Source organism: Phoxinus phoxinus, assembly GCF_949152265.1.
Source record: "Phoxinus phoxinus genome assembly, chromosome: 25".
Classification (NCBI taxonomy): Eukaryota; Metazoa; Chordata; class Actinopteri; order Cypriniformes; family Leuciscidae; genus Phoxinus; species Phoxinus phoxinus.
The window spans coordinates 14,007,579-14,251,371 of record NC_136900.1 but is presented as its reverse complement, the minus strand read 5'-3'; the positions used below and the strand labels follow the sequence as shown (position 1 = coordinate 14,251,371).

At 39.0% G+C, this 243,793-nt stretch overlaps 10 protein-coding genes across 30 annotated transcripts; 6 read left to right on the top strand and 4 right to left on the bottom strand.

Annotated features, from left to right (window-relative positions):
• Positions 1 to 1,849: 1,849 nt before the first annotated feature.
• Positions 1,850 to 8,470, bottom strand: LOC306993680 (uncharacterized protein). 2 transcript variants are annotated; one of them, XM_079603677.1, is made up of 3 exons: positions 7,840 to 8,470; positions 6,913 to 7,130; positions 1,850 to 2,838 (listed from the first exon to the last, which is right to left on the bottom strand). In XM_079603677.1, exons 1-3 carry the CDS (start codon positions 7,855 to 7,857, stop codon positions 2,733 to 2,735), a joined length of 342 nt encoding a protein of 113 aa, XP_079459803.1. In that variant the 5' UTR covers positions 7,858 to 8,470; the 3' UTR covers positions 1,850 to 2,732. The 2 variants fall into 2 exon arrangements, with proteins under 2 accessions (XP_079459803.1, XP_079459802.1); XM_079603676.1 differs by having other exon boundaries at positions 7,948 to 8,470.
• Positions 8,471 to 11,687: 3,217 nt separating this feature from the next.
• On the top strand, positions 11,688 to 45,659 carry fa2h (fatty acid 2-hydroxylase). The gene is made up of 7 exons (XM_079603674.1): positions 11,688 to 12,084; positions 29,922 to 30,014; positions 41,557 to 41,699; positions 41,839 to 41,939; positions 42,529 to 42,701; positions 43,288 to 43,540; positions 44,150 to 45,659. The coding sequence occupies exons 1-7, from the start codon at positions 11,791 to 11,793 to the stop codon at positions 44,215 to 44,217; spliced, it is 1,125 nt and encodes a 374-aa protein (XP_079459800.1). The 5' UTR covers positions 11,688 to 11,790; the 3' UTR covers positions 44,218 to 45,659.
• A 2,451-nt stretch (positions 45,660 to 48,110) lies between these two features.
• On the top strand, positions 48,111 to 57,165 carry ano10b (anoctamin 10b). 5 transcript variants are annotated; one of them, XM_079603668.1, is made up of 14 exons: positions 48,111 to 48,233; positions 48,321 to 48,392; positions 49,559 to 49,775; positions 51,251 to 51,424; positions 51,614 to 51,754; positions 52,752 to 52,871; positions 53,488 to 54,123; positions 54,207 to 54,262; positions 54,499 to 54,573; positions 54,654 to 54,818; positions 54,901 to 55,092; positions 55,173 to 55,310; positions 55,992 to 56,108; positions 56,459 to 57,165. In XM_079603668.1, the coding sequence occupies exons 3-14, from the start codon at positions 49,574 to 49,576 to the stop codon at positions 56,516 to 56,518; spliced, it is 2,076 nt and encodes a 691-aa protein (XP_079459794.1). In that variant the 5' UTR covers positions 48,111 to 48,233; positions 48,321 to 48,392; positions 49,559 to 49,573; the 3' UTR covers positions 56,519 to 57,165. The 5 variants fall into 5 exon arrangements, with proteins under 5 accessions (XP_079459794.1, XP_079459797.1, XP_079459795.1 ...); XM_079603671.1 differs by having other exon boundaries at positions 56,462 to 57,083; XM_079603669.1 differs by lacking the exon at positions 48,321 to 48,392.
• snrkb (SNF related kinase b) lies at positions 57,160 to 83,391 on the bottom strand. Of its 2 annotated transcripts, none has more exons than XM_079603667.1 (6): positions 83,225 to 83,391; positions 71,528 to 72,199; positions 63,571 to 63,712; positions 60,922 to 61,134; positions 60,713 to 60,829; positions 57,160 to 60,585 (listed from the first exon to the last, which is right to left on the bottom strand). In XM_079603667.1, the coding sequence occupies exons 2-6, from the start codon at positions 72,114 to 72,116 to the stop codon at positions 59,400 to 59,402; spliced, it is 2,247 nt and encodes a 748-aa protein (XP_079459793.1). In that variant the 5' UTR covers positions 72,117 to 72,199; positions 83,225 to 83,391; the 3' UTR covers positions 57,160 to 59,399. The 2 variants fall into 2 exon arrangements, with proteins under 2 accessions (XP_079459793.1, XP_079459792.1); XM_079603666.1 differs by lacking the exon at positions 83,225 to 83,391 and adding an exon at positions 78,547 to 78,802.
• ldhd (lactate dehydrogenase D) lies at positions 82,833 to 98,326 on the top strand. 2 transcript variants are annotated; one of them, XR_013796506.1, is made up of 11 exons: positions 82,833 to 83,025; positions 83,287 to 83,399; positions 84,445 to 84,586; positions 84,776 to 84,917; positions 92,279 to 92,438; positions 92,520 to 92,719; positions 93,231 to 93,359; positions 94,139 to 94,261; positions 95,625 to 95,715; positions 95,806 to 95,917; positions 97,659 to 98,325. XR_013796506.1 is itself a non-coding variant. In XM_079603673.1 (11 exons), the coding sequence occupies exons 1-11, from the start codon at positions 82,942 to 82,944 to the stop codon at positions 97,822 to 97,824; spliced, it is 1,467 nt and encodes a 488-aa protein (XP_079459799.1). In that variant the 5' UTR covers positions 82,833 to 82,941; the 3' UTR covers positions 97,825 to 98,326. The 2 variants fall into 2 exon arrangements, 1 of the variants encoding a protein (XP_079459799.1); XM_079603673.1 differs by having other exon boundaries at positions 94,139 to 94,266; positions 97,659 to 98,326.
• Positions 98,327 to 98,438: 112 nt separating this feature from the next.
• znrf1 (zinc and ring finger 1) lies at positions 98,439 to 132,071 on the bottom strand. The gene is made up of 5 exons (XM_079603675.1): positions 130,928 to 132,071; positions 108,966 to 109,061; positions 103,049 to 103,154; positions 100,835 to 100,926; positions 98,439 to 100,141 (listed from the first exon to the last, which is right to left on the bottom strand). Exons 1-4 carry the CDS (start codon positions 131,313 to 131,315, stop codon positions 100,869 to 100,871), a joined length of 648 nt encoding a protein of 215 aa, XP_079459801.1. The 5' UTR covers positions 131,316 to 132,071; the 3' UTR covers positions 98,439 to 100,141; positions 100,835 to 100,868.
• Positions 132,072 to 133,758: 1,687 nt separating this feature from the next.
• Positions 133,759 to 138,288, top strand: gins3 (GINS complex subunit 3). Its single transcript, XM_079604261.1, has 3 exons — positions 133,759 to 134,095; positions 134,937 to 135,170; positions 137,877 to 138,288. The coding sequence occupies exons 1-3, from the start codon at positions 133,925 to 133,927 to the stop codon at positions 138,105 to 138,107; spliced, it is 636 nt and encodes a 211-aa protein (XP_079460387.1). The 5' UTR covers positions 133,759 to 133,924; the 3' UTR covers positions 138,108 to 138,288.
• A 5,501-nt stretch (positions 138,289 to 143,789) lies between these two features.
• Positions 143,790 to 170,765, top strand: ndrg4 (NDRG family member 4). 14 transcript variants are annotated; one of them, XR_013796539.1, is made up of 19 exons: positions 143,828 to 143,952; positions 145,429 to 145,502; positions 151,751 to 151,841; positions 152,821 to 152,958; positions 155,022 to 155,060; positions 159,405 to 159,510; positions 161,661 to 161,781; positions 162,434 to 162,496; positions 162,968 to 163,028; positions 163,115 to 163,258; positions 163,453 to 163,556; positions 163,675 to 163,731; positions 163,822 to 163,873; positions 165,092 to 165,139; positions 165,250 to 165,285; positions 165,578 to 165,629; positions 165,906 to 165,944; positions 166,946 to 167,173; positions 167,697 to 167,832. XR_013796539.1 is itself a non-coding variant. In XM_079603887.1 (18 exons), exons 2-18 carry the CDS (start codon positions 145,429 to 145,431, stop codon positions 167,098 to 167,100), a joined length of 1,380 nt encoding a protein of 459 aa, XP_079460013.1. In that variant the 5' UTR covers positions 143,828 to 143,952; the 3' UTR covers positions 167,101 to 170,765. The 14 variants fall into 14 exon arrangements, 9 of the variants coding, with proteins under 9 accessions (XP_079460019.1, XP_079460021.1, XP_079460014.1 ...); XR_013796538.1 differs by lacking the exon at positions 165,906 to 165,944 and having other exon boundaries at positions 167,697 to 168,286; XM_079603887.1 differs by having other exon boundaries at positions 166,946 to 170,765.
• A 261-nt stretch (positions 170,766 to 171,026) lies between these two features.
• LOC306994015 (olfactomedin-4) lies at positions 171,027 to 173,717 on the bottom strand. The gene is made up of 5 exons (XM_079604289.1): positions 173,583 to 173,717; positions 173,355 to 173,477; positions 173,029 to 173,247; positions 172,679 to 172,832; positions 171,027 to 172,580 (listed from the first exon to the last, which is right to left on the bottom strand). The coding sequence occupies exons 1-5, from the start codon at positions 173,637 to 173,639 to the stop codon at positions 171,751 to 171,753; spliced, it is 1,383 nt and encodes a 460-aa protein (XP_079460415.1). The 5' UTR covers positions 173,640 to 173,717; the 3' UTR covers positions 171,027 to 171,750.
• Positions 173,718 to 173,991: 274 nt separating this feature from the next.
• On the top strand, positions 173,992 to 177,173 carry LOC306994004 (olfactomedin-4). Its single transcript, XM_079604272.1, has 5 exons — positions 173,992 to 174,064; positions 174,530 to 174,688; positions 174,761 to 174,973; positions 175,463 to 175,595; positions 176,138 to 177,173. The coding sequence occupies exons 1-5, from the start codon at positions 174,032 to 174,034 to the stop codon at positions 176,947 to 176,949; spliced, it is 1,350 nt and encodes a 449-aa protein (XP_079460398.1). The 5' UTR covers positions 173,992 to 174,031; the 3' UTR covers positions 176,950 to 177,173.
• Positions 177,174 to 243,793: the final 66,620 nt, after the last annotated feature.

Sequence of the window (243,793 nt, the reverse complement as noted above, 5' to 3'; positions counted from 1 at the left end):
TAGACATCCTCGATGTATGCGCCAAGAAATATAACCTACAAAATGAGACCGCTTCTGAATATCTTTTGACCATTTGATGCTGGCACAAAGCTTGCAGACTTTGGCAAACCTAGTGATTTTTCTCAAAAGAGGACATTTTCCCTAAAATGACATTTTTTTGCTCAGTAATAAACACAACTTTGTCTCCAGGCAGACTAGTAAAAAATGTACACTGACTCTTAAAAGTTGCATGAGGTCAGCCAATCAGATCAGAGCTTGTGATTTAGTTAAGTGGTCGCCATTGTGTGCATCTTTTTGAAACGCAAACTTGACTGTTTTTAAGATGTGTTTATATATAGCATCAGTTCGTTCGCCTTAGACTACAGGCCAACATCTAATGTAAGAGTGAGACCGCAAGATAAACTTCCTGCTCAAAAAGGACACTTGATCCCCGGCTTCCTGTCCTATAACCTGACTCCCCAGCAGCTCACGTTCAGAAAACATCTTCCCCATGCAATTTTCAGCACGGTCTGCTGTTTGTACCACAGTCTGTGATGTCCAGTCAGCGGTGAATGATGATGATGACCTCACCTGCCCTTTGTCATTGGAAAGCCATTGTAATTCATAAGCACCATGAGGTGAGCTCAAACTCTTGAAAGGAACATTTTACCCCAAAATAAAATTTCTGTCATTATTGATTCACTTCATGTCGTTTCAAACCTGTATAGCTTATTTTCTTCTGTGGAATACAAAAGAAAATGTTTTAAAGAAAGTTCATGTTATGTTCTTTAATACCAGGTGATTTCAAGCTCCAAAAGAACCATACATTCTTAATGGTTCATGCAACTTTTGCAAAGTCTTCTGAAGCCATATGATAGCTTTCTGTGGGGAACAGGCTGGTCACCATTCATTTTTATTGTGTAGAATTTTGTACATAGCTGTATATTTCATCAGCGTAACATTAAAAACGAATGCTATGCTTCCTAATGATATATCCCAATGGTAGCAGGGTGAAAAGCAACAGTCCTAATACTGAGCCCTGTGGTACTCCATCCATACTGAACCTTTTAATTTACTGCTACAAATTAAGACCTGTCTTAAAGTATAATTAGAACCTTGCAAATGCAATTCCACTAATGACAACATCATTTTCAAGTCTATTCAAATTAATTCTGTGTTCAATGGTATCAAATGCAGCACTAAGATCCAGTAACACTAACAGAGAGATACAACCACGATCAGATGATTAGAGCAAATTATTTGTAACTAGAGCAGTGTCAGTTCTATGATACGGTCTAAATCCTGACTAGAAATCCTGAATGGATGCCATTTCTTTCTAAAAAGAAACAAGACATTAGCTGTTGGCCAGTAGTAAATAAATAAAGGTGACTGAAATAAAGCAGCTTGGGGCTTTCTGCAATAAATGTATCCTTTTCTTTTCCACAGAAGAACGAGAGTCATATGACTTTACTTTTTAAAACATGCCAATACTTTATTTTGTTTATTTGTCCGTTCAGGTATATTGTAATTTAGATTTAGATTGTAATTTATATTAATCTATAACAAGATTTCTATTTTATGCAATATTTACACAATACATTTTTGTCAACATTTTTAAGTATTTAATGTATGTTATCTAAACTATTCTTAGCAGCTCAAAAGTTATTTTATGTGGTGAAGTGGTAGCATTCTTATTGTGTTGTTCATAAAAGACTATGCAGAAATGTTCAAACATTTGAGCATTCCCAGAAGTGTTAATAGTATAAAACTCTTTGCCTTTTCTTCTTAGTATGCAGTAATGATGAACGACGACTTGAATTCAAATAAAATGTTTACTGAAGTTTCTGAGCAGTATTACATGAGGGGTTCAATCATTTCTTCAGTGTAGGCCTACATCAAATCATGCATTCAGTTATTAATTCACAAACATTTCTGAGGCTCTAAAATCAGCCATGATATGCTAATTATTAGCGGTAAAAATAGGCCAGAAAACATTTCTAAATAATTTATTTTATTTAATTTTATAATGCATACACGGCTAATCTCGCAAATTTTGTGCATGTAAACTGAATTTGAGTTAATGATTATTTGTGCTCAACCATGTGAACGTCACTCATCTTTTGAAATCATGTGGTGTTTTATTATTGAAAGGTTAATCTAAGGCAGATAAATAGGAAATCAGTAAATTCACAATGTTGTCACACACAAGTTGTGTACAGTGTGTCAGTTTTAGTTTCAACACAGTAATGCACACCGGTCTAAGTTTCCATCACACCTCTTTGAGAGAGAAGGAACTTTAAGTCCCCTGTCCCACACAGAAACAAACAAACAGATGAATAAATAAACAAACAAATAGCTGTGTCGTATTTCCACCCTGATGAGGACTTGCCCCTGGTTTAATTACAGATAGAAGCACACAGAACTGTTTGACCCTACTGGAATTTCATAGATTTCACAATTCGAGTTCAATAAGTGCAAACTAGTTAACAAACCATATAAAAAACTCATGTCATTATGTAAGACCGAGTTCTAGCACTCAGGGCACCTAAAGATCTGCTCGACTTCTTCCCTTTAAAACCAGATTTGCTGCATGTCAAATCCTCCCAACAAAAGAATCCAACAAGATTGTAGAACGTGATGTCTTGGTCCCTCACTTTCAGTCTTCTGTGTAGAGTGAGGTCTGGCTCCATTTCCCCAATTTGTAAACTCCCACAGGGCTGAAGTTGTTGGGAGGTTTTGGAGATGCTGGACGCTTAACTCACTCTTTTGATATTGTTACTACGTCTACGTCGAAAACAGGCAGGTAAGCATCGCTTCTCCGATTTTATTGTAGGTGAGCTGGGAGGAGAGGCCTGTTTTCTGTAAAACAGAAACACAGAAGGTAAATATCAAATATATTATGATCAATTGATTCATACATTTGATTTCATACAACAGTTTATGATGAGAACAAACAACACAGGGACTTTTTAGTGTTTTCATCACTCTGCTTGTCTGTGCAAGTTCCTGACAGACTGGAAGTTACGCCAGTAGGTGGCGTCAGGTCGTTATTAGGGTTCTCGACTACTCTGTACCGAAACCGCACTGTTTGCCCATCCATGGTTTAGCACAGAACCCTGTTCAAAATCCTGTGACACCACAGAGCGCCATTTACATAGTTTTATATTAAATTGGCATTATATTTGTCTCAAATTGTTGTTAATGTACATACTGACTTCACCCTGTACCGCAAGATACATTTAGTTTTGCATTCATTTACAGAAATCAGCATATTTGAGAAAAGAAGCATGTCCGAATTCATAGTCCTCAAATAAGAGTAAGCCAAATTACCAGATGACTTACTACCGGTGAGATTCTGAAGTGTGCATACAATGGTCAGTTTACTATCCCATGAGGCCACGGGAGAGGATTTTTAAATGGCAGTGAAGCGACACAACTGACGCTGGTAGGTCAACAAAATGACGGATTATGTGCGGATCTATATTATACTATATAACATACTTTTTAGCAGTCGTGAATAATTACTTATTTTAAAATAAGTACCTACTCAATTGAGTATGCGATTTCAGATGCAGCCTTTAATTCGTACAAAACACAGATTCTCAGACTGTTATGTGACTGTTTCAGTAAGGACAGGGTGTTGAATCCAGATGCAGTTTAATATTTATTTTAAAAAAAATTCCAGGCAGAGAATAACAAGAAACCGGGCAAAGAACAAAATAATACAAACAAATGGAAATCCAGAATCTGAAACAAATATGCACAACACATCCATAGAGGACAACACCAGACAAGGAATATGAGAAACACTAGGGTATATATACAAAAAAAAAACACTCCTTGGAACAATCAAAGACCTCACAAGACAGGAATCATGTCAGAACCCCCCATTTAAAGAGTGGATTCCAGACGCTCCTCAACAAACAGACAACAAAAAGTCCAGGAGGGAGGTGGAGCGGAGGTGGAACAGGGAGAGTCAGGGCGGAGCAAGAAGGGTATGTGACCGGTGCAGAACCGGCAGGTCAGGTGGCCAGGGTGGAGCTGACGGGACTGAAGACCATCTCAGCGGAGCTGGAGAGCACCATGGCTGAGCAGATGACCACCACAGCCGAGCAGATGGGACTAATAACCACCACAGCAGATCAGGCGGAACTGGAAACCACCACAGCAGATCCAGCAGGGATCGAATCCACCACAGCAGGGCAGAAGCCCACCAAGGTGGAGCAGGCAGGACTGTAACAGAGAGCACAGAGAGGTCAGAAACGTCTCTTTGGCCATGACAGGGAACACACAGGATACAGAAAAGGCTTCCTTTGCCAATACAGAGCAGGCAGAGAGTTCACAGACGGCCTTTGTGGCTGTGTCAGGGTAGGCAGCGAGTTCAGGGGTGACCTCCGTCATTGTGTCAGGGTAGACAGGAAGTTTGGGAACGACCTCCGTGGTCATGTCAGGGCAAAAAGAGAGTTCACAAGCGGACACTGCTGCCTCTGGAGGTTCTGCCGTCTCGGGAGGAGCTGGAGTGGACACCGCCGCCAAGTGTGGGTTAGGTTAGGCACAAATCTGGCAGTTGCGACAGTGACGGCAGTAGAATCTGGCGTGGCGGCCGTGAGGGCTGGAGAATCTGGCGTTGCTACAGTGACGGCTGGAGAATCTGCCGTTGCTACAGTGACGGCTGGAGAATCTGCCGTTGCTACAGTGACGGCTGGAGAATCTGGTGTTGCTACAGTGATGGCTGAAGAATCTGGCGTTGCTCCTGTGACGGCTGGAGAATCTGGCGTTGTGACAGTGAGGGCTGGAGAATCTGGCGTGGTGGCCGTGACGGCTGGTGAAACTGACATGGCGGCTGTGAGCGGCTGGAGAATCTGCCGTTGCGGCAGTGACGGCTGGAGAATCTGGCGTTGCGACAGTGAGGGCTGGAGAATGTGGCGTGGCGGCGGTGACGGCTGGAGAATCTGGCGTGGCGGCAGTGAGGGCTGGAGAATCTGGCGTGGCGGCAGTGAGGGCTGGAGAATCTGGCGTGAGGGCTGGAGAATCTGGCGTGGCGGCGGTGACGCCTGGTGAAACTGACATGGCGGCCATGAGCGGCTGGAGAATCTGGCGTTGCGACAGTGACGACTGGAGAATCTGGCGTTGCGACAGTGAGGGCTGGAGAATCTGGCGTGGCGGCCGTTACGGCTGAAGAATTTCGCATGGCGGCTGTGAGGGCTAGAGAATCTGGCGTGGTGGCCGTGAGGGCTGGAGAATCAGGCGTGAGGGCTGGAGAATCAGGCGTGAGGGCTGGAGAATCAGGCGTGAGGGCTGGAGAATCAGGCGTGAGGGCTGGAGAATCAGGCGTGAGGGCTGGAGAATCTGGCGTGAGGGCTGGAGAATCAGGCGTGAGGACTGGAGAATCTGGCGTGAGGGCTGGAGAATCAGGCGTGAGGGCTGGAGAATCTGGCGTGAGGGCTGGAGAATCAGGCGTGAGGGCTGGAGAATCTGGCGTGAGGACTGGAGAATCTGGCGTGAGGGCTGGAGAATCAGGCGTGAGGGCTGGAGAATCTGGCGTGAGGGCTGGAGAATCAGGCGTGAGGGCTGGAGAATCAGGCGTGAGGGCTGGAGAATCAGGCGTGAGGGCTGGAGAATCAGGCGTGAGGGCTGGAGAATCAGGCGTGAGGGCTGGAGAATCAGGCGTGAGGGCTGGAGAATCTGGCGTGAGGGCTGGAGAATCAGGCATGAGGGCTGGAGAATCTGGCGTGAGGGCTGGAGAATCTGGCGTGAGGGCTGGAGAATCAGGCATGAGGGCTGGAGAATCTGGCGTGAGGGCTGGAGAATCTGGCGTGAGGGCTGGAGAATCAGGCGTGAGGGCTGGAGAATCAGGCGTGAGGACTGGAGAATCTGGCGTGAGGACTGGAGAATCTGGCGTGGTGGCCGTGAGGGCTGGAGAATCTGGCATTGCGACAGTGACGGCTGGAGAATCTGGCGTGAGGGCTGGAGAATCCGGCGTGGCGGCTGTGAGGGCTGGAGAATCTGGTTATGCGACAGTGACGGCTGGAGAATCTGGTTATGCGACAGTGACGGCTGGAGAATCTGGCGTGGCGGCGGTGACGCCTGGTGAAACTGACATGGCGGCCATGAGCGGCTGGAGAATCTGGCCTGGCTCTGGAGACGATGGACCTGGGACCACAAAACTTGCAGGCACTCCAAGCACCGGACTTGAGATCACCCTCAAGGAAGTGACCCTCACACAGTGACCCTCAAGAAACATCACGGATGAGTTTACATTGTAACGGACTGTAACGGGAGTCCATGGCGTGTCTGAATCACACAATTAGTCGATTCTTTCACAGACAAAGAACAATTTGTTCCCTTGCATTGTGTTGCTCAGAAACGCACAACTGTTAACTGCAGTGGCTTCGTTTGGAACTGATTTCACAGGTGAATTAAAAATTAACAAAGTAACTGGCAAATTATGAAGCAAATTAATTAAGTTAAAATGTATTATTAATTATTGTATAAAACAAATTGAATGTATACATTTAATAATTACTAATTCATTTTTAACAGTGCAGTTCAGTGATATATATATATATATATATATATATATATATGCAATTATATACTACATTACATTATATTTGTATTGTTCACCCACAAATAAAAAGTCTTTAATCATCAATTGCAAATGCAAAAAAATTACACTATTGTATTTATAAATATCTCTACTTTGTCTATTTTTTTTTTCTATTAACATTTATGTTTAATAATTGTTGGACTATAGCCACCATTCACTTTAAATTTTCTGCAAAACAACTCTTTTTTGGGGTGTTTTCCACAGATAAAAGGTCATATGGGTTTGGAACTACATGAAGATAACAGATGATGATGATTGAATTGAGATATTTGGGTGAACTATTCTTTTGAGAGATTATGAGTGTTTGGGAATGTAAGCCTCACCTGGCTGCTGCAGCAGCGGCCGCTGCTTCTTTATTGCGCAGCTGGCGCATTATACGCAACATGCGACAAATCTGACGCAGTGTCATCTTCGGAGCGTGGTAGGCCAGACTTGGGCGAGGGGCCCCTCTTGGCCCTCTGTAACTGAAAAGGGACATGTAATCGCCACCATTCCCCCTTCCAAAGAGCTGAACGCTGCTGCTGCCATAGCAGGATGCACACTGAAAGAACAACAAGAACAAAGATATAGAATTATGTTCCATGAAATCGGGACTTGGAGACCTTTTCTATGAATTAACCAATTGATAAGAAAATAATTAGACAAGATACTGGCTTAACACCAAGGACACGATTAATTAACTACATCCTAAGAAACCAAAGCCCTCACACACACACACAGGCACATGCACACGCACACACAGACTCTATACAATAAAGTTGAAGACACACAGATTCTTTTACTTGACACTTGATCGGCACAGAGCACAGACATGATACATCCACACCAATAGTGCTGACAGAACATGACCCAGTCAAGAACAAAGAAAACTCAAACTAACCGAACTGAGAATATTTAAGTGATCCAATGCATGGCTTTTATTTCACTGTATCACCACCACAGACACTATTTTATTAAATAGCAATCCATTTTTAAATTCTCAACCTCTTCTAACCCTGTTCACAACAAAAAAGCTGAACATGTAAGTCATAAATGTGTCTAAAATGAAAATCTACCGTTTAAATATCACCATAACAATATAAAACTTAATAAATAAATAAAATAAACATAATTAAAAATGAAGTAAAACGAGCCCTAAATTTCTCTAAGAGATTGTTTCTTCTATCTGGACATCTGGACCATCTGTTATTGAAGTGAACAATCAACTCATCTAAACTCGAAAAAAGCATACTTGTTCTCCAAGTACTCACCGGTACAACAGTTGCCATGGTAACCAACTCAGATCAGATCGTCCTAGGGATGCTGCAGAATTATGCTTAAAATTTAGCTTGCTTTGACTGTGCGTAGAACTTTTATACCTGTTGTCTTCCCAGGTGCCACAAGATGTGACCAATCACAGGGGCCCTGGCGGTCCAGTTCCGCCCCTCGGAACCTGACATCACCAAGTGACGTCACTCCGCCACTGCCCTGAACTGGACACAACAATGGGCAGAGGGTGTCTCGCGTTTCAGGTCCTCAGCAGTGGTGACATGCAGTTAATTATCATGCTACCTTTTGTCTCTGGTGGGTAAATTTAGATTCTCGTAGGAGGGAACAAAGAGCCATTCTAAGAACAAAGGCTGTTGTGAATTGGGCGACGTGCTCCTGGGAGAGAAGCTTTGTGTAGCCCACAAAAATAAATTAAAGCAGCTCATGCTTTACTGACAATGAGACTGCTATAGAATGACAGTGGGTCATGGATTAAACATGAAAAGTATTACAGGGTTAATGAATAAATTGCATTCATCTTGGCAGTTTATGTACCATCTTTCATAAAATGCAGTGCTTCATATGTCAGAGTATGAACATTAAAAAAAAAGAATGCATAACAAAAACAACAATAATAAATTAATAAATTAATAAAAATAATAAATTAAAATTAACTAGAAATATTGGAAAGCCCCACAAAAATGGGACAAACAAAACAATAAATAAATACATTAAAAACTGATTTTAATCACATTTTGACAGAGTAAATAAATGGAAAAGCAAATGGAATTGATTAATTAAAAATACTTTAACTTTTTTTTTTTTTTACATATTAGAAATTAAAAAGGCAAATACAATGCTGGGTTGTTTCAACCCAAATCTGGGTCAAATATGGACAAACCCAGCCTGCTTTTTAATTTTTTAATTAAAAATGTTAACCCGACGTCCATATTTTACCCAAATTTGGGTTAAAACAACCCAGCATTTTTTAGAGTGAAACAAACAAACAAACAAACAAACAATGAATGAACGAATAAAAATAAATATGATAAACATATACATATATTTTATAAATTATAAATATTATAAAAAATATAAAAAATATTTGATTACATTTGAACAGACAAAAAGCAATTAAATGGAAAAGCAAATAAAAGTGAATACAATGGTAAAAGCAGGCTTAAATTAATTAAAACCTAAAAGAAAGATCTTAAGAAACTGAAAAAAATTATTTTTGATATTTGTGATATTTTACAGATTTTTGGGGAAATTTTTTATGCCTTTTTGAAAAGTACACTGTAAAAAAAATATTTTCATGATTTGTTGTCACAACTTTTTATCTTTTGTCAAATCAACTTCGATAACTAATGTGTGAAGATAACATACTATTTTTAATTTCTGTTTATTAAACCATTCTTCTTCCTTGTATTAACTCAAATTTTTAATTACAACGAACTCAAAATTTTAAGGCAAGAAGGAAACTTGCTTTTTTTTAAAGTTAAACCAACATTTTTTTACAGTGTAGGTTCATGTGCTTATAGTCTGATTCTTTACATGGTATGGTGTTAAAACGAATGAGTGAATGAATGAATTCGATTACATAAAAAAAGCAAATACATGGAAAAGCTAATAAAAAATGACATAAAAATACAATGGCATAAAGCAGGACTATATTAATAAATAAAAAAACATCAGAATCTTTTTAAAAATGTGAATATTTTGAGCTTGTCTAATATTTAATTTGTACGAAATGTTTAGGCTACAGAATTTTGGGTCAAGTCTTTTTGAAAAGCAGGTTCACTTGCTTACAGTGATTCTTTAAATTGTATTGTTTAATAAATAAATAAATAACTTGATCACATTTTGAATGACAGTCAGTCATTAGTGCATTTGGCACTTTTAAAACCATTAACATGACCTTAAAATCAATTCTTATATGGCAACAAACTTAAATGTGTAATGTGGATTCATGAATACGTTTCTTAACATCCAACATTGAAATAAAGAACGAAAGATCCGCACTTGCTTGTGTTTTCTTAATGAATTATTCGTACATTACAGTACGCATCCACCACTGAAAATGTCTTAGAAACTGTTTTTTATAAAACTTAAAACTCAGTTAATTATCTAAAATGACATCATCACAAACTCACACCACGTGTGCTGGCTTGACAACCACAGCTTTGCTGCCTTGTTTAGCTGTCAGTTGTCTCATTAAAACCAAAAACCTCAAGACAGGCCTTTGCACGATGTAACAGGTCACACAAAAACCAGAAGCAACTTTCACAAACCCTAGAAATGTTTAGGTCTGCAAACATCAAATACGAGTGAAAGTATTGTTGAATTATTCGGAACTGATAATATTTCCAACCCTAATCTTAAATAAATTCACTAGAAAAACTAATAGCTGTTTGGAAAAGCAATATAGGCATTATTTTTTGTACATTTGATCAAACAAAATGGAACAAAGTTCTCTGAACTCTCCTCTTCTCTTTATCTCCTCACATGCTATAAAATTGTATGGTTCAGTGCCATAAAATATTGAGCTGCAATAAATCTCTTAGTAACCACCAGTGCAAATTTCAAAAGCCTCTAAATGTCCTTCCTGTTTTCTTGCGCCTCCCATTATGCTGTCACCCTACATTACATAGACTATCACCACCACTCACAGCTCCCTATATACCTTCCTACGCATGTCAAATTCAGGTGTAATTCATGAAGAACTTTTCATTCCAAATATAAGAATATTCTAATTTTATTTATAATTAGGGCAATTTTTAGAAATGATTTAAGTCTTTAGACAATGCTTTACATGCAATAGCTAGATTAAATGTTGTGCTTGTAATTTACTATATCCTTTCTGGGGGAAAAAACATTGAGCATGTTTGTGAAACCTATTTATTTACTTTGCAATACTGCCACCCTGAGACGAAACTGTAATTCCCTATTTGAAAATTAAACTGGACCAAAAAACTGAAGAGGTGAAATAGACAGTATAATGGGAATATTAATAATCATTTATTATTATTTTAATTTTAGGTCTTGTATGGCACTGATGGCAAAAACTAGATTTTAGATTATTCAAAATCTGAGTAGAACATTGTGACCAGATTGGGTTTCGTTAATAAATCACTGTTTGTATGTATGCATGTTCGTTTTTAATTTCATATTTAGTTAGTCTGTGATAATTTATTTCTGTTTGTTCAACTGATGTGTGCGTGCGCGTAGCATCACAACGCTATTGAAAGTGGCTCGTGGATGCCAGTACAAATAAACAATCATATTTAAAAGACCAAATCTCATTGTATATTGTTATAGGTAAAATAACATAAAATTAGAAAAACAAATAGCTGGTCTTTAGCTGGTTTATCGATCTGACAGCCAGATGACCAGGATGGGAAAACAGTAGCGCCTTTTTTCTTTTTTTGTTTATTTAAGTTAAATAAAAACCTAAAAAATCTCACTGTTTAGGTCACGTCACACAGTGCCGTAAAACACTATTGACAGCCTATCTAAAGTCGCGCCCTGTGTGCAAACAGAACGACAGGGTTATGACACCAATAACGCCCACAAGGAGGAAGTACAATGTGCAAGTATTGGAGAGTATCGATTGTTTACATTAGACAACTTTTGACATAAATGTAATTTAGAATAAAAAAACAACAACAACAAAAGAAAAACTTTCTTGTAAAAAATGCACCACAAAAACGACTCAAACACAATAATTTAGCGTACAACGCTTGCCACACTTTGCAGGACGCGCGACAGGTGCTTAGATCAGCAGTGACTGCGTCATGAATTATTCATGAGATGCTTAATGAGCAGGCCGGCTATGAACTCTGGTCAGGCTCGAAGTCGAAAGTCAGTAGTTGTAGAACATAATCGCTGGAGTAAGTCAGTGGGGGTCCCACCTCTGTGCCTACCTTTCTCTATCCTCTTGTGGACACCCCTAAATGAATAAAAAAATGTCGCCTTCGGTGTCCCCTCGCTTTTTTTCTGAAAAGGAGGTAGCCAAACATTGCACTAAGGATTCGTGCTGGGTGTTGTTAGGGACGCGCGTGTACGATGTGACAGGGTTCCTCCGAATGCACCCGGGCGGAGAGGCGCTCATTCTCCACCGGTCCGGCAAGGACATCAGCCAGGAGATCGACGGACCCCCACACCGGCACTCGGAGAACGCCCGAAGGTGGATGGAGCAGTACTACATCGGTGAACTCGACAGAGACAGCACAGATGAAGATACGGAGGTAAGTCCCGAAATAGCAACAGAAAGTCACTCAAACAGCCTCAAACTATTTTGAGGAAGTTTAACTCAACCAGAAGTCACATTTTAAGATGTCACGCTTTAAGTTCAGGAACTCAACAGAAACAAGCCAGAAAAGTGACTTAAGAAGAAAATTTGGTCCGTTAAGATTTATTTTATAGCGATGTCAGATTCGAGAAACTTTATTTTGGGTCGGATCTTTTCAATGAATCTGTGGAAAAAGTTCGTTCAAGTTTCGAACTGAATTGGAGTTCTCGGGTCATCAACTCATGAACCGATAAATAAAACATATAAGCTACTGGAAACATATCTACGACTTAATTGTATGACCGTTTATCATACGTAACAGGATATAATATTTTATGAAAACAGGCAAAAAGTTTTTTTTTTTTTGCCGTGGCCGTGTGTGAGAATTTAATTTTACAGTTGTGTGGTGTAAATGCAAATTATATTTAGCCTATATTTAAGACTAAACAAATTAATCTGGGTCTCATAATATTACAAAACACTATTAGCCTATTAATAAGGTTTAGCCAAAAAAACCCCGAATAAAAGTAGCCTATAACAAGTAAGCTATTGTAAGCTGTAAGCTATTAACATATCCATTTTTTTAAAACCTGTGCAGCAAATTTAAGGTAACGGTTTAAACAAAAAAATTGCGCGAAAATAAATGTTTGAAAACCATTGGATAAGAAGCCATCTCGATTATAGTCGTGATATTTGTGCGTCGTGTCAGCAAGTTGGATATTCCATTGAGGGCTCTTATTAGATAAACAAGCCTTCTGTCTCTGCTTGCCTTTCTTATGTCAATCCCTAAGGAACAAGTGGGTGGTGGTGGTGGTGGTGGTGGGACCAGGTAGTATCACAGCTTCCAGTTCCAGGTTGAAGTATTATTATTCTCATTTTCATATCTTGTCATATGAAAAAAAAAAACTGTTAGGTATTGCCAATCTTTTATTGGCACTATAGCCTGTAATAAAAATATTGATACGAGGTATGTACTGACTAAAAGTTCAAAGTGCAGAAGAAGGGTGGATATTTCAGAATGCAGGAGGTGTAAACGACTGTGTGTGTGTGTGTGTGTGTGTGTGTGTGTGACAATCAGAACCGGTCTGTCTTGTCTACTCAGACATGACCCACAACACAATAGCTGAGGAGGAAAATTTCCACGCCACTTCAGGTTTCAGAGAGTAGCCTACTGTCAGCATTTGAGAGGGTTCACATAAAGTATCATTGTAATTAATGGTCACTTTACTACATGCGTTTCTAAATCAAATCGAGCTTCACTTATTTTCTGGCGTCTTGGACCATTTCAACTATACACATAAGGGAGTGTTAAAACTTTGCATTGTACATTGTTGTGATTGGTAAGAAAATGCATACAGTGGAAAAAAAGCATGCATTGAAATTTTTATCTGACTGCTAATGTTATCAAACATTTCATATTAATTGCTTCACTTTATATCCGGTTATTCATAATTGACCCTTCGCAAAGCCACGCCCGAAAACCGCCACTGGCCAATCGTGGCTTAGCAACCGTAACTAGGCGCGGGAGGTCTGTCATGCTTTCGAGGGAGGGAAACATGCCGAAGCGTTGTGCGTATGGATTGTGCAAATCTGATACCCGGTTTCCTAAAAGTTTGGACGGTGGGGAAGGGAAGGGAATTCTTTCCCTTCCCGAAACCTAAAAGCCAAGGGGAGAAATGCTGGGCGTGGATCAAGCAGTGTGGGATGCCCCATTCACAACTAAATGTCGACAGGATGAACTAAAACACCTATTGCTTGGAAATAGTATGGGTTCTTTGTTCATAATGCATATATTTGAACGTAAAATAAGACGATTAAAGGCAAGATGGAGGCTTACTGACATACTTCAAAATATATTTCAGCATTTTGTTAATCGACGGCCTACCCCTGAGTACCTGATCGCGGCTCTCCCGGTGTTAGTGTTATTCCACAATATTTATGGATAAGCTGTTTGATTTATAATTATTCGATTATTTTCACATTTCACTTACCCTGCTGTGCATGAACATAGCTGCTCCTCAATTTGTGTGTTTCCCATTTGAATGGTCAGCGTATGAGGCGGCTGCTGCTTGCGCTGGGACTAACATTAAGCCTATAGGCTTTAGCTTCTATTTTGATGAAATTATTCTCTAATCGGTTGCATATTATACCGTGGATATATCCCTCGAATGCATACTGCAGCCCCTTTTGTCTTGCTCTCTCAGATATTTCACCCGTTCACCAAAAATTACTAATTATTTCCTTGGGAATGTCTGACACTGGTGCATACATACTGTAATAGACGTGCCAGGCGCGAAAGCTTGTCAGGCGTAGCAACAGTAACTAAGGAGGGTGGGGCTTAGCAAAGGGTCAATTAATCCTTGGCAAATTCACTTTATACATTATTGTTTCATTTTTATTGCTGATTGTTAAGTAGTGGTATATTTATTGTTCCCATTATAGTACACATTTTCAGGGTTCTTGCATTCAAAACCTGTAAATATCCTTGCTGAAAACATATTAAGGAATAAATATAAAGGAATTTTTAAATGAGTGATTCCCAGGTCTGGAAAAGTCACGGAAATGTTTTCTTCTTCTAAAAGTCATGGCATGTTTTGTAGTGAATATTTAGGCCTGGTTTCACAGACAGAGTTTAGATTAAGACAGGATTATGCCTTAGTTCAATTTGGAAATGAAGTAGCTTTTATAAATATGTCTTAGGAAAAAGCATTACTGGTGGTGTGCATCTTGAGAGACAAAATAATGATTTGTTGCTTTCAGTTATAACAGCTCAAACATGCATTTTAGACTAGGACTAGGCTTAAGACTTGTCTGTTAAACTGGGGGATAAAGTTCTAGTTCTGCAAAGATAAAAACAGCTTAGTTTGCAATCGATCTCTAAGATATTTTTAAAATCCTTATCTAGTAATCTCCAACAACCAGAAATGTCATGCAAATAAAAAAATTTCATAGTCTAGGAACTCTGGTTTGTAATTCCAACATATTTCTGAACCAAAGTTTTTGAAGAACAGATGACGTCATTGATTATTGCTAAACCCTCATTGCTGTAATCATTTAGCATGTTTGCTGTAAAGCAGGAGTGTGTTTGTATGTTATATATTGAACTAGTACGGATTTGAACGGATTTACACATTGTCCACATTTGATACGGGATTTAACTTCGAGGCTTTGTTAAAGTCCTTTCTTAGCAGCTATGATTGCAGTGTAAACAGTCTGATCCTTTAAATGGTGTGAGGACTTGCCTCCCCACCCAACACAAGGACTTTGCCTGAGATATTGCTAATCTTTTTCCACATAGTTTCACAAACATGTTTTAACACCCTCAGAAGATTCTTACATTTTTCATGAGCCATAGTGATTTCAGACGGAAGTTAAGGATATTTATCTAAAAAATCAGCTATTGAGGTTATTGAGTGACCAATGGTTGTAAAGTATTTGTTTGTGTGATTGTGTCTCAGGGTTTTTTTTCAATGCAAAATATCAAAATCAATTTTCTCCCAAGAGCAAGAGCCAGTCTGATGGGATTATCTCAGGTGATTTGCATTTTTTATTAGATCTCTGATATCGGAGTATGGCAAACAAATTTAAATGTGAAATCCCCATTATGGAGAGCTACCAGTGGCTATTGATTATTTTTCTTTCAGTCCCAGTTGTTTTTATTTCTGATTATTTCATTGCAAAATATAAAAAAATCAATGCAAATTTGTTTTCTTAAGGCATTTCAAGGTATTCAGACATTTGGTATCTGATATATGTACACTATTGCTCAAAAGTTTGGGGTTATTTTAGGGGGTAGTTTTTGTTGTTTTTTTGTTGAGAAATTAATACTTTTACTCAGCAAGTATACATTTAATAGATCAAACGTGACAGTAAAGACATTTGGTCACTTATTGGGAGCAGTATGCTAGCTGGAGCCATTTACCTCCAGTCTTTGTGCTAAGCTAGGCTAGCGGTGAGTGCGTCAGAGTTACGGCACGCACAGAGATGAAAAGTGTATGTATGGACTTATCTAACTCTGGGGGATACGGTGAATAAGCTAAAGTCCAAACAAAAAGTCGCCGTGTTCCTTTAAGCTAGTCCCAGACTAAAATGCATGTTTGAGCTGTGTTTTACCTGAAAGCAACTTGCACTGACATATCTTAAAATATGTCAGGGCCATTATGCACTCAAGATGCTCACCAGTAATGTATTTTCTAAGGCACGTTTATAAAAGCTACTTAAATGTCCTAATTGAACTAAGGCCTAATCCTGGCTTAATCTAAGACCTTTCTGTGAAACCGGACCTTTATGACTTTAAATTTCATAAAACTGAATATTTGTAGACTTTAAAGATGGGCGGGGACTTTTTTAATTCACATACGTGCTTCTAAATATATTTTACATGTTTTTTTTTAGTCACAAATACGACTGAAATGCTTGCACTGTTGAGTCCTGGATTTTATAATGGAATTTATAAGATTCCTATACATTTCCGCCGCCTCACATTTGAGTCACATTATCAAACAGAAGACAGCACTAAACCAGTGCGATCTACAAAAGTTCAGTAAAGTTTTATCATTCTTATCATATTTATTACTCACTGCTTTTCAAACAAGCCCCTCCTTGAGATCTTGAGCCCATTAATTGCTGTTTGTTTCCCACTAAAAGACTCATGATATTAGTCACATATTCCTATTTAATTCTGGAAAAACTGGCTAGACCTGCTATAAATTTTGAAAACTTGGAAGTATTCGTAGTATTTATGGTTATGACATTGCAAGAGAAAACTCAAAGCCCTTAGTCCAGTACCAAAAACAAACATCCAGGAAAACTTAGGGATCGTCTGTCTCTCTTGCTTATTGATTTCTCATGAAACCAGCTGGCCTGTTGACTAGGTGCGGGGGCTGTTGTCCATTTGCTCATATCTAGTTAGGGTATGACAAGGCGATGACCTGTTATGGGCGTGTTGCCAGTGATGTAATGACAAAATGGTACCAGGCGGTTCCACTTCTTGAGCAAGTATGAATTTGAACGAGGAGTATGAGTTAAAAGGATGAATAAAGTAATGCATGAATGTCTAGGTAAATAGTTGTTAGGTTTATATATATGATTGTCCTTTATGAAACAACTGGTCTTGTGGCTGCGAGTTACCTTGTAACTAGAATGGTAAGATCATAATGGTCATTGTAAAGCATGGTATCGCTTTAATTCAGCTCAACTCTGTACACAGGTGAAAGGACAAAGGCTTATTTAGCACATTTATTTCGCACCGTTTTTTTTGTGTCACGTAGTGTTGGTGTCACACTCTCACTCCAAAATGCTCTGACACATGCACATTTATATTTATGACGGAAGATGGGATTAATGGCTGTTTTAGGCTTAAGGTTTATTTTGTTTTCCATTACAGAGATATTCCGCTTTACAGGACTAAATAATTTGGATTATAATTATAATTGGATTAAATTGGATTATATTATATTTTAAGTCTTAGATGATGACAGGTTGTAAAATGCAAATGCCCATGCTCTTTCCCCCTAAATTCTCAATTAAATATAAAATATCGACTGATACAATAAATTACATTTGACTCAGTTTTACAGCTGTTCTAGTCCAATTGAAACATTTTGGTCAGAGTAAACTGGGTTAGTTGCCTGCTGATTTTTTTGAGAGGAACGTACAAGGCAGAGGCATGAATCTCTGGAATGTTTCCTTTCTGAGGATATGAATCTCATTTCTCCTTCAATAGCCTTTTTGTTTTCCATGGCTTCAGCCACAAAGCAGCATGCCAACCTTTAACAAGGGCCATCTTGGTTGTGAATGCTCAATACAGTGAAATTCCCTGAAATTCCTTTCACAAAGTCTCGTGGTTGTGATGGAACCTCATATTGGAGCAGTTTAGTTTGTGCTATATTGTAAGTGCGCCAATAACCACAGGACTTTAGGATGAATAGGTATCCTCTGGTGTGAGAACTGTTTACTGCGGGCTGCTATGCCGACAGGGACGGTCTCAGTACTTAGTTAGTTCCTCCAGTGTCATCAAACCACTTCACTTTGTAACCCTCCATTCTATTTCCCCAAGGAGACAGACTGGTGAATTGCACCTTGGGAGCCAATGGTCCAAACATAGGACATGCTCAGAAGTTCTCACTGATAAATTTATAACGTAGGTCACTGATAGATTATACAGATGGGTCGGCCACCATCGGTCCCTAAAGCAATAAAGGTTAGCTTGCTCATTAATTGCATCAAGCTACCGGACGGGCCCCAGGAGAGGAGCATGCTGGGTACAAGAGTCATAAGCCTGGCGTCACCAGGAGACATCTGTTGCCTTGGTTCTGAATGGATCCATGGGACCTGGAATCTCTCAATGGCTAATGTAGCAAAACATACTATATGACTATTGATTGGTTTTAAATGCTTCCCGAAAACCAACTAACTCTTTTCTGTAACTTTGTCAGTTGATGTAAAAGAGGGAAATCAGTGCTTAAACTTAAAATGTTTTCAGAAAGGAAGCTATCGTACGTTTGCTCGACCTTGTCAAAGTTCACTCCGACTCTCCAATGGTTTAGTCTCATGCAGACTAATTTAACTGCTTAATACAATGCATAGAGAATCATTGTGTGAACTGAATCCGTGTGATTCATATAAACCCTGTCCGAATTGTGGCTTCGCAAAGAAAAAGGGTGTATTGTTCCAAAGCTGACACCATGGAAGTTCAGCAGAATTAACTTACACATTTTAATGTTGATTTGCTGAAAAATGTACATGTAATATTGACAATATATTGATATTGTAAATTGAACATAATATTTTGAATAAGCATCTGAATAACTAGTTTCTCCATCTATATGTTGATTCTCTATTTGAGCTCTATTGAAACTGACAGATCTCACAGCTGGAAAGTTGAAATCTGAACAATGCATTAAAACATGCTAGCTAAAACAAGTTTGACCAGTGAAGGTTATACATTTTAGAGCAATCAGGTGGTATCATTCTTTTGTAGGTTCTACTTCTATAACTTCAGTGTTTTCAATTTGCTGATGAAGTTTCTAACAGGTTCAGCCAGTAGAGATTAACCTCATGAGTTCAACCTGTTGAACTCTTCAGAAGAGGTACGGAAGGAGAAATGACACATCAATGTTGGAAAACTGTGTTTTAGGTCATTGGTTCTTCTGTATGATGTGCATTTCCCCACACCAGTTCTCTTAACGTTTCAAAGGCTTTTTCCACAATATAATTATTGATTTTAGGTCACCTTATCTCATGAGATACATAACTGGATTATTTGTCGTAGAGAACAGGAAGCTGAGATATTCCTCTTTTAATGTAAAGCCAGACCCTTTTTTGTCTGCTTGGGGAATATTTGGTTAGGTTAAGTATTAAACTTGAAACTACAGGCATGTATTAATTTTTTATACCAATTTCATAGAAAAAGCAAATATGCGATTAAACTCATTTGTGTATAAAAAGTTAAATATTGATAAAAAAAACTGGTGGTGTTACAGTTTTAAAAACAAACAAACAAACAAACAAACAAACAAACAAACACCGGACTTTGTACCAAAGTCCCACAATTTTGACTTCTTTACAGGCATGACTTCATCCATTAACACAAATAATCTCAAAATTGGAAAAGAAGTGCCCAGGGTGCACACGTAGCAAAATGATAGTGAGTTTTGAATCTGTGAACTTCAGACATGCTAATCCTGTTGCACATATTTCTAATCTCCTCGCTGATGCTCTTCCTGGATTGAAGGTCTTTACATGTGATGCTGCTCTTGATTGCTGAACTCTGTACGATAGGACAAGCTCATGTGTGCAGACCTGCAAATGATTTGTTGTTTGAAGGGAGGGACCTGAAAAAAATTCTGTTATTCCATGTAGATTTATGGCCGCCTTTTACAAGCGGACAGCCTTCACGTTTTTTTTTTTTTAACCTTTGCACTATGCAAATACACACACCTGGTTTAAGTAATATATATATTTTAAGTATATAGTCATCATCAGATGAGAATTGACTGGTATTGCCGAATAGTCACAGATAATGTGGACAGATAATGGCGAATAGTCACAGCGACCTTTGCTTGACTATACCCACCCTTGCCCAGACATCTAATCTTTCTTATACTGTATCTGCCAAATCCAGGATAATGAAGCTGACCGTTGATGTTAAATTTGGCTTGGTAAACGAGGAAAGGAATTAAGGAAAAGAGAAAAGAGAGCGAGAAAATGGTCCCAGTATCTGCCCCAGCAGGTTCCACCAGTTCTCTGGGTGATGCAGCTTACCAACCAACAACATCCCTGTTTATGGTGAGAGTAGACGGGTCTCCCCGCCTACCACTTAAAATTCCATATCCACAGGTCTGGGATCGGTTTCGACTTTGGACTAGTGTCTTTTTTGAGCAAAGATAAGCGTTTAAAAAGCAGATCCTGGACCATTTGTAGAGTGATGCTTTAGAGAGGAAAGCACGAGGAAAGAGGCATTGATTTGAATGGCTTCAAATAACTCAGAATTCAAAATCTTAAAGGGATATTCTGGGTTCAGCTCAATCAACGGCATTTATGATGATTGCCAAAAACAAAAATGTTTCTGCTTGTACCTCCTTTTCTTTTTACTTTTGGTTTATATTGACACTTAAAATGGAAATAAATTGGCCGATTTGTAAAATTTACAATAGTATAGTTATAAGATGGCTTACAGTTTCACAATTTCACAAACTTCACATTTCTGCTTTGCAATCCTTAATAATTCCCCCTTCACTTCCATTGTAAGTACCTCATTGTAAACTAATTTTTTTCTATTTTTAAGAGCAAGAGGCGAGTTGTAATTATTGGGTTTTATTGTATGCCCAAAAGTGAAATACTGCAACCAAGCTTGTTCATGGCATTTGCATTAACATGTACTTTTGTTTAGTCATTTACATATGTGTAAGCTTGTTGAGCAAGAAACCTGGCTCTTCTGCTTGAAGACTTTCCCATGCTTCACCTTTGACAACCTCACATCATTGCTTCATTCAACTGTACTTGAATTAATTAAAACCTGAGCATCAGATTTAGCTGGAGAATCAGCAAATATTAATTTATACAACCAGTGTGTTGAGAGAGATGCTTTGGGAATTGGACAGGTTGTCGAGGGACTTCTGTCTGCAAATTTACATAAGTGTTGCTCTGAATAACACAAGCCAAATGTTTTACATCTGCCCCAAATCAGTGACACTTCACATGGCTGATGTTTTCGACAGCTTGGGATAGTCCATCAGTTACTGGCTCTTATCAAGATCAGTCCGTCCAACTGTGTATCCTGGCACCGATTGGATAATGGTTAATTATTAACTTAAAATAATCCTCATGGGTCAAGTGACCCTCTTACCCTGAACACTGTTGAAACAGGTGAGGTAATGCGGCGTAGCTTATTTTAAGCTAGCATCATTTTTGTTTCTGAAGAACCATTAACTTTATCACTCATTTTGTAAGAAATTCCAGAATGATGCCTGTTAAGGTTGCATTAAGATTATGCAGAGATTAAGTTGCATTCATTTTTTTTTTTGCAGTTCAGGGGTGTCCAATCCTCCTGGAGGGCCAATGTCTCAGAGTATAGTTCCAATCTGCCCCAACATACCTGTCTGGAAGTTTAGTTATTCTGAAAAGCTTAAAGTGCTGTGTTTAATTAGGTTTGGAGCTAAACTCAGCATGGCATTGGCCCTCCAGGAGCAGGATTGTACAAACCTGATCTAAATAGACCCCAAAAATGTCAGTCGATGTCAATGTGAATTTTGACCGTAGCACTTTATTCTACTTGAAACCATTCTCGGAAAAACCACAGACTTAGCCAGTCAATGATACATAAACAAACATCTCGTTTGTACAAGCATTAGAGGAACAATCACTCAGGTGGAAGCATCCAAACTAGCATCTATGCTTTTACAAAGATAATTCATACCAAACATTCTCAATTTCTCTCTTCCCACACATTTGTTAATGCTAAACTGATTTTTAACCATTCCAAATGTATGCAATTTGCTCCTGTTCACTTACCGAGAACAAAATGGGTGTGTTTTTTCATTAGTTGGTATGTGGTCACATTTGTTCCTGTACAGTACATCTCTATCTGGGGAATGTGGTGGGTTTGCAAATTGATAAGAATTACTATTGACTGGGAGTGACTCAGTACAGGGTTAAGCTAATTAAGGTTTGGTTAGGTTATTCTGATGGCCTTGGTGCCCTTTTGAATGTATGTATCTGAGGCTCTCAACCCCCAGCCGTACTCTTGCAGCCGCCCCAACACCATTCCACACACTGCCACTGTTCGGATTGTGCCAGCCTGAGCCCTCTTCCTCTGTCCTTCAAGCTTTTGTTCTCGTAACTCTTTCTGTATGTATGTGCGTCTCTCTCATTCAGTGTCCCGGATTCTTACTGCTCCATAAAGAAGCCTTATTGTTCTCCCAGAGGAATTCTTTTAGCCCCCATGCCAGTCCACGCCAGCCTCCTTCTTCTTGCCCTTAACATGCATTTTCTGCATTTCACCACTGTCTCAAATCTCATTGATGACTTTATTTGCCACGCATCTAGTTTCGAATCTCACCAAAAAACGTAGAAGGATATGCCTGCATCCATGGAATCCTGTTGATCCGTTATATCTGGATCCGTCTGGATAGATAGGATTTGAAAGAACTTCATGCTCCACAGTCGGCCAAGCCCAAATATAGGGTAACCCTGAAAACTATGCTGTCACTTGATTTTATATCTGCCAGTGCAGCTGTTGTTACTTGGATAGTAGTCAATTGGATATTTGCATACCACACCGGAAAATAATGCCATCTAGGTGTAATGACTTATGTCTGTATTTTCATACATTCCACTCTGCTGGTCATCAGGCAGAGCTTCAGACATAGTCACACAGTGCTTTCACTGAATGTTGAAAATGACAACATCCGGGTTTTTATACTTCCTCTTTTTATTTCTTCTTTCATAACAACAAGGACTCTGCAATACATTTGTGCTGTCTAGACATCCACATCGACCATTAAAAACCCTCTGTAACCACTACAAAGGAATACTAACCTCATCCAAATTTCTCTCAATGAGATATTCCCCAAAGGACAATTGGAAAGTCTCTCTTCTGTAACTAAGCACCCTTTTACAGTAATAAGATATAATGTAGAATGGTACTCACGATAGGTGGTGGGTTGCGTTGTGTGCTTTTACCAAGAGGGGATCATGAATGCATGATTTGATTGCAGAAGTTTGTTTAGGGTTAATTAACTGTGAAGAAATATAACAAAGGAATAGACCATACAAATGTAAATAGGAAGTGGTGAAGTTTTGTGGTGATCTTTTTTTTCTTTCTCAGAATTTCAATGGTGAGGGGAGTCTCTGTGTTGTGGTTTTGTTGTATGGATAAAGTGGTCTGACTAAATATAAAGACAATACAACGCTCTGGATACATGGCCAAGTTTAGGTTTATCCATTCCAGTCCTCTGACCATGGAAGTCGCCTTTAACAACTTTTACAGGCATTGCTTACTAATACTTATCCACATGCTAAGCCATATTCACCCACTTGGACACAATGTAATGTAACCTTCCATCCAGTAAAAATCAGATGTATGTATAAAAATTATATTATACATTTTTTTCCTTAATTTTAATTCATGTCACTGGACCTTTTAGAATGAATTATTAATGGAATGTTTAAGAATAGCTATAAAAATATGCCCAATTTTCTTAAATTTCACATACACCTAAAAAATCTTAATGTTGATTGAAATCGTCCATGGACTGTCAACTACTGTGTTTATTTGGAGTCCAATAGCAACCTTATCCTTGGCAGCATTTTCGCAGAATGAGCTGTAGACAATCCCTTTGAAGCCTCTTTACCCTGCAGTCCTGTTGAGCTCAAACCATCTTCTGCACCACAGATCAGAGAACTTTGATAGACCCCCCAACCAGCCGTCTGAGTTATGGGACCATTAACCTTAACCAACCCTACAGCTGCCATCTCCTCTGAACATTTGCAACTTGCTCTAACCATATATTCCAAGTCTCATACTTTGTAACTAGGACCTAATCGGCCTTACCCCACCCAAGCTTTTACGGTTTCATTTTAATTTCCTTCCTTATAACCCTTAGATAAGTCCTTCTTAAGGACTTTTCCAAGCTACATCTTGCCCTGCTTTTCCTAAAGGCTTCTTCAGCCGGTTCTCGCTTCAGCACCTCGACAAAAGGGCAGTACACATCTCGTATCACACCCACTAATACAAAACTATTTTGAGCTATAAAGGCAAATGATTTGCTGTCATTCACAGTCAATTTGCGGTGCCTCTTTGACCATGAACTCAAAAACGCCACGTAAAGTGTTATTGAGAGTCGTGTTCAGGAAACCTGCTAGTCATAAAGTTGATAAAGATCAGATAATGCTGTCTTTTTGACAGTTTCTAAGTTTGGTACTTGGATGTTTACGTATTGTTCACTTGAAAGCATGTAATCAAGATGTCAACATGCATGTGCTGCATGCCAGATTGAATCGTTTCATGTGACCTGTGCTTTCTGATCTGGTTTGTATTGTGTGAAAGGCCTGTCTTGCAAGTTTTTTCAGTGACTTCAGTGCTACGATAGTGACCGTATCTATAACGACAATTGTTTGTTTCTGGATACAATCTCTTGTGTATTGTCCTATTGGCACTGGTTAAGTGTTAATTTCTGTGTGTGTGAATGTTTCTTCATGGTGTAAAACAAAATCAGATTAATGTCATTTTACATATTTGCTTTCTACATGTCCCTCGATTTAATGTCACTATGACAACTGATGGAGTTTAATCCCTCAAGTGGTAAAATTCCCCAATCCTCTTTTTGCATTTGGTTTGTGTGTATTTCTAGACTAATGATTGGCGTGGCTCTTTGTAAACAGTAAAACACCCCAGCAGGCACGTATGCATACTGTGTGCTAAGTGTATCTAGGGTGCAATAAAACTAAATTTCCACTTGATATGGTGCTGTATTTTTATAAAATTGTTGTATAAGAGTTTTGCTAGGCTGTAAGTTAAGCATTACAGTGAATTACGTGTGACAATAACAAAATGGACTGATTCTAAGCTTTAGCGCGTGTCAGTGTCAACAAAAATGTATTGTAAGATGAGTTTGCATGTTTGTGATGTTTGGATCCACAGTCATCTGGAATATCTGGTCAGGCACGTCTGTTTTGCTCTTTCTGCTTTGCTCACCATGAGAAGAATGTGATTTAGTTTGTATCTGCAAGGAGCCCACTTTCAATATTCAATATGTGTGGACACTACTGTTCAAAACTACAATTTATTTCAATAATTTTTTAAAAATTAAAAATAAGTACTTTTACTTTTAAATTAAACCTTTTTTTTCAGCAAGGACACATTCATTAATTAATCAACAGTGACAGTAAATACATTTATAATGTTTTGAATTTTCTATTCATCAAAGAATCCTGAAAAACATGTATCATGGTTTCCTCAAAAATATTCCTCAATTTTTTTTTTCAATGTTGATAATAATAATAAAAAAAAATGTTTGAGCAGCAAATCAGCATATTAGAATGATTTCTGAAGGATCATGTGACACTCAAGACTGGAGTAATGATGCTGAAAATTCAGCTTTGCATCACAGGAATAAATTACATTTTAAAATATATTAAAGTAGAAAACAGTTATTTTTTAATTGTAATAATATTTCGTAATATTAACGTTTTCACTGCATGTTTGGTCATATAAATTTCACCTTGGTGAGCATAAAAAAACAGCAACAAATTTTACCAACCCTAAACTTTTACTGTTATTCTTCTAATACAAATATCATTACTTGTGCTAGTGATTCAAAACTTTAAAAAATATCACTTGCTGTTAGGACAAGGTGTTTTGCAAAATAGAAATTCCCAAATGACTTTGTATTTACAACATTGCCAGATAAGACTGCATCAATAAAATAAGTACTGCACTGGGGAAAAACATCTCTCAAGCACATTAAACTGCACAATTACTCCATCAAAGCACCTGACCCTGTAAAGTGAACTCACTGATGGAGAATTCCCATGCCACAGCGCTCAAATCTAATGAATCCCTCATTTTCATTCTCATTTTAGTGACAGAATACATTTTAAATTTCACACCAATTTTCACATTTATTGTGGATAGTTTCCAATGAGAATCAGAGTAAATTTGAATGTTCTTACTGGTAGCTCAAAACATTTGCATATGCATATTTTATAAACGAATTGTATGAAACTTATTGAAATTTCATATAGGTCTGAGTACAATTGAATAAATATCATCCAATACCATGTCACCTCTGAGTAAGTTTGTGCCGCTTAAATTGTACACACCCAGGAGGCCTTAGTCACGCACAATTTCACAAACAGCAACACTTCAACCATCAACTTCTATGGCATGTTAAACACCTTCTGGTACAGTAGTATGATCATATGGCTAGGGTTAGGTTGCCATGGAGATGTGTGTGTGGTCCTGGGAATCCCAATGTTCTGGGGACAAAATGTCCTCGTGGGGGAAATTTTTTTTGGTCCCCATGAGGAAAACCACTTAGAAATCATTCTAAATTATGTTTTTTGAAAAAGTGAAAAAGCAGGAAGCTTTCTGTGATGGGTAGGGGATGGAATATAGTTTGTACTGTATAAAATGGAGAATCCCCATAAAACACACGTGTGTGTGTGTGTGTGTGTGTGTGTGTGTATGGTCCAGGTCTTTTTGACGTTCTGGGGACAAACTTTTGGTTTCCATGAGTTAAAATCATTCTAAATAATTTTTTGAAAATGGAAAAAAAAAAAAGCTGCATGTTTTCTGTAAGGGTTAGGGGATAGAATGCAAAGTTTGTACATAAAATCATTGTTTGGAGAGTCCTCATAAAACGTGTGTGTGTGAGAGAGAGAGGGAGAGCAGGTGTGAAGGAGGGCAGGGTTAATCACCTTTTTAACATTTAGAATGGTATGGTTCGATGCAAGATCTGTTTAATATTTCACCTGTCCCACCATCCAAGCCATACAGTATGTGAAGGGTGTGTTTGTGACCCTATGGAGATACGAGTGGCCCTTGCGTCCTGTGGGTTGAGGCATGACGTAATGTGTACTGTGATGTGTGAACCACGTGAATAAGGCGTGGTGTACTTTGTGTGGTTGTATGATGACAGTGAGGGTTGGTGTGTTTTATATGTGGAAAAAAGTCTAATCACGTCTGCGTCAAATTGTTGGAATTTATATTGTCACATTTGAATGTCTTATTGTAGTACAACGTCTCTTAATCTTTAGGTTTTAAATGTATTTATTGATTTGGTTCTCTGAAAAACAGCAGCTTTGACTTGTAAGGGACTTTTATTTTGTGTTTTGTTGGCATTTTATTGAGTTAGATTTCTGAAAAACAGCATATCCAACTTACAAGGGATTTTGTATTTGTATAATAATATTTTTTTTATATAGCGCCTTTCCAAAGATGGGTTTAAGGAACAGAACCAAATAAACATCAACGATAAAGTATACACTTTGGGCTGAAAGGTAATATACAGAGGGCGCTTACAAAGTTAGGTTAGAGGTACATCCAAAGAGGGTTTCAAACAAATAACATTTCCATAACAAGGTACAATTTACAGACTAAGAGCTGAAGAGTAATATTCAGAGAATATTTGTTTTTGAAGGAGAGAAGTTAGGATGCTTGACGAATGTCTTGAGGAAGAGCACTCCACAACACTGAAAGACCTGGCTCCCATAGTTCAATTCAATTAAATTCACATTTATTTGTAAAGCGTTTTTATATAATTTGAAAAAAGCATATGGAGGTAATTTGCCTCCAGCCAAAGCTCGAGTTCCTTGAAGCAAGTTGTTAATGTAGGCGGAGTAAACACTGAGGTGGGAGGTGTGATAAAATAAATTTAAATGTCATCAGCATAACAATGGAAGTTAAACCCATAGCGTTTGATTATTTGTTCAATTGGTAACATATAAATAGTGAAAAGAAGAGGGCCCAAGACAGAACCTTGAGGTACACCAGAATCGATGGATTTGGTGGATGATTTGTGCTTCTGGTATATAACAAATTGTTGCCTCCCGGTCAAATAAGAGGAAAACCAGTCAAAGGATGTGCCAGTAATTCCAATTGCTGAAAGCCGTGACAAGAGTATTTCAGTGTCAAAAGCTGAGCTGAGGTCTAACAGAAGGAGAGTGCTAAGAGCGCCAGAATCAGAAGCTTGGAGGAGATAGTTAAGAACCTTAACCAGGGCTGTTTCAGTACTGTGTAACGGAAGAAAGCCAGACTGGAAAGGCTCATAGAGGTTATGTGCTGTTAAATAGGCCTGTAACTGGGAGGAAACAACTTTTTCTAATATCTTAGAGAGAAAAGAGAGTTTTGAAATAGGCCTGTAGCAACTTGGGGATGAAGGATCAAGGGGATGATTATAGTGTACTATTATAGTACACTGTCTCTGATTGTTACATTTTATTTTATTGGCAGTATTTAATGTTTTGTTTTTGCTGGTTATTCATTTTATTGATTTAATATATTTCAATAACATCAGGTCTGACTTTACTATATAATTTGTCAACTTGTACAATAAATATTTTGCAATTTTGATACCACATAAAAAACTATTCGTTTTTAAAAACTATTATTGCTTTTGAACTGAACACACTTAATTTAAACCGTTAATTATGTATGTTTATTGACAGTCAATTAAAACAATAGAATGAAGTCTTCAAGTATTTCTCAGTGACTTAAATATTGCTTCAAGCTTTTCAAATAGTTATTCAAGTAAGTCCGTAATAAAGAACAAAGAAGTAAACTAAGAGCAGTGAGAGTTTTGATAACTTATTATTAACATTAAATGTTTACTTGGTAATTAAAGTCATATCATCATTATTAGCCTAATAAAAGTTATTTTCTTTTACATGAAGCAGGCAGGGGGGCAGTTTTCCGGAAGACACTGAAGCTTCCCCGGGCGCCGCCATTGGCTAGCGGACCCCCACCTGCTGTTAGCATTCCATTGACTCCCATTCATTTTGGCGTCACTTTGACAGCGAATAACTTTACATCTGAGGCGTTTAAAGACACCGTTTGTCCATTGTTTATTTCTTAAGAAACACGAAAATGTATAAAAGGCTCCATTACCTTGTATCTTACGTTATGGCCCCGTAGAAGCAGTTTTTGTAAAAATAGGCTAACGATCGCGCCATAACCGCGCGACTCTGTCGCACAAGTCGAGAAATTACCGTATGGACAGGCAGAGAAGCTCGCAAGCAATCGGGGGACGTGGAGGCATAAAGTCAAGGGAGAAGCCCATAGAGAGTGATAAAGTTGCTCCCTCTGCTAGCTCATGGACAGCTAATACTCACGCTCTCCGTCTCTGCGAGATTCGGAAGGGAATGATTCAGATTTCTCTCGGCACAGCAACTAGAAGACCTACAGGTTGCTCACGTCACATCTACGTCGTCAAGCTCAGTTTGAGCCTGCGCAGTTCGCCTGGCGATCAGGAAGTGAGTGCTTCTAATTGACTTCACTTCTCTCCGTTGAAACCTATTTAAACGCTGTGTCCAGTTTATATACTGTCTATGGAAGCAGGTCACTTTGTGGTGCCCACCATGTTGATATCACATGACCACTCAAATGGCACCTGCTTCAACTCGTCATTTGCCTCTGTTGTCAGACAGGTTGTTTTATCTCAGAGTCAGGCCATGAATCAAATATATAGGAATACAAACAAATTCCTAACACAAATTGAACACGAATGAATCTCATCTCATTTAACATGATCATTAGAGTTTATCTGAAATGTTTCTGTTCTTCTGTTCTAGACTCTAAGACTGAGGAAGAAGATCCCAGAAAGCACCACAGAAGAAGAAGAAGAATCAGCCATCAATAAATGCAGCAAAGTCAACGAAGAAACGGTATTCAAAAGTGAAATGCAACATGACATATTACTGATTAAAATACAAGCTTTAAGTTAAGTCACAGCTAAGGTTATCTAGATTTTTTTTTCTAACTTTAGTTTTATCCTTGTTAATATTTTGCACTGCAGTGCAACACGTCCTGTTTGAACGGGCCATGGGAAACGCATCTGATCGATGTGTGTAAACAGTCGTTTAATCGCTGTACCACGCACTTGTCTGCTTGACATCTGGAAGTGAAGCTTTAGTTCATATGACAGGAAACCGCAAACAACCATTCCTCTTTTCACTTGCAACGACAGTGTGAAACCCTAACAGAGCAGGTGACTTTCTTTTGCTCTTTCTTGTACAGCGATTATAAGGGTTAGTAGTTCACCCAAAAATATTTAAATTATACCATGATTTACAGTACACACCCTCAAGCCATCCAAGGTGTAAATGACCATATTCTTTCAGACGAACACAGAGTTATATTTAAAAATATCCTGGCTCTTCCAAGCTTTATAATGTTAGTGAGATTTTGAAGCCCCAAAAAGAGCTGTATGGATTACTGTTATGATGGATGGGTGCATTTTTTTGGGGCTTCAAAATCTCACCCCCCATTCACTCCCATTATAAATCAAGGAAGAGCCAGGATATTTTTTAAATCTATCTCTGATTGTGTTCGTCTCAAAGAAGATGGTCATATACACCTAGAATGGCTTGAGGGTGAGTAAATCATGGGATCATTTACATTTTTGGGTGAACTATCCCTCGAAGGCTTCCTCCTCCTGTGTTTGAACGATGGCGCAAGGCGGATGAAAGCAAAAACACTTTTGTACTTTGCTGACAATGAAATGATATATGAAAATGCTAGTGTGTATGTACTTCCCTCACTCTCTCTGTTTGTGTGTGAATGTCCTGTGTCCTCTATCAGAGGCATGCAGGACTTTCACAAGCATCGATTGTTTGGTCCAACCCCCCTGAATGTGACAGATGGGGTCAGCGATCTAGAGAACACTGACCCCCTTTTGCAGAACCACGCTGTACCATTCATTATAACTTGTAGTTATAAATACCTGCATACGTGTGAACAGTGACCAGTGCTAATGGAGAACCATTTCCTTATTCAGTAGTATTCAGAAAATCTGAAGAAAAAAGTGTTTAGCTTAAAGAAATGAAGGAAAATGATATATTATAAATGATACAAATGTATTAAAATATACTTATATTTATATAAAATTTGTCATGACTTATACATGAGCTATATTTCACAAATGTTCTTTTTTCCTCAATTACAGCAATGTGAATGAGATTTTATTCTGTTTTAAGATACATTTTACACCACACACACACACGCACACAGTAAAATGTGCCCCACCTGAACATTTCTTAATGAGATTCACCTATTAATTACCGTATATTGTATTGTAAGTGTATATATTCTTGCTTACTCATTCTTCAGCCTCAGCTGTTACACTACAGACCAAACATAACCTGTGCATCAGGCTAAGGCATAACAACCAAAACCATAATTAATGGCGTAATGAAACTTGTAAATCAGACCGGATAGGCAACCAGTCCGGACCAGATTTCTGGGTTCATTATATCAGGAATCATGTGGTCTCGGCTCTGGTTTATTGCTGCACTCTCATTCATTCCAGTGTTGCTATGAAGAAAAGGGTGTTATTTTGTCCTAACATGTGCACCTATTTATGGTGTGACAGACATTTCCTAGAATTAAACCTGAATACTTTGTCTGTCCTCATTTCTCAAATGCAAGCAGTAGCCTAAATAGTCGGTAAATAAAGTGGGTGGTTATGTGAAGTCTTACTTGGTATTCTGTCACGCAATAATAACTAGAAATGACACCGACTGAACCAGAGCTATGATAAAGCTATTTTTTTTAAGCGGCCCCTAGATAACATAATTGAAATGCGATGACCTTTTGTACTTTATGACTAGTTGTACCTAGCGGGATCCTGTATTACACTGGAGAGTTGTTAATATGCGCATGACTAATGTTAGCCTATACTGTTTTATAACTTACATTTTATTGAAAGATACATAAATATGTTTCTATCACCTCAGGTTCAGTCCTTGAGTTAAAGGCCTAGTGTCCTGTCTTTGTTTGAATCTTGGTGACTGGTGATTTGCCGCTCTTTGGCGAATATGGCGTCTTACACACTTGCTTTATACTCTTATAGGGACCCCTAGTGGAGAAAGTAGGAAAAGCATTTGGTCAAAGTTCGCAACATAAACAAGTCAAATGATTCAGCAAACTAATAGACAACATTCCTGCTTCGCAAATACCTTCTGAACTCTGTTAACTTTCCAGAAAATCTTGTTTTATTTTGAAATATGATCAATCAGCAAACATTAGATTAGAAATGTTGCTTGGCAACTTGTAATAAATAACTAAAAGTAATACGGATAAGAATGTAAAAAAAAAACTAATTAAATCTAAATAGAAATATATAAATGGATAGAAATGACAAAAGCACATATGCTATATGATTACAATTTTGATTTAAAACGAAAACTGAATATATAAAAATAAAAGCTAAAACTATAACAGTCATCGTGATTTTGCCAAGTGAGACATGTTCACAAAACGACAAAATCAGAGGGAAATCCGACATGGAAGCATCTAACCCTGAGGGTTGTTCCATAAAAGACGCTAAGAAAAGCGGGGATTAAACTCCAAAACCCGATTTGAATGAACCTAACAAATAAATTGGGGCTAAAGTGGTTTCATAAAAGGTAATTCAAGTGCACGCAATCCCACTAATTTGCAGGTTTATAGTCTAAGATAACTGCGTGTGACCCTAGAGGTCGATCATCAAATCGATCCACCATCAAACGGCATATATTTTGTGCTGTTCTCTTACGAGAGGTTCTCTCGTACTGCGTACTGAAAGTACGCACCGGGTAAAGTCTCTTTGCTCGAGATATTGAAGCCAAAATTTATCCTTAAATTTCCATATCTTGTAAACGCAGTGCAGCAGCAGTCAGACCTAGAGCGGGCAATCTAGCGCGCTCATTGGCTGCTCCGCGGCAACTGCTGCAGCCTACCACTGAGCCCCTGGCGTGACGTCACGCCCAATGAGGGCGCTCCGCGCCCTCACGCGGCCAAGCCCGCCAAAATGGGAGTGGCTTAGCGTATATAAGGGGCAGTTCAGGCTGCTAACACTCGATTTTAATCTCTTCAGCGACGCTCTACGCTACGCTGACCTCCGAGAGAAGCCGCCGCCGTCGAATCCAGCGACCAGCCAGCTTAGGACAGCGCCTGAGGAAGCCGGCCGTCTTCGCCACCTTCAGCCGTCCGTGCCAGCTACGCTATCCGGCGTCATATCCTTTTTATGTCTATGATATAATGTATTTTCCTCTCCGTGCGTTCGCCGCTGCAACGCACGTGTCTAAAAGAGCACGAGGTGTTTGTTTCAAAATGCCTCGTTTTTCCCGCTCAGCGACGGAGACCGCCATCTTCTGCGCTCTCCGCCTGAGACAGGACCACGCAGCCCTCGCTCTGTCTTCGAGAGGCTGCGTTCACTGCGAGGAACTGCCAATGTCGACCCTGCGGGCTCGACTTGCCGCGTTCGACGCTGAAGATGTCACTCCGGCTGTCTTCGGCGGGCCGCGCAACAGAAGTGCCGCCCCCAGAGACCCCCCCCCCCCCGACACGCAGCTGCCGGCCTCGGCCCTCACTGCTGTCGCCTCAGGGGATGAGGTGGACGGAGAACCATCGATGATGGCTGCTTTTGGGATACAAATTCCCCCAGTGAAGAAGCGGTCGCAGCGCACTTCTGCCCGCCATCCGCAAGATGGCGCTCAAGGTCTGCCCTCCCGCTAAGGCCTGCAACGGACCTTCTTCGCAGCGACGACAGATCGCGCTCTGACAGCCGCCACAAGCCGCCTCCCCCCCGGGGACCCCGGCCCAAGATCGCGTTGAAACCTGAGCCGCGAAGTCCTCCTAGCAGCCGCACGGAGGAGAAGATGCGCGAGTCCCGCCGCGGCCGGACCGCCATCAAACCTAACGTTACCCGCTCTGCCAGTCCCCTTAGCTAAGGCTACTGCAGTAGTGTATACCGCAGCCAACGAGCCAGTTGCTTAACCCGCTCGCCTGCACACAGACGCCGTTTCCACGGCGACCCAGATAAATCTCATAAAGAGTGTAATGTCTGTTTTTCCGGCTCACGCCGACGGTGTTTTCAAGTGTAGAAAATGTGCCCACGCCACTGTGTTCACCCTACACATAAGCACGATCCCCCCCGGTGTCCCTCACTGTCACAGAGCCCACTCACATAAGCGGGCACGCGCCGCTCGAGTGTTAGACGTAGGATATGTGCCCACGTTACAGTGCCCACACCTACTCACTGCCCGCTCTGTTACACAGTTATTCCAGGGGGCGAAAGCTTTAACAGTCGTGTTGTGAACGTAAGCCCTGTGACCGTTCACGAGCACTCACACTCACTGATAATGCTGCAGCCCGGCGCCGCTCACGCGCCCCGCCGTTCTCGCCACAGAATGATTCCGTACAAAGCGATCGAATCATTGGGTGTGTAATGCAGCCGGCCGCCCTATAGAGCTGGTAAGTCCCGCCCCTTCCGAAAACCCCGCTGGACCTCAAAGTTGAAAAAACGTCAATGCAAGTGAATGGGAGAAAATAATTATTTTCTGGTCCCGTTTGAATTGTGCCATGAATGTGAACATATGTTGTCTGTGAATTTTTTATATAATCTTTCGTGTGAAGAATGCGACAATTTAGCGGGTAGAAGTTTGATACGGGTAGACTTTGTGTGAGAGCACTTTGTGGACTACAACTCTTCGCTGCTTTCGACGCGTTTGAAACGTCAACACCACTAGCACACGGCTCTAGCTCACGGATCCCGCTAGACATGGCTGTGTCTTTGGTGCACTTCACCACCTTCTTTCAGGGAGAGGACAAAATCGTTGAGGTTGGCGAAAACCACGGGTAAGTCAACTTTATGGGGTGACGTCACATAGGCGACATGTAGTCTTTCTCGTTATGTCTTTTCCACAACTGCTAGCCGACGAATCATACCATATACTGTCAAACTTGTAACATGAAAGATTATATAAAAAATTCACAGACAACATATGTTCACATTCATGGCACAATTCAAACGGGACCAGAAAATAATTATTTTCTCCCATTCACTTGCATTGACGCTTTTTCAACTTTGAGGTCCAGCGGGGTTTTACGGAGGGGGCGGGACTTACCAGCTCTATACAGACATCGAGAGCGCGCGCGCCTCGCTGATACCTCCGCTACAGTTTCTCGACCCCACGCAGTGCGGCGATCGGAACGCGGAGACCTTTGTTTACCGGCCGTGTTGTGAACGTAAGCCCTGTGACTGCTTACGAGCACTCACACTTACTGATACACACTGTAAGCTAACGCCGCTCACGCGCTTTGCTGTTCGCGCCACAAAATGTTCTCCGTCCAAAGCGGCCGAGTCATTGAATGTGAAACAGCCGGCCGCCCTATACAGACATCGAGAGCGCGCGCCTCGCTGATACCTCCGCTACAGTTTCTCGACCCCCGCGCAGTGCGGCGATCGGAACGCGGATACCATTGTATAACCGGCTGTGTTGTCAGCGTAAGCCATGTGAGCGCTCACGAGCACTCACACTTACTGATAAACACTGTAACCCCGGCGCCGCTCACGCGCCCCGCTGTTCTCGCCACATAATGTTCTCCGTCCAAAGCGATCGAGTCATTAGGTGTAATGCAGCCGGCTGCCGCTGTCAGCGAGCCACCTTATTCAGACATCGAGAGCGCGCGCGCGCGCCTCGCTGATACCTCCGCTACAGTCTCTCGACCCCGCGCAGTGCGGCGATCGGAACGCGGATACCATTGTATAACCGGCTGTGTTGTGAATGTGAGCCCTGTGAGCGCTCACGCTTACTAACAAACACTGTACCCCCAACACCGCTCACGCGCACCGCTGTTCGCGCCACAAATTGTTCTCCGTCCCTAGCGACCGAGCTACTGAATGTGAAACAGCAGGATGCTGCCGTCAGCGAGCAGCATTACTCAGCCAACGAGGGCGCGCGCGCCGCGCTGATACCTCCGTTTCAGTTTCTTGAGCCCGCGCAGTGCGGCGCTCAGAACACGGAGACCATTCTGCCCCTAGCTATGCGTGCGAAAGCATGGGAAGCGATCCCGGGCGTGTCAGAATGGGTGCTGAATGTTGTAAGACAGGGCTATACACTGCAGTTCGCTCGCCGTCCCCCGCGCTTCCGAGCCCGTACAGTGACGAGCGTGAACCCAGAAGTAGCACACCTACTTCGCGCAGAAATAGCAAAACTGTTATGCAAGGGGGCGATAGAGCCAGTACGTCCTTCTATGAGCGAGTCAGGCTTTTACAGCCGTTATTTTCTCGTGCCCAAGAAGGACGGAGCGCTCAGACCTATATTAGATCTGAGACATTTGAACAAAGCTCTTATGAAAAGACCGTTCAAAATGATCACGACCAGACAAATCCTCGCGCAAATTCGCCCGAGGGACTGGTTCATTTCTCTCGATCTGAAAGACGCGTACTTTCAGATTCAGATCATACCCCGTCACAGGCCATTCTTGAGATTCGCCTTCGACGGTCAGGTATATCAGTACACCGTCCTGCCGTTCGGCCTGTCTTTAGCACCCCGTACATTTACGAAGTGCATGGACGCGGCGCTCGCTCCCCTGAGGTGTCAGGGGATGCGAATATTGAACTATCTGGACGATTGGCTGATTTTAGCACAATCAGAGGCGGAACTTGTGTCTCACAGAGCTGTGCTACTCAGTCATCTGGAAAACCTGGGTCTCACGGTCAATTGGACCAAGAGCTCACTGCTGCCCCGTCAGTCAGCTTCCTTTCTGGGAATACAGCTCGACTCAGTGGCAATGACGGCTCGCTTGTCAACACAGCGCGCGCGCCGTGTTCAGCGTTTGGCCGCATCTTTCCAGAAAGACAAAGTGTTTCCCCTGAAAACGTTTCAGAGATTGCTGGGCTTTATGGCCTCAGCCGCAGCAGTGCTCCGGCTAGGTCTATTGCGTATGCGCCCCCTGCAACGATGGCTCAACGCTCGTGTACACCACCGAGCGTGGGCTTCCGGCGGTTACCGAATCAGAGTGACTCAGAGCTGTGTTTCAGCTCTGCAGCCCTGGCTTGTGACCGACTGGTATCAGCGGGGAGTTATGATGGGAACTGTCTCGTACCGAAAAGTTATCTCGACGGACGCTTCCAACCTCGGTTGGGGCGGGATATTCGAGGGCAGACCGGTCTTTGGCCTATGGTCAGACACGGAGAAGCTCCTCCATATAAACTGTCTGGAGATGATAGCGGTCGAGTACACTGTGAAACACTTCCTCCCTTTTCTGCGGGGCCACCACGTACTGGTTCGAACGGACAACATGTCTGTGGTATCGTACGTGAACCGCCAGGGCGGTGTCAGATCCAGGGCACTCTGCGATCTGGCGAACGCCTCCTCGTCTGGGCTCAGCACCACGTGCGCTCGCTCAGAGCCACGCATGTGCCAGGACGCCTGAACGACGGACCGGACAGACTGTCCAGGAACAACGTTCCCCTCGGGGAATGGTCCCTGTACCCTCAGTCAGTCCAGTTATTGTGGCACCGCTTCGGCAAGGCGGAAGTCGACCTATTCGCGTCGACAGACAACGCCCATTGCCTAAGGTTCTTTTCAAAGAACGAGGACGCTCTGGCCCAGACATGGCCCAGATGCCCGTTATACGCGTTCCCTCCGGTCTCATTGTTACCACAAGTAATCAAGAGAATCAGGGAAATGCGTCACTCGGTGCTCCTCATAGCCCCCCGATGGGAGAACCAGACATGGTTCTCGGAGTTGGTGCGGCTGTCAGACTCCCCCATGGCCGATCCCGGTGAGGAAAGACCTCCTTTCCCAAGCCGGCGGATCGATTTGGCATCCTCATCCAGAGCTATGGTCTCTGCATGCATGGATAATCAATGGGTACCCGTTGTTTTGCCAGAAGGGGTCGTGAACACGATCACGCAATCTAGAGCCCCCTCTACCAGGCGGCTTTATGCGTCTAAATGGTCGGTGTTTACTAAATGGTGCACGGACAAGGGCTTACAGCCTCAAACGTGCGGAGTCTCGTGGGTGCTTTGCTTCCTTCAAGAGATGTTGGAAAGGGGCAGGTCCCCCTCCACGCTCAAAGTATATGTCGCGGCCATCGCAGCGTTCGCCGAGTCGACGCTCGGCCAGGCGATAGGAAGGAATGAGCTCATCATCCGCTTCCTTAGAGGAGCCAGGAGGATGAATCCCCCACGGCCCCCCTCGGTTCCTTTCTGGGATCTTTCCCTGGTCCTAGAGGCCCTGAAAGCACATCCCTTCGAACCGCTTCACTCTGTGGATTTGAAGTACCTCGCGCTCAAAACCGTGTTTCTGATCGCTCTTGCATCAGTTAAACGTGTGGGTGACTTGCACGCGCTCTCTGCGAGTGCTACGTGCCTCGAGTTTGGACCTAATGACTCTAAAGTCATCCTTAAACCGAGACATGGTTATGTCCCCAAAGCGATCGGTACCCCGTTCAGAGCACAGATCATTTCGCTCTCAGCTTTGCCGGCATCAGACAACGAGGTCGATACGAACCTCCTTTGTCCTGTCAGAGCACTGAGAATTTACGTCACGCGCTCCGCCGCCTTCAGGCGCTCGGAGCAGCTTTTTGTTTCGTTCGGTGGGCGCACCAAAGGTCTCGCCGCCTCGAAACACAGCCTATCCAGATGGATAGTGGACGCTATTGCTGCGGCTTACGCGTCAAAAGACCTGCAATGCCCCTTGGGCGTTAGGGCTCATTCCACCAGAGGCATGGCCTCGTCGTGGGCTTGGTCCAGCGGGATTTCTATTCATGACATTTGTACGGCGGCAGGCTGGGCCTCCCCGTCTACATTTGTTAGGTTCTACAACCTAGAAGTCCCCGCCTTGCAGGCTAGACTCCTTTCAGTCTGAAAAAAAAAAAAAAAAAAAAAAAAGTCCTAGCGACTCACTTGTGACCTGCGCTACAAGGGTAGATTGTTCAAATATAAGACCGGCAGTGCCGCTCTGTATGTATATCCCCTCATATAGTGCTTATGTACAGGTGCGAGCCCACTCTGTTGGCCACCTAAATTTCACTTATCCATGTCCCCCGGGGCGTTCCCCCCTGGGATTCATATAGTGACTGCTTAAGCGCACACGGCGTTTACAAGGGGTTCCCGGTGCGTACTTTCAGTACGCAGTACGAGAGAACCTCTCGTAAGAGAACGTACTCGGTTACTTACGTAACCTCGGTTCTCTCTAGAAGAGGGAACGAGTACTGCGTTCCCTGCCGTGTCGCGCTTCGAGCTCATTTCGCTTCAGTGATCAAAATCGAGTGTTAGCAGCCTGAACTGCCCCTTATATACGCTAAGCCACTCCCATTTTGGCGGGCTTGGCCGCGTGAGGGCGCGGAGCGCCCTCATTGGGCGTGACGTCACGCCAGGGGCTCAGTGGTAGGCTGCAGCAGTTGCCGCGGAGCAGCCAATGAGCGCGCTAGATTGCCCGCTCTAGGTCTGACTGCTGCTGCACTGCGTTTACAAGATATGGAAATTTAAGGATAAATTTTGGCTTCAGTATCTCGAGCAAAGAGACTTTACCCGGTGCGTACTTTCAGTACGCAGTACTCGTTCCCTCTTCTAGAGAGAACCGAGGTTACGTAAGTAACCGAGTACGTTTTATGCGTTTGAGACATGGTGTTTGCAAAACTTACATTTCACAGGAACATTCTCCATCTGTAAATCTTAGAAAGTCGTGCAAATATTTCCATTTTGCGGCTAAACTTCACATTGAACGAGCGCAGCTGCACGCATGCGCGCCAAATTAGGAACGCAATAATTCTGACTAATATACATTTTGCTTCTTTGGTTAGATTTAGTTTATACAGTACATTATGGAGAGGATAACATGAAATTAAGAGCAAATGTATTTATTTGAAAAGATATGTGCAAACTCTAAAATCAAAGAATATTCCATAAAATAAAGGAATAGGTAGCCTATATTAGCCTACATTGACTAAATAACCTTCCCTCTCTTTTATTCTAGTTATTTTATCTATTTACTTATTTAATATTTAAATAATATTACTTGAATAACTTATTAGGAATTGTGTGTCATTATAAGAGTTTGATATAAATATGTGAATGTTTAATTTCCCCCCTTTTTTCATGTAAAAGTGTCTAACTTGGTTATTGTTCTAATTATGTGTGTTTTTAGGCCATGTGTTGGTGGGTATTATCACAAAAGAAAAAAAGTACAAGGAAAAATAAGATGTATTGGGGGAAATTATTATGTCTTTAAAGGTCCATTTGTATAATTGTGTTAAATGTGTTTGAATTGAAAGACATAATAAAGTACATAATATATATAGCCTATATATATATAATATATATATTATATATTAGTTGTTGGACGTTAGATGTGCCTTATTTAGAAACTACAATTTAGTGTATTTTTATGATAGAAATAACTGTAAAGGGACTATAATGGGGTAAATCAAGTGTAGGCTAATATAGCCAACTAGCCTACTAAGCTCAGATTCATCTTACCAGTTAAAATGTAGTCTGTGCTTTTGTAATTATTTAATTATTTATTGAATATTTTGTGATTTTTAACTTCTGCTTTATTAAGCTTTTTTATTTTATTTAATATTGTAATGTTCTTCTACTAACCATACAAATGTACTACAGCTGCCAAATAAAACCAGAGAGAAATAAATAAATAAATAAAATAAATCTTTAAAACTATTTAATTAAATCTTGGGCATAAAACATTCAGCCAGTAAGAAAAGAAAACCTGTAGGATATATATATATATATATATATATATATATATATATATATATATATATATATATATATATATTGTGTATGTGTGTGTGTGTGTGTATATATATATATATATATATATAAACAATGTTAACATAAATATTTAATATACAATTTAACACGTGTGTAGGTCTATATTGTCTCATTTATCATTGTAGCCTTATTTAAGTCGATTTTCTTTACTGTATATATATTTTTGGACTGATACTGGTTAATAAAGTCCAATAATGGTATGAGAGAGTGTCAGTGGTAACATCATCGTGTTCCTATTGGTCAGTGTTAGAGGATCTGTGTAACAACTGAGGCTTAGCATGACAGTTAGCCTGCCCTGGACCAGGCTAGTTTCATAAGTTGCCAGAGTAACTGAGTTTGAAATTTTTAAAGTTTGCTTTATGAAACAGAATCAACCTACAATAAGTCTGACTAACCAAAATAAGCCTGGCTTGTATTCTAATCTTGTTTTATGGAACAACCCTCTGGTCGTAAGCCTAAACTTGTCATAAACTGTAAACTTGTCCTTCAAATCTGATTGGTTGATTTGGAATGTTGTTCCAGCAGAATCAACAAAGATGTTGATCCAGGAACATGTTGTACTTATATAACATATAAATAATACTAATATAGCACTGTTATCAATTGAAATAATAATTGGATTTATTTCATTGTCCATACAGGATCTGGTGGACTGGCGGAAGCCACTGGCCTGGCAGGTCGGATACCTCAGAGAGAAATATGACACATGGGTCCATCAGCCCGTGGACCGACCAATCAGACTGTTCGGAAATGACTTTTTCGAGGCCAACACAAAGACTTCATGGTAAGAGAGATCAAATAACAGGATTTATTACATCTGTCTTCTTGTTTTTGCTTACTCATTGTAGATTAGTAATCGTATTGTGCTACGTGAGCTGCTACGCCATGTGTGTGCTGGTTAATTAACAGATGTGTGTTTGCAGGTACATGGTGCCAATTGTATGGATGCCTCTGGTTATCTATCTGAGCTGGTACTGCTACACACTATTGGCACAAGAGAGGACAAGACTGTGCATTACAACAGGTGTGTGGAAAGTGTGTTTTAAGGCACACTTACTTAATTTACTCACAGCAGTATTATTTATATACTATTATAGAATCGTTTTTTATTATTAGTTTTAGCCATTTTTTTTCTTTAATTAATTTAGATTTCAGTTTGAGATTTAGTGACTTTGGACTACTTTTAAACTCTAAATGAAAAAACTGAATAAATGTGATTAAGTTTAGGTTTTTAATCCATTTTATTTAAGCTTTATTTCACTAAACAAAAACACTTTATTTTGATAGTCTACTTTAGACATTCTGCTAACTATAACTTTGCAACTACATGTCAACTAACTCTCATTAGAATATTAGTAGACTGTCTTAAATCTGCTAACTTTTTATTTTCATGGTTCTCTAACAGACAACCGTCATTCTACTAACTTTGCAACTACGGGTCAACTATTGTACTAACCCTAACCTAACAGTCTACTAACACTCTTTGCAAAGTTATGTATAGCTAGTAGAATGTCTAAAAAAAAAAAAGTGTAATCACAATTTTGAAGGATTGTTATTTTGCCCAACATGTCCTAATGTATATATGTTTTATACTTTTATTTATTATTTTTTAGACTACTCCATTCTGGTCCACAAGTACAGCTTTCCGTTCATCTTCATGCTTGGTATGTTTCTGTGGTCGTTTGTCGAGTACTGCATCCATCGCTTCGTCTTCCACATGCGCCCACCCGCCCACAATTATTACCTCATCACGCTGCACTTCCTGTTGCACGGTCAGCACCACAAGGTGTGTTCATTTTTTCAATACCTGAGATTCATTTCAAATTCATTGAGCAGTAATCCCAGTAAATTACCGTTAAAATTACGGTAGAATAAAATTACCGTTAGAATGAATTAACCGGTAAATACACAAATATCCTGTTCACACATGGCTTTTTACTGACCATTCACATACCAGCACCAAAATTCTGAGTGACAGTTGTAAGAAGATGATCACACAGAATGCTTATTTTCTGAAAGATGTCCATCTAGCGCATATTAACATACTGTAGAAAAACTAGCGGCGAAAAAGAAAAGCAGCGGAGCTTACTGTAAACAGCACCCAGTAAATGTGTCATCTCCATAATAACTTTATGATTGGCCAAAGCAGACTGCCAGCGGGTTCTGACTTCGTACATGCTCAAAGAATCTTCATTCTTTTTTCACTCACAGCATCATAACGGTAATTTACTGGTAATATTACAACTTTACTAGTATCTTCTGAAAAGGTCCTGTTCACACATGATCTCTTACCGGTAATTTACCAGTAAAGGCTGTATGTGTGAAAGGGGTTATTGATGAAACCAACCAAACTCTCTTTTCTTACCCATCAGTCTCCTTTCGACGGCTCTCGACTGGTGTTTCCTCCGAGTCTGGCCGCCATCGCCGCTGGCGCATTTTACCTGATACTCATGCAGCTGATGTCTGAGGGATTGGGAACCTCCCTGTTTGTTGGGGGTCTCTGTGGATACGTGGTCTACGACATGATCCACTACTACCTGCACTACGGCTCGCCACGCAAAGACTCCTACTTGTATGGGCTGAAAGCATACCATGTCAAACACCACTTTGAACACCAAAGGGCAGGTGAGGACGTAATATTTTGAGGCATCAGGCATTAGAGCATCTTTCTAAAAAATAGTGGATAAAGTGGCTGTATTTTATGCAAGTTACGACCTGTTATATTAAATCAATTTTAAATAATACTTTTACATTTTAAATATTAAAGGCCTATTCACACCAAGGACGATAACTATAAACATAACGACAAAGATTTAGTTCTAAAAAATCAAACATATATTCTTTTTTATTAAAGTAATATTTCCTTTATAAGATATATAAGATTTCAAGTGAGCCATCCAGGTTGTTTGTAAAAAAGGTTCAGAAGTCCTCAGGGCTATGACGTCTAATATTAATAAATAGATTAACTCTTTCCCCGCCAGTGACTGCTGTCCATATTTTCACTGTTATACGGTAGGGGGCGCTATTATGCATCTTCTGAAAGAGTATAGAATCTTCTTTTTTTTTAAACGCTGGTGGGGAAAGACTCAATATTTATTCTATAATATTTCATATTAATGTAACATTTTATATTTTAAAATATGTAATTTTATTTATTTATTAAATTTTAACCTGCTTTTTTAAACTGTTTTATCTCCTTTTTAAAAGCTTCCGTTTATTCTGAATTTCTTCCAGGTTTTGGAATCACCACCAGATTCTGGGACCACCCCTTCAACACAGTCATCCCAGAGCAGACGTTTTAGAAGATCTCTTTTTTGCCACAATGACCAAATCAAAATGCCCCAACAAACTCCCATAAGCCTCTCCCTTCTGCATTCTCCTTCTGCCACCATGTTAGATACAGTGTCTTACCCTGCTGCTGCTACCAGCCATAGTCATAGGTTCTTCATCATCATCATCATCATCAATTTTCTGAGAAGGGGGAGTGCCTGAAACATAGAGAATCACAGAATGTCAAACTATATAAATATTTATATAATGTGTATGAATGTACTGATGAATCAAGCGTTGGATGAAATCTGTAAATGTCTTTATTAGGGGCACCACAATATCAAACTCCGTTTTTTCCCATCCATGTAATGTTAGGAGAGGTATAGACAGGGGCCGGTAAGTGTGAGACGGTGTGTGAAGGTGCGAGTGGAAATGAGTTCTTAGTCGTAGTGTTAAGATGCTGAAGGCAAGCAGAAGGAAGTCCTTTAGGTGGCCACATGAGCCATTGCCATTAAGGAAAACTCAGGAAAGTCTCAGATGCTTTAATTCTTCTCAGTGTTGATGTTTCCCCCAGCTGTCTGTCAAAACTTAGCTCCGCCCTCATTATGATGTTTCATGCTGCTCTGGTCATCTTGTTTTTCTGTCACGTCTCACCCACTTTGAGGTGTTTCTTTTGCCAATTGACGTACTAATATCGTGATCCGGAGGATGTCACAAGTAGCTGCTCCTCGAGTAATATGTTACATATCCAGTGAGATATTAAGTTATTGAGGATTGAAGTTGGCTTTCGGTTCTCCTGACTAACACATGGGGACGATTAGGCACTTTGAACTGGTGGTGAGGGCATGAAGCGGGGTGCACGGGCCTCTCCTGTCGGTGAGGGTTGCCAGCCGTACGTAGCTGTCGTAGGGTGGAGGATCTATAGAAATCCTCTGTCGTCATTGTAGATCTAGCCGGCGCAACCATTCCATCTGGTGTGACGATCTGTTGCATCTGACCAGGCGTCAGGAGAGCGAGAACATCCTCGGCTGATCTCTCATCCGTTCACGCGGCAGATTTCGGACACTTTTGTATTGTTTCCCTGCTCGTTTTAACCCCTGCCTTTGTCTCGACACTGTTTAATGATGTTGGAATAATGGGACATTTCCCAGAAAAAGCTGTTGCCACATTTAACTCATCTTCATACAGTCATTTTGAGTGTAATTAATGCTTCAGTGACGGTACGTTCATCGATTCCCTAATTTCTTGGTAAGAGGCCACCTTATCCTGGTTTGTTCTTGAATTTATATATGAAGATGAAGATTAAATATATATGATATATGTAAGGAAAAATGATCCCGATGTGCCTTCCCTACCTTCCTTCTCCTTCCTAACCAATCGGATCGCATAATTTATTTGACGTTTCAGCCAAGAGTCATGGAAGGACATTTTAATAGGGCTTTTCTTCATACCGTGATTGAATGGCGCAGCGAAACTAATAAAATACAACTGGCCATTGTAATGAATTTTGATTATTTTGTAACTGTGACGCCCTCCTGAGCTTACATGGACAGATCCCATGTCATAGGAGCATGCTTTCAGTTGAAGCAAGTTAGCAGAGAGATATATACTCATCTGTTGACTTGTAATCACAATGGGAGCTTTTAATTCAGACAAATTGTTTTAGCTACAAATGCCTCTAATAAATCTGTTTACTACTATGTATTTTTATTTTGGATTTTAAAATTTCGATGCAAATGCAATTGTATTTGTAAATAAACGTATGTATATTTCTGAGGAAATCTGGTGGTGTTTTTACTTGAATTGTTTATTAGCCATTAGATTTTTCTTGTATTTTTTTTTAACATAATGTCAAAGTTATTTTCAACGTAATATCCTGAAAGTAAAAATGCGTTATATTAAGTTTGGATTTGATTTGTAATGTTTTTGAAAGAAGTCTCTTCTGCTCACCAATGCTGCATTTATTTGATCAAAAATACAGTAAAACCAGTAATATAATGAAAACTTTTTACAATTTAAAATTGTTTTTTAAAGTATTGTAATTTATAATTTTCAGCATCATTACTCCAGTCTTCACGTGTCACATGATCCTTCTGAAATCATTCTAAATGCTGATTTGATGCTCAAGAAACATTTCCACATAATGTTGAGCTGCTTAATATGTTTGCAGGAGCTGTGATCTATTTTGAGGATTCTTTAATGAATATTAAGTTCAAAAGAACAGCATTTATTTGAAATGGAATTTTTGTAACATGTTTTTACTGTCACTTTTGATCTATTTAACATGTCCTTGTTGAACTAAATGGCTTCTCTTTAAAAACTTACTGAATCCCATACTTTTGTGTGTGTGTGTGTGTGTGTGTGTGTATTGGTGATTCTATGGGCCATCCCACGCCATACGCTGTCTATGTCCATTTTGTTGCTGATCATTATCCGGGGTAGGTTGCCAGGTCTTTCCCCAACCCTCCCCATTATGGCTTGGGACTGAGTAGCACCTGCAGTACATGAGATCCAGGGGGCGGAGTTGGATCCAGATCTAAGGGGTGGAGATTGGTAGGTTTAGAGGTGGGTTTAGGGATCAGGGGGTGGAGAGGGGTGGGTTTAGGTATATGTAAGGTGGATAACCCTGGATATGTAACCCTGGATTTCGTGTTCTGCAGTGAGGACCATCTCTTGGGACTCACACACGTATTCACACCTACAGACAATTTAGCGACTCCAAAGCACCTACTGCATGTTTTTTGGATTGTGGGGGAACCGGAGGAAACTCAATCAGACAGCGAAGGGAGAACATGCAAACTCCCACTGAGCTACGCCATATACAGCTTTGTTCATGAACAGAAAGAGTTGCCGACTGTTAGCTGTTCTGATCATTTGCATGAATCTATTTACAAAGCCAACAATCCTGTTCCTCCAGTCTTATGTCTCCACCCACTCTGCGTTTTCAGTGGTGTAATACAATGAACACTGTCTGATACTTGAGTGTACTCATTTTGTCATGTCACTACTGTGTCATTTGGTTAACTTTTGCTTTAAAACGAAAGTGAATTAATGAAGATTTTACAGTGCATATGCTAGTCAAGTCACCTTTATTTATAGTGCTTTATACAATAAATATTGTTTCAAAGCAGCTTTGCAGTAATAAAAGGAAAATAATGATCAATTGTGCAAACAGAATTCAATTATAGAGCAGCTCTAAGAAGACAAGTGTTATTGTTCAGCTGAAGTTAGTTCAGTATTCATTTAGTTCAGTTCAATGACTGTGTAAAGTTGACCAATTATGAAATTCAATTCACCTATAAGTAGTGAGTGACTAGTGTTAATGAAAACAAAAATGAAATAGAAAATGATCAAAAAGGAATAACATAAGTACGAAAGTACAAAATAAAGCACAGGAAACACTTCAACATAAAAGTCCAAGGACAGACACAGAGCACATGTGACAATAATGTATATTTTAAAATCATTTAAATTGTATAATTTATATTAAATTATATCAGTTAAATTTGTTATTTTATAATTGTTATAAAATACTAAAACAAAAAAGACTGAAAAATTAAAGTAAAATCTTTTTTTTTTAACTGAAAGTAAAATTAAATAGAAAATTACCACAACTTAATTTTAGTTTTGCTGGTGAATTATAATATATAGTATGTAAAAAGTTTGTAATATAATATTTATAATGTAAAATACTTTGTAATATAATGTATTACAAATTAGAAAAATAAATTAGAAAAATTTGAAACTAAATTACTCCTTGTAGTCCACTGCACATGCTCATATAATACACTGTGCATTGTGCGTATTGGTCATATTTTCTATGATACATTTAAAGTATCCAACAGACTAGCAACATGCTATTTTCAAAAACAAACATGGCAGGCAATAGGACCCAGATGTGCACATGGACAGCAGTAATGCAGTCACCATCAGAAAAAATTGAAAATGTCCCTCCACACCCTAATAGCTGGGAGGAGAAAGTGAGAAACGTTCTGCTGCATTCCTGATCTCTCCTAGTAAACCAGCGAATGGATTGGCTCTGAACAGGGTGAGTGTGGTCAACAACCCATCCTCGAAGTGTTTTGTGTTTCAGTGTCTGCGTGTGAGTTTTCACACTTCAGTTGGTTTTAAACAGCACACTGGAGGGGGTGTGAACATCAACAACACACACTGCAAGCGCTCGGAGAGAAGGTCCTGCCGTTGACAGGTATCCTGCAGAACTGTCTCCTTTCCATTGCCTTTTCTGTACCCTCTCATTCTGTAACTTGCTCTCTTCCTGTTTATTTTTTCAGTTTCACTCTTGAGCGTACAACTTTTGCCATTTTGGCATTGTAAACAAAGGCTGCAGACAGTGGATATTAAGTAATGCTACTTTTTTCTAGAATCATGTAGTTTAGTACATTTAGTAGCCTACACACTGTGAAAAGATGTTTTGTTTTGTTTGGTTTGGTTTAAGCTTGTCTGTTGTCTAGGCTTTTGGGTAGCCAGATATCTGCTAGCTCATGCACTCTCACGTGTTTGCATTTACTGGAGGTGATTTGAATGAACTGTAGATGTATGCCTCTTTATTAGACTGTTATAGCCATAGTTTCGACTTTAATCTCTTGGCTCAGGTGTAATAATTGTTTAATCTTTATAGACATTCTTTATGAGCACTTTGGCTCAAGATGTTTTTAAAGCATTAGAGCGACAAATCTTGTGGTTTTGTTGTGAAACTATTAGAAATGTTTGATTAACTATATGATATAAATTAGAAAAGTAACTCAAATAAATGTCGGTATACCCCCTTAAAATTGTGTTTAACCTTTTTGATTATATCTAACAATTAAAATGACACAACTATGTCATACTTTTCCTAAAATTATTTGATCAATATGTACTTTAATGTAAAAAAAAACGATTTAAGTATTTTGATGACACAATATTTATTTTATATTTATTCTTAAATTGTACACATTTTAAATATAATACATGTATTTTTATGAATCAAAATATATTATACATTTTAAATCTAATTAAAACAATTTAACTTAAATATGTTTATTAAATAGCAAATTCACTAAAATCTGAGTTTTTAAATATATTTTTAAATATATAACTTTCACACTCAGCAAACTGTTCTTTTCTCAACAAACAAATATTTATCTATAAATTGTTATATTTACTATTATAATATTTAATAATAATATTATAGTTTAGGCTAGTTTTAAAAATAATATTATAATTCATTGTAATAATTAATAATAAGTTTCAGGCTCTTTTTTTTGTGCTCGACTCTTAGAAAATGCTGACTAATATACAGTAAAATGGAGAACACAGTGAGATACTTCGAAAATAAAAATAAAAACAGACTTACTCTCTCATGGTTTACAGTTCCGCAAGGACATCATGACGTCCCAGAAGGAACCTCAAGGGGAATTTTCAAGCCTGACCAAGGTGACAGGGCCCAGCTCCTGGTCCCGGGTCAGTTGTCCCTGCTGTATCTCCAGCAATATAGAGCCTTTGGTTCTGATCCAGCTGGCTGAGAGTGTCCAGCCCTTAACCAAACAGTGGATCATGTCCATGATATCTGCACCTGTGATGGCTGGAGGTGAGAAGAACACTTTTTCATATTCACACGCACAGAAACATGTTGTCAGCGCTGGCCTACAGTTTCACATCTACAAAACTACATTATATTTCTCAGTATCGATGTGGTATCAGCACTGTTTTGGAAACAGTTAAACTTAACTTTGCTTTGAGAGTTTGAGTAGAGAGGCCGAACAATGTTGAGAGACACAGACTCAATCAATCAATCAATCAATCAATCAATCTCCAATAACTGCATATCAATGGCTCACACCTCTGTTACAAGCTCTAAAATTACCTTTTGAAATTAGCTATGGAAAAGATGCTTAAGAAATTAGTCCTAAAAAACACGAGTTTTAAGGACAAAAACCCCCCCAAAAAACTAACAAACGATTCACAACCGCATTACCACCTCGGGTGTGCATTTATTTCTAATAGCCTAACCCAATTTTTGGTTCCCAGAACGTTAGTTTTTGTTTGTAAAAGGCTATTCGAATGTTCCCCTAAAGTTTGGCCTCTTAGCTACAACATTCCCCTAACGTTATTCTAAGGGTATTTTAACGTTCCGTTAGAATAACTCTGATATCACCCTGTTGTAGCCTACTGTCTATGGTTGTAGCCTACGTTATCAATCATCCAGCACACGCTCGCGACGTATAGGCCTTAAAAAAGCGGTATGGAAGAAACAGTAAACCATATCTTGTCGGCTTGATATCTATTGCTTAATAGAAATAATCCGAGCTCAACAAACATGAAAGATTAAATAAGATTAATTTGGTCCATATGTAAGATTTACTATGGCCTATTTCACGGGGTAGGCTAGGCAACCAGAATTTTCTTCAGCACAAAATAACTTCAACACAATCTTTTTAAAATATGAAATTATTCACAGACATTAAAAACGTATAAACAATTATTAAACTTTAATTAGGACACCATAGGCTATTTATTTCTTACCACTGAATTGCACAGTTTAGCGGGACATGCTTATTTTGGTCCGTTCCCGATAAACGACTGAGAGTCAGGAACTAAAACGATAGGCTACCGCTAAATTACACGAGTGCGCGGTTTTCTGTTGACTGAATACAGTAGAAAGCGCGTGCTGGAGAAGCGCGTGGAGATCAGAGGCGCGAAGTAAATGAAAACAAACAAACCCACAAATTTATATTTTTGTGCTTTTCACACTGTGCTTAACCCTGGCTTAATATTTTTAGCCATCGGCCTACAGTTGGATTTATCGGATCATTATAACGCGTTCTGGGAAAGTCTTTTTTATGGTTGCTAAAAATAAAACCTAAAAAGAACGTGCCAGAGCGTTATGATTTGGTTCTCAAAAAATAACCAAATTGGAACCTGATAGTAACGTTTGGGGAACGTTCTGTGTTTGCTGGGAATTCAAGGGCCCTTCGTTGATTATTTCCTATAGGCTATAGTAATAATAATAGGCTAATAATACAAATATAAAAATAACTTTTATAACTCAACCTTTTGTTGTAGGGGCTCAACTGTTAGTTCACCCCGGAGAGGACATGAAAGGGGACATGATAGTTGTGGCTGCCCCTCGATGTACCCTTCTTAGGGTGACTGAGGACCTTGGCCTCTGCAAAACCTATCAAGATGACAACATGACGGCCTTCTCCTTTGATGACCGCGACAACTTTCGCAACATTGGTGAGGACACACACCTCCATCTCAATTTGCACATTTCTACTCTGCTCTATAAGTAGGATATGTTCTTCACTGGTGAATACTTTTAACTATGTATTTTATTTTGATATTATTTTAGTGTCTGTATTGGCATGTAAACATTAGCATCTGGCTACTGTTATTATACCAAAAATTCGTTATTTCACTCTGCAGATGACATGCAGAAGTTCCTGACGCTGGCAGAGAGGCAGTACATAGTCAAATATGAATTGGATTCCATGAGAGCCATGGAGGACCAGCGAATCCCAGGAATCCCAACACCCAAGGGGAAGTTGAAAGCCAGAGTGAGCATCTGTGAGTATGTAGCCTATGTGTATGTGTATGCATGTGTATATTTTTCACCTTCTTGGAATGATAAAATGTTGGGTTTGACAGTTGTGCATAAAATACAATAAAAAATGTAAAGATGATCACATTTATTTTCATCTGGCGGTGTTACGATTAGCATAGCCTACTATCATAATAATTTTTGCAGCCTGCCGTATACTGTGTTGTAGTGTGTACAGTATACTATACATGTTTTCTGTAGAAGAGGGTGTCTGTGTAGTATACAACATTCCACAATGCAGTGCACACAACTGCGTCCGAAATCGCATACTCTTTGTACGTATTATTAAGTACTTACTTGGCGAGCACTAAAGCGTTATATATAGTATGAATGTTGAATGTATAGTATAACAAGTTGTAATTTTCGTGTGACCTAACAGCGACAGTTGCGTCGCTTCACCGTCATTCATAAATCATCTCACGTGGCCTCATGGGATAGTAAAGAATCTTTTTCACCTACTGTATAGTAAGGAAGTAAGTATTTCGGATGCAGCCTGTGATTGGCTCATTATTTGATCGGACTGCTAAAAATTGCAACATTCTTACACAAAATAGAATGAACTCTTTTTATATCCAATGACTTCATTTGAAACACTTAAGCTCACATATTGTTTTGCACACTATACTTTAATAAAACAACGGACATTATACAGTGTACAGTATACAGTGTGCTAGTTTTATATTCATAACATGCAGTTCCATGAGTCGCCAGCAGGCTCCACTCTCCTCTCTCTCTGAACTGCTTAGTCACTGCATGCAGCTCTATCTATCTATCTATCTATCTATCTATCTATCTATCTATCTATCTATCTATCTATCTATCTATCTATCTATCTATCTGTCTGTCTGTCTGTCTGTCTGTCTGTCTGTCTGTCTGTCTGTCTGTCTGTCTGTCTGTCTGTCTGTCCGTCTGTCCGTCTGTCCGTCTGTCCGTCCTTCATCCCTTTCTCTCTCTGTGCTGCAGTACAGAAGCTGGAGAAAGCAGGCGTGATCCGTAACGTCACTCCTCTTCATGAGCCGAAGCTTCTGACGGCTCTGGGGAAGCAGTGGTACTCTCAGAAGAGTCTGTGGGGGCAGCCTTTAGGTACAAACACACACATCCACATCACATAACTAATCTTTTTCTACCCATCCAGTGTTTAAATAATACACAATTATCTTTTGTCCAGGACCATTTAATCCATTTTAATGGGCATAATCAAACTTTATGAAGTAATTTGACTAAAACTCATAAATGTATTATATAATTATATAAATAGGCTACTAATGAATATGAAAATATTAAAATGAAGTAATAATGTTATATGTGTGTATAATATTTGCATGTATTTACATATCCTGTTATGGTGCAAAGCCATGAGATGCTTAGATTAACTTAAGCCTCTTAATTTTAGCTTTGGTTGTAGTTAACTTAATATTGTAACTTAATAATATTTTATTTTTAATTCATATTTGTAGTTTAAATATATGGTTATTTAATATCTATATGTGTACTTCCTGTGTGATCAGCTGTGGAAGCACATGGTTTTTGTTTTTACTACCATGTCTTTTGTTTGCCTCTGTTCTGTTTGGAGTAAATCTGTTTTTTGTTAAGGAACATGAAGATGCGTGTAGAGACTTTACTAGCACAGATAATCACCAAACGATGGATTTTTCTATTACAATAACACTAATAATTCTCTCTTTCTCTCTCTCTACAGACTCCATCCATGCTTATTTTGGTGGCACTATAGCCTATTATTTCAGCTTCTTGGACTACTACACTTTGTCGTTGTTTCCTCCAGCCATTCTGGGCCTCTTCATCACCTTTTTCGTCCCAAGTGCAAACTTCTCCAGTGGGAATAAAACCGACAGCGAGCGAGCACTGAAGGACTTCGATGACCAGCCTTCAGTCAGCTCCTACATGGTGCAGGCAGTCTTCAGCATGCTGTGGTCCACGATATTCATGGAGCTGTGGAAGAGGAGGAGTGCGGCCTTATCCTATCGCTGGGGCACTTTCAATTTAGCCGAACAATTCCAAGAGCCCCGACCGGGTTTCCATGGAGAGCTCGGCATCAATCCGGTCACAGGCAGACAGGAGCCGCTGTTTCCCGATTGGAAGAGGAGGCTTAGGATTGGTCTGGTCTCAGTTCCGGTGGTTGGGGTGTTTTTGGGTCTGGTGGTCATGGGGATGGCAGGCTTCTATTTCTGTGAGCGCCTGGTCTCAAACTGGCACAAAGGATCTGGATCATACTTCACTTTACCCTTGCTATATATCCCTTCTATAGCCCATATAGTCTACACCAATGTGCTGGGGAATATATATCGTAACGTGGCCCTGCAGTTAACAGAATCAGGTAATCAGGATTATGGAAAAGGACAGGAAAACTGGTTTTAATGTTGAGAAACACAAAACTTAACTAACACTCTCTCCTTTCAGAAAATCATAGGGAGGAATCATCTTTTGACTATCACCATACGACCAAAGTCCTTGTGGTGAGTATAGTTGTATACTTGTAAAAGAGGTTTGTAACCTCAATGTGACTTTCCTAGTTAAATAAAGGTTAAGAAGAAGTTTTGTCACATCCATTTGATCTTCTTTTTTCCAACTCCCCATCTTGATTTCCTTCCATCTCTGAGATGTAGTCTGTACATACCTCAAAGACCAGAATTTTCTTTAGGACTAAAAGAAAATGTCCCATTTGCCTTGTCTGTCTCTCTTTCTCATTCAGTTCACCTTTTTCAATAACTTTGCTGTGTTGTTCCACATTGCCTTCTTCAAAGAGGACATGCCTCTACTGCGCAAGGTGAGGATTTCCTTACTCTCGCATATAATCTTCACAACATTAACATCTTCTTAACACGATTTCCTTGATTTGGTCCACAGAGACTGGCCTCTCTTCTCATCGTGACCCAGGTAGTGAATCAGTTCACTGAGGTGGTGGTTCCTTTCCTGGTGGACCGTTTCCTCACATCTGCAGACAGGAACCTGAAGGAAGATGATCCAGAGGTGGACCATCTCCAGGCTCAAGGCAGCCTACCAGCTTTCCCAGTGAGCAGCAATCAAATATTCTCAAATATCAAGAATACAAGAATTGTATTTTTCTTAAATCCTCAATTTTGTTCCTCTTAAGGGGCTGTTTGCCGAGTACATCGAGCTGCTTGTTCAGTTTGGCTACTTGAGTCTTTTCTCTTGCGTCTATCCTCTCACTGCCCCTCTGTTGCTGCTCAACAACCTCACAGAGATCCGCACAGATGCCTACAAGCTCTGCAAGCTCTTCAACAAGCCCTTCTCTGCCCCTGTGGCCAACATGGGAGTATGGCAGGTCAGAAATCTGCACTTCATATAAGGATGTTTTAAATGCGTTCAGGAGTCCTAATGTGTGTGTCTTTGTCTTGTTTACAGCTGGCGTTTGAGGTGCTGAGCTTCATCTCGGTCGTGTCTAACTGCTGGCTGTTGCTTCTCTCCCCACGTGTGAAGGAACTCACACAGGAAGCCGGCCTCAGCAGCAGCCAAATTCTAGTCATCGCCATCATTGTGGAGGTTAGAGGAGATTTTGGTACAGCCTCGGAAAGAGTCGAAGGAATAATTTATCAAAAAATGTAAATAGTGACCACAAGCTCCAAAAAGGACCAAAAAAAGTTCAAATTTCTTTGACAATGTCAAAATTTGCCTTTTGTCTAGTAGTGTCTACCACATATGGGGTTGGAATAACCTGAGGGTTAAAAGTGACCAAATTGTAATTTTTGGGTGAACTATTTCTTTAAAGGAATTTGATTAAGTTCAAGTCATTTTGGAAAGATCGCATTTACGAGACACAAAGTCATAACGAATTGGAGCTGTGCTGTGAGAAAACATGGTGGATGCTGTAGATATGGATGCAGTGTCTGTTGTTTACAGTAAATTTGCATGTACATAATACAACCATATTGTACATTTATAATATATTTATAAAGATTCAGTTTACAGCACCTTCATGAATTAAATAAAAACACAAAAAAGCAAAAACACACCTGATGTGCAAGACAATTTTTTATGTAGAAAAGGTACATCAACATGCTCTGATTAAAGTGAGTTGACTCGTGTTTATGACTTCCCAAATTGTAATTATGAACTTCCCAGATGGGCTTGAAAGCACTTATCTGAGGTGGCTGCTGTTTTCAAAAGCTCTGTTTGTGAATGAATGCTGTGTCTTTATTGTTTTATTATGCTGTTTTGTTCTAGCACGTCCTGATCATGGTGAAGATGATTTTGGCCTTCATGATCCCCGATGAACCGGATTGGGTCCGAATCGAGAGAGAACGAATCGAGTATCACTCCATGCAAGCGCTTAAGAAACAGGTACCACTTTTGCTAACGGTTAGCATTTTAGCATTCTGCTACATTGTTTAACAATGTATATTACATTTCAAGTTTTTGTCTACATACAAAGGTGAGAACAAAGTGTAGCTGTAAGTTATTACAATCATGCCTGTCATTTTCAGCAATCCTTTTCCCAATATTAGTTAATAAAGCCGACAGAACGCTAATCTTATCTGTCTTTATTACTTTAGGACTCAATTTAATCTCGTTTCTCATGGCTCATGAAGACTAAAGGCATAATGCGATTAACCAACCAATTATTTTAAAATCTAATGTATGTTCAGGACTGTTTACGTAACCAAAAATGTCATTAACTTTTTCTCCCTCAGAAGATCAAGAGCTCTCGTGTTGATGATAAACTCCCTCCGAAGGCCAAAATGGGAGAGTGACGAACCATGGACTATTTCCATGGAGACAATCACAAAAAAGGAGGTGCTTGGCCATGCAGTCACATCACTTAGCCACTGTATACTTAGCTTGCTAATGTACCATATGGCGCAGTTTACCAAAGATAACTTCTACAGTTTACAGGGTTTCAGCCAGTTAATAATTGTTTGCGTCAGTGGTACCTTTTTGAAAACTACTGAAAACAGATGATTATGGTCAAGGAGGATTATGACAGGATAAATTATGATAGTGGGTTAACATAGACCCATGATGTGCTGTATTAATGATTTTAAAAGAATAGTTCACCACAATCACTATGGTATTGTATTTTTCCGGTTGCTGTTCTTTTTGTATATTTGCTTTTACTCATTTTTTTTTTTGTAAATATATTGTGACAATTTTAACTTTTTACCCTCAGTTGTATTTTACATTTCATCAAAACGGATCGTTACAACCAGTATAAATAACCACGCAATGCTTGCCTCACTGAATATGTCATATGAATGTATAGTGATGTAAATGGCCTTGAAGAAAACTAATAATAAATATTCAAATGGGTTTAAACTGAGAAAGTCACATGTATCACTGTGGTCTTGTGCACTAATTCTTTGAAAGAAAAAAATAATAATACAACGACACAAGCGGAGTTTAATCAGTTTTAATAAATAAATATAAAAATAAATTAATCTCATTGAGACAGTCATAGTTTTAGTAAGGGTCAATGGGACTATAGACAAACCAAAATCCAACTGTTGTGAAGTGATTACAGATGCTTTGAAGGATGGAGACCCATGTCAAATTAAATGAGTAACATCAAAATAATAAGAAAAAAAATGCTGATTACGAAAATATAGTGCACGTTTGGTTTTTGTGTATCGCTCTGCCATCCGATTGGTTTAGAAGGTTGTACTTACAAAACATCGTAGGTCAGGATGGTTGTTCCTAGTTTAAACTTTGTATGGGAATGAGAATTCAAATTTCACGTTACATAGATGTAATTTAACCCTCGATATCTCTCCCCAAAGCACCTTCTACATTATTACATCTATTCTTGTGCATTTGGTCAAGCTTATTCGTGGTCCAAGATATTGCCCAAAAAAAAAGAAAGAAAGAAAGTGAATTCGACATTTGCATTTACATTGACTACAGTATGATAAAAAATAACTAATTCACCAGTGACAGGTGTACTATGTATAGCACAGAAACTTACGAACATGTGAAGTGACTGAATAACTTTGACGTCCTTTACAGTACCAAAGTAACAGTAATCACAGTCACACCTGCTATCTAAATGTTTATGTGATCGTGTTTAGGCTGTTTAGGAGGTAAAAACAACAGTAACCGCTAGCTTCACTCATGCCATTGCAACATACGAAGGCTGGATTTTCTCAATGTACATTTTAAGCAAGGCTCAGCTACGGAATTTAGCTTTATGTTAGCATACAGCTCTTCAAATGTATTTACAACTATGACACAAGAAACTATATGATCTTTGTCGATCATCAAACTAGTGTCATAAAAGTCGCTACTACGTTCATTGAATACGATCTAAAATGGAAGGATTGAAATGTTTGTATGGATACGGTGAAAGGGTCAAAATACAACATCATACCAATAGCATAACGTTCAAAAAATATATATACACTGTACATAAATGGATATTTTGTTTTGAGCTTATACCCATACAACATATGTTAAAAATGTACCCAAAGGCAAATGATTAAACAAAAATAGATGTTCAATGTTATGTACTTAATCTCCCTCACATATCTCCTTGTGTAAAAAAAGGAAACAAAAAAGATATGATGTCTTTGTCACCATCTTTCCAAAAAACCCTTGATAACTCTCTAATATTTGATAAAAGCTTCATAATATTTCCAAGAATTAGCAGTTTTAAAACAAACTCCAAAATACAGCTCCAGGAAGACCAGTCTTCTGTTTTTGTGTAACATTATGTCCATTTCACAAAAAGTCTCTAGCTATAATCTCTCAGAATAATCTCTGTTCGAGGCCTCTCTGTTTTTTTAAAATATATCACAGATATACTTACAGTAGCATCTTTCCCTGGTCAGTCCCCCAGCTCACAAAATGCTAATGTTATGCTAAGCTGTTCTCATTTAGCATGCTTTCATAACCATGCTCCCAAACTGTCACTGTTCACTGTATCAATGTGGCAAACTGTTCTGCTTCCTGTCCCACTGCCTGACAGTGAAGATGCAAGCTAACATGCTAGCACGAGAATTAGCAACTTCATCAATGCCACAGCATGCAACTTCTTCAAAGTTCTGCGAGTAAAGAACGTTGCCTCACAGTCACCGGCAAAAACAACCCAAATGAATGACTAAAAACTTGTTAGGACTTCTGTACTGCCTAAGTGGCTAGTCCTTGAGCCTAAATGGCCTCTATTGTGATTCACTGTATGATTCACCGTATGTTCTTGTGTAGCCTTTTTCTGTGTCACTGTGTAGAATGGTCTTCAGTCACTCGTTTAGTGATATCACTAAACTCTGTGGTACTCTTAATGTGGTTAAGATATTACAGTGCAAAATGACAAGTTATTGAATTAAAGCTTCTACGCTAGCAAGACATATGCTACTTCTAATAAAATTCTCTGAGATAACACAGAATATAGTGAGCAGTGTCAGTACATACAGGTGTTCATATACACAGCATTGCCAAAAGGTTAACTGTCTTACAGGAAAGCAGCAATGAATGCTGGGTAGGGAAAGAAAATAATAATATACATTAAGTAGATTGTGTGGGAAAGCACCTCTGAGGTTACAGTATGAGGTGAGAACACACTTATTCTTTTAGTGTTCAGTAAGTTGCAGATATTTGAGGGCTTCTCATGCCAGTTTGTTCTTTGATCTCGCGATTCAATCTCTACAAGACGTGGCAGCAGTTGTACTGTGCAAATGGTAGAAGCTTCTCTTTAGAGGTGGGCTGGATGTTGAAGGACAAGGCTTTCTCACAGAGCGGGAACTGTAGCAGACGTTCTCGCAAGTTCACGTTCTTGACTTTGCTGGGATCTGCCCGAATAGCAGAGTCAGTACTTGTGTCCCTGGTTCCCTGGAGGCCTTTCTGAGGTTTAGGTTGTACCTCCTCAGATTTCTCGACTTCAGCCGCAGTCTTACGCATCTCCACCCCATCGGGACCCAGGTCCACACAGTGGTTCCTTGGCAGGGACCTCGGGGAACCACAAGGTGTTGACACCACCCCAACCTCGAGCAGTCGAGATTTGGCCAGGGTATTATTGTTATTTTCTAGTGTGTCCTTTGAAGGTTCACGCTGTCCCCAGCAGCACTGTACAACATCTAATGTGGGAGCTGGTGGAGGTCCGTCTATATTTGGATCTTGAATCTGTTCTCCCTCTTGCTCATTTAAAGACAAGCTAGGGTGGGTGAAAACATCCTTGCCCCTTCCTCTACCTGGTTGTTCTGTGTGGTTGAACTCCACATGGGCCTCAGTTTTCAAGGGCATCTCTACCTGATTTTCTATGGTGCCAGAAGAGACGTTAGAGACTAATTCTGAAGGCGGCTTCTGCTCTTCTGTGAATTCTGATCCTTCATCAAGTTCCTCCTCCTCCTCGGCCACAGTTACACAGTTTCCCATCACCTTACTTGACGGCATCTCTGTTCTCCTCGGAGTCTCTGATTGCAAAGATATTCTAGAAGGTTTCAATGATAGATCCGGTGAAGGAAACAGACCCAGTTTACCAGGTGCCACCTCAAGCTTCACCTCATCTTTGTTCTGCTCCTTTTCATCATCCTCATCCTCTTCTTCCTCACAGATCTGCTGTAAGGCTCCAAGGCTCTTGACAGTAGGTTGGTCTGGAGGTAGAGGGCGCAAATTGAGGCTCAAGCATGGAGCTGTGCTGCAAAAGTCACTGAAGGAGTTGTCATGACGGTTGGGTTTGGGAGCCAGCAGGTCCCCAGATTCACTCACACCACGTCGGACATAGCCGGAAGACAGAGAGACAAGAGGCGCTAAGGGACCCATAGGTGTTCCTCTTAGTGTATCAGTCCGGGCCACTTGGCTCACCAAGTCCAGTGGCTCCGACATGGGTCTCCTGTAGCGGAAGGAAATAACAATACTCAGTACATAATCTTAAGAACCTTCCACCTTAAGAACCTTAAGAAGCCACCACATAAGAAGATAAAAGACCTTCAGAACTTCAGAAGAATACTGGGACTTACTGTGAATGTCTTTGTTCAGGAGTGAGACTTGACTGCTCTTGCTTTTCTCGAAGGAGTCGCTCTCCCAGCAAGTAGTACGTGGCTGTGATGTGGTTATATTGGTCTGCCTCCAAAGCACTATCACACAAAAATGTATTTGTATTATTAACTTATATAACTGTATACTACGACCAAAAGAAAATATCCAAGAAGAATAAAGAGATACCCACTCCTGGATGGCATCTCGGTCAGCAATGCTGCCACTGGTCATGGCCTGGAGTATGAACTCATGCTCTTCGGGTAACAAACTGCGGTGAGAGGTAAGCGGGGCGGCTGTGTATCCGGTAGGCGAAGGGTCAACACCTTGCAACCAAGGGTGGCTCTCTATCTCTGTGAGAGACGCCCGCTTAGCAGGATCCCTCTGTAGCATACGTGAAATCAAACTGAAAGGAAAAAAAGAAAATAAGATGGAGAGAATGATGAGAGATTGTTATTCCTTTTTTACCAGCGCAGAACGAGAACATCAGACATGACCTTCTGTGGGGGGAAAAAACGAAATAAGAAAAATCCCATCATCTCAAATAGGCTTGATTTTGTCACCCTTCATCACACTTGCCTCCATCTCACTTCATTTCAGCCTCACTCTACTTGCAATTTTCATACTTTCCTTTTCTAGCAATCTTAATAAATATTCTCTGCCTGGCTGACAGACGATGATTGCACAGGCGCATCTTGCCATCAGAGGAGACGGAATGAAAAGGAAGTGCTTATCTTTCTGCTGATTAATATTCATGAGCACCTGCAGAGAATTGGTGCTTCAGTGAGGCGAACTGAAAGAATACGGTATTGGTTGGAACACTTGCGATCCAAGCTTGCTTGTGTATGTGTGAATGCACTGCATCCAGCTTGTTTATTCAGGGCATTTGAGTGTTTTATTTCACTGCGGTACTGGCACACGTTCCTGCATCTCACACAGCTGACCAGCAGGGGGAGATGTTTTCCCTTTCAAAGTGTTTTTTTTTAAGTGTTTAGAATCCCACATGCTCCGTTGCCCTTGAACATCAGTGGAGTCTCTTGATGTGTTTAACCTCAAGACCTTAAATAGCCGTGAGGAAGAAGGGTGGAAAAAAGCAAACTACAGATAAACAGCAAGATGAAAGTCTGCCTAAAGACACAAGTGTTCTCCTCCTCAAAGAAAAGTCTTCACATTAAAGGAGGCTTCTGATTGTGGTGGAGATCATGTGACACAGTCACTATGTTTGGCTGTGCAGTCAAGCCCAGATGTCTAACACAAACTTGTACCCACACTCTTGCACAATTGCCTGATTCAGACCTAAACTCAAGCCTGAGAGCTGTTGCTTTGGGGATGTTCTGACAACAAACAGCCTGGAATAAACCCACTTAAAAATAACACAGACAAAAGGCAGCCTTGTGTAAAGATTGGTCACTTTAGAGCTGCGGTGAACACACTTAAAAGCAGGCTTGTGTAACTTTCAGAAGTGAACTGAGATTAATTTGTGATTTATAATTAAGTTCCTGAATGTGAAATATGGTGTCTAATAGGACGCAGAATTGTACATACAAATGAAATGAAAAGAAAGGTGTTTTTAATAATACATGTAATTTTGTTACAGGAAATATATTTAAAGAAATATTAGAGTGGCACCTAGAGAAATATATACTTACACTTAAAAAAAAAAAAATTATAATTAAAAATATATTATTATTATTATATTAAGTTATCTGAACAAATGTGGTGGACATTTTGTAGTTCTTAATGTTAAAATATAAACTATTTTGACAATTCATTTGAGGGAAAAGTATTATATATGAGGTAACAAATAGTCACAATTACCGGTAGTCAAAATTAATCATGTAATTGTGTATTGTTTCAAAGCATTCCTGTGGCTCGATTTCCTTTCAAGTTCAAATTCCAAATCACGCCCAAACCTTTTTAAGAGCAGTACAATATTATGATTCAAAAAGTGTATTGAAGCTTACTTAAGTCAAGCATTTCTAATCCAACCGGAATATCTAGTTAAAGCCCTCATGAGACAAAACGAGGGAGTTGTCTTGACCTGTTACTCTCAGTATCCATCAGTTGGCCCAAGGATGCAATATCTGTGTGTCTGTCATAACTTGCTCCTAAATCTAACCTCCAAGAACATTTGCGTAATTTAAAGAGCCACAAACTGTGATTGGCTGGTCCAAGCAGGTGTAAACAGATAAAGTACAGTATGTTCATATGGGCTTCGGTCTACACATAGGTATGAAGTTTGGCGTGAAAGTGGTAGAAACTGGAGTGCGAGGGAGTGCTGTTTGAGAGGCGTTTGAGAGGCTGTCAGTTCTCAGGGGGAAAACACAACAGAACACAACCCTGTGTTCCAGTGGCACAAAGCTGTCAATGGCATCTTAAAACTTGCTATTTTAACTCAAACCTGTTTTTGTGGGCACGAGTCAGATCAGCATGGAAACTCTTATTGGAAAGGGTATTACCAGGCTCATGTTCTCGGTTATGTTGTTTTTCCAGAAATAGTGAACTCTTCAGGACCAGCTTGGGAAGAAAGGACTATTGATCTATGAAATCAACTGACCCTGAATAATACAAGACGTGTTGCATAATGGCCTACTACTGTCATGAGTTTCTGGAGTTGTATTTTTGTCATGTTTTCCAGTGAAATTCCCAAGATAACATTGTTCTAACTTGTTTTCGAAGAATACGTCTTAAATGAAAAATGTTCTAAGCCCATTTGTTTTAAGCATAAATTTAGTAAGCTTTGTACAAAAAAATACACAATAAGCTCCAGGCTTCTGGATTAAATCGGAGAAAGCTGTATACAGTATTAGTTCATGTGTGCAAGCTCAGATGACATACGTACTCTTTGCACTCTGGAGAGACGTGGTTGGGCACAGTGTAGCGACAGTCCATGATCATGATGAGGGTCTCGCTGTCGTTGGCCTCCTGAAAGGGTGGTTGTCCACACACTAGCATATAGAGGATTACACCCAGTGACCAGATATCTGGAAGGCAGACAATAACAGACTTAATCTTAAATCTATTTGCCACATTAACATTTATTGGTTTTAAATATTGCAATCTGGGAAATTCGTATCTGAATTTTTAAAAATCAAACTGTTGTCGGAGTAAATATTTACATCCCCAGAGAGAAGTGTAATTGGATTAGTGCAGAAAAGAGGAAGAAACATGTCAAGGGTTTTAACCAACAACGAAGTGCCCACATGTGACAAATGCAATACACACAAATAAACTAAACACAAATAAAACAGAGCCTTAACCTCTCCCGCACTTCTACATACTCTCACTGTACGTCCTCAGACAATATTGAACTTACTAAAGCTTTATGCCTATTGGCATGATTTTCTGAGTAATATGTCCCTGCCATTGTTTTCCTATCCAACTCTGTGCCAACTAAGGATCCCAGGAAGTCTTACAGAACATCATGAACCAAGACCATGGTGAACGGGACATAAAAAAGATTGAAAAGTAATAGAGGGCGTGTAAGTCCCGTGTAAGAGACGTGTTTGTTTTGGTGGCGTACTTTTCCACGGTGGACTTCCAAGAAAACAAGCTTCCTCTTTTACTTTTTCACTTGTGTGCGTGTGAACACAAAAAGAGTACACATATGGGTGAAGGTTTAGGCCTTGCTCTGTTAAATGAGATCATTTTGAAATAATAGGATCAGTTTAGATTCCTTCAGTCAGATCACTCATATTATATTCATAACATTTCATTTAACCTTCGATTTCTAAAGGGAAGAGTACCGAGAATGTGCTCATTCATAGTTTTGGTCTAGTGCGCTGACCTGACTGGCAGTTAAATGCGGCTGCTGTATTCTTGGAGGTCCATTTTGGCGTATACAGAAATTCAGAAGTGGCCAGAGGACAAATGCAAACATTAAATCAACCGGATATTTCTACTGTGTTGTTGCAACATGGGATTGGAATTCTAAACTTGTTCTTGGATCAGTGTTCTTTTAATATCACTGATATACTATTTTAGCTTTTGTTCATATTTTTAATTAGATTTTATTTTAAAATGTTCTGTTTTAGTAATTCTGTTTTAGTTCTAGTTCATCATTAATAATCATCATCAACAACATCATTAATAATACCACTACTAATAAAAAAATATTCAAATTTAGGATTACTTTTTAGTTTACTAACCCTTTTAATTTTACAAGTAGTTCACCCAAAAATGCCTTTTAAGTTAACTTTTTTTTTTTTTTTAACCTGTGCCAACTTCTTAAACTTTCCCATTTAAACGGCAACTTCAAATCTGACACGCTGGTCTCAGTGTGGTGTGTGTGTGTGTTCCTGGTAAACCCAATGGGGACAAAATGTCCCCACAATGATGGAAATACCAGAAATCTCTGACCTTGTGGGGACATTTTTGGTCCCATGAGGAAAATAGCTTGTAAATCATACTAAGTGATGTTTTTTGATTATGTAAAAATGCAGAAAGTTTTTGTTTATGATTGGTAGGTTTAGAGTTAGGCCATAGAATATACAATTTGTACAGTATAAAAATCATTATAATCATCAGTTTAAATCATAAAACACTGAAACCCAACATTTGTGAGTATAAGGATGAATTCTGTGTGAAAGAGCATGTACTGTGTGAACCAGAGCAGAGCATCAGCGTGACAGACAGTCCTGAGAGACAGCATTGTCCAAACAGTGTCTTTAACTGCTCTGACAATAACTCCTCTCTTCTGCTCTCTGTACGGCGTGTTCCTCCACAGACACGAGAGCTACAAACCACACACGTGCATGCAGAATGTTATGTAACATATTTGATCTTTTAGCACACTCGAATGGTCCAACTATACATGTGATTGGACATCAGATGAAATATGACACCAAAGGTTTAAACTAATAAAATTATGATGAATCCTTGATCAAACAAGTGCATTAATGTTCTAACTAAAACTTTATTTTAGTTAAATTACTCAAATTTCCTTTACTCAAAATTACTTAAAAACCCTGTTAACTTAGATAAATGATAAAGATAGTTTATGTATGCAGTTGTTTCTTAGAAACTTTGTAAGAAACATCTCAGAGTGTGAATGTGTGGATGTGACCAGACAACTTAATTTTTTTCAGCATCAAATGTCTCCATCATCAAAATGAACTCTTTCTGCTGATCTAAGGTCAGTGTGACTGGTTAGTTTGAAGTGCAGAACACCTCTGTGTGTGAGTGCTGTGACTGCAGTTTACACTAAACAGTGTAACTAACAAGGAGCGGGTCTGTGTTGAGCTTACATAATGTGACAACAGCGTGTCTCCAGACTTGAGGTCTTGTAAAGATTCTAGGATTTTAAAGATTCTAATTATAGTTTGTAGAATAGTAGAACCTTTAGAACATTAGAAACTTTGCACCGTTTTCAATATTTATAATATATTTATACGTCTTATATCAATATATATAATCTTAAGGACGTTTTTATAATTTTTATAATATTTGTTAGAATTAAAAACAAATTTTTTTCAAGTATCAGAATATTTAGAATACTTAGAATCTTTTTTGAAATTTAAAAATGTCATAATGTTTGGAAACTCTGAATCTTTCAAATATTTGAATTTTTATAATACCATTGAGTCCAAATATGTTCAAAATTCTGGGGTCTGATTTTTTATGTTTTTGAAAGAAGACTTGCCAAGGCTCTGTTTTTTGATTAATTGTGAAATATTACTACAATTGAAAATAACTGTTTCCTATTTTAATATATTTAAAATGTACTTTATTTCTTGTTATGGCAAAGCTGAATCATTACTCGTCATTCAGAGTCACATGATCCTTCAGAAATCATTAGAATATGCTGAGTTGCTGCTATTATTTGGGCATTACATTTACATGTATTCATTTAGCAGACACTTTTATCCAAAGCGACTTACAAATGAGAAACAATAGAAGCAATTAAACTAGCAGTAGGACAACAGTATGTAAGTGCTATGACCCTTCACAGTACAATCCAACACAATTTTTAGAATAGAGAAGAAGGCATGTGGGCATTATTATTTTAAATGCTTAATATTTTTGTGGAAACTGTGATACATTTTTTTCAGGATTTTTTTAACGAATAGAAAGTTCAAAAGAACAGAATTGATTTGAAATAAAATTCTTTAGCAAATATTATAAATGTCTTTACCGTGACTTTTGATCAGTTTAATGTGTCCTTGTTGGATACAAGTAGTAATTTCTTTCAAAAGAATAGAAAAATGCACACAAAGCAGTGTAAGATAGCCAGTTTGTGAATGGGTGTGTGATATCTTGGAGTGTGTGAGTTTGTGAGATGTCACTGAGCCAGTCTCTCCCAGCTTATCAGTCTCAGAACATCTCAGATCAGCAATGTCAACAACCCGAATCCTGACGACACTGAGCTGCTTCACACACGGTACGGTAAGCCAGATCATGAGGACATTGTAATGTCCATGTGAGAACAATTTGGTCCCCACAAAACCTGTACTTATAAGTTGTGTGTATAATATAATAGAGTGGTAATTAGAGCTTAAGTGTGTGTGTGTGTCTGCATGTGAGCTGGCATTGAGTGACTGAACTCTTGTGAGTGGATTAGAGTCGAGCAGCTGATTACAGACTATGAATAAAACCTCTGACAGAGCTAATGGACATTCAGCCGTCCACACACACAAAGGCTCAGGCTCACGTATGAACGTAAAAAAAAAAAAACAGTGCAAAAACCCTTCTACAATCACATGTTTAAATATCAGATTCTACACTTTCTCATCTCTCTCTCTTCTGCTACAGAGGTTAATGTCATCAGCTAGACAGGATGCCAGCCTTTGCCCAACAAACTTCAGGAGCTGAACAAACTACTAGGCAGCGGGCCACATGGTCAGCCGACAGGCACTGCCGAGTGTTTAGAGCTGCTAAAATAAACCGACTAGCAGATGGAATGTATCCCACTGCACAATAACGTAACATAATGCAGGTACAATGCAAGTGCAAGCCAGGAGCTTTTAATTAAGTCTGTTTTTTGTGCTATAGCACAATGTAATAGCCTGCATTTGATCTTAAAACCAATTTTTTAAAAAAAACAAGGCTGTTGCGAATGAAAGGAAGCTAACTAAAAATATAAATGTGCATTTTAATAAAGAAAAATAAATTAACTTATCAAAAGGGAGGATAAAACACTTCTCATATCTTTTGTTGTTGATGGCAAATGACTAGGGCCGCATGCTTTTGGGGGGGAAATCGAATTGAGATTTTTCTGCAAAAACTTTTAACCGATTCTGATTATTTTTTTTTTTTTTAAGTTCCCGGTTTGCTGTGCTTGTTTGTAGGGCTGCACAATTTGACTAAAAATGTATGATCATTATGAGCCCCGCAAATGACATGCAGATAAAAAATAGTATGCTATTATTCTATTTATCGCACGATTTACTATTTTGTCCTCTTGATTTATAAATCGTGCGCATGCCGCACAAATCGAGGGAACGAAATAGTAAATCGTGCACACGATTACTTTTTTTTTGCAAGACATGTGCGGGGCTCCGTATATCATTTATCAATATGATTAGAAATAATTATTATTTTCAGCCTTTGTGATTTGCTAGTCGCACTGAACCATCTCATGATTTTGGTTTTATTCCTTTTGCAGCCGTACAACATGCGACCACTTCAACAGTATTTTATGCGAATGCACCTGTGAACTGGTAGAAGCTAACCAAATTAGCCAGACGCTACCATGGAAGGGTTGTGTGACATGCCCTCATCTTCAAAAACCATAAATCATACAGAATCAGGAACCATTGAAAGTCAGATGAACCTGTGTCACCTGAACAAATGTATTCAGGCAAATATGCTAACTGCTAAGCTCCATTGCTTTTATGTCCATGTTTACTCTTCGTTCTGACTGATAAAGGAAGTTAAACATCTGTAACGCATGACTACTCAGTCCTTATCTGCTCTAGTTCTATCGCTAAGAGAAAGATGAGACAAGCCCTCAGGTTCACACGCCTCTAGCGTGCTAGCATGTATGTGTGTGAGTATTGCCTCCTCTGCACACTTTGTTGGGTCTCGGCGGAGGCTGACCCACTTTGTGCAGATCTAATCCTGGCACAGGCAGCCTCTGTGAGAATTACTGTCCCACAGTCACATGGCGCTCTGGCAGAAAAAAAATCATATAAATATGATATTAATATGTTAGAGCAGAGGGGCGGAAGGGCACACATGGCAGCTCAGCACACATCTGTGCTCTAGAAAGCCCTAGTGAACTGGAACGAGAGAAAGACAGGTTCAGTGTCTATGCAATGTTAAGCTCAAGTGTCCTCTGAAGACTGTCTCTATCTCTCTCTCTGTCTTCGGCGTACATTGTGTCAGCAGCTTTGTGACTCACATTTTGATCCATCTTTCACCATAAGCCTTGAGTTTTTAAGACAGTGTGTCAAGTTAAAAATAGTTTAACTTGCAAAACACGTCTCCATATCCCTACATTCTGTTCTATTCCACTGCACTCCATCCTACTATTTTTGAACACAAGAACATGAGCTGTGTGAACGCACACTAGGAAATGCATCAGATCAGGGTCAGGGGAACCCAAAACCAGCCTAAATATGCACAGTTTCCCTAAGATCAAACAGTCGACCGATCATTCAGGCAAACTAACTTGTAGTTTGGAAAACGTGTAGTTTTGCATATGTATAACTAGAATCTATGAATATTTAAATCTATAAATCAGTTTATGCATTTTTGAAATCTTAAAATCTAGGAATATTTGAAACTACAAATCTTTAGAATCTAGTTTAATCTTTGAATCTATGCTGAATTTATGAATTTATGAATTTATTTATCTTTAGAACCTTTAGAATGTTTAGAATCTGTGAATCTATCAAACTATGAATTTGAATTTAGAATCTTTGAAACAATATTTTCATCTTTGGAATCTTAAAATTTGGAATCTTAAAACTATGAATCCCTAGAATCATTGAATTCATGAAGCTTTAGAATCATTAGAATCTTTGGAATCTGTGAATCTATTTGATTGACATTTGATTATTTGAAACGATGAATCATTTTAATTTTTATCATTTATTAATCTTCAAACCTTTAGAATCTTAACTCTTTCGCCAGCGAATCAGATCAGAATTCAGAACATCTAGATCAGATTCAGAAAGAATGATCAAAACATAGATGGAGTAGATTGAGTCCATCAACACCCCCAAAGTTTGCTCGGTCCTGTACCTCGTCATGGGTCGACATTTCATGCGGTAATATCAGGCAGTTTTGATTTGTATGCGTTTTAATGTTGATGATCGTATTATTTTACATATACATCTTCTTACATATGCTATCGCTTGTTTCTGCTTCTTTTTTCCTGTGTTTTGGTCCAGAGATTCAGTACTCTTTCAGAAGATGCGTAATAGCGTAATAGTACCCCCCCCAGTACTGTACATCTGTGCTCTAGAAAGCTTTACTTAACTGAAACAAGACAGTAACAAGAAAGAGACAGAATGATTCATTGTCATTCCAGTTACTCTTTATCCTCTTGTCTGAGTCAATGTTAAGCTCAAGTGTCCTGCTTGACCCAGTCTCTCTCTCAATGAATATGTCTCTCTCCATACTCATCATCTCTCTTTCTCTCTCTCTCCATACTCATCATCTCTCTCTCTCTCTCTCTCTCTCTCTCTCTCTCTCTCTCTCTCTCTCTCTCTCTCTCTCTCTCTCTCTCTCTCTCTCCATACTCATCATCTATCTCTCTCTCTCTCTCTCTCTCTCTCTCTCTCTCTCTCTCCTTCCTCCTCGACTCTTTGTCATACATTGAATCTCCAGAGCTTAATAAGGTGACTGGGTCTGAACAATAGATTGGAAGATGGATAGAAGGAACGCGAGTTCACAGTCAGCCACATTCATCCTCAAAACAATTTTCCAAGACACAACATTACAGCAAATATGAGAAAGTTCCAGACCAAAGCACTGCCTGACACAACAGAAAAATGTACCGCAGGCAGCAGACACATTTTATACATCTCTGTGGTTGAACGATATGGGTTCCTTTAATGGCTATTGCTAATGTCAAAATAAAACACTGTTTGTTACCAATTTCACTATCGTTAATTTTCAGGATATTTTATGTGAATTTGGCTCTCATGATAATTTGTTGCAGGGATTCTGAATGCAGTCAATTGAGTCATGTGTAGGTCTGACCTGACTCAAATCTCCTAGCTTGAACCCTGCCAGAGCACAGATATGCTGTTCATTCAGTAGATTTCCGCTCTGCAAACGGCAGCGATTAAACCCAGAAGTGGCACGTGGGGAGAAGAGAGGGGAAGATCAACAGCGAGAAGAGAGCGAGGCGACCCGGCGTTCTTGCAACACAAACAATGAGTTTAACGTACAAGCTCACGAACCACTACAATTTAATCCCTTGCCGGATTAGTTTGACTGCGCTGCATGTAAATGAAAAGTCTGAGTCCGACAGGACAGAATTTAGCATCTGCGGAGATCTGATTGACTGAATAAATATAGCAACACACTTGGAAACAGATAGAATATATATATTCAATCTTTGAAACTATGAATCTTCGAATCTCTTATGAATATGAAATCTTTCAATTTTTGGAATCTTAAAATCTCTGAATCTTTTCTGTTATTAGAATCCAACAAATCTTTCAATCTTTGGAGTGACTTTATTGAGAATTTGACTCTCATGCGAATTTGCTTCAGGGATTCTGAATGCATTCTGATTGACTGGCTGAATAAAACAACGCACTTGGAAACAGATAGAAGAAGGGAAACTGTGATTCAAGAATTTGTAGGAGGTGCTATGTCCGAAAATATATAATTTCATCACTTACCCACTGCAGGAGCATCATACTCTTCGCCTAGCAGTATTTCTGGGGCGGAATATGCTAGTGAACCACAGCTGGTCATCAACATAGTCCCAGGCTTAAAGTGGTTACTGAAGCCAAAATCTGTTAGCTTCACCGTCCCTTGCTGCCTGAAGAACACCACATTCTCCGGCTTCAGATCTCTGTGGACAACATGCAGACGATGGCAGTAGGCTATCGCTCGTACAATCTGAGCAAAGTGCACTTTCGCAGTGTCTTCGGCCACCCCGCCTTCGTGACGCAAGATGTAATCGTACATGTCACCTCCGTCGCCCAGCTCTAGGATGAGGTAGAGCTTGGTCTGTGTATCGATGACCTCATACAGTCGGACTACATTGGGGTGCTGGACGAGTTTCATGCAACGGACTTCTTGTAGCAAGTGGCCAGTTGCTAAATCGTCAAGCTTGGTCTTGTCAATGACTTTGACTGCTACTAGTTGGCCCGTGAATACATGACGGGCTAGTTTGACCACGGCGAAATGACCTTTACCCAGTGTGCGGTCTAGATCATATAGGCCGGCTATCTTGCCCTCGTAACCGCTTTTGGTGGCAGACATTTTGGATCAAGCAGTGGAGGTACAGTTGCAGGGCTGGGCACTTTTATGTAAGGAAGCTGAAGGAAACTCTACTGAGACATCACCTGTGGAAACACAAAAGAGAGAAAATGACAGTGAGGAAATGACACAAAAACAGCGGACCCCCTGCACATAATTGTTATAATAAATTTGATCTCATAAATGGGGAAATGTATCTAATTAGTGATGCTTGCTAAGGGAAGAACCTAACCTTTACCCACCAAACAACCCCGAAAGTCAATTGCAGGGTAACATGCCAGCAATCACTCAGATCACCCAAGCAACTGAAAGGCAACACCCTGGCAACCATCCACAACACTCAAGCAACTGCATAGCAATTCCCTGGCAACCATCCACAGCACTCTAGCAACATACCAGCAACCACATACCACATACCAAACAATCACTCAACATAAAGTATGTCAGTAACCATACAGCAACATACTAGAAACCACCCAATGAACTGTAGCAACTGCATAGTAACATGCCATAAACCAATCAGAACATGCTAGCAAGAGCAATGGCCTTTAAAACCATCCACAACTTTAGCAACCTAATAGCAAAACCTTAGCAACAACAAAGCAACTCAAAATACCGTAGTAACAGCCTAGCAACCAGATCAGTGTTAGTAATCATACCGCAACTCCCTAGAAACCATCTACAATATCCTAGCAATCACATAGCAACATGTCATCAACCAATCACAAATCATTGGCAACAGCAGAGCAACACCCTTGCAGCCATTCACAATTTGAGCCATCGCATAGTAACACCCTGGCAACCCCATAGCATCATGTCAAGAAAGAGCCAATCATAACACCCTTCAAACTAATATCCTAGCAAGTATCAAACAACCAGAACAGCTTAGCTACAGCATAGCAACAGCCTGGCAACCACCTATGACATCCTAGCAACCACAGAGCAATGTGCCAACAGCCATTAAGAACAATCTAGCAGCTACACAGAACTTTAAAAGGTTATTCTGTGGCATCAGACTGGAAAACCCTTTTAGTAATCTTTAAGTGCAGGGATGTAGTGCTCTTTGTGTTGAAATAGACAGTGCTGCAAATAGAGGCAAACTCCACTTGACTTTCACATTCACAGAGGAAGGCGAGTGTGTGGAGAGAGCACAGGGTAGGCCGTCTAACAGGTTTATATACTGTATGCTCAAGAGAAGAGAAGTACTGTTGGTATTTGCCTGCATGAATCCCAGACACTGATCTTAAAACATTTTGAAGAAAAAAATAATTGACTAATTAACCAATTGTCTCATAAGCAAACAATTATTATACCCAGACAGAGCCTACTTTGTAGTACAGTAGTTACTTAGCAACAGTAGTTACTATTACGAAGAACTCAAACAAATCCACCCAGTTACTTAACAGAGAACTCCTCTGTTATCAAACTGATAGGGAGTGACAATAATGGCACGTTCAAGCACGAATATGGCTGTCTATTACAAATTCAGCCATACCTAGAGGTAACATCATAATGCATGCTAAGACAAAACCCATTCATAGTGCAATTCTATAGGAAGTGATATTGAGTGTGACATCCCCCCTATGGTATTAGACATCTTTTGTAATATCATTGTATCACACAGTTGCAAGACATAATGTGATTAAGAAAATGTATTTCAAACATTAGGTGTACATGAAAACTTAAGGGAGATTAGTTAAGACTCAAGAAAAACCAAAACCAAACAAAAACCAAAACAAAAGAACAAACAAAACAAACAACGTCCCTAAAAGACACACAAACCCAAACAAAAACAAAACAAACAACCGTCCCAAAAAGACACGTAAAATCAAACAAAAACCAAAACAGCAATCCCAAAAAGAAATATTAAACAAAACTAAAACGAAACAAACAACTGTCTCAAAAAAAAGACACACACAACAAATACCAAAACAAAACAAACAACTGTCTCAAAAAGACACACATCATCTCAAACAAATCAAAATAAAATAAACAAAACACAAAAACTAACAACCCCTAAAAAGACACACAACAGCACTAAAAAAAATATCAAATAAAATACAATTCTGAAATTAATCTCACAAAGAAATAATTGAGGGAACCCAGATAAAGCGTATAGATAAATATGCTCTGATGGAGGGGATACAAAAAGATGAGTGGAAAAAGAGGGGAGTGCGTGGAGAGAAGTGTTTTGGGACTTGGCGTCAGAGGAGTCGGATGACGGGTGTAGCACAAATGGTGTAGATCAATACCTGTAATGCGATATCATTATTAGTGTGCGTGTGTGGTTTGATGAAAGGAGCTTAATATTTAATGACCAATGATAGAGGTTGAAAAGGACACTAATGCCATGATGCCCATCTAAGACACCCGTGTTAACTAATAAAAACGGCAAATGCACATAAAATGACTAAAACTTAAATATAATTCTAACACATGGAAATGTTATTATTCAGTAATGATATATTCATGTCACGTATGCAAATATTTACACTCCTCATACACATTGTATTCGGGTATCTGAATGATATGTGAGGAAAAATGGAGAATTCAATCTCCAATTACTTTCAATGTATGCAAAAGAGCATAAAATTATATTTTAAGTGAGCAATTCCTTTAACAGAAGAGAATTATATCTGTTTTAGTGTTTGCAAGGTCATTCTTTTTATTCAGAACTTCCTACTTCTTACACCCTGGAGAGCAAAACTTTGATGCTTTGTTGCCTTTACAAAGATGTATTTATTTAATGGTGAGCCCGAAAGAGAAACAGAGCCAGATGACAAATGAAAGTGCAAAAACAGAGCACAAGGATGTAACAAAAGACTGGGTGGCCTCCATATTGAGGAAGGATAGGGCTGTCCACCCTTTCCATGTTCAGAATCGGCTATATCATTTACAAAGCATGGCAGTATTTCCTACGGGGAGCACAAATGGTGCTTCCTCCTGATAGCGCTCAGGCAGACACCCAGCATCCGCAATTTGGGACGCCTCTCACAGTTACACAAGACTCACACATGCTAACACACGCAGGCATGGCATTTCCTCGACTTCCTGCAAACGAGGAACTCACGTCAAGGAGAAGGGAAGCAGGCTCAGCGTTTCTGCGAGAAAATGTCCGCTGCCTGAAAGAGCGATGCTGGGGTCTTTTGTCACCTGCTGCGCGAGAGTCAGAAGGAAAACAGACCTCGACTCACTTGTACGCCGATACGGGAACACACAAACCCGTACGCGGGGCTGTCAGGAGGCACCAGGGGAGAGGTGTGAAAGGATGAGTCATCCCGCTCTCTCTTTTGAAGGAGGGAGGGCTGATGGACGAGCGGAGTGAAGAGATGTGAAAGAGATGCAGAGTTGGGGAGAATATAATGGGGTTTCCTTTAGATATGATCTCATCGCCCCATGTTCCCATCATGCAATATTCATGGTGATGAGGTCAGCGTGGTGCAGTGGGAGCTTGCGTGCCTGCTGTTCGAAGTGCATTAACGTGTAGACTCAAACACACACAGTAAAACATTTAAACCACTGGTCTATCGGTAAAATTCATGTGCTATAGAGCCAAAATGCACATATTCAAACTGTTGGTCTCATTCACTAAGTATGCGTGCACACAAATTTGTGAGTAAAACCAGCATACAAACATCAATAACTTTAATACTAAAAAGTACTCTAAATTTACGGGGAAAAAATTCAACCATGTACGTAAAAAATAAAATAAAAAGAAACCTAGTACTCTGGGTGGCCTTAGAATCATGTTAAGATAAATTGTTTGGTACGTATTTAGAGATCTTTCGAGAGCGTTGAATGTTTGCTGGGACGGAAGGCTGTAAAGGATAAGGAAAGGTTGTGAGAAAAGCTCTTATATGAAGATGGTTTTGGCGTGTTTTATGCAAACTATTAACCTTGTGCCCGCGGTGGGTCATTTAGAATACTCCAAATTCATTAACAATAGAACGAGGTTAAGAATAAATCCATGTGCTGTGAATTAGGCAGAATTTTTTTCCGAAAGAAATTATCCTGTGCGATCACGAATATAAAAAATATTTGTCAATGTACACCCAGTGTTCCAAAACCTAGTAATTGTGGAATCCACATGTACCAGATGTGGCCCGGATCTGGGCCGACACTATGTTGCTGTCTGGGTGCCTAGGGCCTACTGAGGGAAAATCTGAAGTTCACACTCCAGGTCTATAAGTGACACAATTTTGTCCAATTTCGTAGGCAGCGTCGAATTGGGAGGCATGCAATTCCAGAATGCATTGCAATGAGTTCCAAGATGGCGGACAAAACGAAAATCGTTAAATAAACCTAATATACAGAATGCCTTTTTTGCATTCCACTGCACTACTTTTCCCATTGTTTTTCTATGTAAACATGCGCTGTATGAATTTATTTGACCATTGCGCATACATTTTACAGGGATAGTTCACTCAAAAAAAAGAAATTTCTGTCATCGTTTACTCATTCTCAAATTGTTTCAAATCTGTATAAATGTCTTTGTTCTGCTGAACACAAAAGAAGATATTTTGAAGAATGTTGGTAACCAAACAGTTGATGGGCCCATACACTGTAAAAAAAAAAATTACATCCCCAAGTCAAAATTTTCTAGTGACTGGTCTCATCTAAATTTTTTAATTAGTCTGACATATTATTTCTCATTGAGCCAATGATAACAGACTATTGCAACAATTAATTCAATTAATTTTACCGAATTTCACTTGGGCCAATTTAAAAATTTAGATGTGACCAGTCACTAGAATATTTTGACTTGGAGAGATATTTTACTTTTCCTACTATGGTAATGAGCCCGAGATCTGTTATTATATAATTATGAAAATTATTTATAAAAAATGACATACTTTACCCAGTATTTGTGTGCAGAGAGTTGATATGCTTAAAATATCACAAGTTTAGTTCTTCAACATGCTAATGGAAAACTAAATTGAAATCAATTGATTTTCGTACTACCCGTGTAGAACATTACAAATTCATCACTTGTGAGGTTGCATGACTAATAGGATGCTATCTTAGAAGGTAGCTGCCTATGTAGACAGTAGACAGTGAGGTAACTTTTTATTACTTGTCTCTTTCTTTCCACTTTGAAAATTAAACCTGAAAATGAACCCATATAGTCTCCTATGTATATTTCCAGTGACAAGAAGTTAGTCTGTCAACATCTGCTGTGCGACATGACACGATCAGTCAGTCTGAGGAAATTTGGTTTCTACAATGTAGGCGAAACTTGATCTAAGTGACCTGCACTCCCCTCTTGTCCTGATTCCCTCAGGTCTGCCTTGTGATGGAGCTGATGTGTCTTAGGACACGACTGTGATAACACTTGACACACACATGCACACTTCTTCTCCTTTTCAATCGGAGGCACAAAAGAATCACTGTAAAACCCACAAACTTGGTAGTTTGCCAGCACACACACTTGCACATATGCTCACACACATGTACGTGCACACAAACAAACACTGCTGAGTCTAGGACTATGGCAGCAAGCTATATATACTCGCACTCAAGTATCCACAATGCTGCATTACATACAAGACCATAATGTATATATCTCAGAAAGACATCAGTCTAATGACTTTAGCCAGCATCCTTTGCATCGCATTGCTAAGAATCTCACTAAGTATTCAGTTTAATTGCCACAAAACCTGTCAGTTCAACAATAATAACTGCTCCTGAATGCATCTCTCTTGTTTATCAGTTTGCATATTCACAGGATTCCTACACTTATGGAACAATGCATTTTGACTTTGCACCTACACAGAGCAATATGATGTTCATTAGATATAAAGCAATGCGACTCAATTTCTCTGTCCTTCTCTCTGTCTCTTTGCCTTGTTTTCTTTCTCTTACCTGTGTGTGTCCTTCTGTTAGATTCCCCTGAATGTCTCCAGGCCTAGGATAACAAAGAGCGGACTGGAGGATAGGGTGACTGGCTGCCATACTGAGGTGTGTGTGTGTGTGTGTGTGTGTGTGTGTGTGTGTGTGTGTGTGTGTGTGTGTGTGTGTGTGTGTGTGTGTGTGTGTGTGTGTGTGTGTGTGAAGGAGAGAGATAGAAACGAAATGCAGGCCAGCACAATGCCTCCGACCCAGTGTTAGTCTGCAAAGCACATCAGAGTCACCTTTAACAATTTAGTCTTCCTAATAGCAACTAGCTAATAACCTGTCAACTACATAAAATGACACTAATAAAACAATAGTCCATCAGATAATTAAAATCATCATTATTAACTATAACACAAACAATAACATCAAACTATACACTCTGACAGGCTCTCAATGATCCCAAATGAAACTCAATGGAATTAAACCCTGCATATATATATATCCCATAGGCCTATATCAATCCTCACGGGCGATTTCAGCATTCAATTCAACAAACAGTTAAATACACAGAACGCATTTGTTTTCTATAATAACTTACCATATAAAGTGGTAGGCAGCGTTTATGCGTCTATGTAAACGAGCATCCGTTGGAAATAGCCTACTCTCAGCTTCCCCTTTTGTATATTTCTGGAGGCTAAACACAATATTCGCTTCCCAATATCTTCGCACGTCTGCTCGCTGTTGTTTTTATCAATAAATGATGCCCACTGTCCGACCAGGACGAGGCATGTAGTGGTGCGCGCGTCGCTCCGCAGTGCTCGCGCTCACTTCTGCTCTAGCGCTCGAGCGCTCTCCCTCCTCTGACGTCAATGCATTCCAGCTTACCCGGACTTGAGTGAGTGAGGGCGAGAGAGTTGACTAGGCAGGGCCATATGAAATGTTTCTTAAGTCTCAAGAACACTATTATGCAACTGGCTATAATTAGGAGAAGGGGCTGAATGGAACAACATCACTCGGACTGACATTCCGCTCATTTATGTGCGATGTTGGTCACTTTAATATTTTCACAGTAGCTATATGCAAATAAGCTGACTCACTTGTGCAATTCTGAACATTCGTGCAAGGTCTGTAATGAGCATAGGATACAGGCATTTAAAGAATTGAAAATAGTTTCTGTTAGACTTGCAACAGAAAAAACATGCTGCTGCAAGTTTGCTATTAAAGTAAAATGTTTCTATACCAACCTATATGAGCTATTCAAATCTGTTACTAACTGATAGTGACACATGCTACAATAGAAGGCTGCACAATGACTTGGAACTGGCCTCTCGCACAATGTGATCCACATATTATTATATGAATTAAACAACATAAATGAATAGGCTAGACGATTACTAAATAAATGAAGGAGAATCTCTTTTAGTTAATAGTTTTACTCAGCAAAGGATGCATTACATTGATCAAAAGACATTTATGTTACAAAAGACTTCTATTTAGATATGCTGTTCTTATGAACTCTCTATTCATTAATGAATTCTGACAAAAGTACGGTTTCCACAAAGATATTAAGCAGCACAACTATTTTCAACATAGATAATAATCAGAAATGTTTCTTGAGCAGCAAATTAGCATATTAAAATGATTTCTGAAGGATCATGTGACACTGAAGACTGGAGTAATGATGCTGAAAATTCCCCTTTGCATCACAGGAATAAATTACATAGTAAAATATAAGTAAAACAGAGAACAGTTATTTCAAATTGTAATAATATTTCCCAATATTACATAAGCTTTACTGTATTTCTATGCTTTTATATTTCTTTACTATATATTATGATCAAATAAATGCAGCCTTGGTGAGCATAAAAACTTATTTATAAAACATTTAAAAATATATATTTTCAGTATATTTAAACAAAATCTAAACCCACGTACATACTCTTTATTAAAAAGAACAAAATAAAAAAATAATACACTAATATATATTTTATTGTAAATATTTGTTTATGTAACCTATATTACCCATAATAAAAAATAAGTGAATACAAAATTATAAATAAGGCAAATGAATAGCCTACCTTTTGCTTATATTTACTTTAAAGTTTTTTTGTGTGCTATTTTTAGGAAGGTAACTTAAAGGTTTTATTGTAGCAGTTTTATGCCTCATAGCTTAAAATTAGTAACATTTTTACAGCGTAGATTTATGGAGCTTTACGGGAAAACTCATCAGGTCAATATGTTTGCCTTGTGTGCACTTCCCAAAAGTACATTGTGATACAACAGAAGTGTAAAGCTTCAATGACAGCTGTTGAACGAGTTTTCATGAGGTCAGAGGAGCATATTAAAAGATTCTGAAGGGTAAATTAAAGGTTAATTTCCAAATGACTACTATTATTTTAACATCATTGAGATGTCTGGGATGCCACGTGAGTGTTAATGGTGGTGAATGTACAAGTCGGAACAGAGGACATTCTTAAGATTCCAGAACACTGGAGGAACTGATCAAGATTCCGTGCACTCACTTCCTCTCTACGCTGGAACTGTGAGGTTGACTGACTGAGTCTGACATCCTCAAAACACTAGTCAAGGAGACTGTGATGTCATCAAAACACCAAATTTGAAATGCCTTTGTCTCAAAAGATTCATTTAAACAATCCGACAGTCACACACTTTTACACAATGACTGGCACAAGCACCTCCATTAACACAGCCCTAATTTTAGATAATATAAAAATACTTGCATTGTTCATCTCTTCATATTAACTACGTCAAGAACAAGCGTTGGTCAGACCACATCCATGGGGGTTTTATTAAAAACAGGTTTGACGATTATCAAGTTTGAAGCTCTTTGTGTTGAGTGTACGCTTTCATCCGTGTTAGTCAACACAGGCACAATGTAACTATTTAAGAGGCGAGAAAGACAGACTCTCCCCAAGGGGAACAAATGACGTCCGTACATGGCGGAGAACACATTGGTTACTATGGGAACCGATGCCGTAACTTGTCAGCTCGATCTACGCAGGTTGCAAAGCCCACCGGATCTTCATCTAGACTTGCATATGAGGGTGTATTAATATGTAAATTCAAACGCATGCTGACAAAATAATAAAGGTCAGCTCAGCTGAACTGATTTAGTTCAACACAACTCACAGTACCTCAGGGGCATTTCTGCATTGAGATATAAGTTTACACTTGCACAATTTCATCATCTGGGTATAATTATGGATTTATATTACCTGTCAAAATGCAGGTTTGAACAATGACAACATCCCATGTGGCCTATTTTTTTTACTCATTTTATTCCATAAACGGGTCTAATTTAAAAACTAATCGTTTCCTGAAACCTTGGGACATGTTTTTAATTTTGACAAGTTTATGAAATGGTAGGCTACATCAGATAATTAATATAAACGGAAGACCAAACTGTTTAAACCATTTTAGAAAAAGTAGAATCGAAATATAAAGTAAATTGTGAGAAATTCTTACAAATTATTTATCATATCTATATTAAATTCTTTCACATGTTAAAGTCATTTTTCAAAGACAGTGGGTCCATGCTGATGTCTATTGAATTGCCAGAACAGAGGACTGTCTGTGTGATGTAATATTGCCACCTTGTGGCCTGCTCTCTAATAAATACTAAAGGGATAGTTCACCCAAACATGTTAAGAAACATTTCCAAGGTGAGGCGGTTTTTGAATTTTAATAGAACAGAATTATTCATACTTTTATTTCTTCCCGCCTTGATTATTGTAATGCTTTGTTCTCTTCTTTGAATCATCGCACTTTATAGCGTTAACATTAGGCTAGTGCAGAATGCTGCAGCCAGATTACTGACCAGAACAAAGTTATATATAGTTTTAACTTCTTTACATGGTTACCTGTTTATTTAAGGATTGATTTTAAAATTGTATTGTTGACATTTAAAGCTTTAAATGGTGTGGCACCTATTTAACTGAGCTGAGACCCTATGAATCAGGGAGATGTCTTAAATCTTCTTTCAATAAGCCGCTGGCTGTTCCAAGAACTAGATTTGTAACTAAAGGGGATAGAGCGTTTGCAGTGAGGGCTCCAAAACTATGGAATAGTTTGCCAGTTGATATTAGATTATCTGAATGTGTGTTTGTTTTTAAATGTCGTCTGAAAACGTACTTGTATAGATGTGCTTTTAATATTTTGTGAGGTCTTTTGTATTTTGGGTATTGATATTTTTTGTTTCTTTATGTAGGGTAGTGTATAGCTTGATGTATTTTAATGATTGTGTTTTTATATTGTGTAAAGCACTTTGTACATTGTTGCGTTAAAAGTGCTATAAATACATTTTTACTTAGGCTACTTACGAGTGGGAAACTCAGGATTTTCATTAAGCCCAGACTTTACGAGTTGGGTGCGAGTCAGTTAAAAACATAGAGGGTTAGAAACATGGCGGAATAGGCCTACCATAATATTAGGCCTATTGGTATTTAGCAGTGACATTGTCAGGGTTTTTATTTCAAATGAAAAAATCGAATTGCCTGCACAAAACATGATAGCATTGTAACAATATAATATGTAACGATAAAGTGGCTTCGTAAATTAATTACAACAATAAAAAAGCAAAACATTCACTGATGCACATGTCTGTCTTCTTCATTTTTTAAAGATTTGATATAAAAAAAAATTCCTTGCTTTATTTTTGTGTTGTTAAGAGTTTTATTTTGTGTTGCCATTGCTCCGAAAGTGACTGACTTGACCTGACGTCGTAAACACGATTCACCCAGACAAGTTAATTAACATTCATAAATATTCTGTCTTTCTGCAAATCAGATAAATATACTGGGTGAAGGTCGCGTTATATTATTCAAAGCCCAATCTCCAGGGCGGGGCTTGAGGTTCAGAGGAGGCGTGACGCAGTTACGCTGATCCGGAAGAATATTTACATACACTCTTAACTGACGTTATGCATAAAAGCCTGGTTATTTCAGAATCAGCACGGATTTTGTAAGAAGTGGAAATGAACTCGTTCAGACAAGCCCTACGCTTAATTTCTCCACGGCTGCTGTTTACTTACGGGAGGTGCAGGAGATATTCTGCTAAAGTAAGCGCTGGCACCATTCCTGTTCACTGTTACATAATTATAATAAATATAATAACGAAGGGCTACAGTCTGTTTACGCAGATAATAAATCTCGAAGTATAAAAATATTTTCCCCACAAGTTATAAATAACGAATTAAAAAATAAATGTAAACATTATAGCTACAATAAAATGTATAATGATAATAATTATTAACTTACCTGTAACCACAGAGTAATTCAGGTAAACAGTCAGTGCATTTCTTTCTTGCTCTTAATATTAGACTGGGGCCGTCGAGCGTGCCATCACATCGTTTCGCTCGGTTAGCGGGGATGAAGGCGTGTCTGTGGGGTCAGCTGTCAGAGAACAGCACGGCAGGGACGAGTCCGTGCACAGGTAAGATTTCACTGCCATACCTGAGTGAGTGCCACCTGCAATTAAATGTTATGCAAACTGTGCAGCATTTTGTCCACCCTCAAGTACAAATAAACCAACTGTAGCGTCCGAGTTAATGATTTAAAGTAGTTCAAGCGACATATTCACTAAACAGTCGGGTCCGTTCAGCATGTAACTTTATTTTCCCCTTCTTCTTCTCCTTCACCCCAGACATAAATAATCATCTACAGCGTGGATCCACAGGCATGATCAATCAATCCTCAGTATATATAACATTACTATATTTTAATGTTTTTTAAAGAAGTCTCTTATGCTCCTCAAGCCTGCATTTATTTGATCAAAAATACAGAAAAAACTGTAATATTGTGAAATATTATTACAATTTAAAATAATGGTTTTCTATTTTAATATAGGCTACTTTTCAAATTAAATTTATTTCTGTGATGCAAAGCTGAATTTTCATTTGCCATTACTCACATGATCCTTGAGAAATCATTCTAATATAATGATTTATTATCAATGTTGGAAACAGCTACTTCATATATATATATTTATAACCTGTGATACTTTTTTCAGGAATCTTTGATGAATAAAAGGTAAAAAACAAAACAAAAAAACAATAACAGTATTTATTGTAAAATATACATCTTTTGTAAGAACATACACTACCGTTAATAAAAAGAAAAGGAATTAATACTTTTATTCAGCAAAAATGTGTTGCTAAAAAGGGATTTATATTGTTAGAAAATATTTTCTATTTTGAATAGATGCTGTTCTTTTTAACTTTTTATTCATCAATGAATCCTGAAAAAGGTATCGCAGGTTCCAAAAAAATATTAATCAGCACAACTGTTTACAACATTGATAATAACAGAGTATCAAATCATGGATGTGTGTCTCGATATGGAAGATTGGATGCTTCGTAAGTTTCATTGCAAAATGAAATAAACATCAAAATTTAGTAGACAAATTCTATAACATTTAACGTTGATTTTCATATTACTTGGTATTTACATATTCCTGTTTTTTTTTCTTGCCATGTCAGATGTCTACCACCAGATGTGGTGGTGTTTCCTCGGTCTGTAGATGAAGTCAGTGCTCTTGCCCAAATTTGTCACCACCACCAACTACCCATCATCCCATTTGGTACAGGGACAGGCCTAGAGGGAGGTGTTGGTGCTCTGCAGGTTGGTCCTGTAGAGAAGAGACAGAAGAAGAGTTTGACTGTGACAGGGCAAGTTTTAGACTTCAATTGTAACCTTCAAAAAGGGAAAAGTATTTAATTTTGTCCTTATTTTTTTTTTAAAGCTATTTTGATAAATTTTCTTAAGTACACATCTGTTAATGTTTATAAAAAAAGTGTGTGTGTTTGTTAGGGTGGAGTGTGTTTCAGTCTGAGAAAGATGGACCAGGTCCTTGATCTTCACCAAGAGGATTTTGACGTGACGGTGGAGCCGGGTGTGACGCGCAAAGGCCTCAATTCATACCTGCGTGACACTGGCCTCTGGTTTCCTGTTGGTCTGTCAAATTCTTCTGTATTATAAGTACAAAGTAGATCACATAAATAAAATCAATTGTATGTCTAAATACACAGATTAATTTAAGCCTAAAGGCCTGTTTACACCAAGAACGATAACTATAGCAATGTCTATAATTGCATCTGTAACGGAGGCCAGCTAGTAAGAGTTGTGTGAGTAAACCTCACTCCCCTGATCTCAGGAGACGCTTTAGAGACTGCGGTCTTTAGCCTCCTTGTTAGAGCGCCCACTTACCACGCTAGACACCCGGGTTCGAGGTGTAAAGCCTGCCCAAACAGTCCAACAACAGTTTCCGATAAGCGTGTGAAGGTTTCTGCGTGTTACTGTCTTTTCAGTGTGGCAAAGTAATTTAATTATCTCTTTATTTCATCTGACTCCAAAAATTCAAATGGTTTTAAATGATGTTTGAAGATCATTCAATTGAGGTGAATGTTTGATTAATCTATTAAACTCTTTATTGAAATTATACTTGTTCATCCGGATTCCTATAACACTTTGATTCTCTCACCGATACGATCTCATAACCACAAGCTTGTCAGTGTCGGCCATTAGACAAAGGCTATTGACTAATAGTCTAGGCGGCCGTACTCTACTTGCTCATTTTAGAATATATTATTTAGTCCCCATAGTTCTAAACACACATAATTAATGTAAGACTATATTACACTTATAGCCTATATTACACGGACATATATTTAGAATAATACTATACAATAATCAGAAGTTGAGGCTCACCCCTATTTAGATTGGTCTAACCGCACGACACTGTTGTTCTAAACGGAAAACCCATTTTTAGCGTCTACAGTCTAAGTATACATGACTAATGTGTTAGTCGGATCTCTAAAACTTCAGACGGTGTGCTCCTCTGCTCCACCTAAGCTGTATTTTAGTCCGTTACTAACCTGAGGGTAGAATTGTGGTGTTGTGGACTTAACATAATCTACTAGAATCAATTATTTCAGAGTAAGTCAGAATAAAATCAAATGTAACAATTTAGTCAGGTAAATGTATCATGCCAATTTCAGAATCAATTAAAAGATAATCAATGCATAACATCAAATGCTCTGAAGGAAAGAGTAAAAGATGCATACCTGACATTCAGAATTACGGGCTGATCTGGTTACAAATCGCCCTGAGCCTCTTGAAACATTTCTTTAAATACTCAGACCAAGAAACCTCTTTCAAATGGAAGAATGTGCTAACAGTGGGAATTTGCATTAATCACGGTCTCCAGAGGGCACCTCCTCTTGTGTCATTTGCATGGAAGACCCACTCTCCTCTGTAAACAAGATATCTCTAAACATTTAAAAACTTTATTACCTTTGTACCAGTCGCACTAAGACATTTCAAATGATACCAAACATGTATAGTGTTGTATACTGTTTGTCCGACTGTTTGTACTGTATTTTACATGATTTTTTATTCTAAACTGTTTTTAGAATGTAAAGCACTTTGAATTACCATTATGAAATGTGCTATATAAATAAACTTGCCTTGCCTTGTATGATAATTGTTCACATTAAACCAGATTTATGGGTGAATTTCAGGTGATCTCAGCATGAGAGAGAGAAGAGATGGGGGTAAAAGTGAAAGGTCTTCCAGTTTCTCCAGTCTTACAGAGGCCTGCACAGAGCGGGGCGAGTAGGACCTGAGGGGTTACACATCCACACCAACACACAATATTGTTCTGTTTATTATAAGCGAGCGCTGCAGTTTTGTTGCCTGCCGCATTAGAAGCTCAAGCTTTTTAAAGCAGGATGGATTCTGATTGGCTGCCAACCTTCATCAGCTGAAAAAACGTCTCGGGTTACGACTGTAACCCTTGTTCCCTGAGGAGGGAACGAGACACTGCGTCGTTGAAAACGACTCTTTGGGGACGCTCCCTTAGCGTGCGTATCTGAAGTATGAATGAAACTAATCCAATCCTGATTGGTGTTGTGTCGTGACGTAACATGTGACGGCATAACCGGATGTATAAAGTCACGCCGGCACACACACACATTAGCCTCGCGATGAAGCAAGCCGCTCACAGGCGTTTAAAGGGCGTGGCAAAACGACGCAGTGTCTCGTTCCCTCCTCAGGGAACAAGGGTTACAGTCGTAACCCGAGACGTTCCCTTTCGTAGGGAACTCGCACTGCGTCGTTGAAAACGACTCTTTGGGGAACGAATACCCACTAGGCCACGCACCGAAAAAAGGCCTGCCCTAGAGTGAAACTGATCTCAGGCACTTAGCTAGGACGAGAGCACATGTGCGCCAGGCGTACTAGGGAGGTGCAGACTATAAAATCTGATAAAAGTGTGCGGGGTAGCCCAACCGGCTGCCTCACAGATCTCCTGGAGGGGCACTCCCGAGAGGAGGGCCCTAGAGGACGCAATGCCTCTAGTAGAATGAGCCCTTACGGCCAAAGGTGAAGGCAAATTGCGCACCTTGTAGGCCGAAGTAATAGCCTGAACAATCCAATTGCTCACAGTTTGTTTGGATGCCGGGAGCCCCTTTTTAGGTGACCCAAAACACACTAACAGTTGGTCCGACCTCCTCCAAGAAGAGGACCTCTCAAGGTAAACACTCAAGGCTCTAACCGGGCAGAGCAAGTGAAGCCTCTCCTCTTCTGCCGACACATGAGGTGGAGGATGAAAGGCTTGCAGGACCGTGGACCGTGCTACGTTAGAAGGCACTTTAGGCACGTAGCCAGGTCTCGGGTGCAAGATGGCCTTAACTCCGCCTGGGGCAAACTCCAAGCAGGCTGGCGTTACTGCCAGGGCTTGAAGATCTCCCACCCTCTTAAGAGAAGTAATAGCTAAAAGAAAGGCCATCTTGAATGTAAGGTCCTTGGGCGAAGCCGACTGAAGGGGTTCGAAGGGAGCCAGGGATAGCCCTTCGAGAACCACTGCCAGGTCCCAGGATGGAACCCTGGACCTGATTGTCGGTCTCATCCTCCATGTACCACGGAGAAAACGTATGACCAGTTGGTGCCTCCCCAGAGGCCCATCACTAAGTGGTGCATGGAAAGCCGCAATGGCAGCCACGTACACCTTCAGTGTGGACGGGGAGAGACCCGCGGAGAAACGATCTTGGAGAAACTCCAGAACTGAAGCCACTGGGCAGTTAACTGGATCTAACTCATGTTCTCTACACCAAGTGGAAAAGACATTCCACTTGAGGCCATATAATCTCCTAGTAGACGGAGCCCTAGAGCTAAGTATGGTTTCAACCACCCCAGCTGATAGACCAGCATCTAGGTACTGAGCCCCCTCAGGGGCCAGACCCACAATTTCCACAGCTCCGGCCGAGGGTGGAATATTGTTCCCTCCGCCTGAGACAACAGATCCCTCCTCAGAGGAATCTGCCATGGCGGAGCTATCAGGAGTGAAATTATGTCTGAAAACCATACTCGGGCCGGCCACAACGGGGCTACCAGAAGAAGACTGACGCCCTCCTGACGGACCCTCTCCAGGACTCCCGGGAGCAGAGCGATCGGGGGAAAAGCGTACAGGCGAAGCCTCGGCCAGGCCTGTACCATGGCATCCAACCCCAGTGGGGCTGGATGAGTGAGGGAGAACCAAAGTGGACAGTGGGACGTCTCTCGAGACGCAAACAGATCCACTTCCATTGGTCCAAACCTCTGCCATATCAACTTCACCACCTCTGGGTGAAGTCTCCATTCCCCGGGCCTCAGCCCCTGCCTCGACAGGATGTCTGCTCCCTGATTCTGAACCCCTGGGATATATATTGCTCTGATAGATAATATTTTCCCCTGGGACCATAGAATAATCTGATGCGCCAGTCTGGATAGAGGGCGCGATCTGAGTCCCCCTTGTCGGTTCAGATAAGCTACCACTGATGTATTGTCTGAACGTATCAGGACGTGGTAACCCTTGATGTCTGGGAGGAAGCTCCTCAGAGCCCTGAACACAGCCAACATTTCTAGGCAATTTATATGCCAAGAAAGATGATGGTCCTGCCACAGACCCCTGGCAAAGCGGCCGTCCATGACCGCGCCCCAGCCAGTGAGGGAAGCGTCTGTCGAAACGGATTTCCGGCGACATGACGCTCCTAACACTGGCCCTTGGGACAGGAACCAAGGTTTCTTCCATATTGATAGGGAACGAAGGCATCTGCGCGTAACCCTGATTATACGGAACGGATTCCCCTTCGGGGAAAACCCTTTGGTTTTCAGCCACCACTGAAGGGGCCTCATGTGTAGAAGGCCCAAAGGAATTATGTTGGATGCCGCTGCCATGAGGCCCAGCAGTCTTTGAAATCGCTTTACAGTGATGGCCTGGCCTAGCTTTATCCCAGACACCATGGCCAGGATTGATTCGACACGCGCGGGAGACATATGTGCCCGCATCGTAACCGAATCCCATACCACGCCCAGAAACATCGTTTTCTGAGCTGGTTCCAACACGCTTTTCTTCATGTTGAGCCTTAACCCCAGGTTCTGAATGTGGCCAAGGACGACATCTCGATGCCGAACTGCCATTTCCCGAGACTGGGCCAATATGAGCCAGTCGTCGATGTAATTCAGTATACGAATGCCCTGAAGCCTCAGTGGAGCCAGAGCTGCATCCATACACTTGGTGAACGTGCGGGGAGAGAGTGCTAGGCCGAATGGAAGAACCCGATATTGGTACGCTTCGCCCCCGAAAGCGAACCTCAGGAACCTCCTGTGACATGGAAGGATGGAGACGTGAAAATAGGCGTCTTTTAGATCTATCGTGACAAACCAATCCTCGGATCTGATTTGATTCACGATGATGGGAATAGTGAGCATCTTGAACCTGAATCTCCTCAGAGAGCGATTCAACTGCCTCAGATCTAAAATCGGCCTCAGCCCGCCATCCTTCTTGGGAACTATAAAGTACCGGCTGTAAAACCCTGACTCCTTGTCTGGTAGGGGAACACTTTCTATGGCCCCTTTCACCAGTAGAGTCTGTACCTCTTGTTCCATAACCCGAGCCTGTTCTGGAACCACTGCAGTCAGTACCACCCCAGCGAACTTGGGGGGTCGGTGACCGAACTGCAGTCTGTACCCATTTTTTATTATATTCAGGACCCACATAGATATATTCGGAAGGCGTTGCCATTCTTCTACAAAATCTACTAAGGGAACCAGCCTCTCGAGACTGGCCTCGGGTGTTTTTCGAGCACTGTTCTCGACCTCCTGAAACGGACGACCGGCAGGAAGAAGTCGAGAAGGATTTTGTGACCATAGTCGATGCTCTTTTGCAAGCTTTTGGGGCGAACGCCGCGGTGTGCGTTCGCTGGAAATCGATGCGGCCCGAAGCGTCCAGGACGGCGGGAGAACATCTTTTTCCAGAGGGCCCCGCTGTGAGAACAACCTCGATTGCGCCACAGCGGGGGGGGCAGCCCTCCGAGGTCCTACCATTCCGGTTAGGACCTCTTTCCCGAAGCCCTCTTCGCCTGAAGGACGGCCCTCAGGTCGCCCTTCTGGTTAGAGGACTTCGATTGAGAGCGTTTCCTCTGTTGCCAAGCTCCCGGAGGAGGGGCTCTAGAAGAAACGCTCTCTCTCTGATCCTGGCGGTGGGAGCTAGTTGACGGCTGGGGCTGGCCACCTGAGCCAGCCCTCCTAGACCCAGATTTCGAGCGGCGAGGGAGATACTGCTGAAACGCCGCTGACTGTTTTTTCGCCTCCTGAAACCTGTCGACGACAGTAGTGACTGCGTCGCCGAACAGGCCAGAAGGCGATAGCGGTGCGTCCAGCAGAAAAGCTTTATCCTTCTCCTTAATGCCTGAAAGATTTAGCCACAGATGTCTCTCCGTAGCCACCATAGCCGCCATAGAGCGGCCAATAGCACGTGCCGTCTCTTTAGTGGCCCGGAGAGATAAATCTGTGGCTCTTCTCAATTCCGCAATATCCGAAGGTGACGGTCCCTCGCCCTCATCCAGGTCTTTAAGGAGGTCAGCCTGGTACGCCTGCAAAATCGCAATTGAGTGCAGAGACGTACCAGCCTGACCAGCCGCCATATAAGCCCGGCCAACCAGTGCAGAGGTGTCCCTGCACGGTTTGCTGGGCAGCGCCGGGGTTTTAAGCGAAGATGCCGCTTCAGGAGAAAGATAGCTCGCTAAGGCTTCCTCCATCGGCGGCATCTTGCCATATCCCATCTCTCTCGCACCCACCACATTACTATAATAATATGAATTTGGTGATGAAATACGGAAAGAGTGGGGTTTTTCCCAGGATCTGGAAATCTCTTTATGCAGATCTGGGAAAAATGGCAAACCCCGGCGCTGAGGTTGTGAGCGGTGCTGCAGGAATCTCTCGTCTAGCTTGCTTTGACAAATATCATCCTGCTTATTTTGTGGCCAGCTGATGTTTAGTCTGGCCACAGCACGTGTCACAACCTCCACCAACTCCTCATAAGCGGGGACGTGAGCCGGCGAGTATGACTCACGTTCCTCGCTGCCGATGCTGAGCACATCTACTTCCTCGGAAGCAGACAGCTCGAGCATCGGGCGATCGTCGCGGGCAGAAGAAGCCGCGGCGCGGGCTTCTGCACCGTGAGCGAGCGCTACAGAACCTTCAGATGAAGAACGAGAAAGTGCCGCAGCAGTCTCGTTCCCCTCTGAAAGATCCTTTTGCGATCCCCACGATCTAAGCCGCCGCGCCGCCTCAACGGACGCGGGACCCGAACCGCGGGGATCGCGAGCCTGGCCATCATCATTGAAAATGGCCAAGCGGGAGCGCAGCACTCTAATGGGAAGTGCTTCACAGTGTTCACAGGCAGCTCCCTCGAGAGCTGCCTGTGCATGCTGCGCTCCCAAACAATACACACACATTAAATGCGTGTCCCCACCCGTGAGAAAACGAGGGCAGGGGTGCACACACTTTGTATATTGTTCACTCGCCATGACAGGGATTTTTGTAACAGACAAACAACACCAAATAAGACAGACAGTTTTCACAAAGAACGCTTGCTGAAGAGCGAAAGCTAATGTGTGTGTGTGCCGGCGTGACTTTATACATCCGGTTATGCCGTCACATGTTACGTCACGACACAACACCAATCAGGATTGGATTAGTTTCATTCATACTTCAGATACGCACGCTAAGGGAGCGTCCCCAAAGAGTCGTTTTCAACGACGCAGTGCGAGTTCCCTACGAAAGGGAACCCCCGATATCATTCCTGATATTCCTATATCGTTATTGTTATAGTTGTAATGTGGACTTCCCTTTTCTCATGGAATTGGGATGATTACTGTGTAGTTATTGTTATATTTATCGTCCTTGGTGCGAACAGGCCTTAATTGAAACTTGGTTTTATTTTTGTGTTTTATGTTTGGAAATGATTAATGGTTAAGGAATCTATTTCCACAGATCCAGGTGCCGACGCATCTCTCTGCGGCATGGCTGCAACTAGCGCATCAGGCACAAACGCCGTCCGTTATGGCACAATGCGCGAGAACGTCCTGAACCTGGAGGTGGTTCTAGCAGATGGAGCAGTCCTCCACACAGCAGGCAGGGGGCGTCGTGCAAGGTATGACTGCAAACTTTCGAGTTGAACTAAACTTATTGTTGTCTACACTTGATGGACTTTAACAATGCAATGCCCTTTCAGAAAGACAGCTGCTGGTTACAACTTGACAAACCTTTTTGTGGGCTCGGAGGGAACTTTGGGTATCATTACCAAAGCCACACTTCGATTGTATGGTATTCCTGAAAGTATGGTGTCAGCTGTCTGCTCCTTTCCATCCGTCCAATCAGCGGTGGACAGCACCGTTCAGATTCTGCAAGTTGGAGTGCCCATTGCCCGCATAGGTGAGTGAAGGTTAAAGCACATGGTCGCAATGAGCTTGGTGTGTTGCCGCAATTGGCAATAACGTAACAAAAGAACAGTCGGTCTCTTGTGTTGTATTCTTGTAAAATCACAGACTGTGGCACTCGAAACTACATGCATGCCTAGCTGTGTGATTTAGTCCAGAACTCTATTCATTTCATTTTTATCTATTCATTAAAGGCTCTTGCAATAACATAAACATTAATTCAGAAAGAAACACCGTCCTTATACATAGTCAACACCGAGCGCAGTCAAGGGTTTAATGAATTGCTTGGTTCTCAGAACCACAAAGTGTTTCTTCTTTTGCAGTCCACTCAGGGAAAATATTCCACCAGTGGCTCCATCCAATTTATGAGTAATCAGGCATGACCGGTCTCTTAGATTTTTAAATCGAGGCTGCAGTGAGGCATCAACATTTTTTTTTTAACCCTGGACTTTCTATCCACAAAGGCCTCACACAACTTAATTGGTGCTGATATGTTTCGTTCGCAGAGTTCTTGGATGACGTGATGATAAACGCCTGTAATCTCTTCAACAACCTGTCCTACGCCGTAACGCCCACTCTCTTCCTGGAGTTCCATGGGAGCTCCAAGAGCATGGAAGAGCAAGTGTCCATCACAGGTATTTGTGGATAAAACCAAAAAATAAATGTGTACAAAATATATTTTACAAATGCAAAACAATGCCATTAAGAGGGTTTTTAGTGTGCACTAGGTGAACTTTGGTTATAGTACACTTGGTAGTGATAGTAGCCTTGCCTATGGCTCGGGAATATGCCTACTTCCATACTATAGTAGGCGAAAAACAGTATGTGAGCTGAGTAGTATGTCCGAATTCATAGTTTTCATAAAACAGTAAGTGAAAAGTACCTGTATAATGTATTACTTCTGGAGAGATACTGAAGTGCGCATATGATGGTCACTTTACTATCCCATGAGGCCACGGGAAAGGATTAGTGAATGTAAGTGTAGCGACGCAACTGATGCCATAGGTCACATGATTATGACAACATGGAGGAAGTAGTACGTCCAAATTCCATTCATACTACACAAATTCATACTTTTTTTAATAGTCACAAAGTTTTCAAACCAAATATAGTACCTACTATAGATTGCGATTTCGGATGCAATTCGGACATACTACTCGGCTCACATGACACACTACTTCTAATGAGATTCTGAAGTGTGCATCCAATGGATAGTTTACTATACCACAAGGCCACTGGAGAAGAGTTGCTAATGGCAGTGAAGCAACACAACTGACACGGTTGGTCATATGACAATAACAACGCGACGAATGTTGAACGTTCGGATTTCATTCATACTATATCGAACATATTTTTTCATAACCAGATAATATATGTGAAAGAATGTGTTAACTGCATTATGTTCTGTGTTTAGAGGAGATCACGCGTGATAACGGAGGGTCGGACTTTGCCTGGGCGGAAGATGAGGAGACCCGCAGCCGGCTGTGGAAAGCCCGTCATGATGCATGGTACGCTGCCCTGGCCCTGAGGCCTGGATGTAAGGTGGGAACATTTACTGCATGACTTGATTCTGACTCAGACAAGTGCAGTTTATTTCCTTTTAACTTAGAATACATACTTTATACTTGAGACTGACATATAGACTTGTTATCATCTTGAAGCTTGAATCCTTATTATACTTCTAAATAGGGCTGTAAACGATTAATCGAATCTAAAATAAAAGTTTGCGTTTACATAATATGTGTGTGTATTGTGTATAATAATTTTGAATATATAAATACACACACATGCATGTATATATTTAAGAAAAATGTGTTATTTATATATAAAATAGTTCTATTTATATATAATATAAATCATATAAAAATATATGCAGTATATAAATGCAAATATTTCTCAAATATATACATACATGTGTGTGTATTTATATATACAAAATAATTATACACAATACACACACATATATTATGTAAATACAAACTTTTATTTTGGATTAGATTAATCGCGATTAATCGTTTACAGCCCTACTTCTAAAAAGATTGAGACACATTCCTGCATAATATTTGCTTATTTTAGGATTGGAAGCATGTGTACTAATATTATATTATAATATAATATATTATATAATTAATCATAGTAGACATAACATTTTAGTATATTATATTAAAACTTAAAACTATAGTAATGAGTTCCAGAAGCTAAATACCTTTAGCATAAATGTAGATCAGATCAATATTGCTTTGTCCTTTTGTGTGTCCTTCCTCAAGATTGATTTTTTGTGCGATTGTCCATAATGCATTGCAAAAATAATGACTGTTTTCAAAAAGGTTTCCCATACACTGCCATTGGTCAACCAAACAGATAGCCCTGCCCCAAACTCACACCATTGGTTGAGCACACTGTTGCTGTGCTGGAGTTGGAATGCTCAAACAAACTGGAATGCTCAAACAAACGCTGTTTTGAAAGCGCCAGAGACACAGTTTTAAAGGCATTCTCTACAGATTTATGTGTGCCTAGACAAAAGAAGATCTAATTGGCAAAGATGTACTAAAAGAACACAATAATGATATTATAATCTACTAAAAATAATTATAATATAAATAATATATTTTTTATTTCTTATTCCTGTCAGTCTGTTCGTACAGTACTATACATATCTATTTGCTTAAAATCATGACTTTTTTCCAACAGGTTTCCCAAACATTCTGCCATAGGTCAGCCAAACCACAAATTTAGCCAGTTGCTATGCTGGGCTGGTCATGAGCTCAATGCTCTAGAGTCTAGCAAAAAGAGCAATGTTATGAAAGCACCTCACAAACCACAGACAGTTTTACACTATAATAAGAGAAACTATTTGAATACATAACTCATTTTACAAAGATGTATTCATTTTCTTGCAGGCATATTCTACAGACGTCTGCGTGCCTATCTCACGACTACCTCAGATTATAGTGGAGACGAAGGAAGATCTAATCAGCAACAATCTTACTGGTAGCTTGCCTAGTTTGATTTTCTCATTTAGTGTTCAGAACTGTTTTTTAAACTGCTGATATAATACGGTTATGTTTCTTCTTCTTCTAGGTCCTATTGCAGGTCATGTAGGTGATGGAAATTTCCATTGTTTAATGGTACTGGATCCTAATGACCCAGACGAGGTGCAAAGGGTTCACTCCTTCACTGAGAGACTGGCCAGGTACTTCTATTTAGTTCCTTTCAGCAGAGTTGATCTTCTGAGGCGGCTGAGAGGGACTGGCAGCACCTTTTGTGCCTATTGTCAGTTTTGTTTTGTGTTCCAATCAATATCAGGATTATTTCTCAGAATGTCTTCTGCCATTTGGAGAGTGTATATTGACAATGACAGACATAGAGGTTCTTGTGTCTGGCTTTGGAAATAATAAAGGGCTACCTGCCTTCAGTCATTATGGGTAAAGTGCAGTCTCTGTCAGGTACAATGAATGTGCGATTGGCACTGACCAGCAGCCAAAGAGAAGACAAACACTGCAATCTCATTTGGTTCAATGAAATCTGGCTGACCTGATGCGCAAGAGTTTGTCCTGATAGGAGCAAATTGAGTTGGATTTGCCCTTTTTGTGAATGACAGACATGATTTTACTGTAAAAGCACAAGTTTGCAAAAACTATAGCCTTATTACCTGCCAAAGGAGTGAAATGAAAGAACAAAAAACACACTGAAAGAGCAACTCTGAGAGGAGAAGAAACATTACTGGGCTGAACCGGGTGTGGAAACTTGAAGTTGAAATGGATTAGAGAGCTTTACCACAGTCTACCTGAAAGGTTCAAAGGAACTTGACCAGGCCTAATTAAATTAATCTGTTAACTTTTCCAATACCTTCAATACCATTCTGACTCTTAAAGAAAAGTGTGGGATTCAATTATTTGCCCATTATACACTTGATTTTTTGTCAAATCTGTCAACTTTAATTGGCCAACGTTTTCAGACTGGCTCTGACTTTCGGCAACTAACCTCGACTCCTCCAGACTACAAATCGGGGGGGAAATCGTGTTGTGTATTCCTGCATTAAGTTAAGCTCAATCATCATTAATGCCATGTCGAACAGTGTGTACAACCTGCATGAACAAGATGAGTAGGTGTTGGATTTCTGCTGCGCCAGGGAGCCCCCGAGACCAGTCGACATCATTCAGTTGGAGAATGTGGAGGTGGAAACACCTGCGGATCGAAACTGGACTGGACAGACAGTTCAGCTCCACAACTGATCAAGACTTTCACCTTAAGACTACGTCTACATTAATCCAGCTTTATTTAAAAATAGCTTTTTCATTTCAAAACGCTCTCCATCCCATTCCATGTATGGTCTAAAATTGCCGTCATGTTTTGACACAGGACGGCAATTTCGAGGAATCTTTGCCGGAATGTTATATGAAGATTGTACATTTATTGTTAGTAACACTGTGTTAGTGAATTGCACATAGCAGGCACATGCTGGTATAAACTGATATCAATAGGTACAATATGCGTCACGTGACTAAATGTAACCGGTCCTACTCGACCTGCTCCAAGCGGGATTCTAACCGATGTGGGAGCCGCTAATGCTCCTCTTGGGGCCAGGGGAGTGAGGTTTACACACAGCTCTTACTGGCCTATGTTACACTCACCCCCCTAAACCTCACTCCCACACGGGTCACGGCAAAGGTAACTTTACGCGCACAGCTCTTACTGGCCTTTATGTACGTCCGTTACATAAACATGCATCATGGTTTTCAAATAACTCCATTTTCACAAACCACTCTACAACACGTAAACGGCATTTTCAAATTTTCCCAGTTGGAAGAGCTCAGTTTTCTCAATTTCAAATGTATCTGGATTAATGCAGACATGGCCTAAAATAGTCAATTTTATTGCCAGTAACAATTACAGTAAATTAATTAGTTCTCTTTTTGTCTTTCTCAATGCAGGAGGGCACTGGCGATGGATGGCACTTGTACCGGTGAACATGGGGTCGGCCAAGGAAAGCGGGCTCTGCTCAGGGAAGAAGTCGGTCCGTTGGCCATAGAGGTCATGCAGGGCCTCAAGGCCAGCCTGGACCCCAAAAACCTTATGAATCCTGGAAAGGTGTTGTAATTACCGCAAACCAACACAGAACACTAAAAATTATGCTCTGCACTAAACTTGAAGATGAAAACTTGAGAATGAGGTTTGTTTTAGATTTTAAGAAAAAGAATGATTTACAAAATTGCATTTTCTTTGTGAAAGGTGCATATCACTCAAACTCTCTGCATGAACATTCAGAAGTACAAAATGTATTATGTAGCATCATTTTGAAAACACATTATAAATGTACATGGCTGAATTTTCTAAGAGCCTTGAACAATTGTTATTCTGTTATTTTATTTTGCTTTTCCATGGCAATCTGACACCATTTTGAAATATGAATTAATGTGAAATCACAGTGCCTCCTTGACAAACTTGTGTTTAGTCTGGCCATTTCCCCTTCTACATATCTGTGAATATAATTATTATTGAAATGGATATATTTGCTTATGAAAGAGATTCTGTGAAGCAGAACACAACATCTGATGAGCTAAATGTGATGCAGAAAATAAAAAGTGCTCACATAATATGGTTTTGTCTCTTCTCGTTCTTTTAGAAAATCCAGTTTTTGGATTTATTTGACACTTTGGTTGTGTGTGCGCAATGGACCGATCGCCAAAAGAAAGCAACATCTGGTCTTATTTCATCTTGTTTTAATTATATGTATGATCATCATCATTATTACTCGTCCCACAGATTGCACATCAAAATCATCAGACACTTATTTGTACTTCCTAAAAACAGGCATCCGTTCATATTCCTGGAAAAAAAAGAAAAGAAAAACATACAAAATAAGAAAAGGATGGGTTTCGAGAGTGCCGAGTCACTTTCTGCAGCCCATGCTGCACAAGATAGTACTACGCTACCTGACTCTGTTTATTTGTTTGATTTGTTTTACACGGTGAGGCGAAATTGTTATCCATTGTTTTGATGGATGGTGTTTGTATGCCCTCATTTACAGGCACAAAGCAGGAAAACAAACCTCAGAAATGCTCTACTTCTATCCAACACAAAGTAATAGGTTGTCAAATATTTTCTTGCAGTTATTTTTTCTACCTTTTTCATTTTACACCTTTCGTTTTTTTAACGTTTTATTTTTTATTATTTTGTACAATTTCTGCAACATTATTTTCTAACAGTGCTTGCTGTTTACACAGTAGACGGAGGCATCCTGAAGGTTAAATATATTCCTTGTGAGGTTTCTCACTGATTTTTCAAAAATAAAAAGTAAATGCAGATCATAGAAATGATCTTGTAATAGATTCACACCAGTTTATCTGGGTTTTACATACAGTAGTGAAGCAACATTAGCTTACCAGACGCAAGCTGGTCGGTCACATACAGAAAACATGGGAAGATGGACAGAAGCTGAAATCACACACACATACACACACACACTGAATACGTACTCAAGGCTTTTACAGGGAAATTGTCCGAATATTATGGTCAGCGCTTCATATTAACTGCCCAAAAATTGCAGATGAAACTAGGAAAATAGCTTTGAGCTTCTTATTGTTTCAGAATCCATGGGGGAAAGACATCTACTGTGAATTGTAAACATTTGAAGACAGACTGAGAGTGTATTTCTCTCCGTTTATGACCGTAAACCCCCATCCCAACACACATACTGATGTCTTGGACTTCCTCTGGCACTAACAGGAAACACAATTTACACATTTCTCCGCCTGTGGACACATGATCACACACATGCACACACAGAATAAGTAAATCTACATCCACCGGCTGTCCAATACATCACTAACTAGTGAATCGGCACACAAAACTCCTCCCACAAACCAGTTATGAAACCCGCCCCCTGCCACACCCCTTATGGCCCCTCTAATCAGCATGGTTTGACTGACAGGACAGGTATGGCCTCTGGATTGGTTTGCAAAGGGTGTTCTACTTCCTACTTGTTTGCCGCCAGTGCCCTGCCCCTTTATTGCTCCGCCCTTTTTGTTGCCCCGCCCCTCTTTCCCATTTCCTTCCATCTGATTACATACACAAGGAGAGAGGACCGGGTCAAAATACAGACTGAACACACGTCGACAAGCACACGGAGCATGTAGAGGGGGCAAGAAAACGAGACGTTATCCAAAGCCAGAGATCCGGTGTTGGTGGTTGGCGTGGGGGGTCCGGTTAGCAGTTTTAGCAATCTCTAGCACAGCGCGTAGGAGATTCTGGGATGCAAGTGTTAATGACGGTGTCGGCTGGATGAACGCTTTTATTTGGTTCAGTTTTGCGATGACACATTTCCGTTTCCGTAGGTTTGACCGAATTGGTTGGTAGATTGATTGATTTGGTTATTTTTGTGTCAGGATATCCAGGTTTAGGTCCATAAAGTGCCCTACAGTGAGAGTAAAAAAAGAGACAAAGAAGGAATATAAGAATTATACTGACCCCGAGGGTGTTTTCACACTTGGTCTTGTTTTATGGAGCAGGTCTAAATGTGGTTTACTTTAAGTCAGTGGTGTGGGTAACATATAACGTGTGTGTGTATATATATATATATATATATATATATATATATATATATATATATATATATATATATATATATATATATACATCTTATATATATCTTTGTGAATGCAATTTTTCATAGTGGACTTGATAATGAAAACTTGCATATGCAGCAAATTATTATTATTATACTATAAAAGTGGTCTGATTTCTAGATCTTTGTGAATGCATTTTTTTTTATAGAGGACTCAAGTGTGAAAACTTTCATAGCAATTTTAGTTCCTTCATAATAGCGGAAGGTCATGAGACCATTAGGGTGTTTAGATGTTCATTTCACATTTACTATGTGTCTAAAAATGTGTGAATGTGTATTTATGATAAAAGCTTGTCAAAAAAGATTTATGTTGCTACTCTGGAGAATGCTTTATAAAGTCTATTCAAAAGTGGTGGTGCATTGAATTGATAAGATAGTGCTGCTAATTACAGTTTGATAAAGTAAAACATTTCAGTAAAAATTATTACTTGAAATATCAGATTATCGAGGCGTGTTTGCATGTAGGTGAATATTTGTGTTCACCTTTCTCAGTGTTAGCAGAAGTAGATGATGGAGGTCAGTCTGAAGGATGTTCAGGGCAGGAGCGGTTGATCTCAAACCAGGAGTCTATACAGCTAATGAAAAAGATGATAAAAGTGTCAGTTTAGGCTCAATTTGAATGCAATCTATGTCAGGAAAACTACATTTCCAGTAGCATATTGCTTTTGAATGATTCTACATAAGGTCTCCAAAGCAGGCACAATGAGTTTCAAGCTTCAAATAATTTGTCTGTCCTCACTAAAAGGGCAGAAACTACAGGAAATGACAAAATCACAGCCAATCTGAACATATTTGATGTTTAATATACAGCGATGTGGAGCGGGATTCTGGACTGGATATAGAAACCAAGCAAGAGTCACAAATGTCTTGCCAGTCGCAGCTGGTTCGGCCAAAAACATTAACTTAGAAGTGATAGGATTTATTGGTTGTCGCTTTTTTGCGTCTCGCCTGGTTAGGACTGAGCTTATAACTTGCTTGTGGCAAATTTGTTTGATTGCAAAAGAACACCAGCCAGCCAATCGGTTCACTTTTCAAGGTGTCTGCGGTTTCAGACCTATGCGTGAGTGTGCTATTCAATAGCCAGAACCTCCTGCTGAGACACCATACAGACATCAAATGTCAATCATATAGTTACATAATCACATAATTATATATAGCACATGACAAGGTTTGTGTTTCATGTTCAGCAAAAAAAAAAAAAAAAAAAAAGTAGAATGTTAATTCTCAGGTAATTTGTCATTCATTTGACCAACGAAAAGCTAACATTTTCTGTCATGTTTAAAGAAAACCTACGATGCCCTTTTACAAAGTCTTGATTTTTTTTTTGGGGGGGGTTTGGAGGTCTGCTAGAATAGGTTTTCATGCTTGAATATTTTTTTTTTTTCACATATTTTACATGGTTGCAGCTCCTCTCTTCCCAGTCTGTCAGTAACACTTTAGGTGTGTTCGACTTCGGCTGGATGTAACCGATCGCAGAGATGCCGCTTGCAGTCGGGGGGGAGCTGAAAACGGAGACGGGAAGTTGGACACTTTCTGCTTCCTGGTGTGACGCTTGTGTGGTGTTTGCCTACTTTATCACAGATGAAGTGAATAAAATTCAATATATTTGTCAAATACACAAAAGTTGTCATTCAATACTTTATGTAGTGCTTACTGTACATCTGTTTGTACAAGAATAAAGTTCAACATAAGCCTGAACTTATTATTCAATTGCAATACCATTGAAGTGGGTCTGTTTTTTTTAAAATAAGTTTTATTTCGATAAAACTATCGAAATAAGTTAGTTATTTAAGTTAGTTAACTTTAAATAAGTTTTATTTTGATAAACATGACATTATAACATCGCGTCTACATGAAAAGAGCTTTTACTGTTACAATAACACTTGTTTGTGAGCATTAGCATAACTTAAGGTGTCAGAATAAACATGAAACGCATGTGATCGCAGTCATGCGGTTGATCCGCCCAATCGTGAAACAGCGTTGTCGTCATCAGAGCCTGTGCAGCCGCTCTGGAGAAGCTGCGCAGAATGAACAAGCGTCTGTTCTTGAATCGCTCTCGCGGTATTTTGATGCCATACGTCACAGTGACGTGGCGTCGGCGCTGTCTCAAGTCAGACGCCCATCGGTCTGTCCAGCGCTGCATGAAGTTTAGATCCTGTCTTTATGAAGCTCCTCCTCCCGAAAAGTGCAATGTGCTCTGATTGGTTGTCTGGACCAGTGTGCTGTGATAGGTCGACCGTTTTGGAAATGCCACAACTCTTACCATAGCCATGAGTTTCAACACACTACTAACTTACTCAACCAGGCTTTTTTTTTTGCGTGTGCCTTGAGCGGGAATGATTCAAATGAGGACTCGTGACATGAACGTTCCCAGAAGAACACTCAAGACTACATTCAAGGCGTTTCAGGGAGTTCAAAAACAGTGCTTACTGATATAGAGAATAACTCCCTTTGGAGTGACTTTGTGAGACCTTTTTCATGCTCAAACAGCAACATTACACACTAAAAAGAGTTGGAAATGTAAAAAAGCATAATAGGTCCTCTTTAAGATTAGACCAACATAGGTTCGACACAAGGAGGTTTGTCATTATCACAAACATTTTATTGGTAGTTATGTTGATTCAAATATAGTATATGAATTGTTCAATATGCAATGATGATTTAGAGGTATAGTAGAGAGAACAGTTTTTTGCTCACCTTTTGTGATAGATACAGAGGCACGGCAGTCTAGCGATGGTGTCTCCTTGCTGTAGCTCCTCGAGACATATTACACATTCTCCTGCGTCTCTTGACAACACGTCATCTATAACATACACAAGCATTTCATTCTAAATACAAATCGTATACATAATCCTTATGTAGGCACATTTGCAGTACCAACAACTGTTTTCTGAATGGGATGTTTGGCTCTGCAGATTCATGAAAACATCCTCTCTATCATTCAAAACGTCTTGTTTGCCAGCAGGGGGCAGCGGAGAGTAAAGACGCATGAAATGCAGAGTACAGTGTTCCTCTACTTTCTCACTCACGGTATGGCGGCTGGTTAAGCGAGGTGGGCTGGCAGTTAGCATAACTAGTAGTTAAAGACAGTTACTCATGCTTCTGTATGCATGTTTGTGGTGGAGATGGCGACGAGGTGTGAACTCATTTTCTGCTAATAGCTCAAGGGCAACAACCAACACGATTTGACTTGCATGCCCAAACCGGCCTAGTGACTCACACAAACAAACACATGCACCGTCCTCAGCCTGTTTTGGTTTCCAGTAAAAGTCTTCTTCGCAGGAAATGCGCCTGAAAACGAAACGGGCCACTTCCTTTCCTGTAACGTGCGCAGCTTCCCCTGGAAACACCTGTGTTGGAGTGTGTGTAAAGGTGAAGACTGTGTGGTAAACACTGACAGAAGGTTAGAGAATCATGACAGGATAATGGAGTTTGTGTGAATGCAAGATGTTGATTGAGGGTTAACCCACTTTCCCAGAATGCTTTATGAATCTCGTACTACAGAGGTACAATACCAGCACCTGAAAGACGTGACGCAAATCGGTTTGTGCCGTTTCCTCTTGAATGGTTTTTTGGTATAACGAGTTTTGTATTCAGGTTTTCTATTTCAGTTTAGTTGTTTGTAATGATTTAATGGATAGTCTGTTTATATCTATTAATACTTAATAACATATGCAATAACGAATCAACTAGTATGGCCAATCACTTGCATTGCTGAAAAAGCAATGGTGAAGAAGGGAAGATGGAGATCCATTGTTTTGTGTGCAGGGAGCAGGCAGACGGGACAAAAGATTGATTGCAGTTTAGAGAGGATGTGATGGAGGGTGAGGGAACGACACGGGGTGGAAAGCAAGAAGAGGTGAGCTGGGAAAAACAGGAGATGATGGCGGGAATGAATAGAGAACAGACATATGCTCCAAATACAAATCAGCTAAGCAGAATCGATGGAGAATGGGACAACATGCTACATTTCTTCAAAGTTAGGCTGAGAATAAACTTATAATTATAAGTATATATAACATTAATGTTGAAAAACAAGTTAAATATTATTACAATGTAAAATATCTGTTTATTTAGTCATATTTTAAAATGTATTCCTGTGATGCAAAGCTGAATTTTCAGCATCATTACTCCAGTCTTCCGTGTCACGTCATTCAGAAATCATTCTAAAATGCTGATTTGCTGCTCAAGAAACATATTATTATCAATGTTGAAAACAGTTTTGGTGGTTAATATTTTTGTGGAAAACATGATTAAAAAAATAATGTTCCGGATTCCATTCCATTCCGGATTCTTTGATGCACAAAGTTCAACAGAACAGGTTTTTATTAGATATAGAAATATTTTGTAAAATTATAAATGTCTTTTCTGTCACTTTTACGCTGTTTAATGCATCCTTCTTTAAAAAAACCCCCAACAACCTAAAAACTGAATAGTAGTGTATATATACTGTTAGTATATTATAGTAAAAACTAAAAAGTATTTCAAATAATCAAATAATTATAAATGTATCCCATAATTAAAATAATATATATACTTAGAATAATTGTCTCACTTAGACTTTTGCTTTAAACATTACTTTTGACAAAAAAATAATACTAATAAAAAGTTAGTATTAGAATAATTTTAATAAAAAATAAAGATACAACCAATCAGAAATAAGTATTAACGTTGACATTACTTTTTGTGTGCTCTTATTTAAGATAAATGTATTAATTAATATTTTTAAAAAGTTGTTTTTTTTAGTTACAATTGCCTTCAACCCAATCAACTTACAACTGTAACACTCTGAGATCTTTTATATAATTCAATATTATATTTCTTATTTATGCTACAAATTAATTACACAGTTACATTTTACTTACAGTGACAGTTATTTTTTGGACATACAAATGTTTCTAGAAATCAAAATATGTCAGGTAGATGTGTAATAGTCTGTGAGTTATAAAGGAACAAATTGCAATTATTCTAGCTCCTCAAAAATCCTCAAGCGCTTGCACAATTTTCCAGATGCTGGTCTCGGCAAACCAAACACACTATCCCCACACACACACACACACATCCCTGGACGACAGCAGGACACACACCCTCCTGCACTTGAGCTTGTTATCCTCTTAGGGCCGATGACTTCAGCAGCTCAGAGGAGCTGCACTAGTTTACAGGAATGGACAGGTGTGTGTGAGAGAGAGATCAGTCGTATCAGTCGTTAGGCCTTTTAGTTCAAGTTGTTGGTAATCATGTTCCCCATTCTTTCTGCTGGATAGCAGTCAATTTGTGTCTAGGCTTTTCGGTTCAGTCCGTGAAATGGTAACGCTATTACTTTGATAGCAGTTTTGTGAGTGAGAGTGTGTGTTTTACACTCCGAAGGGCCCATGTGAGCTGACCAGTGAGTCTTTCCCAAGCCAGGACTATGCATGATGATATTTTAATACCTGCTGTTAAATTTAGCTCTCAGATGGGGAGGGGGATGAGAGAGAGTTTTTCAGAGGACAGAATAACATTTCTACTACACCATTTTTTCTATCTAGATCTATCTATCTATCTATCTATCTATCTATCTATCTATCTATCTATCTATCTATCTATCTATCTATCTATCTATCTATCTATCTATCTATCTATCTATCTATCTATCTATCTATCTATCTATCTATCCATATATCTATCTATATGTCTGTCTGTCTGTCAATCTATCTATCTGTCAATCTATCTATCTGTCAATCTATCTATCTGTCAATCTATCTATCTGTCAATCCATCCATCCATCCATCCATCCATCCATCCGTCTGTCTGTCTGTCTCTCTATCTCTCTCTCTGTCAATCTATCTATCTGTCAATCTATCCATCCATCCATCCATCCATCTGTCTGTCTGTCAATCTATCTGTCGATCTATCTATCTGTCGATCTATCTATCTGTCCATCCATCCATCCATCCATCCATCCATCCATCCATCCATCCATCTATCTGTCTGTCTTTCTGTCTGTCTGTCAATCTATCTGTCGATCTATCTATCTGTCGATCTATCTATCTGTCGATCTATCTATCTGTCGATCTATCTATCTGTCGATCTATCTATCTATCTATCTGTCTGTCTGTCTGTCAAGATTCCTCCATCAAATACAATCTGGCCTAACATGCCATTTAAAAAATGTTTTTGATAAAACAATTTTATAATTATGATTTGATTTTCAAAATGACTTGCAGTTTAGTGAGTTGTTCACTTCAAACACGTTAACACTTTCCTCTTCAGTGGTTGAGCGAATTCAAAGAGTAAGCTTTTAACTCAGAATTATACGGAACATCAAAAAAGTATTTTGCCATCTGCTGACAGGAAACACCCTCAACTCTAATACCATCTCATCTAAAGGTAAAACATGTATTAGTTCAGGGTTAGTCCAATGTTACATCTAGCATTAGTCCAGGGTTATCTCCCTGCCTGGATCAATACGGTGGATTTGAGTTCAGAGAAATGGAGGGCTGGCGGGCACAAACCGTCGCGTCAAAAGGCGAGCAAAGTGTACATACTGCATTCATAGAGAGCGGGTTTTACAGTGAGCAGATCTGCTGACGTGTGACTGTCACTGGCTGCAGTTGACAATGGGACAGAGTGCAGATTAGCTGCAGTGTGTTCTGGTGTGTTAATGTCACTAACTTGAACATGGTGGGGTCAGTAAGTGACAAAATGATAAAACAAGGTATTAAATAGAAGAAAAACTAATTAACATGCAAGAAAAGCAAGAGTTCTTTCTGTTTACACATGGTTATTATTGTTAACTAAAACCATATTTTTTATCATTACTTCAAATAAAATAGACTGAAGTAAAAAAATGAAATAAAAAGTAAACGTCTCTAATTTCAGCTAAATAAACGCATTTTCATTTCATTTAGGCTACGATGAACTAAAATAACAAAAAATAAATAGACAAAAAAATTATATCTAAACTAAACTTTGACACTCTGAGAGCGTTCAAACAAACAGGAACGAGAGCGTTTGAAAGCAGCGTCTATCAGTGGAAATGCTGGTACCGTCAACTTCTTTTAGTACCAACTGGAACCGGTACCAGTACGTTTGACAACCCTAATAACCTGTATTAATGTACTTTTAAAGGTACAGTAACAAAACCTTCAAAAGTTCAAAACCTTTTTGCTCAATTAAGTATTGACAAAATTACTAACTAAAAGGAATTAAATGAACATATTAAAAACATACACATGTTTTTGTGAAGAAAGATGATGTCACACCGGTAACAATGAGATGCATCACTACTGGTCACATGATTTAGCTCAAGCTGAGCTGGACAGCTGTCCCTCAGTCAGACGTCCATCCAACCCAACACAGCTGTTACAAGCAGAGAGCAATGTCATCGGGTCACTACAGCGGCATGTGTGCCACCTTCCAGCAAAGCTGCACTTGACAGACTGATCCAAAAGCTCACAGAACCAATAGTGAGCTAGTATTGCTTGTCAATGTATCGCCATCGCTCCTTCTTGAAATTATAGAATTCTTTAAAAACTAATTTAGATGAAAAAAAATAAGATACAAAATAATACAACAAATTTTTATTTTAAGATTAAGATAATAGAAACATTCAATTAAATACAATTGATTAAAAAAATACAATTTCAATACATTTTTATATGAAAATAACATTTATTTAGTAAAATAAAAAATCTAAATTATTTTTATATAAGACAAAAGGTTTAGATTAAAATTAATTTAAAATTGCTTATACAAGATAAAAAAATAACAGAATTGATTTGTTAAATAAGATAATAAAAATAATAAAAAAATACGATTATATATATATATACACATACATATTAAATGTTACAAGTCAGCCCATTTGAACGAAAGACTTTATATTAATTAACCAAAACATCAAATATCAAATGTAATCAAAGTTGACCTCATTCCTTAAAAAATTGCTGCATTTAATTGAACACATTATTCTAAATAAGAAAATTGTTCATATAATCTATATAAAAATGTTTTCTCTGTTTCTGAAACAAGCTTTTGTCTGATGTAACCATTGGAAAAATAATATTAATATTATTTAATAATATAGCCTAACATTTAACTTTTGCATGATTGATGAAAGAATTCAATGAAAACCCAATGAAAAAGAAATCAAATATCATTCGGTTTTACTCGGATATCCATCATATGATATTACAGAAGTTAAATGTGATGCAAATTAAGAGAATATGACCAGTAACATCAAACATGGCTGGAATAAAAATCAATAGAGGAATATTTTGAAAGAAAAATACTATAATTTGACAGCCTACAGATTATTTGAAACTGCAAATGAGAGTGATGGAGGAAGAAAGAAAGAAAAGCAAAGCAAGGAAAAATGGATGACAAATGTCATATATAGTGGTAACCTTGGTTTCCCACGGCAAAACAGAAAAAGAGAGAGAGGCCGACCTAGATTAATGGGTCATCCACAGTTCACAGACTCTTTTCAGCCCCAGAATAGAATCAAACAAGAATGAAATGGAGAATGAAAGGATAAACTGATTCAAAAAGGAGAATAGAGAATAGTTGTGGAGAATAGAGATCAGTTTTTGAGCAGTAAAACGTGCAGGAATAACAGGAGGGCGTGTCTTACCGTTGTAGGAGAGGCGGGGCTTGCTCAGACACATGATGAAGTGAACCTCCATCTCATTGGATGCCACTGATTTGGAGCAGACAGGACACTTAAATCCTGGAGAGGAAAGAGGAAACCGCATCGTCAGAACTCTTGAACCGTCAAGAATCAGCTGTGCCAGTGATGCAGCCGTCTGATGACTGCCAATGCCATAATCCTGCGCAACATGTCGTGTTCCTATCGGCCTGCTGCAAATGCATTAGCTCGGCTGTTGGTCAGTTTGTTGACACAAAGCTTTTTTAACTTAAACTTACACTTTACAAACATACATCAATGTCACTTGTTCACCAGTGTCATTATCACATTTTTTGATAGAAGACCCTTATGCTTACCAAGGATGCATTTATTTAATGAGAACTACATTCAATCTGTACAATTATTAAATATGATTAGAATTTAAAATAATTAAATACAATTTTCTTTATTTATTTATTTTCAAATGTAATTTTTCTCCTGTGATGCAAAGCTGAATTTTCAGCATCATTACTCCAGTCTTCAGTTTCACACGATCCTTCAGAAATCACTGATTTGCTGCTTAAGAAACATTTCTTATTATTTTCAATGTTGAAAACAGTTGAGCTGCTTAATATTTTTGTGAAAACCATTTTTTCCCTCTCATAAGTAGAAAATTCAAAAACAGCATTTGTTTGAAATAGATTTTTTGTAACATTACAAATGTGTTTACTGTTAACTTCAATTTAATGCATCCTCTATGAAAAAAGCATTCAGTTCTTTAATAAACAACAACATATGAATGGTAGTGTATATTAAAAATAAAATGATAAGAAATGTAGGCTTCACAACATACTGTAATAATCTACAGTATGAAAAATGGATATCAAATCTTAATGTTTAACAGTGTTATTTAATTACATGATGGAAGGTCATCTAAATGTAAAAATATTGGAAATGAGTATTGCACAATGAAATATTCAACAGCGACCAATGGCGATAAATTAATAAATATCGGCTGATATATACAGATATTTATATTATATTTAAATTTGCCTTCAAATATGTTTTGTATTGCAATGTCCATACAGTTTAGAGTAATATAATATGCTTTAATAGTATAAAATAATCCAGAAAACAGTAGCAAGAAACATGGATCATTTTTGTTGTCACATTTTATAGACCTCTATACAGATCAACAATAAAAATGGTCACGAAATGTAACTATTTAGACAGTTGGAATCCCTGACTAGTCCATACCATTATGTGATAAAGCGCAACACTAGCATCAAATCAACAACCAAAGGGAGCATCCGCTAACATCCTGTCCCTCTGACATCAACCGAAGGCCCAGAGGGGAAGATAGAAAGAGAGAGCCATTCACACATTGAATCTCATCCCACTGAGCCGGGCTGTGTCCTTCATAAACACAGACGCAGCGGCAGGTCATTGAGGCTCTGTTTGGCACCGCACATCCCACCGTGATGCCCAAAGTCCTTGTTTTGAACAGACAGCAAAGCCTACGGGCCTTTTCGCAAGATTCGTGTCAACGTTTCCCAATGCATTGAACTCTAGGGTGAGAAGTGGCAAGCAAAGGTGTTGTTCCTTACCAGACTTTGATGAATTAATTCACGTTCACCAACTATTTGAAAAGTTGCCACGTCAGCATGGCTTATAAAAAGCAGGCTGGTGAGTTTGGGGGCTTTTATTGGAGAAGGTGCAGGTGTGGTTTTGAAACTGTACTGTACATGAGGGCCTGACCTGGCAGAAAAGGCTCAAAACTGTACAACTCCCTGGTGGATACTACAAGTTGCTTGCAGTATTCTCAAGTTTAGGAAAGAGCACTGAAGAGGAAGCCGTTTAATAATTGCCAGGAGGGTGGATTTTAGAAGTTGTAAACATAAGGGAAAATCCTGATTGGATTTCCGCCGAGAGAATCTCTCTTTGTTCAAGATGTGGAGCCTTGGTTTGAGAGGGGCATTGTAATTAATGCAACTTTTACACCATTTCAGTGCTTACTGTATGTTGATCATTATTTAGGGTGAAGACAGGTTGTTTGCCCTGTAGGAGCAGCTTAAAACTTAGGCTGGATAAGACCTCTGGTTAACTTTAGAATTTTGCTGATATTTCTGTTTTAAATGAGGTAGAAATAAGCAATAGCATTACAGAAAAATAGTTCATCCAATTAGGAAAATTCTGTCTTTAATTATTCAAGCCTGTTTTGATGAAAAGACAATAGTCTTGGAATCATCAGTACTGAAAAGCACAAATCAATAAGTAATGCTTTGCATTATATGCCAAGCATGTTTATGAAGATATGGAGTGACATAATAGTATGATTTCCAGTTTTGGTGCAAATGTTCTTATTGTGAAGAAAAAAATAGTTAACGTAAATTTGTAAAGAAAATGTATTTTAAAAATAAAAATAAAAATAAATGTAGGCTACACTACCATTCAAAAGTTTGAAATTCAATAAATTTATAATTTATGTTACAAATGATTTCTATTTTAAATAAATGCTTTTTTTTGCACTTTATATTCATTAAAAAGTGTCCACAAAAAATATTAAACAGTACAACTGTTTTCAACATTGTTAATAATAATTTGTTTGAACATGAGACTTTTTTTTAAAAACATAAAAAAAATCTCAAAGACCCCAAACTTTTGAACGGTAAATATGTAAATAAAAATTTGCTAAAAATGTGGTAGGGCCAGTGAAAATGTTGCCAGGTCAAGCAAAAATCGAATTTATTATCCTGATGGGAAAAGTTTCTTCAAAAGTGTTTACTCTTTGTGTTAAACAGGAAGAAAAAACAGCAAATGAGTTTGGAACAACATAAGGATGAGTAAGAGATGAATAATTTTGGGTGAACTTCAGTAAAAGAAAGCAGGTGCAGACAGTCTAATGAACAAAAGCTATGCCAGAAAGTGAGACAGAATAAGAATCCAACCAGAGCCAAAATGCAAAGTCAGTAAAAACACGGCACAAAGTTATAGGGCTGAAGACAGTCCCATCTGTCAATATAACCCAGGTTCGATACTCTCCACGTAACTCTAGAGCAGGGACGGTTCTAGGAGCTTAGCCCTAAGTGGGAATGTGTAGCAAGAGACCATTCCTAAGTGGTGCCTCTTTGTAAATTGGCACCACTATATTACTATATCGTAAGTCAAAAGTACTGGTACCAAGTCAATATAAACACTTTATAAATTATATAATATACCAGTTTTTCTGCAGTACAGTTCAAATTGGTATATATTTGCTACTGTTAGACTAACTATCATTAGTATCATTACACACACGAATTTTTTTTTTATTCTGGCCTGGTCGGATCACAGTAAAAGCTAATACTATAATAATAATTTTTTGTGTCTGAGAGGCGGCTTTCTGTGTGCGCACAGCTATAACAGCGCGCAAGTACCGAATTAAGTTACTTTCACTGCGTCTTGCACTTAAATGGCTTAAAATCACTTGATTGTGAAAAGAAACGTGAAAATTATAAACTTACTTGAAGCAATACTGGCCTGATCTTTCAGACAGGTGATTATAGTTTTAGGGGTATTGAGACGACAGACAGGGGGCTAAAGCCCCCTACAAACGGGCTAGAACCGCCCCTGCTCAAGAGTGCGTCTTCACTTTAGCACACACCCCAACCTCTAAATCCCACCCCAGGAACCCATGATGATGCCTGACCCAGTTTTCCCTAGGCTGCTATTTTCAGGCATTCCTTGGGGACAGATGGAGAGAGAGAGCGAGAGAGAGAGAGAGAGAGAGAGCGATGGAAAGAAGACTGCAGTGGAAAACGGAGGTGTGGAAATCTCAGACAGGGATGTCCCATCTCCTATGAGGTGTGATTCACTTAAACAAAGCTACAAAAGGGGGGCGACGGGGTTCCATCTGTCAACAGAGAGAACTCGAGTCGCACATGCGAGAGAGGCCAACTGTCTCTACTACCGCAAGTATCACATAGCGCCGAAAATATCAACAGCAGCTCACCGCAGCAATAAACAGACCAGACGTCTTTCATGCCAAACCGGCCATAATGACAATGAGCTTATGAGATCAAGTCATTAGACTTATTAAACTTATTTGTAAATTACCTCAGCTGACCTTGTCCAAGTGGATTGTTGGTTAATCTCCAAGAGCAACAAAGGTTTTGCTTTTCATGTCAAAAATCTTTAAGTATAACCTTATCTTCATGTCATTCCGAACCCGAATGACTTTCTTTGATCTGTGGAACACGAAATGAGAAATTTAGAATTTTGTCCTGATTGCTGCTTTTCATGTAATTGCAACAAATGGGGACTGAAGCTTTCAAGCTTTGAAATGAAAGCAAAAGCAAGTGGTCCATATGACTATTATTCAAGTTTTCAGAAGTAAAACAATTGCTTTGTGTGAGAAACAGACCAAAACTAAAGTACCGGTAATTTTTCACTGATAATCTTCTTCCAGTGAGCTAACACGCTGAGACTGATTCATTGAGTCGGTATATTGAACTCAAGAATCAAATCAGTCCAATGAGTGAATGAATCATTCAAACTGGTTTTGTGAACTGAATCCAGTTTTTACCACATGCACATTTAAAGTTGCACAATGTAGAAAAACTCAGTATGGGAAGATTTTCAGTGGCACAATTTCAGTTTGTTAGCTATCGTATGATTTCAGAAGACTTAAATATAGTGCACAAATCATGGAATACTTTTATGGTACATATTAACATCCTGTTAAGCATCCTGCTTAAACTAAAATATACACTTACAAATACACTTAAAATATGAAGTTCAGAAGTTAGGCACCATAGCTTGAACCTTTGTAAATGATGTTGGGGTTCTGATGAGGGCAAGAGTTTATGTAAAAAGGCTGGAATAGAGCGATGGGCCCCTCAGTCAGTGGAATCCTAAAGGCTGCTGGGAAGACCAGCTGCTTGCTCTCACAGTGCGTGGCTTAATTAGACACCCTATTGGTCTTAATGAGCTCTGGCTCAAGCCTGGACATTAATGGGAGACTGAGCGTTTGGAACTTTGTCTGCTTGTGGGTTAATTGCCACTGTTGTGTGTTTTAGTGGTCAAGGGGGACAGCTAATGGTCAAAAAGACCCCCGCCAATCGGGCCAATTGCGGCTGAGTGTCGGCTCACTCTGCCATGTTCTGGCAGCGGCTAACCAAAAGTGAGCTAGCTTTGGCCCAGTAATGGTCACCAGATTTGGCTAGGCTTTGGATGTGCGGATTTGGCCCGATTTGCGCTGAGACACGGCACATTTAGCCACATTCGGCCCGATTACGAACCATACGGGCTGGTCTGATTTTGGGTGAGATATGGCTGGGGTTTAGGTTGAGTGCTGGGGTTGGATCTCCGTTTACAATGTGGTAAATTGTATGTAGCAGTGACCCTTAAACTTAAACATAATATCCTTTCCGTCAACATTGTTATTTATTAGTCGGCGGAATGCGCATCACATGCTTAGTCTACAGGTATTTATTAGTGTATTTTTTATTTAAATTCCTTTAATATTTTTTCCCTTTTTTTCTCCATTTACCTTTTGCTTAACTAATGAAATTTGTAAATTAATGATTAATTCATATAACAAAACAAGCTTAAAATGGTTTAGGAAACTTTAACATTATTTCTGCTATAGGAGTTCAAGACATGCGCACTAGCTGCGACATCTAGTGACGACACCAGGTGGACCTTTGGTGCTGCTTATTGCCAGAGGACCAGAAGAACTTCGTGCTTGCGTGGTGAGTAAACCTTTGATAATCTGACATATGTCATTAAAATGTCATTAAGTATTCAAACCTCTGTCTGTTATACAAAATCATCCATGGTCTGTCATCTCCTCCACTCAGTCAGTTTGTAAACATCAGAAACACCACACAGAGAGCAACACGAGGGTCGGCCCGAGGAGACTGTGTTATTCATTTGCGGAAAAGTGCATTTAGTCAGAGTGCCTTTTCAGTCACAGCAGTGGAACTCGGTCCCTCAGAACATCAGAGAACTCACCACATATACGCAGTTCAAAAAGCATCTAAAAAACTGGCTCATTACACATCAGACATGTCAGCATTAATAAGAATATATATATCTTCCCTCAACCCAACCTGCTGCCACTTGTGTCTCAGCTGTGTCAATGTGTATAATATTTTTTTTTTATGTCTGTATTATAGTAAGCTTGTACATTGTATTTATCACCAGGATTTGAAGAGTTATATCTGTTTTACTGCTTTTTATATTTGTATTGTTCACTGTAATCTTATTGTGTTTTTTAGGTAGACAATTTTTAGATCTGTCCAGGGACAACGGATGAAAAATAGCCTTTTGGCTAATTCTGGTGCATTTGCAGCAATGCTAATTAATGTACACTGTCCCTGTCAAATAAATAAATAAAAATATAATATAATTTTAATAAACCTTTCTGCACATATATAATCGAAGTAATGTTTATTTATAATGAAGCTATACTCGTGAGTTGGCTAACATAGTGCTAGAATTTAGCTCCAACCCTGATTAAATAATTATATAGTTATTTTTATATCAAAGTTGTTCACTACACTTGCAGCACCAATCAGCATCCGCTTCACCTCATAAAAACAATCCAGGCTTGAGACTCAGAGAGCATCTGCACATATCTGAAATTGAGTCGTTACGCTCCGCATCTGTTAAAGTGTCCCCTGGCTCTCTTCCTCCGAGCTGACGTGATGTTCCTCAAGCAGAGCTGACTGCTCCGTCTCATCTCCATGCATTTTTGATGATACCACTGCATTTAGTTCTTGCTCCGTTTCCCACGGCCAAAGATGCAGTCAAATATGTATACAGACGCTCATGCCAGACTCTAAACTCTGCAAATCAAAATTCCCAAGACTCAAAGACATGTTGCGCTGTACAAAATACGATTTTCTCTTCGAAATTGTAAAGATGGGACCTTTTTCAGCATGTCAAGTCAAATAAAAGCAAGCAAAAGTAAACATTTACGGAAGCAATCCGAAAAACAAAGACAACTAAAAATCTTGTAGAGTACTGCTTTTTAAAATAAAAAAATGATTCAATATGTAAAATAGTACGCAACATACACAATGATAGACATTTGCTATTAATGATAAATATATTTAGTCACATGACTTCACTGTTACATTTAATTCTACAAAGTGTCCAGTTGTCTTGGGAATGCATTCAATTATATATTTAAAATAAAATAATAATAAAAAAACACTTTTTTTTTCTTTTTTTTTTTACAAAAAGTGAACTGTGATTGGTTCTTTTAGATGTCAATTAAATGTGTCACCAAGTCATAATTTTAATAAATTCTAGCATTATAGTACTGTGTGTAGAATTTCAGAAAATTACCATATCAGCCCAAATTCAGGGAACAAATCATTAAATTATTCATTTGATTCATCAAATCATTTGTGAATGGATCAAGTCAAGTCAAATAAAATTATAGCACTTTTTACAATACACATTGTTCCAAGGCAGCTTTACAGAAAATCATGATGTTAATTAGCCTGGCAAGCCAGACTTGCATCAAGATGTTTAGTCTGGCAACTCTCCATAGACGCGGCTTAATCCGAGAGGCGGGATAAACGGTTGTCTCTCAAAATCCCTCTGCACGCAATAGGATAGCGCTACAACTAACCAGAGCAACGAAGAAGGTGACGTAGTCAGAGGGGCAAAGATCCGGTCCAGCAAAACTCCGAACACTTCTTCCTTTTTTAAGAATGACTTAAGTGCCGTTCTTTGCTCTTTTCTTAAAGAAAAACTTAACTCCAAGTCCTCCAGAGTCGCGGCCAAAGCTGATTCGAAAGGCCGCGGTTCTCCATCCGCAGCCGCCATTCTTTGTTTTCAAGTGGCAGCCGTCGCAACTCTGTTGTCATATGTTAAGCCCGCCCCCGCCTACTCTATACACGACGTGATTGGCCTGTTTAGGTTTTTGCAGCTAGAAGGTCTATGGAGAGTTGCTAGACTGCCCTGGCTGCAAAATACATTTTGCTGCCGCTAGGGTGCGTCTAGATTTCTAGGCTAGATGTTAATGTTGATAATATCTTAATATCTGATCAATCAAGCAGTTGAGATATGCCATATATTATATATCACCCTGCACAATTATAATTTATGCGCATAAAGTTGGACGTATTTACCAGTATATATACACCACTTTACATAAAGAGCCAGGATATAAAATAGTTACATTTTGTGACAAAATAAAAAATCCAAACCCAAAGTGCTACATAATGGTAAGAAATTATTTAAAAATAAATTATAAAAAATATGAAATAAATAAATAAATAAATAAATAAAGACAAACTTATGAAACAATAAAAAAGCATGTTTGTGTATGTGTATATTTACAGTTGTAATCAAAGTTATTCAACCCCCATTGCAAATCAGATTTATAAAATGTATAGAATTTTAGCTGTTTGCAATGAATGAACAAATCAAACAAAAGTAATTGAAATAGCTCAACACAACAAATGTTTCACGTGGTTTCCCCAAAATCAAATGAAAATGCAACTTTGACATTTACTGTTGTGACCTGCTGCAAACTAGATTTATAACCAGACACCAGCTTCTGGCAGCGTTTGAGGAATCATTAGACCATTCCTCATGGACAATGGCCTCCAGTTCAGTAATATCCTTGGGTACTGAAACCACCTTCTTCAAATCCCACCAGAGATTTTCTAGTTAGGTGACTGTGATGGCCACTGTAGAACCTTGCAGGACTTCTTCTGCAACCAAGCCTTAGTGGAATTTGAAGTATGTTTGGGATCATTGTCCTGTTGGAAGGTCCAATGACGCCCAATCTTCAGCTTCCTCACTGACGGCATGACGTGTTACAGTGGCAGAGAATGCAAAGCAGCCCCAGAGCATCACATGGCCACCACCATGATTAACTGTAGACAGAGTGTTCTTTTCAGCATATGCTTCATTCTTCTTCCTCCGGACATACCGCAGATCCATAGGGCCGAAAAGTTCCAAGTATTATTTCATCACTCCACATAACCGAATCCCAAAACTTCTGTGGCTTATTTATATGATTTTGAGAACTTTTCCTGTGCTTTTGGGTCAGTAGTGGTGTACGTCTTGGAGTTCTCGGAAACCGCATGTGATACACGCCATACTGTGCAAGCTGAAACCTCAGGGGTTTTCTGAACCGGTCTTCTCAGGATCTGGTTGCAGCCATTGAAAGCTTCCTTTTTCGGCCAATAAAGGCCAGGTAGTGTAACCACTGTTCCTTTAACTTTGAACTTGCAAACTATGTTTCCAATGGTGTCTCTGGGAACATTTAGTTCCTTTGCTATTCTTTTTGTATCCTGCTCCTTGTTTGTGAAGGGCGATGATATCTTCTCTTAACTTTCTGGACCATTCTTTTGACCGTATTTGGACCAACATGCATTCAAATGTGACACTCAACAAACCTAGCCAGTTCAGACATTTCATGTGTTCTAGCTCAAGCCCACCTGGTGCAACTAATGAAGCCCTTGATCAGGTGTGCTTGAGACAACGCCTGTTTTGGAGATTTGTGCTGATGTGAGGGATTCTATTCAGGGGGTTGAATAATTTTGAGACTGTGGAAGTCATTGTTGCATTTTCAGTTAAATTTGGGGAGACCACTTGAAACATTTGTTGTGTTATATATACATTTATATGAGGGAGAGCTTTAGTGAGTGTGAATGTACATGTGCTGTATTGTCTTTGTCTCGAGGACCCCCTCGAAAACTAGATGTTTCATATCAAAGGGGTTATCCCTCTAGCCTGGGTTTCCCCATACTGCCTTTGTGCAGTGCGATTTTATTCAGGCTGAAAGGCAGTCTGGATACCATGGACCAGATTTTCGCCTCATCTAGGGAACCAATCACAGAACGGGGAGGGAGCAGCAAGACGATGACGACATCTATGCGACACAACTAAGCAGTTTGTTTATATCTATGGATTCAACATGGCAGCAGACGCGAAGCTACCTTTTGATGCAGCCTTAGATATTGTTCTAAGTAGTCATTGTTTACACAAAAATATCTTACCCATCGTCTTCTTCCTTGTCTAATTTCTGTCGCTCTACATACGTTCATCTGGTATAATGGAAACGATTGGCTATGAGCTACGTACAGGCGCATTTGATAGACATTCTTAGCACCCAATAAACGGCGCCGGGCATTCGTAAACCACGCCTCAAATACGAGAAAATGTACATGTGGTTCCCAGACCCAAGTCTCAACGAGAATTGGGTCTGGCGTTAGCCAGGCTATTATCCCTCAACAATAAATGTCAAATTTCAAATTAATATATACATGTATGTACATGTACATTTGTTTTCATTTTTTATATTAACTCTAGTCAACGCTCAATCAAAGTATTGATCTGTGTCTCCTCACAGGGTGGCCTGAAAGGTTCAGTGTTTCCTAAACAGTATTCAAACAAAATGGTTGATTACAATGAGGGCATTAACAGACACCAGCGATGCTTAATCAATCAGCAGCGGCATGACTCTCTAAAGGACTCGATGATTACATCACAGAACTGCATCGCCAAGAGAACCCAATGCACGACTGATAAACTGTTTGAGACAATTCAAACACCGCGTCTTAATAAATACACTGAGTTAGTTGCGGACTGCTTGAATGTTACATTCAGAGTGCTCTGACATCAAGCAAATAAGAATATGTCATGATATTTCAAGCAGAAGTGATTAAAGGAACGATTGCCACTTGTAAAGACAGACAGGCCTTTGTACAAGCAGGAAACACTGCGTGACTCAGCAGAAAACCACACACCAAAAGAGGTCAAACCATTAAAAGGTGTAAAGCGCCTTCAGGACTGACTAAACTGCCCAGAAGATAGTGACTTCCTGTGACCGTTCATTTGTCATAACACGCTGCAGCTTAGCACGGTACACACATCCATCACTGCTTATAGAACTTTAAAGCTCGGTTTCACTCGCAGCCTCTTTCATTAAAGAAATATTGATCTGTAAAATATATAACTACTCTTGGGACATAGCGAACCATCTCTAACGCTGAAGTCAGAGAGATTGGTGTTTAATGTCTCGTTGCTATTAAAATCCCCCCTTTTCGGTTAAAGCTTGACAAGCAGAGCTAATTTCTCCCAGCCTGACCTTCATTGGGGTTTAGAAAAAGGATACAGCCGACGCACATCTGCACCAATACAATGGCAGAACTCCATTGTCTGCTCTTCTTAGGCGACGCTTATGTCGTTGTACATCTTGCAATGACTCTGACAGCAAACAGAAAGAACACTGTAAAAAATTATAGTTGGTTTAAGCAACCAGGTTGCCTTAAAATATTAAGTTAAAAAAATGTAGTTAATAAAATGAAGAAGATTGGTTTAATCAACAGAAACTCAAAATATTATGTTATCTGAACCACATAAATAATCTAAGTTGATTTGACAATTCTTTATTTTAAATTCCATTTAAACTGTTCAGTAGGCAGTGGAAGTTATCATAACGGCTACATTCATTATGAAAACAGTAGACCAAACAATATAAACTATATTCAGAAATGATCTTTTATGACGTTTTGTTTAAAGTGGGATTTACAACCCTAAGACGTCACTATAATTAATTCTAGGCTGAGATACTAGGCTATGTGTGCCCATAGTTATTAGTGCTAAACAGTATAATTGCCATATATTATATCATAAATGGATAAACATAATGTGTAGACCTATATGTATATAGATTTTGAAAAACAGATAAAAACTAATCATGTAAGGAGGATATATATATATATATATATATATATATATATATATATATATATATATATATATATATATATATATATATATAAATAAAAGCATACAGTATACAATTTACATTTTTCTCTTATGTCAACTACCTAGATAAATAAAATGATATATTTTTTTATTTTATGCAATATTTTGTAAAAAATTTAGCCTACACACAAATTTTTTAAAACTTTACAAATGTAAAAAGTACATGGGATTTTGTAATTTGCCGGTTGGTTTACACTGTATATCACTTTCATCAATGGCATAATTAATAATTAGTGTAACACTCTGAAAGGAAAGAGCAGAGGGAAAAGAGGAGAGCAGGTGAAGAGCGAGACAAGGACGTAAACATGGTGACACAGCACTGTCGAAGGAGGGAAGAGAGCGAGAGAGCGAGAAGACAGCGTGACAGCTTCCTTTAAAGCAGTGCCCATCAGGACAGTATTCCTGCGTCTGCATGCCGCCTCACAACAAGCAGCTTTGCCGTTTGAAGCCTCGGATTCGAGAGCAGACGAGTCAAGGGCATTCCCTGTCACTAGTTGCGAGGGCGTTGTGTATTAGCTTATTCAGCGCAAGTGTGTTTGTGTGTGTGTGCGCGCAAGTGCCTCCATATCACTTTGTAGGTTATACACAAACACATCAATTTTAATGGTTTATATACCATACAATCACAGAGGATATTTGTAGAGGTTGCTCTTTCACAGATCAGGAAACCTAATGAAGTTGTTTCATTATGTCGACTCCATTTCGCATGTTTCAGCTAAGATATTTTAAATGAATTAATTATACAAACAAAGGACAGAACTATTAAATAATAGTGAATACCACAGATCTGATCACTTGGTTTCGGAAGAATGTGATAAGAAATGCTTGAAATTGGTACTGATATTATGATTGGTATCTTGGCAAATCTGAGTAAAGTTTGAGATTGTTGAAATCTCTTCTGAAGCTCAAGAAATGACACGTGAGATTACTAGGGATGCGTTGATGTTAAAATTATGGCCGATACAGAAGTTAATCATCAGCAGCATAACTGTCTTCAACATTTTCTTGAGCAGCAAATCAATGATTTCTGAAGAATCATGTGACACTGAAGACTGAAGTAATGATGCTAAATAACAAGCTTTACCATCACAGATATAAATGATATTTTAAAATATGTTAAAATAGAAAACAGCTATTTTAAAATGTAATAATATTTCACAATATCACGTTTTTTACCTTATTTTTGATCAAATAAATGATAAACATGGCTAAAGATTACATTTATCAGTTTTATTCAAATATGAATAATATGTGTGCAATGCAGGTTGGGACACCAGCAACATCCAAAATGATTCCAAAATAATTACAGATTTTGGAAATGACCAAGAGAGAACTAACAATGTCAATCGGTCAAGCAGACACTTGTTATCCCAGAATGAAAATAATCTCAGATTTATTGATCTGTCATACATAATACAATGCTCCAAACATAACAAGGTTAAAAGACACAGATGAGCACACAAAGCATTTAAATGCAAAGCGCAGAGAGATATAGCGCATGAAAGAGATAGAAAGCGGCAACAAAAACAAATCAATATTGCATGTTGTTTTCGCTGCTTATCAGCGCTCAAAAAATGCTGTTTGAGAGGAGGCTTATTGTGTCTCGACACCGGCGGCGGCGGTCATCTGAATCGCTCCTGAATGGAACGGCCAGGATGCCCATACATGGACGTAACCGTGTTCATATGACATCAGAACGAACACTCCTCAACTAGTTTCAACTTATTACCTTCAGTGGGAAAAGAACAGCTGTTTCCATGGCAACAGCTGAATGAGAGGGAGGTAATGACATGGAGAGGGAGAGGAGTGTCTGCCAGTGTGTTTATGTGTGTGTGTGTGTGTGTGTGTATGGTTATAGATGCAGACATACTGTTTTCCTCTGTAAACTTCCTGATTACAGGATGTTGTTTTGGCCCTTGAGAGAAAAGACGGCGTATATTTTTCCCATCGATAGTGCGTGACAATCACATAACAATGTGTAAGGTCTCAAAAGACAAGGAAGTGACCACACAATGGCGAAAACCGAAGCAACCATTGTAAAGCTACATCGCAAAGGTCCCTGGGGTGACACAAGTCACCCTTGTGCTTATCACAGGTTTATCTTTAGCTGGTCTCCGCTGTATAATGGCAAGGTTTGATTCCCGCTCCATGGAAACTGTTGTCATGGCCTCTCGCTGTCTGCTAGGCGCTGCTAATTGGCCAGTCGTTTGCACTAGCGGCTCCTCCTTCATTGAAGGAGCTCTGGCAGCTGTCATTCACAGGAGCCGCTACATGCAGGAAGTGTGAGTAACGGGGCAGGGGGAAAATGTCTTTCTGGCGCTCCCTCTGGGTCTCGATGAAATGAGTGTGCGAGTGTTGTGGGGGTGGCAGGCTTGTTGAGGCCGCATGTAAGACTGCAGACTGAAAACAGCGGTGGCAAGCGACAGGGTTGTCACAGCAACAGCCGACCTCCTTCAACTTTGCAGTGTGTAGCTGCCTTCCGATTCATAGGGGCCCTACGCAGTGTACACTGATCCATACGCAGGTGATATGTGTAGAAGTTCAATGCAATCAAAACTTGATTCAACATTTGAGCTGTGCAAAATAGGAGTCAAGTATAATGACACAATCTACTAATTAAATATAAATTATCCTTTTGAAAATACCTGAGAAGGCTTGAAGAACAGATAAACCATATACTGTCGCAATGATGCGTTTATTCTCTTTATGTTTAATCAGTCCAAATGTCTCTATTTGCAGTTTATTCAGCTATAGCGATAGCTGGATGGCTGCATCTGAAATCGCATACTCTCTTGAGTAGGTACTTATTTTGAATAAGTAATTACTTCACGACCACTAAAAAACTATGTTCTATATAGTATGAATGTAATCTGGACGTACTGCATTCACCATGTTGGCATTATCACATTACCTACCAGCATCAGTTGCGTCATTTCACCACCACTCATGGCCTCATGTGATAGTAAAGTGTCTATCATATGCACACTCGCTGGAAGAAGTAGGTCATCCGGGTACTTTTTGCCTACTCTTTTGAGTAATATTGTACTGTTTTTTTGCCTACTATATAGTAGGGAAGTATACAATTTTGGATGCAGCCTTTGTCCATATTAGGGATTTCCTGGAATGTCATAACATAAGTTTTATTACGCCTATAAGTCTCACTTGTGGACATTCTGCGTGAGGGCGCACTCCGGGCATAGAGTATGTATGAAACATAAATTATATGTGAGAGTTTGTCCCTGTCCCAAATGGCACCCTAAACACTCATGGTCTTCCTACAAGTCCGCACTTTCGTGACGTTACTTACGCCGCTTTGACTGTCGGGAAGACTGTCTGCTGCGGAGCTCGCTTCAGTGACAATACCTAAAGTGAATATGAAGTGTGCTATTTGGGAAAGGGCCTAAATATGCCCTTGCCGTCTTGTGGACTTAAATGGCTGCTGCGTGCGCGTGTCTGTTAAGTCAATGAGAGCATAGGGGTTCTCACTTGTCATTGTAGGTTTCAGAAGGGTGCTCACGACTCACGAGTGCCCCCTTTGCGGTCGATATGCGCCCTGGATGCTCACTTTTCCCGAGCCTGCACTGAAGCGAGCTCCGCAGCAGACCTTTTCGAGTCAAAGTGGCGTTACGTCACGAAAGTGCGGACTCCTAGGAAGACCGCAAGTGTTTAGGGTGCTTTGGGATAGGGCCTTTAGCGTTCCATAATACTTTTTATACCCGTATTTTGGGTAAAGAATAAATACTGCTCTCTAAAGATATTTGAAGTAAACCTAAGATAATTTGAAGTAAACCTAAGTTTTTATCTGAATGAGCACACTTTTGGTCTATGAACTCCAGAGGGATGTAAAGAAAGGGGTCAGCAGGTAACAGGTTAATATAACATTTCCCATTCCGAGACTAGCAAAATAATTGCAATTTACTCTGTACAGTGGCCAAATCTGCAAGATAACATCAGAGGTTGGCCCTTTTGCGCTCACTGTTGATCATCAAGTCCTGCAGACTAGGGCGATGAGTCATTTTCGCGGAATACAAAAAACGTCCACACTGGGAACTAACTTTCTTGGCGTGTGGGTAGAATGTCTTGTCTGTTCTGTTCGACAACTTATAAGGCAGTAGCAGCTGCGCGCTGTGTCTACGTGTGTTTAGGTGGCAACCACCGTTAAGGCACAAGATTATCTAATGTCATATTATCATATGCGTACTATTAATTTTACCAATTGCCAATACCATTATATTACAGACAGCCCTAATACGCACATACCAGTATATTTTCCACCTAACATTATACTTTTAAATAATTCGGCATACCCAAAACTCTGTGATTCAGAGGACAATCCCAGGTGACTAGTGGCTGTGTATATGTGCGTGTCTGATTTTGTTTTGGGACTCAGTGTCTTCCTTTTGTGTCAGTAAGATGCAGCGCATGTGTATGTGCATCTGTGTCTTTGCATAAATGTATTACACCCTGAGATAAGAGAGAGAGAGAGAGAGAGAGAGAGAGAGAGAGAGAGAGAGAGAGAGAGAGAGAGAGACCAGTGAAGCAAAGAAAAAGCAGAAATAAGAGAGTGACCTACATTTCTTGAATCGTGCTGCCAGACAGATCAGCACAGATGTTCCACATTCAACATTCCTAAAAGACTTACAAAACAAGCACCGTAGCACTCTTTTTCGGTTGCAATTAATGTAAAATGTTGATGTTGACTAAAATATCATCTTAAAGGTCCCGTTCTTCGTGATTCCATTTTTTAAACTTTAGCTAGTGTGTAATGTTGCTGTTAGAGCATAAATAATACCTGTAAAATTATAAAGCTCAAAGTTCAATGCCAAGCGAGATATTTGATTTAACAGAAGTCCCCTTTCAAAGCCTACAGCGAACGGCCGGTTTGGACTACATCCGTCTACATCATGCTTTAATGACGTCACTAGAATTTTTTTTTGACTCACCTCCGCACACAGGAACACACAAAAAAAGGGTGCGTGGTCTTGTTGCGTTCCTACAGAGAAGAGGAAGAGTTGCGTTTGTAGAGTGTGTTTGTCGCCATGTCGTCGAGACGTTGTTATTTTCATCCCGGAGTCAAATCACCTTTGTTTGGCCAGGTTTACAATAACACTGAGCGCATGCATCTCCACTATGGTAAGAGGCGTGACCTTTCCGTGCAATGTGCGCTAAGCTGCTGTCGAATCACAACACAGGGTTCCTTGTGCCTTGTGACAAGCGGTTCGCTGGCACAATTAGAACTCATTACGTATTTCTGAAAGAGGGACTTCATAGAACAAGGAAGTAATCAGCCCGTTTTTAGGAAAGTAAAAACATCGGTATACAGATAAGTAAATTTTGTGAAAAATACTGGGTTTTTTTTTTATACGCGAAACATGAATACATGTTATATTGCACACTGTAAACACAATCAAAGCTTCAAAAACACACGAAAAATGGGACCTTTAAAGACTTCCACTGTGATATCAGCTCAGGTGTGAATATATATATGGTGGAAACACGCAGGAGCGAAGGCCAGTGAATGATTACTCAGTTTTCTAATGGCTGAGCAATAATGATTAAACAGAGCACTTTTAGTAGAGCGATTACTTTTGCCTTTTAATCTGCTTGCATGCAGCAAACAGGTGAGTGAGTGCCTCAATAAGTTGACCAGCCTTCGACACAAACGCTTCAGTTGTGACATCAATGGACCAGCTTTGGACCAGTATGAGCATAAAGACTGCTGTGACAGCACAGAATGGAATTCATAGTTTCGACAAAAAGATCAGCAAATAAATAATTTTGGAAATTAAACACTGTTACCAACACAATGAGCCTACTTAATCTGAACAACTTTCAATGACTTCCAATGAACAAATGTTCATTAGTCAACTTTAAATCACCAGTGCTTACTCTTTAAACAAAGGCAATTATTGATTATGAGAGGTGCTTTGTAAGGAAACCATCACTACTATTACTCATGCTTATAGTCCAGCCTATAACCAGTCCCACACTGTTTGTGATACGAACATGAGTGACATCAATTCGTGTGGTCTGCTGAGGGGAGATGTGCTATTTATTTTCTAAGCAGTCAGAATTATGATTTTCTCCTGGCACTCTGGCAGACAATAAAAAAATCAAATATCCTAGGATCAGAATATCAAATAAACGTATAGGTCCTAGCAATACCCTAGCAACCAGACATAACACACTAGCAACCATTCAGAACATCATAGTAATACCCTAGCAACCACCCAGAAAACACCAGCAACCATTCAGATCATTCTAGCTAAAGCATAGCGATAACGGGTTTTGCACAGACTAGCAGAACTTTCAAGGTATTGTTTGTTTTACATTGATTTTAATCCATTTTTATATTGACAATGCATACTGATATAATACATTTTCAATAAAAATTCAGAAGGAAATTCACCCTATTTAAATGCATCCTAATGATCTTGTTTTTTAGTTTTTTTTTACCTTTTACCTTTTTACCTTTTTTAAAATCAAAATGTAATAACTGGATCTTCCAGGAAAGAAAGAAAGAAAGAAAGAAAGAAAGAAAGAAAGAAAGAAAGAAAGTAAGAAAGAAAGAAAGAAAGAAAGAAAGAAAGAAAGAGAAAAAAAGAAAGAAAGAAAGAAAGAAAGAAAGAAAGAAAGAAAGAAAGACCAAAGATGGTCACTGTAATGAAGTTACTGTAAATAACATGGATGACGTTTGACACAGGAGATAAATGAATAAAGCAAGTAGGCTTGAAGTTATATGTGATATGTAGCAAGTAGGCCAGCCGCTGGTGCAAACAGAACTTTTGTTTGCCGAGTGAGAATAAACAGAATTAACTTGTAAGACACTGATTGAATCCAGCCTCATTCATGCTTTGTGGAGCCTGTAGGGGGTTGATAGCTCTACAGATTATACAAGCTTACCGCTTACGTATCAAATCCATGACAATAATGTTTCTTCTGAAAAGTCAAACAAAACTACAAAACATAAATGTGCTTTTGTTAAACAAAAGGTGTGGTTTCTGTGCCACTAAAATTGCAAAAACAATGAGTGTCAAACTGGTTTCCTGAACACTCCCTCTACGATTGGCCAGTCTAACAGATAGTCCCGCCCAAAACTCAAACTCTAACAAACAGATCAATGTTTTGAAACAGATCAGTACACTTTTTGGGAGGAATAAACCTAGGAAAGTTGATAAATAAAAGTATAAACGAGTATCGAAACAAACAAATATATGACATTTTACATTTAAGGCAATATCTGAAAAAAAAATACTGTCATTGGTGTTACTTGGTATAGTTTTAATCAATAATATAAAAAACATGCATTTAAAAATATATGTCTATATTTACATTTAATCATTTAGCAGATGGTTTTATCCAAAGTGACTTACAAATGAGAGCAATAAAGCAATTCAACTAACAATAGGGCAAAAATATGCAAATGCTGTGACCATTCCCAGTTTAGTCTAAAGCTAATTTTTTCGAAATTTACAAAGTCTTTTTTAGAGTAGAAAAAGAAAAGAAAGTGTTAGCATTAATGGATCAAGTCAAGTGTTGTCGAAATATATTAATTTGTGTTCCACAGAAGATAGAAAGTCATACAGGTTTGGAATGACTTGAGGATGAGTAAATGACCAAATCTTAATTTTTGGATCAACTATGCTTTTAAAAGAGGAAAGAAAAAAAAGTTTTCACATTTATGCAGTGTCAGTGTTTCAGATGAGTTATTTCCATTTCATTAAGCGTTTGACGTGAACATATTTACTAAGTCTTACTTTCAAACAGAGGGGAACAGGCAGTAATTTTCCAAGAACAGTTTCCCCTCATGATCCCTGAACCCCACCCTTTAGAAAGGCACATGACCTCTCCTGTGTTCACTGTGACATTCATTAACTCACAGTAGCAACCTGGCAACCTGTGTGTGATCACTGTTTAGAAGCCAAATTACACACACCATGACATTCAGAGATGAACGCCTCACCTGCTAACATGAGCTACGTTCCCTGACAATAAGGGGAACCTCATTTGGTGTCAGTGAAATAACCTTTAAGGGAAAAACTGAGTCAGATTGTTTACATCTGGCATGTTTCCTCTGGAGGCCACATTTGGGGCTTGTTTAATGAGCAGCGAGGGACTGAGGCTGGAAGACATCAGAGCGCTGCGGCTCAGGCCTTGACAAGCCCAGTGGTGGTGTTTCAGTCCTGAATCAATCGTTCTTGTTCACTTCCATGCACTGACTCTTATTTCTTCCTCTTCCTTTAGATGCAAGTGACTGCTGCTTTCCTGTCTTAAAAGACTGCTATAGCATACATATGATTTCACAGGTTGTGGTGAAGGAGCATTGTCTATTGAACGAATGTACTGTACGCATCACTGAGCGAGTTCAATTTGTTAGTCTAAACAAGGCTCAGAGCAGCAATGAATGAGAAATTTCGATAACTTGAACAAAACGAATGAGAAAGACATCTTGGTCGTGAAAGGTCCGCATCTCTTATACGTTTAGTTTTGCTGTTGTTTGTTCAGTTTGTCAAGTGAGATAATCGAGCACAATAAGGACATAATGGTGTGAGCGATCTATGAATATGTGGAATTATAACAATATATAATTAAAATGATGTATTAGCCTATGTGACAAAGTATAGCACAGGTACGTCTGTGAGATGTCTGCTAAAAATCGGTTAATCTGGAGAGCATCTTCTGTGTAAAAACATCTGATAAACGTCAGTTTTATATACATTCTAAATCATCTTAAACATCTTAAAGACATCTTGTAAATGTTTATATGACATCTAACAGGAAACGTCCTAGAGACGTATTGCAGATGAGCAAACATTCTAAAAAGATACATCTTGCAGATGTAAATGCAGACATCAAATAGACGTCTCCGAGATGTACTTGTGCTAATGGGGATATTATTTGTTTTTTTCTAAAGCTTGTTTTAAGATGGCATGAAACGGGAGTTGCGATACTCTTTACTATTTTGTCACATATCCAAGTGAAACGGCTTATCGAACAAGACAGAATGTAGGGTGGGACTTGATTTTGTCCATCAGGAATCGATTGGATAGTTATTGTTTGCTATAGAGGCGTCACTTTATTGGCCAATCGCCAGGTTCCCTCAACAAAAACCCCTATAGGATTTTCCACAGGCTTTTGGATTATCGCAAAAAACAAGCTCTGTGATCAACAAAAGATTATGATACTTGTACGTTTTGTCCATCCAAATTATTTTCACAGATGAACCTAAATGCAGTCACTAGAAGTAAAAGGCTAAAGGTAGGCTTACAAACGAACTACACCACGCCCCCAAGACTTCAACATCACCATCACCTCTGACAGCTCTTTGCAAGTTTTTATCTAAAAAACTTTCCAAGAGAGTTTGAGTTAGAATAGTTTTTGAGAGCAAAATCGCACAGCGCTGCTGTAAATGCGGACTGAGATTACCTGTTCAGCGGTATGACAATTAATGTCCCCGACAGCCATGTCATTAATTCCATGTCATTAATTGGGACAAGGAACCGGAAGTGCTAAAATGCAAACTCGTTTTGCACTTTGACCTAAGTGATGTCATACCTGAAAAACACTATATCTGCTATCTCATGTGAGTAATCAATCATTGTAAGAGTAGGCCTACAGATACATCGTTTATGATAAATACAGCAATATTTCTATAAAAAATGGGAATTGTCTATTTTGATTTCACGGTTACTTTAAATTCATGCAAAACAAAAATTAAGTAATGTAACAATAACAAATCAGCTCAGCGAATTATTCAATGACTTTCTCGCACACAAAAAGAAACTCCATGGTCGATACCTATTACAAACCAGTGAACACATCTTTTTGGTGAAGTGATTAAAAAAAATTTGAGTCACTGGGATGAATCAATGTCCCTACCACTATGACCCAGTCAGAGAGACATTGTGGTTCGAGCTAAGCGGATGATAACCATTGAATCCCCCTCCCTCTTAAATCACAGGCTAATTGTCCCTGTAAGATTTGGCTACCTGGCTTATTAACGTCATTTCGCGCCAGTCGAGTCCAGCCGTTGGTCAGACAGGTCTCGTGCGCATTCCCCCTCCCGCCGGCGCGAAAACTGGAGCAGCAGCATATACCCTCAAGTGATATTCCGTACTACATGTGTGGCATCGATGTAGCTTTGTGCCACTGCGCCCTGTAAATGCGGAGTTTGAGTTATCACTTACCGCTGTGGGCGCTAAACCATCGGGGTGCGATGTGCAGGGGCAAAGTGTCTGCCAACGACGCCCGGGATCCCAGGTAAAGCATACCGTCCGTGTGGTGCCCCCCGCCAGTTTCTTGGTATCCGTTCCCGTTATGAGCAGGATCCGAGCCAGACCCCCCTCCTGCTCTATCCGTGTCTGTTCCTCTGGGGGTGTAAAACCCGAAGGGCACCGTAGCGCTGTGATCTATGCCCATCCCCGCCACGGAGCTCACCGAGCGGCTGCGCAGTCCCATCGTGCCACCTGGCCGGTAGTGCCCGAAGTGGGCCGAGGGTGGCACCGCGCTGTCATCTGTCGAGACACCGGGAAAGGCACCCCGGGGCCGCCCCGCCGTACTCTGTTTGCCCCCCATCCAAAAGTATCCGCTAAAAATGGGTGGGGGTGTCGCGGAAAGGGTGTCACGGATCGCCTGCGGCGCTTCTCGAGCCTCCTTTCAAACGCGACCAAAACAAGCGCTAAAACCGCGGTTGTCAAGTCTGACTAAAACAGCTGTGTCTCGCAGACGCAACAGCCCATTTTCCTGGTCGAATCATGGACCTAAAGTCTCAATAATCACCTTAACTCACGAGGGAACAAGGTAAAATATAAAGCCGTTCGCGCGAGCAAAAACGCAACACGTTCTCCGCTTAAAAGCAACTGACAGGACAGCCTGCCCAGAATCACCACGCGCAACAACACATCCGCAGTACTTTGAATGCGAAGGCTCTCTCTTATTCAAAGAGGAATGACTCAAAATACATCAGTCATGATGCCCGTTCAGTGTGCACGTCCAGGTCCGCTCGTGCTCCCTCCGTCTGCCTGGAGATTCGGGTCAGCGTGTGCCGCTCCCCTGCACGCGCAGATCCGTCCGTGCGCTGCTGCTGCTCGGAGACAATAGAGGCGGTTACTGCGCATACGCGGATTAACAGTGGCGAGATGTGCTGTAAACGCGAGCATGGATTTACAACATCTAGCCCAAACAATCAATTATTAAGAAGTGAACACAGACAACGTCTCGCCTCCAACAGCCGCTTGGTGATCTGAATGGTGTTAAAGGAGGACAGAGATGTGACCCAGTAACGTTGCCGGCAGACGTTGTTTAATTTAGGTACTCCTCATGTTTTCATTTGCAACCATTCAATCGAAGGCCCAATAAATGCTTGAGTTGCTATCTGAAAATTGTTAATGCTCTTTCATCTCCATAATGGGGCCAAAAATGCGAGTGTATTAGGGCAAGCCATGAAATATCAGGGGCATTTGACAGACAACAAGAAAATGTTTAGTTTAAATGGCTCAACATGTAAAATGTGCTTCTTTCTCTGTCAGTTTGCAATTTAATGACATGACTGTTGTATTGCCAGTTATTTAGTGTTGCATTATTACACACACATAATAATAGGAAAAAAAGTTATATATAAATATATAGGCCTATATGTGTGTGTGTGTGTGTGTGTGTGTGTGTGTGTGTGTGTGTGTGTGTATTAATAAAATAAAGACAAAGCATCTCTCTCTGCTGTATCGCTCGCAGTAAATCAATACATTATGCTTATTCATATTTCTGCATTCATAAATTAAGTATGGACCACATCACTGATATCATAGTGTGTGCATTGCATTAAACTCGCTGAAATCTTTTAGAGGCATGATCTTGTAACCAGGACCATAACACCCATAGACACTGATGTCAATTATTACATTTGCTTCCCCTGAGGCTTTTTAAATTAGCATAAAATACATGATTTTTATATTATTTCTAGTGCAACTGCTGCCTATCTTACACTTAAACAATATTTCAGTTAAAGTAGTCTAATGTGTTCAGGGCATTGAGCAATGTCATACCGAGGACCATTTTGAGAATAAAAAAATTATTTATGGGTAATTTAAGCATGTGTAAGTGCGCAAAAAACATAATTTATGTCCATAAAAAGTAGTACTGAGTCTGTTCTGCAAATTTGGCTGTGATCATCAGAACTGCCTTGTGTCTTATCTTTTTAAAAGAAGACAGTGACTTGTATCGTCTCTTTATGCACTTATATTTCATATGTTGTGCTGTAAATCAAAGATTTGTAATGGCATATGAAGTTGAAAAGCACAAAAGTGTGTGGCAGGCCTGATAGCTTAAGATCATTATAATAGTATTAATTATAGTATATTAACTGAGACCTTTAAAGAACAGAAATAGGCCCATTCTATTTAGGAACAGAAACGGACTTGCAGTTACAATCCAAGAACTTCAACTTGCATTGTGTGCATGTGTGTCTGTTTATATTGTGTTGTAAACAACTTTTGAATTCACAACAAGATCATTTTTTGAATTCTGTTTAATGCCAGGCCACTGGTAAACCATTGTTATGTTCACGTGAGAGCATTCTTACTTGTAATGGTATGCAGTACTATAAACTGACAGACAGCAGTAATCACTGCAATTATAGTCTGTCTCGTGGGAAAATTAAAGAAATAGCGACATCTGGTGGCCAAACTAAAACTTGCGCATGCAGAGTTGTACATTTTATCTTAGCTCCATAACGTAAAAAGAAAGAATCATTTGGTAAATGTTAATTAAAATATTTGTGTTCCTACCTAATTCTATTTTCTTTTTATGTTTTCTCTTCTTCTAAAAAAGTGCGTTGCTTATTAACGACTCTAACTAATTCTAAAATAAAATAAATTCAGCAGCCAACCAAAATACTGTTTTTCTTTCTTTTTAAACTGACCTCTAGTATTTTCTTTTTACCACATTTTTCAATCACAGATACTGTAAATCAAAGAGTATTGAGGAGCTGTGATTTTTCATCACTCTGTTATCGACTGCTCGCGCCTGTTCGATGCTTCTTCTGCTCAATGTTCCATTACTTCGTATTTGAAGTTGCGCGCCAAATGCTATGACAGTGTTGTTGTTTTGACAAGCTTGTCTTTATTTTTTACCGTCTGTTAGATTTTGTTTGCTCATTTATCCTTCACTTATTGTAAATAAATCAATAAATGGACGCGCTATCCTACTTGTCCGTTCCTCCGGGTATCGGAATGGAGGAGAATTTCTTTTCTCTGGATGATATTTTACTGTCTCACGAGCGACTACCGTGCAGGACTGAGAGCGCGTTCCCGAGACTCGGGTTCCTAGAGAAATCCAGCGACAGCCGCGACATACCCGAGGTACCAATACATTTACCTCTAAATTTAGTTTTAAATCGGTTATGAAAGTGTTTAATCGCTTTTCGAGGACTTTTACGTGCTATGGTATAAAAAGATGATACAACTTTTTAAACTGTTTTTCAAATTTACACAGATCTCCTCTTCCCAGATCTCCTCTTAACGTTAATCCAAGACAACAACCTTTATAAAATAAAAATAATTATGTTTAAGCTATGATTTAAACCGAACGTGAATATGTATTTGTATAAAAAATATTTCCTCAAATTACGTTACTTAACGTTATGTCCCTCACATTTAGTATAATGGCATCATTTCCAAAATCAATATTTTTTTAGTTTTTTAAGTTTAAGTTTTTCTGTATTGTAGTGTAACGTTACTTTACCAAGAAGAGCAAAACATAAATAATAATAAAAAGTCACATTTCTGTTTAATACATAACATGGCAGCTATGAAATGCTTTGAGTGCTTCCATCACATCTCAATTATTTGAGATGTGATGGAAATGGCACCGTGGAAATAGTCATGACAAAAATGATAGTGTTACCACTAAAATAATATTGAATTTAAAACAATCTGATAAATAAAAAAAAGTTCAGAAGTTTGCATCACTGGATATTACTGCCAGTTTCACATTTATATCATGAAACCGTTGTCAAATAGTCCACTGAGGCAGATCAGCCTAAAATTTTTACTTTTATAACTTGGTGTCATCCTAACAACAGTGGTGCAGCATCAATAATAACAAAATATGTCTATGGTGTTTATATGGTGGTCTAATGGCAACTTCATATGAGAAGAAAGTGTCCTTTCGCAGATTTATTCTTGTGTTTGTATGTTTCAGGGCACAAAGATGGAGATGCCGCTCTGGCTGGCCAAGGGCTTGTATGAAAAGAAGAGGCGAGTGCTGTCCATGGAGCTGCCGAAGGTGTATCGCGAGGGCTGGAGAACAGTGTTCGGGGCAGATCCCGCTGTTGTAGACCTGCAAAAAATGGGGCCATATTACTATGGTTTAGGCTCCCAGATGCTGCATTTTGACAGCCCAGAAAACCCAGAGATTGCTAATACCATCCTCCAGGTGAGCATGTCTAGATAGGACAGGTAGTCGCAAAACAATAAATGATGACTTTAAAGAGCATGCAAATGCACAGCAAATCATCTTTAAATGTTAACCCTGCAAGATATGGTGAGGAGTTTTGTTTAATGTACTTTAACCTAGTTAGTAATGGGTAGTTAGAACAAGGCTTGTTGTTAAGGTTCGCAACTTCACATGCTAAAATGATGTCAGTTGAACAACTAAGGGACATGCATTATTGATCCATCTGCTATTTCTTACCTCAACCAGTAGAGGGAGCAATACATTTAAAATCATTACTAGCACTGACCAGTTGCTGGGCAGACTGGTATGGCAGGTTTTAATAGGACGTACAGATCTGTTGTGTTAAATCAGTAAATGCAATTAAACCTCCTTGTTACTTAAGCATAGGGAAAGTACATTTTGCTTAATTTAGGGCTTTAAAAATCTGCGGCATAGTTATTATGGCTGGCACTGGCTTTTGGTTATTGCAATTCAACCAGCAGTTTTAAACATTAACCCCCTGGGGTCGGCAAACGCGCGGGCGCGTTTTGCTCGTTTTTTTTTACATAGCAGCAAAATAGACCTAAAATACTCAGTCAGTTTTGGTCATACAGCCTTAAGAAATATGAGAAAATAAGCTGTTAAATGTCTACTTTTTTATGTGTCCACTTACAATCGAAATAAAACATTGTGCTTTTGTAAAATAAAGAAAGTAAACAGGGAGTGCTTTATGCCTCTCCGTCTCCGTGAACTTTTTTTCTGAAGCACGTTTCTAAATTTAAACAAATCTCAGCGAATACTATTCACTCAGACATGAGCTATATATCTCTATAATCATTTAAGTTTGTAGTTTTAAATTATCTAATTCAAAACTAAAACAAATATTCTCTGTTTATGTAATCTATATAAAAAGAGCGAGAGATCAGCTGTGCTCATTATCTTTCTGCCACCTCATTACTCCGCTAATGTGACACGCCCATCGAGAGCGCGCGCTATTCAAACGCAGATAATCTGAAGCAACACATGCAAACCAGTCAACGCCCACAACAGCTGGACAACACACTCGCTGTGAGGAATAATAATATCGTGATAATCCTGGACATTTTACCTCAAACGTGCTGGAGTAGCCGAACAACGGATCCAGCTGCAGATCATCAGTAAGTGCTTTGTTCTAATCGCGATATGAACTGGTGTCTGTAATCCGCAAAAGACTGTTTAAATTTGAATCGCGTTTCTGTGTTTGAATGAATGAACGGCGCATGCTGTTGTTTACTACAGCTCGCGCGAGTTTCGCTTTTAGCAAACTATCTATATTGCCTACTGAGATGAGTAAAAATCAACTGAATACGTTTAAATAAAATGTATTTGTATAAGCAACATATTAAACTGCAAATTAACATTTATGCCCTAATATATATTATAAAAGACCATATGTTACAGACGAAATATGAAAGACAAAATTTCGTTTTGGATAGATTATTTATAAAGCTTTTACTGCCACATCAAAACCTAATTTACAAGGTGCAAACAAAATCTTAAAAGGTCAATATAAGCCTTCTCTATAAATTATTTTTGTGTTTTATTAGTGACAAATTTGGGGAGAGGATAGCCTACATAATCCAAAACTTTCTGAAAATACAAATGAGAATTAACTGTACAATTACTAGAAATGTTTACCTTGGATATTATACAATTTGCAAGCATACACAGTTTGAGGAAAAATACACTTTTTTCAAGATGTTTCCAACTCTGAACCAATTCTGTAGTAATATATATATATATATATATATATATATATATATATATACCGGTATATATATGTATGTATGTATATATGTATGTATATATGTGTGTGTGTTGTCTTTGCATTTTTTCTTGTAGCCACAGTGACACCTAAGGCTCATTAGTATGCACTGCAGCATTAGCAGGTCTTCTTTGTCTCCAGGTGTGAATGAGGACATTATTCATGACCTTGTTGGATCATTCACGCCCACCTGCATATTGCCTTTCCAAACAAAAAGTGTCTTACAAAATTTAAATCAATCTATTGTTTAATGTGAACGATTAGCCCGGATGATTTTCAGATCATTTTGAAGTAAATACTCTAGCCGACAACATCCATTAGTCAACAGTATTGTGGGAATATGTGAAGTTGGTCGTTTGTGGTCTTATATCAGACAATTTGAGTTTTTTGAATAACCACGCATAAATAATATTCTCTCAAAAATGCAAACATGTACATATATGTTGCTCACATATTATGATAGCCATGTTCGTGCTAAATAGAGTGTAATTACACCTTTGCCATTAATATGTTTATAAGCAACTGAAAAAAATACAAATATCAGGGCATGTCAAAACATCTCAAGGACCCCAAAAACACCTTAGACTCCAGAGGGTTAAGAATATTGCTAAATTATTTTATTATGTTTTAAATTGCAAATACAAAATGACTTTTAGTGTTAAATTAAAACCATGTGAGAAATTGTGGATTGCACCATAAAGTCTTCTTATTTTGATCATTTCTAGTCCTGAATTAATTACATTTTAGGATTTATATTTAGCTCAAACAGACTGCTTATTGGTGTAACTGAATAGAAGCATTAAGACCTCTTTTATTATTTTTTCATCAACTGTCCGTGCATCCTCTAGGGATGTATAATTGTACCTCCATATTATCTATACTCTCCCCATCTCTCTTATCAGACCTTCATTGGTCGTTTCCGTCGGACCATGGACTCATCCCAAAACGCCTACAACGAGGACACATCAGCGCTGGTGGAGCGATTGGATTGCTTAGAGAGAAGCTTGTTTAAGTCAGGGCAGAGTGGACTTAACAGTTTCCAACTGTGGGAAAAAGGCCGGTCCTCTCACCTCACTGCCTCTAGTCTAGTTATCAACTACAGAAAGAGGAAAATTACAGACCTACAGGCCTGAAAGTCCAAAAGATTGTAAAAAAAGAAGGAGGTAAAAGTAGAGTTTCTTGTGAATGTGTGAGAAAGTGTGTGCATATGTGTGATATTGAGAGACTTGTATTAAATTGTGAACTTTTTACTATAATATTTCTGTGTATAAACTATTTCAATTTGGTATATGGTCAATAAATCAATTTATTATATTGTTTTCACTGCTTATTTTTATTTTTTGAAACTTCATAATCACTTAAGTATATATTATGTATTTTATATATTTATATATATATATATTTTCACCCAGAGATGTGCTTTTTATCAAGTAATTGAGATTCTCCTTTGATGGGCTCTGTCTGTGTTTTTAAAGCCTGGGTATGAGTTCGCATGTCATCCACGTCAATATCTAAAACATTTTAACAATGATTATTTCCGGTGTTTAGACTGAAACATAAATAATTAACATGAATGCATTTATGCTCTCATGTAAAGCTCTCACTAGTTTCTGGTAATCCATGAGCTCTTACATTTAGAATACTGGAGGTGACATTTGTATGCGTCACCAGGTTGTACGTGAGAATGTGTGTGCGAACAAGCCTCATTTGCGTCAGTCAACACAAGGACAAATCAAATCACTGGATTTCTCCACATCTCTGTGCCCAGTTCTCTCACCTCTCATTTTAAAAAACCCCCCACCAAGTTAACCTATCCTTAAGATCTAGCGTACATTTGAATGCTCCTTTCTGCGGTATAAGACTTCAAATGTCTTGGTTTTCTTGTTTTGATGAGCATGTTTATGAATACAGAGACCCAGCTGCTTGTTCATGTGTAAAATGTGGGTCAGCTGATGTGGATGATCTCATCCGTGATTTCGGAATGGAAGTTATTGATATATCCCTCTGGGATGGTCATATTGACCTTGTTATCTCTGCAACCTCAGCCGCCGAGTTGGTTTGGGTAGGGCAGGAGGGATTTATTGACTTTTTGAAAGGTCTAAACTAAAGAAAAGTCACTCATGAAGTTACATAATTTGATGACAAATGGGGCCATGACTTTATTGAATAACCAAACATGTTCTGACATTAAAATAAAATGGTTAATGATCCCAAGAAGAAAATGATATGATAACAATTTTAGAACTGTTAAATAACTGTTTATTTGTTCTGCATTTGGAAGTGTGTAATTTCTTGGAAAGATATTTTTGCAGTATTTTTTTGCCAGAACCACAAATCCACGAACACTTTAAATAACAGTACAACCCACTGAAGAGATGTATGTCTATCCCTAACAGCCACACTTTCATTCCCGTTAAGAATAAAATATGGTACTGCTGTGAACAAGGTCTATAGCACCACGTTAAAGATTATTCAAACATTTTTGCAATCACATAACCATCAGTGGGATATATATCGTTACATTTTTGTATATAATTGTAGATCTTTCGGTGCACTAAATACTTAAAAATCCTAGGTTACCATTCAATGGTCTCAAAGTGAATTGTGTAGTTTTTCACCATGCCGGGTCTCCAAGAACACTGCCATTTCTTGTTGCTCAATGAATCACTCCTGACCTGGATTCACAGTGGTGGCTTTTCTGGCATGAGCTAGTGATGTACTGTTCCTCTTAAGAGACGTGAACATGGAGCTGACCCAACTACTGCCACATAAACCTGTAGTCTCTTGTGTTTTTGTTAAGAATCTGACTGGCATTTATGGCTAACCTATTTAAAGTGCATGCAAGATGTTTTTTTTTTTTAAGTGACACTTAGGCAATAATATTTTATGAAGATGTAGTCCATTGTGTCAGAAAACAGCAGTTCCTCACCAAACCCTTTCACAGAGTTTGCATGCAAGCACAATGTATCCACAGTAGCATCATCTCTGTAGCAACGCTGCATATTTTGAGAAGACTGTGGTGCTAGAACATGTCATTGTGCCTTTAGATTGAATTTTATTTGAATAACACACCCAAAAACAAAACAATATTGTAATTTTACAAAAACATTGTCTTTTCACAATCCCTTCCTCTCTCAATAGTCCTCTCATTCACTGCAGAATTATTCATGTTTTTAACTGCGAGAATCCTGCTAAAGATTTGAGATCCCATCTGTCCTCAGCTGACTGTGTTGCATCTCTTTTAAATTGAGTTGGATGAAAAGTAGTGTTCCCTAATGTCCGTCTTTGAGACTTTTAGTGTCTTAGTTGTTTCACTAAGCCTATTTTCAGACCTTTTCGTTTAAAAAGAACAGACACGACTTGGAGGAAAAAGAGTGAGAGATGGAGAGAGAAACAGAGGTGTCAGGATTAGCCGTATCTAAGCTTACGCCCACACACTGCTCTTCAGATGTGGCTAATCTCTCCCTGACTGGGTTTGCATTCACTCTGAAACACCGGCTCAAGCAAGCCAGTGCACTATTATAGCGGGTGGGAGTTTGAGAAAACTGTTTTAACCCCCCTCCCCTCTTTTAAATTGTTTTAACCTGTAGTTGACATCTGACATGAGGAGGCAAAGTCCCCTCTCTGTTTTTTGTTCCATAGCTTTCTTTTGTACTACTTCCTTTTGCTAGACTATTATTAATAATGACCTCCTTTTCAAACCGTTAGTCATCAGATTCTTTGTAAACACTACAGGTGCAATCACATTTAAATGTGCTGAGTGGTCTGGTCACTAAAATTCAGCTCATCTACATCCTCATTTTGAGTTTGTTTAAAATTTCAAAATGAATTAAAATGTGGATGTCCAACATGTGAGTTTCTTACTTTGTCCAAATTATTCTGTTTGATCTCATGTTTCCTAATGGTTCTGTACCGTCATTTGTTTTTTTTTTGACTAGGCACTGCAAAATGCCCCCTCATGGAAACTGTTGATGTTGGATGTGTTGGAACGGATATTGGAAAGTATTGCCCTTCTCCTTCTAATCTACCTGCAGCGCCTCATTCATCTGTTTTTTTGCCTTTTTTTTTTGCATTATTTTAGAGATCCAATTGCTTTTTTCACAGCAGATTCTCTTTTATGAATAGGCTGAGCTTTTATAAAAGCATTTATTTTGCTGTATTTTTATGTATCTTTCTCTCACCACCTCTCTCATTACCTTGTTTCACATTCTCTCTATCAGTGTCAGATGATGCCAGTTTGAAGGACAAATGTTTTCAGGCCGATGAAGAAAAAACATCCATAAATATCAGTCGAGTGACCTGTTCTGCTTCGTTCCTGCTATAATGGAGGGATGAGTCATAGCTAAGCTGTCAATCTCTCATGTTTATCTCTCATGTTCTTTTTTTTTCATTTGAGTGGCACATCACCACATACATATGAAGCATCGTGCTTCACACAGAATCCAATTTGTATTTAAGATTGTGCTGAGACAACCTTAGCAACTAAATTGCAACGACCTACTTGTGGCAGTGCATTTTGCACAGGCATTCTCTTTAGACAAAGTTACAATCTACTTTTTTTTAGGTGTTGTGTCAGTGGCATAGGGCTTGTAACCAGAAGGTTGCTGGTTTAATCTGCAAGTAGCCAGCCATGAGCTACCATCGTTGTATCCTTGAGTAATGCCTGTCCCATAGTGTAAGTGTATTTCTCACTTTTTTTCCTTCAATCATGTGCTATGTCAAATAAAAGTCAGCCTAAAGTACCGCTGACACTCCTAAATGTGATGTCCTTTAGACAGATGCACTGACACTCCACATTGCACTGGGACAACAGTTTTGCCTCCTTGATAGCACATGCCTTGAGTATGTCCTGCTTACCAATGAGCAGTTTAAAGTTCTCATTGGCACAGGTACAGACAAACAAACCTCAGATAAACAAAAGACTCAAAACGTGCTTCGCCTATCAACTGTGGTCCACAGCGCTGCCAGGTTTCTCCCAATTCACCACTTCAAACCTGGCTATAGTCCATCTACTGTTATAGACCTATCCAAAAAAGGCGTCTGACCTATTTCTCCTTATCGCAGAGCTAATATAGAGACAAATAAGGGTTAATTAGCCAGCAAGACTGTGAGCCAAGAATGTGTTACTGTCTTAAATTTGCATCAAACAATGAAACCGAGAGGAATGTACACTGTGCTGCACTGTTGTGTACAGTAAGTGGTGATAACTGGCCCATAATTCCTAATGAAAGTAAACATAATCGGTCAGGGCCTGGTTTGAGCTAGTGTATTGGCACATTTTACATTGACTCGTGGAAAGCAACCTTTAGCAAAGAATATGTCAGACTGCAGCATAACGTGAGTTGACATCTCTTGTTCAGTCAACTCAACAAGTGTGCTGAAATACTGTACTCTCATAAGTTTACAGGCTGGTGCCATGGCCGAATAAATTCGATCAGAACACTTTTGATTTGATTTTAATAGTTAAAATTTAAAAGTAACAATAGAGGAGTGAGTTGGCATGGTCACCTTTTCCCCTCTTAACTGTTCCAACAAGATAATGAGAAAGGTTTATTTAGATTGCTGATTGTGGCTCCAAAATGGGTTATATGGACGATCCAACAGCAAAATACCCTCAGAATTGCCAGGGAAAAGTTTTATAGCCGTTTCAAAATTGCTGACGATTTCTACCCAGAAGCTACGGGCTGAGTCAGACTAGTCATAGACAGCATTTTTTTTTTTTTACAGGATTGAAGAATATTAAATACAGTGAGACCGCAAGAGGAGATAAGGCATGTGTCAGTTTTTCCATCCTTTAGATGTGTTAATTAGGATATTGATTTGCTATGATTCAATGCTTTTGGCATCTTGCAAATGATAAGCAGTTATCACCCTCAATATCATCATCATTGTCAATATTACCACCAGCACAAACATTTATTTATTTATTTGCATAAAATAAATGTAGTCAGGACATGCAGCTAATTTTGAATGACCATTAATTGAAAAGATTGTGTTGCTCCCATTTTGATGTAGGTACAATATCTAACAACGATGATTGGCTACCTGGACCATGCTAACCAGTCTTGAACTACCCCATACATTGAGATAAGCCAATTATGACAGCATTTAAGTATAGAAGGTATGGTAACAAAAACTGACCAATTCCTAGAGTTAGAGGGAGGATGAAAAATAGGCTGAATTACAACTGTTTTTGGTGCAAGAAACCTTGACTAAGATTAGAAGTAGTCTTCAGGGGGGAAAGTAAATTGCCATAAAAGAGTACAAATAAGTTAACAGTGCTCTGTAACAACATGTGCATGGGCGTATGTGTCTGTGTCTTCGAATAATGCTATGATAAGTAAATGTGTGGGTTTGTTGTGCCATTGTTTGGGTGGGTATATGCGTATGTATTTTTAATCACTTGGGAGAACAGTTTCTAGTAAAAACTGCCTCGATGAAAGCTCATGCTGCCAAATTCATGCCTTCTCCCTGAAGTGTAAGAATTGCGTGTACAGAGCTGCCACTTGTGGTCTAATTGGACAGCCTTTCATCCTAAGCCTCCAGGCTTTACTCAATATCCCTCACTATTTCTTTCTCCTCTCTGTCTCCTTGATTCCTTCCTGTCTACCCTTTGCTCTTCTTTCAGTCCTCTCCTGTATCCAATTTCTTATCTCTCCGTCTCTCTCCTGTCTGTCCCTCTCTGTCCCTCTCTGTGATTGCTCTTTCTCTCTCCCTCCCTCTATCTCGCTCTCATCTGTTGGTATGGCTCAGGCTGCATCATCCAAGAGGACACGTGTTCTCTGTTTATTATAGAGCAAAAAGAGGGAGGGGGAGAGTGAGCGATCGAGGGAGGGTGGAACAGAGGTAGAGAGATTCACACAAAATAGCCCTGGTAGACAGCATCGCTCTGAAACGCACTCACAAGCAAACAAAAAGAGAGGCTAAACACATCAAAATCTTTTTAGACGACAACAGGAACACAGTCCTTAAGCAAAGGTAAGAAAGATCTCCTTAGTCATTGCGGTGATTGTTGTTAAAAGGTGCAAATTCGAAAGATCATTTAAGAGAACTCTAAGACATCTGTTGTTAGGTTAAGTTGACTACTTAGTTGTTTTGGTGCAAGGTGTTTGAAGATGTGGCAAATGGACAGAGCAGATCAAAAAGTGCCTCAACAATGGGCCTTGAGGGACTCCACCTCAGGAGAAACATTAGAGTCCCTGCTGAGAGTATTCCAGCGCTTGTGTCATAAGCTACGCTTCATAGTACCAGCCTCTGCATTGGCGTCAATGGATAGTCGACAGGTTAAATTTATTAACCCCACAAAATAACTGCGTCAGACAGGGACGCTTTGCCAAAAACAGCAAGCCAGTGGCGGTCCATCCAGACCACCCCTTAAATTCAGGGTAAGTCTATTAACAGGTGTCCTTTTCCCTTCATTGGAGTAATGCTATCTGCTATGGTGCTGAGATGTATCCGGGTCGGTGTAATAACTGATAAGCACAGCTATTGTTTTCTTAATCTCAATAACACTTCACAAAATATCTGACGCCAGTGTACCTGGTTGGGTGCCAGCTTGCATTGGGAGGCCAGGAGGGTCGTGGAACTTTCCAGGGTGGATAACTGGGACTTATCACGAGCCCTGACACTTTCAGCTTTAAAGGGGTGATGGATGATGTTGTTAGCCTTTGCCTAAAGATGAAAATATTTATGTTGGGTTTCAAATAAAACAGTTGTGGTTTAAATACAGCAAACGGCGACTGCCACACCTTTGGTTGACAACATAGCATGAAGCTGAATGATATATTATCTATGTAACTCAAAGGTTGGTGGACATTCAAGCAGGTAGTTTAATTACATGTGTGTGATCATTAAAGCTGCAAAGATGAATAACGTATATATGTGGCATGTTTTTTTTGTTTTTTTTAAACAAGTGATTAAAGAGTAAGTAAATATTTTAAGTAATATTTAGCCTTGTAATAAGAAAAATGGCATTACTGACGCAACTTGATGCAAGGCTGATCCCTTTTTTGTTGTTGCTACGTATCCCTGCAAGACAACAAGGAGATGCCCCCATTTCTACATTACATAATAATGCAACAGACGCCTTGGAAACTTTCCTGTCTCACTCTTTCAAAACCTACACATCCTGAAAGCCTTCCCTGTTAGAACTGTTGGACTGTTCCTCACTGAGCATGGAAAAATATTTTTTTAATAAACTGCATGTTTGCTTTACTCTAATAGAAGCTCCTAGCTCCCTTTATTTATATAAAGAATGTCATTTATAGAGGATTTTAAAAAAAAATGCCTGGAACATTTTTCAATAAAACATATCTTTAAAAGAGGCATGCCCTGGGACAAGTTTACATTTTAGTGTGCAGCACTCGGAGGGGGCTTCCTGAATACTAAGATTTTTCTGAATACCAAATATTGTGTATAGCTGAATTACAAATGGATCTTGTTTTGTACTGATAGATGGGACCCGGATTGTTCTGGAACTTTCCATCCAAGACTAGCTGCACGGTTCCACAGAGCCTGCTGCAGACAATGTACGTAGTTCCGCCTGTAACTCCGTTTTTTAGCATCCATGCCTTCATTTTTTGTTTGTCTCTTTGCTTGTGAATTCCATGGCTCGTTGCTGTCTGACCACCTTGATTTGTCGACCAATCACTGGACAATGGCCAAACAAGGTCAAGTGTCAAAAACCATCATTACTCAGCACTAGATCATTACTCATAATTCATTGGCCAATAGCTGTTGATTGTTCCAGCCTTGAGTCTGTGACCAATCCATTGATGTAGGTTTATGTGTCCAAGCTTATTTAATGTAAAAAGATTAATTTGATAATTTAGGCTTCATCAACTGTATAGGGATCTGAATTATGAGGTCTTGAATATATTACAATCAGTTGTTGCTTGAGTTATATGTTATTTGATAATAAAAAAATAATGTCCATATATGTTCCCTTCAGAGATGTGTATCGACCTTGATGTCCATTGTTTTGTTTTGGTGGCTTTGGTACTTTGGATGTTTTTCTGTTCAAAAGGGTTCTGAAAAACTTCTGCAGTCCTTGACCTCTAGTGCCCCCAAGCTTGTAATCAACTGAGCCACATGATACCAATTTCACTTTCATGAACAATAAATGAACAAAATTTCCATGAATAATTTGACTGCACATGATTGAAGAAAGCCATTATGGGTTTGATTGTATTATATTCTGACCTAAATAGGTGTGCAGCTGTGATAAAAGCCCAGGCCGAAGCGAAAAATCGCTTCATGAAAGCTTTTAGATGCAGGCTATTTATCAAAATGGAACCATTAATCTTTCAAGGAAAATGCACCTAACATCCATGGATTGGTTTCCTAGTGATCCATACAGTAGAAACCTGTTTTAAGGAAAGGTTCAGCCAGCTTACTGTACTTTTGGCCTAGGTAAAACAGCCTTATTGAGGACCACATACCAACTCACCTTCTGTCAGCCTGGCTTAGAGCACTAGGCAGCTCCTGATAAGAGGCAGTGTGAGGGGTTGGAAACATGGTTCATTCTGGTAATACAACACTATCAGGGCAGATAGCTGTTATTGACCCTTCGGATGTTAACCAGAATCCCTCTGGAAGTGTGAAGTGAGTTCTCTGAGGGATCAAGATTATGAGTTTTTTGAGCTCCACAGCTGCTTTTTATCTCAAGTTTAATACAAAACCATATTCTATTATTGTCTATTGGACTAGGGCAGTGTTTCCCAAAGTGGGAAATACGTCCCATAGAGGGGGCTCAGGGTTATAAAAGGGATGTGTGGCGAGGCCAAGGGATAGTGTACAGTCATCAGATTGTTGTGCAGAGAAACCTCTTCAGGGTGATATAAGACCCCACTGTGAAATTATCCCACTTATGTGGCTACTTGCCACATAAGTAAATATATGAACACAAAATGTTAATTTGACATTTTGTTACCTCAAGATGACTCTCAGGACCTGCTTGAATGGTCTGTTATCAGTTGTAGTTGTCATGGATTAACAGACTGCTAGATGGCGTGGTTAAAGAATCAGAATTGAGTAAAAATATAAAAGAACGATGCATGGTTCTAAGCATAGACAAGACTGTGAAAGTACTGTCGGTGCCAAATGTAAAGCAGGCTATGAATCTACTTCTAATGTCACAACTACCAAAACAATGTGTTTACACCAGATGCGAGCAGCCTGGTGTGACAAAAGCAAATAGAAAACCTGTGATGCGGTACACTGGATGCGGCACGACACAACAAATTCCCAACAGTAAACTGATGCCAGTTCTATTTCTGACATATTCCAGCAACCGCACAACTTCTGGCACAAAGGACAAAAATGTTTGTCCAGTGTAGACACCCCCAAGAAAAGAAAATATGATGAGGCATATCTCACTTTCAGATTCACCAGTACAACGGTGGGTAATAAAGAGACCACATTGTGTTGTGTGTCTAAAATATTTGCTTCTGACGGTATGAAGCTGAAAGATGCAACTTCGAGACTTCACATCCAAACACGAAGAGAAGCCCGTTGAAGCTGTAGTTCTGTATTAATTACAATGTTTCAATATGTCCTTAACTCAATCTGCTTGCAATCACATCATTCTCTCGTGGGCACAGTTGATTGGTTCCTGCTGTATCAATAGTCATTGTGCTCGCAGCTCAACATTTGCTGTAGCAGTTGCAGCTCACTTTCAGAAACCCTCCACCTTCCCCTGCTCCACCTGAATAGATCAGCAGCATGTCTTACTTGCTCACAGCTGCGTGTCGCGCATGTATTGGCAGTAGCAAGTCCTGTACTTGCTCTGAAGCAGCAGCAGCAGCAATAACTAAAAGCAGCAGCAATAACAGCAGATCTATTCCGCCAAGACAAAACATATCAACATGGTCATATCCATTACCTTGCCAAACACTCCTAGAGTTGTCATGACATAAATATTTTTCGCTGCAAAAGGTGGGCCTGGCAGAAGAAGTTTAGGAATCACTGGACTGGGTGTGCATCAGTTTATGATTGTAACGTTCCTGGAACAGTCAGTGTAAGGGTTACGTGAGCTTGTTTTATTCCCATTTGAGTATTTTCTGTTTCATCTTCCATCAACCTCTACATTTGAGCTTATAAAGTGGTTCCTTATAAGAATATTGGGCTTGAAAAATATATATACACATTAGAAGAACAAGAAGATCATTCATTCTATAAAAACACATAGAAAATAAACTTAGCAATGATGCCAAGATAGGTTTTAGTGTGTAAATGGAGGATAGTTTATTTGCCTTGATGTTTTAATTTTTCCAGACAGCAACAAGTGCTTTATAAAAACAGCTATAGCTCAGGTCTTCTGCTGATTTCTCCCATATTTCCACATTGACATAAATTAATTTATTTTTATTTCCTGGTATATATTTGATTCTGCCAGTATGTGGGTGGTACTTAGCACTCTCTACACCTTGCTTAAGCAGCCATTTTATATCTATTTACCTTGATAATGTTAGCATCCAAATGGCTAATTCAAACTTTGATCACTTGTATAACCTAATAGCGATGCCAATGAGACTGTATTGCTCAACTTCTTGACAGCTTTGTGCCAAGATTTTTTGCCTGTTTTGTGTTTAGAGAATGACTACAGAAATCCGTCTGACATAGATTTAGTTGTAACATATATTTTTCTGTGCACAGCATAAACACACATTGTCTTGTCCTAACCCAGTTTCCAGGTATTGATGGGATTCTGTATATCAGGTCAGACCCTTGCCTTTAAACATATTTATTGATTTGGTGTCTGGCATATTCTCTTCCAATAGTCATTCTGTTGTCATATTCCCTCATGCACTCTTTTTTTGTCACTGGGCCAGGTCATATGGGCCCTGGCTGATGTTGTCTGCTCAATCTCACTCAATATGTGAAGTCTAACTAGATAAATGGCCAACATTCTCTAAACGTGTCCATCTATTTTAGTGACTCCAAACTCTAGTTTTTTTCTTCTAGTTCAGATTAGTAGTGAAGCTGTCGAAAAGGATAAAGGAAAGTAAAGGTTATCCAAATCCGTGAAGATTGTCTACTGGCATTACTATAGGTTACCATGGCAACACTGACAGGGTACAGAACCCACAAAAAATAAATCTCTTTGATATGGTTGGCTACAGGTTGGTTTTTGACATGAATGTATTAGTTCCCTGTACTTTCATTTTTATTACAAGAGAACACTAAAGTTGTTGATTAAGAACTAATTTAAAAGAAAATGTTATATTTAACCCATAGAAAATGTGACTTAAATATTATAGACCTAAATTATATATCTACATTGACCATAAACCATGGACCAATACATTTGTAGCCAGTTATTAGTGGTGCAAGGTTGCGATTACTATCAAGATCATACTTAAGATTTTAGGTTTGTTCAAATCTCTAAATCTAAATATTAAACTTTGGCACATAACTCTTTGTTTAGGTACCTCAAATTGTGCACCTTGATTTGAAGAGGTGTAGAATTACTTTTATAAGCAATTGGACTTAACATTTTCACCTGGTGAAGAAAATGTGTGAATAAAAGAGTTGAATAAGGGACCTTCTAGTGGGGGTGGGTTCTGTTGACTTCAGCTAGTGAACAACCACATGCCACATGCTAGAAAATACTCGGAATACCTTAGCAACCACATAGCAATGGTAGTTGCGTGGAGCCACTGGCAAGCACCGCTCATGTTCTCTTTAGAAAGAGTCAAAATGTAGCTCTATTATAGTATACCAAAACAGAGTGCTAATGATTATAATAATGATCTGAGAAAGGTCAGTACACGTGGGGGAGGAGGAGGGAAGATGAGATGGATCTACCGAGAAAATTGTGACAGAGAGGAAGGGAGGGAGGAAGAGAGGCCAATTGAGGGTATTGTGGTCATGTCTAGACCTCGATATAATCAACTCATGGGAGGTGTTATGCAACCAAAATAATCATTCCCTGCAGGGCTTTGAATCATTCTATCCATTCACATCCGAGAGTTTGATTTACACTGCCCATGATTCCAGGACTATGACTTTTCTGTTGGCTTTTGAATTAAACTCAGTTATTGTTTGACTCTTCTGAGAGAAGATTATATGTCAAAGTTCTCTGTCATCTCTTGGGTAAAGGTGGCAATAATCGGCACTAATATTTGGATGAGTTTTTTTCTTTTCTTTGTTTCTAATTCATGTTCTTGTTTATGAAGAACTCGTCCTCAAAGCACTTGTATTTTTAAAGATGCCAAGAAGGTTAGAAGGTGAAATGTAACTAAAAGATGTTAATGACTGTTGCTTCGCCTACATGTTTATGCTATCAATATTTCCATTAAGGTTGTAAATGAAGCCATTCATCATAATCTTTGTCTATGCTTTTGTAGAATTATTAGAGATTAGTAAATTAGCACTTGGTTGTGGAGGTGTTTGTTAGCTTAGCATCATGTTATTGAAATATCAACTGACACTGATGGAGCTTCCATAAGCCGACAACCCTCAGCTACACAGCTGGAGTTTAACAAGTAGCCTACCTAATGGAAAGGTACATCGTCTCATCCATCAAAAGATCCCTTGAGACAACCTGTGAGCTAGTGTCACAATTGGCGATGTGCTTCTGGCGATTGAAAAGTTTGTACCTTTTTCGTGTCATCCTGAATCTAACCACCAAACAACATTCAAGCCATGTTCACAATGCCACCTCATTATAAGTCCACAAAACCCCATACTCACATGCAGTTTTATATTGTTTGGAGCCAGATGGAAAATTCAGCCCTGCTAAAAATGCAGTTAAAACCAACTCCTGATGGTAGCTGGTTTTACATGTGGTGTGTCTCAATTCGCTCCCTAGTTCAGTACACTGCCCAGGTAGGCAGCCATTAGAATGTTGCAATGTACTAAAACATTCACTGCTTTGAAATTTCCAGCAAGCATAAGCTGCTTATGGCTGCTTATGGAAAATGTTGTCTTCTTCAAGTCATCAGAATAATGATGTTGCTGATACGATTTAATGCACAATGTCATAATCATGTTGTATGTAATTGAGTCATTAGTATCGTAATACTTATTGGATCAAGGACCAAATGCTTATGTGTTTATGGATTCTTTCCATAGAGAACTAGGGAGTGGAAAGAGACACATGGTTACTAGCTGGTCCAAGCAAGCTGGTTTAGGTGCCTGCCACACAGTGGGTCAGAGGTCCACCTAGTCCCCACCAGCTTATCTATGTTCCAAAACACAGCTTGATTGGTTGACAAGCTTTACCACCTTAAAGACCCGTGGGAAACCCGTGTTTAAAAAGTGCAGTTGTACATATTTCCTATTGAAACAGGAAGTTTAGGCAGGGCATAATGAAGAGATTACGTCAACAGGCTTTAGTAACTTCGCAGTTGTAGACCTACGCACTTGTTACCGTAATTTGCTACAGGTGGTTTAAGGGGGAGGGACATTTTGATTCTACAACATCTAACATCTGATTGGACAAAAATCTGTAGTGCAGGATGAGTCATTAACTTTTGTGGTCCATTTTGTTAGAATAAAAATTCTGTATCTAGTTAAAGTTAATTTATAACTTTTAGAAGTGCACTACAGTATAGATGACCTCAAAGCAGACATGGAGTAAAAGCCACAAAACTACAGTTTTGATATCATCGGGTCTTTAAGCTGGTGTGATACGACTGTATACATGGTTTGAGCAAGAGTAGTGCTGGCAATATTACAATATTGGAGCAGCAAGACAGATTTGATTGGATTAGGGTTTGCTGTCGAATAGCCTTGTTAATCTCAGGTGTGTGTGTTGCCATGGTGATTGCAGGTTGCTCTCCAGGATGGCTGGCATGAAGGATCAGCAATTCACTGAGGAGAAACCGCTACTGCCAGAATCCAGGGGACAGGAAACAGAGATGGTGAGTATGTGTGAGTGTGTGCATAGCTAAATATAGTAGACCGGTTAAAAACGTCTCCCTGTTTTTAGGCAAGAGTACAAAAACTTGGATGTGTGTGTTCTTGATAAATGATTTATCTATGCTCACCAAATACTGCATTTTATCTTAATCCACACATATGTTTTAAGCTAATGTGAAATGAAAAGCATGGCATGTCTTTAATGTCAGTAGAAATAATTGGCTTTAAAATATCAGTTAAAAATATGGGACACTGGCAACAAAGGGTGTGCTACTTTCTTGCTTTTCTTTAGAAGTGCTCTGATATTAAGAGCACAATTAATAATAGATATTTAAGTGATAGTACACCTGAAATCAATTTATATTTTTTTTTTTTAGCAATTCCAAGGGGGTCCTTGGCCCCTAAACATCAGTGCTCTGGACCTAATGATGCAATCTACTGTAATTCCTACCCCTTATCTAATTAAATCAATGTAGACAACCAAAAGCATTGGGTTCTTACAGCCATAAAAAGCTGAAAACATCAGGAAATTCAAAATGTTTAATTTTCCAAGCCAGGAATTGTATAAATTCTTAGATACACTTTACAATAATGTTATGTGTTCACATTAGTTCATTCATGAAAGCGACGAGAAACATCTATTTTACAGCATGTATTGGGTTATTAGTGTCTTGGTTTGTATTCATTTATAAATATTGGTAAATAAAACGTTACACAAATGAAAAGGATCTCAAGTGTAAACCCTAAAAAAAGATGATAAAAATCCTTATCAACTAATCACAATTTATTCGTCAAAGCTTGTTGAATGGATTGTTACAGTATGTCTGCTGCTTACTTTCCCACATATCGTACAGTATCTGATAATTTTTTTTCTTCAGCTTCTCACCTCCACCACCAAAGCATTGTCCTCCGATACTATTGAGGGCACTGTCTGCTGTAGTGTGCTGTAACTAGTGTTTGTGTCTATGTGTGATGTGGCAGGCTAAAGGACAGTGTGTGCACGTGCCGCTGCCCTGTGCTACGCCCTCCCCCCAAACGGCTCGCCCCCCAAAACGCTGGCATGCCATCGCCCGACACTGGCTCGGCCTGACGCGCCGTCGGACCAGCGGGTACTTCCCGGTAGGCTGATAACTGCACAGACCATGTCCACCCCTCCAACTAAGGGATACTAATTTTTGTCAAATCCTTAAATGCAATTATGATAATTGAATTATGATAATTATGAAAAGACCAAACAAGGCCTGATTTTCTCTCTACCCAAAAACCCATTTGGTTTCACATAGTGTGATGAGTACAACATACTGTAGAAATGTTCTTTTTGGCACAATATTTCATAAAGTACACACTGCTGATAAGCATTTGCAACATTTTAAGCAATAGTCAATAGATTTAATAGTATTTTTTTTGGCTTAAACTAATGGATTTTCACATGATAATAGTAGGCTATAAAAACAAGCAACAAGTAAGATTTGTGAATAACACTTAGGCTTTGTTCAGACAAACAGCAAAAATCTTTTTGACAAATCAGTAGTTTAAAGTCAGAACTTCAGAATATCACATGACATCTGATTTTTACTGATTCATTTAACTGATTTTCACAGATTAATTCAGGTTTTTGTTTATCAAATTTGATTTTTTTTTAAACATGACTAAAACGTCATATGTAAAGATTGGAAGTGCCAATAGTTGTGTCTGAATTCACTCCTTTATGTTAACAAATGGCATTCACTATAGTGAATGGATTAACAAGTGAATGATTTTGTACACAACATATGCATAAATGAGTAAATAGTACAGTAATGGCTCTGAATATGTTGTCATGATAGCATGATACCACACTCTTGTCTTTTAGCATTGTGCTAACACCTACATCATTGCTATGGCAACATATGCAGATTATGCTGGATATTGACTACACTGTCTAAACAAATAGATCACTTCCAAAATAGCATTGCTCAGGCTGGTATTAGAAATGCAAATCAGATTTATGTGCAATGTGGACAAAGCTTTATAACCTGAAAACTTTATAAGTTTATAAGTTTCTTTATAAGAAATGTTTTATAAGTTTCAGTTCCTCAAAAGCAAAGTTGTTTACCCGTAAGGCTGTCCCCTTTTGAACTTCTGAGGTACTGCATTAGAGTTATTATCCTGAAAAAGAGTGACACCTGCTGGTCCGACATTAAAACAGCTTTTGCTTTTCTGCTGCCAACAGCTCTAACTGCATGCATTAACCTCTTTCTTTAGGTTCATTCCAGCTTCTGCCAATCTGCACAAGAATAACATAATAAGTTATACTTGCTTTTCCAAAATATTTGCTTTGTTTATATCTAGATCGTTTCTAACTCGTGTTTTCTTGCCTTTTCAGAAGAATGAGATGGATTTTTTTGTCATTCCTATAGTTGCTGTAGGGATACAATTGTCTGGCAAGAAGATGCAGTCCTGTTCTCAAGCTGTTCTTTTACACCATTTTTGTACCCATTTCACCTTTTTTTCTTTGCATGTTGTGTTCTTATTGTCTTTACTCATTAATTCTGAGGCTGGACCAGCAAAACACTTTACCATTATACTTCTGTGTATAATAGAGTTAAACAGGCCTCATATCAGCAGCAGTTTTTATCTTTCCACAAATAGCTGCTGATCTGAAGCCAGCTTAGCCACCCACATACTAACCAACCAATCATGTCTATAGTGAAAAAAACAACCAGTGGTGTAACTGAAGTACTTGAGAAATTATACTTTATTATTATACTTAGTATTATTTTGGGGCATTTTTACTGTACTCAATATAAAAGGAATACCTGCACTTTTATGCAATTATGTTTTACTCCTTAGAATTATATTTAGACCTTGAAAATACATATATCACTGGGTCATAGTGATTTAAATCTATATATTATACTTTCCAAATTCCTTACTTTCCAATTGTACAAATCAATTTCGCTTTCGCTCCAAATGTTTTTAGCTAGATAAAAATATGGTTTCTATACTTTAACTTAAGTATAATTTCTCAGAACTTTTTACACCCCTGAGAAAAACTCACAGTTCCAGTTTCCATCACAGAAACCCCTTTCTCTGTGACGGGACCTTGCAGAGTGTTGCTCCAAATGCTTATTTATTGTAATAGCGTATTAAAAACAAATGTACTTTGGCTTTGATGAACCTGACCTTTTGTGTTCCTTCAGGAAAACTGCGATACCTTTGTGGCTACAGGAGACTGGAAGGTACGGTGACTTTTCCCAGTGCATATGTGATGTTGACTTTATACTGCCCATCTGTGAGGGATTTTGAGCCATACATGTCAGATTCAAAATGGTGTGGTTGACATAGCGTCATTATTTATTTTTTGGCATTTGATTATTAAAGACAGCAAGACAGAAAACAAAGAAAGTGAAAGTGAAAATGAAAGACATGGCAACACTGCGATGACCTCCAGAGTAGATTCAATCAATATCCCCTTTAGAGCACTAATGGAAAAATGCAGTACCAGCCTGCTGGTTAAAACTGGTTGTTTAATTGTTCTGTGCCATATTGTTTTTTATTACAGATTTTGTAATTCACATAAATCTCTTTAAAAATTAATATGATATCAAATGGGCCCTTTAAATATGTTATGCACTCTGGTCTTATTGTGCAATAATATAATATATCCATTATATAACCAAGAGTTACACTCAGTTACAGAAATCAAATTGCAGTTGAAATCTGAGATAAAAGTTGAGGTATGAGAACTTTATCACCTCAGTTGTATCTCTGTCTCACAGTTTGCATAATTTCTTCACACCTCTAACAGAAATAGAACTAAATCACAGAATAAAAAATGTGAGAAATCCAAACAGCGGATGGGGCTGGAGATGATATAGGATTTGGAAGCTGCACACTCATCGAGTGAGAGGTTTTAATTGTGATGGAGAACGGATAATTAAATAGGTGTTTGGAAGTACAATATGGTTACCTAATGGCAAGCAAAGAAAAAAAAAAGAAAAAAGATGTACAAAGAAAGAAAGAAAGAAAAGATGACACTGAAAGTTAATAAACCAAACATATTTTGACTTTTGATGTGTTTACACAGCAACAGAATACGGTTGTCAGCCCTGTATTTGAGTCGTTCTCGTTTATATGGTATATGTTCACACAGTTATTTACGGGAGTAAGAACCGCATCAATTAACTCACCCGCACATTATCAGGACTCAAAACCACAATCTCGGAAAGCCCATATGAACGAAACTGGACTGGTCAACTAGTTGCCTGTCACGTCATACAGTGCAAGTAAGCCACTCTGTGCTGCACAAACACGTCTACCATGTGATGCGACGAGGTTTAACGTGTGGCTTCGGTAACTTGCTGTGATGGAGATATGAGCTGTGTCAAGGTTTTAGAAGGTTTCACTGTTCTCCACCAGAGCTATTTATCAATTTTGTGTGCCATGCGCGTTGAATCAACTCCACAACAACGACATACATTTATCCACTAACCATTCAGAATCGTTCGGTTGCATTCTAAAAGTTGTAACTTCTTCCGGAGTCTCTCCATCAGTGTCCGACTCCAGTTGGAACATGTGAGGCTGAACACCGCTACTGACAATTTCTGACATTTTGGCTGAGTGATATTCTCCAGTTTTGTTGTTGCCAGAGTATCCAAAGCACAAGCTCTAAAGGCTCCTGGAGCCTGGAGCAGCAGCTAATTTGCATTTAAAGAGACACAATTTTTTGTTTTTGCTCACAACCAAATAGTGGCACATTTGAAAACCTATAATAAATTATCTGTGGGGTATTTTGAGCTGAAACTTTACAGACACGTTCTGGGGACACAAGAGACTTATTTTAACTTCATCTTGTGAAAAGGGGCACAATTAGGTCCCGTTTAAAACAATGAACACAATCAATAGAAATGCATTTTCTTGTTTTTAAAATACAGGCTCTTATATTCTAAAAAATATTTTAGAAACAGAATTACACATCAGAAGATTAAATGGCTAATTTTATGATACATTTAGCTATTTAACTTGCAGTGAATTTAAGGTACATTATATCAGTTTACTACAGTATTTGCATTGGGATATGCGGGCAGTAACTAAAAAATGCTGTGTTGTTTCAACCCAATTTTGGGTCAAATATGGACAAACCCAAACGTTGGGTTAAAAACGTCTGGGTTTGTCCATATTTGACCCAAAATTGGGTTGAAACAACCCAGCATTTTTTGATACCAAATTGTAGTTGCCACAAATTTATCATTTCATTTGTTTGTACTAAAATCTGTTAGCACTTATTTGTGTGGTGTGATGCGGTGGGCAGTCTTTTTTGACAATGACAATGCAACTGTTTTTACATCTGTGTATAAGATCAGCAATTGAGAGGAAGAGATAGAGGTGGTGCATTTAAGCAAGACAGCAAAAGCCAAGTCAGCCACAAAGGGATTAATCTTGAACATACACAGATAAAAATACTCTCAAAAGACGCAGTCGAGTCTGCAGACGCTGCCACATACACGACTTGTGTCACATTGAGTGTGTTGCTAGAGCCTTGAAATATTTACTGGCATTTATTTGACCTGGCCCATTTTGCTCTGCGTGTTGTGTCTTTGTAATAATAATATTCAGATGATAAATTTGCTCATGTAGAAGCAGTAAATCGTAAATAATGACTAATTTTAAAAAAATCCCTATTCAGATAATCAAGCACTATATAAATTGCTATATAAATAAACAAAATGATTGAATAGCCATATTAAAGCCCTTTATGAGAATGCGGAAGATAAAGATAGATTTATCTTCACACAATAGATTTAGACTGACACAAAGCTCAGCCAATCACAGGCAGGCTTGTTTTGCAGTCAGCCAATGAGAGGGCAGGGGTGGGGTATGAAATGTACTGGGGGAGGGGACAGCAGCGCTGCAAAACTCGCTTGATGGGGAGAGACAAAGAGACGCCGTAGCAACTGCAGCATCTCTCTGGTTGCCTGCATCTGAGTCCTATTGCCCGGAGCGGACCTTGTCTTCTGCTGCTCATATACTCCTTTAAGCAAGCGTACACAATCTCTAAAGAGCCATGCCGGAGTGCTGGGATGGGGTGAGTGGGATATCTGTGATTACAGGAATGTAAATAGAGAGTAAGAGAGACAATGCTTTCGTTTTGCTAATAATAAACAGCTAGAAATGGTTTTATAACAATTTGTTGGCTGTATTATCATTCTTAGGTGTTTGGATAAATTGTTATTTACTTGATTTGCCCTGTGGTCAGAAATAACTAGCTTGACCTACTGAACCGATAATTGTGAAACAGTTCCACTGTTGCATATTTATAATAATGTCAAACTATTTTAATTTATAATAGCTAATTATTATACACCCCCCCCCCCCCCCCACACCACAAAAAAACATTAAAAAACGGAATCCTCTTAACAATTGAAAATAAAAATAATTAATAGTAAAAAAAAAAACTACCAAGAAAAGAAAAATAAATAAGAAGAATAAGATATAGACACTAATTGTTTCATCTTTTAAATCATGTATTTGTGATGTTGGGATTCTGAGTTCTGCAGAAATGTCCAGTCATGTGTGAGGTGGCCATTTGCACTGACACACTAACACACTGACACGGGTGAAACGTGCGCTCTAATGTACCCCCGCAGTAACCTGGCGTGTGTGTTCAGAAACCAATGTTTGTGCATGTGGTATTGATGGTAAATCTTATGTCTGCACTTCAGTCTAATAATACAAATCATCCTACAAGGACAAATGTGTGACCTTGAGCAATACAAATGAGCAGCTACAAGAGGATTTCTTGAGAGATTATGCTGCTTTACTATTTTCTGCCCCATATTTGCGTAGCATTGTGCTATATAGGTCAACATTCCTATTTATCCTATCAGTGTTTGTTGAATATTATCTCCCTAGAAAACATGCTCATCGTTTTGCGCCAGTGACAGCTTAATTTTGACCTAAACACAGAGAGACACAAACAGCTGCACTAAACTCACACACACAGACCATTGGCATCTGGTCTGACCTTCCATGATTTTTCCAACATCAAAAACACTAAATGAAAGGTTCTTAAACCCCACAGGAGATTTATCTGCATAATGCTGTCTGTGAGGTGTCTGCTGGGATCTGTGCATAACTATGGAAAGCTATGCTGAAATAATCCTCAGGACAAGAAAAAAATCGCACACATACATTCATCGCTCTTCTGCTTGGACAGATAAAGTCTGAGACTAAATGTGGGTCAGATTAAAATGCCATTGGAACTGCCAATTAAAAGCTTGTTACGTGACCGTGTGCAGTCAATCTGAGATCAGAGATGCTTTATGATAAATGAATTACCGCAGTCTTGTTTTTAACCCTTGTGACTGTTGGTTGAATTGATTTTTTCACTCCTTGCTAAAATTTTTGCAGTCAATTATTGTAACTACAATAAAAGTGTTCATTGTTTTAGCTTGTATTTAGCTACAACATACAGGCTGAAATCAGGGGCCTATTTCAACCCAATGTCAAAAAGTGGACATTGGGAAAAGTCTGGACCTTCTCAGACTGTTTGCTGAAATCGCTTTTTGTTGTTGTTGTTGTAGGAACATGACATTGAAACCCCTTATGGGATGTTGCATGTGGTGATCCGCGGGGCTCCCAAGGGCAACAAGCCAGCTATCCTTACCTACCATGATGTTGGGCTCAACCGTAAGTAAACAAAGTTGTTTGTGTTTGTTTGAACAAAGGTAAACTACACCCACATTGCTCTCCAATAATACCCAAAGCAATACGCACTGCACCATTTCAATCTTGGTACAGCATCTGTCTCCACGCATTGACCTGAAGTTAATTTCCCCATCTTCACAACCAAAAAGAGACGCTTGTGTGTTTATGTGTGTACTCTGCATATGTGCGTGTTCAAAGAGCAGGCCTCTGGAAGTAATGTGTGTGGGCTGTGATCAGAGCTGTAATTTGGATGCCAGCTGACTGCAGTTTATCAGTTCTCTTAACCGACTGCATGCAGTGTGCGATGAAGCTGATCTCAGGTGGCAGGTGATCAGCGCCACATATGTGATAAAAGCTCAGGCACAAAGGAATTATTTATAAAAAGACATACAAGGCAAAATAGGCACAGATATGGCAAACTAGATTGAACTTGATCTTTTGTTTATTTGTAGTTATTTAGAATATTTATATTTCATATTATACTATATATATATATATATATATATATATATATATATGTATATATATATATATATATATATATATCGTTTTTTTCAATAATTTATATATAAATTATGTATTTGTTAAAATGCATGTATATTGCATTGATTTAATACTTACATTTATATAATATATAAATGATTATATATGTAAATAAATATAAATAAAATGCTATATAAAATGGTCAGTAGAACAAAGGTCGCTATTGTCCTTGATTTTGAATTCCACATTCTGTCAATGTCAACCTTGGCCGAGAGCTCTTCTCATCACTCACAGTATGGCTTCCTCTACTGCTCCTCTCTCCATCCTCTTTCCACCTAATCCCTTCCTCTCCTCCTCTCCATATCTGCCCATTTCTCATTATCTATTCCTGAAGTGTGTTATTGTCTGCCAGTTCTTCTATGCAGTGTGAAAACAGAGAGAGAGAGAGAGAGAGAGAGAGAGAGAGAGAGAGAGAATATGTAGGTCATAAAAACATACCGATCATGCAGTGTTGGGGAGGGGAGTGGGCAAGGTCAGCACTGCGGCATAGAGTAACTCTGACTCTCCTCTCTGCTGCAGACACATGTATTAGTATGCATGGCCATCGTTCCATCACAAAACATGACTCAGAGAGAGAGAGAGAGAGAGAGAGAGAGAGACATTGACCACCGACAGGAAACACCGACTGGCCTATATAAAAAATGCCAAGTGAGCAATACAGCTGGTAGGGAATGAAAAAAATGGGTTCATTCACTAAAGGATAAAAACTTGAATATGATTCATACCACAATGCAGCACCTTTAAGAATGCAAGTTTTTGGGTTAAAACCATGAGGAGGGTCAATATTAGAAATCCAGTTTCGGAAGTTAGTAGATCATTAAATCCATTGAAGGAACAGTGCGTCTAAAAATAAAAAATCTTGTCATTATTTACCCATCTTCATGTCATTGCAAACCTGTATGTTGTATTCTTGTTTTATTTATTTATAAAAAAAAAAAAAAAAAAAAAAAAGGGGGGGGGGGATTCAGAAGACTTATAATACTGCACACAGGTTATATGGATGCCTTCCAAGATTTCTACTTTTGTACTCCACGGAATAGGTAACAGCATATGGGTTTGGAACAACATAAGGATGAGTCAGTATTTTGGTCAATCTATTCCTTTAAATAAACTTGAAGACCTGCCAAAATACCATTTGATGTTGATTAGGGAAATGGCATGATCTAAAATGAGTTATTAGTGCCGCTTGAGCAGTTAGCTAGAACACTGAAGTTGTTTTGTTTGTTCATTTTATGATCTAAATAGGCCAATGATTCTGGCAAAAGAGATTAGCGGAAAGAGAGAACGAACGAACGAACGAACTGTCCCAAATTTGAAGTATTCTTTTATAATCAGTAATGTTATATAATGTACGACGTTATGAAAGGGGATCCAATGGAATCTGGGATAACAATGTATTATATGGTTGTTGGAGATGTACCATGTAAATACCACAGGCACAGTATAGCAACATAATCTTTCTGTACCATGTATGGTACAGTATATAGCCTATCAAGGTACCACACTATATGATACCATCATTTTACAAAGGTAACCACACAATACGTTTTTGTAAAGGCTACAATGTCTTGCTCTCTTTCTCTAAACAGACAAGCTGTGCTTCAACACCTTCTTCCACAATGAAGATATGCAGGAGATCACTAAGCATTTTGTGGTGTGCCACGTGGATGCCCCAGGCCAGCATATTGGTGCCCCCCAGTTGCCACAAGGGTATGATGAACACAAACATTAACATTTATACACCAGTATTAGCCATTTTACGCACAGGATATGTAAGGAATATGTAGACATTCAATCAATTTGGAAAAATAATAATTTTAGTTCAAAACTGTCACTGCAACAACCTGCTACAATCTTCTTTAAATAAAGACCAACCTTGTATGTATTCCAAAGCATTAATTACAACCATTTAAGTTCAGATCTATGCTCAAAAAGGCAGGTGACAGGTTAAATAAATAAATTATTGTATTGTAATGTCGGTTACTGTAGGCTACACATTATCCCACTTATTGCATGACTACTCGCCAAATAAATATGTGGACTTGAAAATTTTGATTTGAGTTGAAATTATTTTATAATCTTACCTGTAGGCTATATGACCTTGAAGCATCTGTGAAAAAATGTGCAATGTACTAAACAGTTGTCCTAGCACCTCGAACAACTCGTCAATATTACTGTAAAATTATTACTATTTTCACTACATTTGATAACTGAGACACAAGATGGCGCCAGTTGCGTTTGAAGTGCATGAGTTCACGGAGTGAGACGATGAAATTAGCGCCTGAATGCCGCGATTGACCAATCAGAATCAAGTATTCCAGGGAGCCATAATTCATGTATTTTTATTTTATTTTTATCCTAGGTATCAGTATCCCACCATGGATCAGCTAGCTGGGATGCTTCCTAGTGTGGTGCAACATTTTGGGTGAGTTATATTACACTTATAAAGTTTAAAAAATCAAGTTTTTAATGTGGTTAATATGTCTGTGTTTTTAATAGGTTATGCATTAAGACAAACCATGTCTGATAACATAGTCAAGCAAAAGGCCAATCATTTTAATTACCGTTATGTGTCCAACATTGTAGAGAGCGATACAAAACTTATTACCACTCTGATACATTGACTTGTAGACAAGCCTGTATGAGTGAGTGGAGGCTGGGCTAATTTGCATATCCATGGTTCCACATACTAAATTAAACAAGGGTGTAGAGTTACATTAAAGCTATTTTAAGTCATGAATATATATATTTTTTTCCACAGGTCATTTTGGTGATCAAAGATGTGTTTTAAGGGACAACATTATTTGACTATAGGGGACTTTAAATATAGGCTGTTATGCTAATGTAATGATAACCTATTCCTAATATACATTACTCAATGTTCACTTTTCTATAGCTTCAAGAGCATTGTGGGAATTGGAGTCGGGGCTGGTGCCTACATCCTCGCCAAATTTGCTGTTAGTATTAAATCTCAGTTTTTTATGTTGGCCAATGGTCTTTTCATTCACATTTAGTGCAATTCAACTGTGCTTTCTACACGCAGCTTATTTTCCCTGATCTTGTGGAGGGTCTGGTTCTACTCAACATTGACCCCAATGGGAAAGGATGGATCGACTGGGCTGCTACAAAATTGTCTGGACTCACCAGTGCTTTACCAGACACTGTCCTGGCCCACCTCTTCAGCCAGGTAGAAATGATTCTACATTTCTTATGTTTCACTATGGATACACAGAGAAACCTTATAAATAAATCATAAGAATTAAAATAATAGTAAATACATATCTAAGACTTGAATTCTAAAGTATAAATGCCAATGTTAAATTGATATCTCAAGCTAAATATTTAGCTACCATAACATGTATTATTGTTTTTGAATTACAGGAAGAGCTTATGAACAACACAGAAATTGTGCAAAACTACCGCCAACAGATCAATAACACCGTCAACCAGTTTAACCTACAGCTCTTCTGGAATATGTACAACAGGTAACTGCACACCACCTCGCTAATATGTATACAAAGTGATACATGCATGCATTGAATAGAAATACTGATTTGGTAAAAAAAAAAAAAACATGACATGACATGGATTTTTTTTCCCCAGCCGCAGGGATTTGGAAATGAATCGCAGCGGCTCTGTGCTAAATGCTAAGACCCTGAGGTGAGGACTATGTTAATTTGACTCTGACTAGTAGTCACATTTACATTAACCTGTGTGATCAGACTAAATTCTCAATTCTCATTCTTGCAGTTGCCCGGCCATGCTGGTCGTTGGTGATAATGCTCCGGCTGAGGAAGGCGTGGTGAGTCTTTGTGTGTGATATTTAGGGAGAAAAAAGATTTAATCCTGTTCATTTCATTTTCATCGTTCATTTCAAATTTTCTTCTTCCAACCAAACGTCCTCCTTTCCGTCTTTCTGTCATAATTGTCGAACGAGTACGTATTTTGTAATTCAGAGACAGGTAAATCCCTTCTGCATGTGCATTCCTTTCTCTTCCTTTGTTTTGCTCCCTCTTTTTCCATTTTTCTCTCGGGAGCAGATGGCACCGGCCCCAGGGTTGATCTCCCGGGCTTTGCCAGCTTTTGTGCACTGGATATTTTTAACTCTGTGCCATGGTCCTTTAATCTAACATATGAAAGCTGGGTCAGTGCCCCATCACATCTAATCAGACACACAGGGTGAGAGATGAGGAAAAAGAGGGACACGGTAAAGGAGGGGATGAGATGGATGAGTGAGAGGTAAATGGATAGAAGAGATTTGAGTAATTTGGGTCAAAAGGAGGAAGATGAAAAGGAAAAACAGAAGAAACAACAGAAGGATGAGTGAGAGATTAAGACGAAAAATAAATAAATAAAGCATGGAAAATTCTGGGGGGAAAAAGACAGCTCAGAAAAGCAAGATGTTACCAGTGAAATGTTTGGACGCACCTACTCATTTCGGATTATTACAATATTCCCAATCTATAATTATTATTAACAATAATAATAATATTAATTGTTTGGTTTTACTTCAGTTTCTGGTCTAAATCATCCATATCTTAAATGATTAAAAATCTATAAAAGTGATATATATTTAAATATATTGGTTGAGGGAAGTACACATAGAGGAAAGATGGGTTCCCACCATCAGTATCACATCCATTGACTAATGCAGACACTTGTGGCGGAAGTTTTCATTAGAATCGTGAACATGTTTAAAAGTGGGCACCTATCCCATTCCAAAAGTGTCAGCGGTGGTCCGAACAGAGCCTGCAAACAAATGCGTCTGCGCAGCTGTCTTTCCTTAGTGCTGGAATATGACTCATCTCTGCAGTGCCGCTGTAACTGGGTCAGACCTCAAGAACACATACGTAATCTGTATATATATATATTATATATATATAAATATAATCTCCTCCCTCCATCACACCATTTTCCTTCCCATCATTCAACTGCCAACTTAAAAAACTCTGTAAATGCCCTGATACATTCGTACGTTTACATGTATGTTAAAAACAGTATAAATGCTTTCTATTCTTAGGTTGAGTGCAACTCAAAGCTGGATCCAACCAACACCACATTCCTGAAGGCAAGCGAACAAACATACTGTAGAAACAGAGGCAAAACTTTTCACTTTGAACATTTTGGCACATACATTTTCAGAAATATATGATAAAAAATGTATTTGGTTTGTTTCAGATGGCCGATTCAGGCGGAATGCCTCAAATTACACAGGTGAGACTGCTTGATGTGTCTGATCTCAGATCAGACTTTAACAAATAGTCCATAACAATGGTGACCCAACACAGTACCAGGATTTTTATTGCACAAAAGTAATAAAAATGTCCTTAGAATAAAATATTATTTTTTATATATAAAACAAATACGGAAAAACTTAAGTTAAAACTAAATTCAAACTGAATTTTTATAATTTCATGATCTCAGCAGCCAATAAAATGCTGTAGAAAAAACACGTGACAGTCCTCTGCATTTGAACCTGAAGTCTCGATCATACTTTTTTTTACAGCCTGGAAAACTAACAGAGGCTTTCAAGTACTTCCTGCAGGGAATGGGCTACAGTAAGTCTAATTCATTTAATTGTTAATCATTTTGACTGTCAATGTATTTACTAACAAATGTTTCAGGGCAAATCAGCACCAAAATCAGTTCATCGAATGTTTCTTTCTCTGCCAAATGTAAACTGATCTAATATTTTCAGTGTGTCCTTTCTCCCATGTGTGTCTTTATCCCATTTTGAGACAGTTGTGAGTGTATGCATGTAAATAAATGTCTGTGTGGAGAGGTTGTATTTGTTATAATCTGTACTGTATGTGTATTTTCCTGCCCTTTCTCAGTTGCTTATGTGAAGGATCGGAGAATGAGTGGGGGGCCAGGTACTTCCTGCTTCCTGTTCACGCCTGCCCTCTTCCTCATGTAGATGATACATGTAGTTTAGTCTTCTAATCCCTTGCTTTTTTGATTGGCCTTGATTAATTTATGTATTTGTCCTTCCCAGACTGACATTTCCATTCATGCATTATTTCCTTTATTGATCAGTGATTTTTCCTCTGGAGGAAAAATGTGCTTTGAATGCGCTCTCAAGCTCTCTGCATGGCAGTTATTTGAAAACATAAACTTATAGACTAAAATAACATTAAATATATTTTTTAGTAATTATTTAAAAAAGTTTAAAATATATAAAAATATGCACCCTTTTCCTAAAATTTCACCTTTAAACGAGCGTTCGTAGGCTGCAAAATCTTTTGTATTTTGTGTATTTTTTTATTTTTTATATTTATAATATTTCTATATTTTTACATACGATTTTCTGTTTCAGATTTATTAGAATGAGTGTGAAGTCAATGACAATAATTTCCAGTACGAATATCTAAACATGAAACCAGACACAATTACTTGAGGAGCAAATATGCATAATATATATATTTTTTTCTTTTCATGCCCTATTCACAAAATGTTTTTCTTGTTTTGATCAAAAATCAAAATGGTTGGTTTATGTTTAAAACAAGGGGAAATATTCAAATGGGGTAAGGGAAGTGAAATCTGAAATGAAAATATGTAAATAAAAATGAAATTGTTTGTTTAGATATTGTTTTTTTACTGAAAAACAAGAAAAATAATGATTAAGAAATTGACTTTTTGCATTGAAAACATGGGCATTCAGATATAAAGATTATTATTGGATATTTTTTAGTTGGATTTGAGTCATTCTGGTGTATTTGCGGTGGAATGTTATCAGCTTGAGGCTGAAATTATTCTCGACCAAAAGTTCAAGCATGTCATCCCTGCCTCCTCTGCAACACATCATGCAGCCCAGATGAACTTCCCTGTGGATATGAAATGACTATTCATCTCTCTTTCTCTCTTTTTCTCTCAGTGCCTTCGGCCAGTATGACCCGTCTTGTTCGCTCTCGAACAGCTTCTCTGACCAGCGCCGGCTCCGTGGATGGTTCTCGCAACCGCGCATGCACAAACTCAGATAGCAGTGAGGGAGTTGGGCAGGTCAGCCACACCATGGAAGTGTCCTGCTGAACCCTCGTGCACTGTCTCACAAGCACACATTTAGAGAGACGTGGCATGGAAGGAGAGCGTGAGAAGAATGAAGGTCTCATACTGCTTTCATTCTTTCTTTCTCAGCCATTTTCTATGTCCCTTTCTCTCAGATTTTCAGTGTTAGCCCTCATAAAGGATTAGTTCATCCAGAAATGAAAAATACTTTCATTATTTAAACACCCAGAAGTCTTCAAAAGCCTGTCTGACTTTATTTATTTTGTAGAACACAAAATTATATATATATATATATATATATATATATAGTCCAAGCTACTGTTTTCCAAATAATGAAAGTGAATGGTGATCACGTCTTGAATGAATTGGCTTCAGAAGACTTGACTTGACAGGTCATATGCATCACCTTTATGATGCTTGCATAGTGCTTTGTCGCTTTAGGAGCACGACAACTCTCGGTCCCCATCCATTGAATGGAAGAGAGCAGCTTGGACATTCTACTAAACATCTGCTTTTGTGTTCCACAGAATAAAGAAAGACATTGAAGAAGGTTTTTATTTTGATATGAACTTTTCCTTTAACCTGTAAAAATTAAGACTTGCTATCATTTTCCTCTTCAGAACAGTGTTTGGTTTCCCCCAATTTTGTAACACGGATACTTAACGCTCAATGTGTCAGTGTTTCTGCACCCTTCGCTTGCTGCCTCCGGCCTTCACCTTCTCCTAAGACAAAACTACAAGTCCCATCAGCCCTTGCTCTCACTCATTCCTGTCCTATGACAGTCTTTGAGGAGTAACTGATGGATTGGGTCGCATGTAGGTCCTGAGGAAGAGGACGAAACAAAGCAAGAGAAAGAAGAAGGGAAGTGTTCTTAAACCAGAGGGTGATTTACATTTGTGTGAGTGACATTTGTAACCGTGTTATGCTCTCCCTCTCAATTGTGAACGAAATCAAAGCGATTGTATAGTGGAAGAGGGCGACAATCTCATAACCAGTAAACAGTTGCTTTCGGCTAATCATCTCAGCTCATTCAGTCATTGGGAGTGTATGTATCGCCTCATACTGTAAGGAAGTCAACCTTTTTTAGTTTTATTTGCATTGTTTGAGCTAAATTTGATGCCATGATTGGATTTCTTATTTGAAATATGTAAATGAAGTATGAAAAACAGTTTTAAACAGTTTTTCCCCATTAAAGTAGAAGCAGAAGTTGTATGACTTGACCACTGATTTGCCTTAAAGGGTTTTTGCCATGTTAGACTGCTTAATTTTGCCATTCACTTTCAAATCAAGTCTTACATCATAAAAGACAATAATATGGGCCCACACAAATACCCTTTTAGTGTGCACTCACTGTCATATAAAAGTGGCTTTGCCTGGGATTGTTTCTGTACAATCTCCTTTTTATAGACAATCAGCTTCTAACCCAAACCAAACCGGAACCATCGACTGAGGCAAAGCCTGTGTGATAGTGCTTTCAGTGCGTTAATGGTACAGAGTAAGGCCTCCCGCTTCCCTTACAGCACCCAGCCCCGCACGAAGAATATACCAAAGCTACTGATATAAATGCACACACGAATGTACACATACATTTTCCAATGAGGGCTGGGCTCTGCAAGGTAACAGAGCTTTTTTGTGCATATACTTGCACACACACTCAAAATTCATGTATACTCGCTCACACTGCTTGCAAATAAATGACACCGAAGGATTCACATGTATTAGAATCAAGCAATATTAAGTTATTTAAATATGATTGTAACTACAAAATGGAAGCTTGTTTCATAATTTAGATCTGCACATTCACATTTAGTTCTTTTTTGTGCTATTTTACAGTGGACCCTTTTCTCAATGGATCTTTTCACACAGCTCTTAGTCAACATAGTTGGGTAATCTTGAATGATGTGAATGGTAACTACAACAAATAATTGTTTTTGCATTCCACTTGACTTGAGAAAAAAAAAGCATTTCTAGCAAGAAAAAATGAGAGATTGATTACGGTGGTCAGAAGAAAGATATTTTCCGTCACTCCATCAGCCGTTGTATTAGAAACACTCACACATCAGCATTAACTAGTTTTCTGAAATTGAATGGCAAGTAATAGTGTTATAACATGACATTTAAAAAAAATGAAAATATAAAAAATGCTAGATTTGTGATGTTGATAACTGTGGGACGTGCCATCTCAGTGTGTGAAAAAGGTCCATTATTGGAAAGATCTGTTGTTGATGAATACAAACCGTACAAAATAATCAGAAAAAAGCACCACCAACCAATGATTTTTTTTTATAAATGAACAAATCAGCGGACAAACAAAATAAATAGGCAAATATATGATTGAACAAATAATTTATTGAAATTGAATTAACTTCCAGAGATGACTGACATGAGCTCAGATCTGATTGGCCGGAGCTGCTAACATGGGACTTACGAGGGCGAAGCAACCATTGACTTTCCATTCCACACTCGCTCTTTTCTGTCTTATTGAATGTCAGTTTTCCTGCAGCTTCCTCAAACAGGAAGTGCACAATTACAACTTTTCAGGGGTGTTTCCTGTGTGTTTGTCTGTAAGGGGCGGGGCTTTCTGGAGCATGTCGCTCCAAGCTCGGAATGTAGGGCAAATCCCACCCCCCAACAAACCCAACCCCCAAAAACAAGGTGCCCCGCCCCTCACAGACACTTCCAGTCGCCCCCAAAGGGCTATCGACCCAGGCAACGCATCGTGATCGACCTCACTCCGTGCAAAGCTGGGCGCAGTACTGTAGATACTGTACAAAGAGAAAGATGAATGCATGAAACGGAATAAACAGTGAATGTGAAAAAAAGAAAGAGAGGGAGAGATGGAACGAAAGGACCCATGCAGGGTGTTCAAAGCGGGAGGGTTAAAGACAAATTCAAAATGTCGACAGGTTTCCTCCTAAAGACTCAATAGACAAACACATGTTCTTCCCCAGTATTGATTTGCATGAGTTTTGATAATGCAACCTGGTGTTTGTGTTGTTTTCCTGATTTCCTGTCTGAAGTATGCAGTCATTAGCTCTTATTAAGCCCACCTTTCAAAGGTACATTTTTTCTCCGATCCCTGATCTCTGCCCGGGGGCCCTGAATGTATAATGTCCTTTGGAAGTGCTGTACAGTATTGTCGATGTGGCCGTGGCCCCATATCACCTTTACTCGAATCAGGGCTTGCACCAGTTTGACCTGCCACACCTGCCTTCCCTTTCAACCCTTACCTTCTCAGTCTATCTTCTACGCTGTAGATACTTGCTGTTTTTAGGACGTACATCTAAAAATAGGTCCGTACCACTATTGTCATGTGGAACTGTTATACTTTGGATTTTCCTTGAGTTCCTTTTTTTTATTATAATATAGTAATTCTTATTTAACCACGTGTTGCATCTCTTCTTGTGAGAATTCAATGAGTATTATTATTAATAATATGATTACAATTGTTATGATTAGCCATTGTTTTATATTAAGCAATAAGTTGTTGATGTTTTTTTTTCTGGAAGGGGGCTGGTTGTTACAAATATGTCTAAAGATACAGTAGGAGTCACTCTTAACCTGCTTTAACATAAGACAACTATGAAAAATAATGTGTTTATGTATTATGTACATCTATATACAAGCTGTCACTGTCTGTGTACTACAAATATGAACGTGCAACAAATAAAAATGGATATACAAACAGGATCTGGTCTTTTAGTTATTTTCTTGCAGCTTGACTTGTGTCGACTCCCAAGAAAGAAAATAAAACGCACGCACGCACACACACACACAAAATATATAAATCGTTCTAAGTTGCTTTTATGGAAATCTATTTCTGCCACATATGAGAAAAGATGGGTAAGATAAAAACAAAAAAACAACAACAAAAAAACAAAACATTTTTTGTCATAATTGTTCTTGTCATAATTTGTCTGCAGTAGTAAAGTCCAGCGCACACATTTTATGAACTTTGCTGTAATTTATTTCAAGAAACAACATACATTTGCGATACATTTGTGAATTTCTTCCCCTCACATGCATTACAAAGCTAAGCATTTAAAGATGCAGTGAAAAATCATGCAGTGAAAAAAACATTCATAAGCTGCATTTCAATTAACATACTTCTATACAGTAAATGTACATTCTTCATTGGTGATGGGAATGTATATACTTTTAAATGTGTAATATAAGACACTAGTAATTGTACAGAATACTACAATATTTAATGAAATTTCCAGTCACACTTTATATTAGGTGTTGTTAACTAGGCTACTATGTACTTTCATAAAAAATAGAACAATGCACATGTTGTGTTAATATTGTATTTCAAAACTCTTTTTGCTGCTACTGAGGTGAGATATGGGTATAGGTCAGGGACAGGTTTGGTATATTTAAAGACAATATTAGTACATAGTTAAAGACACGTAATATAAAGTGGGACCAAATTGTATCGATACCATAGACTCTTTGAAAGTAGCTGTAATCTGTTGTAGATGTAAAAACTAAAATTAGCAACTTATATATTTATTGCCTTGCATTAGCATTTAACTTATTTATCTTAACCATGCAAATACACATTAAAAAAAATCAAACATTTGCTATGTACTATTTTTAATCTTGCATACTATTTAGTACAGACAGTATGTGAAATGGGATGCAGCTCAAGTCATGTCTCAAATAACTGGAGACTTACTGAAAGATGAGCTCATAAGTTAGAATGTAGGCATCACTGTAGACATACAGCAGATGATCTCTGGGGTCATAGTTTAGAAACTGAATATTAGTCTGCATCTTCTTAATATTAATTTTCAAATCAAAGCGCTCTTCTTTTGTCTTGGTGTCATAAGAGTAAAAGATCTCTTCTGTTTCTTTATCTAGGTAACGAGTAGCATAAAGCACACCGCACACCATGAAGGTGTTTGTGACAGTCTTTTTGTGAAGAGAAGTGGACCATGTTTGGTTGAAAACAGGAGGGTTACTAGTCTCAACTTTACTGATAATCACATTTCCAAAGTTGCTTGTGGTTGCGTATATAACATAGACGCCTAATTCATCTGTGGCAAAATCCATATCTGTATAGGTGTATGTGGCGCCGAGGTGTGCGAAAGGAAACTTGCTGTTGTAACCTGCATCATTAGGTAAAGCAACAGTACTGACAGAACGAGTCGTCATGTTGAACCGACAGACGGAGTATGTGTTGTAACAGTTATAATAGAGCGCATTTCCGTACATGACCATGTTTGGCCCCTGAATTGTGTTTGTTGTGGGGTTGGAGCTTGATATATATGTATCTGTTGGCCCTATACCTAATAAAAGAGTACTCAAGGTACTGTACTGGCGGACAAAGTGGCCATAAACATTACCACTTGACAGCACCACCAGCCAGTACTTGTTCTTGTCTCCTGGAGCCGGCTTTGCATCTCGACCCCAAGCACCGAAAGTATAGGAGGTGCCGTATACCGTGAGGGAATACGTTCTAGGTCCCGCCACACTGACCGCACGGCCCAGACCACAGCGGGCTACAAAGAGAAACAGAAACGTAAGACTTTCTGCTGTGGTCAATAATGAAAAAGCTCAGAAAGCTTGAGTTAAACTATTATTGGGGTCTTTAGCAAACCTGGGGGAACTGTAGGAGGTGCTGCTGTTGCACTGAGCTCTTCTTTACACTGTTCCAGGTTCCTCTTAAAGCGCTGGTTCTCTCTATTTGTCTTTATCACCTGCATGTTGTCAAACTTCTCCAGATCCACCATTGCGTCTTTCATATCTTCAAGCTTTAAGAAAAAAATCACATATACATTTAAAAAAAAAAAAATCTGTATATCTGTGGTTTCAAGACAACAGATGTGCCTATTAAAACTGGGATATTTTTTATGTATGTAAAAGTAATGATTCCAGATACACAAAAGAACCAAATAAATTCATATTAGAAAATAATAATACTGCACTTTTTTTTGTACAGCAAGTCACCTGAGCTGCAGTCTGTACACTGAGATGCTGGTAATTTTGGGTGGTCCTGTTGAGTTTGTCGAGGAGGTCCTGAATCTCGGCGATCTCTAACTCAATTATGCGTAGAGACACGGCTCCATATAAATTCCTGTCATCCTCCTTTTCTAGCACGATCACGTTTCCCTCCAGCTGCTTGATGCGATGTTGTAGACCCAGCACAAGTCTGTCTAAGTCTGTCATCTGCAAATATTTACATTAACACTATTCATTTTATGTAATATAGTAAATATGTTTGAACAACGGATAAAATGAGAGAAAAAATATACTTTTAAATAATTGTATTCTACCTTTTCTGAAGTGATGGTCCCAATGCATTGTAAGGCAGTGGTTTCTACGTTCTTGAGTTTTTTCTCAGGGAAAGCAGGATCTGAATTTTTTAGATCGCACACACAGTCCTTCCTTCTCACTGACTGTGATGACCAAATGACAGGACATTGCATTATATAAAACAAGCAAAAACACATCATTTAGAATTGTATAGTCATGTAGGAATATAGTCTTCATTTCTTTCTTACCTGAGTAAAAGTTAGAGGAATGAGGATCAACAAAATGAATATATTAGACTGACTCATGTCTGAAGGTAGAAAGCGGACCCTAAATAAACAATGATTGGTAGCAGCAGCAGAGTTTTAAAGCCATATCATTATGGTGAAATAACTGATAAAAAAAAGTGAGAGATACTTCTTTATTTCTGTGGGTGGAACAGTTTGTTGCAATCTTCATCTTATCTTTGCGGACAACCTTTAGTAGGTCCGTGAGTAATGGAAAATTTTATTGTTTACTGCGTTGCCTAATCATGAACTGACACATTTCCGACGTTTGTTTTGCCTCATGTCTGAATGGTGATTTTGCAGATTTGTGAGATTGTTGGTTTGATTTTTGTAATACTTCATGTATTTGCAACATCAAAATGTTTGTGTTGTTTAAAGCAGGACTTTTAGCCTTTCGGGGTTATTTGCTCATCATGCTCCCATACCTGTTGGTCCTCACAGTCACAGTAAGTCCCATCTTTTATAGGTTTTGGATTTCTTTAATGTCTTATTTGGAATGTTTTTTTTTTGTTTGTTTTTTATGGAATAAAATGAATTTGTACTAATATGTTAGTTAAATGATCTGGATATTTCTATATATGTTTATTATATAAAATTAAATATGAATATACATTATTGTTTATTTATATTTATTATAATTATTTTCTGTACATATTACAGTGGTTATATAATATATCTCATTATTTGACTCCCAAAAACTTATTGAACCATTAATTAAAGGTTATTTTATTTAAATCGTTTATTATAATACAATAAAACAAAGTTAATAATCTTTTTTGCTCTCAAAATTAAACTCACGCATTAAGTTTTCATGTAATTGTTTAACTATAATTAAAGGCAAATATTCAGTAAAAGGCAGAATTTAAAGAATTATGAATTGCATTCAATATCTTGTGTTTGTGTGTAATGAGGCGACTGTCCAGGCTCAGAGAGTTCCAGGTGAACAGAGGAATGATTCCTGCGTGTGTAAATTGAGCAGCTCTATCTGGGCTTTCCCCACTGTGAAGTTCGAGGGAGTCTCAAATCAAGTCCAGACCTGTGAGGACAACCTTATTCAGTTTCATAAAAAGGTGAGATCCTACTTTAGATTAATTCTTGACGTAAGTAATGTCAGTGAACTCATTTGCGTTGTAAACTTCCAGGTAAAGGACAGAAATGTACAACTGCCAAAGATGGAACTCACTCTTAAGGACATCACAGCCCGCCTGAAACCGTTTGAGTATCTGAACACAAACGGCCTGTACAACGCCCTTCACCTGCGACAGCTGATGGAGGAACTTGACGAAATCTATTCTACTGCCAGTGATGCTCACAAGAAAAGCCCCAGCAAAGAGACCAATGACCTTCTGAAGGAGGTAGATCTTTTTAAAATAGTGATAGGTCTCCAAAAAATACCCAAACAACATAAAAAAGCACCATAAAAGTAGTCCATATGATTTGTCATGTTATTTTAGTGTTTTTTATTAAAGTATTTATAAAAATTCTGTATTAGCTTTAATACAACTTTATTTCAATTTTTAGTAGTTTTAGTCAACAATAACAATGGCTGCTACAAGTCTTCTGAAGTCATATGATAGTTTTGAATGAGAAACATTTAAATGTAAGACATTATTCATGATAACTGCTGTTCGAAGCTCATGTTTATTCTGCATTCGTATCCAAAAATCAGAAGTGGCAGAAAATGTGCTCTGATTACGGTTTGCTCCTCATTGAAGCTCCATGAATTGAAAATTCCTTAATTGCAAATTAACAAAAGATTCGCCAAAAAATGGAAGACGAAAAACAGATTTCCTAATGGATTCAAAGATATGTTGACAATGTTTCTGTAATTCTGTTTCTCTCAGTTGACTAGGGCAAAGAAGGACGTCCAAAACATGTACAAAAGCAATGTCTTCAATCTAGAGACAATGAAATCGAGGCTACGTGACCTCAACAACAGAGCACAGACCTGCAAAACTATACCTGAAGACTTCAGAAGTAAGTACATGACTCTCAGTAGCTAAGTTTCCATCCACTTGTCAATCGAATTATCTGAAGTTTGGTAAAAAAAATGACATCACATGCTGTTTTGCGATCAAATTGATCAAATTGATTTGAGACATTTTAAGGTATTTCCATTCATTTTCGCACTGAATCGCACAACATTCAAGCCAACATTTGCGAACAAAGTTTTGCTAGACAAAATGCAATTCATTATTTATTCAGCAAATAACGTTTCCATCAGCGATTATCGCATAAGCCGTATATCGTTCAAGATAAAATCCGATGAGACCGAACGTATTTCATTTGAGTCGATGTTTCCATAAGGCATTTTTCATTCGATATCACTTAATTCAGATAAAAATGTGTGGATGGAAACATAGCTACTGAGAGGAGAAATGTTTTGACATTTACGTTGTGGTCTCATTGATGTTTTCAACAGCATTGCGAAAATTGGTTTGCTCTTTACATGAAAGAGACTGTAAAATATGTTTACCTGAATATTGAACATATGACCAATCCATACGATGCACTTGCAGGCACTTGTCATCAGCGTATCATGTCCAACATAAGTTCTCCAGTGGTCACCAAGCTCAATTCCATCAGCAAGTCCTATATCTCTGGTGCTTGGGGTAGGGATGCCAAACAGAACAGCAAGGAACGTTATTGGGAACACTGTCTAGTGAGTGGACACAAGCATGGGAACACAATCAGGATGTACAACTCATATGAAGATTTCATGGCCAGCAAGAACTACAAAGATGAATCCATCGCACCATCCTACAGCCACACAAATGCTGTTCAGGGCTCTGGCACTATACTGTACGACAATACCGTTTTTTACCAATGCTACAGCACTGCTGAAATCTGTAGCTTTAACATTACAACACAAGCAACCAAGCGTTTAAAACTGGATGATGCCGGAATCGACAACAAGTTCCCTTTCTGCTACTACAGCTGCCGTGACTGGACAGACATCGACCTGGAGGCTGACCAAGACGCCGTGTGGGTGATATACGCCACCGAGGAAAACTACGGCAACATTGTTGTGAGTCGCTTAAATCCACTGGAGCTCAATATCACACACACCTGGAAGACACATCTCTTTAAGAGGTCCGTCACCAGCACGTTTATGGTCTGCGGGGTCCTGTACGCTACACGCTATGTTAGTACTTACCAAGAAGAGGTGTTTTATGCCTTTGATACAACCACTGGCCAAGAGATAAACACCCTTTCTTTGCCTTTTGAGAAGGTTTCTGCTGGAATAGCCAATCTGAACTACAATCCTGTTGACAGGAAACTTTACATGTATAATGATGCCTATCTGTTAGCATATAACACCTTCAATTGAGAGTCTTTCATATGCAGCTAAGAAAAAAAAGCAGTACCATATAGTTTATGTCAGTCCAAATTGCACAGCATGCAGAAAAGCTCAAAATATGCAGTGTTGAATCTAGTTTTTTTTTGTGCTATGTTGTTATATGACTGTGAGTCTCTTGAAGTGTTTTTGTCTAATTTTGTTATTACAATAAATGTTCTAAATACAGATTAATAAATGCTTAATAAATATGCTTTAAATACACTTCTCTGTCAGTGTCTTTGTTTTACTTTTTTTTTACTAAAAACTGTTGCGAACTGCACACTTTCTTTCAGTACTGTAATGTCACAACACATACTGCAATAGACAAAATGTGATCTCATCAGTCTATAGGCTACTTGACAGTCGACGTTCATTTTCCTATCTGGCATTGCTGCAAAAAGAAAGGCCTTTTTTATCACATGCTTGATTGGTTAATTTAAGCATTTGTGCTGTAGTTTTATTGCATACTAACACCCTGGCCTGTTCATTGCTGATTTAATTTTGCTTAAAACAATCCTGAAAAAACTACCAGGATCCCATGCTCTTTCTGGTGAGTAGAAAAGTTAAAGAAATGCTACTGCATGTTGTATGTCGTAGCGTAATCTTAATATTAAAGTTAAAGCAATATTATTAAACACGAAAAAAATATGATTACATTTTGTAATTATACATTAATTATAATGCCCAAATCTCGCTTTTTAAGTAGTAGTCGAAGACCGTCACACTGTCTTGCCACAGACTGAATATTGAAAAACTAATTTAAATTAAAGCACATCGTCTGCTTGGGAAACTTCACTTAGCGTCTGTAGCGATGGGGCAGGGATGACGGGGAGAGAGAATACACATGCAAGCACTACTTTAATAACAATACAAACGCAGGGAATCCAGGGCAAATAAAGAAACTCAGGACAGGAGCAGGTTACAGCAAACAACCACTGACAAACCAAAAGAGAAACACAAGGGCAATTTATACACAGGCTAACAAGGTAACAAGGGGGGCATGGTAAATTGTCATGGGAACACAGTAGGGTAACCAAGGGAACTAACCAGACACACCTGGGGAGACTAATCAACATGAAAAACTACAATGAACTACAAAACATGGCACAAGACAGGAAATAACACAAAAGTCCTTACACCAGACAGGGGAACACAGGCTGGGATCATAACAACGTCATTTGACCACCTTGACAGGTAAGAAAACTTTTAACTGAATTGACAGCATTGCATACAGAAATAAACATGGACTCTTAATAATGATGAGCAGAAAAAAATTAAATCTTACATATGACATTTTATAATGTAACCATAACTAATATCAAAGTATGAAATAACTTGGGCCAATTAAGTGCACTTAAAAGGCTGATGACTTGACTGATTTATGATTTACTTAATATGAAATTATAGAGTATTATTACTGTATTTTCAATTACCGTATACTGTACGGTTTACTGTACTTGCATTTACAGTATTATTACCATATTGTAATTTACAGTATTAGGATGAGTTTATTTTCATTTATTTAAAAGTCTGGTTCATTATGATTTCACTTTTATAACTTTAGTTAGTGTGTAATGTTGCTGTTTGAGCATAAACAACATCTGCAAAGTTGCAAAGTTCAAAGTTCAAAGCAAAGGAAGATTTTAAAGATTTTTTTTTTCAAGGACTACAACAAACGGCTGGTAGGGACTACACGACATTCCTGCAGGGTTAGTGACATTACTAACCCTAAAATGTACATAAACCCCGCCCCCGGGAACACGCAGTCCATGTTGAGAAGAGGAAGAGTTGTTGTAGTAGAGCACATTTGTGAGTCTGCTCAAACTGTAGCATCTGTCTCTTCACATGCAATACAGTACTGTAAGAACTGATTTTAAAATAATAAAATAACTGATAAAATAAAACTCACCCTGCAATAAAGCCATAAAACGCACCCTGGACAGAAGATCGCAAAGACAGAGCATAGGACATTGTCCTGTCCAAACACTTTTCCCTTATCCCTGCATCCCCTCTCCCTCGTCCCCTCTCCCCCTGACTCAAGTCACAAAAAGTTCACTATGCCTATATATCACATATGATGTATCTTGAGAATCTATTGTTTTTCCTTTTCATGTTTGGTATCATTTTAGATGTCTCAGTGCGATTGGTAAAATGGTCTTAATTTCATTGCAGTCATTGGTAATATTAGAAAGATTAAGAACTTAGGAGAATCCTGTGTTCCTCTTTGGGTGATGTCTCTTCAAGATATCTCCCCACTCCCCCGAGACCAGGTGCTACCCCCTGGGGTACAGGAACTGACCCAAAACAAACTCTGAAAAATATTGGAACAACCCTTTTGTTCTGGTCTGGGTATTTAAGGCTAGGTAACAGAGCTGTCTTTGGGATACTGTAACCAGGAAAACCCCCATACAGTGCTGTGTCAGTGTTCTCCCATTGGAAAACACTCACACACCACTGTGTGTCTCTGTCAGGAATGCATTGCTTACTTTTAGAGTCATCTTTGAGTAATTTATGTCATGTATTTATTATTTCTGAATTGGCTTTTAATTACTTGTGTAATTGGTATGATACATTTTTACCTGACAAATAAATGTTACATCTTGATTTATTCTGAAGTTTTCTCAAATCATTATTTTAGTAGATTATAGGAGGCTGTTGCTACCGCAAATATTGCAGGATAGGTCAAACTAAAGGCGCATGTATGAATGGAGCAGTAGGCAAGACATCTTGAAGACCTTTGATTTCTGTCTATTACTGATTTAGCAAGTTGTATGGAAATGGCTAAAATCAACTACACTCTTTTGTATGAGTGTATGAGCAACCGACTTAAGAGGTATTAGTTAACCCTACATCCTCTGACTAACTTCAGAACTGACAAGTTTTGTGTCCGTGAGAAACACGACGCGGCCGACGGGATCTCTGTGCGGCATTGGGTCCGTAATGAATAAATAAATGAAAGATACGAAACTCAGAATACCAAAGATTTAAATTAATTCATAATTAATATTTATGACTATTTTCTAATAAGAAACACAATCTAAATTTGATTATCACTTGAAACTGGAGTCAGATTAAACGTAGAGCTAAAATAATATTCAAACTAAATTCTAATAAATTAAGTGAACTTCACTGGAGCGCTGGAAAGATATACACGCATTATCCCTTCGCCCACATCGTTGGGTCGTTGGGCCAATGGGTGGTCCTTACAGTACGTAACACAAATGCAATAGCATGTCACTCCGTAGGCATCTTACAGCAGTTCCCACACGAGCGATGTTATAGATTATCATGACAGAATATGCTAATCAAAGACTTGAAGATAGTTAAATCCACATCAGCAACATAAATTCATCAACTAACCATTCAAAAAAAAAACGTCCTGTTGCATTCTACATGTTGACACTTCTTGAGTCTCTCCATCATTATCCTACTCCAGTTTAAACAAAAAAGGCAGGACAGTTTCTGACATTTTAGTGCTTGTCTGCGTGAGGTAATCGGAGCTGCTAACACACACAAGCTCTTGAAGCTCTGCACCCTGTGTCGGAAGCAGCAGCTCATTTGCATTTAAAGGGACACACACGTTTTTCCTGACCCTCATAAAGGGACAATATACACCCTGAGGAGAACAGAGACTTATTTGACATATTGTAAAAAGGAGGATTATACCACCCCTTTAAAAAAATGTTTAACCCACCCCGCAAAAAATCACAATAACTCATGAACATTTGTCCTTATAATATTTTATCCAGTTTAAAGAAATACTGTACATTTCGGAGTTTTTACCTTTTATTATGATAGGAAAATATGGTATCAAAAAAAGTCCAGGAGCCGAGACTTGTGACTTGTGACTTGTGACGGATTTCCTGTAGACTTGTGACTTGTGTCAGATAATAATAATAATCAAGTTTTAATTTCAGTGCAGTGACCACTAGGCTATGGGGGCCTGATACTTAAATGTACTTTGATAGATATTAGAAGATCCTCCTCATGTAAGAAATACAGGGGGAACGGATTCCGACGGCTGTTTTTTTGCCGTCGGATTCTGTTCCCCCTGTAAAAAAAGCAGCTGTCGGAATCTGTTCCCCCACTCCCATTATGAGAGGTGTTGATGTAGTGGCCTAAAAAATGCTGATTATATTTTTTGTATGGGGACGGAGCTTACCTGGCACCAGTGTAAAATAAATATATTTTCGAGTTTTTGCCATTTATTGTGATAGGAAAATATGGGATCAAAAAAAGTCCACAAGCCGGGACTTGAACTTGTTTCACCTAAAAATTATCAGCTCTTAGAGTCAGTGCATTGACCACTAGGCTGTGGAGGCCTAATTGTTTTCAGCACTTTGATAGATATTAGAAGATCATCCTCGTGTAAGAAATACAGGGCGAACGGATTCCAACGGCTTTTTTTTTGCCGTCGGATTCTAATCCGCCTGTAAAAAAAACAGCTGTCGGAATCGGTTCCCCCACTCCCATTATGATAGGTGTTGATGTAGTGGCTTAAAAAATTCATATTTTATTTTGTGTGGGGATGGAGCTTACCTGGCACCAGTGTAAAATAAATATATTTTAGAGATTTCGCCTTTTTCTATGATATAAAAAAATGGGATCAAAAAAAGTCCACAAGCCGGGACTTGAACTTGTTTCACCTAAAAATCATCAGCTCTTAAAGTCAGTGCATTGACCACTAGGCTGTGGAGGCCTAATTGTTTTCAGCACTTTGATAGATATTAGAAGATCATCCTCGTGTAAGAAATACAGGGGGAACGGATTCCGACGGCTGTTTTTTTGCCGTCGGATTCTGTTCCCCCTGTAAAAAAAACAGCTGTCGGAATCCGTTCCCCCACTCCCATTATTAGAGGTGTTGATGTAGTGGCTTAAAAAATTCATTTTTTATTTTGTGTGGGGACGGAGCTTACCTGGCACTAGTGTAAAATAAATATATTTTAGAGTTTTTGCCTTTTATTGTGATAGGAAAATATGGAATCAGAAAAAGTCAGCAAACCGGGACTTGAACTTGTTTCACCTACAAAATATTCAGCTCTTAAAGTCAGTGCATTGACCACTAGGCTGTGGAGGCCAATTCATTTTCAGCACTTTGATAGATATTGGAAGATCCTCCTCGTGTATTAAATACAGGGGGAACGGATTCCGACGGCTGTATTTTTTGCCGTTGGATTCTGTTCCCCCTGTAAAAAAAAACAGCTGTCGGAATCCGTTCCCCCACTCCCATTATGAAAGGTATTGATGTAGTGGCTTAAAAAATGCATATTTTATTTTGTTTAGGGATGGAGCTTACCTGGCACCAGTGTATATAAATATATTTGAGAGTTTTTGCCTTTTTTTTGTGATAGGAAAATATGGGATCAAAAAAAGTCCACAAGCCGGGACTTGAACTCGTGTCACCTAAAAATCATCCGCTCTTGAAGTCAGTGCACTGACCACTAGGCTGTGGGGGCCTATAAATTAACAGCACTTTGATAGATATTAGAAGATCCTCATTGTGTAAGAAATACAGGGGGAAAAGAATCTGACGGCAAAAAAACTTATGTCGGAATCCGTTCCCATTATTAGAGGTGTTTATGTAGCGGCTTGAAAAAAGGTTGATAGTGTTTTGTTTGTGGTTTGAGGTTAACTGTCATCGTTTACATTTCAGCATTTGGCACAGTTTTGATCCCGATTGACGTAGATTGAATTTCATTGTACACATTTTGTATTCTCATCAGTTTCTGGTTTCCCTGGGAATCAAACCTATGACCTTGGCATTGCAAGTACCAATGCTCTACTGTTTGAGCTACAAGAAAGCTCTTTGAATAAGTGCATCAGTTTAAGGGATCATTTTTATGGAGTTTTTGCTGTTTATTATGATAGCAGAGTACAGGATCAAGAAAAATCACAAACTGGGACTTGAACTCGGGTCACCCAAAGCCCTAAATTTCTTAACACCAGTGCACTGACAACTAGGCTATAGGGGTCAATACATCAGCAACAGTTTAATACATATTAGAACCTCATTGTGTAAGAAATACAGGGGGAACAGAATCCGACAGCAAAGCACAGCTGTCGAAATCCGTTCCCCCACTCCAACTATGAGAGGTGTTGGTGTAGTGGCTTAAAAAAAGCTGATTATATATTTTTTGTGTTGGGATGGGGCTTACCTGGCACCAGTGTAAAATAAATATAATTTAGAGTTTTTGCCTTTTATTGTGATAGGAAAATATGGAATCAGAAAAAGTCAGCAAACCGGGACATGAACTTGTTTCACCTAAAAATCATCAGCTCTTAAAGTCAGTGCATTGACCACTAGGCTGTGGAAGCCTAATCATTTTCAGCACTTTGATAGATATTAGAAGATCCTCCTTGTGTAAAAAAATACAGGGGGAACGGATCTCGACGGCTGTTTTTTTGCCGTCGGATTCTGTTCCCCCTGTAAGAAAAACATCTGTCGGAATCCGTTCCCCCACTCCCATTATGAGAGGTGTTGATGTAGTGGCCTAAAAAATGCTTATTTTATTTTGTGTGGGGATGGAGCTTACCTGGGACCAGTCTAAATAAATATATTTAGGAGTTATTTACTTTTATTATGATAGGAAAATATGGGATTAAAAAAAGTACACGAGCAGGGACTTGAACTTGTGTCACCTAAAGAACACCAGCTTTATATGTCAGTGAATTGACCACTAGGCTATGGGGGCATAAGAATTAGCAGGACTTTGATAGATATTAGAAGATCCTCCTTGTGTAAAAAAATACAGGGGGAACGGATCTCGACGGCTGTTTTTTTGCCGTCGGATTCTGTTCCCCCTGTAAAAAAAAACATCTGTCGGAATCCATTCCCCCACTCCCATTATGAGAGGTGTTGATGTAGTGGCCTAAAAAATGCTTATTTTATTTTGTGTGGGGATGGAGCTTACCTGGGACCAGTCTAAAGAAATATATTTAGGAGTTTTTTACTTTTATTATGATAGGAAAATATGGGATTAAAAAAAGTCCACGAGCCAGGACTTGAACTTGTGTCACATACAAATCACCAGCTCTATATGTCAGTGAATTGACCACTAGGCTATGGGAGCCTAATGTTTAGCAGCACTTTGATAGATATTAGAAGATCCTCCTCGTGTAAGAAAATACAGGGGGAACGGATTCCGACGGCTGTTTTTTTGCCGTCGGATTCTGTTCCCCCTGTAAAAAAAAATCTGTCGGAATCCGTTCCCCCACTGCCATTATGAAAGGTTTTGATGTAATGGCGTTTAAAAATACATATTTAATTTTGTGTGGTTATGGAGCTTACCTGGCACAAGTCTATAGAAGTATATTTAGGAGTTTTTTACTTTTATCATTATAGGAAAATATGGGATTAAATAATCTCCTCAAGCCAGGACTTGAACTTGTTTCAACTAAAAATCACCAGCTCTATATGTCAGTGAATTGACCACTAGGCTATGGGGGCCTAAGAATTAGCAGCACTTTGATAGATATTAGAAGATCCTCCTTGTGTAAAAAAATACAGGGGGAACGGATCTCGACGGCTGTTTTTTTGCCGTCGGATTCTGTTCCCCCTGTAAGAAAAACATCTGTCGGAATCCGTTCCCCCACTCCCATTATGAGAGGGGTTGATGCAGTGGCCTAAAAAATGCTTATTTTAATTTGTGTGAGGATGGAGCTTACCTGGGACCAGTCTAAAGAAATATATTTAGGAGTTTTTTACTTTTATTATGATAGGAAAATATGGGATTAAAAAAAGTCCACGAGCCAGGACTTGAACTTGTGTCACCTACAAATCACCAGCTCTATATGTCAGTGAATTGACCACTGGGCTATGGGGGCATGAGATTTAGCAGCACTTTGATAGATATTAGAAGATCCTCTTTGTGTAAAAAAATACAGGGGGAACGGATCTCAATGGCTGTTTTTTTGCCGTCGGATTCTGTTCCCCCTGTAAAAAAAAATCTGTCGGAATCCGTTCCCCCACTCTGGTTATGAAAGGTTTTGATGTAGTGGCGTTTAAAAATACATATTTTATTTTGTGTGGGTATGGAGCTTACCTGGCACCAGTCTATAGAAATATATTTAGGAGTTTTTTACTTTTATTATGATAGGAAAATATGGGATTAAAAAAATCTCCTCGAGCCGGGACTTGAACTTGTTTCACCTAAAAATCACCAGCTCTATATGTCAGTGAATTGACCACTAGGCTATGGGGGCCCAAGAATTAGCAGGACTTTGATAGATATTAGAAGATCCTCCTTGTGTAAAAAAATACAGGGGGAACGGATCTCGACGGCTGTTTTTTTGCCGTCGGATTCTGTTCCCCCTGTAAAAAAAACATCTGTCGGAATCCATTCCCCCACTCCCATTATGAGAGGTGTTGATGTAGTGGCCTAAAAAATGCTTATTTTATTTTGTGTGAGGATGGAGCTTACCTGGGACCAGTCTAAATAAATATATTTAGGAGTTATTTACTTTTATTATGATAGGAAAATATGGGATTAAAAAAAGTCCACGAGCCGGGACTTGAACTTGTGTCACCTAAAGAACACCAGCTTTATATGTCAGTGAATAGACCACTAGCCTATGGGGGCCTAAGAATTAGCAGCACTTTGATAGATATTAGAAGATCCTCCTTGTGTAAAAAAATACAGGGGGAACGGATCTTGACGGCTGTTTTTTTGCCGTCGGATTCTGTTCCCCCTGTAAAAAAAACATCTGTCGGAATCCGTTCCCCCACTCTGGTTATGAAAGGTTTTGATGTAGTGGCGTTTAAAAATACATATTTTATTTTGTGTGGGGATGGAGCTTACCTGGCACCAGTCTATAGAAATATATTTAGGAGTTTTTTACTTTTATTATGATAGGAAAATATGGGATTAAAAAATCTCCTCGAGCCGGGACTTGAACTTGTTTCCCATAAAAATCACCAGCTCTATATGTCAGTGAATTGACCACTAGGCTATGGGGGCATAAGAATTAGCAGGACTTTGATAGATATTAGAAGATCCTCCTTGTGTAAAAAAATACAGGGGGAACGGATCTCGACGGCTGTTTTTTTGCCGTCGGATTCTGTTCCCCCTGTAAAAAAAAACATCTGTCGGAATCCATTCCCCCACTCCCATTATGAGAGGTGTTGATGTAGTGGCCTAAAAAATGCTTATTTTATTTTGTGTGGGGATGGAGCTTACCTGGGACCAGTCTAAAGAAATATATTTAGGAGTTTTTTACTTTTATTATGATAGGAAAATATGGGATTAAAAAAAGTCCACGAGCCAGGACTTGAACTTGTGTCACATACAAATCACCAGCTCTATATGTCAGTGAATTGACCACTAGGCTATGGGAGCCTAAGGTTTAGCAGCACTTTGATAGATATTAGAAGATCCTCCTCGTGTAAGAAATACAGGGGGAACGGATTCCGACGGCTGTTTTTTTGCCGTCGGATTCTGTTACCCCTGTAAAAAAAAATCTGTCGGAATCCGTTCCCCCACTGCCATTATGAAAGGTTTTGATGTAATGGCGTTTAAAAATACATATTTAATTTTGTGTGGTTATGGAGCTTACCTGGCACAAGTCTATAGAAGTATATTTAGGAGTTTTTTACTTTTATCATTATAGGAAAATATGGGATTAAAAAATCTCCTCAAGCCAGGACTTGAACTTGTTTCAACTAAAAATCACCAGCTCTATATGTCAGTGAATTGACCACTAGGCTATGGGGGCCTAATAATTAGCTGCACTTTGATAGATATTAGAAGATCCTCCTTGTGTAAAAAAATACAGGGGGAACGGATCTCGACGACTGTTTTTTTGCCGTCGGATTCTGTTCCCCCTGTAAGAAAAACATCTGTCGGAATCCGTTCCCCCACTCCCATTTCATTTTTCATTTTATTGTTTATTTTTACAGGGACAATGCACAACTACAAATAATTGCACCGGAATTAGCTAATAGCTAGTTTACATCTGCTGTCCCTGGGCAGGTAAACAAATAAAATAACATACATTACTCATAAACAACATAAAACATCACAATACATACAGGTCAAGAGATATAAAATTTAAAACCAGAATATAAAACAGATAATGTACAACACAGTCATTAATGGTTGCAGATCTGTTGAGATAGTAGCCAGCACTTAAGCTTATTTTTAAAAATTGAGAAGCTATTGAGGCTTCGAATGTTTGTAGGTAAGGAATTCCACAGCCCCACTACTCTAACTGAGAAAGCTTTTTGCCCAAAGGCTGTTTTTCTGAACTGCGGTACCAAATCTCCCCTGGCAGATGCTCTAGTCCTACCTGCACTTCCGTTATGGGTCACATATCCCTGAAGAGGGGGTGGAGCGAGATTATTAATAATTTTGTACATCAGGCACACATCAGTATAAAATACAAAATTATTAAAACTTAAAAAATTTAACCTTTTCAAAATTGTACAATGATGGTAGTCCCTTGGTTTTTTATCTAACACTTTCATGATTTGTTTATGAAGGGAGTACACAGGCTTAAGGGTAGTTGCATCTGCTTGTGACCAAGTTGTTATACAATACGACAAGTGAGGGAGAATCAGAGTATGTACTAAAAGAAGTGCAGCTGATTCAGAGAGCTGGTGTCTGATGTTTTTAAAATTATTCAAATTAAATTTAACATTATTTATAACCCTTTTTACTTGCTTTTTAAAAGACAGGTGTTGGTCTATTATTATTCCTAAATATTTAACATGTGTCACAAATTTAATTGCTTCACCATTAAATATAATATCTGGATTCACAGAATTTTGTTTTCGTGCAGTGAAATACGTGCATACAGTTTTACTTACATTTAGTGACAAACAAGACTCATTCAACCAATTTGAGACTTTCACCATTGCAGTTGACAGTTTGCTAGCAGCTAGTTCTTTGGTTCTTGCATGAGTAAAAAGCACAGTATCATCTGCATACATTATAACATTTACACCTGGACATACTTGAGGCAGATCATTAATATAAATACTAAATAAAATCGGTCCTAAAATTGACCCCTGAGGAACCCCCGTAGGACAGCTAGCAAATGAAGAGCATTTATCGGCCACTCTTGTGCATTGACTTCTATTACTGAGGTATGATTTCATCCACATCAAGGCAGCATCTGATAAATTAAAATTCTGAAGTTTTGACATTAAATAGTTGTGATTCACTGTGTCAAATGCCTTTGTTAAGTCTAAAAACACAGCTCCAACAACACCACCTTTGTCAAGTTGACTTCTAATTTGTTCGAGAAAATAACAATTAGCAGTTTCGGTAGAATATTTTTTTCGAAACCCAAATTGCATTGGGTGTAGATTCACTTCACTTTCGTTTAGATAAGAAATTAATTGATCACAAACTACTCTTTCTGCAATTTTTGATGCTATTGGAAGGATACTTATGGGTCTATAATTTGATGGAAGAGTCCTATCACCTGCTTTAAAAATAGGTGTCACTATTGCCGCCTTCCAGCAATTTGGAAAATAGGAGTTTGTTATTGACAGATTTGTCAAGTGTGTTAGAGGTTTGCAGAGAAATGATTTATAAGTTTTAAAAAATCGTGCATCAGTATCATAAACATCTTTAGACCTAGATCCTTTTAAATTATCAATTATTTTCAATACAGTAGATTCTGAGACATTTTCAATAGTGAAGACAGGCGTTTCACTGTTTATGGGTTCTAATACTCCAGATCTAACACCAAATTTCCTAGCCAGACACTGTACAGAGTTCAAGAAGAAGGAATTAAAGATTGTAGCTATTTTTTCTTTATCTTCTATTAATTTCGATTGGTCCCGTATAATCCAATTTTGAACTGTTTTATTCTCCTTCTTTGTAATTTTATCTATATTTTTCCAAATTAATTTACTATTTCCTTTAGAATCCTCAATTAATTTAATAAAATAATTAGCTTTGGCTTGTCTTAATTCCTTTACTACTTTATTTCGCAAATTCTGGAATTGTCTCTTATCATGTGGTAATTTAGATTTAAGAGCAGCCTTTAATGCCAAGTCTCTCTGCTTCATTAGCTTCCAGAGCTGTTCATTTAACCATGGCAGATGTACTTTACTCGAGTAAGATATATTTTTACTAAATTCATTTTTAGTCGTATTAACTCTATCCATCATACAGGTAAATGCTTGTTCTATATCACCAGACTGCATAACATCATTCCAGTCCAGGTGCTTTAATTTCTCCTCAAATTGGCCAATTAAGGATTTTGGTATAATATTAAAAAGGCTTTTGCCTTCTTGTCTGTATAAAAACCTTTTTTTGGTCAACTTTCTTACAATTAAGGTCAGGTTGTGGTCTGACATACCTGTTACCAAATTAAGTGACTTTGTAATTCTTTCAGGTTTATTAGTAAAAATTAAATCTATCTGACTTTGTGTTGATTGAGTAATCCTAGTTGGGCCAATGATCATTTGTGTTAGATTCAACTGATCTGATACACTTTTAAGTTGAGATCTCTTAGCTTTTTCCGCCCAGTTTATATTAAAATCACCTAAAACAATTAATTCATTTTTTGTACCAATCTCCTTTAATACAGATTTCAATTTATCGTAAAATGTCTTTGTAGAATTAGGGGGTCTGTATAATCCAACCACAGTAAAAGACATTTGAGGAGATAAGACAATAGTAACAATAATACATTCTAGATCTTGCGCTGAATTAAGATGAACCTCCACACATTTAAAATGATTACGAACATACAGAAGGACTCCTCCTCCTCTACCTGATATTCTATCCTTCCTAAAAACATGATAACCCTGTACAGCAAAAGCAGTCTTTGGTGATAACTCAGTTAGCCATGATTCCGAGAGAAAAAGAAAGTCCAAGTTCGAATCCGTCAGCAGACCCTCAATTTGCTCTGTCTTTGATAAAATACTTCTTATATTCAGATGTCCGCCAAGCAGGCCTTTGGGTTTTAGTCTTTTATCCCACAATACTTTAAACTGGTTTACTGGTTGAAAAAGTTCAAACTTCTTTTTAGTCACCATTCTATTTAAATGTTCTTTACAGCCATTCAGGTTAAGAATAGTGTTTTGTGGAGTTGTGATCGGACTTACAGATCGATTGGCACTTTCTTGATGCAGGTCAGTGGCGTTTACAAACTGAGGCGTAGCGCTATCCAGTAAAAGTGGCTCTCGTTCAACTTTGCAAACTGGTCCCGGGTTTGAATGAACGTCACCTGCCAGTAAGATCGTGATTAGCAGGTAGCTGGTTAGCTTGTAGTTTGGGCCTGAAGATCTCATCTTGGAGCGTGGTCGGACAGTAGTTGGCAAGTTAGCCGCTCCATTGCTCAGGACACTCTGATATACAGCTTGATGACTCAGCTGAGCGAAGACAACAACGCTTCCCCGCGCAACACCGCCAACTCGACCAAGCCAGCAGCAACGGAGCGAAAGCAGCAGGAGAGCCAAGATGTAAATAATCATTCCGCCTCGATACGCCGTATTTCCAGTAAATTGCTTTAATCCAGTCCCAGTTCTCGGTTTGAAGTTTGATTTGCAACAAAAACCATTCTTATTGAAGTTAGTATTGTACTTATATTTAGTTTTGGCTGAGCGAACTCCAGCAGCACCTGCCGTACTCCGCGTTCGCTCCGCCATTTTTTTTCCCATTATGAGAGGTGTTGATGTAGTGGCCTAAAAAATGCTTATTTTATTTTGTGTGGGGATGGAGCTTACCTGGGACCAGTCTAAAGAAATATATTTAGGAGTTATTTACTTTTATTATGATAGGAAAATATGGGATTAAAAAAACTCCAAAAGTCGGGACTTGAACTTGTTTCACCTAAAAATCACCAGCTCTATATGTCAGTGAATTGCCCACTAGGCTATGGGGGCCTAAGAATTAGCAGCACTTTGATAGATATTAGAAGATCCTCCTTGTGTAAAAAAATACAGGGGGAACGGATCTCGACGGCTGTTTTTTTGCCGTCGGATTCTGTTCCCCCTGTAAAAAAAAATCTGTCGGAATCCGTTCCGCCACTCCCATTATGAAAGGTTTTGATGTAGTGGCGTTTAAAAATACATATTTTATTTTGTGTGGGTATGGAGCTTACCTGGCACCAGTCTATAGAAATATATTTAGGAGTTTTTTACTTTTATTATGATAGGAAAGTATGGGATTAAAAAAAGTCCACGAACCAGGACTTGAACTTGTTTCACCTAAAAATCACCAGCTCTATATGTCAGTGAATTGACCACTAGGCTATGGGGGCCTAAGAAATAGCAGCACTTTGATAGATATTACAAGATCCTCCTTTTGTAAAAAAATACAGGGGGAACGGATCTCGACGGCTGTTTTTTTGCCGTCGGATTCTGTTCCCCCTGTAAAAAAAACATCTGTCCGAATCCGTTCCCCCACTGCCATTATGAGAGGTGTTGATGTAGTGGCCTAAAAAAATGCTTATTTTATTTTGTGTGGGGATGGAGCTTACCTGGGACCAGTCTATAAAATATATATTTAGGAGTTTTTTACTTTTATTATGATAGTAAAATATGGGATTAAAAAAAGTCCACGAGCCAAGACTTGAACTTGTGTCACCTATAAATCACCAGCTCTATATGTCAGTGAATTGACCACTAGGCTATGGGGGCCTAAGAATTTGCAGCACTTTGATAGATATTAGAAGATCCTCCTTGTGTAAAAAAATACAGGGGGAACGGATCTCGACGGCTGTTTTTTTGCCGTCGGATTCTGTTCCCCCTGTAAGAAAAACATCTGTCGGAATCCGTTCCCCCACTCCCATTATGAGAGGGGTTAATGCAGTGGCCTAAAAAATGCTTATTTTAATTTGTGTGAGGATGGAGCTTACCTGGGACCAGTCTAAAGAAATATATTTAGGAGTTTTTTACTTTTATTATGATAGGAAAATATGGGATTAAAAAAAGTCCACGAGCCAGGACTTGAACTTGTGTCACATACAAATCACCAGCTCTATATGTCAGTGAATTGACCACTAGGCTATGGGAGCCTAAGGTTCAGCAGCACTTTGATAGATATTAGAAGATCCTCTTCGTGTAAAAAAATACAGGGGGAACGGATCTCGACGGCTGTTTTTTTGCCATCGGATTCTGTTCCCCCTGTAAAAAAAATATCTGTCGGAATCCGTTCCCCCACTCTGGTTATGAAAGGTTTTGATGTAGTGGCGTTTAAAAATACATATTTTATTTTGTGTGGGTATGGAGCTTACTTGGCACCAGTCTATAGTAATATATTTAGGAGTTTTTTACTTTTATTATGATAGGAAAATATGGGATTAAAAAATCTCCTCGAGCCGGGACTTGAACTTGTTTCACCTAAACATCACCAGCTCTATATGTCAGTGAATTGACCACTAGGCTAAGGGGGCATAAGAATAAGCAGGACTTTGATAGATATTAGAAGATCCTCCTTGTGTAAAAAAATACAGGGGGAACGGATCTCGACGGCTGTTTTTTTGCCGTCGGATTCTGTTCCCCCTGTAAAAAAAAACATCTGTCGGAATCCATTCCCCCACTCCCATTATGAGAGGTGTTGATGTAGTGGCCTAAAAAATGCTTATTTTATTTTGTGTGGGGATGGAGCTTACCTGGGACCAGTCTAAATAAATATATTTAGGAGTTATTTACTTTCATTATGATAGGAAAATATGGGATTAAAAAAAGGCCAAGAGCCGGGACTTGAACTTGTGTCACCTACAAATCACCAGCTCTATATGTCAGTGAATTGACCACTGGGCCATGGGGGCATGAGATTTAGCAGCACTTTGATAGATATTAGAAGATCCTCTTTGTGTAAAAAAATACAGGGGGAACGGATCTCGATGGCTGTTTTTTTGCCGTCGGATTCTGTTCCCCCTGTAAGAAAAACATCTGTCGGAATCCGTTCCCCCACTCCCATTATGAGAGGGGTTGATGCAGTGGCCTAAAAAATGCTTATTTTAATTTGTGTGAGGATGGAGCTTACCTGGGACCAGTCTAAAGAAATATATTTAGGAGTTTTTTACTTTTATTATGATAGGAAAATATGGGATTAAAAAAAGTCCACGAGCCAGGACTTGAACTTGTGTCACATACAAATCACCAGCTCTATATGTCAGTGAACTGACCACTAGGCTATGGGAGCCTAAGGTTTAGCAGCACTTTGATAGATATTAGAAGATCCTCCTCGTGTAAGAAATACAGGGGGAACGGATTCCGACGGCTGTTTTTTTTGCCGTCGGATTCTGTTACCCCTGTAAAAAAAAATCTGTCGGAATCCGTTCTCCCACTGCCATTATGAAAGGTTTTGATGTAATGGCGTTTACAAATACATATTTAATTTTGTGTGGTTATGGAGCTTACCTGAAACAAGTCTATAGAAGTATATTTAGGAGTTTTTTACTTTTATCATTATAGGAAAATATGGGATTAAAAAATCTCCTCAAGCCAGGACTTGAACTTGTTTCAACTAAAAATCACCAGCTCTATATGTCAGTGAATTGACCACTAGGCTATGGGGGCCTAAGAATTAGCAGCACTTTGATAGATATTAGAAGATCCTCCTTGTGTAAAAAAATACAGGGGGAACGGATCTCGACGGCTGTTTTTTTGCCGTCGGATTCTGTTCCCCCTGTAAGAAAAACATCTGTCGGAATCCGTTCCCCCACTCCCAATATGAGAGGTGTTGATGTAGTGGCCTAAAAAATGCTTATTTATTTTGTGTGGGTATGGAGCTTACCTGGGACCAGTCTAAAGAAATATATTTAGGAGTTTTTTACTTTTATTATGATAGGAAAATATGGGATTAAAAAAAGTCCACGAGCCAGGACTTGAACTTGTGTCACATACAAATCACCAGCTCTATATGTCAGTGAATTGACCACTAGGCTATGGGAGCCTAAGGTTTAGCAGCACTTTGATAGATATTAGAAGATCCTCTTTGTGTAAAAAAATACAGGGGGAACGGATCTCGACGGCTGTTTTTTTGCCGTCGGATTCTGTTCCCCCTGTAAAAAAAAATCTGTCGGAATCCGTTCCCCCACTCCCATTATGAAAGGTTTTGATGTAGTGGCGTTTAAAAATACGTATTTTATTTTGTGTGGGTATGGAGCTTACCTGGCACCAGTCTATATAAATATATTTAGGAGTTTTTTACTTTTATTATGATAGGAAAGTATGGGATTAAAAAAAGTCCACGAACTGGGACTTGAACTTGTTTCACCTAAAAATCACCAGCTCTATATGTCAGTGAATTGACCACTAGGCTATGGGGGCCTAAGAAAAAGCAGCACTTTGATAGATATTACAAGATCCTCCTTTTGTAAAAAAATACAGGGGGAACGGATCTCGACGGCTGTTTTTTTGCCGTCGGATTCTGTTCCCCCTGTAAAAAAAAACAGCTGTCGGAATCCGTTCCCCCACTCCCATTAGAGGTGTTGATGTAGTGGCCTAAAAAAATGCTTATTATACTTTGTGTGGGGATGGAGCTTACCTGGCACCAGTGTACAATACATATATTTTAGAGCTTTTGCCTTTTATTGTGATAGGAAAATATGGGATCAAAAAAAGCCCACAAGCCGGGACTTGAACTCGTGTCACCTAAAAATCATCCGCTCTTGAAGTCAGTGCACTGACCACTAGGCTGTGGGGGCCTATAAATTAACAGCACTTTGATAGATATTAGAAGATCCTCATTGTGTAAGAAATACAGGGGGAAAAGAATCCGACGGCAAGAAAACGTATGTCGGAATCCGTTCCCATTATTAGAGGTGTTGATGTAGCGGCTTTTGAATAAAGATTGATAGTGTTTTGTTTGTGGTTTGAGGTTAACTGTCATCGTTTACATTTCAGCATTTGGCAGATTTTTGATCCCGAGTGACGTAGATTGAATTTCATTGTACACATTTTGTATTCTGATCAGTTTCTGGTTTCCCTGGGAATCAAACCTATGACCTTGGCATTGCAAGTACCAATGCTCTACTGTTTGAGCTACAGGAAAGCTCTTTAAATAAGTGCATCAGTTTAAGGGATCATTTTTATGGAGTTTTTGCTGTTTATTATGATAGCAGAGTACAGGATCAAGAAAAATCACAAACTGGGACTTGAACTCGGGTCACCCAAAGCCCTAAATTTCTTAACACCAGTGCACTGACAACTAGGCTATATGGGTCAATACATCAGCAACAGTTTAATACATATTAGAACCTCATTGTGTAAGAAATACAGGGGGAACAGAATCCGACAGCAAAGCACAGCTGTCGAAATCCGTTCCCCCACTCCAACTATGAGAGGTGTTGGTGTAGTGGCTTAAAAAATGCTGATTATATATTTTTTGTGTGGGGATGGGGCTTACCTGGCACCAGTGTAAAATAAATATAATTTAGAGTTTTTGCCTTTTATTGTGATAGGAAAATATGGAATCAGAAAAAGTCAGCAAACCGGGACATGAACTTGTTTCACCTAAAAATCGTCAGCTCTTAAAGTCAGTGCATTGACCACTAGGCTGTGGAAGCCTAATCATTTTCAGCACTTTGATAGATATTAGAAGATCCTCCTTGTGTAAAAAAATACAGGGGGAACGGATCTCGACGGCTGTTTTTTTGCCGTCGGATTCTGTTCCCCCTGTAAGAAAAACATCTGTCGGAATCCGTTCCCCCACTCCCATTATGAGAGGGGTTGATGTAGTGGCCTAAAAAATGCTTATTTTAATTTGTGTGAGGATGGAGCTTACCTGGGACCAGTCTAAAGAAATATATTTAGGAGTTTTTTACTTTTATTATGATAGGAAAATATGGGATTAAAAAAAGTCCACGAGCCAGGACTTGAACTTGTGTCACATACAAATAACCAGCTCTATATGTCAGTGAATTGACCACTAGGCTATGGGAGCCTAAGGTTTAGCAGCACTTTGATAGATATTAGAAGATCCTCCTCGTGTAAGAAATACCGGGGGAACGGATTGAGACGGCTGTTTTTTTGCCGTCGGATTCTGTTCCCCCTGTAAAAAAAAATCTGTCGGAATCCGTTCCCCCACTGCCATTATGAAAGGTTTTGATGTAATGGCGTTTAAAAATACATATTTAATTTTGTGTGGTTATGGAGCTTACCTGGCACAAGTCTATAGAAGTATATTTAGGAGTTTTTTACTTTTATCATTATAGGAAAATATGGGATTAAAAAATCTCCTCAAGCCAGGACTTGAACTTGTTTCAACTAAAAATCACCAGCTCTATATGTCAGTGAATTGACCACTAGGCTATGGGGGCCTAAGAATTAGCAGCACTTTGATAGATATTAGAAGATCCTCCTTGTGTAAAAAAATACAGGGGGAACGGATCTCGACGGCTGTTTTTTTGCCGTCGGATTCTGTTCCCCCTGTAAGAAAAACATCTGTCGGAATCCGTTCCCCCACTCCCATTATGAGAGGGGTTGATGCAGTGGCCTAAAAAATGCTTATTTTAATTTGTGTGAGGATGGAGTTTACCTGGGACCAGTCTAAAGAAATATATTTAGGAGTTTTTTACTTCTATTATGATAGGAAAATATGGGATTAAAAAAAGTCCACGAGCCAGGACTTGAACTTGTGTCACATACAAATCACCAGCTCTATATGTCAGTGAATTGACCACTAGGCTATGGGGGCCTAAGAATTAGCAGCACTTTGATAGATATTAGAAGATCCTCCTTGTGTAAAAAAAATACAGGGGGAACGGATCTCGACGACTGTTTTTTTGCCGTCGGATTCTGTTCCCCCTGTAAGAAAAACATCTGTCGGAATCCGTTCCCCCACTCCCATTATGAGAGGTGTTGATGTAGTGGCCTAAAAAATGCTTATTTTATTTTGTGTGGGGATGGAGCTTACCTGGGACCAGTTTAAATAAATATATTTAGGAGTTATTTACTTTTATTATGATAGGAAAATATGGGATTAAAAAAAGTACACGAGCAGGGACTTGAACTTGTGTCACCTAAAGAACACCAGCTTTATATGTCAGTGAATTGACCACTAGGCTATGGGGGCCCAAGAATTAGCCGGACTTTGATAGATATTAGAAGATCCTCCTTGTGTAAAAAAATACAGGGGGAACGGATCTCGACGGCTGTTTTTTTGCCGTCGGATTCTGTTCCCCCTGTAAAAAAAACATCTGTCGGAATCCATTCCCCCACTCCCATTATGAGAGGTGTTGATGTAGTGGCCTAAAAATGCTTATTTTATTTTGTGTGAGGATGGAGCTTACCTGGGACCAGTCTAAATAAATATATTTAGGAGTTATTTACTTTTATTATGATAGGAAAATATGGGATTAAAAAAAGTCCACGAGCCGGGACTTGAACTTGTGTCACCTAAAGAACACCAGCTTTATATGTCAGTGAATAGACCACTAGCCTATGGGGGCCTAAGAATTAGCAGCACTTTGATAGATATTAGAAGATCCTCCTTGTGTAAAAAAATACAGGGGGAACGGATCTTGACGGCTGTTTTTTTGCCGTCGGATTCTGTTCCCCCTGTAAAAAAAACATCTGTCGGAATCCGTTCCCCCACTCTGGTTATGAAAGGTTTTGATGTAGTGGCGTTTAAAAATACATATTTTATTTTGTGTGGGGATGGAGCTTACCTGGCACCAGTCTATAGAAATATATTTAGGAGTTTTTTACTTTTATTATGATAGGAAAATATGGGATTAAAAAATCTCCTCGAGCCGGGACTTGAACTTGTTTCCCATAAAAATCACCAGCTCTATATGTCAGTGAATTGACCACTAGGCTATGGGGGCATAAGAATTAGCAGGACTTTGATAGATATTAGAAGATCCTCCTTGTGTGAAAAAATACAGGGGGAACGGATCTCGACGGCTGTTTTTTTGCCGTCGGATTCTGTTCCCCCTGTAAGAAAAACATCTGTCGGAATCCGTTCCCCCACTCCCAATATGAGAGGTGTTGATGTAGTGGCCTAAAAAATGCTTATTTATTTTGTGTGGGGATGGAGCTTACCTGGGACCAGTCTAAAGAAATATATTTAGGAGTTTTTTACTTTTATTATGATAGGAAAATATGGGATTAAAAAAAGTCCACGAGCCAGGACTTGAACTTGTGTCACATACAAATCACCAGCTCTATATGTCAGTGAATTGACCACTAGGCTATGGGAGCCTAAGGTTTAGCAGCACTTTGATAGATATTAGAAGATCCTCTTTGTGTAAAAAAATACAGGGGGAACGGATCTCGACGGCTGTTTTTTTGCCGTCGGATTCTGTTCCCCCTGTAAAAAAAAATCTGTCGGAATCCGTTCCCCCACTCCCATTATGAAAGGTTTTGATGTAGTGGCGTTTAAAAATACGTATTTTATTTTGTGTGGGTATGGAGCTTACCTGGCACCAGTCTATATAAATATATTTAGGAGTTTTTTACTTTTATTATGATAGGAAAGTATGGGATTAAAAAAAGTCCACGAACTGGGACTTGAACTTGTTTCACCTAAAAATCACCAGCTCTATATGTCAGTGAATTGACCACTAGGCTATGGGGGCCTAAGAAAAAGCAGCACTTTGATAGATATTACAAGATCCTCCTTTTGTAAAAAAATACAGGGGGAACGGATCTCGACGGCTGTTTTTTTGCCGTCGGATTCTGTTCCCCCTGTAAAAAAAAACAGCTGTCGGAATCCGTTCCCCCACTCCCATTAGAGGTGTTGATGTAGTGGCCTAAAAAAATGCTTATTATACTTTGTGTGGGGATGGAGCTTACCTGGCACCAGTGTACAATACATATATTTTAGAGCTTTTGCCTTTTATTGTGATAGGAAAATATGGGATCAAAAAAAGCCCACAAGCCGGGACTTGAACTCGTGTCACCTAAAAATCATCCGCTCTTGAAGTCAGTGCACTGACCACTAGGCTGTGGGGGCCTATAAATTAACAGCACTTTGATAGATATTAGAAGATCCTCATTGTGTAAGAAATACAGGGGGAAAAGAATCCGACGGCAAGAAAACGTATGTCGGAATCCGTTCCCATTATTAGAGGTGTTGATGTAGCGGCTTTTGAATAAAGGTTGATAGTGTTTTGTTTGTGGTTTGAGGTTAACTCTCATCGTTTACATTTCAGCATTTGGCAGATTTTTGATCCCGAGTGACGTAGATTGAATTTCATTGTACACATTTTGTATTCTGATCAGTTTCTGGTTTCCCTGGGAATCAAACCTATGACCTTGGCATTGCAAGTACCAATGCTCTACTGTTTGAGCTACAGGAAAGCTCTTTAAATAAGTGCATCAGTTTAAGGGATCATTTTTATGGAGTTTTTGCTGTTTATTATGATAGCAGAGTACAGGATCAAGAAAAATCACAAACTGGGACTTGAACTCGGGTCACCCAAAGCCCTAAATTTCTTAACACCAGTGCACTGACAACTAGGCTATATGGGTCAATACATCAGCAACAGTTTAATACATATTAGAACCTCATTGTGTAAGAAATACAGGGGGAACAGAATCCGACAGCAAAGCACAGCTGTCGAAATCCGTTCCCCCACTCCAACTATGAGAGGTGTTGGTGTAGTGGCTTAAAAAATGCTGATTATATATTTTTTGTGTGGGGATGGGGCTTACCTGGCACCAGTGTAAAATAAATATAATTTAGAGTTTTTGCCTTTTATTGTGATAGGAAAATATGGAATCAGAAAAAGTCAGCAAACCGGGACATGAACTTGTTTCACCTAAAAATCGTCAGCTCTTAAAGTCAGTGCATTGACCACTAGGCTGTGGAAGCCTAATCATTTTCAGCACTTTGATAGATATTAGAAGATCCTCCTTGTGTAAAAAAATACAGGGGGAACGGATCTCGACGGCTGTTTTTTTGCCGTCGGATTCTGTTCCCCCTGTAAGAAAAACATCTGTCGGAATCCGTTCCCCCACTCCCATTATGAGAGGGGTTGATGTAGTGGCCTAAAAAATGCTTATTTTAATTTGTGTGAGGATGGAGCTTACCTGGGACCAGTCTAAAGAAATATATTTAGGAGTTTTTTACTTTTATTATGATAGGAAAATATGGGATTAAAAAAAGTCCACGAGCCAGGACTTGAACTTGTGTCACATACAAATAACCAGCTCTATATGTCAGTGAATTGACCACTAGGCTATGGGAGCCTAAGGTTTAGCAGCACTTTGATAGATATTAGAAGATCCTCCTCGTGTAAGAAATACCGGGGGAACGGATTGAGACGGCTGTTTTTTTGCCGTCGGATTCTGTTCCCCCTGTAAAAAAAAATCTGTCGGAATCCGTTCCCCCACTGCCATTATGAAAGGTTTTGATGTAATGGCGTTTAAAAATACATATTTAATTTTGTGTGGTTATGGAGCTTACCTGGCACAAGTCTATAGAAGTATATTTAGGAGTTTTTTACTTTTATCATTATAGGAAAATATGGGATTAAAAAATCTCCTCAAGCCAGGACTTGAACTTGTTTCAACTAAAAATCACCAGCTCTATATGTCAGTGAATTGACCACTAGGCTATGGGGGCCTAAGAATTAGCAGCACTTTGATAGATATTAGAAGATCCTCCTTGTGTAAAAAAATACAGGGGGAACGGATCTCGACGGCTGTTTTTTTGCCGTCGGATTCTGTTCCCCCTGTAAGAAAAACATATGTCGGAATCCGTTCCCCCACTCCCATTATGAGAGGGGTTGATGCAGTGGCCTAAAAAATGCTTATTTTAATTTGTGTGAGGATGGAGCTTACCTGGGACCAGTCTAAAGAAATATATTTAGGAGTTTTTTACTTTTATTATGATAGGAAAATATGGGATTAAAAAAAGTCCACGAGCCAGGACTTGAACTTGTGTCACATACAAATCACCAGCTCTATATGTCAGTGAATTGCCCACTAGGCTATGGGGGCCTAAGAATTAGCAGCACTTTGATAGATATTAGAAGATCCTCCTTGTGTAAAAAAAATACAGGGGGAACGGATCTCGACGACTGTTTTTTTGCCGTCGGATTCTGTTCCCCCTGTAAGAAAAACATCTGTCGGAATCCGTTCCCCCACTCCCATTATGAGAGGTGTTGATGTAGTGGCCTAAAAAATGCTTATTTTATTTTGTGTGGGGATGGAGCTTACCTGGGACCAGTTTAAATAAATATATTTAGGAGTTATTTACTTTTATTATGATAGGAAAATATGGGATTAAAAAAAGTACACGAGCAGGGACTTGAACTTGTGTCACCTAAAGAACACCAGCTTTATATGTCAATGAATAGACCACTAGGCTATGGGTGCTTAAGTATTAGAAGCACTTTGATAGATATTAGAAGATCCTCCTTGTGTAAAAAAATACAGGGGGAACGGATCTCGACGGCTGTTTTTTTGCCGTCGGATTCTGTTCCCCCTGTAAGAAAAACATCTGTCGGAATCCGTTCCCCCACTCCCATTATGAGAGGGGTTGATGCAGTGGCCTAAAAAATGCTTATTTTAATTTGTGTGAGGATGGAGCTTACCTGGGACCAGTCTAAAAAAATATATTTAGGAGTTTTTTACTTTTATTATGATAGGAAAATATGGGATTAAAAAAAGTCCACGAGCCAGGACTTGAACTTGTGTCACATACAAATCACCAGCTCTATATGTCAGTGAATTGACCACTAGGGTATGGGAGCCTAAGGTTTAGCAGCACTTTGATAGATATTAGAAGATCCTCCTCGTGTAAGAAATACAGGGGGAACGTTTTCCGACGGCTGTTTTTTTGCCGTCGGATTCTGTTCCCCCTGTAAAAAAAAATCTGTCGGAATCCGTTCCCCCACTGCCATTATGAAAGGTTTTGATGTAATGGCGTTTAAAAATACATATTTAATTTTGTGTGGTTATGGAGCTTACCTGGCACAAGTCTATAGAAGTATATTTAGGAGTTTTTTACTTTTATCATTATAGGAAAATATGGGATTAAAAAATCTCCTCAAGCCAGGACTTGAACTTGTTTCAACTAAAAATCACCAGCTCTATATGTCAGTGAATTGACCACTATGCTATGGGGGCCTAAGAGTTAGCAGCACTTTGATAGATATTAGAAGATCCTCCTTGTGTAAAAAAATACAGGGGGAACGGATCTCGACGGCTGTTTTTTTGCCGTCGGATTCTGTTCCCCCTGTAAGAAAAACATCTGTCGGAATCCGTTCCCCCACTCCCATTATGAGAGGGGTTGATGTAGTGGCCTAAAAAATGCTTATTTATTTTGTGTGGGGATGGAGCTTACCTGGGACCAGTCTAAAGAAATATATTTAGGAGTTTTTTACTTTTATTATGATAGGAAAATATGGGATTAAAAAAAGTCCACGAGCCAGGACTTGAACTTGTGTCACATACAAATCACCAGCTCTATATGTCAGTGAATTGACCACTAGGCTATGGGAGCCTAAGCTTTAGCAGCACTTTGATAGATATTAGAAGATCCTCTTTGTGTAAAAAAATACAGGGGGTACGGATCTCGACGGTTGTTTTTTTGCCGTCGGATTCTGTTCCCCCTGTAAAAAAAAATCTGTCGGAATCCGTTCCCCCACTCCCATTATGAAAGGTTTTGATGTAGTGGCGTTTAAAAATACGTATTTTATTTTGTGTGGTTATGGAGCTTACCTGGCACAAGTCTATAGAAGTATATTTAGGAGTTTTTTACTTTTATCATTATAGGAAAATATGGGATTAAAAAATCTCCTCAAGCCAGGACTTGAACTTGTTTCAACTAAAAATCACCAGCTCTATATGTCAGTGAATTGACCACTAGGCTATGGGGGCCTAAGAATTAACAGCACTTTGATAGATATTAGAAGATCCTCCTTGTGTAAAAAAATACAGGGGGAACGGTTCTCGACGGCTGTTTTTTTGCCGTCGGATTCTGTTCCCCCTGTAAAAAAAACATCTGTCGGAATCTGTTCCCCCACTCTGGTTATGAAAGGTTTTGATGTAGTGGCGTTTAAAAATACATATTTTATTTTGTGTGGGTATGGAGCTTACCTGGCACCAGTCTATAGAAATATATTTAGGAGTTTTTTTTACTTTTATTATGATAGGAAAATATGGGATTAAAAAATCTCCTCGAGCCGGGACTTGAACTTGTTTTACCTAAAAATCACCAGCTCTATATGTCAGTGAATTGACCACTAGGCTATGGGGGCAAAAGAATTAGCAGGACTTTGATAGATATTAGAAGATCCTCCTTGTGTAAAAAAATACAGCGGGAACGGATCTCGACGGCTGTTTTTTTGCCGTCGGATTCTGTTCCCCCTGTAAAAAAAAACATCTGTCGGAATCCATTCCCCCACTCCCATTATGAGAGGTGTTGATGTAGTGGCCTAAAAAATGCTTATTTTATTTTGTGTGGGGATGGAGCTTACCTGGGACCAGTCTAAATAAATATATTTAGGAGTTATTTACTTTTATTATGATAGGAAAATATGGGATTAAAAAAAGTCCACGAGCAGGGACTTGAACTTGTGTCACGTAAAGAACACCAGCTTTATATGTCAGTGAATAGACCACTAGGCTATGGGGGCCTAAGAATTACCAGCAGTTTGATAGATATGAGAAGATCCTCCTTGTGTAAAAAAATACAGGGGGAACGGATCTCGACGGCTGTTTTTTTGCCGTCGGATTCTGTTCCCCCTGTAAGAAAAACATCTGTCGGAATCCGTTCCCCCACTCCCATTATGAGAGGGGTTGATGTAGTGGCCTAAAAAATGCTTATTTTAATTTGTGTGAGGATGGAGCTTACCTGTGACCAGTCTAAAGAAATATATTTAGGAGTTTTTTACTTTTATTATGATAGGAAAATATGGGATTAAAAAAAGTCCACGAGCCAGGACTTGAACTTGTGTCACATACAAATCACCAGCTCTATATGTCAGTGAATTGACCACTAGGCTATGGGAGCCTAAGGTTCAGCAGCACTTTGATAGATATTAGAAGATCCTTATTGTGTAAAAAAATACAGGGGAACGGATCTCGACGGCTGTTTTTTTGCCGTCGGATTCTGTTCCCCCTGTAAAAAAAAATCTGTCGGAATCCGTTCCCCCACTCCCATTATGAAAGGTTTTGATGTAGTGGCGTTTAAAAATACATTTTTTATTTTGTGTGGGTATGGAGCTTACCTGGCACCAGTCTATAGAAATATATTTAGGAGTTTTTTTACTTTTATTATGATAGGAAAGTATGGGATTAAAAAAAGTCCACGAACCAGGACTTGAACTTGTTTCACCTAAAAATCACCAGCTCTATATGTCAGTGAATTGACCACTAGGCTATGGGGGCCTAAGAAATAGCAGCACCTTGATAGATATTACAAGATCCTCCTTTTGTAAAAAAAATACAGGGGGAACGGATCTCGACGGCTGTTTTTTTGTCGTCGGATTCTGTTCCCCCTGTAAAAAAAAACATCTGTCGGAATCCGTTCCCCCACTCCCATTAGAGGTGTTGATGTAGTGGCCTAAAAAATTTGCTTATTATATTTTGTGTGGGGATGGAGCTTACCTGGCACCAGTGTACAATACATAAATTTTAGAGTTTTTGCCTTTTATTATGATAGGAAAATATGGGATTAAAAAAAGTCCACGAGCCGGGACTTGAACTTGTGTCACCTAAAGAACACCAGCTTTATATTTCAGTGAATAGACCACTAGGCTATGGGGGCCTAAGAATTAGTAGCACTTTGATGGATATTAGAAGATCCTCCTTGTGTAAAAAAATACAGGGGGAACGGATCTCGACGACTGTTTTTTTGCCGTCGGATTCTGTTCCCCCTGTAAGAAAAACATCTGTCGGAATCCGTTCCCCCACTCCCATTATGAGAGGTGTTGATGTAGTGGCCTAAAAAATGCTTATTTTATTTTGTGTGGGGATGGCGCTTACCTGGGACCAGTCTATAAAATATATATTTAGGAGTTTTTTACTTTTATTATGATAGTAAAATATGGGATTAAAAAAAGTCCACAAGCCAGGACTTGAACTTGTGTCACCTATAAATCACCAGCTCTATATGTCAGTGAATTGACCACTAGGCTATGGGGGCCTAAGAATTTGCAGTACATTGATAGATATTAGAAGATCCTCCTTGTGTAAAAAATACAGGGGGAACGGATCTCGACGGCTGTTTTTTTGCCGTCGGATTCTGTTCCCCCTGTAAAAAAAAACAGCTGTCGGAATCCGTTCCCCCACTCCCATTAGAGGTGTTGATGTAGTGGCCTAAAAAAATGCATATTATATTTTGTGTGGGGATGGAGCTTACCTGGCACCAGTGTACAATACATATATTTTAGAGTTTTTGCCTTTTATTGTATTAGGAAAATATGGGATCAGAAAAAGTCCACAAGCCGGGACTTGAACTTGTGTCACCTAAAAATCATCCGTTCTTGAAGTCAGTGCACTGACCACTAGGCTGTGGGGGCCTATAAATTAACAGCACTTTGATAGATATTAGAAGATCCTCATTGTGTAAGAAATACAGGGGGAAAAGAATCCGACGGCAAAAAAACTTATGTCGGAATCCGTTCCCATTATTAGAGGTGTTGATGTAGCGGCTTGAATAAAGGTTGATAGTGTTTTGTTTGTGGTTTGAGGTTAACTGTCATCGTTTACATTTCAGCATTTGGCAGATTTTTGATCCCGAGTGACGTAGATTGAATTTCATTGTACACATTTTGTATTCTCAACAGTTTCTGGTTTCCCTGGGAATCGAACCTATGACCTTGGCATTGCAAATACCAATGCTCTACTGTTTGAGCTACAGGAAAGCTCTTTAAATAAGTGCATCAGTTTAAGGGATCATTTTTATGGAGTTTTTGCTGTTTATTATGATAGCAGAGTACAGGATCAAGAAAAATCACAAACTGGGACTTGAACTCGGGTCACCCAAAGCCCTAAATTTCTTAACACCAGTGCACTGACAACTAGGCTATAGGGGTTGATACATCAGCAACAGTTTAATACATATTAGAACCTCATTGTGTAAGAAATACAGGGGGAACAGAATCCGACAGCAAAGCACAGCTGTCGAAATCCGTTCCCCCACTCCAACTATGAGAGGTGTTGGTGTAGTGGCTTAAAAAACGCTGATTATATATTTTTTGTGTGGGGATGGGGCTTACCTGGCACCAGTGTAAAATAAATATAATTTAGAGTTTTTGCCTTTTATTGTGAAAGGAAAATATGGAATCAGAAAAAGTCAGCAAACCGGGACATGAACTTGTTTCACCTAAAAATCGTCAGCTCTTAAAGTCAGTGCATTGACCACTAGGCTGTGGAAGCCTAATCATTTCCAGCACTTTGATAGATATTTGAAGATCCTCCTTGTGTAAAAAAATACAGGGGGAACGGATCTCGACGGCTGTTTTTTTGCCGTCGGATTCTGTTCCCCCTGTAAGAAAAACATCTGTCGGAATCCGTTCCCCCACTCCCATTATGAGAGGTGTTGATGTAGTGGCCTAAAAAATGCTTATTTTATTTTGTGTGGGGATGGAGCTTACCTGGGACCAGTCTAAAGAAATATATTTAGGAGTTTTTTACTTTTATTATGATAGGAAAATATGGGATTAAAAAAAGTCCACGAGCCAGGACTTGAACTTGTGTCACCTATAAATCACCAGCTCTATATGTCAGTGAATTGACCACTAGGCTATGGGGGCCTAAGAATTTGCAGCACATTGATAGATATTAGAAGATCCTCCTTGTGTAAAAAATACAGGGGGAACGGATCTCGACGGCTGTTTTTTTGCCGTCGGATTCTGTTCCCCCTGTAAAAAAAAACAGCTGTCGGAATCCGTTCCCCCACTCCCATTAGAGGTGTTGATGTAGTGGCTCAAAAAATGCATATTATATTTTTTGTGGGGATGGAGCTTACCTGGGACCAGTCTAAATAAATATATTTAGGAGTTATTTACTTTTATTATGATAGGAAAATATGGGATTAAAAAAAGTACACGAGCAGGGACTTGAACTTGTGTCACCTAAAGAACACCAGCTTTATATGTCAGTGAATAGACCACTAGGCTATGGGGGCCTAAGAATTAGCAGCAGTTTGATAGATATTAGAAGATCCTCCTTGTGTAAAAAAATACAGGGGGAACGGATCTCGACGGCTGTTTTTTTGCCGTCGGATTCTGTTCCCCCTGTAAGAAAAACATCTGTCGGAATCCGTTCCCCCACTCCCATTATGAGAGGGGTTGATGCAGTGGCCTAAAAAATGCTTATTTTAATTTGTGTGAGGATGGAGCCTACCTGGGACCAGTCTAAAGAAATATATTTAGGAGTTTTTTACTTTTATTATGATAGGAAAATATGGGATTAAAAAAAGTCCACGAGCCAGTAAATGAACTTGTGTCACATACAAATCAGCAGCTCTATATGTCAGTGAATTGACCACTAGGCTATGGGAGACTAAGGTTTAGCAGCACTTTGATACATATTAGAAGATCCTCCTCGTGTAAGAAATAAAGGGGGAACGGATTCCGACGGCTGTTTTTTTGCCGTCGGATTCTGTTCCCCCTGTAAAAAAAATCTGTCGGAATCCGTTCCCCCACTGCCATTATGAAAGGTTTTGATGTAATGGCGTTTAAAAATACATATTTAATTTTGTGTGGTTATGGAGCTTACCTGGCACAAGTCTATAGAAGTATATTTAGGAGTTTTTTACTTTTATCATTATAGGAAACTATGGGATTAAAAAATCTCCTCAAGCCAGGACTTGAACTTGTTTCAACTAAAAATCACCAGCTCTATATGTCAGTGAATTGACCACTAGGCTATGGGGGCCTAAGAATTAGCAGCACTTTGATAGATATTAGAAGATCCTCCTTGTGTAAAAAAATACAGGGGGAACGGATCTCGACGACTGTTTTTTTGCCGTCGGATTCTGTTCCCCCTGTAAGAAAAACATCTGTCGGAATCCGTTCCCCCACTCCCATTATGAGAGGTGTTGATGTAGTGGCCTAAAAAATGCTTATTTTATTTTGTGTGGGGATGGAGCTTACCTGGGACCAGCCTAAATAAATATATTTAGGAGTTTTTTACTTTTATTATGATAGGAAAATATGGGATTAAAAAAAGGCCACGAGCCGGGACTTGAACTTGTGTCACCTACAAATCACCAGCTCTATATGTCAGTGAATTGACCACTGGGCCATGGGGGCATGAGATTTAGCAGCACTTTGATAGATATTAGAAGATCCTCTTTGTGTAAAAAAATACAGGGGGAACGGATCTCGATGGCTGTTTTTTTGCCGTCGGATTCTGTTCCCCCTGTAAAAAAAAATCTGTCGGAATCCGTTCCCCCACTCTGGTTATGAAAGGTTTTGATGTAGTGGCGTTTAAAAATACATATTTTATTTTTTTGGGTATGGGGCTTACCTGGCACCAGTCTATAGAAATATATTTAGGAGTTTTTTACTTTTATTATGATAGGAAAATATGGGATTAAAAAATCTCCTCGAGCCGGGACTTGAACTTGTTTCACCTAAAAATCACCAGCTCTATATGTCAGTGAATTGACCACTAGGCTATGGGGGCATAAGAATTAGCAGGACTTTGATAGATATTAGAAGATCCTCCTTGTGTAAAAAAATACAGGGGGAACGGATCTCGACGGCTGTTTTTTGCCGTCGGATTCTGTTCCCCCTGTAAAAAAAAAACATCTGTCGGAATCCATTCCCCCACTCCCATTATGAGAGGTGTAGATGTAGTGGCCTAAAAAATGCTTATTTTATTTTGTGTGGGGATGGAGCTTACCTGGGACCAGTCTAAATAAATATATTTAGGAGTTATTTACTTTTATTATGATAGGAAAATATGGGATTAAAAAAAGTCCACGAGCAGGGACTTGAACTTGTGTCACCTAAAGAACACCAGCTTTATATGTCAGTGAATAGACCACTAGGCTATGGGGGCCTAAGAATTAGCAGCAGTTTGATAGATATTAGAAGATCCTCCTTGTGTAAAAAAATACAGGGGGAACAGATCTCGACGGCTGTTTTTTTGCCGTCGGATTCTGTTCCCCCTGTGAGAAAAACATCTGTCGGAATCCGTTCCCCCACTCCCATTATGAGAGGGGTTGATGCAGTGGCCTAAAAAATGCTTATTTTAATTTGTGTGAGGATGGAGCTTACCTGGGACCAGTCTAAAGAAATATATTTAGGAGTTTTTTACTTTTATTATGATAGGAAAATATGGGATTAAAAAAAGTCCACGAGCCAGGAAATGAACTTGTGTCACATACAAATCACCAGCTCTATATGTCAGTGAATTGACCACTAGGCTATGGGAGCCTAAGGTTTAGCAGCACTTTGATAGATATTAGAAGATCCTCCTCGTGTAAGAAATACAGGGGGAACGGATTCCGACGGCTGTTTTTTTGCCGTCGGATTCTGTTCCCCCTGTAAAAAAAAATCTGTCGGAATCCGTTCCCCCACTGCCATTATGAAAGGTTTTGATGTAATGGCGTTTAAAAATACATATTTAATTTTGTGTGGTTATGGAACTTACCTGGCACAAGTCTATAGAAGTATATTTAGGAGTTTTTTACTTTTATCATTATAGGAAAATATGGGATTAAAAAATCTCCTCAAGCCAGGACTTGAACTTGTTTCAACTAAAAATCACCAGCTCTATATGTCAGTGAATTGACCACTAGGCTATGGGGGCCTAAGAATAAGCAGCACTTTGATAGATATTAGAAGATCCTCCTTGTGTAAAAAAATACAGGGGGAACGGATCTCGACGACTGTTTTTTTGCCGTCGGATTCTGTTCCCCCTGTAAGAAAAACATCTGTCGGAATCCGTTCCCCCACTCCCATTATGAGAGGTGTTGATGTAGTGGCCTAAAAAATGCTTATTTTATTTTGTGTGGGGATGGAGCTTACCTGGGACCAGTCTAAATAAATATATTTAGGAGTTTTTTACTTTTATTATGATAGGAAAATATGGGATTAAAAAAAGTACACGAGCAGGGACTTGAACTTGTGTCACCTAAAGAACACCAGCTTTATATTTCAGTGAATAGACCACTAGGCTATGGGGGCCTAAGAATTAGCAGCACTTTGATAGATATTAGAAGATCCTCCTTGTGTAAAAAAATACAGGGGGAACGGATCTCGACGGCTGTTTTTTTGCCGTCGGATTCTGTTCCCCCTGTAAAAAAAACATCTGTCGGAATCCGTTCCCCCACTCTGTTTATGAAAGGTTTTGATGTAGTGGCGTTTAAAAATACATATTTTATTTTGTGTGGGTATGGAGCTTACTTGGCACCAGTCTATAGAAATATATTTAGGAGTTTTTTACTTTTATTATGATAGGAAAATATGGGATTAAAAAATCTCCTCGAGCCGGGACTTGAACTTGTTTCACCTAAAAATCACCAGCTCTATATGTCAGTGAATTGACCACTAGGCTATGGGGGCCTAAGAAATAGCAGCACTTTGATAGATATTACAAGATCCTCCTTTTGTAAAAAAATACAGGGGGAACTGATCTCGACGGCTGTTTTTTTGCCGTCGGATTCTGTTCCCCCTGTAAAAAAAACATCTTTTGGAATCCGTTCCCCCACTCTGGTTATGAAAGGTTTTGATGTAGTGGCGTTTAAAAATACATATTTTATTTTGTGTGGGTATGGAGCTTACCTGGCACCAGTCTATAGAAATATATTTAGGAGTTTTTTACTTTTATTATGATAGGAAAATATGCGATTAAAAAAACTCCAAAAGTCGGGACTTGAACTTGTTTCACCTAAAAATCACCAGCTCTATATGTCAGTGAATTGCCCACTAGGCTATGGGGGCCTAAGAATTAGCAGCACTTTGATAGATATTAGAAGATCCTCCTTGTGTAAAAAAATACAGGGGGAACGGATCTCGACGGCTGTTTTTTTGCCGTCGGATTCTGTTCCCCCTGTAAAAAAAAATCTGTCGGAATCCGTTCCGCCACTCCCATTATGAAAGGTTTTGATGTAGTGGCGTTTAAAAATACATATTTTATTTTGTGTGGGTATGGAGCTTACCTGGCACCAGTCTATAGAAATATATTTAGGAGTTTTTTACTTTTATTATGATAGGAAAGTATGGGATTAAAAAAAGTCCACGAACCAGGACTTGAACTTGTTTCACCTAAAAATCACCAGCTCTATATGTCAGTGAATTGACCACTAGGCTATGGGGGCCTAAGAAATAGCAGCACTTTGATAGATATTACAAGATCCTCCTTTTGTAAAAAAATACAGGGGGAACGGATCTCGACGGCTGTTTTTTTGCCGTCGGATTCTGTTCCCCCTGTAAAAAAAACATCTGTCCGAATCCGTTCCCCCACTGCCATTATGAGAGGTGTTGATGTAGTGGCCTAAAAAAATGCTTATTTTATTTTGTGTGGGGATGGAGCTTACCTGGGACCAGTCTATAAAATATATATTTAGGAGTTTTTTACTTTTATTATGATAGTAAAATATGGGATTAAAAAAAGTCCACGAGCCAAGACTTGAACTTGTGTCACCTATAAATCACCAGCTCTATATGTCAGTGAATTGACCACTAGGCTATGGGGGCCTAAGAATTTGCAGCACTTTGATAGATATTAGAAGATCCTCCTTGTGTAAAAAAATACAGGGGGAACGGATCTCGACGGCTGTTTTTTTGCCGTCGGATTCTGTTCCCCCTGTAAGAAAAACATCTGTCGGAATCCGTTCCCCCACTCCCATTATGAGAGGGGTTGATGCAGTGGCCTAAAAAATGCTTATTTTAATTTGTGTGAGGATGGAGCCTACCTGGGACCAGTCTAAAGAAATATATTTAGGAGTTTTTTACTTTTATTATGATAGGAAAATATGGGATTAAAAAAAGTCCACGAGCCAGTAAATGAACTTGTGTCACATACAAATCAGCAGCTCTATATGTCAGTGAATTGACCACTAGGCTATGGGAGACTAAGGTTTAGCAGCACTTTGATACATATTAGAAGATCCTCCTCGTGTAAGAAATAAAGGGGGAACGGATTCCGACGGCTGTTTTTTTGCCGTCGGATTCTGTTCCCCCTGTAAAAAAAATCTGTCGGAATCCGTTCCCCCACTGCCATTATGAAAGGTTTTGATGTAATGGCGTTTAAAAATACATATTTAATTTTGTGTGGTTATGGAGCTTACCTGGCACAAGTCTATAGAAGTATATTTAGGAGTTTTTTACTTTTATCATTATAGGAAACTATGGGATTAAAAAATCTCCTCAAGCCAGGACTTGAACTTGTTTCAACTAAAAATCACCAGCTCTATATGTCAGTGAATTGACCACTAGGCTATGGGGGCCTAAGAATTAGCAGCACTTTGATAGATATTAGAAGATCCTCCTTGTGTAAAAAAATACAGGGGGAACGGATCTCGACGACTGTTTTTTTGCCGTCGGATTCTGTTCCCCCTGTAAGAAAAACATCTGTCGGAATCCGTTCCCCCACTCCCATTATGAGAGGTGTTGATGTAGTGGCCTAAAAAATGCTTATTTTATTTTGTGTGGGGATGGAGCTTACCTGGGACCAGCCTAAATAAATATATTTAGGAGTTTTTTACTTTTATTATGATAGGAAAATATGGGATTAAAAAAAGGCCACGAGCCGGGACTTGAACTTGTGTCACCTACAAATCACCAGCTCTATATGTCAGTGAATTGACCACTGGGCCATGGGGGCATGAGATTTAGCAGCACTTTGATAGATATTAGAAGATCCTCTTTGTGTAAAAAAATACAGGGGGAACGGATCTCGATGGCTGTTTTTTTGCCGTCGGATTCTGTTCCCCCTGTAAAAAAAAATCTGTCGGAATCCGTTCCCCCACTCTGGTTATGAAAGGTTTTGATGTAGTGGCGTTTAAAAATACATATTTTATTTTTTTGGGTATGGGGCTTACCTGGCACCAGTCTATAGAAATATATTTAGGAGTTTTTTACTTTTATTATGATAGGAAAATATGGGATTAAAAAATCTCCTCGAGCCGGGACTTGAACTTGTTTCACCTAAAAATCACCAGCTCTATATGTCAGTGAATTGACCACTAGGCTATGGGGGCATAAGAATTAGCAGGACTTTGATAGATATTAGAAGATCCTCCTTGTGTAAAAAAATACAGGGGGAACGGATCTCGACGGCTGTTTTTTGCCGTCGGATTCTGTTCCCCCTGTAAAAAAAAAACATCTGTCGGAATCCATTCCCCCACTCCCATTATGAGAGGTGTAGATGTAGTGGCCTAAAAAATGCTTATTTTATTTTGTGTGGGGATGGAGCTTACCTGGGACCAGTCTAAATAAATATATTTAGGAGTTATTTACTTTTATTATGATAGGAAAATATGGGATTAAAAAAAGTCCACGAGCAGGGACTTGAACTTGTGTCACCTAAAGAACACCAGCTTTATATGTCAGTGAATAGACCACTAGGCTATGGGGGCCTAAGAATTAGCAGCAGTTTGATAGATATTAGAAGATCCTCCTTGTGTAAAAAAATACAGGGGGAACAGATCTCGACGGCTGTTTTTTTGCCGTCGGATTCTGTTCCCCCTGTGAGAAAAACATCTGTCGGAATCCGTTCCCCCACTCCCATTATGAGAGGGGTTGATGCAGTGGCCTAAAAAATGCTTATTTTAATTTGTGTGAGGATGGAGCTTACCTGGGACCAGTCTAAAGAAATATATTTAGGAGTTTTTTACTTTTATTATGATAGGAAAATATGGGATTAAAAAAAGTCCACGAGCCAGGAAATGAACTTGTGTCACATACAAATCACCAGCTCTATATGTCAGTGAATTGACCACTAGGCTATGGGAGCCTAAGGTTTAGCAGCACTTTGATAGATATTAGAAGATCCTCCTCGTGTAAGAAATACAGGGGGAACGGATTCCGACGGCTGTTTTTTTGCCGTCGGATTCTGTTCCCCCTGTAAAAAAAAATCTGTCGGAATCCGTTCCCCCACTGCCATTATGAAAGGTTTTGATGTAATGGCGTTTAAAAATACATATTTAATTTTGTGTGGTTATGGAACTTACCTGGCACAAGTCTATAGAAGTATATTTAGGAGTTTTTTACTTTTATCATTATAGGAAAATATGGGATTAAAAAATCTCCTCAAGCCAGGACTTGAACTTGTTTCAACTAAAAATCACCAGCTCTATATGTCAGTGAATTGACCACTAGGCTATGGGGGCCTAAGAATAAGCAGCACTTTGATAGATATTAGAAGATCCTCCTTGTGTAAAAAAATACAGGGGGAACGGATCTCGACGACTGTTTTTTTGCCGTCGGATTCTGTTCCCCCTGTAAGAAAAACATCTGTCGGAATCCGTTCCCCCACTCCCATTATGAGAGGTGTTGATGTAGTGGCCTAAAAAATGCTTATTTTATTTTGTGTGGGGATGGAGCTTACCTGGGACCAGTCTAAATAAATATATTTAGGAGTTTTTTACTTTTATTATGATAGGAAAATATGGGATTAAAAAAAGTACACGAGCAGGGACTTGAACTTGTGTCACCTAAAGAACACCAGCTTTATATTTCAGTGAATAGACCACTAGGCTATGGGGGCCTAAGAATTAGCAGCACTTTGATAGATATTAGAAGATCCTCCTTGTGTAAAAAAATACAGGGGGAACGGATCTCGACGGCTGTTTTTTTGCCGTCGGATTCTGTTCCCCCTGTAAAAAAAACATCTGTCGGAATCCGTTCCCCCACTCTGTTTATGAAAGGTTTTGATGTAGTGGCGTTTAAAAATACATATTTTATTTTGTGTGGGTATGGAGCTTACTTGGCACCAGTCTATAGAAATATATTTAGGAGTTTTTTACTTTTATTATGATAGGAAAATATGGGATTAAAAAATCTCCTCGAGCCGGGACTTGAACTTGTTTCACCTAAAAATCACCAGCTCTATATGTCAGTGAATTGACCACTAGGCTATGGGGGCCTAAGAAATAGCAGCACTTTGATAGATATTACAAGATCCTCCTTTTGTAAAAAAATACAGGGGGAACTGATCTCGACGGCTGTTTTTTTGCCGTCGGATTCTGTTCCCCCTGTAAAAAAAACATCTTTTGGAATCCGTTCCCCCACTCTGGTTATGAAAGGTTTTGATGTAGTGGCGTTTAAAAATACATATTTTATTTTGTGTGGGTATGGAGCTTACCTGGCACCAGTCTATAGAAATATATTTAGGAGTTTTTTACTTTTATTATGATAGGAAAATATGCGATTAAAAAAACTCCAAAAGTCGGGACTTGAACTTGTTTCACCTAAAAATCACCAGCTCTATATGTCAGTGAATTGCCCACTAGGCTATGGGGGCCTAAGAATTAGCAGCACTTTGATAGATATTAGAAGATCCTCCTTGTGTAAAAAAATACAGGGGGAACGGATCTCGACGGCTGTTTTTTTGCCGTCGGATTCTGTTCCCCCTGTAAAAAAAAATCTGTCGGAATCCGTTCCGCCACTCCCATTATGAAAGGTTTTGATGTAGTGGCGTTTAAAAATACATATTTTATTTTGTGTGGGTATGGAGCTTACCTGGCACCAGTCTATAGAAATATATTTAGGAGTTTTTTACTTTTATTATGATAGGAAAGTATGGGATTAAAAAAAGTCCACGAACCAGGACTTGAACTTGTTTCACCTAAAAATCACCAGCTCTATATGTCAGTGAATTGACCACTAGGCTATGGGGGCCTAAGAAATAGCAGCACTTTGATAGATATTACAAGATCCTCCTTTTGTAAAAAAATACAGGGGGAACGGATCTCGACGGCTGTTTTTTTGCCGTCGGATTCTGTTCCCCCTGTAAAAAAAACATCTGTCCGAATCCGTTCCCCCACTGCCATTATGAGAGGTGTTGATGTAGTGGCCTAAAAAAATGCTTATTTTATTTTGTGTGGGGATGGAGCTTACCTGGGACCAGTCTATAAAATATATATTTAGGAGTTTTTTACTTTTATTATGATAGTAAAATATGGGATTAAAAAAAGTCCACGAGCCAAGACTTGAACTTGTGTCACCTATAAATCACCAGCTCTATATGTCAGTGAATTGACCACTAGGCTATGGGGGCCTAAGAATTTGCAGCACTTTGATAGATATTAGAAGATCCTCCTTGTGTAAAAAAATACAGGGGGAACGGATCTCGACGGCTGTTTTTTTGCCGTCGGATTCTGTTCCCCCTGTAAGAAAAACATCTGTCGGAATCCGTTCCCCCACTCCCATTATGAGAGGGGTTAATGCAGTGGCCTAAAAAATGCTTATTTTAATTTGTGTGAGGATGGAGCTTACCTGGGACCAGTCTAAAGAAATATATTTAGGAGTTTTTTACTTTTATTATGATAGGAAAATATGGGATTAAAAAAAGTCCACGAGCCAGGACTTGAACTTGTGTCACATACAAATCACCAGCTCTATATGTCAGTGAATTGACCACTAGGCTATGGGAGCCTAAGGTTCAGCAGCACTTTGATAGATATTAGAAGATCCTCTTCGTGTAAAAAAATACAGGGTGGAACGGATCTCGACGGCTGTTTTTTTGCCATCGGATTCTGTTCCCCCTGTAAAAAAAATATCTGTCGGAATCCGTTCCCCCACTCTGGTTATGAAAGGTTTTGATGTAGTGGCGTTTAAAAATACATATTTTATTTTGTGTGGGTATGGAGCTTACTTGGCACCAGTCTATAGTAATATATTTAGGAGTTTTTTACTTTTATTATGATAGGAAAATATGGGATTAAAAAATCTCCTCGAGCCGGGACTTGAACTTGTTTCACCTAAACATCACCAGCTCTATATGTCAGTGAATTGACCACTAGGCTAAGGGGGCATAAGAATAAGCAGGACTTTGATAGATATTAGAAGATCCTCCTTGTGTAAAAAAATACAGGGGGAACGGATCTCGACGGCTGTTTTTTTGCCGTCGGATTCTGTTCCCCCTGTAAAAAAAAACATCTGTCGGAATCCATTCCCCCACTCCCATTATGAGAGGTGTTGATGTAGTGGCCTAAAAAATGCTTATTTTATTTTGTGTGGGGATGGAGCTTACCTGGGACCAGTCTAAATAAATATATTTAGGAGTTATTTACTTTCATTATGATAGGAAAATATGGGATTAAAAAAAGGCCAAGAGCCGGGACTTGAACTTGTGTCACCTACAAATCACCAGCTCTATATGTCAGTGAATTGACCACTGGGCCATGGGGGCATGAGATTTAGCAGCACTTTGATAGATATTAGAAGATCCTCTTTGTGTAAAAAAATACAGGGGGAACGGATCTCGATGGCTGTTTTTTTGCCGTCGGATTCTGTTCCCCCTGTAAGAAAAACATCTGTCGGAATCCGTTCCCCCACTCCCATTATGAGAGGGGTTGATGCAGTGGCCTAAAAAATGCTTATTTTAATTTGTGTGAGGATGGAGCTTACCTGGGACCAGTCTAAAGAAATATATTTAGGAGTTTTTTACTTTTATTATGATAGGAAAATATGGGATTAAAAAAAGTCCACGAGCCAGGACTTGAACTTGTGTCACATACAAATCACCAGCTCTATATGTCAGTGAACTGACCACTAGGCTATGGGAGCCTAAGGTTTAGCAGCACTTTGATAGATATTAGAAGATCCTCCTCGTGTAAGAAATACAGGGGGAACGGATTCCGACGGCTGTTTTTTTTGCCGTCGGATTCTGTTCCCCCTGTAAAAAAAACATCTGTCGGAATCCATTCCCCCACTCCCATTATGAGAGGTGTTGATGTAGTGGCCTAAAAAATGCTTATTTTATTTTGTGTGGGGATGGAGCTTACCTGGCACCAGTCTATAGAAATATATTTAGGAGTTTTTTACTTTTATTATGATAGGAAAATATGGGATTAAAAAATCTCCTCGAGCCGGGACTTGAACTTGTTTCACCTAAAAATCACCAGCTCTATATGTCAGTGAATTGACCACTAGGCTATGGGAGCCTAAGGTTTAGCAGCACTTTGATAGATATTAGAAGATCCTCCTTGTGTAAAAAAATACAGGGGGAACGGATCTCGACGGCTGTTTTTTTGCCGTCGGATTCTGTTCCCCCTGTAAGAAAAACATCTGTCGGAATCCGTTCCCCCACTCCCATTAGAGGTGTTGATGTAGTGGCTCAAAAAATGCATATTATATTTTTTGTGGGGATGGAGCTTACCTGGGACCAGTCTAAATAAATATATTTAGGAGTTATTTACTTTTATTATGATAGGAAAATATGGGATTAAAAAAAGTACACGAGCAGGGACTTGAACTTGTGTCACCTAAAGAACACCAGCTTTATATGTCAGTGAATAGACCACTAGGCTATGGGGGCCTAAGAATTAGCAGCAGTTTGATAGATATTAGAAGATCCTCCTTGTGTAAAAAAATACAGGGGGAACGGATCTCGACGGCTGTTTTTTTGCCGTCGGATTCTGTTCCCCCTGTAAGAAAAACATCTGTCGGAATCCGTTCCCCCACTCCCATTATGAGAGGGGTTGATGCAGTGGCCTAAAAAATGCTTATTTTAATTTGTGTGAGGATGGAGCTTACCTGGGACCAGTCTAAAGAAATATATTTAGGAGTTTTTTACTTTTATTATGATAGGAAAATATGGGATTAAAAAAAGTCCACGAGCCAGTAAATGAACTTGTGTCACATACAAATCAGCAGCTCTATATGTCAGTGAATTGACCACTAGGCTATGGGAGACTAAGGTTTAGCAGCACTTTGATACATATTAGAAGATCCTCCTCGTGTAAGAAATAAAGGGGGAACGGATTCCGACGGCTGTTTTTTTGCCGTCGGATTCTGTTCCCCCTGTAAAAAAAATCTGTCGGAATCCGTTCCCCCACTCCCATTATGAAAGGTTTTGATGTAATGGCGTTTAAAAATACATATTTAATTTTGTGTGGTTATGGAGCTTACCTGGCACAAGTCTATAGAAGTATATTTAGGAGTTTTTTACTTTTATCATTATAGGAAAATATGGGATTAAAAAATCTCCTCAAGCCAGGACTTGAACTTGTTTCAACTAAAAATCACCAGCTCTATATGTCAGTGAATTGACCACTAGGCTATGGGGGCCTAAGAATTAGCAGCACTTTGATAGATATTAGAAGATCCTCCTTGTGTAAGAAAATACAGGGGGAACGGATCTCGACGACTGTTTTTTTGCCGTCGGATTCTGTTCCCCCTGTAAGAAAAACATCTGTCGGAATCCGTTCCCCCACTCCCATTATGAGAGGTGTTGATGTAGTGGCCTAAAAAATGCTTATTTTATTTTGTGTGGGGATGGAGCTTACCTGGGACCAGCCTAAATAAATATATTTAGGAGTTTTTTACTTTTATTATGATAGGAAAATATGGGATTAAAAAAAGGCCACGAGCCGGGACTTGAACTTGTGTCACCTACAAATCACCAGCTCTATATGTCAGTGAATTGACCACTGGGCCATGGGGGCATGAGATTTAGCAGCACTTTGATAGATATTAGAAGATCCTCCTCGTGTAAGAAATACAGGGGGAACAGATTCCGACGGCTGTTTTTTTGCCGTCGGATTATGTTCCCCCTGTAAAAAAAAATCTGTCGGAATCCGTTCCCCCACTGCCATTATGAAAGGTTTTGATGTAATGGTGTTTAAAAATACATATTTAATTTTGTGTGGTTATGGAACTTACCTGGCACAAGTCTATAGAAGTATATTTAGGAGTTTTTTACTTTTATCATTATAGGAAAATATGGGATTAAAAAATCTCCTCAAGCCAGGACTTGAACTTGTTTCAACTAAAAATCACCAGCTCTATATGTCAGTGAATTGACCACTAGGCTATGGGGGCCTAAGAATAAGCAGCACTTTGATAGATATTAGAAGATCCTCCTTGTGTAAAAAAATACAGGGGGAACGGATCTCGACGACTGTTTTTTTGCCGTCGGATTCTGTTCCCCCTGTAAGAAAAACATCTGTCGGAATCCGTTCCCCCACTCCCATTATGAGAGGTGTTGATGTAGTGGCCTAAAAAATGCTTATTTTATTTTGTGTGGGGATGGAGCTTACCTGGGACCAGTCTAAATAAATATATTTAGGAGTTATTTACTTTTATTATGATAGGAAAATATGGGATTAAAAAAAGTCCACGAGCAGGGACTTGAACTTGTGTCACCTAAAGAACACCAGCTTTATATGTCAGTGAATAGACCACTAGGCTATGGGGGCCTAAGAATTAGCAGCAGTTTGATAGATATTAGAAGATCCTCCTTGTGTAAAAAAATACAGGGGGAACAGATCTCGACGGCTGTTTTTTTGCCGTCGGATTCTGTTCCCCCTGTGAGAAAAACATCTGTCGGAATCCGTTCCCCCACTCCCATTATGAGAGGGGTTGATGCAGTGGCCTAAAAAATGCTTATTTTAATTTGTGTGAGGATGGAGCTTACCTGGGACCAGTCTAAAGAAATATATTTAGGAGTTTTTTACTTTTATAATGATAGGAAAATATGGGATTAAAAAAAGTCCACGAGCCAGGAAATGAACTTGTGTCACATACAAATCACCAGCTCTATATGTCAGTGAATTGACCACTAGGCTATGGGAGCCTAAGGTTTAGCAGCACTTTGATAGATATTAGAAGATCCTCCTCGTGTAAGAAATACAGGGGGAACGGATTCCGACGGCTGTTTTTTTGCCGTCGGATTCTGTTCCCCCTGTAAAAAAAAATCTGTCGGAATCCGTTCCCCCACTGCCATTATGAAAGGTTTTGATGTAATGGCGTTTAAAAATACATATTTAATTTTGTGTGGTTATGGAACTTACCTGGCACAAGTCTATAGAAGTATATTTAGGAGTTTTTTACTTTTATCACTATAGGAAAATATGGGATTAAAAAATCTCCTCAAGCCAGGACTTGAACTTGTTTCAACTAAAAATCACCAGCTCTATATGTCAGTGAATTGACCACTAGGCTATGGGGGCCTAAGAATAAGCAGCACTTTGATAGATATTAGAAGATCCTCCTTGTGTAAAAAAATACAGGGGGAACGGATCTCGACGACTGTTTTTTTGCCGTCGGATTCTGTTCCCCCTGTAAGAAAAACATCTGTCGGAATCCGTTCCCCCACTCCCATTATGAGAGGTGTTGATGTAGTGGCCTAAAAAATGCTTATTTTATTTTGTGTGGGGATGGAGCTTACCTGGGACCAGTCTAAATAAATATATTTAGGAGTTTTTTACTTTTATTATGATAGGAAAATATGGGATTAAAAAAAGTACACGAGCAGGGACTTGAACTTGTGTCACCTAAAGAACACCAGCTTTATATTTCAGTGAATAGACCACTAGGCTATGGGGGCCTAAGAATTAGTAGCACTTTGATGGATATTAGAAGATCCTCCTTGTGGAAAAAAATACAGGGGGAACGGATCTCGACGGCTGTTTTTTTGCCGTCGGATTCTGTTCCCCCTGTAAAAAAAAATCTGTCGGAATCCGTTCCCCCACTCTGGTTATGAAAGGTTTTGATGTAGTGGCGTTTAAAAATACATATTTTATTTTTTTGGGTATGGGGCTTACCTGGCACCAGTCTATAGAAATATATTTAGGAGTTTTTTACTTTTATTATGATAGGAAAATATGGGATTAAAAAATCTCCTCGAGCCGGGACTTGAACTTGTTTCACCTAAAAATCACCAGCTCTATATGTCAGTGAATTGACCACTAGGCTATGGGGGCATAAGAATTAGCAGGACTTTGATAGATATTAGAAGATCCTCCTTGTGTAAAAAAATACAGGGGGAACGGATCTCGACGGCTGTTTTTTGCCGTCGGATTCTGTTCCCCCTGTAAAAAAAAAACATCTGTCGGAATCCATTCCCCCACTCCCATTATGAGAGGTGTAGATGTAGTGGCCTAAAAAATGCTTATTTTATTTTGTGTGGGGATGGAGCTTACCTGGGACCAGTCTAAATAAATATATTTAGGAGTTATTTACTTTTATTATGATAGGAAAATATGGGATTAAAAAAAGTCCACGAGCAGGGACTTGAACTTGTGTCACCTAAAGAACACCAGCTTTATATGTCAGTGAATAGACCACTAGGCTATGGGGGCCTAAGAATTAGCAGCAGTTTGATAGATATTAGAAGATCCTCCTTGTGTAAAAAAATACAGGGGGAACAGATCTCGACGGCTGTTTTTTTGCCGTCGGATTCTGTTCCCCCTGTGAGAAAAACATCTGTCGGAATCCGTTCCCCCACTCCCATTATGAGAGGGGTTGATGCAGTGGCCTAAAAAATGCTTATTTTAATTTGTGTGAGGATGGAGCTTACCTGGGACCAGTCTAAAGAAATATATTTAGGAGTTTTTTACTTTTATAATGATAGGAAAATATGGGATTAAAAAAAGTCCACGAGCCAGGAAATGAACTTGTGTCACATACAAATCACCAGCTCTATATGTCAGTGAATTGACCACTAGGCTATGGGAGCCTAAGGTTTAGCAGCACTTTGATAGATATTAGAAGATCCTCCTCGTGTAAGAAATACAGGGGGAACGGATTCCGACGGCTGTTTTTTTGCCGTCGGATTCTGTTCCCCCTGTAAAAAAAAATCTGTCGGAATCCGTTCCCCCACTGCCATTATGAAAGGTTTTGATGTAATGGTGTTTAAAAATACATATTTAATTTTGTGTGGTTATGGAACTTACCTGGCACAAGTCTATAGAAGTATATTTAGGAGTTTTTTACTTTTATCATTATAGGAAAATATGGGATTAAAAAATCTCCTCAAGCCAGGACTTGAACTTGTTTCAACTAAAAATCACCAGCTCTATATGTCAGTGAATTGACCACTAGGCTATGGGGGCCTAAGAATAAGCAGCACTTTGATAGATATTAGAAGATCCTCCTTGTGTAAAAAAATACAGGGGGAACGGATCTCGACGACTGTTTTTTTGCCGTCGGATTCTGTTCCCCCTGTAAGAAAAACATCTGTCGGAATCCGTTCCCCCACTCCCATTATGAGAGGTGTTGATGTAGTGGCCTAAAAAATGCTTATTTTATTTTGTGTGGGGATGGAGCTTACCTGGGACCAGTCTAAATAAATATATTTAGGAGTTATTTACTTTTATTATGATAGGAAAATATGGGATTAAAAAAAGTCCACGAGCAGGGACTTGAACTTGTGTCACCTAAAGAACACCAGCTTTATATGTCAGTGAATTGACCACTAGGCTATGGGGGCCTAAGAATAAGCAGCACTTTGATAGATATTAGAAGATCCTCCTTGTGTAAAAAAATACAGGGGGAACAGATCTCGACGGCTGTTTTTTTGCCGTCGGATTCTGTTCCCCCTGTGAGAAAAACATCTGTCGGAATCCGTTCCCCCACTCCCATTATGAGAGGGGTTGATGCAGTGGCCTAAAAAATGCTTATTTTAATTTGTGTGAGGATGGAGCTTACCTGGGACCAGTCTAAAGAAATATATTTAGGAGTTTTTTACTTTTATTATGATAGGAAAATATGGGATTGAAAAAAGTCCACGAGCCGGGACTTGAACTTGTGTCACCTAAAGAAAACCAGCTTTATATGTCAGTGAATAGACCACTAGGCTATGGGGGCCTAAGAATTAGCAGCACTTTGATAGATATTAGAAGATCCTCCTTGTGTAAAAAAATACAGGGGGAACGGATCTCGACGGCTGTTTTTTTGCCGTCGGATTCTGTTCCCCCTGTAAGAAAAACATCTGTCGGAATCCGTTCCCCCACTCCCATTATGAGAGGGGTTGATGCAGTGGCCTAAAAAATGCTTATTTTAATTTGTGTGAGGATGGAGCTTACCTGGGACCAGTCTAAAGAAATATATTTAGGAGTTTTTTACTTTTATTATGATAGGAAAATATGGGATTAAAAAAAGTCCACGTGCCAGGACTTGAACTTGTGTCACCTATAAATCACCAGCTCTATATGTCAGTGAATTGACCACTAGGCTATGGGGGCCTAAGAATTTGCAGCACATTGATAGATATTAGAAGATCCTCCTTGTGTAAAAAATACAGGGGGAACGGATCTCGACGGCTGTTTTTTTGCCGTCGGATTCTGTTCCCCCTGTAAAAAAAAATCTGTCGGAATCCGTTCACCCACTGCCATTATGAAAGGTTTTGATGTAATGGCGTTTAAAAATACATATTTAATTTTGTGTGGTTATGGAGCTTACCTGGCACAAGTCTATAGAAGTATATTTAGGAGTTTTTTACTTTTATCATTATAGGAAAATATGGGATTAAAAAATCTCCTCAAGCCAGGACTTGAACTTGTTTCAACTAAAAATCACCAGCTCTATATGTCAGTGAATTGACCACTAGGCTATGGGGGCATAACAAATAGCAGCACTTTGATAGATATTACAAGATCCTCCTTGTGTAAAAAAATACAGGGGGAACGGATCTCGACGGCTGTTTTTTTGCCGTCGGATTCTGTTCCGCCTGTAAGAAAAACATCTGTCGGAATCCGTTCCCCCACTCCCATAATGAGAGGTGTTGATGTAGTGGCCTAAAAAATGCTTATTTATTTTGTGTGGGGATGGAGCTTACCTGGGACCAGTCTAAAGAAATATATTTAGGAGTTTTTTACTTTTATTATGATAGGAAAATATGGGATTAAAAAAAGGCCACGAGCCAGGACTTGAACTTGTGTCACCTACAAATCACCAGCTTTATATGTCAGTGAATTGACCACTAGGCCATGGGGGCATGAGATTTAGCAGCACTTTGATAGATATTAAAAGATCCTCTTTGTGTAAAAAAATACAGGGGAAACGGATCTCGATGGCTGTTTTTTTGCCGTCGGATTCTGTTCCCCCTGTAAAAAAAAATCTGTCGGAATCCGTTCCCCCACTCCCATTATGAGAGGTGTTGATGTAGTGGCCTAAAAAATGCTTATTTTATTTTGTGTGAGGATGGAGCTTACCTGGGACCAGTCTAAATAAATATATTTAGGAGTTATTTACTTTTATTATGATAGGAAAATATGGGATTGAAAAAAGTCCACGAGCCGGGACTTGAACTTGTGTCACCTAAAGAACACCAGCTTTATATGTCAGTGAATAGACCACTAGGCTATGGGGGCCTAAGAATTAGCAGCAGTTTGATAGATATTAGAAGATCCTCCTTGTGTAAAAAAATACAGGGGGAACGGATCTCGACGGCTGTTTTTTTGCCGTCGGATTCTGTTCCCCCTGTAACATCTGTCGGAATCCGTTCCCCCACTCCCATTATGAGAGGGGTTGATGCAGTGGCCTAAAAAATGCTTATTTTAATTTGTGTGAGGATGGAGCTTACCTGGGACCAGTCTAAAGAAATATATTTAGGAGTTTTTTACTTTTATTATGATAGGAAAATATGGGATTAAAAAAAGTCCACGAGCCAGGACTTGAACTTGTGTCACATACAAATCACCAGCTCTATATGTCAGTGAATTGACCACTAGGCTATGGGAGCCTAAGGTTTAGCAGCACTTTGATAGATATTAGAAGATCCTCCTCGTGTAAGAAATACAGGGGGAACGGATTCCGACGGCTGTTTTTTTGCCGTCGGATTCTGTTCCCCCTGTAAAAAAAAATCTGTCGGAATCCGTTCCCCCACTGCCATTATGAAAGGTTTTGATGTAATGGCGTTTAAAAATACATATTTAATTTTGTGTGGTTATGGAGCTTACCTGGCACAAGTCTATAGAAGTATATTTAGGAGTTTTTTACTTTTATCATTATAGGAAAATATGGGATTAAAAAATCTCCTCAAGCCAGGACTTGAACTTGTTTCAACTAAAAATCACCAGCTCTATATGTCAGTGAATTGACCACTAGGCTATGGGGGCCTAAGAATTAGCAGCACTTTGATAGATATTAGAAGATCCTCCTTGTGTAAAAAAAATACAGGGGGAACGGATCTCGACGACTGTTTTTTTGCCGTCGGATTCTGTTCCCCCTGTAAGAAAAACATCCGTCGGAATCCGTTCCCCAACTCCCATTATGAGAGGTGTTGATGTAGTGGCCTAAAAAATGCTTATTTTATTTTGTGTGGGGATGGAGCTTACCTGGGACCAGTCTAAATAAATATATTTAGGAGTTATTTACTTTTATTATGATAGGAAAATATGGGATTAAAAAAAGTACACGAGCAGGGACTTGAACTTGTGTCACCTAAAGAACACCAGCTTTATATGTCAGTGAATAGACCACTAGGCTATGGGTGCCTAAGTATTAGCAGCACTTTGATAGATATTAGAAGATCCTCCTTGTGTAAAAAAATACAGGGGGAACGGATCTCGACGGCTGTTTTTTTGCCGTCGGATTCTGTTCCCCCTGTAAAAAAAACATCTGTCGGAATCCGTTCCCCCACTCCCATTATGAGAGGTGTTGATGTAGTGGCCTAAAAAATGCTTATTTTATTTTGTGTGGGGATGGAGCTTACCTGGGACCAGTCTAAAGAAATATATTTAGGAGTTTTTTACTTTTATTATGATAGGAAAATATGGGATTAAAAAAACTCCAAAAGCCGGGACTTGAACTTGTTTCACCTAAAAATCACCAGCTCTATATGTCAGTGAATTGACCACTAGGCTATGGGGGCCTAAGAATTAGCAGCACTTTGATAGATATTAGAAGATCCTCTTTGTGTAAAAAAATACAGGGGGAACGGATCTCGACGGCTGTTTTTTTGCCGTCGGATTCTGTTCCCCCTGTAAAAAAAAATCTGTCGGAATCCGTTCCCCCACTCCCATTATGAAAGGTTTTGATGTAGTGGCGTTTAAAAATACGTATTTTATTTTGTGTGGGTATGGAGCTTACCTGGCACCAGTCTATATAAATATATTTAGGAGTTTTTTACTTTTATTATGATAGGAAAGTATGGGATTAAAAAAAGTCCACGAACCAGGACTTGAACTTGTTTCACCTAAAAATCACCAGCTCTATATGTCAGTGAATTGACCACTAGGCTATGGGGGCCTAAGAAATAGCAGCACTTTGATAGATATTACAAGATCCTCCTTTTGTAAAAAAATACAGGGGGAACTGATCTCGACGGCTGTTTTTTTGCCGTCGGATTCTGTTCCCCCTGTAAAAAAAAACAGCTGTCGGAATCCGTTCCCCCACTCCCATTAGAGGTGTTGATGTAGTGGCCTAAAAAAATGCTTATTATATTTTGTGTGGGGATGGAGCTTACCTGGCACCAGTGTACAATACATATATTTTAGAGTTTTTGCCTTTTATTGTGATAGGAAAATATGGGATCAAAAAAAGTCCACAAGCCGGGACTTGAACTCGTGTCACCTAAAAATCATCCGCTCTTGAAGTCAGTGCACTGACCACTAGGCTCTGGGGGCCAATAAATTAAAAGCACTTTGATAGATATTAGAAGATCCTCATTGTGTAAGAAATACAGGGGGAAAAGAATCCGACGGCAAAAAAACGAATGTCGGAATCCTTTCCCATTATTATAGGTGTTGATGTAGCGGCTTGAATAAAGGTTGATAGTGTTTTGTTTGTGGTTTGAGGTTAACTGTCATCGTTTACATTTCAGCATTTGGCAGATTTTTGATCCCGAGTGACGTAGATTGAATTTCATTGTACACATTTTGTATTCTCATCAGTTTCTGGTTTCCCTGGGAATCGAACCTATGACCTTGGCATTGCAAGTACCAATGCTCTACTGTTTGAGCTACAGGAAAGCTCTTTAAATAAGTGCATCAGTTTAAGGGATCATTTTTATGGAGTTTTTGCTGTTTATTATGATAGCAGAGTACAGGATCAAGAAAAATCACAAACTGGGACTTGAACTCGGGTCACCCAAAGCCCTAAATTTCTTAACACCAGTGCACTGACAACTAGGCTATAGGGGTCAATACATCAGCAACAGTTTAATACATATTAGAACCTCATTGTGTAAGAAATACAGGGGGAACAAAATCCGACAGCAAAGCACAGCTGTCGAAATCCGTTCCCCCACTCCAACTATGAGAGGTGTTGGTGTAGTGGCTTAAAAAACGCTGATTATATATTTTTTGTGTGGGGATGGGGCTTACCTGGTACCAGTGTAAAATAAATATAATTTAGAGTTTTTGCCTTTTATTGTGATAGGAAAATATGGAATCAGAAAAAGTCAGCAAACCGGGACATGAACTTGTTTGACCTAAAAATCGTCAGCTCTTAAAGTCAGTGCATTGACCACTAGGCTGTGGAAGCCTAATCATTTTCAGCACTTTGATAGATATTAGAAGATCCTCCTTGTGTAAAAAAATACAGGGGGAACGGATCTCGACGGCTGTTTTTTTGCCGTCGGATTCTGTTCCCCCTGTAAAAAAAACATCTGTCGGAATCCGTTCCCCCACTCCCATTATGAAAGGTTTTGATGTAGTGGCGTTTAAAAATACATATTTTATTTTGTGTGGGTATGGAGCTTACCTGGCACCAGTCTATAGAAATATATTTAGGAGTTTTTTAATTTTATTATGATAGGAAAATATGGGATTAAAAAATCTCCTCGAGCCGGGACTTGAACTTGTTTCACCTAAAAATCACCAGCTCTATATGTCAGTGAATTGACCACTAGGCTAAGGGGGCCTAAGAATTAGCAGGACTTTGATAGATATTAGAAGATCCTCCTTGTGTAAAAAAATACAGGGGGAACGGATCTCGACGGCTGTTTTTTTGCCGTCGGATTCTGTTCCCCCTGTAAAAAAAAACATCTGTCGGAATCCATTCCCCCACTCCCATTATGAGAGGTGTTGATGTAGTGGCCTAAAAAATGTTTATTTTATTTTGTGTGGGGATGGAGCTTACCTGGGACCAGTCTAAAGAAATATATTTAGGAGTTTTTTACTTTTATTATGAATATGGGATTAAAAAAAGTCCACGAGCCAGGACTTGAACTTGTGTCACATACAAATCACCAGCTCTATATGTCAGTGAATTGACCACTAGGCTATGGGAGCCTAAGGTTTAGCAGCACTTTGATAAATATTAGAAGATCCTCCTCGTGTAAGAAATACAGGGGGAACGGATTCCGACGGCTGTTTTTTTGCCGTCGGATTCTGTTCCCCCTGTAAAAAAAAATCTGTCGGAATCCGTTCCCCCACTGCCATTATGAAAGGTTTTGATGTAATGGCGTTTAAAAATACATATTTAATTTTGTGTGGTTATGGAGCTTACCTGGCACAAGTCTATAGAAGTATATTTAGGAGTTTTTTACTTTTATCATTATAGGAAAATATGGGATTAAAAAATCTCCTCAAGCCAGGACTTGAACTTGTTTCAACTAAAAATCACCAGCTGTATATGTCAGTGAATTGACCACTAGGCTATGGGGGCCTAAGAATTAGCAGCACTTTGATAGATATTAGAAGATCCTCCTTGTGTAAAAAAAATACAGGGGGAACGGATCTCGACGACTGTTTTTTTGCCGTCGGATTCTGTTCCCCCTGTAAGAAAAACATCTGTCGGAATCCGTTCCCCCACTCCCATTATGAGAGGTGTTGATGTAGTGGCCAAAAAATGCTTATTTTATTTTGTGTGGGGATGGAGCTTACCTGGGACCAGTCTAAATAAATATATTTAGGAGTTATTTACTTTTATTATGATAGGAAAATATGGGATTAAAAAAAGTACACGAGCAGGGACTTGAACTTGTGTCACCTAAAGAACACCAGCTTTATATGTCAGTGAATAGACCACTAGGCTATGGGTGCCTAAGTATTAGCAGCACTTTGATAGATATTAGAAGATCCTCCTTGTGTAAAAAAATACAGGGGGAACGGATCTCGACGGCTGTTTTTTTGCCGTCGGATTCTGTTCCCCCTGTAAAAAAAACATCTGTCGGAATCCGTTCCCCCACTCCCATTATGAGAGGTGTTGATGTAGTGGCCTAAAAAATGCTTATTTTATTTTGTGTGGGGATGGAGCTTATCTGGGACCAGTCTAAAGAAATATATTTAGGAGTTTTTTACTTTTATTATGATAGGAAAATATGGGATTAAAAAAACTCCAAAAGCCGGGACTTGAACTTGTTTCACCTAAAAATCACCAGCTCTATATGTCAGTGAATTGACCACTAGGCTATGGGGGCCTAAGAATTAGCAGCACTTTGATAGATATTAGAAGATCCTCTTTGTGTAAAAAAATACAGGGGGAACGGATCTCGACGGCTGTTTTTTTGCCGTCGGATTCTGTTCCCCCTGTAAAAAAAAATCTGTCGGAATCCGTTCCCCCACTCCCATTATGAAAGGTTTTGATGTAGTGGCGTTTAAAAATACGTATTTTATTTTGTGTGGGTATGGAGCTTACCTGGCACCAGTCTATATAAATATATTTAGGAGTTTTTTACTTTTATTATGATAGGAAAGTATGGGATTAAAAAAAGTCCACGAACCAGGACTTGAACTTGTTTCACCTAAAAATCACCAGCTCTATATGTCAGTGAATTGACCACTAGGCTATGGGGGCCTAAGAAATAGGAGCACTTTGATAGATATTACAAGATCCTCCTTTTATAAAAAAATACAGGGGGAACTGATCTCGACGGCTGTTTTTTTGCCGTCGGATTCTGTTCCCCCTGTAAAAAAAAACAGCTGTCGGAATCCGTTCCCCCACTCCCATTAGAGGTGTTGATGTAGTGGCCTAAAAAAATGCTTATTATATTTTGTGTGGGGATGGAGCTTACCTGGCACCAGTGTACAATACATATATTTTAGAGTTTTTGCCTTTTATTGTGATAGGAAAATATGGGATCAAAAAAAGTCCACAAGCCGGGACTTGAACTCGTGTCACCTAAAAATCATCCGCTCTTGAAGTCAGTGCACTGACCACTAGGCTCTGGGGGCCAATAAATTAAAAGCACTTTGATAGATATTAGAAGATCCTCATTGTGTAAGAAATACAGGGGGAAAAGAATCCGACGGCAAAAAAACGAATGTCGGAATCCTTTCCCATTATTATAGGTGTTGATGTAGCGGCTTGAATAAAGGTTGATAGTGTTTTGTTTGTGGTTTGAGGTTAACTGTCATCGTTTACATTTCAGCATTTGGCAGATTTTTGATCCCGAGTGACGTAGATTGAATTTCATTGTACACATTTTGTATTCTCATCAGTTTCTGGTTTCCCTGGGAATCGAACCTATGACCTTGGCATTGCAAGTACCAATGCTCTACTGTTTGAGCTACAGGAAAGCTCTTTAAATAAGTGCATCAGTTTAAGGGATCATTTTTATGGAGTTTTTGCTGTTTATTATGATAGCAGAGTACAGGATCAAGAAAAATCACAAACTGGGACTTGAACTCGGGTCACCCAAAGCCCTAAATTTCTTAACACCAGTGCACTGACAACTAGGCTATAGGGGTCAATACATCAGCAACAGTTTAATACATATTAGAACCTCATTGTGTAAGAAATACAGGGGGAACAAAATCCGACAGCAAAGCACAGCTGTCGAAATCCGTTCCCCCACTCCAACTATGAGAGGTGTTGGTGTAGTGGCTTAAAAAACGCTGATTATATATTTTTTGTGTGGGGATGGGGCTTACCTGGTACCAGTGTAAAATAAATATAATTTAGAGTTTTTGCCTTTTATTGTGATAGGAAAATATGGAATCAGAAAAAGTCAGCAAACCGGGACATGAACTTGTTTCACCTAAAAATCGTCAGCTCTTAAAGTCAGTGCATTGACCACTAGGCTGTGGAAGCCTAATCATTTTCAGCACTTTGATAGATATTAGAAGATCCTCCTTGTGTAAAAAAATACAGGGGGAACGGATCTCGACGGCTGTTTTTTTGCCGTCGGATTCTGTTCCCCCTGTAAAAAAAACATCTGTCGGAATCCGTTCCCCCACTCCCATTATGAAAGGTTTTGATGTAGTGGCGTTTAAAAATACATATTTTATTTTGTGTGGGTATGGAGCTTACCTGGCACCAGTCTATAGAAATATATTTAGGAGTTTTTTAATTTTATTATGATAGGAAAATATGGGATTAAAAAATCTCCTCGAGCCGGGACTTGAACTTGTTTCACCTAAAAATCACCAGCTCTATATGTCAGTGAATTGACCACTAGGCTAAGGGGGCCTAAGAATTAGCAGGACTTTGATAGATATTAGAAGATCCTCCTTGTGTAAAAAAATACAGGGGGAACGGATCTCGACGGCTGTTTTTTTGCCGTCGGATTCTGTTCCCCCTGTAAAAAAAAACATCTGTCGGAATCCATTCCCCCACTCCCATTATGAGAGGTGTTGATGTAGTGGCCTAAAAAATGTTTATTTTATTTTGTGTGGGGATGGAGCTTACCTGGGACCAGTCTAAAGAAATATATTTAGGAGTTTTTTACTTTTATTATGAATATGGGATTAAAAAAAGTCCACGAGCCAGGACTTGAACTTGTGTCACATACAAATCACCAGCTCTATATGTCAGTGAATTGACCACTAGGCTATGGGAGCCTAAGGTTTAGCAGCACTTTGATAAATATTAGAAGATCCTCCTCGTGTAAGAAATACAGGGGGAACGGATTCCGACGGCTGTTTTTTTGCCGTCGGATTCTGTTCCCCCTGTAAAAAAAAATCTGTCGGAATCCGTTCCCCCACTGCCATTATGAAAGGTTTTGATGTAATGGCGTTTAAAAATACATATTTAATTTTGTGTGGTTATGGAGCTTACCTGGCACAAGTCTATAGAAGTATATTTAGGAGTTTTTTACTTTTATCATTATAGGAAAATATGGGATTAAAAAATCTCCTCAAGCCAGGACTTGAACTTGTTTCAACTAAAAATCACCAGCTGTATATGTCAGTGAATTGACCACTAGGCTATGGGGGCCTAAGAATTAGCAGCACTTTGATAGATATTAGAAGATCCTCCTTGTGTAAAAAAAATACAGGGGGAACGGATCTCGACGACTGTTTTTTTGCCGTCGGATTCTGTTCCCCCTGTAAGAAAAACATCTGTCGGAATCCGTTCCCCCACTCCCATTATGAGAGGTGTTGATGTAGTGGCCAAAAAAATGCTTATTTTATTTTGTGTGGGGATGGAGCTTACCTGGGACCAGTCTAAATAAATATATTTAGGAGTTATTTACTTTTATTATGATAGGAAAATATGGGATTAAAAAAAGTACACGAGCAGGGACTTGAACTTGTGTCACCTAAAGAACACCAGCTTTATATGTCAGTGAATAGACCACTAGGCTATGGGTGCCTAAGTATTAGCAGCACTTTGATAGATATTAGAAGATCCTCCTTGTGTAAAAAAATACAGGGGGAACGGATCTCGACGGCTGTTTTTTTGCCGTCGGATTCTGTTCCCCCTGTAAAAAAAACATCTGTCGGAATCCGTTCCCCCACTCCCATTATGAGAGGTGTTGATGTAGTGGCCTAAAAAATGCTTATTTTATTTTGTGTGGGGATGGAGCTTATCTGGGACCAGTCTAAAGAAATATATTTAGGAGTTTTTTACTTTTATTATGATAGGAAAATATGGGATTAAAAAAAGGCCACGAGCCAGGACTTGAACTTGTGTCACCTACAAATCACCAGCTCTATATGTCAGTGAATTGACCACTAGGCTATGGGAGCCTAAGGTTTAGCAGCACTTTGATAGATATTAGAAGATCCTCTTTGTGTAAAAAAATACAGGGGGAACGGATCTCGACGGCTGTTTTTTTGCCGTCGGATTCTGTTCCCCCTGTAAAAAAAAATCTGTCGGAATCCGTTCCCCCACTCCCATTATGAAAGGTTTTGATGTAGTGGCGTTTAAAAATACGTATTTTATTTTGTGTGGGTATGGAGCTTACCTGGCACCAGTCTATATAAATATATTTAGGAGTTTTTTACTTTTATTATGATAGGAAAGTATGGGATTAAAAAAAGTCCACGAACCAGGACTTGAACTTGTTTCACCTAAAAATCACCAGCTCTATATGTCAGTGAATTGACCACTAGGCTATGGGGGCCTAAGAAATAGGAGCACTTTGATAGATATTACAAGATCCTCCTTTTGTAAAAAAATACAGGGGGAACTGATCTCGACGGCTGTTTTTTTGCCGTCGGATTCTGTTCCCCCTGTAAAAAAAAACAGCTGTCGGAATCCGTTCCCCCACTCCCATTAGAGGTGTTGATGTAGTGGCCTAAAAAAATGCTTATTATATTTTGTGTGGGGATGGAGCTTACCTGGCACCAGTGTACAATACATATATTTTAGAGTTTTTGCCTTTTATTGTGATAGGAAAATATGGGATCAAAAAAAGTCCACAAGCCGGGACTTGAACTCGTGTCACCTAAAAATCATCCGCTCTTGAAGTCAGTGCACTGACCACTAGGCTCTGGGGGCCAATAAATTAAAAGCACTTTGATAGATATTAGAAGATCCTCATTGTGTAAGAAATACAGGGGGAAAAGAATCCGACGGCAAAAAAACGAATGTCGGAATCCTTTCCCATTATTATAGGTGTTGATGTAGCGGCTTGAATAAAGGTTGATAGTGTTTTGTTTGTGGTTTGAGGTTAACTGTCATCGTTTACATTTCAGCATTTGGCAGATTTTTGATCCCGAGTGACGTAGATTGAATTTCATTGTACACATTTTGTATTCTCATCAGTTTCTGGTTTCCCTGGGAATCGAACCTATGACCTTGGCATTGCAAGTACCAATGCTCTACTGTTTGAGCTACAGGAAAGCTCTTTAAATAAGTGCATCAGTTTAAGGGATCATTTTTATGGAGTTTTTGCTGTTTATTATGATAGCAGAGTACAGGATCAAGAAAAATCACAAACTGGGACTTGAACTCGGGTCACCCAAAGCCCTAAATTTCTTAACACCAGTGCACTGACAACTAGGCTATAGGGGTCAATACATCAGCAACAGTTTAATACATATTAGAACCTCATTGTGTAAGAAATACAGGGGGAACAAAATCCGACAGCAAAGCACAGCTGTCGAAATCCGTTCCCCCACTCCAACTATGAGAGGTGTTGGTGTAGTGGCTTAAAAAACGCTGATTATATATTTTTTGTGTGGGGATGGGGCTTACCTGGTACCAGTGTAAAATAAATATAATTTAGAGTTTTTGCCTTTTATTGTGATAGGAAAATATGGAATCAGAAAAAGTCAGCAAACCGGGACATGAACTTGTTTCACCTAAAAATCGTCAGCTCTTAAAGTCAGTGCATTGACCACTAGGCTGTGGAAGCCTAATCATTTTCAGCACTTTGATAGATATTAGAAGATCCTCCTTGTGTAAAAAAATACAGGGGGAACGGATCTCGACGGCTGTTTTTTTGCCGTCGGATTCTGTTCCCCCTGTAAAAAAAACATCTGTCGGAATCCGTTCCCCCACTCCCATTATGAAAGGTTTTGATGTAGTGGCGTTTAAAAATACATATTTTATTTTGTGTGGGTATGGAGCTTACCTGGCACCAGTCTATAGAAATATATTTAGGAGTTTTTTAATTTTATTATGATAGGAAAATATGGGATTAAAAAATCTCCTCGAGCCGGGACTTGAACTTGTTTCACCTAAAAATCACCAACTCTATATGTCAGTGAATTGACCACTAGGCTAAGGGGGCCTAAGAATTAGCAGGACTTTGATAGATATTAGAAGATCCTCCTTGTGTAAAAAAATACAGGGGGAACGGATCTCGACGGCTGTTTTTTTGCCGTCGGATTCTGTTCCCCCTGTAAAAAAAAACATCTGTCGGAATCCATTCCCCCACTCCCATTATGAGAGGTGTTGATGTAGTGGCCTAAAAAATGTTTATTTTATTTTGTGTGGGGATGGAGCTTACCTGGGACCAGTCTAAAGAAATATATTTAGGAGTTTTTTACTTTTATTATGAATATGGGATTAAAAAAAGTCCACGAGCCAGGACTTGAACTTGTGTCACATACAAATCACCAGCTCTATATGTCAGTGAATTGACCACTAGGCTATGGGAGCCTAAGGTTTAGCAGCACTTTGATAAATATTAGAAGATCCTCCTCGTGTAAGAAATACAGGGGGAACGGATTCCGACGGCTGTTTTTTTGCCGTCGGATTCTGTTCCCCCTGTAAAAAAAAATCTGTCGGAATCCGTTCCCCCACTGCCATTATGAAAGGTTTTGATGTAATGGCGTTTAAAAATACATATTTAATTTTGTGTGGTTATGGAGCTTACCTGGCACAAGTCTATAGAAGTATATTTAGGAGTTTTTTACTTTTATCATTATAGGAAAATATGGGATTAAAAAATCTCCTCAAGCCAGGACTTGAACTTGTTTCAACTAAAAATCACCAGCTGTATATGTCAGTGAATTGACCACTAGGCTATGGGGGCCTAAGAATTAGCAGCACTTTGATAGATATTAGAAGATCCTCCTTGTGTAAAAAAAATACAGGGGGAACGGATCTCGACGACTGTTTTTTTGCCGTCGGATTCTGTTCCCCCTGTAAGAAAAACATCTGTCGGAATCCGTTCCCCCACTCCCATTATGAGAGGTGTTGATGTAGTGGCCAAAAAAATGCTTATTTTATTTTGTGTGGGGATGGAGCTTACCTGGGACCAGTCTAAATAAATATATTTAGGAGTTATTTACTTTTATTATGATAGGAAAATATGGGATTAAAAAAAGTACACGAGCAGGGACTTGAACTTGTGTCACCTAAAGAACACCAGCTTTATATGTCAGTGAATAGACCACTAGGCTATGGGTGCCTAAGTATTAGCAGCACTTTGATAGATATTAGAAGATCCTCCTTGTGTAAAAAAATACAGGGGGAACGGATCTCGACGGCTGTTTTTTTGCCGTCGGATTCTGTTCCCCCTGTAAAAAAAACATCTGTCGGAATCCGTTCCCCCACTCCCATTATGAGAGGTGTTGATGTAGTGGCCTAAAAAATGCTTATTTTATTTTGTGTGGGGATGGAGCTTATCTGGGACCAGTCTAAAGAAATATATTTAGGAGTTTTTTACTTTTATTATGATAGGAAAATATGGGATTAAAAAAAGGCCACGAGCCAGGACTTGAACTTGTGTCACCTACAAATCACCAGCTCTATATGTCAGTGAATTGACCACTAGGCTATGGGAGCCTAAGGTTTAGCAGCACTTTGATAGATATTAGAAGATCCTCTTTGTGTAAAAAAAAAGACAGGGGGAACGGATCTCGACGGCTGTTTTTTTGCCGTCGGATTCTGTTCCCCCTGTAAAAAAAAATCTGTCGGAATCCGTTCCCCCACTCCCATTATGAAAGGTTTTGATGTAGTGGCGTTTAAAAATACGTATTTTATTTTGTGTGGTTATGGAGCTTACCTGGCACAAGTCTATAGAAGTTTATTTAGGAGTTTTTTACTTTTATCATTATAGGAAAATATGGGATTAAAAAATCTCCTCAAGCCAGGACTTGAACTTGTTTCAACTAAAAATCACCAGCTCTATATGTCAGTGAATTGACCACTAGGCTATGGGGGCCTAAGAATTAGCAGCACTTTGATAGATATTAGAAGATCCTCCTTGTGTAAAAAAATACAGGGGGAACGGATCTCGACGGCTGTTTTTTTGCCGTCGGATTCTGTTCCCCCTGTAAGAAAAACATCTGTCGGAATCCGTTCCCCCACTCCCATTATGATAGGTGTTGATGTAGTGGCCTAAAAAATGCTTATTTATTGGGGATGGAGCTTACCTGGGACCAGTCTAAAGAAATATATTTAGGAGTTTTTTACTTTTATTATGATAGGAAAATATGGGATTAAAAAAAGTCCACGAGCCAGGACTTGAACTTATGTCACATACAAATCACCAGCTCTATATGTCAGTGAATTGACCACTAGGCTATGGGAGCCTAAGGTTTAGCAGCACTTTGATAGATATTACAAGATCCTCTTTGTGTAAAAAAATACAGGGGGAACGGATCTCGACGGCTGTTTTTTTGCCGTCGGATTCTGTTCCCCCTGTAAAAAAAAACAGCTGTCGGAATCCGTTCCCCCACTCCCATTAGAGGTGTTGATGTAGTGGCCTAAAAAAATGCTTATTATATTTTGTGTGGGGATGGAGCTTACCTGGCACCAGTGTACAATACATATATTTTAGAGTTTTTGCCTTTTATTGTGATAGGAAAATATGGGATCAAAAAAAGTCCACAAGCCGGGACTTGAACTCGTGTCACCTAACAACCATCCGCTCTTGAAGTCAGTGCACTGACCACTAGGCTGTGGGGGCCTCTAAATTAAAAGCACTTTGATAGATATTAGAAGATCCTCATTGTGTAAGAAATACAGGGGGAAAAGAATCCGACGGCAAAAAAAACGTATGTCGGAATCCGTTCCCATTATTATAGGTGTTGATGTATCGGCTTGAATAAAGGTTGATAGTGTTTTGTTTGTGGTTTGAGGTTAACTGTCATCGATTACATTTCAGCATTTGATCCCGAGTGACGTAGATTGAATTTCATTGTACACATTTTGTATTCTCATCAGTTTCTGGTTTCCCTGGGAATCGAACCTATGACCTTGGCATTGCAAGTACCAATGCTCTACTGTTTGAGCTACAGGAAAGCTCTTTAAATAAGTGCATCAGTTTAAGGGATCATTTTTATGGAGTTTTTGCTGTTTTTTAAGATAGCAGAGTACAGGATCAAGAAAAATCACAAACTGGGACTTTAACTCGGGTCACCCAAAGCCCTAAATTTCTTAACACCAGTGCACTGACAACTAGGCTATAGGGGTCAATACATCAGCAACAGTTTAATACATATTAGAACCTCATTGTGTAAGAAATACAGGGGGAACAGAATCCGACAGCAAAGCACAGCTGTCGAAATCCGTTCCCCCACTCCAACTATGAGAGGTGTTGGTGTAGTTGCTTAAAAAAACGCTGATTATATATTTTTTGTGTGGGTATGGGGCTTACCTGGCACCAGTGTAAAATAAATATAATTTAGAGTTTTTGCCTTTTATTGTGATAGGAAAATATGGAATCAGAAAAAGTCAGCAAACCGGGACATGAACTTGTTTCACCTAAAAATCACCAGCTCTATATGTCAGTGAATTGACCACTAGGCTATGGGGGCCTAAGAATTAGCAGCACTTTGATAGATATTAGAAGATCCTCCTTGTGTAAAAAAATACAGGGGGAACGGATCTCGACGGCTGTTTTTTTGCCGTCGGATTCTGTTCCCCCTGTAAAAAAAACATCTGTCGGAATCCGTTCCCCCACTCCCATTATGAAAGGTTTTGATGTAATGGCGTTTAAAAATACATATTTAATTTTGTGTGGTTATGGAGCTTACCTGGCACAAGTCTATAGAAGTATATTTAGGAGTTTTTTACTTTTATCATTATAGGAAAATATGGGATTAAAAAATCTCCTCAAGCCAGGACTTGAACTTGTTTCAACTAAAAATCACCAGCTCTATATGTCAGTGAATTGACCACTAGGCTATGGGGGCCTAAGAATTAGCAGCACTTTGATAGATATTAGAAGATCCTCCTTGTGTAAAAAAAATACAGGGGGAACGGATCTCGACGACTGTTTTTTTGCCGTCGGATTCTGTTCCCCCTGTAAGAAAAACATCTGTCGGAATCCGTTCCCCAACTCCCATTATGAGAGGTGTTGATGTAGTGGCCTAAAAAATGCTTATTTTATTTTGTGTGGGGATGGAGCTTACCTGGGACCAGTCTAAATAAATATATTTAGGAGTTATTTACTTTTATTATGATAGGAAAATATGGGATTAAAAAAAGTACACGAGCAGGGACTTGAACTTGTGTCACCTAAAGAACACCAGCTTTATATGTCAGTGAATAGACCACTAGGCTATGGGTGCCTAAGTATTAGCAGCACTTTGATAGATATTAGAAGATCCTCCTTGTGTAAAAAAATACAGGGGGAACGGATCTCGACGGCTGTTTTTTTGCCGTCGGATTCTGTTCCCCCTGTAAAAAAAAACATCTGTCGGAATTCGTTCCCCCACTCCCATTATGAGAGGTGTTGATGTAGTGGCCTAAAAAATGCTTATTTTATTTTGTGTGGGGATGGAGCTTACCTGGGACCAGTCTAAAGAAATATATTTAGGAGTTTTTTACTTTTATTATGATAGGAAAATATGGGATTAAAAAAACTCCAAAAGCCGGGACTTGAACTTGTTTCACCTAAAAATCACCAGCTCTATATGTCAGTGAATTGACCACTAGGCTATGGGGGCCTAAGAATTAGCAGCACTTTGATAGATATTAGAAGATCCTCTTTGTGTAAAAAAATACAGGGGGAACGGATCTCGACGGCTGTTTTTTTGCCGTCGGATTCTGTTCCCCCTGTAAAAAAAAATCTGTCGGAATCCGTTCCCCCACTCCCATTATGAAAGGTTTTGATGTAGTGGCGTTTAAAAATACGTATTTTATTTTGTGTGGGTATGGAGCTTACCTGGCACCAGTCTATATAAATATATTTAGGAGTTTTTTACTTTTATTATGATAGGAAAGTATGGGATTAAAAAAAGTCCACGAACCAGGACTTGAACTTGTTTCACCTAAAAATCACCAGCTCTATATGTCAGTGAATTGACCACTAGGCTATGGGGGCCTAAGAAATAGCAGCACTTTGATAGATATTACAAGAGCCTCCTTTTGTAAAAAAATACAGGGGGAACTGATTTCGACGGCTGTTTTTTTGCCGTCGGATTCTGTTCCCCCTGTAAAAAAAAACAGCTGTCGGAATCCGTTCCCCCACTCCCATTAGAGGTGTTGATGTAGTGGCCTAAAAAAATGCTTATTATATTTTGTGTGGGGATGGAGCTTACCTGGCACCAGTGTACAATACATATATTTTAGAGTTTTTGCCTTTTATTGTGATAGGAAAATATGGGATCAAAAAAAGTCCACAAGCCGGGACTTGAACTCGTGTCACCTAAAAATCATCCGCTCTTGAAGTCAGTGCACTGACCACTAGGCTCTGGGGGCCAATAAATTAAAAGCACTTTGATAGATATTAGAAGATCCTCATTGTGTAAGAAATACAGGGGGAAAAGAATCCGACGGCAAAAAAACGAATGTCGGAATCCTTTCCCATTATTATAGGTGTTGATGTAGCGGCTTGAATAAAGGTTGATAGTGTTTTGTTTGTGGTTTGAGGTTAACTGTCATCGTTTACATTTCAGCATTTGGAAGATTTTTGATCCCGAGTGACGTAGATTGAATTTCATTGTACACATTTTGTATTCTCATCAGTTTCTGGCTTCCCTGGGAATCGAACCTATGACCTTGGCATTGCAAGTACCAATGCTCTACTGTTTGAGCTACAGGAAAGCTCTTTAAATAAGTGCATCAGTTTAAGGGATCATTTTTATGGAGTTTTTGCTGTTTATTATGATAGCAGAGTACAGGATCAAGAAAAATCACAAACTGGGACTTGAACTCGGGTCACCCAAAGCCCTAAATTTCTTAACACCAGTGCACTGACAACTAGGCTATAGGGGTCAATACATCAGCAACAGTTTAATACATATTAGAACCTCATTGTGTAAGAAATACAGGGGGAACAAAATCCGACAGCAAAGCACAGCTGTCGAAATCCGTTCCCCCACTCCAACTATGAGAGGTGTTGGTGTAGTGGCTTAAAAAACGCTGATTATATATTTTTTGTGTGGGGATGGGGCTTACCTGGCACCAGTGTAAAATAAATATAATTTAGAGTTTTTGCCTTTTATTGTGATAGGAAAATATGGAATCAGAAAAAGTCAGCAAACCGGGACATGAACTTGTTTCACCTAAAAATCACCAGCTCTATATGTCAGTGAATTGACCACTAGGCTATGGGGGCCTAAGAATTAGCAGCACTTTGATAGATATTAGAAGATCCTCCTTGTGTAAAAAAATACAGGGGGAACGGATCTCGACGGCTGTTTTTTTGCCGTCGGATTCTGTTCCCCCTGTAAAAAAAAATCTGTCGGAATCCGTTCCCCCACTCCCATTATGAAAGGTTTTGATGTAGTGGCGTTTAAAAATACATATTTTATTTTGTGTGGGTATGGAGCTTACCTGGCACCAGTCTATAGAAATATATTTAGGAGTTTTTTAATTTTATTATGATAGGAAAATATGGGATTAAAAAATCTCCTCGAGCCGGGACTTGAACTTGTTTCACCTAAAAATCACCAGCTCTATATGTCAGTGAATTGACCACTAGGCTATGGGGGCCTAAGAATTAGCAGCACTTTGATAGATATTAGAAGATCCTCTTTGTGTAAAAAAATACAGGGGGAACGGATCTCGACGGCTGTTTTTTGCCGTCGGATTCTGTTCCCCCTGTAAAAAAAAATCTGTCGGAATCCGTTCCCCCACTCCCATTATGAAAGGTTTTGATGTAGTGGCGTTTAAAAATACATATTTTATTTTGTGTGGGTATGGAGCTTACCTGGCACCAGTCTATATAAATATATTTAGGAGTTTTTTACTTTTATTATGATAGGAAAGTATGGGATTAAAAAAAGTCCACGAACCAGGACTTGAACTTGTTTCACCTAAAAATCACCAGCTCTATATGTCAGTGAATTGACCACTAGGCTATGGGGGCCTAAGAAATAGCAGCACTTTGATAGATATTACAAGATCCTCCTTTTGTAAAAAAATACAGGGGGAACTGATCTCGACGGCTGTTTTTTTGCCGTCGGATTCTGTTCCCCCTGTAAAAAAAAACAGCTGTCGGAATCCGTTCCCCCACTCCCATTAGAGGTGTTGATGTAGTGGCCTAAAAAAATGCTTATTATATTTTGTGTGGGGATGGAGCTTACCTGGCACCAGTGTACAATACATATATTTTAGAGTTTTTGCCTTTTATTGTGATAGGAAAATATGGGATCAAAAAAAGTCCACAAGCCGGGACTTGAACTCGTGTCACCTAAAAATCATCCGCTCTTGAAGTCAGTGCACTGACCACTAGGCTCTGGGGGCCAATAAATTAAAAGCACTTTGATAGATATTAGAAGATCCTCATTGTGTAAGAAATACAGGGGGAAAAGAATCCGACGGCAAAAAAACGAATGTCGGAATCCTTTCCCATTATTATAGGTGTTGATGTAGCGGCTTGAATAAAGGTTGATAGTGTTTTGTTTGTGGTTTGAGGTTAACTGTCATCGTTTACATTTCAGCATTTGGCAGATTTTTGATCCCGAGTGACGTAGATTGAATTTCATTGTACACATTTTGTATTCTCATCAGTTTCTGGCTTCCCTGGGAATCGAACCTATGACCTTGGCATTGCAAGTACCAATGCTCTACTGTTTGAGCTACAGGAAAGCTCTTTAAATAAGTGCATCAGTTTAAGGGATCATTTTTATGGAGTTTTTGCTGTTTATTATGATAGCAGAGTACAGGATCAAGAAAAATCACAAACTGGGACTTGAACTCGGGTCACCCAAAGCCCTAAATTTCTTAACACCAGTGCACTGACAACTAGGCTATAGGGGTCAATACATCAGCAACAGTTTAATACATATTAGAACCTCATTGTGTAAGAAATACAGGGGGAACAGAATCCGACAGCAAAGCACAGCTGTCGAAATCCGTTCCCCCACTCCAACTATGAGAGGTGTTGGTGTAGTGGCTTAAAAAACGCTGATTATATATTTTTTGTGTGGGGATGGGGCTTACCTGGCACCAGTGTAAAATAAATATAATTTAGAGTTTTTGCCTTTTATTGTGATAGGAAAATATGGAATCAGAAAAAGTCAGCAAACCGGGACATGAACTTGTTTCACCTAAAAATCACCAGCTCTATATGTCAGTGAATTGACCACTAGGCTATGGGGGCCTAAGAATTAGCAGCACTTTGATAGATATTAGAAGATCCTCCTTGTGTAAAAAAATA

What these genes read in the sequence shown, in the direction of transcription:
- LOC306993680 (XM_079603676.1), bottom strand. Translation starts at nt 8,028, where the DNA reads ATGTCAGGTTCCGAGGGGCGGAACTGGACCGCCAGGGCCCCTGTGATT. An exon ending in GGCACCTGGGAAGACAACAG is followed by an intron (nt 7,131 to 7,947) that starts GTATAAAAGTTC and finishes TTGTTCTTTCAG; the next exon opens with TGTGCATCCTGCTATGGCAG. An exon ending in GCCGCTGCTGCAGCAGCCAG is followed by an intron (nt 2,839 to 6,912) that starts GTGAGGCTTACA and finishes TCTGTTTTACAG; the next exon opens with AAAACAGGCCTCTCCTCCCA.
- fa2h (XM_079603674.1), top strand. Translation starts at nt 11,791, where the DNA reads ATGAATAAAAAAATGTCGCCTTCGGTGTCCCCTCGCTTTTTTTCTGAA. An exon ending in GCAAAGTCAACGAAGAAACG is followed by an intron (nt 30,015 to 41,556) that starts GTATTCAAAAGT and finishes TTGTCCATACAG; the next exon opens with GATCTGGTGGACTGGCGGAA. An exon ending in GCCAACACAAAGACTTCATG is followed by an intron (nt 41,700 to 41,838) that starts GTAAGAGAGATC and finishes GTGTGTTTGCAG; the next exon opens with GTACATGGTGCCAATTGTAT.
- ano10b (XM_079603669.1), top strand. Translation starts at nt 49,574, where the DNA reads ATGACGTCCCAGAAGGAACCTCAAGGGGAATTTTCAAGCCTGACCAAG. An exon ending in CGACAACTTTCGCAACATTG is followed by an intron (nt 51,425 to 51,613) that starts GTGAGGACACAC and finishes TTCACTCTGCAG; the next exon opens with ATGACATGCAGAAGTTCCTG. An exon ending in TGCAAGCGCTTAAGAAACAG is followed by an intron (nt 56,109 to 56,458) that starts GTACCACTTTTG and finishes TTTCTCCCTCAG; the next exon opens with AAGATCAAGAGCTCTCGTGT.
- snrkb (XM_079603667.1), bottom strand. Translation starts at nt 72,116, where the DNA reads ATGTCTGCCACCAAAAGCGGTTACGAGGGCAAGATAGCCGGCCTATAT. An exon ending in GTATGATGCTCCTGCAGTGG is followed by an intron (nt 63,713 to 71,527) that starts GTAAGTGATGAA and finishes TCTGCCTTCCAG; the next exon opens with ATATCTGGTCACTGGGTGTA. An exon ending in GTCTCTCCAGAGTGCAAAGA is followed by an intron (nt 61,135 to 63,570) that starts GTACGTATGTCA and finishes TTTTCCTTTCAG; the next exon opens with TTTGATTTCACGTATGCTAC.
- ldhd (XM_079603673.1), top strand. Translation starts at nt 82,942, where the DNA reads ATGAACTCGTTCAGACAAGCCCTACGCTTAATTTCTCCACGGCTGCTG. An exon ending in AGGGACGAGTCCGTGCACAG is followed by an intron (nt 83,400 to 84,444) that starts GTAAGATTTCAC and finishes TTGCCATGTCAG; the next exon opens with ATGTCTACCACCAGATGTGG. An exon ending in CCCTGAGGCCTGGATGTAAG is followed by an intron (nt 94,267 to 95,624) that starts GTGGGAACATTT and finishes ATTTTCTTGCAG; the next exon opens with GCATATTCTACAGACGTCTG.
- znrf1 (XM_079603675.1), bottom strand. Translation starts at nt 131,315, where the DNA reads ATGGGGGGCAAACAGAGTACGGCGGGGCGGCCCCGGGGTGCCTTTCCC. An exon ending in ATGGTTTAGCGCCCACAGCG is followed by an intron (nt 109,062 to 130,927) that starts GTAAGTGATAAC and finishes TTTCCTCTCCAG; the next exon opens with GATTTAAGTGTCCTGTCTGC. An exon ending in CTCTGTATCTATCACAAAAG is followed by an intron (nt 100,927 to 103,048) that starts GTGAGCAAAAAA and finishes CTTTTTCATTAG; the next exon opens with CTGTATAGACTCCTGGTTTG.
- gins3 (XM_079604261.1), top strand. Translation starts at nt 133,925, where the DNA reads ATGGACGCGCTATCCTACTTGTCCGTTCCTCCGGGTATCGGAATGGAG. An exon ending in ACAGCCGCGACATACCCGAG is followed by an intron (nt 134,096 to 134,936) that starts GTACCAATACAT and finishes TGTATGTTTCAG; the next exon opens with GGCACAAAGATGGAGATGCC. An exon ending in TTGCTAATACCATCCTCCAG is followed by an intron (nt 135,171 to 137,876) that starts GTGAGCATGTCT and finishes CTCTCTTATCAG; the next exon opens with ACCTTCATTGGTCGTTTCCG.
- ndrg4 (XM_079603887.1), top strand. Translation starts at nt 145,429, where the DNA reads ATGGGACCCGGATTGTTCTGGAACTTTCCATCCAAGACTAGCTGCACG. An exon ending in GCCCCCCAGTTGCCACAAGG is followed by an intron (nt 161,782 to 162,433) that starts GTATGATGAACA and finishes TTTTTATCCTAG; the next exon opens with GTATCAGTATCCCACCATGG. An exon ending in CCAACACCACATTCCTGAAG is followed by an intron (nt 165,140 to 165,249) that starts GCAAGCGAACAA and finishes GGTTTGTTTCAG; the next exon opens with ATGGCCGATTCAGGCGGAAT.
- LOC306994015 (XM_079604289.1), bottom strand. Translation starts at nt 173,639, where the DNA reads ATGAGTCAGTCTAATATATTCATTTTGTTGATCCTCATTCCTCTAACT. An exon ending in TTCCTCTAACTTTTACTCAG is followed by an intron (nt 173,478 to 173,582) that starts GTAAGAAAGAAA and finishes TGGTCATCACAG; the next exon opens with TCAGTGAGAAGGAAGGACTG. An exon ending in ACCTCCTACAGTTCCCCCAG is followed by an intron (nt 172,581 to 172,678) that starts GTTTGCTAAAGA and finishes TTCTCTTTGTAG; the next exon opens with CCCGCTGTGGTCTGGGCCGT.
- LOC306994004 (XM_079604272.1), top strand. Translation starts at nt 174,032, where the DNA reads ATGCTCCCATACCTGTTGGTCCTCACAGTCACA. An exon ending in TGTTGGTCCTCACAGTCACA is followed by an intron (nt 174,065 to 174,529) that starts GTAAGTCCCATC and finishes GTGTGTAATGAG; the next exon opens with GCGACTGTCCAGGCTCAGAG. An exon ending in TATACCTGAAGACTTCAGAA is followed by an intron (nt 175,596 to 176,137) that starts GTAAGTACATGA and finishes ATGCACTTGCAG; the next exon opens with GCACTTGTCATCAGCGTATC.